This window comes from Dasypus novemcinctus, chromosome 22, assembly GCF_030445035.2.
Source record: "Dasypus novemcinctus isolate mDasNov1 chromosome 22, mDasNov1.1.hap2, whole genome shotgun sequence".
Classification (NCBI taxonomy): Eukaryota; Metazoa; Chordata; class Mammalia; order Cingulata; family Dasypodidae; genus Dasypus; species Dasypus novemcinctus.
The window spans coordinates 52365673-52654030 of record NC_080694.1 but is presented as its reverse complement, the minus strand read 5'-3'; the positions used below and the strand labels follow the sequence as shown (position 1 = coordinate 52654030).

General features: G+C 43.4%; 1 protein-coding gene and 1 long non-coding RNA gene across 4 annotated transcripts; both read left to right on the top strand.

Annotated features, from left to right (window-relative positions):
• The first annotated feature begins 71465 nt into the window (after positions 1-71465).
• MBOAT1 (membrane bound glycerophospholipid O-acyltransferase 1) lies at positions 71466-178545 on the top strand. 3 transcript variants are annotated; one of them, XM_071210994.1, is made up of 14 exons: positions 71513-71646; positions 110219-110401; positions 124651-124796; positions 126825-126902; positions 130776-130871; positions 151731-151786; positions 153675-153729; positions 155188-155371; positions 157709-157901; positions 162411-162514; positions 165808-165872; positions 167984-168116; positions 172457-172608; positions 177261-178545. In XM_071210994.1, the coding sequence occupies exons 4-14, from the start codon at positions 126856-126858 to the stop codon at positions 177382-177384; spliced, it is 1209 nt and encodes a 402-aa protein (XP_071067095.1). In that variant the 5' UTR covers positions 71513-71646; positions 110219-110401; positions 124651-124796; positions 126825-126855; the 3' UTR covers positions 177385-178545. The 3 variants fall into 3 exon arrangements, with proteins under 3 accessions (XP_004473223.2, XP_071067095.1, XP_058141282.1); XM_058285299.2 differs by lacking the exons at positions 71513-71646; positions 110219-110401 and adding exons at positions 126230-126361; positions 173231-173433 and having other exon boundaries at positions 177261-177367; XM_004473166.5 differs by lacking the exon at positions 110219-110401 and having other exon boundaries at positions 71466-71646.
• Positions 178546-182553: 4008 nt separating this feature from the next.
• On the top strand, positions 182554-183958 carry LOC131275230 (uncharacterized). Its single transcript, XR_009182643.1, has 3 exons — positions 182554-182622; positions 182965-183132; positions 183790-183958. It is a non-coding gene; the product is annotated as an uncharacterized lncRNA (long non-coding RNA).
• The last annotated feature ends 104400 nt before the right edge of the window (positions 183959-288358 follow it).

Sequence of the window (288358 nt, the reverse complement as noted above, 5' to 3'; positions counted from 1 at the left end):
AGTTAAGCAATCCCGCTTCTATATATGTACCTAAGAAAAACAAAAGTGTATGTCCACACCAATACCCGTATATCCATACCTTAGACACTACACTGCAAAAGGAACAAGCTATTGATACATGTAACAAAATGAAGGCATGTCAAATGCTTTCAGCTGAGTGAAAGATGCCAGACTCAGAAGGATGTATGATTCCATTTATAGGACATCAGGAAAAGGCAAAACTGTAGGAACAGAGAAAAGATCAAAGATTGCCTGGGTGGGAACTGGGGAATGGGGGGGTGGGGGTGACTGCGAAGGGGAAAAAGGGACCTTCTTTAGATTGATAGAAGAGTTACACATCTTGATTATGATGGTGGTTACGTGACTGTGATTTTGTCGAACTTCAGAGAATTGTACATAAAAAGGTGTACCTATTACTGTATGTGAATGATACCTCAGTAAATGGGCTTAACAAAAGAGCACTCCGGGAAGAGGATTTGGCTCACCTGATAGAGTGCCCGGCTACCACATGGGAGGTCCCTGGTTCAAGCCCCGGGCCTCCTTGACCCGTGGTGAGCTGGCCCACACGCAGTGCTGATGTGCACAAGGAGTGCCGTGCCACGCAGGGGTGTTCCCCGCGTAGGGGAGCCCCACAGGCAAGGAGTGCACCCATAAGGAGAGCCGCCCAGCACGAAAAATGCACAACCTGCCCAGGAATGGCGCCGCACACACGGAATGCTGACGCAGCAAGATGATGCAGCAAAACGATACACAGATTCCCAGTGCAGCTGACAAGAATACAAGTGGACACAGAAGAACACACAGTGAATGGACACAGAGAGCAGACAACTGGGGGGGGGGGGGGAGGGGAGAGAAATAAATTAAGAAAAAAAGAAAAGAGTACTCTTCCCTTTACTATGGTGCTGGGAACCAAGAGCTGCAAATTCTCTCGACACCCTCGGCGTGGAGGAGCCAGCACAAGCGTGGGTCTTCAGAAGGACAGACATTTCTAGGGACTGTCAGTCTCAAGTGCACTTCCTGTCCCTGGACTCTGTGTCCTGGGAGACCAGCAGCACCGTAATGGGGCCAGGGCTGGGGAGGTCCCCACTTGGACATTGGGGCGGTGAAGAAATGCAGGAAGCATAAGGGACTGGCCGAGAAGTATGATACCTTTTTGGCCTCCAAGTCCCCGATCAGGCAGATCCACAAATCCCTGGCCCAGGTCTGCGTAAGGCCGCCAAGTTCCTTCCCTCCTTCCCACAAGGAGAGCTTGGTGGTCAGAGTCGGTGAGGCAAAGTCGGTGATCAAGTTCCAGATGAAGAAGGGGCTGCGTCGCACTGGCTGGCCTTGGGAAGATGACAACGACACGCACCTGTCCAGCGTCCACCTGGCTGTCTACTGCCAGGTGTCACTGCTCAAGAGGAACCGGCAGGATGTCCAGGCTATATAAAACCAGAGCAGCTGGGACGAGCCCCAGGGCCCTCCACTAAGGCACAACCCAATAAACTCCAGTGCCGCGCGCGCACACACACACACACACACAAAACTTGTGGTCTTAGAGCCAAGAGAACTCAACACTGTGAGTTTCACTTTTTCTATTCTGTTCTATTCTATTCTATCCTATTCCTATTTCTTTTTTTTTTTAATTTGTAAAACTATCACATCTTTTTTTTATTTTTATTTTTTATTTTATTTCTCTCCCCTTCTCCCCGCCACCACCCCAGTTGTCTGTTCTCTGTGTCCTTTTGCTGCGTCTTCTTTGTCTGCTTCTGTTGTTGTCAGCGGCACGGGAATCTGTGTCTCTTTTTGTTGAGTCATCTTGTTGTTTCAGCTCTCCGTGTGTGCGGCACCATTCCTGGGCAGGCTGCACTTTCTTTTGCGCTGGGCGGCTCTCCTTACGGGGCGCACTCCTTGCATGTGGGGCTCCCCAAGCGGGGGACACCCCTGAGTGGCAGGGCACTCCTTGTGTGCATCAGCACTGCGCATGGGCCAGCTCCACACGGGTCAAGGAGGCCCGGGGTTTGAACCGTGGACCTCCCATCTGGTAGACGGATGCCCTAACCACTGGGCCAAGTCCACTGCCCTCCTATTCCTATTTCATTTCTATTCTATTCTAGTCTAGTCTAGTCTAGTCTCTTCTTTCTTGGTAAATCAATCCAACAAGCTTTGAGTGTTTACAGGTATCAAAGCTGAGCATTTCTGGAAATACAAAAGAGTTTAAAACTTGGTTTTCTGACCTCAAGTTGGTCATAATTATGAGTGACAGGCACTGCAATTTGGACTTCCTCTGGGAAATAACAAGTGTTTAGGTATAGAGCTGACAAATAAATGCAACGTCTTGGAAAGCTCAGTCAGAACGTTTGCGTTGTAGGGAACACAGCTGGGAGGTGCTGGGACGAAGACCAGCTAAAGGAACAATTGTGCCAATCTGGAAGTGAGCTTGGTGATACAAATGTAGACAGGGGGATAGCAGTATTGGATACCTGACAGATTAGATTGTCCCATGCTCAGGGACAAAGCGGGGTGCCTCAGTATGAGTTATCTTTAGCTTCCGTAAAGTTTTACAAAGTTCCATAAAATTGTAAAGAAGGGTTCCATACCATTTTCAGTCTTGGGGCCAAGATTTAATCCATCCCTGTGTGGTGACAGTGAAGATGAAAAGAAAAGGATAAACCCAAAGACATAAAAAAGTAATAAAACAGAAGGAGTGAGGGAGGGGAAAGATGATAGCAAAGTTTTGAACTTGGAAGAATTTAATATTAATGAAAAGGGAAAATTTGACAGGTTTGACAGGGAGAGAAGACACTGTTTTGTTTTGGAGTCCTGTGGTCTGCCATAAAAATGGTCATCCAGTCTGGAGATGTCCTCTCCTCTCCAGCTGCACTGGACTCCTTTGCTGTTACTAGAATAAGCCAGGCAGCTCCTGCCCCAGGGCCTTTGAACTGGCTGTTCCCTCTGCCTGAATTGCTTCCCCCTCATAGCTACATGGTATCCCCTTCACCTTCTCCAATTCTTTACTCAAGCTCCATTTATAAATAAGTCCTATCTGACCATACTATTTAAATCTGTAGCCCGACCTGCCAGTTCTCTCTATCCTCCTCTGTTTTCTCTTTCATAATCCTTATTACCTTATTTATTTAGGAGGCCTGTTGTTTACTGTCTGCCCGGCCTTGCTCGAATGTAAGCCCTCAGGGAGGTGTCCTTAGCTATTTTGACATGGATACATCCCAAGCTTCTAGACTACCAGGTACATTGTAGGTACTCCATAAATATTTGCAAGTGAATGCATTGTAATGGTTATCATTTATTGAACACCATCTAGGGCTGAGCAACCTGCTTTGTGCTTTGCATTATTTATGCCACTGAATCTTTACAATCACTCTATGAGGAGTTGTTGTTTCCCCATTTTACAGAGAAGAAAACAGAAGCTTGGGCTGGTTAAAGCGCCTGACACAAAGTTACATAAAGTTACTAAGAAGCGGGCTCAGCATTCAAACCCAGAACAGCCTGACCCCAGGACCTGCCCAGACCTGCAAACACACACCTCTGAGCTGGGAGGCAGCTCGGAGTCCAGAGAATTCCTGGGCGACAGATCAGACATACAGAATGGATCTGCCGGTGGAAAACGTGAAGGCCTGCGTTGTCTGTTATCTGAGAAAACCCCATGCCCACGATGCGGAGAGTCAGTGAGGCTAAGACAGCTGCTACGCTCACTTTTGAAAGATGATGAAACCGGAATTTCTTGACTCTTCAGTAGTTTATGAGGGGTACGAGATTTACACTCCCATTTTCCTATTTTTATTAGGTAAATGCTGATTGGATTCCTCCTATTGGCCCTCTTTTTTTCACTTAAGTCTACCTAAAATAAAATCCACTTAATGTTGACACTTGCCGAAATTGTTTCATTTTGAATAATTCACTTGGATTCTGTTTTACAATACAAAGGGGAAAACTTATCATTCTTTTTAGACTATCTCTGAGAATTTGTTATTGAATGGCGTTAACACAAAAAATAGTATTGGGGAAAAACAAATCTTAATTTGGGTCATTGTTTGATCATTTCTAGCAGCAGCACCTGATGATAAAAATGCCTCCAATCCCCTTAGCCTGGGCTGCATTCTCCCGGAGTGTGCTTGGGACAGGCTGACCGCTCTCCCTTTGGAGGCGCGCCCTCTGGTGGTGGACTGCTGAGTGTGCACCGCTCCCGGCGCTTTTGTGAGACCCTGGGAACGGCTTTTGTCTCGAGCATTCTCTGCTGTCACTGGTGAAAGAGAAGTACACCCTGTACAGTTTTACTTTTGAGTAGTTTCTGGTGTTCTTTCAACATAAGGGCAAATATGTTGCTTTTATTTGTAGACTCCATGACTACAGTTTTAGGCCAGCTGCTGTGATTGCGACCAATTTTGGTTTTACTTATTTTCTACTTCTGTTGTATGGAGCATGACAATGGAAAAAAATTTAAGTAGGTTTAAAAAGCCTTTACATTTTAAGTTCTAAATGCACTCTCTACCCAAACAACTACATGTTTGTATTAAAACCATAGTTTGGGCTGAGAGGCAGCAGGATGCCTTGGGATACTGAATTCACCCAATTTAGAAGCTGCCTAAGGGCAGGGAGAAAATGGTCAGGTTTGTGGCGGATGGATGTGGAGGATGATGATTGTGTTCTTAGACTGTGTCTCCTGCACCTGGATGCTTGACGGTCTGCCTTCTGGAAAATGATAATTGATAGTACGGAGAGGTCCCTGGCCCCGATTACAATTCATTCTGTAGAATGGGTGCCATTTTAATTTCACTGACTCAAGGGACAATGTCTTAGGTATATTTCATGATCCATTGAAAACGTCTGGCATCTTCGTAGTGAAACAGAAGGGAGTTTGAATCCAAGTTCTGATACTTAGCAGCGTGACTTTGTGCAGATTGTTTTCTCTCTCTTGTGTTGTCCTCTTTAATTTAACCCTTGTTGTCCCCTTTAATTTAAACTTCATAAGGTTGCTAGCTCAAAGGAGGTAATGAGTGTCTAAAGCTTTGCCCAGAACCTGTCATTTGGGAGGCACTCCTTGAAAAAGCCCTTCCATTCTGTTTCACCACCCACTCATTGCTGGTTCATTATAATCTATTTGGGAGGAAAGGAGACCCATTGAAATACTGAACAGTGTCTAATAAATGGAAAATTATTCAGTGTGTACACCAAGTTTTCCTTATTGTACTATCAATTTTTTGAGGCTACCTTAATCAAAGTATATAGGTTTAGAATTGTTCTATCCTGGTGGACTGAAGTTTTTAAAAATAATATTATTTAGTAACCTCTAATAATGCTGACTGCCTTAGAATTTGTTTTCCAGCTCCCTATCAGATAATATTTGTCTGGTTTTGGTCTGAATTCATATCTATAGTTCTGAAAACCAAAAAACTCTGAAAACAAAAGTATTTTTTGTAGTTCTTTTGACAGCAAACCTAATCATGCTGATATCAGTCTATTTATAATCCTTAGTCATTCCACTTAATGTGAATATTTATGTTTCTTTCAGAAATACTACTGTTTGATTATGGGATGCTGCCCCAAACTCCACTGGGGGTGTTGCTAAATATATAACATATACCCTGTATTAAATTCTGAAATTTAAAGAAATCTGAATTTGGAAACACATCTGGTCCTCAGGTTTGGGTTAAAGGCTTGTGGGACTGTATTTCTTTTTCTGTCCTTTGCCTTTCAATTGCTCTGTATTCTTATGTTTTAGATGTATATATAAGTAACTTGTGGGATTTGGTTCTAATCTAATGTAACAATCTGCCTTTTAAATGCAAAGTTTACTCTATCTACTTCTATTTCTGATGCATTTCTATTTCTTTCTGGCCTCTATTTTTTTTTTTAAGATGTAATTATTATTATTATTTTATTTCTTATTCCCCACCCACCCCCTGAGATAGCTCCCTTGTCTGTCCGCTCATTTTCTCTAGGAGGCACCAGGAACTGAACCTAGGGCCTATGTAGGAGGCAAGTGCCCAAACGCCTGAGCCACATCTGCTCCCTGCTGGCTGGGTGGTTGTGACAATTGCAGCATCTACTGGTTGCAGCATCTGCTTGTTGCGGTGTCTGCTGGTTGTGGTGGTTGCGGTGTCTGCTCACTGTGGTATCTGCTTGTTGCTGCATCTGCTTGTTTTCTTTAGGAGGCACCAGAAACTGAACCCAGGACCTCCTGTATGGGAGGCGGGTGCCCAACTGCTTGAGCCACATCCACTCCCCTGCTTTCTTATTTTTTCACTTTCTAATTTTCCCACTTTATCTATACTCTCCTCCTTTCCAACATTCAGCTGGATTAATTGAGCTTCTCTCTTTCCTTTTTCCTAGTTTTTGCTGTTAGTTGGAAGTTTTACCCTCTTTATTGTCTTAATGGTTACCATCGAAATATTTTCTTGCATATTTAACTTACAAACTCCAAAATTAACCAATATCTTTACCCTGTCCCTCAGAAATTCAAAGCTCTTTACCACTGATCACCCTTTCCCAGCTCAAATCTTATTGTCCACCATTTTGTTCTGTCTTGTTTATTTTTTTAACAATAGAAACAAGACATTATTTAATGAAAATGTGTGGTTAGATTTGTGCCCCTACCTACAATTTGTTTTTTTTTTTTTTTCCAACGATTCATCTGTATCTTTAGTGAATACCCGTTAGAGGCCTGGAGACTCCAGTAAACACGCAAAATCCCTGCCCCCTTGGAGGTTTTACCTCCCAGCTCCTATGAACTGCTCCTTTCTCTACCTCAGATCTTCCGGGGTGACTTTCTTTATTCCCGTATGTCTTTTAGAAACTCCTTTACTGGAGGTTTGTTGAAGGTTCATTCTTTCAGTTTTTAAACACTTATTTTCTCTCAACATTTATTATTCCATTAGCTTCTGACTTTTCCTGTTGCTGCCAAGAAGTCTGCTGCCAGTCTAATTCCTGTCATTCCTTTATGGTCATCTTCTCTCTTTGGGTGTTTTTTTCCTTCTTTAAAACATTAAAAAAAAAAAAGCCAGGTTTATCAAGGTATAATTTCCATAAAGTAAAAGTCACCCTTTTTTAGGTGTGCAGTGCTATCGTCACAATCAGGATATAGAATATTTTCGTCACCTGGAAAAATTCCCTAATGCCCATTTGTAATTTCCTTCCCCCAATCTCAGCTCTTGGCAACCAATGATATGTCCCTAAGAATATCATATAAATGGAATCATAGCGTATGTACCTTTTGAGTCTGGCTTCTTTCATTTGGCAGAATGCTTTCAGATCCATCCATGCTGTCATTCGTTACTTTTTATTGCTGACTTGCATCCCTCTGTATGGATGTCCCATAATTTGATTACCTATTCGCCTGTTGAAGGATGCTTGGGCTGTTTCCAGTTTTCAGTGATTATGAATAAGGTACTATTAAAAAAAACCAAACATAATTTTTGTGGACATTTATTTTTCATTTCTCTCGAGTATATATCTAGATTGCAGGGTTTTATGGTAAGTGTATGGTTTAACTTTACAAAATGCCAATGCTTTATCAAATCAGCTGTACCATTTCCAATTCCCTCCAGCAATGTAAGAGTGCTCCTTAGACTCCTTAGATCTTCTCTTTCTCTGGTAATCTGAAGTTTTACTACACTCTGATTTATTTTTACTTTTCCCTAATCTGAGAATTTATGCTATTTATCAATTCTAGGAGACTTAGCTATCATGTCGTCAAAAGCAGCCTCTTCCCTTCTGTTTCTACTGTCTTCTTCAGAGCTCTCACTACACGCACTTGAGGCACTTACTCTAAACCACACGTCTCTTAACTTTCTTTTCCCACATTTCCCATTTGCTTTTAACTCTGGGTCAAATTATGGGCAATTTCTTCAGATCTATCTACCAGCTTACTAATTCTTTTTTTTTTTTTTTTTAGCTATTTCTTATCTTATTAACATTTTTAAAACATCAGCTATTGCATTTTCCATTTCGTAACAGCCTATTCTTGTTTCGTGGTTGCAATAGCCTGTTTTGTTCATTCTTTCTTTAGTGCTGGATCTTCTGTTTGTTGAGTCTGATGCTTTCATGGGGATCACTGGCTGTGCAATCATCTTCCTGTTTCAGATCCCTTGATTGCGAGTGCTCCATCTGCTTCCTGAGGCCTGTCTCCAGTGATTGTGGGGTGGTAGAGGAGAGTGCATGGCTTCTGGGAAGAGGGGCTCACGTCCCTCGCTTGAAGGTGGCCATCCATCTTACCACTGCTTGGCCGGGGCTGGGAGGGTTCCAAAAAGGGCTGCGCCTAGTCCAGTTCCTCAGCCAGTCCCCTGTTGGAAATTTGAGCGTTTGTACCCCCCGAGCCTGAAACGCAGCCCCGCATCCTAGCTACTGCTGACCCTGTGGGTCTTTTCAGGCTTGGGACTCTTCAACCAAACCTCATCTGCCTTCTGGCTTTGAGGGAGGCTTTACAATTTCTAATTCCCTGAGACCATCCTATTCTTCTGTCCAGTGCCGTAATAGACTTATTATTTTTTCCTAAATGCTATTTTTTTTTCTCTGTTGTTTAGTTGCAGGGCTTCAGGATGGGAAGAAGAAACTGGAATTCGTGCCTAATCTCCCATCCTGGTCCAATCTGTGGTTCATTTCTAGATGTGCTGCCCTGAGGTAAGAGAATACAATTTGACACAATTTGTGCTTTTCTGAATTTACCGAAACTTTATTTGTGGTCCATTTTGGCAAATGTTCTATGGGCATTTGAAAATAAGAAGACTCTCTGTTAAATGCAAAGGTTGACAAATATCAATTAACTGACACTGGTTAATTATGACATTCAAATGATCTAATGTTTTTTTCTTACACAGTTGATCCTTTATAGATATCTCCTTACTTTGAGTTCATAAATATGTTCTCTAATATTTTAATTTCTTTTCAAAAGAAACCTGTGCTTGAGGAGAATAATTTTTTTTAAGATTTAAAAAAAAATTTTTCTCCCCTTTCCTGCCTTGTTCCCCCAATTGTCTGCTCTCTGTGTCCATTCGCTGTGTGTTCTTCTGTGTCTGCTTGTATTCTTGTCAGTGGCACCTGGAATCCATGTCTCTTTTTGCTGTGTCTTCTTGCTGCATCAGCTCTCCATGTGTGCGGCGCCACTCCTGGGCAGGCTGTGCTTTATTCACACAGGGCAGCTCTCCTTATGGGGCGTACTCCTTGCACATGGGGATCCCCTACGCGGGGGACATCCCTGCATGGCACGGCACTCCCTGCGCGATCAGCACTGCGCATGGGCCAGCTCCACATGGGTCAAGGAGGCCCTGGGTTTGAACCTTGGACCTCCCATGTGGTAGGTGGACCCCCTATCCGTTGAGCCAAATATGCTTCCCTGAGGAGAATAATTTGAAAATGGATATTTGGGAAAGTTTCTGTTGTCAGAACAGCCACATTTACCTGGATTAGTGGACAAGCCTCCCAGATTGTTGTCCTTACGTTCTATCCAGTTGCAATTTGAATGTCTTCCTATGTATTTTAAAGAGAACTTGGGACAAGGCATTTTGAGGCTGGCAAATTTGAGACCTCTTCACTTGGACTTCAGGACAAATTATTTCAAAGAATGAAATTCAAGGAATCGGTAAAGATTACCAAGAGAAGAAATTGTGTTTCTCCTTGTGGTGAGAAGTCATGACTTGCTCTCATTTTCACCTCCTATCGCCTGGAATTGTGCTCTAACCTGAGTTGTTCAGGCCGCGTTGACATCAGAACTGGGGTTCTAGACTGCCAATAGCTGTTTTGCGCCATTGGGATCCTGGCAGGGGATACATGAATCCAAGTTGCAGAGAGCAGGCTGAGCCGGAGCGGGGGAGGGGGGAAGGTTGGGGGGGGGCAATTAAGCCAAGACCCTCCCCAGGTTGGTGCTGATCCTCAGCAGCTGCGGTTCTTCCTCATAGGTGCATGCTCTCTGGCCAGTGGTCCGGGCATCTGCACCCGCGTCCCCTCCCTGCCTTCCTGCTGTCCCTCCTCCGAGCGTCCCACCAACTAGACACTCGGGTTGGCTTTGGAAGCCCTGCCTTAAAGGGAAAATGCCTCCGGGAAGACTCGTCCCATTGCAGGGAGTTGTGTCCTCAACCTCCCCACTCTTGCCACTGGGGCCAGGTCGTTCTTGGAGGAGGGGACTGTGTGAGCCAGAGGGCACTTAGCAGCATCCCTGGACCCTAGATGCCAGGCGCTTCCATCTGACCTCCAGGTCGGGCAGGCTGGAGGAATAGAGTGTGGACTGAAGTGCACTTACTGACATTCGACTAGGGAACTATTGTGATCAGTAATGGAAGTAAATGTAGCACTGAGATGGAGAAAGGGACCAAGGGAGCTGCTGAGGTAGGGAGAGGGAAGAAGAGATGTGACGTGGGGGCATTTCCAGGACTTGGAGTTGTCCTGGGTGGTGCTGCAGGGACAGATGCCGGACATTGTATGTCCTGCCATGGCCCACTGGTAGACTGGGGGGAGTGTAAACTACAGTGTAAACCACTATCCATGTGGTGCAGCAGTGCTCCAAAAGGTATTCACCAAATGCAATGAATGTGCCACGATGATGAAAGAGGCTGTTGATGTGGGAGGAGGGGGGGGTGGTAAGGAGTACATGGGATCCTCATGTTTTTTGAATGTAACATTTAAAAAAAAATAGAAAAAAACAACAAACAACCCCGACACTGCCCAGTGTTGCTGGGGAGCGGGTAAGGGGACAAAATGGACCCAGTTCAGAACCGCTACTTTAATGAACAACTAGAGTTCTAGTCTTTGAACACCATCTTGAATACTGGCTGATATAAAGCATCTTAGAACGTCAGACATCTGTAATTTAAAGCCTCCTCTTCTTACCCAAGCTTACACTTACTAAGGAAAGACAAGTTTACCTAGGGGGTGGGGAGAGGAATCAGTGTGTGGATAAATTTGGCCCAAGCTCCCCTTGCCACCTGGAAAGCGCCTTTCTCCCTTTGTGTCTCAGCTCAAGCACCCCTCTGTGAGGTCTTTACTAACTTCCTCAACTTTATTTAAATCAACATACATTTAACGAGCCCCTTCCATGTGCCACCCTTTCCTAGAAGTTGGGGACACAGTATTGAACTGAATTTTCCTTTTTGTGGGAACTTGCATTGTAGCCAAATCCAGGTACACATTCTCCTCTGCTTCCACTGTGTGCTGTGCTCTCTCCACCGTGGTAATTTTCTTTCTTTTTTTTTTTTTAAGCTGTATTTTATTTGTTTATTCCATCCCCCCCTTTGTTGTTTTGTGCTTGCTGTCTGCTCTCTGTGTGCATTCACTGTGTGCTCTCTGTGTCTGCTTGTCTTCACTTTAGGAGGTACCAGGAACCGATCCTGGGACCTCTGATGTGGGAGAGAGGTGCTCAACCGCTTGAGCCACCTCAGCTCCCCGGTTTTGTTGTTTCTCTCCTCTCTGTTGCTTTTTGTTGTGCCAGCTCTCCCCGTGGGCCAGCTCGCCTTCACCAGGAGGCCCCGGGAATCAAACCTGGGACATCCCCTATGGTAGACGGGAGTCCAATTGCTTGAGCCACATCGGCTTCCCAGTAATTTCCTCAATAGAATATGCTTTTCTCCTCCTTCAGCCAATCCCATTGGCTCTACCTTCAAAATAGAAGCCAAATCGGACTCCCAAGTACCTGAATCTTTTGCCTGAATCTCGGTGGCAGCTTGCACCCGGTCTCCCTGCACCTTTGTCCTCCCCCGCTTCCCCCAGCCCACCCCTTCTCAACACAACAGCCACAGCGACTCCACTAACATGAAGCTTGTTTCCCTCCCTTGTGCAAACCCCTCCAGTGGCTCCCATCGCACACAGAGAGGACACAAAGCCCTCGCTGGCCTCACAGCTTAGGGCCTGGGGCCTGTCACCACCAGGGCCTCCTCTCTTTTCGTCCTCCGTCCTCATGTGACTTCAGCCCCACACACTCCCTGTTGTCTCCACCACCTTCCGAGAACTCTCTGCCGCAAGGTCTTGGCGTTTGTGGTTTCCTCTGGCTGGATCCTCTGGCCCCGTGACCCCTTCTCCGGATGTCTCCGGCCCCTCACATCCTTTCCATTTTGACCCAAAGACCACTTTTCTGATAAGGTCTCCTTTGGCGACTCTATGCACGTGCGTCCCTCTTCGCCGGCCCCCTCGACCGCCTTTATTTTTCTCCGCAGCACTTACCAACGCCTGAGCTGTTATGGATTTCCTTTCTTTCTCTTTCTATCCCCACCAGGTTACAAGTTCCACGATGGCAGGTGACTTTGTTTATTCACCGCTGTATCGACATTGCCTTGACCAGTCCATTGTGGGGACCCCGTTTATATTTGTTGGGTGAATAAATGTCTGCAGGTAGGAATGAATGAATGAATGGCAGGTCTGGGCGGGGGTGGGACAGCATGAGAACACGAGCAGTTTTGGGAGGGGAAAGCTGAAGCGTGAGGATGAGCCCATGAAGAGGGGAAGGGGCGGCTGAATTCTCCCGTCCTGCACTTTGACTTACAGCCTCCGTGGGAGCCCACCCCCTTGCCGCGGTCCTTGGCTGTCTTTGGATATATCTGTTGGCCGAAAGCACAGGTCAGTCATTCTAAGGCGTTTCTCCTGTACCACCCAGAACACAGAACTGACTCCAGGTGGCTCTGCTGGGCAGGCTCGTCGGGGCTACCGGTGGGGGGTCAGGAGCATCCAATGTCACGTTCAGGACCCGGGACGCTGATCCAGAGGAGACGCTCTGCGTCAGGAGAAGGCCTGCCCAGGCTCATCACGCTCAAGAGCGGGCGAGAGTCAGAACCAAGCGAGATGGCGCTGGCTGGAATGCAGGACTTAGCTCTCAATTCAGTACTGCTGGAAAAGTAACACAAGTTAACGCTCAACTTTTTTTTTTTTAAGATTTATTTTTTCCCCAACACCCTGCCCCACCCCACTGTGGGGTTGTTTTTTGTCTTTGTTCTTTGCTGTGTCCATTCGCTGTGTGATCTTCTGTATCTATTTCTCTTTTTGTCTCTCTTCTCATATTTCTCCTCTAGGATTCGCCGGGATTCGATCCTGGGGACCTCTGATGGGGAGAGAGGTTCCCTGTCAATTGCGCCACCTCAGTTCCTGGTCTCTGCTATGCTTCACTTTGACTCTCCCCTTCATCTCTCTTTTGTTGCGTCATCATCTTGCTGCGTCACTCACTTGCATGGGCACTTGGCTCACCATGTGGGCACTCGGATCACTGCATGGGCACTGGCTTGCCGTGCAGGCATGCTTTCTCTTCTTTTTCACCAGAGGCCCCAGGGATCGAACCTGGGTCCTCCCATATGGTAGGAGGAGGCCTTATGGCTTGAGCCACATCCACTTCCCTAACTCTCAACTTTTTTTGGTTGTCATCTTTAAATTTGACTCATCTGCTCACTAATTGATACTTTAAATCTTTCCGTTTTTGTGGACAGTGTTGCCTACTAGAATATAAGCCTAGAGAGAGAGAACCTGCTTACCCATTAATCAGCTGCACTTGAGGCAAAATATTTAGCCACATTGGGCCCCCCATAACTGTATTAAATAGTTAAAAAACAACCTCCCAAGAGGAAGGAAATGGCCAATTTTTAACCTCAGTTGTCACAACCAGAGGTGCAGTTGGTCGAGACAGGAATCATTCAGAGAAGGATGAATTTCCAGGAAAAAACAAGTTTTCCTGCCAGTGGTGCTCTACTAGCAAGTTACTCCTTTTCTACTTAAACCCAACTTCCCCATTTCCTTAGATTTGTGCAATAGCAATTAGAATGTTGATATCTAGAGATGGAAATGTAACTACAAAACAAATGTGATTCAAGAGAGAACAAGACCCATGTTTTTTTTGTTTGTTTGTTTCGTTTTGTTTTTTGGTGTTAGCCTCTACTGAAAAGTGCTGTTGTCCGATCAGAAAGGGGGCAGATCCAGAACGTTATAACTCTGATGAAAGGGAAATAAAAGGAAATATGTATCACCTTAATTTGAAAAAAGGGGGTCTTGGGAAGTGAATGTGGCTCAAGCAGTTGGGTATTCACCTACCACGTGGAAGGTCCCGGGGTTCGGGTCCCAGTTTATCCTAAAGATGCCCAGCCGGCATGGCAGGCTGGTGCAACAAGATGATGCAACAAAGAGACACAATGAGGAAACACAAGGAGAGACACAACAAGCAAGCGATTTGGAGCTTCCCTCCCACATAGGAGGTCCCAGGTTCGGTTTCCGGTTCCTCCTAAAAAGAAGACAAGTACACAGCAAACAGACACAGAGAGCAGACAGCAAATGCAGAACAACGAGGTGGGATAGGGGACAAAAAAATAAAATAAATCTTTTTTAAAAAGAGGGGGGTCTTTAAAAGCTAAACTTTGAGAATTGTAGCTATGAATTACTGAGACCTCATCTGCGACACATACATCCGAATGCAGATGGTATGGCATATATAGACGTGGCTGGGTGCGGGACGTATATATTGACGTGGCTGAGTATGGGACGTGGCTGGGCGTGGTGTGTGGTCCAGGCGTGATGCAGAAGCAAACGATCACAAGCCAGAAGAGGGGCTGAAGGAGCTGCATACTGAAAGACAGGACACTTTGGGTAGCAAGTGACAGAAGACCAACCTGATATAGCTCAAGCAATTGTCAGTCACTGCCACAAACTGGAAGATCTGCAACTGGAAAAGAAAAGACTCTTTCCGGTCTCGGTGTCAGGGATCCTGGGAAGGGATCTGCATTAGCCAGGGTTCTCCAGGGAAACAGAACCGACAGGATGCATATAATGTAAATATTATGAGACTTATCATAGGAATTGGCTCACGCAACTGTAGGGATGGGTAAGTCTGAATTTCCGTCCTGCAGGCTGCAAGCTGGGAACTTCGCTGTCGGTTTCCACGAATTCCCCAGGAGAAGCGGGCGGGCTGAAGGAGAGAGAAATACTTCCTCCTGGCTGCTGAAGTCATCCGTTCTGCCTTCGGGGCCATCAAGTGATTGGACGAGACGTCTCTGTCGCTGAAGGCCATCACCTCTGTTGATGGTTCATGTCATCAGCCACGGAGGCAGTCGCCTGGCTGATGATTTAAGTCCACGAAATGTCCCCACAGTAGCAGTCGGGCCCGTGCTTGCTCCAGCCAGCGACTGGATGCCACCGTCTGGCCCAGGTGGCGTGTGAACTCAACCATCGCAGCCTCCGGCCTCCAGGTTGGACCTTTGGCCTCTCTACCCTTGACCCAGGCTGGGTTGTGTTCCTCCTCTCTGGGCCTGAGCATGTGAGTTCTGGACCAGGAGGTGGCTTGGCGTAGACACGGCCGCTGGTACGTTTGTCCCGAGGTGGACAGCCCTTAGGAGGGGTCCCCGACATTCACACCTTGGTCACCCCACTGAGGGGAGAAGGGCAGCTGCTGTAAGAACTGTGTGCACACACGTGGGATCAGACCCCCTGGCTTCAAATGGCTACCAGCCACTTCCTAGCCAAGCGATCTTCTATTTATCTATATTCCCTTATCTATAAAATGAAAACAATAATGGCGCCGACTTCGCGGGGTTGTTTATGGGATTAAATGACTTGTTATATGCGAAGCCCTTAGAGTAAGGCTGGGATATGAAAGATTAGCTGTCACTGTTATTCATGAAATGAAACTGTAAAGGCAACACATTAAGGCCAGTTTTCACGCTGTTTTACATGCCTTAAATAAGAAATTATGAAGTCTGTCAAGCTAATTTCCAATTACCATTTCTGCTCACTAGAAACTGTTTAGGCTTTCCCTAAAAGGTGCTCAGCGAGGCTTTTAGACTTTCAGGCCATTCTTCGTTTCTCTGAACCTCCACCCCAGGGCACGCGTCGTTCTCATTGTATTTATTTCTTTTAAAGATTTATTTCCTTTATTTCTCCCCACCCCCCTTGTTGTTTTTCACTTGCTGTGTCTGTTCGTCTTTCTTGTTTCTGTAGGAGACAATGGGAGCCAAACACGGGACCTCTGATGTGGGAGGGAGGTGCCTAATTGCTCGAGCCACTTCTGCTCCCTGCTTTGTTGTGTCTCTCATTATGTTTTCCCCCACGTTTCTTGTTGCGTCAGCTTGCCCTACCTGCTTGTTGCATCAGCTTGCTGTCTTCTTTAGGAGGCACCAGGATCCAAACCAGCAACCTCCCATGTGGTAGGTGGGAGCCCAGTCTCCTGAGCCACATCTGCTTCCCTCATTCTCATTTTATGACACAAGATAGTTTATCTCCAAAATCTGGAGGGATAAAGCATCACTTAAATGCTCACAGTAGGCAAAGCCGTATAACCTTTGCTTAGCTTGATTGACCTGTCAAGTCCGTATTTCTGAGCAGCCCGCCCTCCACCAGGGGGTGATGATTTCTTGGTGCCCTTGTTGGCATCATGTCAATCCATTTGCCATCACCCTTCTTTTACTCATCACAGCCTTCTCACTCCAAACATATCCAATAGAAGATTCTAAAGCTTGGGTTTACTTCCTTTCACTTTAAAACAGAATCTTTCTCTTTGCTTCATTATGCAAACCTCTAGGTCCCCATCTTCCTTCAATCAATTCAGCAAATTCTTCATGAGCTATTTTATGTCAATTACTGTTCTTGCCACCATTCATTTTATTCCCATTTCTTTCCTTGGCCTCTAGTTCTCTCATATTCTAAGTTTCTTCGATAGAGAGAGTCACAACTTTCAAATACTTGAAGTGCAGTTCTCATTGTTTGTTGAAAATTTACTCATAATCAAATTTTCGTATATCAGGACACTGTGTGAGAGCAAATTTCAGCTGGGAAGGGATTATAGCTACTTGACTATTTGTTTGTAGTTAGTAAATTGTGTTGTTCATTCCATGGTGTGCGTGCATTCTTCTCAATTAATCCTTTTGTTGAATCTATCAAATCTTGAGTTTTGAAGTCATTCCTTTGTATACCTTTATTGAGAGACAGCTGAATTAGATGGACACAGCTACATTATGGTCTCTAATTGGTTGCTGAAAGTGGTCAAACCAGTCAAGAACAGAATTAACTGTTAGTTTACTGTTAATTAATTAACTTTAAGATTTAAGTGAAGCTTAAAGAGGGGGTCTATTCACCTTTGGGTGTGCCTTCTTGCACCTTCATGCCTCTTACAGTAGAAACAATCATGCCTCATGCATGAACCAGAACGGGTTATTAGATGTCAACAAACCTCTTCCAGTTGTGTTACTGTGTAACTAAAGATAGATACGGTGACTGAGTAATTTATGGCATAATCATCATCAGTGGCAAGAGAAGATCCGTTGATAGACACTATGTTTGCAGACATCTGACTAATTTCATTGTCTCATTCTTTCCAGAGAAAGGGAATTTTTTCAAAATGGTACCTATTTATTAAGTAGTTAGAGTCTTGGGTGATGTGCCAAGTCTTTGACAGAATCATTGCAAGGGTGATGACTTACACACCGACAATTCATTCACTCACTCATTCATTCTTTAGTCTTTTATGGAGCAGCTGCTATTGTCCAATATCATGATACGAGCAAAGATGAAGAAGATAAGGTTATGCCCTTGAGAAGTTCACTGTCTACTGAGGGAGACAGACCTGTACTTGACTAATTGCAATACAATGAGGTAAGTCCTAAAAGACAAATATACAAAGTGCTTGTGGGAGCAGGAAGGCAGAAGGAAAGACTAACTGCTTGGAGGGAGTCAGGGACATCTTCACTTATGAGTCCTTAGGGATGAATGGTTAGATGAGAAGAGCCGGGGCTGGGGAAGGGCATTTCTGGAAGCAGATATATGTGCAAAGACTAGAGAGACTTGGAACAGTCTGGGATGTTCAGAAAGTGGAAGGGTGTTCTGAGAGACGTGCAGGCAGGGCAGTGAGGGAAAGCTGGGAGTGAAGCTGGTACAGGGATTGGCAGGCTGGGAAAGTCCCCGTGTTGCCTGCTAAGGATTTCAGACTTTGTCTTAAATTAAATGGGGAAAGGATTTGATCAGAATTTTGAGTTAGAGACTCTAATAGGAAATCCCAGAAATACTTAGTACATAAGACTCAAAACCTCCAGAGATAATTGAGCAACTGTCCTTCAGATTAGGTTTTTGGGAGGCTCCTTGAAAAGGAAATTTTGTTCAAATAAGTTTGGGAAAAAATTGCATACTTGATTTTCCTCCTAGAGAAACATTATATACTAGCATATGTTGATGACTATTTGAATACCAGGAGAAAATGTATTTAACATTATTTAACTCAGTATTTCCCAAACTTATTCGACCATAGAATAGGGGTTGCTAGATAATTGAATTTCAACTTTAACTGGGCATTCTGTATTTTTACTTGCTAATTCTGGCAACTCTAGCATTGAATTTTCTTTTTCATGCAATATATGGTAGTAGCATGTGGAATTAGAATTTTAAGGAATACTTGCACAGCATTTTGCCTAGAGCAAAGATATTTACTGATGCATTTCCGATATGACCAAGGAAAGAGACTCTCCACTTCTTGGAACTCCATGCATCCTTAAAAGGTCTGTAAAAATGGACTTTAAACTTCTATATATTATTTGTTGTAAGTACTGTATGTTTGTATTCTTGAAAGTCTTTGCATTTTACTTAATTTTTTCCTCATTTCTCAGTAACTGCATGCTAATGTAAGTAAACGTTGTTCTTGTGATTGAAAAAAAGTGCTTGGATTTAATTAATTAATCTAAATATTCAACAAGCATCTGCTGAGAGTCTATATGTACCAGGCTCTGGGATACAGAAATGTTCAAGGAACTTACAGTACAGCAGACAGTCCGAGTCAGTCCTCTAAGTTGAGTTTAGCACACAAGCTTCTCCATGATCTGGCTACAGGCTATTGGTACAGTGTCACCTCCATGCTCCCAACCTGCCCCCTTTCTCTAGCCCTGTTTCAGGACATACTATGCTCTTGTACCTCTGTGCCTTTGCATACACTGAGGCCTCTCCCAGAAGGCCCCTGTTTCTCCTTCCTCTCCTCACCTTCTCCGTATCATACTTGGCCTTCGAGATTCAACCTTTGGGAGTAGATGGTGATGGTGGTAGCCCAACCCTGTGAACACAATTAACAGCACAGAATTATTTACTCCAATGTGGTTAAAAGGGGAAATTTTACACTGTATATGTGTTACTAGAATAAAAATAAAATAAATAAAACAACAAGCAAAAGACTGTCCAATACAAACAGGGAACCCTGATATAAACTGTGGGCTGTGGTTAATAGTAAAATTATAATAATATTCTTTCATCAATTGTAACAAATCTACTATATTAATGCAAGGATTAATAATATAGGGATATATGGGAACTCTGTAATTTCTGCATGATTTTCCTGTAAACCTACAACTTCTCTAATTTAAGAAATGATTAAAATGGCAATTTTTATGTTATGTATATGTTGCTACAACAAATTTTTTAAAAATTAAAAAAAAAAAAAGATTCATCTTAAGCCTGAATCTAGAAGCATTTCCTAACACCCCATCACATCCCCACCCCATTTCACTGGATGCCCTTTGTTTGCACTCCAAGGGCAAAAGAATATATCCCACACATAACTCCAGCATAGCACGTGCCAAATAAACTTGCTCTAGTTCCTGGTTTACTTGGGTCTTCCCCCAACTTAAACTATTAGCTACCTGGGATTAGGGACAATGTCTTTTATTTATTTGTTTGTTTGTTTATTATTTACTGAAGTAAATCATTCATACATGAACATGCATAAACAATAAGTGTATAGTAAAGATTGTGAACTTACAAAATAAACATACATAACATCACACAGGGGTCTCATACATCACCCCTCCACCAACTCTTTGCATTGTTGTGAAACATCTGTTACAAACTATGCAAGAGCATCGTCAAAATATTACTACCAACTATAGTCCTTATCTTACATTTGGTGTATTTTTCCTGCAACCCAGACTATTTTTTTTTTAAATATATTTTTGTTACAGATATTGTGAACTTGCAAAACAGCCATACAGATGTATAGATTTCCTATACAACTCCACACCCTGGTGGAACATTTGTTACAGATTATGAGACAATATCATCAGACTATTACCACCAATCATGGTCCATAGCATACATTTGGCACACTTTTCCCATACACCTCCATTATCAACACAGTACAGCTTGGCATTGATGTAAGAACATTATAGTATTGCTGTTAACCACAGTTTATAGGTCACACCAATTGTAGTTTTCCCATGTTTCTCTATATTCCCATCACCCTGCAATAGTGATGTATACCTGCTCTAGCTCACAGAAGGACTCTCTTGCATTTGTACCTTTAACCACAATTCTCCACCGCCTCTGGGTTCACTGTGTTATTCAGTCCCTAAATTATTCTTTAGCTTTCTTTCTATTGACATTTACTTCCCCAGACCACCTTTTTCAGTCACAATCCCATTTATAAACCAGTTTCTACTAACTATAATGTGTTACTATGAACTCTATCCATCTCCACACTTTTACAGTCAAGTTAATTAAAACTTGTACATACATTAAGCATCCATAGTTCTTCTCAACCCTCCTCTTATCTCCTAATAACCTACACTCTAGGTTTTAATTCCATGTATTTATTATTTGTATTTAGTTCATATTAATGAGACCATGCAATATTTGTCCTTTGTGTCTGGCTTATTTCGCTTAATGTAATGTCTTCAAGACTCATCCATGTTATCACATATGTCCCAATTTCATTTCTTCTTACTGCAGCATAGTATTCCATTGTACGTATATACTACATTTTGTTTATCCATTCATTAGTGGATGAACACTTGGGTTATTTCCATCTTTTGGCAATTGTGAACAACACCACTATGAACATTGGTGTGCAGATGTCTCTTCATGTCATAGTTTTTGGTTCTTTTGGATATATTCCTAGTAGAGGAATTGCTGGATTGTATGGCAGTTCTGTATTTAGCTTCCTGAGGAACTGCCAAAATGTCTTCCACAGAGGTTGCACCATTTTACACTCCCACCTACAGTGAAGGAGTGTTCCTATTTCTCGACATCCTCTCCAGCACTTATTGTCTGTTTTTTAAATAATGGCCATTCTATGTGGTGTTAGATGATATCTCATTGTTGTTTTAATTTGCATTTTCTTAATAGCTAGTGATATGGAACATTTTTTCATGTGCTTTTTGGCCATTTGTATTTCATCTTTGGAGAAATGTCTATTTTAATCTTTTGCCCATTTTTAAATTGGATTGCTTAATCTTTTATTGTTGAGTTGTATGATCTCTTTACATAGAATGAAAATCAAATCCTTATTGGATAAGTGGTTTCCAAATATTTTCTCCCATTGACTGGGCTGCCTTTTCACCTTCTTGATGAAGTCCTTCGAATCACAGAAATGTTTAGATTTGAGGAGGTCCCATTTATCCATGTTTTCTTTTGTTGCTCATGCTTTTGGTGTAAGGCTTAAAAATCTACGACCTACCACCAGGTCTTGAAGATGTTTCCCTATATTTTCTTCTAGAAGCTTTATTTTTTTTTAAAGATTTATTTATTTATTTATTTATTTCCCCTCCCCCCCCACCCCACCCCAGCTGTCCGATCTCTGTGTCCATCTGCTGCGTCTTCTTTGTCTGCTTCTATTGTTGTCAGCGGCACTGGAAACTGTGTTTCTCCCTGATGCATCATCCCGCTGTGTCAGCTCTCCACGTGTGTGGCACCACCCTGGGGTAGGCTGCACCTTCCCTCACGCTGGGCGGCTCTCCCTACAGGGCGCACTGCTTGTGCGTGGGGCTCCCCAACGCGGGGGACACGCCTGCGTGGCACAGCACCCCTTGCGCGCATCAGCACTGCATATGGGCCAGCCCCACACGGGTCAAGGAGGCCTGGGGCTTGAACCATGGATCTCCCATGTGGTAGACAGATGCCCTAACCACTGGGCCAAGTCCGCTGCTTTATGAATCTTGCTTTTATATTTAGGTCTTTGATCCATTTTGAGTTAATTTTTGTATAAGGGTGAGGTAGGGGTCTTCTTTCTTTCTTTTGGTTATGGATATCTAGTTCTCGCAATACCATTTTTGAATAAACTGTTCTACCCCAACTGGGAGGACTTGACAGGCTTGTCAAAAATCAGTTGGCTGTAGATGTGAGGGTCTGTTTCTGAACCATCAATTTGGTTCCATTGGTCTATGTGTCTATCTTTATGCCAATACCATGCTGTTTTTACTACTATAGCTAGGTAATATGAAGTGAGAGTCCTTCAACTTCACTTTTCCTTTTTAAGATGTTTCAGGCTATTTGGGGCCTCTTACCCTTCCAGATAAATTTGATAATTGCATTTTCCATTTGCTTAAAAAATGCTGGTGGAATTTTTATTGGAATTGCATTGAATCTGTATATCAATTTGGGTAGACTTGACATCTTAATGATATTTACTCTTCCAATCCATGAGCATGGACTGTTCTTCCAATTATTTAGGTCTTATAAAATTTCTTTTAGCAATGCATTATAGTTTTCTGAATACAACTGCTTTGCATCCTTGGTCAAGTTTATTCCTAAATATTTGACTCTTTTAGTTGCTATTGTAAATGGAGTTTTTTTTCCTGACTTCCTCCTCAGATTGTGTATTATTAGTGTATAGAAACACCACTGATTTTTTTGTATTGATCTTTTATCCTGTCACACTACTGAAATAATTTATTAGCTCCAGGAGCTTTGTTGTAGATTTTTCAGGACATTCTAGATATACAATCATATCATCTGCGAATAGTGAAAGTTTTAATTCTTCTTTTCCAATTTGGATGCCTTTTATTTATTTTTCTTGCCTGATTGCTCTAGCTAGAACTTCTAGCACTATATTGAATAACAGTGGTGACAGTGGGCATCCTTGTCTTGTCCCTGATCTCAACAGGATATCTTTTAGTTTTTCACCATTGAGTACAATGTTAGCTGTGGGTTTTTAATATATGGCCTTTATCTTGTTGAGAAAGTATCCTTTAATTCCTATTTTTTGTAGTATTTTTATCAAGAAAGGATGCTGTATTTTGTCAAATGCCTTTTCTGCATCAATTGATAAGATCATGTGGTTTTTCTTCTTTATTAATGTGGTGTGCTTTGTGATTGATTTTCTTGTGTTGAACCAGCCTTGCATGCCTGGTATAAAACTCACTTCATCATGATGGACAATTCTTTTAATGTGTTGTTGGATTTGATTAGCAAGTATCTTATTGAGGGTTTTTGCATCTGTATTCATTAGAGAAATGGGTCTGTAATTTTCTTTTTTTTGGGTAATGTCTTTATCTGACTTTGGTATTAGGGTGGTATTGGCTTCATAGAATGTGTTTGATAGTGTTCCTTCTTGTTCAATTTTTTTGAAGAGCCTGAGTAAGACTAGTATTAAATCTCTGAATGCTTGGTAGAACTCACCTGTGAAACCATCTGACTTTTCATTTTGGGGAGCTGTTTGATAACTGTTTCAATCTTTTTACTTGTGATTGGTTTGTTGAGGTCTTCTATTTCTTCTAGTGTCAGTGTAGGTTGTTTGTACATTCCTAGGAATTTTTCCATTTCATCTACATTGTCTAGTTTTTTAGCATAAAGCTGTTCATAGTATCCTCTTATGATCTCTCTTATTTCTGTGGAGTCAGTAGTAAGGTTCCCCTTTTCATTTTTTATTTTATTTATTTGCATTTTCTCTTTTTTTCTTAGTCTCACTAAGGGTTTTTTGATTTTGTTAATCTTCTTGAAGAACCAACTTTTGATTTTGTTAATTTTCTATTGTTTTTTGTTCTCATTTATTTCTGCTCTGATCTTTGTTATTTCATTCCTTCTACTTGCTTTGGGATTAGCTTGCTGTTCTTTTTCTAGGTTCCTCCAGCGGTGTAGTTAGGTTATTGTTTTTAGCTCTTTCTTCTTTTTTAATGTAAGCATTGAGGGCTATAAATTTTCCTCTCAACACTGCCTTCACAGCATCGCATAGGTTCTGATATGTTGTGTTCTCATTGCCATTTGTCTCTAGATATTTATTGATTTCTCTTGAAATTTCTTCTTTGACTCACTGATTATTTAAGAGTGTGTTGTTTAATCCCCATATATATGTGAATTTTTCCTTTATTTGCCACTTGTTGATTTCCAGCTTTACTCCATTATGATCAGAGAAAGTGCTTTGTATAATTTCAATTTTGTTGAATTTATTGAGATCTGCTTTGTGTCCCAACATATGGTCTATCCTACAAAAAGATCCATGAGCACTTGAAAAGAATGCATATCCTGCTGTTTTGGGGTGCAATGTTCTATATATGTCTATTATGTTTAGTCCATTTATCATATTATTCAAGCTCTCTATTTCTTTATTGATCTTCTGCCCAGATGTTCTATCCAATGCTGAAAGTAGTGTATTGAAGTCTCCAACTATTATTGTAGAGATGTCTATCTCTCCCTTCAGTTTTGCCAGTGTTTGCATCATGTATCTTGGAGCATCCTGGTTAGGTGCATGTATATTTATGATTGTTATTTCTTCCTCATGAATTATCCCTTTTATTAATATGTAATGTCCTTCCTTGTCACTAATAACAGTTTTGCTTTTAAAGTCTGTATCATCTGATATAAGAATAGCTACCCCAGCTTTTTTTTTTTTTTGGTTACTGCATGCATGGAATATCTTTTTCCAACCTTTCACTTTCAATTTATTGGTATCCTCGGGTCTACGGTGAGTCTCTTGCAGACAACATATAGATGGCTTATATTTTCTTATCCATTCTGCCAATCTTTGTCTTTTTTTTATTATCCCCCCCTTGTGGCTTTTTGCATGCTGTCTGCTCTCTGTGTCCATTTGCTGTGCATTCTTCTGTGTCTGTATTTATTTATTTTATTTCCCATTCCCCCTTGTGGCTTGCTTGCTGTCTGCTCTCTGTGTCCATTCACTGTGCACTCGTTTCTTCTTCTTTTTTTTTTTTTGTTGTTGTTGTGTCACCTTGCTGAGTTAGCTCTCCATGGCCCTTGCAGGCCAGGTGGCTCTCCACAGCATGCAGGTGAGTCTGCCTTCACAAGAAGGCCCTGGGATGCGAGCCCAGGACCTCCCATATGGTAGACAGGAGCCCAACTGATTGAGCCACAGCCACTTCCCCAGTCTGTGTCTTTTGATTGGGGAATTTAATCCATTAACATTCAATGTTATTACTGTAAAGGCATTTTTATCTTTGCATTTGTCTGTCATTTTATATTTGACAGTTCTAGTTACTGTTACTGATAGAGTTGTCATTTCTAGACTCTCTTCGAGACTACTCTCTCCTTTCTTTTCTTTTCAGGCTGTAACACTCCCTTTAGTATTTCCTGAAGAGCTGGTCTTTTTGTTATAAACTCTCTCAGTTTCTGTTTATCTGTAAATAATCTAACCTCACCCTCATTTTTAAAAGATAATCTTGCTGGGTATAAAATCCTTGGCTGGCAGTTTTTCTCCTGCAGTATCTTAAATATATCATACCACTGCCTTCTTGCCTCCATGGTTTCTGATGAGAAATTGGCACTTAATCTTATTGGATATCCCTTATATGTTATGCATTGCTTTTCTCTTGCTGCTCTCATAATTCTCTCTTTGTCTCTGGCATTTGACATTCTGATTAGTATGTGTCTCGGAATTGGTCTATTTGGATATTTTCGAATGGGAGTACGTTGTGCTTCTTGGACAAGAATGTCTATGTCCTTCAATAGGGTTGGGAAATTTTCCACCATTATTTCTTCAAATATTCTGTCTGCCCCTTTTCCCTTCTCTTCTCCTTCTGGGACACCCATGACACATGTTTCTTGCTGTCATTTAGTTCCCTGAGACCCTGTTCAATTTTTCCATTATTTTCTACATGTGTTCTTTTGTTTGTTTGCTTTTGGAGGCTATGTCTTCGAACTCACTGATCCTTTCTTCTGCTTCCTCAAATCTGCTGTTATATGCCTCCAGTGTATTTTTAATTTCATTTATTGCACCTTTCATTCCCATTAGGCCTGTTATTTTTCTATGTATGCTTTCAAATTCTTTGAGTTCATCCAATGTCTTCTTAATATCCTTAATCTCTTCAGCCATCTCATTGAATTTATTATGGTGATTTGTTTGAACATCTAAGATTAGTTGTATCAACTCCTTTATGTCATCTGCAGGCTTATCTTAGTCCTTTAATTGGGCCATATCTTCCTTATTCTTGGTATGGATTGTAATTTTTTGTTGGTGTTTCTGCATCTGATGTATTTATTCTGGGTGCAGTTTCTCCCTTTAGTTTAGGGATTTCATATCTTTTCTCCCTTGCTGGTTGTGTAGTAGGAGCCAAGGATGTAGTTGGTGCCTGTAAGCTATGGAGGCTGAAGCTGCCCACGTTGCCCCAGGAAGTGATGAAGCTTCTCCTACCTTTCTCCTCTGTCAGGGGTAGGGACAGAGCTGCAGCTATGTATACTAATCCCAACTGGGCACAAGACTGTCTGTAGTCACTCGGAGACACTGATGAATCTTCACACTCCTTCCTCCGCTTCCTTAGGCAGGTACACTGTGTGGGTCCAAAATGACCACAGTTGCTCAGACCCTCTCCCTGCCTGGAGTGGGAATGGATCCTCTGGAGTGCCCAACAATCTAATCTCTGTGGGCCAAATATGCCTGCCATTGCCCTGAGAGGCTTAGGGAGTACTGTCCTTTCTGCCCTTTTGGGGGTGGGAACAGAACCACAAATACTAAATAGTTCAGTCCTGTAGGCTGAAAGCACCCACCATTGCCTGGAGAGGCTGAAGAAGCACCAGCTCCCTCCTATCCTATTGGGTGGTAGGGGTGGTCTTATGGGTGTTCAACAGTTCAGTCCCTTTAAGCTGAGAATACCTGCCATTTCCTAGAGAAGTTGAGGAAACACCAGCCCCCTTCTATCCTCTTAAGGTATGGAGTTGGATCCACAGGCACCCGACAATTCAGTACCAGTTTGCTGAAAGTATCCACCTTTGTCCAGAGAGGTTGTGGAGACACCAGACCCCTCCTATCCTATTGGGGGTGGGGGTAGATTCATAGGCATCCAATAGTCCAGTCCATGCAGGCTGAAGGTCTGCTGTTGCCCAAAAAGGCTGTGGAAAGACGAGCCCCCTTCTTTCCTATTGGGGGGTGAGGGTGCATCCACAAGTACCCACCAGACCAGGCTGTGTGGGCCAAAACCACCTGCAGTTACCCAAAGAGGCTGGGAAACAGTCCATCTCTTGTCCTCGTGGGGATGGAGGTGGAGCCACAGGTGCCCAACAGTCAGGCTTGTGCAGCCCAAAACTCTTGCCCTGAGAGGTTGAGGCAACACCAGCCCCCTCCTATCCTGTGGGGGGGCAGAGGTGGAGATGGGCACAAAGGCACTCAACAAACCTGTTCGCTGAAAACCCTTGCCATTGCCTGGAGAGGCCAAGGATACCCGGCTCTTCTCTTATTCTCTTGGCTTGTGGGGATGCAGCCCCAGGTGTCTGAGTATTTAGCCTCTGCCAGCAGAGAGCACTTGCAGTTGCCTGGAGAGTCTGGTGCAGGTCCTGCCAGCTGCCTCTCTCCTGGAGGTGGGTCTGGAGCCTCGGCTAGGGCTGCTCTCTGATCTTGGTGGAAAGAAGCCCATCCCTAATGTCACTGGATTTCAATCAGCCTGGCTTCCTCTCATGTCGGGGGAGGGAGTCAACATGGTGGCTACTGGACTCTTTCCCATTTGGTCATGCTCAGACCCCAGCTGTCTCTAAGATTATGCTTTAGCCAGGCGAGTCCACTAATCAGTAGCTGAGGTCACTGGACATCTGTTTCTTCCTCCACTGTTCATGGGAAATGGAGCTTCTAACTCCAGCTATGGAATGGCTCCTGAGGCAGCTAGTGCCCCTAGAGTAGAAATGGGCGCCAACCTCTGCACGTGGCTTGCAGCTTCCCAGAGAGGTGGTGCAGGTCCCCCCAGCTTCCTCCCTGCCGGAGGTGGGACTGGGGTCTAGGCTAGACCTGCAATGCCACCTGGGTGGAGAGAAGCCGGTCCTTACAAGCACTGATTTTCAGTCATCGCCGCTTCCCCTCGTGCCTGAGGCAGAGTCAGAATGGCGGCCACTGGCTTCCCTCTGACCTGGACAGGCTCAAAGTTTAGTTGTTCCTAGGATTCTACTTCAGCCCGCCGATTCCACTCATCAGTAGCTGAAGTCGGGGCCACACTGTGTTTTCCTCCCATTTTTATTGGGGGAAATGGAACTTCCAACTCCAACCACAGAACAGCCCCGAGGCGGCTTGCCTGCTGGGGGCACCGACCTCGGCGGCGAGGAGGGCTCTGCACACGATTCCTCTGTGTAGACGGGCAGCCTCCTCCTTCCGCACTGTCAAGGATGTTGCAGGACACTCCTCTGGTCTCCTGGGTCCTCCAAATAAGTACTTTAGGTAGCTCGACATGACCATCACCTGCCCTGTTTCAAGAGCTGACTCCAAGAGCGCCTTACTCTGCCGCCATCTTGGCTCCTGGGGACTATGTCTTTTTTTTTTTTAATTTCTTTGTCTTTATTTATTTATTTTTTAATATTACATTTAAAAAATATGAGGCCCCCATGTCCTTTTATATTCTGTATCACCTGACATTCTCACCACCTAGCACCACCCAGTGCATGTGTACAATATATTCTGTGTTTGTTGAATGAGTAAATTGAGGGTCAATATCTTTCTGCCTTATTGATAGAATGTCATCCATTCTCTCCTGATTCTGAATAATATTGAGTGAATAATAATAACTGGAATCATAAAGAAATGTCAGAATATATCATTATTTTCTATCTGGTAAACTGTAGAACACCAAGTCAAAAGGCAAAAGAAAAGTTTTAAGTATCCCTTGAAGACAACTTAAATAGTGCTAGTTGTTGGCTACTGAGAACATAGCCGAGGCTGTGCAGAAGTAGGTTAGGAGGGGGCAGTCCCCCCACAAAGGCTCTTTGTCAGGGCTGATTTACAAACCCTAGCAAGCGTCTGCAAATAGCAGCTATGGCCCCAAGCCAAGGAACAAATCTTCACACCTACACAGAGTGGGAATGAGGCTGGGCTTGCCTGGGGAGGTTGGGTCACTTTCACACACAGAGAAGAATTGTTCTGAGTAGCATACCTGTGAAGGCCAAATGCTGGAAGGAAAGTTGGAGTTATCCCTCTTATCCCCTCATAATTTAGTTAATTATGACTTTATTGGGATAAGAGTTAAGAATGAACTTGTGAGCAACTCTCTTCTGTTCCAATTCCTCTTTTCCATGCCTATATTACCCACTTCTGATCCCATTTCTCCACCAAGCCCAGACAGGTGAGCGGAAGCAGTGGGGGCCCCGGTTTGAAGGCTAATGCCCTTACAGAGGAGGTGGTTTCCAGGGCAGGGAGCTGGTGCCGGATCCCTTGCTGCACCCAAACAGAAATGTGCTGCCCTCTGCTCTCCTGGCCACACCCTTGATTGGGCGTGGTTGTCTGAAAACATCAGCTGCCAAGACTAAAGTGCAATCCAGCCTTCTAGAACAAACAGCCTGTGCCTGGAGGGTTGGAGCAGGAGACCAGGCTGATTGTAGGTGGGAAGGTGGTTCCCAACAAGGTAGATTACTGTATCAGTCAAGGTTCTCCAGAGTAATAGCATCAATAGAATAGGATAGACAGACAGATAGATAGATAGATAGATAGATAGATAGATAGATAGATAGATAGATAGATAGATAGATAGATAGATAAGTGATAGACTAAGAGATTTAATTTAAGGAATCAGCTCTTGTGGTTGTGGGGTTGTAGAAAATTTGATACTACAGGGCAGGCTGGAAGCTCAGGAGTTGATGTAGGCTTGAAGGAGAATCTCATCTGCCCTGGGAAACTCCAGGTTTTGTTCTTAAGGCTTTCAACTGATTGGATGAGGTCAACCCACAATATTGCAGATGATAAGCACAGCTACACAATACCTTCACGGCAACACCTAAATTAGTGGCTGACTAAGTAACTGGGCACTAGTTGACATGTGAGCTAACCGTCACAGTGAGAGCAGGGGAAGAGGGTGAGAAGGCACAGGGCTTAGTGTTGAAAAGATGCCTGTTGCTTGTTGCTTGTTGAGGTCCAGTTTAGGAAACATTTCACAGGGAACAGAGAGTGTGGCAGGACCAGGTGCTGGGGATATCATGGTTTCCAAAGTAGATAAATTCTTGCCCTCACAGAGCATGTGGACAAGCAGATACAAGGAGATACAGACAAGTAGAGTGTTAAGTATTATGATAGGATGCTAAAAGAAACATCCTGGAGGAGATGATGTCCCACAACCTGCTAATCAGAGAAAATGAATGGCACTGTCCCACCCTTCTGTATGGTTGGCTGCCTTCGCCCATTCTGCTCCAGTAAGAGAACAATGTCAAGGATTTGCAGTGCAAACAGAGAGCCCATTAGCCCAGAGGTCCCTTCTTTTCTCTGCTTCTGGAAAGAACTAATGTGGTGAGAGAGCAAATAGAGTGGACAGTGGTAGAATCAGTGATGGGCTCGGGGCAGGGGGTATCAGGATGAGGACCGTCATTGGCAGGGGAGCATCTGTGGTGCTGGCGCTGACACTCATGACCGTGGCCCAGTAGTGGGAGGTGGGAGTCAATGCAAGCTCTGAGTTGTACTGGCAAGGCACGGTAACTGCGCAGTCCAGAGAGATCGCGTAGAAAGGGAAAGCAAAATGGCAGCTCAGGTCAAGGAGAAAGTAGACTGGACAATGCCTGAGGTTTGTGAAAGGAGATACCCAGGGAACATATGTTCCTTAGCATGAGGAGAAGCAGGGAGTTGACCTGTCCCCTTCTTCTGAAGACTTTGTATGGGATTCTTGATGTTTGCCCCTAAAAAAGAATTATCCTTATGGAATTGGTTCTTATTGAATGGGGAGTGAACTTATATTCTCTTCAGGACTTTTATTCACCACTGTTTTTTGTGTGACTAAACCAGTAAGACAATGAAAATTAATAGTTATTTCAAAACCACAAAGCCCAATTAAATATGATGGTAATGCTAAGAGAAGCAAAATATATTCTAGCTCTTTCTTACAAAGACTTTGAAATATCTTTATTTGGGGTAGCCAGGGACTTACAATGATGCTGACCCCCAAGGTTGCTGTTATAATTGGAACATGAGCAAGAGCCTGTGATGATGAGGTTCTCTGACAACTAAGCCCCTTAAACAGTGTTCGAGACTGACCACAAGGAAGAAGTTTGTACTGTGTCAGGATGCATTTAAGAAACTCTGGTTTCTATTTGGGAGTTTTAGGATTTGTAAAACAGTAAGACAAGTGAGCATGGCAGCACAAAATAGTTGATATAATAATAGCTAGTGTAAATTTTGGGATTCATTATACTTTTTTCTAGAATTTAAGGTTTTACAATATTTTGATAATGTTCTCTCTAAAATAAACCTGCATATAGGAAATTCATTAATTTGCTAAATCCTCCAACCTCACAAAGTCCTTTAATAAAAAGACTTGGAAAGAGTATCTGGAAGTTTAAATAAAATAAGGCAGCTGTCAGAAGAGTTACTTCTTGAAACCATAATCTGACTTGACAACTTTATTTTCATTTATACTAAAAACTATAGCCCTTCTTCTGGCATCATCATGAACTACTGGGTTAAAAATGGCTCTAAGATATGGAGCATAATAGTCTCTTTGACAGACTGAAAAACTGATAAGTGCCAAAGAAGCAATCCTTCACTAGTGACCAAATTCAAATGACTCTGTCATCATAGAGGCAATAAATAACCAATCTCAGATTGAAATACTTGGTGTACTTGCCCCACTTCCAACATTTGCAGGTTCCAGGCAAGCCTACAAATGGAGGCCCCCCTATCACATGGACAAAAGCTATAAACCAAGCTCCCCAATAGTTAGATAAAGTATATTCTGTTCTCTTATATTGACAAATGTGCATTTGTGATACTTAGAAGGTAAGGTCAAAGTTAGAATTCTTGGGCTAGTTAGCACTACATGCTGAAATGTGGTTATAGGGGGAGGGCTGGCCCTAGACCCCAGTCCCCAGGTCCCAGCCTGGAGACCCTAACCCTCAGGCCGCCCCTCTTCTCGTCTCACCACCGGCTCCATCCCATACTGTAGGGGTCTTATGGCAGGTGGCAATGTTTGGGCACTCTAGCTTTGCACATACAAGTTCTATCTACCTTCTACCACTTCCCCAACATGGCCCATGGCCACTCTCATTGTATCCTCTAGCTCTGCTGTCCACCTTGGGCTAGACTCAGGGGAGAGCCCTGGAAGAGGGCTCAGGGTCATTTAGGAAGGGACTACCCAGAGTGTGATTAGACAGGAGGGCATGGGCTCCCGCTAGGTATGTCCCTTTGGCTTTGTTGGGGGGAGGTACAGGTGAGCCCTCTGAAACAGGGGTTCTTAACCAGGGGTCCACAGACAGGGAGGGGGCCTGTCCAAGGGCAGGGGGCCCAAGGGGTCCGTGGAAACATTTCAGGGGGTGTGTGAGCTTGAATTGAAAATTTGAAAAAAAAACATTACTCATGGGGACACATGTTGGTGCGGGTGTGATACGTTTAGTAAATAACACACAGTAAAGTGCGGACGTTGTAAGGGGTCTGTGGTTTCCACCTGACTGGCAAAGGGGTCCGTGGAACAAAAATGGTTAAGAACCCCTACTCTAAAGCATGGGGTCCAGGGACCCTGCATTGTAGAGTGCGTACCGGGCAACTTCCTTGCACTTGACCAAGTGCCAAAACCACCGCACCCCTTTTAACAGTGTTGCATTCTCCCATCATATCTTATGGACTTTGCTAGAATATGGACTTTTATGAGCTTCTGGACAAACACTAGGATATACCATTATCCATTGGGAAAATAGTCCAGGGGAAGGCAACGTGACTTCATACAAACTGCCAGAGATTAGAGGAAGTTTGGTTTTCAGAGAGGATATGGAAAGCAGCGAACTGAAGCCCTCTGCTGCCCTTTAGGATCCTTCTTCCACCGTGGCACACCTTCCACAGCAAGCACGTGCGTGTGTCAGACCCAGCGTCACCTGTGCAACGCGCTCACCTGCCGTTCCTGTCCTCCTAAAGGCTGCCAGCAGGGCGGGTTGTGCTGGATAATCTCCTCTCTCCGATTGTCATCTCTGTTTTTCCCATTAGTCTCTCCTCCTGACATCAGCTAGTTCTCTGTGGGTCAAGACCAGACCTGGATCCCTGGGAACCGGGATATGCCTGCTCTCACCCAGAGAGCATGGATTCGCCTCCCCCTGCCTCCCTCCTGCTGAGTGATTCATCTGGGGGCGGAGTGGGAGGCCAGCCACGCCTGGAGAGTGTGCCTTTGGGATCCTGGAGATTTGACTGTTTTGTACTTTGCATTTGATTGTACTATTTCTACCAATGTGATCGCAGGGATGAGAATGAATAAAGCTAACTTGTTGACATTTCCTCATTTCATATGGGAACTGGAAAATGAAAAAAAAAAAAAAAAAGAAAAGAAAAAGACTCTTTTTTTGGTGAGGGGGCATGTCCCTTTCACTTTATACTGGGCTCCTTAGCTCATTTCCTGCCAGGAAAATTTCAGGTTCAACCTGTTTTTTTTAAGGCTATGAATCATATCAGTGACTCAAAGCCAATTTTGGAAGGAAAAAAGCTAAGTTGGTTGTCTATAAAGAACCAAAACTAGTAGGGAATATGAAATTTTATTTTTGGAACTTTTGACAAACACCTGCTAAAGCATTACTCATTCATTCATTCATTCATTTGGCAAAAATATATCGAAGGCATGCTTGATGGATTATATCACATATAAAGGCAATTTAATTACTGAAAGATGCATAGATTTTTTTAAAAAGTTGGATTCTTATGGGGAGAACTTAGAAGTTGTAATTACTACAAACTTGACAACTGTGTTGCTATTAAAAAGAACAAGAGAAATTATGGTGTTTCTCAACCTAGATATACTATGATGATGATGATATGTGACATTTTACACTTTTATTTCCTAAATCATAGAGCTGGAAAAGACCTCCGAGATTATCTGTGTAACTTTTCAATTTTACTTATGAGAAAATTGAGGTCCAGAGGGGGTGAGTGACTTGCTTGAGGTTGCACAGCTGGTTAGCCCATGGCAGAGCAGGCATGAAGTCTTTTTTTTTTTTTTTAAAGATTTATTTTATTTATCTCTCCCCCCTGCTCTCCCTCCCCATTGTCTGCTCTCTGTGTCCATTCTCTGTGTGTTCTTCTGCATCCACGGGCATTCTTGTCAGTGGCACTGGGAATCAGTGTCTCTCTTTGTTGCGTCATCTTGCTACGTCAGCTCTCCGTGTGTGCGGTGCCACTCCTGGGCAGGCTGCGCTTTTTTCACATGGGGCGGCTCTCCTTGAGGAGCGCACTCTTTGAGCATGGGGCTCCCCTACACGGGGGACACCCCTGCATGGCACGGCACTCCTTGCGCACATCAGCACTGCCCGTGGGCCAGCTCCACACGGGTCAGGAGGCCCTGGGTTTGAACCCTGGACCTCCCATATGGTAGGTGGACACTCCATCACTTGAGCCAAATCTGCTTCCCAGGCATGAAGTCTTGATCTTCCATCCTTCTAAGAGCACGTATCCTCCCTGGGAACACTCATGAATGCTTCTATTTATTTATTGGGAAATTATTATAATAGTCATAACTATTTTTTATGAAAGCCAGGCATGTTCTCTTATGTTGTATTACTGAATAGTCATACAACTTTGCAAGATAGGTACTATTATCTTTACCTCACAGAAAGGGAAATCAAGGCGAAGGGAAAACTGGTTACTTACCAAAGATTTGCTGTCCAGCAAGTGGCAGAACTAGGATTGGAGAAGGCAACAACCTGATATCCAAGGGCCCATTCTTTCTACCATTCACCATCGCCTTGCCCTACCCCACACTGCTGGAGAGCATCTTATAAGTAGGCGGCATTTCCTATACAACCGAGACCAAAAGGAGATGAATGAGAATCTGTCTCCAAATCCTTATAATTGTGCGTTCATCCACTCATTCATTCTTTCATTCCTTCTCCCCTGTACAAAGCACTGATTTAGGTGCTATGGAAGATAAAAAGAATGGATACGATACACACCTGCCCCTGAGATGTTCAATGTCTAAAAAAAGACATAGGACTTGTTCATAGATAATTATAAAAATTTGTAATATACAAATTAAGAAAAGTAGAAGGTATTGTAGGAATTCTTGTGTTAGAGGAAAATAAGTATAATTATGTACAATTTAGAAGGTTTGAGAACTCTGGGAAGGAAAAACCTTGAAAAGATCATGAATTGTTTCACTCTTTGACCTCTAGGTGGTGAAAGAGATTATACGCTTAAGGTGATTTCCTTCTTGAGAACTGGGCATGGTGCTTTATCAAAGACTAATTTGAATTAATGAATTTAAGGGGAAGGCAAGGAAGTTTGCTTTGTCAAATGGATCCTTGGCAAATAACAAAAAACATTGACACTCCCAGGCAGCCCACTCTTCTAGGATGTAAAAATTTAGATACTGAGATTTAGTTAATAACTAAAAAAGGTATTTATTAAACTTGCTGGGCTCTCATCTCATGTCATTTGAAAATATCGGTAGAAAAGTAAACATTCATATTTTGATGCAAAATGAATAAAAAGTGAGTTAAGTAGGAAGAGTTTCAATTGGGCAATAGCAGCACTCAGGGATTTTTTGCAACCCTAAATGGCTACTCTATGGAGAAATAAAATATAAAATCAAAGATATCAACTTGTGAAATTTTACAAGACCTTCCTGATGTCTTTGGGCATTTCAGACCTAGTAAGTTAGGTTGAAGCAGGTAGGAGTTTGAAAGAAAATTATTAGATTTGCTCTTTTCATAAAACACAATGAGTTCTGATTCTGACTTTGAGAATCTTTGAAAAATGGGAAAATGGCACATAAATGAGAAGGAAAACACAGCCTGTGACTAGCCAAATTAAAGTTCATAGCAACATGAGAAGAAAAACTTCCCTGTGCCTTTGAATGCTGCTTATTACTGCCCTTTAAAGTTAAAAAAAAAAATTCACTGTAACTTCAAGAAGTGGTATAAAAAGAACTTCAGTTCCATCTTTGATATTTTATTTCCTGCAAAACATGTCAAGCAAATGGGAAAATGGGCGCAATTGTTAAATCTGGATGGAGCCTGTAATTTTGTACTCCCTACTTTACTGTTTGTTTGAAATATTTCATAATAAAACAACTGCAGGGAAGTGGATGTGGCTCAAGAGATTGGGTGCCTGCCTACCACATGGGAGGTCCTGGGTTCAATTCCCAGTGCCTCCTAAAAAAGACAAGCAGACAATGAGGGCAAACAACGGGGAGGGAGGGATAAATAAATAAAATAAATCTTAAAAAAAAAACAACAACCACAAGCAGGCTTTACGAAGCCCTGATCATTTTTATTAGTCATCAAATCATTCTCCACACCCACCTTTACATCATTGTGTTGACTTACTCCTGAGGAAATTGCACCACAAAAATGGTAGTATACATTGACTAGAAACTTCTTCCAACCAATTAGTGGAGGCAAATAAAGTGACTGGTAGAAGATGTAGGAAATTTTGAGGGGCAACAGCTTTCCTGTTCTTCAGGACCCCCAGAGCTTGATGATGGTGTTGCGGGGAGATGCACTGTGTGGCAGGGTGGAGAGGAACTTGGACATCTCTTGGCTGGGCTGTTTCTGAGGTGAATTGGCTACCACAGAACCGGAGTGACTTTTCCGTGGTTCTAGGAAAGTGCCCCATCCACAAAACTGGGGTGGGGTGAGCATCTCAAGTACTTTGTGTCTCATCAGAGACATGGGGGAACACAGACCAAATGTGATACCAAACTATGATACTTGGCCATCTTTCAATTACAGCTTGTTCTCCTCTGTCAAACAGTATGGTTTTGTGATGGCTTGAAACTGTATGTGTCCGAGAAAAGTGTATTCTTAGAGTTAACCCATTCCTGTGGATGTAGACCCGGGAGGAGGACATTTTGGTGAGTAGGATCTTAGTTAAGATGTGACCCACCTCATTCAGGGTGGGTCTTAATCCTTTTGCTGGACTCCTTTATAAAATAATGAAATCCAGACAGAGAGAGAGAAAGCCATGGAAGCAAGAAGCTGGAAGCATCTAAACCAGGGAGAACGGGGAGAGACCAGCAGATGCTGCCTTGAGCCTTGCCATGTGGCCGAGGAGCCCAGGAACGCTGGCAGCGGGTCTTCAGGAAAAAGGCATCGTCTTGATGATGCCTAGGTTTGGACATTTTCACAGCATCAAAACTGTAAACTTGTAAGCTAATAAATTCCCATAGTTAAAGCCAGTGCATTTTAGATCTGCTTTGAGCAGCTTAGCAAACTACAACAGGTTTTGATGTGGAGGCAGGATATTTGGCAGCAACAACCTAAAAGGATGTTGGTTAAGGAAAGTTTAGTGGCAGATACCCAAATCCCCCTTGATGCCTTCAGTCCACAATTAATATTCTGCAAGTTCTGCTCACAGCATCCTGGGGGTTCCTCAAAGTGAGAAGATAGAGGCAAATTTGTGACATAGGTGAGGAGTATTTATATCAACTGATCTGAGTAATGGAATGCTTTTAAGAGGACAGAAAGTAGGCGAAGTATATTTTTGAATGCATCATCTTGTTTAATTCTCACACCATTCTTCAAGGTAAGTAGTTTCCTCCCTATTTCAATTATAAGGAAATGGAGGCTCAAAAGTTCAAATAACTTGAACAAAGCCACATAGTAAATCTTACAGCCTACGTCTGTCTGACTCCACGGTCAATGTTCTTTCAAAATATCTCGTAGTGCTTCCCCATGCTCTGTAATGGTCCTGGAAGCTTTACCTGTCCCTTAGGTATTGTCTTTAGAGGCTGGGGTGGGGAACTGCAGAAGGGGCCATATGGAGATGGAGTAGGAGGCTGTAGTGACAGCCTTAGGTCTAGAAGAGATGTCCCTCCTCTTCTCCAAGCCTGGTCTTCCTGGACTCCCAGGCCCTCACATCTCCTTGGGGACAGTGTCCATCCTTGTGTAAGACCCCATCCATCTCTATCAGTTACAGCGGTTCAACATCAATGCATGCAAGTCTCTCTCATCTTTCAAGAAGCTCCCAATGACCTGCATTTCCCTTTAACTATCACCCAGTAGGGTAGAGGCTAGCACCTGTAACTAGTGCAGACTTGAAATACGGCTAGCGTGACTGAAGAACTGGGTTTTTAAGTTTATTTAATTTTAATTAATTTTAAATTTTAAAAACAGAAGGTATGCAAAATGTTTCCATTAAACACAACTCTACCATTTTGGTAGAACCATGCTTCACTGTAACTAATTGTACCACATAAGGTATTGTTTTGTAGTGCATTTGTCAGGTGTGTGCATCTTCTAATTTTATGCATAAATACATTCTCCAAGTGGTCAATGGATTGATTCAGATCTGAATATTTTTTCTATGCACCAATGTAATATTATAATGTGTTTATCTGAGTATTTTATGCATGGAGAACAAGTTACAGTGATATCTATGTAAATAGTTAATAGTAGTTGTTGATTAAATTGAAATAAATTATTTTTATTATAATAAAATTATTTTTCTAGTTTTCTATCTTATATATGAATAAGTTCTATATCTTATATTGAACATTAAAATTTGAAATTATTTTTCTAGTGTTCTATCTTATATGTGAATATGTTCTAGATCCTGTACTGAAAATTAAAACTTTAAAGAGGGGCAGAAAATTAAATGAAGAAAATTTTAAAGGGTCAGTTATTTTTATTTTTATTTTATATTTTATTTCTTCTTCTTATTTTTGAAAGGGTCAGTTCTATAGATATGGAAAATTTTTAAATTTAAAATGAAGAACCCCAAAATATGTGAAAGGAATATTGGCCCATTTTAAGAGAGAAATGGACAGTCCTACATTATTAGTAGGAGACTTCAAAACAACATTTTCAATAATTTATAGAACATTTAAACAGAAGATAAATAAGGAAATAGAAGACTTAAGGGATACTCCAAGCCAGCTAGAGCTAACAGACACATAGAACACTTTACCCAATAGTAGCAGAATACATGTTCTTCTCTAGTGCACATGGATCATTCTCAGGATAGACCATATTTTAGGTTACAAAACAAGTTTCAATAAATTAAAAAATATCAAAATCATACAATGTATCTTCTCCAACAACAATGGAGTGAAGCTAGTAATGAACAACAGGGGAAAACTAGAAAATTCACAAAAAATGTGGAAATCAAACAACATGCACTTAACCAATGGGTCAAGAAGAAATCAGAAGAGAAATTAGGAAATATCTTGAGGCAAATGAAAATGAAAACATACATACCAAAATGTATGGGATGCAGCAAAGGCAGTACAGAAAGGGAAATCTATAGCTCTAAAAGCTTGCAAAAGTAGATAGATCTCAAATCATAGATCTAAACTCACAACTGGAGGCTCTAGATAAAGAGAGCAAATTAGCTCCAAAGTGAGCAGAAGGAAGGAAATAAAGACAAGAGCAGAGATAAATGCAATAGAGAATATAAAACATGATGGTGAAAATCAACAAAACAGAAGGTGGGTCTTTGAAAAGAGCAATAAAATCAACAAATCATTAGTTAGACTGATAAAGAAAAAAGAGAGGAGGCAGATAACTAAAATCAGAAATGAAAGAGGGAACATAACTGCCAATCCCACTGAAGTAAAAGAATTATAAGGTTACTATGAACAACTATATGTCAAAAAATTAGATAAGCTATGGGAAGCGGACATGACTCAACTGATAGAGCATCCACCTACCATATGGAGGGTCCAGTGTTCAATCCCCAGGGCCTCCTGACCCATGTGGTAAGCTGGCCCATAAGCAGTGCTGCCATGCGCAAGGAGTGCCATGCCACGCAGGGGTGCCTCCGCATAGGGGTGCCCCATGAGCAAGGAGTACACCCCATAAGGAGAGCCGCCCCGTGTGAAAAAAGCACAGCCTGTCCAGAGTGGTGCCGCTCACACAGAGAACTAATGCAGCAAGATGACACAACAGAAAAGAGATGCAGTTTCCCAGTGCTGCCAGGTAATGCAAGTGGACACAGAAGAACACACAGCAAATGGACACAGAGAGCAGACAATGGGGGCGGGAAGGGGAGAGAAATAAATAAATGTTTTTTAAAAAATTAGATAACCTAGATGAAATGGACAAATTCCTAGAAACCCACAGATTACCTAAACTGACCCAAAAATAAATAGAAGATCCTAATAGAGCATTAACAAGAGATTGAATCAGTGATGAAAAACTTCCCAGCAAAGAAAAACCCAGGACCAGATGACTTTACTGGTGAATTTTACCAAACATTCCAAGAAGAATTAAAACCAATACTGCTCACACTCTTCCAAAAAATTGAAGAGGAGTGAATAGTTCCCAATTCATTTTGAGATCAACATCTCCCTAATCCCAAAGCCAGATAAAGATACCACAAGAAAAGAAAATTATGGACCAATACTCCTTATGAATGTAGATGCAAAACTCTTCAACAAAAATACTAGCAATCCAGAGGTGGCATTGGATTGGGAAAAGTGGACATGGTGGACGATGGGTATGGGGAAAGGCAGGAAGAGATGAGAGGTGGAGGCATCTTTGGGACATGGAGCTGCCCTGGATGGTGCTTCAGAGGTAATCACCAGACATTGTAAATCCTCACAGGGCCCACTGGATGGAATGGAGGAGAGTATGGGCCATGATGTGAACCATTGTCTATGAGGTGCAGAGGTGCCCAAAGATGTACTTACCAAATCCAATGGATGTGTCATGATGATGGGAACGAGTGTTGTTGGGGGGGGAGAGGGGAAGTGGGGGGGTGGGGTTGAATGGGACCTCACATATATATATTTTAATGTAATATTATTACAAAGTCAATAAAAAAAAAATACTAGCAATCCAAGTCAAACAGTACTTTAAAAGAATTATACAAAATGTCAAATAGGATTTATCCCAGGCACACAAGGATGGCTAAACAAAAGAAAAGCAATTAATGTAATACACCACACTAATAGAACAAAGGGAAAAAGCTAATGATCATCTTAATTGATGCAGAAAAAGCTTTTGACAAATTCAGTACCCCTTCTTGATAAAGCATTTAGAAAACCAGGAATAGAAGGAAGCATCCTCAACCCGATAAGGAACATACATGAAAAACCCACAGCAAACTTTTAAAATCTTTAAATCCATCGCTGTATTTGATTTTCCTATTAATTGAATTTAGCAATATATTAGGTTTCATTGTTGAAGAAATTTTGGACCACAGAGAGGTTCAACTATGGCACAGGAGGAATACGGGTGTGGAGTATTTTTGATGGGGGGCAGATGGTTGGGAGGGAGTTTTCCAGGGCATGTATATAGGGGACATAAAAATGTTCTGATATATACTGGGTATTTTCATAGTAGTTACAATTACGAATGACAACTGAGGGAGTGCTGAGGGGAGAGCTCAGGGGAGCTCTGTCACGTTCCCCACTGGAACAGCAATAATCCCCCAGGTGCAATGGCAAAGACCAACAAGAAAGGATTGTCCATTGATGAGCCTTTGATACTGATGACTATGCTTATGAGCCTGTGTGCCTGAAATATGAACTAGGCCTACAGCTGCAGGATGTCTATGAGTTACCTCCTGAGAGCCTCCATGTTGCTCAAATGTGGCCACTCTCTAAGCCAAATTCAACATGTAAATGTATTACCTTCCCTCTAGTGTGGGATATGACTCCCAGGGTGAGCCTCCCTGGTGCTGAGGGATTACTACCAATCACTAACTGGTGATGCAGCTAGAAAGAGGCCTTGAATAAAAGGATCAACTCAGACCAGCAGAATATCTCAGCCTACATGTGCAATCATGTGTTAAAAACTGCTTTTTGACCTTTAATGAAAGGGGGAAATGGCAAAGACAAATGAGTTTATATGGCTAAGAGTCTTCAAAAAAGAGTTGGGAGGTCAACAGAGGGGTTGCACTTACACACACCTCAGCAGGACCCCAGAAACAGCCAAAGTAGATACAACCCTATGTACTGGTTCTCCTGAAGGCTATGGAGGCCCATGGGGTATATGGTCAGGCAGATGGATTTGGAGTTCTGTGCCATGTCAATGGGTGTTGGAGATTTGGACCCGAAGGGTATCGGGAATGAAAGAAAGAGAAAAGGGAGAGTGAAAGAAAGAAAAAGAAAGAATGAGAGAGCTGGGATCAGGGGGTCTGTGAGCAGAGACTCATCAGACAACTTTATTGTTCACAAGGGACTCTATATATACCCCAGTTCATGTGGGTAGAAGCAGCAATATGCAGTTAACCATCAACATTACTCATAGTCTAAGGAATTCAAAAAATCTTATCTCAAGGTACAAAGTTTAATTGTTCTATATACTACACAAATGTTATCTGCTCATCTTTTCTTTCATCCTTTCACAGCTTCATGCTGTTTGCCCCGAACTCTTAATTACCGCATTCCTTAGGTTGCAAGCGTAGCCATGGAAACAGCAAATCTCTCCTTGCAAGACCACTGGGCCTGTTTCCAACAAGTGGGCCCTATTTTGGAATCTGTGCTCCTGAGACTGATGGAGCTGGACTCAGATGTGACTTTTCTACACAGGCCTCTTCTGTCACTTTTAGCAAACTTGTGGTTGGTGCTAGAGATGGTATATACTCAGGGGACTTGAATTGGGACTTGAATCTCTGGACTGTGCCAGCTGGGCCCTGAGTCTCAGCAGAGTTGCAATTCCTACTCTCTGGTTCATTGGATTTACCCAGGTCAGCTAACAGGGAGGTGAAGATGGTCAACCACCACACCAGGGAACCAAGAATGCCTACAATTGCAAGCAGAAGAATTGCATTCATCATCCATGTGGGATCTAAGGCTCCTCTTGATATGGAGGTGGAGTGGACATCACCATCCCAGGATCCACAGAATAGAGGAATAAAATATGGATTAGAGTGGACTTACTGATATTCTACTGTATTAGTCAGCCAAAAGGGGTACTAATGCAAAATACCAGAAATTGGTTGGTTTCTATAAAGGGTATTTATTTGGGGTAGGAGCTTACAGATTCCAGGCCATAAACCATAAATTATTTCCCTCACCAAAGTCTATTTGGAGCAACATGGCTGCTGACGTCTGCAAGGGTTCAGGCTTCCTGTGTTCCTACTTTCCTTGCGCTTACTTTTCTCTGGTTTCAAGGTTCCTGCCTTCCTGGTGCTGGCTTCTCTTTCCTCTGGTGCTGACTTCCCGGGTCTTTAGCATCAAACTCTAACACCAGAAATCCCCAACTCTGTTCTTCACCATGCCTTTTATCTTTTATCCCTTGGTGGGCAGGGACTCAATGCCCTAATCATAACTCAATCATGCCCAGGTACAGATCAGATTTCAAGCATAATCCAATATTTCTTTTTGGAATTCATCAATTATATCAAACTGCTACATCTACTATAAAACAATGTAGCATTGATGTGGAGAAAGTGGCCATAGTAGTTGCTGAGGGCAAGGAGAGGGAGGAAGAGATGTGATGTGGGACTTGGAGTTGTGCTAAATGATATTGCAGGGTCAGACGCTGGACACTATATATCCTGTCATAACCCACTGAATGTACTGAGGGAGAGTGAGAACTACAGGGTAAACTATTATCCTTGTGGTGTAGAAGTGCTCCAAAATATGTTCGCTGAGTACGATAAGTGTGCCACAATGATGGGGGAGGTTGTTGGCGTGTGAGGAGTGAGGTGGAGGGGTGGGGGGTATATGGGAACCTCTTATGTTTTTTTAGTGTAACATTTTTTGTGATGTATGTATCTTCAAAAGAATACAATTTACAAAAATGATGGGGGTAGGGGTGGGGAGTGGGTTATATGGGAACCTCTTATGTTTTTTTAATGTAGCGTTCTGTGTGATCTATTAACTTTAATAAAAAATGTGTTAAAAAAACAGAAAAGCCATTGGACTGTACAAAACAAAGAGTGAACTCTCAGGGACTATAATAAATAATATAATTATTTTAAAAATATATGTATATATGAAAAACATTATCCTCAATGTTGAAAGACTGAAAGCTTTCCCTTTTAGATTGAGAATAAGACAAGGCTGTCCATTCTCATCACTGTTATTAAACATTTGGAAGTTCTAGCCAGAGCAGTTAGGCAAGAAAAAAGAAATAAAAGTCATCCAAATTGGAAAGGAAGTAAAACTTTCACTATTAGCAGATGATGTGATCCTATCTATAGAAAGCCTCAAAAAAAGAACCAACCAGCCAGCCAACCAACCAACCAAACAAACAAACAAAAACAAAAAAGTCTACAATGAAGCTGCCAGAGCTAATAAAAGAATTCAGCAAAATGAGAGGCGCAAGATGAACAAGCAAAAATCAGTAGTGTTTCTACACATTAATGATGAACAATATGAGGAGGAAATTAAGAAAACTATTCCATTTACAGTTACAACTAAAAGAATCGAATATCTAGGAATAAATTTAACCAAGGATGTAAAGGATTTATACACAGAAAACTACAAAACATTGGCAAAAGAAATCAAAGAAGATCTAAATAAATGGATGGACATTCCAAACTCATAGATAGGAAGACTGACTATATTAAGATGTCAACTGTACCCAAAGCCATTTACAGATTCAACACAATCCTCATCAAAGTTCAAACAGCCTTCTTTGCAAAAATAGAAAAGCCAATCATCAAATTTATTTTGAAGTGCAATAGCCAAAACATCTTGAGAAAGAAGAACAAAGTTGGAGGACTCACACTTCCTGGCTTTAAAAATTATTACAAAGCTACAGTGGTCAAAACAGCATGGTACTGGCATAAGGATAGATATATAGACCAATGGAATCACATTAAGAGTTCAGAAATGGACACTCAAATCTGTAGCCCATTGATTGTTGACAAGGGTGCCAGGTCAACTCAACTGGAAAAGAACAGGCTCTTCAAGTACTGCTGGGAGAACTGGATATCAATAATGCAAAAGAATGAAGGGGGACCCCTATTTCACACTGTATACAAAGAAAATGTAAGGAAGCATCTACAGGACCTTGTGTTAGACAATGGTTTTTTAGACTTTACGTCCAAAGAATGAGCAATGAAAGAAAAAAATAGATAAATAAGACCTCATAAACATTAAAAACTTTTGTGTATCAAAGGACTTCACCATGGAAGTAAAAAGACAACCTACAGAATGTGAGAAAATATTTGGAATCCACATATCCAGAATATATAAAGAAATCCTACAACTCAGCCACAAAAAGACAAATAACCCCATTAAACAGTGTGCAAATGACTTGAATAGACATTTTTCCAAAGAAGGTATATATACCTATGGCCAAAAGCACCATTTGAGTGCAAATCAAAATCACAATGGGATACCATTTCACACCCACTATTAAAAAAAAACACGCAAAAAGTAACAAGTTTTGGAGAGGATGAGGAGAAACAGAAACCCTTGTTTACTGTTGATGACAATGTAAAATGGTGTAGCTACTCTGGAAAACAGTTCAGTAGTTCCTCAGAAAGTTTAGTATAAAATACCATTTAATTCCACAATTCCACTTCTAGGTGTATACCCCAAAGTATTGAAAATAGAAACTCCACCGATATTTGCAGACCAATTTTCATAGCAGCAATATTATTATTTACAATTGTCGAAAGATGGAAGAACCCAAGTGTCCATCAAGAGATGAATAGATTAACAAAAATATAGTATACACATGCAATGGAGTATTGTTCAGCCATGAAAATGAATGAAGTTCTGATATATGTGACAACATGCATGAGCTTCCAAGACTTCTTGGTGAATGAAATAAGCCAGACACAAAAGGACAAATATTGTATGACCACAGTGACATGACTAATTAGAACAAGCACATTCACAGTGTCAGAAACTAGAATTCAGACTACCAGGGGCCAGGATGAGGGTAAGAATGGAGAGTTAATACTTAATTAGTAGAGATTTTCTGTTTGGGATGATGGAAAAGTTTTGGTAATGTATAGTAGTGTTGGTAACACAACACTGTGAATGTAATTAACACTGCTCAATTATATATAGGAATGTGGTTAAAGGGGGAAATTTTAGGTGGTATATATCTTGCTAGAACAAAATTAAAAAACAAAACAAAAATAATGATAGGACTTGTTTTGGTTTGCCAAAGGGCTGCTGATACAAAATACCAGAAATGTGTTGGCTTTTAGAAGGCGGATTTATTGGGGGTAAAAGCTTACAATTTCCAGGCCATGAAATGTCTAAATTAAGGCATCAGCAGAGGGAGTGGATATGGCTCAAGCAGTTGAGTGCCTGCCTTCCACATGGGAGGTCCCAGGTTCAGTTGCCTCCTAAAGAAGACAAAATCAATGAACAGACATCAAGCAAAACAACGAGCAGGTATTGAGGAAAAACAACAAGCAGACAATGAGGAAAAACAAGAAGCAAGACAAAGGAGCAAAACAATGAGCAGACAATAAAGCAAAAACAAAAATAAGAGCAGGGAAGGCATCAGCAGAGATGCTTTCTCACCAAATCAGCTGCCACGTGGTAAAGCAAGATGGCTGCCTATCTCTTCCCCTCTGTAACCTACTGTCTCCTGGAGCTCAGCTGAGGGTGACCAGGCAAAGGGCTTGTCTCCTTCCAGGCCTCCTCTGTCAGTGTGGGCTGCTCCATTTTCTTCCCGAGTTCAGCTGCAAGCTGTCAGGCATATGGCTCATCTCTCCCTGGGCCTCCACTCTTGGAGCCTCTCAGGGCTTCCCTCCTTGCAGCTCAGCTTTGGGTGACACTGGAGTCCTTTCTCTCACATTGCAGGATCAAATGTGGTGGCTTCACGTTCCTCTGTGTGTGTGTGTCTCTCTCTGTGTCTGTTTTTATCAGATCCAGTAGGATGGTGGAGACCAATGGTGGCTCAGGCTGCACTGACATAGTCCAATCAAAAGCCCTTAAGCCATCTTACCAGTTAATCTAATCAAAGGCCCCTCAACTGAATTTAATGCAATCAAAGGGTACAATACCCACAGGAATAGATTCATGCAAAAACATAATCTTTCTATTTTTAGGACTCACAAAATTCAGACTCTCACAGAGCTGTACAACACAAGCATTATAGTCCATGTACACTAGGGACTATGGTTAACAGTACAACTATAATGTTATTCTCTTATCAGTTGAAACAACGATACAACACTAATGCAAAATATTAAAAATGGGGACAGGTATATGGAACTCTGAATTTTTTTTATTGTGGTAACATATATACAAAACAAAATTTCATATTTTAAGCACTTTCATGTGTACAATTCAGTGATATGAATTACATTTGCAATACTGTGCTCCCATCATCATCGTCTATTACCAAAACTTTTCCATCACCTCAAATGGAAACTCTATACTCATTAAGCAATAACTCATTCCCACCCACTCCCCAACCCATGGTAATCTGTCATCTCCTTTCTAAGTATTTGCTTATTTTAGGTATTTTATGAACATCGGTGTACTGGTGTCTGTTGGAGTCCCTGTTTTCAATTACTTTGGCTATAGATATAAAAATGAGATTGCCAGGTGGTGTGGTAGTTCTGTGTTTCCCTTCTGAGGAGCCAGCAAGCTGCTTTCCCCAGTGTCCGCACCATTTTACATTCCCACCAGCAGTGTCCGAGGACTCCTGTTTCTCTGCATCCTCACCAACATTTGTTACCCAATCGCATCCTATTGGGCATGAAGTGGCTCCCTCCTCTACTTCCGATCTGCCTCTGGTGGATGTGCTTTGCTTCTGTGAGTTAGATTTCCTGAAGACCCATCTTCTCTCTCGTCATCAACAAGCTCCAGTTTGCTGTAACCATCAAACCTCTCTCACTCTCATCAGCAGCTTCTTAGCTTTTTCAGTTTTTGCAGAGTGGTAGCCAGGTACTCATGAAAAGACTCCAGCTTTCAAGATAGGGTTTTAAAATAACATGGTATTTCATAAACAAATCAGTATAGTCACCTTGATATTCCAAGAATGCAGCTGCTCAAATTGTTTTGGATTGTTATGAGTGTCTGGCAAATTCTTTGGAGTCCTTTCCATGATAGAAGACCATTGTTTGTGGACAGTCCTAATGTTTACAGCAATCAAAGTTACTTTAGCCTAGTATGGTAATAAACTTAGTAAATCAAATGGGTCACTGATAAAAATGAGATAGAAACAATGAAATGAGCCTCACATGGGATGTGTGCAATTCTCCACTTACACCTGGGTAAGAGATGTCCTGATATGGGGGGTTCCTGCTTTAGAGGACCCTGCAGATATCACAAATCCCTGCAGAACTAGAGAATACATGGGAGCCTCTCTCCCTCAGAATCTGGAGCTCAGCACTGTACAGTGTAATTCACAACCTTAACACTACTGCTCTCAGAATGAACACATGCTCCAGGGAAGCAAGTCTCAATAGCCCTTGCGCAGTACCCTTGGTAATCCTCCAAACAAAAGTCAACTGGGTCTGAATGCAGTGAGGTTGTCCAGCTCTGATATTGCTTTGGAGAGCAAGGAGATTTTGCACAATTGAAGTGTTCCCATAAGAGAAAAGAGAAATGAATTAACTAATCAAATACACCTTCTCAGAACGCTGAATGCAACGGGATCTTGCTTAATGAGGAAACCATTTCCCAGTTAGTGTTGAGCGTCTACTTTCACCCTTCTTTCCATTTTACAGTTTGTGGTTGAGGAGATTGCACAGTTCACAAGAATTGTACCTTATGGCTGAGAAATACTTTGTATTATTAAGCAATTCACATTGCTCTTACATTTATATATTCATAGGGTAACATATAACATGTATGAAGTATGACATAATTCTTTGCTTCAAGAACTAGATGGACATTGGATGCTAGAATTTTGAGAATTTAGGTTTTCACAAAAGATTTAATAATGTACAATCAACGTCTCAAGAAAATAAAAATTTTCAACTTTGTTTAAATAATTGATTTAATTTTGATATTCATGAACTATAATTTATAATTTGTCATTTATGGTTAGTAGTTTAAAAAGAAAGTGACGTTTGGAAAGCATAGATGCAAAGGCTTTAATTTTTAAAATGTTAACTCTTTAATTTATGCTTTTACAAAAATGCATTCAAATTGTGTATACTTTGATTACAAGGACATTTTATTTTTTAATCCTTTAGATCATTAACTTCAATAGAATACAAATTATGTCAAAATCTGCCTAGCAAAACCTAATCAGTGATTTTACAGACATGAAGGGAAGAAAAATAAATTTTATGAAATAAATAACAATTTAGAAATTGTATGTCTCTTTTTACTCATCCAAACATTGCCAACCCATCAACAAAATATCCAGACTTACACAATAATGATGAAATTCAGTTGTCTTCGATATTTTGCTAATTTTTTTGTCATATAAAACCATGACTTTATGCATAGTTTAATTCTCTTTATTATGAAGGTGTATTTTTCAGGTAAGAAGGGTGGAACACATTTTATTTAATTGTTAGTTTGATAGCTTTTAATTATTTAGACAAGTGGTATGGGGGTCTTAATTTGCCTGCTTGCCCCTGGCTCTGCAAATGCTAAGGGGGAAATGGGGCTTTAAAACAAGTTCTGGGAAGTGGATGTGGCTCAAATGATAGTGTATCCACCTACCATATACAAGGTCCAGGGTTCAAATCCAGGGCCTTCTGGCCCATGTGGTGAGCTAGTCCACACGTGGTGCTGCTGCGTGCAAGGAGTGCCATGCCATGCAGGGGTAACCCCTGCATAGGGGAGCCCCATGTGCAAGGAGTGCACCCCATAAGGAGAGCCACCCAGCATGAAAAGTGCAGCCTGCCAAGAGTGGCGCTGCACACACGGAGAGCTGATGCAGCAAGATGACGCAACAAAAAGAAACAGAGAATCCTGGTGCCTCCTGACAAAGGCAAGCAGACACAGAAGAACACACAGCGAATGGACACAGAGAGCAGACAATGGAGGGGGTAGGGGAAAGGGGAGAGAAATAAATAAAAATAAATCTTTAAAAAAATAAAAAGTTCTAATAATGTTTTGAGCATTGCCATCATAATGGTAATAACTTCCAAATTTGACCACTTGGAAGGACTACATTCATTTGCTGATATATACTTACTAAAAACTCATCATTAATGTTTTGTGTGAACCATGTATCTTTAAAAAAAAAGATAATAAAATTTTTTTTAAACTCACCATAGTTTTCTTTTTTTTTTTTTTTTTAAAGATTTATTTATTTATTTAACTCCGCCCCCCTCCCCCGGTTGTCTGTTCTCTGTGTCTTTTTGCTGCGTCTTGTTTCTTTGTCCGCTTCTGTTGTCGTCAGCGGCACGGGAAGTGTGGGCGGCGCCATTCCTGGGCAGGCTGCACTTTCTTTCACGCTGGGCGGCTTTCCTCACGGGCGCACTCCTTGCGCGTGGGGCTCCCCTACGCGGGGGACACCCCTGTGTGGCACAACACTCCTTGCGCGCATCAGCGCTGCGCATGGCCAGCTCCACACGGTCAAGGAGGCCCGGGGCTTGAACTGTGGACCTCCCATATGGTAGACGGACGCCCTAACCACTGGGCCAAAGTCCGTTTCCCCACCATAGTTTTCTTGATAGCAATACCTGTATATCACTGATCATATGCTTCAGATGAACAACTGAAAGATAACGTGTAAATTAAATTTCTTAAAGTGATGTAGAGAGCTCATTATTTGGAAGACCATTCACAATCAATTTTGTGTTTTAGGGAAAAGACTTTTCATAAAGCAAGTCATCACCCCTTAATTTACATATCGTTAGAGACCTGTGCCTGCTCAAGGGAGTGGTTCAAGCCTGGGTGTACATTAGAATCACCTGGGGAAAGTTTTTAAACTACTGATGTCCTGGCTCCTCCACTGAAGCTTTTCATTTCATTGTTCTAGGATAGCGCGCTGGTCTATCCCACTTTAGTAACCAAATTTTTAATGTACATTTTTTTTTGTTCATTTACAATTTTTATTTTGAATAATAAATTCAAAGCAAGTTGCAGGAAAAAATTAGTATTTGGAGGCCCCGGGTACATTTTACCTATTTTTCCTCAGTGGTAATTTTTTGTATAATTATAATACACTATGAAGTTCAGGAAAATGGCTTTGGTATAATCCACACATCTTAGTCAAATTCACTACTTTTACATGCACTCGTTTGTGTGTGTGTGTGCTTCTATGCAATTTTGTCATGTGTAGATTTGTGTAACTACCACTGCAATCAAGGTTCAGAACTGTGGCCTCACCACCAGGCTCTCTTCCTGCTTTGCCCCCACCTCTAATCCTTGGCAATCATTCATCTGATGTCCATCTCTGTAGCTGTGTTATTTCAAGAATGTTGTATAAATGGAATCATACAGTGTGTTTCCTTTTGAGATGGGCTTTTTTCTCATGCAGCATAATTTCCTTGTGATCCACCTGGGTTGTTCATTCCATGTATCGATACTTTCTTCCTCTTTATTGAGGAGCAGCATTCCAGGATATGGATGTGCCGCATCAACTTGCCTATTGAAGGACATTGTTACCAGCTTTTAGCTATTATGAAAAAGGCTGCTATAAACATTTGTGTGCAGGTTTTTGTGTGAATATGTGTTCATATCTCTTTGTCATGTGTATTTAGTTTTATAAGAAATTGCCGTTTTACACTCACCAGCAATGTATGGTCCAGTCTCTCCACATCCTTGCCACCATTTGGTGGTGTCTCTATCTTTATTATTTTCATTCCGATAGTTGGGTAGTGGTTTTAATTGGCATATCCCTAATGGTTGATGATGTTGACCACCTATTCATGTGCTTAACTACTATTTGTATGTCCTCTTGGGTGAAATGTCTCTTCATGACTTTTACCCATTTTCTAATGGAACTTTTTTTTTTAATGGTGAGTTTTGAGAGTTCTTTCTATTTCTAGATACAAGTCCCTTACTGGATATATGGTTTGCAAATATTTTCTACCACTCTATGGCTTGTCCTTTAATCCTATTATAAAGTCTTTTATCGAGGAAAAGTTTTAATTTCAATGAGATCCAATTTTAAAATTTTTGTGTAGCACACACTTAGTGTTAAGTCTAAGAACTCTTCACCTAGCTCTAGGTCCTGAATTTCTTCTCCTTTGCTTCTGTGGTAGGAGACCTAGCACAGCCAACTGCCTTTCCCCGGGACTGACAAGTACATCCTGTGCTCAGGAGCAGGTGTGTCAGCCTGTTGGGATAAAACACAATCCCCTAGTAGATAAGGGGACTGCCGGTACGTTCCCTCCCCTGTTGACCTGAGCATATGTGAACATTCGCTGGAAACAGTCTTTCCCTGGTGGCATGTTTTATGACATCCATCTCACACCCCACTGGTATATCTACCTCATGGGGAGGGAGCTGTGTGAGTTGAGCTGTGGCTGGTGACCCCGACACCTGTATTAGAGTGAGCAGACATCTCTTTAGGTGTCTCTTCTTCTGACTGACAGCTTTTTTTCCTGGACGTTCTATCTTTTATATTTAAGTCTGTGATCCATTTGAGTTAATTTTTTGCATAACTCCTGAGGTTTAGGTTGAGATACTTTTTATTTATTTATTTATGCCAACAATTGTCCAATTGGTCCGGCATCGTTCGTTGAAAAGGTTATCGTTCTGTTTTAGTTTGCTGAAAGTTGCCAAAAGCAATACACCAGAAATGGGTTGGCTTGTACAAAGGGATTTATTAGTTTAAAAGCTTACAGTTTTACGTATAAATTTATTAGTTTAAAAGCTTACGGCTGTGGCTCAATCAGCTGGGCTCCCATCTTTCATATGGGAGGCCCTGGGTTCACGTCCCGGTGCCTCCTTATGAAGGCAGTCTTGCCCACATGCTGTGGAGAGCTGTGGAGAGCTGACTCAGCAAGGTGATGCAACAAAAGGGTTGTCTGTAAAAACACAGAAGGGTGTGCAGCGAATGGACACAGAGAGCAGACAGCAAGCAAGCCACGGGGGGTGGGGGTGGGGGATAAAAAAAGCTTACAGTTCTGAGGCTGTGAAAATGTCCAAATCAAGACACCATTGAGTGATAATCTCTCCCCGAAGACCAACTGTTGGCAATCCTGGACTCTTCTGTCACATGGCAAGTCACATGGCAGCTGCTGCTGGTTGTTCCCTTTCCTTCTGGGTTTTGTTGCTTTCAGCTTCTGGCTTCCTGTTTGCTCCTGTGGCTTTCTCTCTGTGCTTCTGTGGCTTTCTCTTTATCTCTGTATTCATCCCATTTATAAAGGACTCCTTTAGGAGGATTAAGACCCACCCTGGGTCATGCCCTACTGAAGCAATAGAATCAAAGTTTCCACCTACAATAGGTTTACACCCATGGGAATGGATTAGCTCTAAGGACATGATTTTTTGGGGTCCATAAAAGCCTTAAACTATCACTTCCTCCACTGACTTGCTTTTGCATCTTGCTAACAAACCAGATGGCCATACTTGTGTGGGTCTACTCCTGGCTTCTCTGTTCTGTTCCATTGATCTCTGTGTCTATCCTCCACCACTACTGCCCTGTCTTGGTTATTGCAGCGATAGAGTAAGCCTTAACAGTGGAGAAAGTGATTCTTCACATTTTACTCCTCTTTTTCAAAACTATCTTAGTTATGCTAGGTCCTTTGCTTTTACGTATAAATTTTAGAAAAATCTTGATATCTGCAAACAAACTTTCTGGTGCTCGTCCCAGGAGGTTTTTACTTAATTGGTCTGTAGAGCCCAGGCATCAGTATTTTTTTAAAAAGCTCCCCAGGTGATTCTGATATATAGCCAAGATTGTGAACTTTAGTTTAAAGCATGACACACCCAAGCAAAAACTGCCTCTGGAAAATCAATGACTCAGGGTTTGATTTGAAAGTTTGAAGAATAGGTGGTATCTTCTAAGAAAATGAACCGTGAAATGAAATTTAAAGTGGAAGGAGAAGAGAGAAATAGCAATTTCTTATGACTCTAAAGTGGCCCCCATTAAATACCCTCCAGGTAGCAGGAAGCCTAGGTTTGAAAGAGCAGCTTAACTGATCTTGATGAAGCATCTGAAAAAATGGAAAGAACTGGTATCAAGCCACAGAATTCTCACTTGGCTTGAACACACTAGACTTAGGTATGGCCAAGGCAAGCACTCCAGGTTGGCGTGGTACAATTTAATAATGTGAAAGCATTTCACACATGTGGGTGGTGATAGAAAGGAGTGTTGAAGGTTTAAGTTGGGTCAGCTCAGCAAGCTATTTTGAATATTGAGCCTTTCTCAGAAGACCAGCTGGAAAAAAATCAAACTCAGATGGGTGAGTAGGTTGCTCAAATTCCCACTGCCAGGAAGAAGAACTAAGAACAGAAATGACCTTTATAACCAGTTCTGTCTGATTCCAGAGCTCTTGATTTCCTCTTCCACCCCATGTCACATCTCACAAGGTAAGCCTCAAAAAATTCTGAATTTTGGACTTCCTGATATTTCTTATAGGACAGTATTATTTTTAAAAACTTGTAGTTGGTTGTTTCCTTCCTTCTGCCTTTTGTGGGTATCTTCCTAAAAATCTGCATTAAATAGAGCCTGCATCTGAAACCATTTCTTTAGATACTCATCATTCCCTTTTGGTGATCATTTGCAATTATGAAATCAGAATTTCTCTCCTGAATACTTCCCAAGAGCCTTTTCTCATCTAGAGTATTACTTGCTGATTAATTGATGGTAGGGATTCAACGAAGATTTGTAGAATTTAATTTAGGGATTTCTAGGGAGCTAGCATACTTGATGAACTTTATAGCCATAGGAATTTTAATTTTATCATTACGTTCATTTGAGAACACATTTTAACATCCTGTTGTCTTCCATTCACTCAACACATATATCACAAAATGAGAAAATTAAGAGTGGAAATAGCTTTAGTGATTACTTCATCTCCTTCTCCCTATACCACCCCCTTCGTTTTATAAGTAAATTAACTCAAAGGGGTTAAAGATTTAGCCAAATACATACAGGCAGCTAATAATGACATCAAGCCTAGAATTAGAAAAATGGGTTAAATTTACCAGTGTTAAATAGATCCTAAATTTAGAGCTGTAATGGGCATCTGTTTTTATTGAAAGGGTGGCATCAGTCCCCCTGTTCTGGTAAGAGAACCCTATCCCTCCCCACCCCCACGCCTGATCTTGGGAAACGACCCCTCCCCCACTTTCAGTCTCAGAGGATTGCATTGAGCTAATTCACTCTCCAGCTCCACAAAGGGCGTGTGGTGCGGACCTGGCCAATCAGAGTGTGGCATCCCTCCAGGTCCAGTGATTGGTTCAGGGATGGGATCCTAACCCTCCTAGGGCCAATGAGACTCAACCCTGGGATTTATGTTGGGAGGACAGACTCACTCTGGTTGCTGAGAGGACAGGACTGTAAGTCTATGTCTGCAGGTAGCCATCTTACCACCTGGTTTTGTTTGGTGCCACCTGGGAGCAAAATACCAGAAATGGGTTGGCTTTTACAACAAGAATTTATTAGGGTAGAAGCTTACAGTCCTGAGGCTGCAAAAGTATCCAGATCAAAGAATCATCAGAAATGCTTTTGCACCAAAGCTCGGCTGCTGGCAGATCCCAGTGGCAAGGCAAAATGCTGGTCTGCCAGGCTCTCTTCACTTCTTCCTCCAGGCGCACTTTCTCCAGGAGCTCGGCTGTGGAAATCAGGCACAGTGGCTCCTCCCCTATTCCGGCCTCCGGCTTCTCTCAGCCTCTTGGGTTTCTCTGTCTTTCTGCAGCTGTAGGAGATTCTGGAAGTCTTCTCTCACACGGCATGGTGAAATGGCAGTTCTCTTTCTCTGTGTGTGTTTCTTCCATTTATTAAAGATTCCAGTAAAACGATGAAGACCATTCTGGGTCTTAGATTACAAATCCAATCAAAGGCCCTTATCTGATTCTAACCAAAAGGCCCCATGTACAATAGGCTTCTATGCAGAGGAGTGGGTGAGCTTAAGAACCCAATTTTCCCGGGTGCACAAAAGACTCAAACCAGGACACCACCTTAAGGGGAGGACTGCATGAAAATGGAGTCATCACAGAGGAAAGCACAACCTGGAGGTGACAAAAGCCTAATCCCCAAAACACTGAGTGTCTAGATGTAGGCACGCCTGAGTGAGAATACCTATGGCTTTGTCAGTTATCTAATTATTTTTATTTCAGAGATCCCTTTCCTATTTTTTTTAACGCCTAAGGTTACTTAAGATGGGATTTCTGTCATTTGCAATGTACAAGAAACCTAATGAAATTGTGATCAAAAAGCCAATTGGTAAGATGGGTGAGGTGGGGTCTACTATCTATTCATGTGAAGAAGACTCAGAAATTCTACTCGTATAAAGTTGAAATTTGATATTCTGAAATATCTAACAATTGTTCTTAGTTCTACACTGTGGGATGAAATGAAGTAATGTAAATTCACTTCTCTATGGCAAGATATTTTTAATATCTAGAAACTGCTGATGATAATCTCTACCTACTCTGTACTGGTCAGAGCTCTCTTAGAAAATTATTTTCAATTTTGTGTAATACTTTTAAAGAGAGACATGGACAAACAGGCTATCAAAAGGAGCGTGACTAGGAGAGTATGGGATCAGATCATCACATCATTATTGAAGGAATAGACGTGAAAGCTCAGAAGAGAAAAAAATAGGCCTTTTAACATACTTTAATTCATGTTAATTGGAAGAAAACATCTTTAATGTTCTTATTTTGATTTATTTTATTTGGCAGAGGTAGGAGTAGTGGATGAGAGCTTTGGGAAGGCAGATTTCAACTCAATATGAGCAAAAATTTCAACCAATATGCTCTTTCCACAGTGTCTGACATGGGATACATAGGAGTGCCATCTGTTGGCTATTTTCTTTGAAGAACCAGCGGACACAAAAACGTTTCACTCTTTAAACAGAGCTGTTTCCCCCTCTCCATTAATGACGGGGCACAGGGGCTGTGTTTGTTCAATGTGATTTCTGTATGGCCTGAGGCAATGTCGGGTAAGAGCTTTGTAAATACATGTTCAATAAATGTACCAGTAAAATTATTGGTTTTGTGCGTTTTCTTACTTTAAGAGCAATGGCCTAGCTCTGACTTAAGCTTTGTGAATGCTTTTAAAATTAACTTCAATTAGTAAAGTATTAATTTCTGCCTTTAAACCACATGATAAACATAGAGCAGGACTTGACACCTGTCTTATAAGGAAAAATTAACTGTTGCCTTCTTTAGTTTCCATAGCACTGTATATAAAGTTTGACTATATTCTGTCACGTTACGTCATAATAAGGTATTCATTTCCTCCAATAAAGCACAACAAGGAGAAGAACTGTGCCTTATTAAACTCTGTATCAAAGGAACTTAGTAATTGATAGAAGTCCTAGCCAGCTTAATAGGATAGGAAAAAAATAGAAATACAAGGTTTAGAAAGGCAGAAACTGTCATTTTTTGGGAAGATGATATGACTGTCTATTTAGGAAACCCCCCAAATCTAAAGATAAATAAACAGAAACACTAATAAAAATGAAGATGCTACTATTACTAGACACTACAGCAATTTCAAAAATAAATGGCAACAAACAGAATATGAAATGAAAAAAAAAGATAACATTTACAATTGCAACAGAAAATATAAGGTACTTAGGAATAAATCCAATAAAAATGATCAAGACATTTATGTAGAAAACTATAAAACTTTATTTGAAACTTTAAAGAAGAGTTGAGTAAATGGAGAGAAATACACTGCTCATGGAGCAAAAGACTCTATACCAAAAAGGCTTCGGTTGTCCACAAATTGAGAAATAGGTTCAATACAATACCAACCAAACCCCAGTGGAATTTTTCATGGATCCAATAAACTGGTTCTAAAATTTATTTGGAAAAGAAAGGACTCGTGGTCAAGATGCTCCTGAAGCATGGGAGATACCAAGACTTATTACAAATTTTTAGTAATTTTTATATCGTGACATTGGCCCAGGGATAGGTAGATAGGCTAGTGAATAAAATAGTAAGCCTGGAAACAGACAAACCCCAAAATGAAAATGTGGTGTATGATAGAGCTGGCACTGCAGAGCAGTGGGAAAAGAGTGGCTGGCTAAGAAACGGTTCTGGAACAACTGATTTATCCAGATGGGGAAAAAAATGACCCCTGGTCACCACTTTACATTGTACTTGGTCTTACTTGGGAATTAATTCCAGATGAGACAAGGACTTAAATATAAAGCAAAACTTACAAAAAATCTAGGAGACAATGGAATAAAGGTTATCTGTGAACTCTGGATAAGAAAGATTTCTTAAATAAGACAACAATTAAGGAAAAGATGAATAAATGTGACTACATTTAAATTAAAGGTATCTATAAAGAGAATGAAACGTAAGCTACAGACTAGGAGAAGATACTTGCAACATGCATGACTGATAAATCTTCAGTATTAGTATTTAGATTATATATAAATAATGTTACTAAAAATCAGAAAGAAAAAGACAAACGATAAAAAATAGGCAAGAGGCAAGAATAGACATTTCAGAGAAGACACACGAATGGTCCCTAGACAAATGAAAAGATGTTCAATTTCATTACTAATAGGAAGAAAAATAATGAAGCATCTCCCTCTCACCAGTTTGGTGAAAATGAAAAAGGCTGACAATACCCAAGTGTTAGTGAAGATATGAAACATTGGGAATTTCATCTACTGCTGGAGGAGGAAAAAGTGGTACAACCACTTTGGAAAACAATTTGGCCTTATCTTGTAATGTTGAATGTACGTTTTCAGCCTGCATCCTAACAATATTCATTCCTAAGAATATACTACAGGAAAACTTTTGTATATGTTTACCAGAGTCAAGAATATTTACAACAGCTTTGTTTCTTAAAAGCAAAAATCTGGAAACAACCCAATTGTCAACTGACCAGATAATTGTTAAATTGTGGTTATTTTATACAATGGAATACCATATAGAAGTGAAAATGATTAAACTATTTTAACCCATCTCTATACAGACTGATCTCAAAAACAGTATATTGAGTGAAAAAAAATAAAAATTAACAGTAATTCTTATATAGAGGTTAAATCCAGATAAGCTTAGCAACATATACTTAGAGATATTAATATATACATATGCGATGAAGCTACAAAAAGGAAGCAAGTAAATAACACAAAATTCTAATTGCTACTTTTGTGAGATGGTATTGCATTGAAGAGGGACGCATAGGGTTTTCTAAGGCACAGGATTTCAAATATTTTTGTTCGTTTCCTCCCTTCAAGAACTTTGAGAAAATATATATCTGCTCCTACATTTTAAAGTTGACATCTAATATTTTCATTGTCAGTGGAAATAGTTGCAAAGAATGTGATCTCCAGCATGTTGTGAATATTGACATTTAAAAATAAAACTTTAGAAAATATTCAATGGAATCTAAATCTGTAATAATTTGATACTACCAGCAGCCAACCATTTAAAACATACATAATTTTGTGTGATCTATGTATCTTTAAAAAAAAGAAAAAAACTAAAAAAAATACATAAACAAGTTCTTTAACACTAAATCATATTTCCATTCCATTTCCTTCAGACTTTTATCCGAATATATTTTATGCATGAAAGTCTTCTATTAATTACCCTATTATCCAAAATAAAATATTCATATAAACTTAATTCTTAAAATTTATTTCATTTCCTGAAATCATAAAGCTCAAAGATTAAAACAAATTCTTCTGGGTTGAGTTATCTTTATATAATTATTATTAGGACATATTTGTTCAAGACTACTTAAAAAGTTGATAATCATTAAACATAAGAGCAAAATTGGTCAGAAGTTCATTTTTCAAAATAAGAATCATGATCATATTTTTTAATGCTTTTAATAAAGAGAAAGTTTTATACTTGTGAAAACCAGCAGGACCAGCAGTTACCTCACTTAGAATTTTTTTATCGATAGGAGATAGAAAATGGTAAACATTTTGTAGGATGAAATATGAGGAATGACTAATTATAATAGATATTTCACAATATATAATCGATAGGCTAGGTTTTCATTGCTACGTTGAAAACACATACCAAAACTGAAAGAAATTACATACAAGTTCTATCTTTGGGTTTATCCAAAGTCATCTTGAAAACTGTGGCAGTCACAGACTATATTCCAATTACCTTGAAAAGAATCAGAATCATTTACCCACTCTGCCCGGCTGATCAAGACGCTTTTATTGCCAGTAAATGGTACGTCCCAGGAAGGGGTGGTGCTGTAGGTCATTCCCTTCCATGGCTGGCATCCAGAACCTAGTCACATCTTACCTCCTCTTTGGCTACGCCCTGGCAACCTATCATGATGTCTGGGCTCCTCCAAGAGCCTGCTCATGGTCTCCTAGCTTCAATCCTCGCTCTTCCTACTGTCTGTTCTCAGCATCGTGGCAGAGCTGAGATATAAAACTGTAACCCCGACTGCTTCCCTCTGCCGCTCAGACCCACTGCCGTCGGGGGAACAGCCCAAACCGCCCCCGTGGCCTCCGAGACCCCACCTGAGCCAGCTCCCGGGACCTGCCGGCTACTCGCTGACCGAGTCCTCCATCCCCAGCTCTGGCCGCAGTGCCCAGCTGCTGCTGCTTCTCCGTCCTGCCAAACCTGCTCCTGTCTGAGGGTCCTTGCTCTGGATGCTGCCTCTTTCTGGACTGTTGTTTGCCCAGAAATCTGCTTGGTTAACTTCCTTGCCTCCTTCCAGTTGTTGTCGAAATGTGACCTTCTCTCTGAGGCCTGCTCGGTCACTTTATTAAACATTGCAACGCGCACCCCCTGTGCCCCTCCACCCTCTCGCCTTGCTGGGCTTTTCTTCCTTCCTATGTACTTATCACCTTCTAACAAAATTATAGTGTGTCTTCCCAGCCAGAGTGTAAGCTCCATGGGGAAGGGATTTTGTCCATTTTTTTTTTTTTTTGGTACCGGACCCAGGGATTGAACCCAGGACCTTGTTTGTGGGAAGCTGGTGCTCAACCACTGAGCCACATCAGCTCCCCTGAGTTGGGTTTTTTGCTTGCTGTTTAATTTAGTTTTAAGAGGAGGCACTGGGAACCAAACCCAGAATCTCCCATGTGGGAAGCAGGATCTCAACTGCTTGTGCTGCATCCGCTCCCCCATTTGTTTACTGATGAGATCCCAGAGCACTGGAATAATGCCTTATGCATAAAGCCCCTCAATAAATATTGGCTGAATGTTGAATCGATTTTCACAAGCAAAAGCAGTTTCCCCATTTATAATCTGGGGAGGGAAGTAGATTTGGCTCAACAGATAGAGTGTCTGCCTACCGCATGGGAGGTCCAGAGTTCAAACCCAGGGCCTCCTGACCTGTGTGGTGAGCTGGCCTGTGCCCAGTGCTGATGTGCGCAAGGAGTGCTGTGTCACATAGGAGTGTCCCCTGTGTAGGGAAGCTCCATGTGCAAGGAGTGCACCCCGTAAGGAGAGCTGCCCTGAGTGAAAAAAGTGCAGCCCACCCAGGAGTGGTGCCGCACAGACAGAGAGCTGACACAGCAAGATGATGCAACAAAAAAAGACACAAATTCCCGGTGCTGCTAACAAGAATACAAGCAAATGCAGAACACACAGCGAATGGGCACAGAGAGCAGACAACTGGTGGTGGGGGGGGAGGGGAGGGGATGGTGAGAGAAATTTTTTAAAAATCTTAAAAAAAAAAAATATATATATATATATATATATATATATATATATATATATATAAAATCTGGGGAAATTTAATTCTGAACAATGCAACACACACATACACACTTATTTGCCCAAGTTCTCTGCATAATAAGCTTGATGCCCCTTTCTTAGAGACTGACAACTCACATGAATTCTGACCTGCGTATTTTGGTGAAAATCTCTGTGAACATCAAAGGCCTATCTGTGAGAGCTGACCAATAATGTTTGAAAAATGTTTAAAAGTGAAATGAAAGTTACAGAAATGGAACGTTAGGAGCATAGGCAGAGATCCTGGGGGATATGGGCCAAGTCGTACTTTAACCCTATGAACACCCTGTTTCATTTCGGGCTGGCCAGCCTCACGTGCTGCCCGCGGGCCACGCAGGTTCCGAACAGCAGGCTGGGTCGGGGGCAGGTATGTGAGCAGAGAAGAGGCAGTCCCAAGCCTCACTGCTTGATCACCAGATCCTCCATCCATTCAGTGCAAAACATTGCTGTGCTTATTCCTGGCACTGGGAATCAGGCTCCGGGACAGGAGCGGAGAGTAAGGTAAAAATACAGGGGTCCTGGGAGGGTCCAAGCAGACCCCCAGAGAACTACAGGGTCTGGAGCTAAAGAACTAACACGGAGGAACTCGCTGGAGCCTAAGAGGACAGTGGCCTCAGCAACAGCCTCTACAGTGGGGTGGGGGTAGGGGATGGAGGGGGTGGGGCCAAGCATCTCAGGGCGCCCAAAGGTCCAGGACAAGGCCCTAGCCTGCTCTTGTTTTGTTCTTAACTTCATCCAATCGAGGATCCCTGGCAGCCTACACAGATACGTTTTTGTCTATCTCTATAGTTTCCAGCATTATTTTCAATCATGCTTTATTATTCTTAGGACACATCTTTGGCAACAGTAACTATTTGGAACTTGACCAAAGAAGCAGGAAATAAGGGGAAAAAGGTCACTGAGTAGCCCAGACAAAAAGCAAGGAATTTTTAATCTACTTAAAACTGAAGTACTCCATTTCATCAAGAATCCTTAGGCCCTCAGCTGAGGCTTATCGTGTCTAAGGCCATCTTTTGAGTATCTCAGCTTTAGGAGAACCAAAGTAGCAGGCATGGCAGTTGAAGAAAACAACACACTCACAAAACTGGAGAACAACAAGGAATGGCAAGCCACAGACCCACAAACTTTGACAGGCTGGGACAACCGAGAAGTGCGAGCAGAAGAGGAAATGGAAAAACTAGAAGGTACACCCAGCGATTGAGAAAGACTCCCAAAGAGAGTCCAGCCCACTCAGGAGTGGTGCTGCACATGCCGAGAGCTGACGCAGCAAGATGACTCAACAAAAAGAGACACAGATTCCTGGTGCCACTGACAAGAATGCAAGCGGACACAGAAGAACACACAATGAATTGGACACAGAGAGCAGACAGTGGGGTGGGGGTGGGGGTGGAATAAGTTACAAAAAAAAAATCAAGATTTAAAAAAAAAAGAGGAAGCCTACCTCTTCGGGCATGGTTTGGTGCAAGGAGAACTTCTTGACTGGTCAGTGGACTCCAAGAACTCACTGCACTGCAGAATGAGTTCCTGTTCACAGTAATAACTGGACTCATTAATAAAAACGATCACTTGCTCTATTTACATATGCAAGGATATTTGCAATGCATTTTGGACAGATCTCCTTCCTGAAATCTAATGTTAAAAATAAAATGTTCTTGCCTCTATGGTTTCTGATGAGAAATCAGCACTTAATCTTACTGGGCATTCCTTGCATGTTGTGCAAGGCTTTTCTTTTGCTCCTCTCAGGATTCTCTCTTTATCATTTTCATTTGACATTCTGATTAGTATATGTCTCAGAGTAGATCTATGTGAATTTATTCGGATGGGAGTATGTTGTGCTTCTTGGGCACAGATCTCTATGTCCTTCACTAGGGTTGGGAAATTTTCTGCTATTATTTCTTCAAATATTCTTTCTGCCGCCTTTCCCTTCCTGTCTCCTTCTGGGACACCCATGATACATATTCTTCTATGAACTAGAACAAATGTACATCACTATTACAGGGTGATAAGAATATGGAGATGCATGGGAGAAATATAATTAATGTAACTTATGGACTATAGTTAACAGCAGTATTATAATATTCTTGCATCAACGTCAAAGAAGATACTTGTTAATAATAGGGGGTATGGAAACAATACACCAAATATACACTGTAGACCATTGTGTCTTTCTCTCTGTCCTTTTATTTCGTTAAGTTCTGCACGTCTTCCCTTTGAGCCAACCTATTGTGAGCTGATTGCAGCAAGTGGCACCCAGCGTGGGGCGTGAAGGGAAGAAGGCTCACTGCAACTGGCGGCCCCAACGGGGACTCAAAAGGAAGAAGGATCGCCTTGAGTGAAACTAAAGTTGGTGGAATGGTGCAGAGACCCGAGTGGTTTGGAAAGCCTTCGAAGTCTTCAAGGGTTTGCTTGCCTTTCCCCAGGAGACAGAGAACATCCTGTGTGGGTACCAGCTCATCGGATAAAGCCATACCATGAACGCCAAGAGACGACAAAAGTTCCTGTGGAACCCAAAACCTCCGGTCATGCAGATGGAGAGACAGACGCTGGAAAATGCCTGGCTGGGTCTCATTCCGAAGACTAGAATGGCGTTACATCAAGGTATCTAAACTACAGAACTTGTTCAAGCATGGCATCATAAAGCAAGTATGACTTGGGGACAGAAAGAGATTAAGAAAGAAATTGAGAGGAGGAAAACTGGAAAAGAAAGGTTGAATTATAAAAGGAAGCAATGAAGAAGTTCTAGATTAACAGCTTTAGAACTGCTTTTGTATTTGTTCAGTGTCAGTGTGTGTGTTGTAATTGTTTCAGTGTGTAAGAAAAAGAAAGAGAAAAAGAGAAAGAGAAGGAAGGAAAAAGATAGAGAGAAGGAAAAAAGAATGAGAAAAAGGAAGAAAAAAGAGAAAGAAAAAGGAAGGAAAAAGAAAGAGAAAAAAGAAGGAAAAAAGAGACAGAGAGAAAAATGAAGAAAAAAGAGAGAAAAAGGAAGGAAAAAAGAGATAGAAAGAGTAAAAGGAAGGAAAAAACAAGAAAAAGAGAGAGAAAGGAAGGATAAAATGAAAGATGTAAAAGTTAAGTGAATATTGAAAAAAGTAAAAAGCTTGTGGGAATGCTAACTGGAATGTTATAAGGTATATTTTGTCCTAAAATAAAATGGTTAGTATGGAGATATGCGGGACAGAACTAGTATGCATATAGCAAGCTGTAAAAGTATTGTGGTAGCATTCAGTGATATGTGTTTTGTAACAGTAAAACAAGCCTGAATGAATACAAAAAGTGCAAAAACTGTGTGAAAAAGTCAGCAATGGACTTTCGCAGTTCTTCAAGGCTTTCTAACCTGGCCTGATGGCAATGAATCTGGCTGCATAGAAGAAACCTGTGGCAGTGACCCTACTAAGAAACATCAGAGATGATGGAAAATCTTAAGGGCCTGGAATAGACAAACAATTGGGACAAGCTGTAAGGGCCCTGAAATGTTGTTTGGTTGGGTAAGACAAAACTATACTCTCTGCTGTATTGGATAAACTACCATGTTTTCTCATGTTATTAGAATTTGTAATATTGTTGGAATACTAAAAATCTTTTATCCCTCACTGAGATGTGTTAATTAGGAAAGGTCCTTCATGGGAGTAGAAGGGCCTCCAGCAGGCTGCTTTAAAAAATAAAAAAGAGGGAGAAGGAGGGTATTGACTCGGCCTGTGAATTGGATGTGACCCCAGGTCCAGTGAAGATGCTAAGAGCACGATACAAACTGGGGAAAATGACATCATTTTTGATTGAATACTGGCCTATATAGCCTTGTTGGTTGGGAATCTTTAGCCCATGAGAACTGGAAGTCTATTCATTAAACGTCTGCTAGTTGGAAGTCTTATTGTTTATTGTTGTATAATCTACGGTAGTTATGGATTATGTATAAAATGCTTGAATGCTAATCAGAACTTTAATAATGTACTTAAGTGATTTGGTGAACTCTAAGTGATATATATATGTACCTTGTTGAATATATAAATCTCTTGTTTTAAGTTTGAACAATCCTGGGACTGAAAATATTGAGAAAAAAATTTAATGAGTATTGTTCAAACCTTAAAGTGAAAATATCATGCAGGAAGCTTTGTTCATCAGTGAAACGTCATTTGCGTAGACTTAGCAAAAACAAAAACGGGGAAATGTGGGAAACTGTCTTACCTGTTCCTTATTGTAAGTGTTACACCTGTTCTATTGTAGATGTTGCAGTTGTTCCCTATTATTGTAGATGATGTTGCAGTTCTAATAGCAAACAGCTGCTTGGTAGTTTCCAATAAATATGATGTGGAAACTAAGGTCGAGGCTCTCAGTTCCGGAAGATGTGAGTTTCCTGGTCCCAGCTTTATCTCCTTTCTGTGTCTTTCTCTCTGTCCTTTTATTTTATTAAGTTCTGCGTTGTCTTCCCTTAGAGTCAACTTACAGTGAACTGACTGCAGTGAACCATAGTTAGTAGTAATAGTAAGATAATAGTAATAGTGGTAATATGAGGATGCTCTCTCATAATCTGTAACAAATGTTCCTCAGCAATGTAAGGTGGTGGTGGAGGGGTGATGTATGGGAATTCTGCATATTATGCACGATTGTAAGTTCACAACTTCTCTAATATATAATATATAAAATGTTAGCTTGCTGTTTCACATCAAATCTTCCCTTTGGTACATGAACCAACTGCATGAGATTGTTATTCTTACTACCATTTTACAGAGGAGCAAGCTTAGGCTTGGTGAAGTAGTTGATTTGCTGAAAGTCATAAACCAGTCAAAGGCCATATTGGCTTTTTAGACTCAGTTCTGTTTTGCTCTAAAGGCTGGATTCCTTAGATTTTCATTACATGTCACTTTTTGTCATTTAGCCTACGCATTAGGCACCAGTGCTGACAGCTCAGAAGTTGCACAAAGTCATATTTTATCAAGATTGTTCTCTGAGGAGTTGTAGTTAACGGAGTTTTGTTAGCAGGCTTTATTTCTGCATCCAGTTATTACTAGCGAATTTCTGGTTTGCATTTCTCATAACTGGCTCCTTTCAGAGGTTGGCATATTGTTTCAGATTCTTTTGTCTTTTGACCTAGCAGCATCTCTCTGTTGTGTGTATACAGGCTTGCCCACTGATATGATGTTGTGTTCTTTCCAATGAGATAAATTATTCAGTCTTCTGAAGGGAAAAAAAGCTCCTACTCTGGCAGTAATAGCTAAATCTATTAGATATTCAGTTCAATTAATTTCTTCATTTTCTGAACATGTCCAAATATAAAAATAACATTTACTTGTGATCTCAAGCTTGGCCAATAGGCAGGTAGGTGGTAATATATGTTCCAAGGAAACTCAGATCAGTGGAGCTGAAAAATGAATGGGCATACTGACTCCAAAATATAAATTCCAGAAGTTTTTCTGGATAATCCTTAAAGAAGCTGCTGAGAAAGGCAAAGATGATGCCCCTTGTAGATCAGTTTTGACCATTTTCCAGATCAGGCTTTCAAATGTTAAGTTGGAGTTTAATGCCCTGTGGCAGGCAACTATTTCTGCTGTTTTCCTGAAGGAGGACTCTCAGTTTATATATATAGATACCTGAGTTTGCATCCTGCTTTTGTTGTTTACTGGCTGTATAAGCTTGCTGCAAGTTAACAGAAACTTAGTATTCTTATTAATGAAAATGGAGATGATGATGATATAATAATTAGGAATATAATAAGGCCTATCTTTCCAACATCATAGAGGTTTTGGGAGGATCAAAGGAGATGATATTAATGAATTGCTTTGTGATTATACAGGATCATTACGTAAATATGTAGTACTATTAAAGTGTAATTTTATCTTTTAAGGGTTATTTCATTGTGATGGTTTTAATTCAGTTTTGTTGGTGGCTATCTTTGGTTGGCTCTAGACTGAATGTATCATTACAATTTTATTTTCTTGCAGGGTTATACCTTTGTACATTTACGGACTGGTTTTAATTCAGTTTTGTTGTGTGATTATCCCTGGCTGACTCTGGAATGGCATGTGACTGCTGTTCTGGCTTTTTATCAGTCTGTGGAATCAGCCTGCCTTCCCGAAGCCCTGGAGCATGCCAGAATCTTTTTCAGGTCTCTCTGTGGCAAGCCTTTAATTTCATCAGGATGTGCACTAGATCTTCAGGATGCTTCACACTCTAAATCTGGTTCCATAAAGGAGATTAAAACTTAAGCCCGATATCCAGCTTCATTCCAGTGCAGAAAGAAAATAGGTGAGACAGAATGCCTGTAGCATCACTCCACTAACTTATTTTTATTGTAGTATCATCTCCATTACAAAAATTGTCATTTTAACCATTTTTCAGTGTACAATTCAGTGGCATTAATTACTTTTACAGGGTTGTGTACCCATCATTACCTTCCATTATTTAAACATTTTCATCACCCTAAATGGAAACTCTATACCCCTTTGTATTAGTCAGCCAAAGGGGTACTGATGCAAAATACCAGAAATTGGTTGGTTTGTATAAAGGGTATTTATTTGGGGTAGGAGCTTACAGATACCAGGCCATAAAGCATAAGTTACTTCCCTCACCAAAGTCTATTTCCATGTGTTGGAGCAAGACGGCTGCCGACATCTGTGAGGGTTCAGGCTTCCTGGGTTCCTATGCTCCTGGGGCTTGCTTTTCTCTGAGTTCAAAGTTCCTCTCTTCCTGGGGCTGGCTTCTCTTTCCTCTGTGTTCTGACTTCCCAGGGCTCCAGCTTAAGTCTTCAGCATCAAACTCCAACATCAAAACTCCAACATCAGAAACTCTCAACTCTGTTCTTCGCCATGCCTTTTATCTGTGAGTACCCACCTCACCTCAACGCCCTAATCATAACTCAATCATGCCCAGGTACAGATCAGATTACAAGCATAATCCAATATCTATTTTTGGGATTCAGAACCATATCAAACTGCTACACCCTTAAATAAGGACTCCTATTTTCTCCTCCTCCCCAGCTTCCAGCAACCTCTAATTTATAAATGTCTGAGTTTGCTTATGCTAGATATTTCCATGTAAGTGGAATCATACAGTATTTGTCCTTTTGTGTCTGGCATATTTCACTTAACAGGTCTTCAGGGTTCATCCATGTTGTAACATGTGTCAGAACTTCATTCCTTTTTTCACTGCTGAGTAATATTCCAGTGTATGTACAGACCACATTTTGTTTACCCATTCATCTGTTGACAGGCACTTGGGTTGTTTCCACTTTTTGGCAATTGTGAATAATGTTGCCGTGCACACAGGTGTACAAGTATCTGTTCGAGTCCCTGCTTTCAGTTCTCTCCTACCACTTCACTTCTGGACAGCGAGGGAATGGCCTCCATGGGCTGGGGGAGACCTCTGAGGAAGAGAGAAAGGCTTTGTAGTAGGGGAGGCAAACGAGCTTGAGGACTAAGCGCATGGGCTCTGGTGTCAGACAGATGCGTTTTATTTAACCTCTCTAAATACAAACAGGTTTACCAAAGCTCTTTAAACCTCAGTTTTCTCATCTGCAAAATGGAGACTATAATAGCCACTACATAGGGTTATTGCCACTGGCAAAGGGAAGAACTTTTGTAAAGTTAGCTCTCATACATAAATAACTAAAACTATGAATCCACAATTAACAGGATGGAGACAGATATTCAGGGAAAGCAAAAGAGAAACGTGTTTATGGAGCAGCGGCTATACATCTGAGAATCTGGTCCAACAGAAGGCTGTTTAACTAATCTATAATGCAACTGATCCATTCTTTTGTGTCTTAGTTTGCCAGGGCTGCTATAACAAAAACCATAAATTGGTTGACTTAAACAACAGGACTTTATTGGCTCACAGAAGTCCAAAACGAAGTGTTGGCAGCCTGTGCCTTCTCCAAAGTCTGTAGCATTTGGTGGTGGATTGCTGGCAAACAATTTCTGCCTCTATCACAAGGCAACTCTCTTTTTCTGTCTTCTCCTGTGCTTTGTATTTCTTTGCTTATCAGGACGCACTTCGTACTGGCTGCAGGCCCACCCTGTTTCAACTTTGGCCTTGTCTTAATAGGATCTTTGAAGATTCCATTTACAAATGAATTTACACCCACAGGATGGAGGTTAGGCCTTGAACATATCTTTGTGGGGGACACAGATCAATCAGCCACATCTTGGTCCTCCTTCATCTAGTTGTTCTTTTAGCATGAATTGTATTCCAAGATCAGTAGAATAGAACTATTAAGATTTAAGTTCTGTGACATCATGTTTATAAGATCTAAGGAGAGCTACTGCATTTTAAAGCAAACTCTTGGATTATAATCTGTGTGTTCGATTGAGTAGAAAAAAAAAAAACTGTAGGGCTAGGCCAACATTCTTTTTCTAAAACATTAAACTAGATGTATGTGAAAACTATTCTTTTGAGGTCTGAAAAGCATAGATTTGTTTGTGAAAAATTATAATTGGCCTGACGCATTTGCTCTGCAAATACTACCTAAATTGTCCTACTTTTATTTTCTGGCAGTTCACATCCAAGTGTTAATTTTCTGTTTTTTTTTTTTAAACAGTGTGTTCAAGTCCCTTTCTACACTCAAACACTTAGCTGTCATCTTGCTCAAGATAAAATGAACATTGCTTCAATTCTGGTTGCTTTCGAGGCCTTTAATGAATCTGTGGAGCCTAGTAATCCACAAACCTGTGTGTCTGTGTATGTGGAGGAAAGCAGATCTCATCTGGTGGCCGCAGTGGCGTCCTACAAAATCTCCACGGGGCCTGCGCGCCGGGCCGCTTGCGTTTTGCGCCTCAGCAAGGCACAGGGGTTGGGAGACCCTGGCCTGGCAACTCAATGTTTGGTGCAGCTTGTTGGAGATGAGACTCCTCAAGAAGGCAAGGGTGAGGTCTGAGCCTGGGGACCAAGTTGTCACCGGCGGTGCCCTGCTGTCCGTTTGCTATGAAGCTGGAGGCCACATCGCTACCGCCAGTCTGCTCACAAGTTTGGTTGGAGCCTGCAGTTCACCTTTGGCTGGAATAACCGCTCCCGGCACAACTGCGGAGGCAAACGGGTGCGCCGGCTTCTCCTGGCCGCCGCGCTTTCCTTGGGGTTTTATGCTCATCAGCCCAGATTGTGACCTTCATGCCCTAGCGCACAGCAGTGCCTGGCAAGGCTCTCAAAACCCATGCACACACTGAAAAGGCCTTCCACTCACCACGGATACACTCGGGGGTCGCAGAGCAAGGGCAGGGGCCAGGTACCCTTTTTGAATGACCCCGGACAGAAGGCACAGGATGGCAGTGTTACCCCGTTTCTTACAGGGGCAAAACAATTCTCAACCCCGAGGTACGGGGGATGGCCACAAGTTGGCAGTTCTCTGCGTCTGCTTGGGTGACTCGTGGGAGGGGGGAAGCGATGAGCGCGGAAGAAACGATTTCTTGCCCAGAGGGAGGTAAAGAAAGCGAGGGGGGGGGGTCGCTGAGCAGGCGGGGGGGGGCGCTCCCCGGGCTTGCAGCCCCTCCCCGAGGACCCCTCGGCCGCCAGGGCTGCGAGGGACGCGGCCTGAAAGGGGAAAGCTGGGCGGGGCCGGGGAAAGGTCCCCTCGGGGGTGGCCGGGCCGGGGGCCCGTCTCGTGCCGGGCGGCGAGCGCGGGAGGGGGAAGGCGGGCGACGGCGCCTGCAGGCGTGGCCCGCGCCCGCGGCGGCTTCCGACTCCCGCCCGCCGCCCTCCCCGCGGGGCCGTCCCGGCCGCGCGGCCAATGGGCGCCGAGGGGAGGGCGGTGGCCCGCGCCGCGCACCCGCCCCGGGCCCGGCCCCGCGCGCCCGCCGCGCCCAGCCCGCGCGCCGAGCCCCCGCGCGCCGCCGCGCCCCCCGCCCAGGGCCCGCGCGCAGCCGGCGGCCCGGCCCACCACCCCCGCCCCGGGGCTGCCCCGCCGCCAGCCCGCGGGCGCCAGGACGCCGAGCAGGGCGGCGCGGGCCGGGCCGGGGCAGCCGCCTCCCGAAGATGCAGGATGGCAGCCGCGCCGCTCTCCCGCCTCGCCTACCGCACCACGGGCTCCACCTGCCTGCACCCGCTCAGCGAGCTCCTGGGCATCCCGCTGGACCAGGTAACCGGCCCCCGCGCCCCTCTCCGCGGGTGGCGGGCCCGAAGCCCCGGGAAGCCCAGCGGCCACCCCCCTCCACCTCCTCTTCCCCGGTAGCATGTTTTGCAGCACAAACCGCACACGTGGGTTTTTTTTTTCCTTCTCTTTCAGTTGCCTTAGTGTTTTTCTCCTTTTTAGTTGGAAAAAAAAAAAAAAAAAAAAACCCACAAAACGACCCCACACTGCAGGTTAGCCTGAACTTTGCAAAGTTTTTCGAACTTTTACCTTGCCTCGTTTCCTTAACCAAGTTCTTAACTATTCTGCTACGTCCCTTAGGTGCCTCTTGGCATCCGTGTAGGCCGGTCTTCATTCTTGTGACTTTCGGTGACCCTACTTTAGAAAGGCCACAGACTCTGGAATTGGAAGGAGAGCCCCGTGAGTTAGACTTCGGCTGGCAGGTCACCGCGACGGTTGTTTTGCAGGGTGCGAGTTGTCCACTGGGGAGTGAGGAGGTGCACTCAAGGTTTTCCGGGGACCTTGAGTTACTCCCTCCAGGCTTCTGAGTAGCACAGGTTCATGGGAGAGGAGCTCCGGTGAGGTTCTTTGGACGGTCCAGGAATTGCCTGCTAACATTAAAATAAAAAATGGCAAAGAAGGACAAATTCCTGGTAAGAAATCTTCCCGAGGGTTGAGGCTACCTTGTTCTTGTCCCTAGGTGCTGCAGGCTAGACAGTCTGCTGTGTACTTAGAAGTGACTCAACAGATACAGGTGGATTTCCATGGGAATGGGTAGGGCGCTCTGGAGGGCAGGATGCACCCCTGCGCTCTTTCCTGCTGAGGTTTTTTGTTTTCTTTTTCCATTTTCTTCTCGTGACTTCACGAGTGATCTTTTTTTGTCCCTTCGAACATGAACGTACCTGCTGCCCTTTCCGCTCGCATTCCTTCAGCAAGGAGGAAGTGGGACCTGGATGCTTGCCTCAGTCAGGTCCTCTTTAATGCACCACCTTTCTACCTGGCTGGCTCTGAAGACCTGCCTCTGAACTCTGCCTGACCTGATGTTTCATCAGTTGCAAAACCCAGAAAGTCAGGAAGTCGGGTGATGTATCCGAGGTGAACTCGTTTGGGCAGTTGTCAGTTACTCTTCAGTTAATGGGGATGATGGGACCCTGGCAAAGGCAGACACAAGAGCAAATTCTTTAACCTTAAAACTAAATATAACTCATAGCTGAATTTCCTGAAGGGGAGTCTCTTTTATGCTTGCCTCCTCAAGCCCCGTCAGAATTTATTTTCATTACATTTTCTCTTTTAAGCTATTCCACACACCTAGAAAGAAGAATCTAGGAAGGCATTTGGTATGAAGAGAGAGTTAAAGGACCATAGCTAGTTACGAATGGGAGAATGTTAGGAGAATGTTCTCGAACATTTTTGAACTGCATTCTTCCTTTCCCCCAGTCTCCTGGATTTGTGTAATTTATAAAAAGGCACAAAAGAGCCTTAGGAATGTTAAAGTCTGGGAGGGAGGGATCTAGTTAGTTTTGAGAAGTACTTACTGAATGGTGCCCCAGGTAGCTTATTTGAAAACAAGGGGAAATCCCAAGCCATACATAATGTGTTTTGAGCTGAACTGTGGCTTGAGAGTTTGGAAGCTCGTGGACTCTTTTCCCTCACACCTTTACTAACTTTGGAAGCACTAAATGACCTCATATGTTTGTGCCTCACACCTCCAATGACAGGTCTGATGTGACCTTTTTATATTCTCGCAAGGAAAACAACCTCAGCAGTACAAAATACCCTGCCATTTTGGGGCCTGGGATGGGATGGTAAATACTTTGGATTGATTATCACTTGATTTAATCTTTTGGAGTTTATTCAGTTGCTTTATGTCTACTTGCTGGTGAACACGGCCCCATCCACAGTTTTTTTTAACTAGTTCAGTGTAGTAGGTCCCTGAAGCTAGTGCCATTCGTTCTTGAAGTTTGCCCTGGTCAAAGAAAGATGCAGAAATATATGCAGGTAGTGAGATTTGCATAAAGCCAAATTCATTTAACCTAAATAACTTTTATTTTGGGGCTAGGTCTTTTAAGAAAATCTTAGAAGACATACAAAGGAGATCTACAAAGAAATGCATGTAATGGGTGTGTGCATGTGTGTTTGCATAGTTGAAAGAACATTTGTGAACTCACCACCCAACTTGAGAGCTCTACAGTATTTTCAGTGTGTTCCTCACCCATTGTATACAAATATCTCCCTCTTCATAATAATCACCACTCTGAATTTAAACATTCCATTACTTTTCTTTATAATGTTTAACAAGACCACATGTGCATATATCTCCAAACATGTATTTATTGTTAGGTTGTGCTTGTTTTTGAACTTCATAAAAAATAGTGCCATACATGTCTTTTCCACCCAACCTCATGTTTCTCACATGTGTCCAAGTTGCTGTGTGTAGCTGTGATTGATGCACTTTCACCCCTGTATAGCTTTCCATAGCATGAATATTTTAACACCATAGTTTAGTCTTTATTTGATGGACATTTGGGTTGTTTCCATTTTCTTTCTTGCTTGCTTGCTACTTTGAGAATGCTGCCACAATTGTTACATACATGACAGTGTTTTTCGGAGTTGCTGGGTCTAAGGAGAGTTCGTGTTTAAAGCTATGAGATAATGTCATTCCCCTCTCCCAAATTTCCATTCCAGTTTATACCTCCATGAGCAGTTAGAGAGTCCCCATTATTCTGCATCCTTGTCATACTTGCTAGAATGCATCTTTTTAATGGACGTGATGGTTGTTTTAATTAAATGACATCATAAAAAGTCAGAAACTCTGCATTGGTTCTCACATTCAAAAAACAACAACAACAACAACAAAAATAGTTAAGTCTGAAGTCTGGGAACCATTGATCTGAATTCCAGAAAATATCCAACCTGAGAAAACACTTTCAGGGAAACAGCCCTAGGTGGAATGAGTCGGTATGGGAAGCATCTGGGTGAGCAGCAGAGCCTCCTTCAGATCCCGTGTCTGTCACTTGTTAGCACTGGTTTCTAGAGAGAGGAATGAAGCGAGCAAGGGGAAAGGCTGAAGTACCTGAAGCCCCTCCCTCCCGCCATCCTCCTGGCCCGTGGTGTGTGGACAGGGTTTTCCTTTTCTTTCCCTGTCCTGCACTTTCCTTGTCATGTGCTCATTTGTTGGGGCAGTTGATGTAGGGCCTGGGTCCTCCAAGTGGGTTCTGCAGCCTGGGAGCTTGTTAGAAACGTGGATTCTCAGGCCCCACCCAGACCCACTGAATCTGAATCTGAATTTAGCAAGATCCCCAGGGGATTCTTAGATACCTTTGAGGAACACTGACTGGCATGGGGACAAGAGCCTGGCCCAAATCCTGTTCTGCCTTTAAACTTCCTTTGTGTTTGTCAACCGAAACCCTCCCTGAGCCTGCACCGCCTCGTGTACAAAGTGGAAGCTGGTAGTGTGACCTGCATTTGGGGTTGAGAAGTTTTACATAGACAGATATGACAAGCTGTACGCATGGAAGGTCCTTGTGTGATTGAGGGGCCCAGCAGGAAATACCATTCACCCTGGTTGGTTGAAATGAAGAGACTTTAATGCATTTCTTGGAGAGGTATGGGCAGGGTTAAGGGATCCAACCAAAGGTGTTGTCTTGGTTTGCCAGGGCTGCTGTGGCAAGCACTGCTCAGTGGGTTGGCTTAAACAATAAGCATTTATTGTCTCAGGATTTTAGAGGCTAGAAACCCAGAATCAAGAGGTCGGCAAGGCCATGTTTCCCTCTTCGGTTGATTGCAGTCCTCTGTCATGTGGCAATATCTCTTTCCTCTCTGGCTTCTTCTGACTTCTGAGTGGCTGCATCCAAATTTCCTCTTTCTGAGGCCTCCGGTCAGATGAATGAAGGCCCACCCCCATTCAATGTGGCCACACCTTAACTAATACGACATCTTCAGGGGTCCTGTTTGCAAATGGGTTCACACCCACAGAAATGCAGCTTAAGATGTGAACCCGTGTTTTGTGGGAGACGTGATTCGGTCCCCAACAGATGCTAGATCCAGAGGTTGAAGGGGCAGGGGGAGGACGTTCTTTTGGCATTGCCCAGTGAGAGCTGGACGTAGACCTTGCCAGGTATGGGGGGGGCGGGCAGAGAGACCTTCCCTTCCTCATCCCCAATCTCTCGCCAGTGCCCTTCAGTGGTCTGTTGACCTAACCCGAGGGTGGCTGACCTGGGGCCTGGGTGATGCTAACTGTAGGAGCCCTCCTCGTGGGGCATGAAACAGGGAAGAGAAGAGTGGAGGGAGCTGCAGGGCAACCTGAGGGTAACAGCACTGTCTTTGCTCCTGTCCCACTAAAGATTGACTTTTTGTTGGCCTGGTGTATGGGAAAAATTAGAAAATCTATATTTCAGGTTCTCCCAGTAGTTCTTCATATTCCACTTAAGGACACTGAATCCTTTCCCCTAATATCTAAAAATTTCACATGTGTATTAGTAACTTCTGGCTGTGTGAATGTCTTTGGCCTCTGAGTTTATTTTCTGTAGAAACGGATATATCCATTGAGCATTCTGCTTTTTGAGTGAAGCTTCCGTTTGTCACTTTTCATTTGATTCTTCTATTTATGTTCCGTTCACTCCTAGGCACCCTTAGACAGGGGAGCCTGTGTGCAGTTGTGTTTATACTGAGGAAAATTCTATGGTTTTAGCCTCCAGGAACTTTTATTGGTCTGAAATCCTCTGTATTAGGGTTTTCTCCAGAGAAACAGAACCAATAGGATAGCTCAATCTCTATTTCTGCATCTACAACTACATCTACATCTATCTATATCATCTGTCTGTAGAGATTTTTTTTTAGGAATTGGCTTCTATGACCATGGGGTTGCCAAGTCCAAATTCCATAGGGCAGGCTAGAGATTGGAAATTCCAGTGAAGGTGAGATTGAATTCCCCAGGAAAAGCTGGCAGGAATTCTCCTTTCTGACTTCTGAAATCCTCAGTTGTGGCCAACTGATTGGATGTGGAGACTCCTCATTGCTGAGAGCAGTCTCCTCTGTTGATTGTAGATGCAATCAGCTGATTAATTATGTAAATCTATCTATGAAATACCCTCACAGTAACCATCAGGCCAGTGCTTACTTAAACAACTGGACACCCTTTAGCCAAGCTGACATATGAACTTAACCATCACGCCCTCCTAAAGATGCAAAGTATAAAATTATCTTGCTCAGTTAACGACAAATAGAGCATAGCAATTCAGATATAGAGTATAGGAAATGAATGATGACTTAGGGGCCTCAACAGGTGCCTATTGAGTTTATTGAAAACTACATTTTAAAAGTAATGAATCCCTGTCTACTAACAAACAGAAGCAATTAGTAGTATATCAGATATGAAACCTCATTTACCCAGAAGAAATTAGGCAAGAACTTTTCTGTTTAGGGGGAATCAAGGAATGAAGGATATGTTTTTTGTTTAAATCATCTGCCTAATGGCTTCTGTCCTCCACTTTCTTTTGTTTGTGGAGTGTGACGTCATCTGTTTTTAAACTAACCATACATCCTTCTAAGTTGGCAGGCTCCACAGCTGCCAGGGTGGCTGGGATACTATAGACCTTATTAATATGCATCATGTACATCATGTCCTAGCATTGCCTAAACTGAAAAGGAAACCGTATTCTGCTTTAAGGAACTTCCCATTAGTGGGGGTGGCATTCTGGGGGTTACAGGTATTTTTGCCTAATGGCACCCCAAATTGCGTATGTGAAGTACGCGTTCTTTGAGTCTTATTTTTTTTTTGCCCCAGAATTTGGCAATTGGAGAAGATGGGAGCAAGGGGAAAGTAGACAAGGAACTAAGAATTCCAGAAATGATTTTGAGATGACGGCAGCCAAGGTTTAGGGCTGTTAACTTCCGCGGGTGGTGCAGCCTAAAAGGCTGGAGGAGCCAAGAGTGGCCTTAAAGAACTGGTGGCCACAGCAGCAGCGGGATTTGGCTTCCTTCCCTGCCCGGAGCTTTCCCCATCTGCTTGACTCCCTTGCCTTGCCTGGGAAGCCCAGCCTTCAGGGCTCTCCTTATCCAAGTCTTGCCCTTCCGTAAAGCTCGGCTCCCATTGCACCATCGTTATTAAGCCAACTAAATATTTATTTAAAACACCAAGTGCCAGGTACCTGGCCAGGTGGTGGAATTACAAGGAAAAAAAAAAATAAAGGTCCCCGTCCTGGCAGAGCTTATGTACCATTCGAGGAGACAAAAGAACTGTGTAATTATTCAAGCATGCTATATTCAGAGGGGCTTGTGGATAGTGAGCCGTGGCATCGCGAAGGAAAGGCTCAGCTCCTGTAGAATTTGCTGATTACCTTTGGCACGGTTTGCACTTGACACTTGGTAAACATTACCTGATATTGTTACTTATCTGGCTGGATTTATATTATGAATTCCAGATTAATTACGTATTTCCTTGAGTTCAAGGTCTATCCCTCTTTGTATTCCCAGGAAGATAATAAGTGCTCAATAAATGCTTCTCATTCATAACAATATAGGCTCGTGTCAATGATATGTGTTTTCATACCGCAATATGTTAAACTCCAATATCCCGCTACATCTTATATGGAAGTGGACAGATCGGCCTTCCTGGGGAAAGAGCGCCCCACCAAACACCCCGCTACTGAGGCTGCCCCAGGCTGGTGGGGGGTGCGATGGCCCGCTTGGGTTTCTGGCTTGAATAGTCTGCGTGCGGTTCATCCTGGGGCTGTCCGCTTCTCCCCAGCTCAGGCTGGGGTGGGCATCTGGCAGGTCACAGACAATCAGCCTGGGAGAAGGCAATTTTACTTTTCTTTTTTAGCCTCAGTAGTTTCTGCAAAAGTCAAGTCTTCTATCCCCACTTATTTTCCCCTTCATTGCTTGATACTGAAGATGTGGGGCTACTGAAAACGATTGGGCTACAAGATATTAATTTGGTCAGGCCACAAACAGCAAATATTGAGTTCCTGCTGTATTCCAGGGACTGTGCTAGACTCTGAGGACTCGGATGGGAATAGAATGATGCCATCCTCAAGAAGGTTCCAGTCTGGTAGGAGAGGGTACAGGTGCCAACCAGCTGTGCCCCTCCTGCGGTCCCTGGACCAGGGGCCTCGGCTTTGTTGGGAATGCACGTTCTCTGCCCCCTCCTCCTCCACCCTCCAGGTGATTTGGGTGCACGCTAAAGTTTGGGAACCACTGATAGAAACAAATCACTGTAACACGAATGAATGCAGCTTAGCGGAGGAGGCATGAGTAGGGAGAGGGCCTTTGCAGAAGGGGAGGAGACCACCTCGCAGTGAGGTTAAATGCCAGAGTTGGTCAGGCAGACCAAGTGGGGAGGGCTGTGCTGAAAGAAAGAACCATACACACAAAAGTGGGGAGGGGAAGCGGATTTGGTTCAACTGAGAGAGCGTCCGCCTACCACATGGGAGGTCCAGAGTTCAAACCCAGGGCCTCCAGACCCATGTGGAGCTGGCCCGTGCACAGGGAGTGCCGTGCCACACAGGGGTGTTCTCCGCGTAGGGGAGCCCCGTGAGCAAGGAGTGTGCCCCGTAAGGAGAGCCACCCTGTGCGGAAAATAGCGCAGCCTGCCCAGGAGTGGCACTGCACACGCGGAGAGCTGATGCAGCAAGATGATGCAACAAAAAGAGACACGGATTCCCGGTGCCGCTGACGAGAATGCATAGTGGACACAGAAGAACACACAGCGAATGGACACAGAGAGCAGACAACTGGGGGGGTGGAGGGTGGGGAAGGGGAAAGAAAAAAAAAATCTTTAAAAACAAAAAACAAACAAAAAACCCACAAAAGTATGGAGGTGGAAAGTCACAGGGTTCATTCAAGCAGCTGAAGGCTAGGGGACCGCAGAACTTTAGGCTGGAGAGGTGAGCAGGGACCACGTCCCAGGGGGGCTGAGAGGGAGTGTCTGCCCTCCATCCTGCAAATATTTCATCCCACAAACTTCTCCAAAGGGCCTGGCAGCAAATATTGCGGCTTGGTGGGCCGCACGGTCCCTTGTCATAGCTGCTCAGTTGTCAATGGAGACTGAAGTTTGAACTTCACATACCTTTAAGATTTGACAAAGCTGTCTTTTGATTTTTTCTTCCAACCCTTTAAAAATCTAAGAAAACGTTCTCAGGATGCAGGTCACACAAAAATAGATGGTGGGCTACGTTTTGCCCTGCTGTAGACGGATTTTCCTAAAAATGATGGCCCACCGTCAGACTCTATTGCTGTGCTTTTTTCTGGGATCCAGCCCAGCCTACTGAGTCAGAATATAAGGGTGCAAGGGCTTGCCAGGTGATTCTTAGGTCAGTAGAGTTTGAGGGTTGCTACCTCAGTCAGTCAGAAGGAAGACACTGAAGGGTTTCATTTGGGGAGGTATGTGGTCAGATTTTTGTGTTGTGAAGTGGGACAGGGAGTCGCCGCTGAAGGAGGCAGGGTTGGGGTAAACCAGGGGCTTTGAGGATAAGTGAGGGTTGAAAGTAGCTGTTATGGGGAATGGAGAAGGAGCTGGCTAGGGCGACTTGCTGAGTGTAATCAACCCACGGAAAATCGTAAATTTTTAGAGGCGTGGATATTGCCAATGTGTGGTTTCTCTCTCTCAGCAGCCAGGGAGCAAGGCAAACCAGAGAATTGGGAGTCTGCAGAGAAGTCTGCCGGGAAGTTAAGAAGTGAAAGTGTTGAAGGATGCAGACAGCAGATGGAAGCGATGAAGGTGAAAAGGGAAACATCTAGGGATTAGACTTTGAAGAGCTGGTGGAGAGGAAGTGAGAGAGCTAGGAGGCTGGGATGTTAGAGCTGAGGATTCCTAGTGGAGCTTTTCTGTGTGGCGATGAAGGTCAGGGTGTAGTGTACATGTGTACTCTAGACATGAAGTAGAGGTGAAAGTCACTTGAGTTTAGCAAGGCAAGGAACTGGGGAAGCAGACTGTCGGGGTGAATCTGGGGATTCACCCAAAGGAAGATGGCGAGGGACCTAAGAGGTCTAGGAATGTGCAGGAGTCTTCTGGAAGTTTCTGACAGCAGCAAGGAGGAGCGGAGAGGTTGTAACCAGGTGTTAGGAGGCCGGGCAGAGTCTGGAAGGAGGAAAGATTTTGCAGAAGGTGGGTGGGAGAAAGACGATGTAGAGCAGCAAGGGCCATCTGGAAAAGTACTGAGCTGCTCCTTGCTCCCTTGTACTGGTAAAACATGGAAGGAAAACCGGCAGCAAACGGTGTCCTGGGGTGAAGGCGGAGTGCTGGGAAGACACTGATGATGTTTCTGGATGGAGCAGAGGAGGAGGACAGCAGTGGGAGGTAGGCCCTGGGGAGGGGGAAGTCAGGAGCAGCAGGTGAATGCAGGTGGAGAAGTGGAGCTTGCACGCAGGGCTGCAGGGCTGGAGGTGAGTGAGAGGCTTCTGGGCAGGTCGAGGCGGCCCGCTGGCATCCCAGAGCCTTGATGAGTCACCCTGAGCCCTGCAGTCTTACCTGGGGCTGCACAAGTTTGCTGCAAGTTTCTTTTGTGACACTGAAGAGATCGGTGTTGGGAGGTAGAGGAGAGTTTGCCAATGAAGCAGACTGAGAGCATCTAACGGTAGGATGTCCTGGGGGCAAGACTGTGAGGTGCAAACCCCAGTTACATAGGACAGGGCTGGTGGAGTTGGGGACTGTCCCTTGTCTAGCCCCTCCACGCAGAGCAGGAAGACGAGCTGGAGCCTTCCTGTTGTGCAGCCAGAGATTTTTCTTTATAACTTGGCCTGAGTCTACCCGACTGGCTTAAGGACAGTGCCAACAGCTCGACTGATCGAATGCCCCTGCTGTCAGACTCTCAGCCAGCTCTCTGGCTACATCATCTCATTTAATTGGTACAACAACACTAAAAGTTATATCTAAACTGTCAAGTGAGAGACAGGGCCACAAGGCTTAAGTAACTTGCCCACAGCCAGGCAGCCGGGGAAGGGCAGAGGCAGGCCCCAGGCCTGTCCTTGAAGCTGTGCACCTGCTTATTTCTCTCCCTGGTCCTCGCATGCTTCTGTTTCAAGGCCTGGCCCTAAAATCGCCTCCCTGTGCCCTGGGTGACCTGGTCCTGCTGCTTCCCAGGGCCAGACGAGCCCCTTCATCCTTGCTCCTCTGTGGCACCCTGGCCACGCCCCACTGCTGTGCCTCTTCCCTTCAGGTCTTGGTTGTTAACTGGTTTCCCGGCCCTGCCTGACTTGAGCGTCATCTTTCAGGAGTTAATTTTGACTCCGGTATGTCAGATATTGGGGATCCAAATATTCATGAGTAGCGGTGCCTTCTAGGAGACATTCCTGTAAGCACTTGGTAAACACTAGTATAATGTGCAGACCCTTGTAATAAAAAGTGCTCAGTGCTCCCGGAGCCACCTGCACATTCCGTTGCCGAGGACACGGCGCTCTCCTTAGAGGCAGGTCTAGCTGGCTAGGCTGGGAAGGGAGTGCTGGGGGAAAACCTCCTGGGAGCTGCTGTGTTAGGTCCACCTGAAGGAGAAGGGGAATGTGCTGGGGAAGGAGACAGGTGGGCCAGGCAGAATGTTCCAGAAAGTGGAAACTCTTTGGACAATGGTTCTGAGACTCGAGAAAAAATTAATATTCTTTGTGGGCATAACGAGGGTGAAGCTCAGTCATCTTTGTATGCTTGGTACAAAGTAGGCACTAAATAAATGTTTGTTGAGTTGAAATGAAATTTTATTTACATTCTTGGATTGCAATGAATGACTGAATTAAGATAAAATTGAGAGCTATTCTTTTTACCAACTGAGTTGTCCTGTTCATTATTTGAGACCTGCATTTCAGATTGAATGGGCCTAATTTCCAATTTGAATGTTAAATAATGGTTCAGATGCTGATAGTTAAACATTAATATTGGGTTGTTTAATTACAACGTATTTTGTTCCTGTTTTTATTGTTTGGAGTTTACGTATTCATCACTCGCAGTTATAAAGGCAGATGTTAATAGCACTTTTTGGATTTGTGTGGGCAGCAGGCAGAAATTTCCTCTAGCCATCTAAAATCAAGCCACATAAATCAAAGTTGCCATTCAGCCAAGTGCTCCGACATTCCATGGCATGGCCTCATAATTACATTTATAAGGAAAAATTTCTTGAAAAGATTACATCTCAGGAGATACAATCTGCAAATATCTTTTGCACCAGCAACTTGTAAAAAGCATTCCATATGTGTGATTCAATACGATCTTTGGTTGTGTGCTTTTCGGAGGCTTTCTGTTTTAAGTCAGTCCTTTCAATAAACAAGATAAAAAGAAAACTTGATGTAATGTTAGTAATGTGACAATTTCTAGACAAACAAGTCTGGTTTTGCCAGAATAGCACAAAGGTAGAGAGTGGTCAGTGGGAAAAGGAATTTAAAACAATTTGTACTGGGTAAAGGACTGCCATCCCTTTGGACTTAAGAAACTTGACCATCTGTAATCAGATTAATTCATTAACCCATTTGTAAGTGTACTTTTTAGTTACCCTAAAAATGTGTACTCGGTGAGTCATTTACCAGCTTCCGTGTAAAAGTGGAGCATAGCTTATCGCTTTTCAAAGTTGTCAGTGGTTAATCTTTTATGTATTAATATCGAACCGACTTGAGGTGTGGTTTTGAAAGTCCCCAATAGACTTATAACAGTATAAAGTGTTGAATAAGATTCCTGGGCTGATATTGCTCGGGATTTTCCAACCATCATGTTAATATAAACATTCCATTCCCAGATAACAACAGAGGATTCAGGCCTCTGATTTTTGTCCGATTTTGAAAAAGAACAGGGGGTGCATTTGAGAAGTTTTTGTTCAGGTTGTCCACAACTCTTCTTTCAAAGAAGTAATTAAAATAAAAAAATACTATGTTCTCTGAGTCCCTGCCAGCATCTCATCCATCATTCTGTAGCTCTAACTTGAAACAGATGAATTCAGCCAAAGAGCCCAGCGAAAGGGTGCCAAGGCCTTGAAGAAAATTGCTGAAATTCAAAAGTTGTTTCATGAAATTTCATGAAGTTTAACTTGTCGTGAGTGTCTCTGGGATTGGGATTGTGTTCTCGAGACTTTTTAGTTTTTCCTTGGAGTATTTTTTGTTCTTCCTTTTTATTTTGCATCAACACAGTTAAAATTTTTAGTTTTTGAATAGGTAGCAGGTGTACTTGGTGTGAAAGTCGAAAGGCATACCGGGGCCTATACTAAAAGGTCAGGCTCCTGCCTCCAGCCTCGCAGCTGCCCAGGCCCCCTCCCCACTGGCTCCCACAGGTGCCCCCTTTCAGAGATAGTCTGTGTAGATAAGCACCCAAAAGGTATGTCGAGGTTGTGACCCCAGTCCCTTGGAATGTGGCCTTGTGTGGAAATAAGGTCGTTGCAGATGTTATTAGTTAAGATGAAGCCAGACTGGATTGGGGGGGCTCTAAGCCCGTCAGACTGGGGTCCTCATGAAAAGAGGAAGTTTGGACGCACGGACTGACACAGGGGAGAAGACGGCCGTGGGACGACAGAAGCGGAGAGCAAAGTGCCACAGCAGCAGGCCGGGAACGCCATTGCTCCCAGAAGCTAGGAGGGGGCGAGGAGGGACCCGCTCTGCCGACATCTTGGTTTGGGACGTCCGGCCTCCAGGACAGTGAGACGAGTTGGTGGAAGCCACCAGCTGGTGGGATTCGTCACGGCAGCCCGGGAAGCCGAGGCAGGCCGTGTGGCACGTGTCTGGAATTCGTGGTCTCCCTTTCTCCTGGGGGCTCTGTAAGACCTTCAGCTCGTTAATTCTCCCACCCCAAGACCTTCTGCTCAGCAGGCAGGGGTTGGTTTTAGAGGGTGAAGAAACACTGTTTAAGGGTAAAGACCGTAAACCAAAGTACTTTAGTTTTCTTTCGACTTTTCCGTGGACTTGCCTAGAAGGATTGTACCTGAGTATTTTACTTTCTGATTTTACCACAGGAAACGTGTGCACTTTAGTGCGTGCTGACTGAAGTGAATTGACTGGTAGGGCTCTGGAAACTTCTGTCTTTAGGAAGGAAGGCTAGAATGGGTTTTACTCTGGAGAAAAGGTAATGTAAGGAAGAGGTCTCTCTTTTTTTGTCCACTAGGGTTGTGGAGGTGTTTAGCCTCCCTTCTCCATTCTAAAAGATAATTGGGCACTGATCTCTGAACAACCAGTGTTAACTTACCTACAGCTTATTTAACTAAAGGGAAGCAAGTAAACATTTATATGAATTATATTCAGAGAGCCATTTTATGCAAATTGTAGAGGGAAAGATAAAAAAATTATTTTTCCCTTTTTTTTTTTAATTTAGGGGTGGAGATGGAGTTTTCAAACAGGCTATAGGACAAGACTATCTTATATTTATTTTTGTAATCTCAGTCTTATCGAGTTAATGTTTGCCTCAGTTTTATAGTTACTGTTCTAAGTTGCAAAACTCAGTTGACTTATGTGTTTTTATCTTTCAATTGAGGTATTTAGAGTGTCTTTATATATGTCTTTATCTGGTAACACTTTTTTTTTTTTTTTTTTTTTTTTTTTTTTTTAAAGATTTTATTTATTTATTTAAATTCCCCCCCTCCCCTGGTTGTCTGTTCTTGGTGTCTATTTGCTGCGTCTTGTTTCTTTGTCCACTTCTGTTGTCGTCAGCGGCACGGGAAGTGTGGGCGGCGCCATTCCTGGGCAGGCTGCTCTTTCTTTTCACGCTGGGCGGCTCTCCTCACGGGCGCACTCCTTGCGCGTGGGGCTCCCCCACGCGGGGGACACCCCTGCGTGGCAGGGCACTCCTTGCGCGCATCAGCGCTGCGCATGGCCAGCTCCACACGGGTCAAGGAGGCCCGGGGTTTGAACCGCGGACCTCCCATATGGTAGACGGACGCCCTAACCACTGGGCCAAAGTCCGTTTCCCTGGTAACACTTTTGTTATCTTCCATTAAAAGGAGGGCAAAATGAGGCTGTAAACGGAAAAGAACCATTTTATCAAGATTGTGAGTGCAACTCTATTATAATGAATAATGCCTGTGTATCTTAGCTAGTTGAAGTTGCAAAGAGAATTTGAAGGCAGGTAGTGGGCTTTAGGATGAGTTGGAAATAACCATTTATGACTTTTTATGAGAACTGGCAAAGCATCTCTTGTGTACCTTGGCAACCTTCAAACATTGTAGTAACATATCTAGATTTGGTTCTCTGTTTCTAGAAGAATTGGGGAAGTTAGAAAAGAACAATAAAATTGGTGATAACAACTAGGCTGAAGATTGTTTAACAAAAGGAGATGAACTTAAGTAAGAAAAAGAGTTGGCTAAGAATGACAGAAGACCAGGATTATGAAGCTGTCATCAGTGAAGACTGTAAAATGCTAGGCAACCAGTGATGGGATGGGCCACTAATGCATCTCATTTCCTGAAGAAGACCTTGAACTTGATGGCCTCTGGAGACATCTTATGTTCTTTTATTTTGTAATTAACTCTCTTTAGTGCAAGTGAATGTGCCAGCGGTCTCATCAGTATTTCAAGAGGCAGCTTGCATGTCTTTAAAGGCTTGCCCTTTGCTTCACAGTAGATGGAGCACATTCTTCGGTGATTTTTTTAAAAGAAAACTTTTTATTTTAGGATAATTTTAGATTTACAGAAAAATGTAAAGATACTTAAGAGTTTTCATACATGCCTCACCTTGTTTTCTCTGATCTTAATACCTTTTTTAAAGATTTCTTTTTTATTTATTTCTCTCCCTTTCCCCTGTCCCCAGTTGTCTGCTCTCTGTCCATTCGCTGTGTGTTCTTCTGTGTCCACCTGTATTCTTGTCAGTGGCACCAGGAATCTTTGTCTCCTTTTGTTGCGTCATCTTGTTGGGTCAGCTCTCTGTGTGTGCGGCGCCACTCCTGGGCAGGCTGCACTTTTTTTGCACTTGGTGGCTCTCCTTATGGGGTGCACTCCTTGTGCGTGGGGCTCCCCTATGCGGGGGACACCCCTGCGTGGCCATCGCACTCCTTGTGCGCATCAGCGCTGTACATGGGCCAGCTCACCACATAGGTCAGGAGGCTCTGGGTTTGAACCCTCGACTTCACATGTTGTAGGTGGACGCTCTAACCGTTGAGCCAAAGCCACTTCCCTCTAATCTTAACATCTCATACTACCACGGAACAATTTGTCAAAACTTAAAAAAACCAACATTGTTACATAACTATTAAATTTTAGAATTTATTTGAATTTCACCAGTTTTTCTATTAGGGTCCTCCTTCTGTTCCAGGATGCCACCCAGGATCTTTAGCGAGTCTTTTAAAAAATAGTTTTACTGAGATATAATACACATGTCATACTATTCACCCATTTAAAGTGTTCAATTCAGTTTAAAAAAAATGTATCCACAGGACTATGGAACCATCACCACAATCTGATGTGGAACATTTTCATTCCCCCTAAAAGAAACCCCAGACCCATGAGCAGTCACTTCTGTTTCCGTCTCAGCCCTCTTCCATCTCAGTCCCTGGCAACTGTTAATTTGTTTTCTGTCTCTATAAATTTGCCTCTTCTGCACATTTCTTATAAATAATATGTGGTCTTGGTGACTGTGACTATCTTCTTTCATTTGGGATGCTTTCAAGGGTCTTTGGTGATTTTTATTTTTATTTATTTTAAATATATTTTTCATTTTTTTTAAAGATACTTAGATTACACAAAATACTACAAAAAAAATATGAGGGATTCCCATATGCCTCACTCCCCATGCCTCCCACCCTTCCCCCGATTTTTAAATTTTATTTTGGTAGTATGTTTAAAGATAACTATCTTTATATTGATATCTATATCTGTATATCTGTATATCTATATCTGTATTTATATCTCACAAAATAATTACACGCGTTTCCCTCACCTCTGATAACCTCTAATCTATTTTCTGTCTCTATGAATTTGCTTATTCTTGGTATTTCATACAAGTGGAATCATTTAACTGTGCTTGTGTGTCTGGTTTATTTACTTAGTATAATGTCAGGATTCATCCATGTTATAGCATGTGTCAGAGCATCTTTTTACTTTTTGCTTCTTTACCAATATAAGCACACATTGAACTCTCTCTCTGTTGGGGACTTTTTTCCTGGTGCAGCCTTTCAGAAGTTTAGCAAGGTAATCAGAATGAAGAGCGGGCTGTAGTTAATAGTACTGTATCAACATTGGCTTGTTAGTGACAAACGTACTGTACTAATAATGTAAGATGCTAATAATAGGGGAAAATGGTTGTGGGGTGTATGTGACCTCTAAAAACAATAAAATTTATTTTGAAAATAATGACTTTTGTTTTAAATCTAGCCTCATTAGTTGTGGGAGTGCTGGAAATGGTCGTTAGGATCAGTGTTTTTTTGTTTTTAGAGAATTTCTTTGAAGAGTGGAAGATAACATGCAATTTTACTGTATATGTTTGTGCTTTAGATTTACTTTTTATTTTAAAGTTAGATTTGTTAAAATCCTTGCATGCGTCATAAACCACTTTTAGGAGATATAAAGGCTATTTATTTCTTCAGCGTCCTGAATCTTCAGGTTCTTTATCATGTGATTTTCATGAGTGAATAGTTAACAAAAATGCTTTCTCCACTTAACATCAAACTAGCAGAAGAGTCACCCCCAAACAAAACTGCTTATGTGTTCACCGTTGCTCACGGAAATACCCCTCCTTAAATTTCGACCGGGAAATGCTATTCTACCTCTAAGTCCTCCATTCACTCTCCTTACAGCAGAACCATTCTCAGCACATGTTGCTTAATCCGTAAGAATCCATGCAGAAGTCTGCTGATAAGGAATTATGGGGTTCCAGATGTAGAAGAGTAGGCAAAATATCAGACCCAGGCTGTGGGGCCGACGTTTGGGCTCCTCTCTGAGACCTGTCCGGCTAGTTAAAGAGGTGCTGATGCAAAGTACCAGAAATCTGCTGGGTTTTTAAAATGATATTTATTAGGGGTAGAAGCTGACAGCTATCCGGCCTTAAAGAATCCAACTCAAGGTACGGTAAGAGATACTTTCTCACCCCCAAAGTTATTTGCCACGTTTTGAGCAAGTTGGCAGGTGATGTCTGTAAGGGTTCATCTTTCCTCTTGCTTTTAAGGCTCCGTGGTCCCATCTTCTTCTGGTCTTAGCTGTAGGCTGGGATGTCTCCTCTCTAGGGGCTTGTTCCTCTCTGGGCTCAGCTGCTCTGCTCTCTCCACAAGGCCAGCTGTAGACTCTAAGGTAACATATTGTCTCTCTTCCCGGGCCCTCCGCTGTGTCTCATGGAGCCTTCTCTCCTTCCTTGCATCTCTGCTTCTCTGTGTGTTTAATTCCCAGGGCTCCAGGATCAAAACTCCAACTAACTCAAATGCTGGGTTATTTTCTCTGAGTTCCTGCTCACCAAAGGGGTGGGGACTCAACGTCCTACTGCTGTGGCCCAATCAAAGCCTTAATCATAATTAAGTAAGAGTGAAACCTCTGAATCCAATACCACCCAGTGTACCCAGAGGAACAGACCAATTTACAAACATAATCTAATATCTGTTTTTGGAATTCATAAACAATAACAGACTTCTACACACACCTTGCTCTTTGATAATGGGAAGAACACTGGAATAGGAGTATGGGAAGCTGGGGTCTAGCTTAGAGCCATATCATTTAGGCAGGTAGCCTTGGACAAAGCTATTTTCAAACACTCTGAGCCTGGTTCCTTACCTGTAGAATGAGATGATAATACCTACATTAAAGGGTTGTTGTGGATTTCAAATAAGGTAGATGATCCTTGGGAAAGGTTTTAGTAAACTATAGTAAACATGGATTTTGTTTGCTAAGCTTTCTCTATCACTTTTTTTTTTGAGGTACCAGGGCTGGGGATTGAACCTGAGACCTCATATGTGGGAAGCCGCTGAGCCACATTGGTTCTCCTGATTTGTTTTTTTTTTGCTTGTTCTGCTTGTTTATTTTTTTCTTATTTTAGGAGGTACTGGGAGGCAGGCGATCAACCACTTGAGCCACATCTGCTCCCCCATCACACTTTTTGCAGGTGGTGGGGGAAAAGTTACAGAACTGAACCTAGGAAATACACATTTCCCCTCTTGCAGGAATTTGCTTTCTTTTTCTTTACTTTTTTTGTAAAGCATACAATTCATCCAAAGTGTACAATCAATGGTATATGATATAAGGAATTGACTTTCTAGTGGTCTAAGTTGGACAGCTCTTTTATGCCACTGAAAAATCTTGGAATTATATATGTTCTTGGGACTACCTCAGTTAATGGATGGCACGCCTGGGGAGTGAGGTGGCTGTGGTGGTGAGTACTTGGTGAAGAGAAAGGAAAGTCTTGGCTTGGAAGACGCTGAGAGATGAGGGGACTTAAGGTACTTTAAGGCAGAGAGGATGGGGTGGAAGGAGGCAGCACATACAGGTGTAGAAGGCAGATGGAAAGAAAAAGTTTCTAGTGAAATGGGAAGGAGGAAATGTGCAGCTAAGTTGTATGTTCAGGAAGGGTGAAAGAACCCCACAAAGGAATGGCTCTTCTAATCAGATAAACATTTCTGCTTAACATGGAGATGCCGAGGTTAGTTTGGGGGTATTCAGAGTCACAAGCGTGACTTTGGCAGAGGAACTTTTTGAAAAAAAAATTATCTTCTAAAACAGACATTGAACTACAATTTTCACTTATTTTCTAGCCTATTGGGTATTGAAAAATGGAACACTTTTTATGAACTCTTCCAATGAAAAGGAAAATCCAGCCTACTTCGTGAGTGCTATCCTGGTAATTTATTCTATCATATGGGAATATTTATGCCTTCAACTTCAGGTCATGGTGCTAATTCAGCTATAAATAAAACTTTTTCAGTTGAATGCTTCCTGCATACGGTGTTAAACACTCCACATAGAGTGGCTCAGCTATACCACACAATAGCCTTATGTGGTAAACATAATATTCTACCCCTAACAGCCTGGGGTAACTTGTGTAAGATCCCATGGCTACTAAGTAGTAGAGCTGGGATTTGGGCCCAGGCAGTGGGGGGATCCATCCCAGGACTCTTAGCTACTATTCTCTTTTTGTGCCTAAAGCCATTAAGTACAGCCTCAAAGCAGGGGTAATTCAGAGACTATTCTGGGTAACTGGGAATGAACCAGAACACTAAGCATTTTTGCCTCTGCCCTGCTTTGCTTGATCAATGTGTGTGAAATCACCCAGGGAACTAATTTTGCTCTCCTCTCAACAACAGGTGCTACCTTGGAAAGGCAGGTGGCTGGTCCATGCTGGGCTGGTCGGGTCACCACTCGTCCAGGTGCACCACGCTGGTGCCAGCCTTGAAGAGAGACACTGGCCAGCCCAAGTAGAGCAGAAGGGAGGTGCCTTAGTCTAGGGTTGGCACAGTTGGATGGCTTAAAACAACAGATACTGATTGTCTTACTCTTCGGCAGCCTAGGGTCCAAAATCTGTTGGGGGGACCCCTTCCTTGCCTCACCTAGCTCCTGGAGGTGGCCAGCAGTCCCTGAGCTGCAGGCTCCGCCTGGTCATCACGTGGCCTCCTCCCCTGCGCCTGTGTGTGTCCAGTTCTCCCCTTCCATTAAGATGCCTGTCATTTGGATTGGCGTCCACCTGGTCCAGTTTGACCTCATCTGAATTAATAGCATCTTCAGAGACCCTCTTTGCAAATAAGGTCATAGGGCTGGGGGATTGGGACTTGAATATGTCTTTAGGGGGACACAGTTCAGCCCGTAACAGAAGGTGAACAGGAAAGCGTGAGGCCTGGAACCTATTTCATATGAGGAGGCATTGGTGAAGGGGGTTGTGCTTTCATATACTTGGAGAGTAGATGTATTCTGTGTTGTCAGGCTTAAGCCCACAGGACGGAAACTTTAGGGAGGCCCGTTTCCCCTTGGCCTGCTGTGGAGAGCTGTGTAGATAAAAGAACCTCTGGCCTTGGAGTTGAGTCCCCGTCCCTGGGGGTGTTCAAGTGGAAGCTGTGTGGTGATGCAGCCCCCACGGCCATCCACAGGGACCTCCTCCTTCCTTCATGGTGTCCCTACCTGCCTGCCCCGCGGCCTGTTCTTTTTCCAGCTCCCGTTTCACAGTGATTCTTGTTTTAATAGCTGTTGGCAAGGAAGTCATTGGTTTAAAGAGTGACCTTTTTCAATGGGCTTTTAAAGTTAGATCCCTCAATGTTAGGCAAATGAAGAATTGTTAGATTAAATGACAGTATATTCAAGCTATGGAATCATATGCAAGTATTAGAGAAATTGAGGTCAGATTGAAAAGATGTCCACTGTATTGAGTAAAAAAGAAGCAAGTTGCAGAAGAGTGTGTATACTTTAATCCCACATCTCATTTATATTTAAAAAATCAAAATACTTCATTTTTCTCTCTCTCTATAATTCTAAACCTTGTGTCATCTCACTTAGGCAGAAGGATAGTTACCAAATCCAAATCTGTCTAATCACCTCTCCATAACTTTATGAAGTTCTGAATGGTTTCACTACATGTAGACAGCAGTCACAGTGACCGCGGCCTTGTAACTACCACCCAGATTAAAGGAGACTTCTGCCTTTTTAGGTTTTCTATGTCTTTATTATGCATTAAAAATTAATAAACTTTTTATTTTGAAATAATCTCAAATGTACAGTTGCAAAAATAATAAAAATCCTATAGAGAGCTCAGAATACGCCACCCCCTCAGATACCCAGATCCAATTTTAACCTTTTGCCAACTTTGCTGTATCATTCTATCCCCTATTTATGTATCTCGTGTTTTTTTTTTTTCCTAAAAAATGTATTTTCCTATTTAAACATGTAAAAAGGAAAGAGTTTCAAGACCCAAGGAAATGGATAAATTGAGAACAGTATCAGAAATAGAGAAAAATTATTTGGGGGCAAGGGGCTTTCCAGTCCATCATAAACCCAGCAGAGGTGGAGAGGGGTGGTATACCCGGAGGGAGAAGATAGAGGTGTTAAAAATGTCGAGTCCTGAGGCTCTCGAGAATCGAGAATCGCAGTTCTTTTGACAGGAATGGGGAAACTGGAAATAGAGGTTGACTGAGGAAGTGAAAGAGTAATTCAGTTTGAGCCGCCTTAAGGTGAAAGGATATCACTCAAGAAGGGCCCCGGGGCAGAATGAGGCCCTGTGCGAGGGCAGAGCTGGGGAGCCGCAGGACTAGGGCCTGCACCCAGGGAGAGGACAGGATGTGACCACAGCAGATGTGTGCCCTGGGGCACACGTCCCAAGGAGAGAGGGCAGCTCGAGTCAGGAAATTCAGAATCCCAGCACAGAAATGGGGGTGCGTGGAAAGGGTGTCGTAGAGACGGCAAGGGAGGAAGAGAGTTGAGTTTTTTGAGAGAAAAGGTTTTGGGGACAGCAGAGAAGGCGACTTAGGTTATGGCGAAGAGGGCAGACTGCAGCGTGTTCAGGAGGGAATGAGATGGGAGGCAACGGTGGACGTGAGGCCCACTCACAAGAGGAGCCTGGGGTGAGGGATGGAGAAGACAGTGGCAGTAGGGGTTCAGGGGAGTTTTAAAGCTGGAAGGGTGGTGGTGAAGAAATCCTCAAACTTGTGGGGGAGAAACCGGAAGAGTCTTGGGCAGAGTCGAATAAACACGAGAGGGTAGGGCCTGCAGTGTGGTCATCCGGGACACCCAGGAAGGTCATCCGGGACACCGGCAAGGCCCCTCAAACCGGAAGGAGTGGGGGCGGGCCAGGATAGCTCAGCCGGGAAGGGCGTGTGAAGTGCGAGGCTTGCCTGCTGACTAGCCTTGGGTCTCTTTTTTTCCTGGTACTGAGGAATTCCCTGCATGGAAATGTGCAAGTAATTTGTCCTTGTTTATTCTTCAGAAAGAGCCGGGTAGATGGAGATATCGAGTGGGCGAGGAGGAGGCTCCAAGTGTCAGTCCCCGGTTTAGAGCCCTGATTCCCATACAGCCAAGGCCGTCGGAATCCCCGGCGCAGCTTTTGAAACGCGCTGCTTTCTGGGCCTGGCACCTGAGCTTCCTGAATCGGCATTTCCTAAGAAGCCCCAAGTCAGGACACTCAGGAGATGTAGAGGATTACTGTATACACTTCAGGAGCTGCGCGGGTTCACTGGGCTACACCTGCTTAGTAGTAAGAGGAAGCGCTTCTCTAGGGCAGGACTGCGCCGGGTGTTGGGGAAAGGTTTGAGCATCGACTTCTTTGGTGGCCTGTTCTAAATTTTTGCCCTCTAGGGAATTTCAAGCCTCCCGTGGTGATCGGGCAACTTGCTATTTCTGAGGCTGACCCTGCTGTGTAGGCGTCGGTGTGTTTTTTCCTTCTTTCCTCTTCTTAGCCAACTCCGACACATCCAGAACGCCCCTAATCCTTTTCTCTAGGCGCCCTTCCAGTTCACAGGGCTGCCTCTCGCTCAGGCCCCTCTAGTGTTTCATTTTTGCTTTTAAACTTACTGTAGAAAACAGGTTAAGCTTCTTCCTATTTTGACCTGACCAGTGGCACAGTATTCTTTTTATTCTTTTGTGCTTCTTTTTTCATGTGAGTTAATTAAGGGGTCTGACTTTCTGGGAAGTGATTCCCGCCCCCCCCCCCCTTTGTTGAAAATAAGAGATTGCCTATTCTCTTCCAGTTTGGTAAATTGTTTTAAATTCATAAAATAGGAATTTGAAACTATGTTCATAGGGAGGCTGGGAAGAAGAAAATGAAACTCAGTGGATGGCAAGTGCCCTTTAGGTGCTTGTGTTAGTTGTCTTAGTCTATTTTGTTACAGCATTTTAGGAATTATCACAAAAATGATCTTATTTCTTTTCTTGTTTTACAGGCAGGAAGATCTAGGCTCAGGGAAATTAAATCATTTACCTAAGGACACCCAGCTAGCTAGAGGCAGAACAGGTTGCCTGATAACCGAGTTGTATGAGACCAAAGCCCATATCCATTCCAATATGACATGCATACTACTTTGCTCATATCTTGAGAATTAAGAAAATGTGGCCGTGTTAAAAGACTAGACGTTTAAATAAGGTTAGTACAAATGGAGTTGTCATTGATTGGTGTTTAAGCATTCCAGGCAGCTTGGGAATTCTCCTTCACATATTTGGGAGGACTATATATTAATATCCAAAAGAGCAAGTTGTGGTATTCAAAGAAGCTGTTTTTGAGGAATAAACATATAAGGTTATTTTTATCCTGAAGATGTTTACATTTTTGCAATAAGTATTTCTAACCAACGTTACAACTGTACTTACAGACTGCAATTTTTGCTTAAAGCTGAACTGGTCAAGCTCATCAGCTTGTGTTTTGTTGCCCATGTGTTAGAGTGTGGAGCTTGTTAAATTAACTAGGAATTGATCATGGAATGGACCCAAGTTTCTGTGTTTTTTCTTCAGAAGTTCTCGTTAGTTTATAGTTTATTTACTTTCAGAAGTAGAAGTTTTCTTTCTCCTGTGGCTCTCTTAGATCCCAGATCCAGAAACTGTTTTATCCCTTTACATTGCCCACCGTGTGTTTTTGATAGAGGATTCTTAATCGCACCATTTCTTTTGCCCCAAAGTGATGGCATTTCATGCTCTCCAGATTCAGAAACCCAGCAGCCAGCCAAGGAATAGCTTGCCTGATAAATTTGCTTCCAGGCAACTAGTTCTTTTTCTTTTTTTCTGTGGCACCAGGGCTGGAGATTGAACCTGGGACCTCATATGTGAGAAGCTGGTGCTCAACCACTGAGCCACATTGGCTCCCCTCAGTTGGTTTTTTCATTTGTTTGCTTGTTGTTTGCTTGTTGTTTGTTTTTTTTTTCTTTAGGAGGCACCAGGGACTGAACCCAGGACCCTCCTTGTGGAAGCAGGCACTCAATCACTTGAGCCACATCCGTTCCCCTCTGTTCCTCATTCTCTTACCTTGGGCTACAGAAAGGGGGATGAGGCAGGACGCATGGGTTTTTTACAATGCCTAGACTGAGAGAAAGGACACAGGGATGTACAAGTATTGTGAAGACGAAGCCCTGCAGCTGCAGATGTAGCCTGTGCTTGTGCAGCACACTCAGGTGGAGGCTGTGTTAGTCAGCCAAAGGGGTCCTGATGCGAAATACCAGAACTCTGTTGGCTTTTCTAAAGGGTATTTGGGGTAGAAGCTTACATTCACAAGGCCCTAAAGAGTCCAACTCAAGGTACCATAAGAGGTATTTTCTCACCCAAAGTGATTGGCCACATGTTGAAGCAAGATGGCGGGCGATGTCTGCGAGGGTTCAGCCTGCCTTCTTCCTCTTAAGGCTCTGTGGTCCCAGCTTCTTCGGATCTCAGCTGATGGCTGGCATAAGGCTCATTTCTTTCCTCAGGGCTTGTTTCTTCCTGGGCTCAGATGCTGTTCTCTTCACAAGGTCAGCTGTAGACTGTCAGTCTCATCTCTCTTCCCGGGGCCTCTGCTATGTCTAATGAACTGTTTCTGTTCCTCTGTGTTCTTTTCCTATGTGTGTACTTGTGTGTGAGAGTGTTTTATCAGCCCACTGAGGGGGTGGGGACTCAAAGCTCAGTTGCACTCTAATGATGTGGTTTAATCAAAGCCCTAATCTTAACATAATTTAAGCAGACATCTTAGCTGAATTTAATACAATCAAAGAGTTATCATGCCCAGAGGTGCAGACCAGTTTACAAACATGGTTTCTCTTTCTGGAATTCATAAATAATATCAAACAACCACAGAGGCCCATCTGTTCAGGGGCCTGCCTTAGCCTTGCTGGTCTTGAGTCTTGATTTTTTTTTTGGAAAACCAACCCTCCTAGCCCATTTCCTTCCTGCCCAACCATTACGCCTCCTTATGTGAGGCGTAAAGGCAGGGAGGCAGGTAGACCTGACATGAAGCACCTGCAAGGCCTTGGGCAAGTGACTAAACTTGCCTGAGTTTTATTCTTTTCATCTGTGAAATGGAGATAGTTATATCTACCTCATAGGTTTGCTAAGAGGATGGAACAAAAAACAGGTGAAGCCACTGCCTTCTGAGAACTCAGATGTAGCTGGAATTTAGACATGCACAAAAATATAATTGCAGTTATATAAAATAGAGTGTGGCATTTAAAACGGTAGGTATGTCTAGGTAGTACGGAGGAAGCACAGAGTCAGGTGCTTGGTCCAGCAAATGTGTATAACCAGGGTTGGGGACAGGAGGGTGGGGGTGAGGGGAAGGTCTTTAGAGGAAGGTGGTAGGGAGGGGGGTCAGGTGATGGCAGGACTTGGTTCTTTTTATTTATTTTTTATTTCTCTCCCTCCTCCCATCCTCTCTTTGTCCATTCGCTGTGTGTTCTTCTGTGACTGCCTCTATCCTTAGCAGCAGCACCGAGAATCTGTGTTTCTTTTTGTTGTGTCATCTTGTGTCAGCTCTCCGTGTGTGTGGTGCCATTCTTGGGCAGGCTGCACTTTCTTTCGTGCTGGGCGGCTCTCCTTACGGGGTGCACTCCTTGTGCATGGGGCTCCCCTATGTGGGGGATACCCCTATGCGGGGGATACCCCTGTATGGCACAGCACTCCTTGTGCGCATCAGCACTGTGCATGGGCCAGTTCCACACGGGTCAAGGAGGCCTGGGGTTTGAACCATGGATCTCCCATGTGGTAGGCGGACGCCCTAACCACTGGGCCAAGTCTGCTTCCCTAGGGCTTGGTTCTTTGAAGGGTGGGGATGTTCTTGCGGGGCTTGAAGCCTGGGAGAGACTGGCTGGAGTTGCGTTTTTCATAGTTTATTTGGTAGAGAAGGGTTTAGGGAGTACAAGCCTAATCACTTGTATCTGCTTCTCTGTGTGTTTACTTCCTGGGGCTCCAGCATACAAAAACTCTAATCCTCTCTCCTCTGCCATGTGGTTTTCTCTGTGAGTCCCTGCTCACCAAGGGGGTGGGGACTTGATGTCCTACTGAGACATGGCCCAATCAAAACCCTAATAATTATTTAATCAAGTAAAAGTGATACCTCTGACTCCAATCCAATCTCATACACCCAGAGGAACAGGCTAACTTACAAACATCTGTTACCTATTTTTGGAATTCATAAACAGTATGAAACTGCTGCAAGCAGGATGGAAAGTACTGATATTGAAGAGGCATTGTGTTTGTATCCCATACAGGAGACTTTCTCTCCGGAGTCATAGTGTGATCAGAAGGTTGTCCAGAGAGTAAGAAGAGCTGGGTGGGTGTTTTGTCATAGTGATTGAACTGGGCTGGCCGGACGGCCCAGGTACCTAGTGTGCCTGTTTCTGGGTCAGCTGGCGGCAGCACCTGCTTACCTAAAGGGTGCTGGAGACAGCCTCACATGGTCTTGCCCAAAATATATATTTTTTTAAGAATCCTTGCAGACCACCCCTTCTGGAACACATTCTCTTTTCCCAGTAGATCGTAGTACAGTGGATTAGGTTACAGTTTTCTCTAGTGACATTCTAGCCTCCAGGAGAGGGTGGCTTGCCAGGTACCTGGGTTAGAGTGAACCAGACTGGATCAAAGGACAGGTGGTTACCTTTGGCCACAGCCCAGGATCCCTGGAGAGGAATGGAAGGTGGGGCTGCGGGGGTTTCAACATCTGAAGAGCGCTAAATACCAGCTTGTTCTTTTTATCAGTGTAATGCTGAGTCTTTTCATTGTGTTTTCCTATTATTTCCCCATCAGTTAAAAATTCACCATGGTTTTCCATGGTGATAAAAAGGCCAGGGTTTGAGGGTTCCATTTTCACCCCTGCCTTTAGGTTGTGAATCACTTGAGAAATTCCTACAGGTTTCAGCTGGGATTCCAGATAGCTTTGCTACTGGAAATCCAAAATGGAGCCATCACTCTGGACCGGGGGCTACAATAGGAGCTCCTAAAACCTGAACTGGTATTTTTCCCAGGAGCATGTGGAGCAGCTACAGGGGCTGCTTCCATGGGTTTGTCTCATGGGAGGATGAGAGGAGGCCTGTGGGAAGGCAACTCTGGAGAGGGGTCCGGAGGCAGGGGAGCAGGGGAAGGAAAGGTCTCCCCAGTGTTAGTCACTCTCCCATGGGGCAGAGTGAGTGAACACTTACTAGAAGGTTCTTCCCAATATTCTAGAGCTGAGAAGTCCTTGATTATGTATGGACCAAGGCAGGGAAGTTTGAAAGCCTGTTAGATGCCAAGAACTTTCTGTGCATTACCAAGAGTCTCTTAACAACTCTGGAAAGTAGGGAATATACTCTCATTTTATAAATGAGGAATTTAATGAATTTGTCCAGGGCCACCCAGATCTGTGTAGGGTTACAGGGACTTAATTCCAAGTCCCCTGCCTGCAGAGCCCAGGCCCATCCTCTCACACCATGTCGCCTGTGTCTGTTCCTTAAATCTGTTACAAACTGCTCTCTCAGTTATCTCACGTACTACATCAGAAATATGTCCTTAGTCATGCTCTCTGTCAGGTCACAGCCTCCACTCAGAGCCATCGTTCCTTCCTCGTTGGAGTGCTTGCAGATGGGAGCGCTGTCCTCTGGTGCCCACCGGGTCTGTCTGTCTGCAGAGTGAGTGCCAAGGTTGCTGCTTGGTAGTTTATGGTGCTTGCTTTACCCTCTTCTCTAGAAGGCATCATGGCTTATGTCGTTACTGTACGTTGAGCACCCCACATTAGAATGCCTGAACTCGGGGAAGATTGATTTCAGTGAATCAGTTTTAGGGACTGCTTTTCATCCACCCTAGAGTTCAAGGAAGAGGAACACAAGATGGAGGGGATAGAAGAGGGAAGGTGGGGGCTGAAGGAAGGTGATAATGAGGGGGAGAAAGAAAGGAAATCTCACAAAGGGAAGAGGAAGGAGGGAAAGGCCGGCTCATGGGCAGGGTCCGGTGCCCTCCCTCCTCATGAGATGTCTTGCCCCTCTGGAGTAGCTCTGCCCACCCACCCATGGCCTCTGCTCCCTTGTCTTGGGGTGACACTTGGGGTGGGGCTAGGTGGGGTGGGAGTGGGAGGTGGTGTCACCACAGCAGTAGCTGGTGTGCCTCTTTTGTGGCCAGAATGCCATTCATAATTCCCCTGTCCCCACTGCAGCCACCGAGATGGGACGTTCCCTCAGGAGGCCGGTACTTCGGCACCTGAGGAACAGGCAGGACTGAATCAGCCTGCCCTCGGTGCTGCCTAAAACTGACGGGTTTGAAGTAGTCATTCACTACTATTTCTGTTTTAATTATATGCCTCATTAATTCAGTTTGGGCTAAGTCAAACTGGTTTCTGGTCATTTTACTTTCTTTAATTCTTAAATTTTAAATTTTGATTGAGCCTTTCAGTACTATCAGTTTGAAAATCTTTTACAAGTTTACATGAAAGTCGTCAGCTATTAAGTGAACATTTTAATTACATTTATTTGTCCCTGGGCACACTATATATTTTAAAATAAAAAAAAGGAAAGTACATAATTGGTATTTATTAATAATTGTAAGGGAGAGTTGGTGTCATACTTAAAGGCCAGAAATTAAAATGATTTTTAGGGCAGCTCAAAGTGGAGGTTTTTTTTTGGTTTTGTTTTTTGAGGTGGGAATGGAACATAAAACAAGAGAAATGTATCCTCCCACAGTTCTGGAGCCTAGAAGTCTGAAATTCAAGCCTCAGCAGGGCCACACTCTCTCTGAAGGCTCTAGGGCAGAAATCTTTCTTTGCCTCCTCCTAGCTTCTGTGGTCCCCGGCAGTCCTGGGCATCCCCGAGTGTATTAATAGCGGCATAGTCGGTCTCTGCCCCGTCTTCCTGTAGCCTCCTCTTCTGGGGTTCCCTCCCTGTCGGTGTCTCTTCTCTTCTTAGAAGGAGACCAGCTGTACTGAACTAGGAGCCCCCCTAATTCAGTTGGACACCATCTTAACCTGATTATATCTGCAAAGACCCTATTTCCAAGTAAGGCCACATCCATAGGTTCCGGTGCTTAGGATTTCAACGTATCTTTTGGTGCATCCAAGTGGAATTTTGTTGGGAGATTCACCACGTGGTGAATCTTGAGATTAGTTAGCAGAAAATCAGGGTAGCTGATTCTTTGAGGGCTGGAGGTTCAGGGTGTTTATCGTAGCAAGAAAGGGATTGTCATGCAGGGCCTGCTGAGAGTCTACATTTGGGAGGCTTTCGAGCAGATGGCAGTGATAAGCAAAGGAGGGGAAATGGCAGGTTCAGATGTGGGGGAAGATGGCAGGGAATTGGGGAACTAAATGAAAATGGCAAGTAGTGAGGGAATGGTGAGTGGAAGCTGTTGGAGAAAGGAATGAGGGGGAAATATAAGCAATTGGAGGAGAGTAAGTTACATCAGAGAGTTGTTGAAATAGCCCATGAACTGCATATTTTCAAGGAAATGTGAAACTCAACTGGGCAAACTTCCTCGCCCCTAAGAAGATTTCCCTGAGTTAGACAGCTTAGGCTCTGAGGGATCTGCAGCCTATGATGTGCCTGTCTCAGGGCTAGCCAGTGTATGGTGCAGGAAACAGAGATCGTCACTCTGAGTCCAGGTGTACTTGGGAGGAACATCCTGTTTAAAACAGCAGCAACCATATTTCTTTTCCAGAATTCTGTGCTTTTCTAACGCTGGTATGTTTCTGTGGCACTCACTATTTGGTATGAATGCCAGCAATGAAATCTTCCTAGTAGCAGGTAGCCTTAGCACTTCAGCCAAGCTTAGCTTCTGTCCTTCAGGGAACTGGCACCCTGTGGGTCCTCCTAGAAGTTCACTTATGGAATCACCAAGTCACGACTACGTGCGCATTAAAACAAGATTGTAGGGACTTTCCATTTCATCATGCACAGGTACTTCCTTACCCCCCCCCCCCTCATAGAATTTATATTCCTGGTAACTAGTAGCAGCAGACGGTAACTACTGCATTATATTGTGGCATAAGATGGTCCAATTCAAATGTCAAACAAATAGAAAAACCACAACAGGAGACAGGAAGTTGCATCTTGGCTTACTGGGGTTCCGAGATAAAGTTTTTTTTTTTTTTTAAGTTTATATCACCAAAATTAAATAATATACTCTTTGGGGCTTAAAGCATCCACATATAAAACACAATGTGCTTCATTTTGTTGTCCATATCTGAGTACTCTTTTTGGGGTTTTTAATAGACATGTAGCACCCCCGAGGCAGGCCTGAACCCTCTCTTTGCTGCTGAAGAGACTGAAGCAGTAGAAAATTGTAATTCTGTGAAGATCAAAGGTCAAGTCACTGGCTAAGGTTTCAAGAGCCTTTCTTAAATTGTTGAAACTGTCCTGGTAAGGTCTTTATTAGGGTTTTCTTTGGGATAATAGTGACTGAGGGCAGGTGATCCTTGATGAAAGGTTAGACTGTTAAAACTTTTTTAGTTTTCTAATATGTATGAAAGAGCTTTGTAAACTTTTAAGCTCTGCCCATCACTATTATTAATAACTATGAGGCTAGACCTCTTTGTAGTCCTTGAAATGGAATAACAACTGAATGCCATCGTCTTCCCTGGGTCTTTCAAACCTTTTAAAGCTTCAGTATGAAAAAAAATAGCTATAGAAAAATAATAACAAACACATATAGTCCTTTGCTGGCACTATTCTAAAATTTAATATTTTATGTATATTCATTCCTTCCACCTGCCCTGTGGGGTAGATGTCTCTCTTTTATAGATGAAGAAGGTAATAAGTTGTGGCCCAAGATTTGGATCCTGGCAGACTCTGGATTCTGTGCTGTTAGACATGACACTGCTGTGTATTAACCTAAAAACGAGACAAAAACAAACATTCACCCTTTCAAGATCAGGCTCTAAGCAGCTCTTGGTAGACAACAGTTATGATGCTACTGGGCTACATGATATATGTCAGAATTGTGTGTATCTTTTTCAGCAGGTGTTATTTTTTCTTGGATACAAATTTCTCTTAGAAGTTAGGCTTAAAATACCCCACTTAGGAACAGTTTCACTCCTTGGACCTTTATTGCTGTATTATTTTTATTAAAAAGTATTTTTGTGTGTGCTCTTAACGAGTTTGTTGATGCATCTCTCTGTTTTCCCTGCCTTGCCCCTAATTCTTCATTCAGCATTCAAGAATTTACCAAATGGTGACTTTGCTTGAACTCTCTTTCTTGCCTTTCTCATTATTTATAATGGTATGTCAAGAATGAATTTGGGGAACAGATGTGGCTCAAGCAGTTGAGTGCCTCCTTCCCACATGGGAGGTCCCAAGTTTGGTTCCCAGTGCTCCTAAAAACAAAACCCCAAAAGAACAAGCAAACAAATGAAAAAATCAACTCAGGGGAGCCGATGTGGCTCAATGGTTGAGCGCTGGCTTCCCACATAAGGAAAAAAAATTTAATTTGCTTCTCATTGGTATTACTGCCTCACTCCTCACGTTTACTCATAATGTTGGGCATGAAGTTAAGGGAATTAAAAAATAGTAACTAACTTGTTGCTTTGAAAATCCCCCTCCATAATTGGTTCCTTAATATAACTTTCATTAAGCGCAGATCCCATGAATGGAACTGTTTTCACGTACTCTTGATTTCCTCAGGCTCCTCTCCTGACGTTCCTACTTGTCCCTGGGTCCTGAGGCACACAGTGGAGTTACTGCCTCAGCAGCTCAGGTGGGCCGTGTGTGCCTCCAGGGGGAGGTCCCCAGAGGTGAGCTGACACCCCTCACCTTCCCCCCATCTTGGTGGCCTGGACATCTGGACACCTGATGTGGTTTTTAAAAAATATAAAACTATTGGCCACTGCTCACCGGTATTTACAATAAAATTGACAGTATACAATAGGATAATATTCTGACTACTAAGAAGTTATTCTTTTTCCTGGCTTCTGCTGAACCAGTAACCCAGATGCTGAAAAGATCCAGCCTCCCTGTGAGGAATGCTTTGGGGGTAAAGAAAGAAACATGCAGGTCAGCAGTTGAGATTACAGAGTCTATTTACCCGTTTATGTAGTAAACTGCTGTATCTTTGACCATCCGATTAGGTTTCCATGAATCATGACCTTTTTAGTCAGTACAGCACAGGGATTTCAACTTTCCATAAAGAAAAGACTCTCTAGAAGGAACCTTTAAATGCCCATTTAACTAAGCCTTTCCTGGCTAATGAAAACACTGCAGTATTTACCTTGATATCTGGGTTGTAAGATTGCTGGTTGTGATCGATTTTCCTCTCAGGGTTTTGCAGATATTTTGTATTTATACGACTGTAGAGATAGGCATGGATTTTGATCTGGCTGTATTAAATTACGTAATATTTAAATTATCTGTGTTATATTTAAATTACTGAATCAGCTACTTGATTTGAAAGCTTATGACTTCAGGAAAATGTTCAGTTTAAATTGAAGCGATTTCTTGGTTTGTTCAGAATGATGGCTTCCCACCCAGAAGCACGATGGGCTTATCTGTGGTTGTCAGATACCTTTTTTTTTTAATGGCTTTGTTTTTGGTGAATGTAAAAAAAAATACAAAAAAAAAAATATTAATGAATTTATACACACATAAACAGAAACCAGAATGGTCAGAAAGGTCCTTAGGCATATATAATTAAATACAAGTTCTGATTCAGTAATGACTATGGAAAATTTCCCCCCACATTTATAAAAGCTGTTCTCTAATGGAGAGGAAATAATATACTATGGTATCAAATTTCTTTTCTGATAAAGGAAGCAATTACAGAAAGCTTTTTATTTGTTCAAAGTAACCAGTGATATTAATGTAAAAAAACCACAACAAAACCAAAGCCCCCCCCCCCCCAAACTCTAATAACTCCCCGCAGTATTACTTCAAAATAAATATATCAGCTTGCTTTCCACTGGAATGTAGTTATTCTTCACACTAATAAATTTTAAAAAAGCCAAGACCTAGATTATATATATTTTATAAAGCAATCGCAAACAATTATTGAACTTCATTTTCTGGACTAGAACGTCAAGTTAGCCTCTTCATAAAAAGCAATTGCAATTTGAGGCTATTCCATGTTCGCCTCCATGTACCAGCACCACGTGTGCCTCGTGTCTTCCTGTTTCATAAGAAACAGTCTCTAAACCCCCCCCCCCACACTGTCTGTGGTCCCCCGTTGTGCATTCAGGTCAGCACCTCCAGCAGAGCCTCTGGGTTTGTCAGCAGCAGCTCTTTTCTTCTTTGATTTACTGTCATCAGATTTACTGTCAGACGAAGATTTTCTTTTTGTACCATCTTTTTCTTTCCCAGCTTTTGGAGACTTGAGAAATGCTTCAGTTAATGCTGGTCAATCGAACTTTTCTTCAGGCTCCCCAAGTATTGTCAGCATCTGTAAATCCATTCAGCACTTCAAGAAGTACTCCACCTTCCCCTATACTCCATGTCCATCCAGTACTTTTCCCACCCCAAATTCTTCAGGCTCTGGCCTCTTCAGCATTTCTACTCTTTCCACTCTGCTGCTTTCCCATTTTTTGCAGTGTAGTTTTGTTGGAGGCCATTTTCACTGCAGACTTGAACTACTTATTTCCTGCCTCCGTGCTGCTCTGGTCCCACCTCAGATGTGGGGTGGTTTTCTTCCTTCTTTCGTAGCTGTCTTAGTTTTCCCCTTTAAACAGCCGTTAATCATCTTAGGAGGAACAAGCACAGCCTAGATGCCTGGTGAGAAGAGGGTCCAGGAGCATCCTCTTGAGTTAGGCATCGTCCTCGGGGCATAATAAATCGGGAGTGCACATAAGAATTGAGATTAGTGCAATCGCAGTATGGTTCAGGGTGCTGTCCTTCTAAGGTTCTTTCAACTCCATTATTTTATTTAATTCACGCACAGCCCTCCGAGGCATAGCTGGCAGTTATGATTAGTTCCATTTTTCATATGAGTAGAGAGAGGCTTCACTCAATGGCTGGTGCAGCATCAGTGGACCAACCACATAGCCTTTGTTGGGGTCGCACAGGCAGGGCAGGGGACTGCCTTCCCCTGCCTCTGGACCAGGCTTTGTAGGATAGGGCTGGTCTTTTGGACATGGAGAAGAGGTGGGTAGAGTGGTGAGGGCATTAGCTTAGATATGTCTTTTTCAAGGCTGGAGCAAACGAAGCAAGCGGGTATTCCCATCAGGAAAGCAGAATGCCTGAGTTTAATTTCCCTTTTACTCATCTATTGTGTGATCTACTAGTAAAGCAAAGAAGGGAGAGGGGCGAGTTGGGGTCCTCCTTTGGAACTAACCAGTTATGGGTGCCCCTGAGTGATCTCTGTTGTGGCAATCTTAGTACTCCATCTCACTCTCCTTTGGATTTTCTTTTCCTTCTTTATGCTTTTTCTATTCATTCATTTATTCATTCTATAGAGTAAAAACTATGTTCTAGGCACTGTGCTAGGTGCTAGGGATCCAAAGAATAATAAGGGGAAACGGACTTTGGCCCAGTGGTTAGGGCGTCCGTCTACCACATGGGAGGCCCGCGGTTCAAACCCCAGGCCTCCTTGACCCCTGTGGAGCTGGCCCATGCGCAGTGCTGATGCGCAGGAGTGCCCTGCCACGCAGGGGTGTCCCCTGCGTAGGGGAGCCCCACGTGCAAGGAGTGCACCCATAAGGAGAGCCGCCCAGCGCGAAGGAGGGAGCAGCCTGCCGAGGAATGGCGCCGCCCACACTTCCCGTGCCACTGACGACAACAGAAGCGGACAAAGAAACAAGACGCAGCAAAAAGACACAGAAAACAGACAACCGGGGGAGGGGGGAAATTAAATAAATAAAAATAAATCTTTAAAAAAAAACCAAAAACCAAAAAACAAAGAATAATAAGCCACTAGGTATCTGTCCTTGAGGTGCTCGCATTCTATTGGAAAAATATTTAGACTTCATGTAGAGTTTTTTTTAAGCAAATGATTCCTTTATTGGACAGGAGAAAGAGTCCCAAAAAGGCAAATCATCTCCTTGTCACTTACATAGCACAAGAGCCCAAAAGAGTTGGGGAAGAAGTCCCATCATGGTCCATCTCCTGAGGTGGCCAAAAACCGCTCCAAGTTGTTGTGCAGAGTTTTTGTAGTTTACAGTGTGTTGTGGATTCTAAGATCTCATCTGAGCTCTACAAATGTCTCATAAAGAAGTGACTGTTACCATGAGACTGTTATTCTTTCTGTCTTTTCCTTTCTTATTTTTTCCCCTGACATTTTTATCTTTCTCCTTTCTCCTTGGTTTATACCTGGCATTCCTAAATATTTACCAGCACTACCAAGTCCTGCATGCATGGAGGGATTTGAGAAATTGTTTGATTTCTGGTTTCTCTTCTTTTCCCCTTAAACTTTTTTTTTTAAAGATTTATTTTATTTATTTATGCCCGGCCCCCTTCATTGTTTGAGGTTGCTTCTGCTCTCTGTGTCTGCTCTTCTCATCTTTAGGAGGCACTGGGCACCAAACCAAGGACCTCCCATGCGGAAGAGAGGCGCTCAATCATCTGAGCCACCTTGGCTCCCTTGTTTGTCATGTCTCTCACCGTCTTTCTTCTTTGTGTCTCTTTTGTTGTGTCATCTGTTTCATCAGCTTACTGCGCCTGCCCACTGCACCAGCTTTCCTCCAGGAGGCACTGGGAACCAAACCTGAGACCTCCCATGTGGTAGGCAGAAGCCCAGTTGCTTGAGCCACATCTGCTTCCTGCCTTAGACTTTTTATTTTGAAATAAATTCAAGCTTTCAGGGCAATTGCAAAAATAACACAAAACTCATCCACAGAACTGCAACATATCACCTCCCCCATACACTGATCCATCAATTTTAACATTTTGCCACATTTGCTGTATTCATTCTATCTCACTATCCATCTGTCATTCCCTTTCTCCGCCTCTTATCTGTCTGTTTAATGGTCTATATCTTCTTTTTTTCTTTTTTAGATTTACTTTATTGATACATATTCATAAAGCATACAATCCATTCAATGTGTACAATCAGTGGTACTTGGTATAGTCACATGGTTGCGCATTCATCACTTCAATCATTAGTAAAGCATTTTCATTACTCCACTAATAATAATAAACAACAAATAAACAAAAATTGCTACCCCTTAATAATCACCTCTCAATCTCTATCCTTCCCCTACTGTGCATAGCTGCTATTCTGTTTCTCTAATTTGTTTGCATTTATATTTGTGTAGATAGAGTAAACAATATGTACTACCTTTTGTCTAGTTTTTTTTTTTACTTAGTATATTGCTTTCTTTTTTTACCCTTAATGGAAGATTATTAATATATTATTGTACACTACTGTCCATATTTTGCTTTGGTTGTATTTTTCCCTGATATTAACATCTTGTAACATTAACATGTAGTTGTTCAGTTTCAAAGAAAAACTGTCTTATATATGCGGTTTTACCCAAATGCATATTTCACATGAGGTTTCTGTATCTTAAGTCAAAAAACATTTTAAAGCTCTTTTGTTCTCCTATCTGTAAATAGACAAATGTGGTTTGACTCTGTTTCAGGTCTTTTCCAAAATGAGTCACTAATTATTTCTGAATAAATGTTTCCATTAAATTGTTTTTTTTTATTAGAGAAGTTGTCGATTTACAGAACAATCATGCATAAAATACAGGATTCCTATATACCACCCTGTTATTAACACCTTGCATTGGTGTGGTACATTTGTTACAACTAATGATAGCACATTTTTATAATTGTAATTATTAACCATAGTCCATGGTTTAACTTAGGGTTCATTGTGTTGTATAGTTCCATGTATATTTAAAAAATTTTATTCTAGTAAAACATACACAACTTAAAATCTGCCCTTTTACATTGTGGTATCTTTCAAAAACCTATTTTAATCTCTGATTAGCTTATGGAATTTTGGGATTTAAACCCAAAATTAACTTTCAGAGTTTTTTCTTTTATAGGAGCAGAGGGTTGGAAAATACCAGTATCTTTTACTCACAAAATTTCAAGTTTGTGTGACATGCATGAGAGCTTACCTTTTCTTCATAAAACCCATCCAGGGAAGCTGAGACATCTTCATACATTTCTTCCCTTGTTGTCTTTTCCCACCACCACATTGTTGAAATATTTATTAAATATGCTGCAGAAGATCTGTATATATCAATGTGGTATATGCATATACATAATATTTATTTATGTGTTGCATGACTTTTCATTGTATTTCTCCTTGCAGTTTACTTTTCCTGGAACAAAAACATAAGCATGTGGGACATTTGGCAACTACAAATTTGGGAAGTAGAAAAGGCTGACTTCACGTTCTCTTTAGTTTTAAGAGCAAGAGTTGAGAACACAGCCAACAGACCCTTCTTTGTTTTGTAGGTATGGTGTAAGAAGATTTAAACATCCCTAAGTATTAGTTTTTCAGAGCAGTTTATATCCTAGTATATTTATCTTCCCTTTTGCTTTCCTTCTGTTAAAGGAAACCCACAGGTTTCTCTAGATCAATGGGCATAACTATGATGCTTTACATTTATGTTGGGAGTGAGGATTAGATTTGAAAGAGATCATCAGGTTTGGTTTGTATGAAATACATTTGAATAGACTAAACATGAAATAGTCTTGATGATTTGAAAAAGTGACACCTTTACCTTAAAGAGGACCCATTTTGATGAAGTCGCTATGGCTTCAAAACAGTCTATTCTTACTCATCAGTCTTTAGTAAACATTTCCTGAATGCCTAATAGAGGCCCAGTATTGTATCCCTAGCAGAATAAAAAGTAAATGGTTAGCAGGGCCTTTGGAGCTCTCTCTCACTTGTTCTTTGTCTTACCTTTCCTCCCTCTGCCTTTTCTTATCCCCCTTGTATGCTGGCCAAACTCCCTAGCTCCTGAGCATACCATTCATTCAACAGTATTGAGTACCCAGTATCTGCCAGGCAGTTTGGACACATTGATGACAAAGATAGACGTGGTCGCCACCTTCTTGAAACTTTTGCCCAGGGAAAGAGATAATTACAATAAAGTGTGAGAAGTGCAGTGAATGCAGAAGCTGAGGGTGCTGTGGGAGCATGGCAGCAGGTCCCCTATCTTGGGCTTGGGCAGGAGGGAAGATTTCCTGGAGGAGGCAGTATTTAAATTGTGATCAGAAGGGCAAGATCAGAGTCAGGGAGATTAGTTAGATGACTGTTGAAGTTCTCCAGGTGAAATGAATGGTGGCCTGAATTAAGATAGATGTAGAGTGGGTGGAGGGAAGTCTGTGGATTTAAGATGGACATAGGTGGTAGAATCAATAGGGTGAGAAGACTGGATTTAGCCAGGGTGTAAGAGAGAAGGTTTTTGTCCTGAATGACTGGGTGGTTGAATGTGCCTACCCTTAGATAAGAGACCTAGGAGGAGTACTAGATCAGGGGAAGAGAAGAGCTATTTTAGACATAGTAAAGTTCAGGTGTCTCCAGTTTATCCACATAAAGGTTTCCATAGACATTGGGGGGTATGAGCCTGGTATTCAGGAGAGACTTCTGGGCTAGAGATAAAGATTTGGAAGGCATTGACTGGTATTTGGAGCCACATGAGTGAGACAGATTGTCTTGGCTGGCCTGGGATGGCGCAGGGGGCTGTGAGCATTGAAGAGATGGGTTGTAGGGGAGCAGCTATCAAAGGAGAGGGATACAGAGGCATCCACTAGAACACACACATTATCACAACTGGCTTAAGAAGAAATAGAAAATTTGAACAGACCTCTAACAAGTAAGGATATTGAATCAGTAATAATTAAAAAGAAAAACCTCCCAACAAAGAAAAGTCCATGACCAGATTCCCTCATTGGTGAATTCTACCAAACATTCAAAGACTTAGCATCGATCCTTTTCAAACTCTTTAGAAAGATAGAAGATGAGGGAACACTTCCGAACTCCCTCTATGAAACCAGCACTAATCCTCAAACCAAAGCCGGACAAAGAGTGATCAGAGAGGAAAGAGAAGGCAACCAGAGAATGTGGTGTCTGGGATTCCAGAAGAAAGAGCAGTGAAGAATGAGCATGTCAGATGCTCCCAAGACGTCACGGTAGGTGAAGACTAGATGTTGTTCACTGGCTTTAGCAACTGAGGTAGTCACCAACTTGGCTGGAGCTGTTGTGGATTTAGGGATATGCTGTGGTTTACTCGTGAATAGGAGGTGAATATTTGGATTTAGGGATTCTTTGGGGTTAAATATTTAAAGTACAAATTCTTCCTCTTTCTCCTATGACTCCAGGGACTTGGGAAGGTGTGAGAATTAATAGGCTCCAAAGAAAACTTGCATACTGGTTTAATTTTTTTTAAAACCTCTAGCTGAAAGGAAAACTGTTGCCTAGTTGACTATTCAGTAGGCTAAGGCTCTTTTTAAACAGGGATGCGTAGTTACTTTGACTCTTGGTGCACATCGGAGTTTCCCCTCTAGTTTACATATATATTTTAGAGACAGTGATTACATACTAGGAGCTCGAAATAGCTTAGGTCCTATGGACCAGGCAGAATCTCAGAGATTCATTGTTTTGACTGCCCCCTGGTGCAGTGGCCACAGGCATTGGGTTCCTCCGTTCTTGGAGTTGTGACGTTTGTCCTGTATCCTTTCTGGCCCCACAAAATCTCAGTTTTATAAAAGTTAACCAGGAGATGGTTCTTATTTTCAAATTAAACTAAATTAAAATTAATTTTGTTTTCGAGACTTTTAAGAATTGCACAACACACTGAGATAATTGGTCACACCCTGGGGAGTTGCATAAGAAAATATAGCCCCAGTTCTGTATTTTCCATTGTCCCCAAAGAGCTCACTTATAGTACCATCTTAAATAGCAAGTAGTAGTATTGCTGATGGAAGAGTGTAAATATTGCTATGGAGGGCACTTTGTTGGGAGTGATAGTTTTTACTTAAGATCACCGGGGAAGTAGTCGTTCAAGTCAGGTTTTTGTTTAGGAGGCAATGTAGATTGTTGGGAAAAAAAGCGACTTGGGAGTCTGTTTTCCTCTCTCTCACTAAATAACCTTATTTAGCCTCTTCATTTTACCCACTGGGAAAACTCTGATGATATTTGTACTTACTGTCTCCTTAGTGATATGAAACAACCAAATATTATATATACTTACATATGTGTATATATGTACATTTTTTTTAAGATCTGTTTTATTTATTTCCCCCCTCATTGTTTGTTCTTACTGTCTGCTGTCTGTGTCTGTTTGTTTTGTGTTCTCTGTGTCTGCTCGTCTTTTTTTTTTTTTTAAATTTTTAATTTTAGGAGGCATCGGAAACCGAACCTTAGGACCTCCCATGTGTGAGGGAGGCATGCAATTGTTTGAGCCACATCTGCTCCTTGCTTGTTTTGACTCTTATTGTGTTTTCCTTGTTGTGTCTCCTCATTGAGTCCTCTTATTATGTTACCTCACTGCGCCACCTTGCTGTCTTGCTCATCTTCTTTAAAAGGCACCGGGAACCAAACCCGGGACCTCCCATGTGGTAGGTGGGTGCCCCCCTGCTTGAGCCACATCTGCTTCCTGATAGTTACTTTTTAATAAAAAGGATGATGCATAGAATAATTTGCCCATGCTCTTGGCCTCATACTTTTTTTTTTTTTTTAATAATTCTACTATTTCAAATCTGTATGTTTTGGAATTTTTAAATAATGAGATTAAAAGAGGCCACTGTAATGAATGTGGTTTCCCTGCAGCACAGTCAGAAACCCAAATCCCATTTGGGAAAGAAGACAGGCTAATTGCATTCCCCCTCATATTTTAACTTTATTTTATTGAGGTGCTTGTACTCTTTTTAAAAAATTTTAGTTTTGGTAACATATATACAATCTAAAATTTCCCCTTTTAATCACATTCAGATATATAATTCCATGGTGTTGATTGCATTCACAATGTTGCACAATTAAAACCATCATTCATGACCACAACTTTTCGATCAACCACCAACAGAAATTCTGTACCAATTAAACTTCCCTTTCCCTAGCCTTCTCTAGCCCCTGGTAGCCTGTATTCTAATTTCTGATACTATGAATTTGCTTATTCTAATTGTTTCATATCAGTGAGGTTGTACCATGTGTATCCTTTTGTGCCTGGCTTATTTCACTCAATATGTCTTCCAGGTTCATCCATGTCATAGCATGCACCAGGACTTTATTCCTTTTTATGGCTGAATAATATTACAATTTATGTATAACACCACATTTTGTTTTTCCATTCATCTGTTGATGGACACTTGGGTTGTTTCCACCTTTTGGCTATTGTGACTAACGCGGCAATGAACATTCCCTATTCATTTTTAAACCCTGTGTGAAAAATTGGGATTACAATTTGCTAGATCCTTCTCATAGCCCTTTTGCTAGTGCACAACGCAGAACTTGATGGAATGTGTGGGTGTCAGGGGGGCCAAGCAGAGCCCGAGTTAGCCGGCCAGCGTGGGTAGAGAATCTGCACATATCACAGCATGGAAAGCCACAAAGAACTGACTTTAAGCCAGGGTAGTTGTATTTATTCTATAATTGTCCAAAAAGTACCAAGTGAAGATGTCATAGTTCACCATGCAGGGAGCATTTCTAAGGGATTCCCTTTATGAACCATGATTTCTTTACCCTCGAAATGAGGATCTGGGACCAGATAATCACTGATTCTGAGATTTTCTTGCCTACTTGATGCTTGATTTAAAACCTTTAATAATTCTGAAATATATTTACTCACAAAATTGCCTCTTTCCTCCCAATTAGGAATATGGTAAGCAGTATTATAAGCTGTGATTCCCGGCCCTGGCTGCACAATAGAATCACCAGGGGAACTTAAAAAAAGGGTGGCCTCACTGTCTTCAAATTCTGATTTACTTAGTCTGGAGTGAGGCTCTACTATCAGCCTTAATTTTATTTTTTGTATCTCCCCAGTTATTTTACTGTTCAGCGTTGAGCGCCACCATCTTGGAGTGGTCCTGGTTAGTGGTAATTAGCTGACAGTACAGCATCCAGTGGTTGCCTGTAACAGCTAATTAGCTGACTTTACGGTTCGTAGCTAGTCTAATACTTGGGGGAGCCTTATAGTTTACAGAGTCCTCTCACATTCTGCCTAGTGAGGTGGATGCTCCTCCTATCCCTAATAACTCTTAGTTAAGGCTCCTTTTCACCACATTGAAAGATGGCGCCTCTAGACCTGGGTTGCATAAACAATTTGAGGTTTAACATATTGATTTACCTTTGCCAGGGCTGCTGGTGGTGGTGACATCTGTCTCTGTGCAACTAGGAGTACCCAGGCCCCAGTCAAGATTACAGAGTCATTTCCAAACGTCCCATGTCTTCATTCAGTGGCCGTTCATCAGTAGCATGCATCTCTCTTTTTTTAGCTACCTCCCTGGTGGCCCAGTGTTTTTAATGCAGGTCCTTATTCCCAGGCGTGCCCACCTGACCCCCTGCAGCCCACTTTTCCTCCACCCCCACCCCGATGTTAATAACGAACCATGCATACCTGGAAGGCCAGTGGGAACTCACAGGAAGGCAGGAGGCCCTCTGGGCACAGGTCAGGACATTTGACTGCTGGTCCCAACTTGACCCTAATGGCTGTGTGACCTAAGCCAAGTCTCTGGGCCCTGGTTTCCTTATCTGGAAAATGAGATATTTGCATGACACAAAAAGGTTGAATTGAATGAATCACAGCATCATTACTGAGTGGATGGTCTCTTGAACCAGATTCCCTGAGTTTAAATTCCATTTTTGCCACTTCTTAGTTTGGGCAAGTTTCTTGACCTCTCTGTGACTTCATTTCCTTATCTCTAAAGTGGAGGAAATAATAATATTTGCTCAAAAAGTTGTGAAGATTAAAAGAGTTGGTGTGGGCACAAGGACTTAGAACAGTGCCTGGCATGTAGTAAGCACGGTAAACGTTAGCTGCTGTGATAATATATTATTTATTATTAACATTTTCTTATTAACAGTGTAAGTAACTCTAAGTGGGTAAGTTCTTTCTCCAGAGGAGATGGGTGAGAGCATGTTTGGCAGTTTGATATTATTTATTAGTTCCAAAAAGAGATATATTTGTAAACTGGTCGGTTCCTCTGGGCATGATATCCTTTGATTGTATTAATTTCAAAGGTTCCAATTACATGATTAAATTAAGATTAGGGCTTTGATTTGGACATGTTAGTAGGGCATTGAATTTCTGCCCCCTTGATGAGTGGACACGCACAGAAAACAACATGGCAGAGGAAGAGAGACAGCTCATTAGAGTCCCCAGGAAGAGAGATGAGCCTGATAGTCTACAACTGACCTTGTGAAGAGAGCAGAGCAGCTGACCCTGGAAAGAAATGAGCCCAGGTGAGAAAGATGAGACTTATCTGGTCTACAGCTGATAATGGAAGCAGCTGGGACCATGGAGCCTTAGGAGGAAGAAGGCAGGCTGAACCCTCACAGACATCGCCCGCCATCTTGCTTCAACATATGGCCAATGACTTGGGCTGAGAACATACCTCTTACAGTACCTTGAGTTGGACTCTTTAGTGCCTCCTGACTGTAAGCGTCTACCCCAAATAAATACCCTTTATAACAGCCAACAGAGCTCAGTACTTGGCATTACTGCTCCTTCGGCTGACTAATACAGCATATTTGTGGACAGGGCTGTTCAGGACTCCTCAGATGGGTACTGAATCCTCTTCAGTCTTTCCTGCCTCCTGGGCCAAGGATCAGAAGGATATGAGGGGCTGGGGTTGGGAGGGAGGCAAGTGGTGTATTTCAGGGTTTTTCTTTACCACGTCTGAAGAACCAGCATAATCTTTTTTCCTCGCTGTATCCACTGGTGTCAGTTTCTAAAGGATTTTCATTCCAGATTATGAGTAGTTCATGTGACATGTGATGTTTACTGAATAAGGTGAGCAAAAAACTCAAGAAATCCTTACAATTTAAACTTTAAGCAAATATATAGGATTCTTCTTCTGATTATCAAGAGAGGGCTTACTTCATTCCAAATGGCCTGGGTGCCTTATCTTGCACTGGGTGGCAGCAGGCTTGTTAGGTGGGTACACACAATCTGGAGAGCATTCGTACAAGCTTTGAGAGGAGTGGTGGGATGGGACTTCCGGCCCCAGCAGCTCACTTTAGCTGCCCACGTATAAAAGTGGGATCTTCAGAGAGGCCACTGCATGCAGCGACTAAGAATTTTTGCATCATGTTGCTGCCCTGTAGCTGAGGGTTTGGGGACTATTTACCTTGTGCCTTAGTTTCCTTAGGAGTACTTTTTGAGTTGCTGATAAGATGAGCTAATAGATTAAAGTATTTAAAGTAGAGGTTTTTTAAAAAAGATTTATTTATTCCTCACCCCCACCCCCCCTTGTTTGTACTGGCTGTCTTTCGTCGTCGTCGTCTATTTTTTTTTCCGGAGGCACCGGGAAATGAACCTGGGACTTCCCAGGTGGGAGGGAGATACCCAATCACTTGAGCCATCTATGTTCCCTGATGTAAAGCATTTAGAGCAGACGTTCCTAAACCTTTTCTGTTCCGTGGACCCCTTTGCAGTCAGGTGAAAACCACAGACCCCTTACTAAGTCCACACTATGCTGTGTATTATTTAATCAATATATCACATCCACACCAAAACATCCCCACACGAATAGTCGTGGGTTTTTTTTGCATTTCAAGTCAAGCTCATGATCCCTTGTTCAGAACCCTGATTAAGAAGAACAACCAGCATTTCTTGAGTCTTGGGCACCCAGTAACTGCTCCATTGCTGATGATCATTATTTTAAAACTTGGGAGTTGGGATCAGAAGGCCGAAGGATAATGACCTTTCTCAACATGTACAGATCCCTTCTAGATAGCAAGCTTAGATGACCTGAGGAGTGGGGAGGCAGGAACAGCAGCTGGTGGCCGCTTCTGTGGGCTAAGAGGCAAACTTCCAGGGTCCCATACAGCCTTCAGTTTATGTCTTGCTTACTTTCCACCTAGAGAAGGAAGGAAAATGAAGTCAGTTTCATTCTATGTGTTTGAGCAAAGGGCTTTTATTGGGCAACTACTAAGGCCTCCCTGAGTGACAGAATTTCTGGGGAAAATGTTGACAGTATCATATACTGGGTAAGAGCTTGGGTGAGATTTAAAACATGCGCCACAAACTTGCTTTGTAATTTCAGGTCTTGTATACGCAACCATTTTGTTCTTTGTTTTCCTCATTTGTAAAATGGGAGTAAGCTACTTTATAGGGTGGGGCGAGAGTTAAATGGAGTGATTTTTGTAAGCTTTTATCACTGCTCTGGGCATATAAGCACTCAATAAATGGCATTTATTGTTAGGGCAAGGGGAAAGAAGTCGAGATTTTGTTATAAATTATGCACAATTAGTATCAATCTTAAATAATATTTGCTTATCCATGAAGCTTGGGGAAAAATGTGCTCATTACAGATTTAGAAGCATTTCTTGCTGACATTTCAAGGAGTTTGGAATGGAACTATAACAAGGATCTCTTTGAAAATGCAAAGTAGCTAAAGAGTAGTACAAACACTTTTTGTTCCGTGCTACAGTAATAGCATTTTTAGTATTCTTCCCCAGCATATTTATTTGTAGAGGACAATGCAAAAGAGTCCTGTTTGTGGTGGAGAAATGGGTTGCCTTTAAATAAGGAATTGTTTAATTAGATTGGTTTTGTCTTGGGGCATATAAGGCAGTGTTCTGAGAAGAACATTCCAGGCCTGGCCTGGTGAGCCACTGGTAAACCACTGTAGTAGGGGAAATAATTTTGGGCTGTTAATATTTGCTATTTGTTAAAAATAGCCTGGTTGCATCGTTTCATTAGGAGCAAGGCAACGCTTTTAGCTCCTGGCAAAGTTCATTTTCCTGCTGGAACAATATGAAGACTGTGGGGCAGACATCCCCAAATATTGCACGTCCAGCAGCACATTAGAGTAGAAAGATTTAATTGACGACAGATTTGAAAATTGCAGTACAGTTTGATGGTGCTTTGGCAAAATGAAATAGACATTTGTTTTATTATTTCCTTGCAGTGACTCTGAAATTTTGCAAGGACTGAAATCGAGTGTATTGCTGAATCCGAGTTACGTCTGTCTGGCTTATGTTTCGGAGCCGGATTGGAACAGCTGTGCTCTACTGTCTCCTTAGGCATCAGGGCCCACACAGTACTGTAATTGTGGAGAGCCAATTGTTGGCTCCCAGGAATGAATGTGCAGCTTTCTTTGCTGTCCTGGAGGGAGTGGAGCAGTCGAAAAGTAAAACTTTGCATGAGTTCCTTTTAAATGTGAAGGGTTTATGGAAAAGTATCGCGGTAATATTTTCATTCTCTCTGGCCACCCACTTTGTTTATCCTGATAGTTTGCTATCAGAAGACTGCTCTTCTTTAAGATAAAGTTTATTTACAGATTGAATTCTTTCATTTATATCTCACTTCTCTCTAACCTTCCTTAGTAGTAGATTTTCATAAATGCAACCCTGAGGATGGAGTGAGTAGAATTAAAGAAAGTTTTTTTTTTTTTGCGAAAAGTAGAGGTGGAACCAGTCATGGGAATTAGGAATTTCTTAGAGTGCCCTGATACTGTGTGTGTGCATGTGTGTATCTGTATGTGCATGCATGTGTGTATATGTGTGTATATGTGCAAGTTCTACATGTCCTCCATAGCAACAACTTCACAAGAAGAGTTTGTCTGTTAGTAGATTCCTGGAACCCAGCTTTAACAACTGTTTTCAATTATACTTGTCATCTTTGTCATTTGCCATATGCCACACTTGTTTTTTTTTTTTTACATACTTGTAAATATATGTACAGTTTCATGTTCTACTTTTCATTGGGTCTAAGCCAATGTTTTTCATTTTATTGCTTGCACTTTATAATACCCATTTTAAATGATGGCATACTAGTCTATTGAGCAGGTTTCCATTGATTATTATACCTCTTTTCTGCTATATTTGAGTTGCTTTGACTTTGTTTTCTCTTGTAAATAATGCCTCAACATTCTGAGGTCATTTGGCTTATCATCTAATGAATAAATTTCCAAGAGTAGGTAAAAAATTATGGTTTATAACAAATACTTCCATATTACTTTTGAAAAGGATTATAATGCAAGGTACATCCTTTGGTTTTGTCTTGTGTTTACCAGTGTCTTTACTAATTATTGAACTTGTAGATTTCTTCTTTTTATTGCTACTAGAAATAATGCTGAGGTGCAAGATTTTTATCCATATTTCTAATTGTGATAATAATAGTGGGTTTAAAATTTGCAGCCACAGGGGCAGATGTGCAGAAATGTTCATTTTTAAATTTCTTTTTATGAAACTTAACTTTCAAGCTAAACTGCCAATTTTAGGTAACCCACATCCAGTTTAAAACTGGATCATGTAAGAGAAATGTTCAGTCAAACTCAGGGTTCTGAGGGACTCACAGATGTGCCTGACCTTGGTCAGAGCTTCTGGTCCATGTGCTCCTTGTGCGCCTTGCTGACCTTTGCTGAGGTTGAGCGCATCCCTGAGGTCGAGCGCGTCCCTGAGGTCGAGCGCATCCCTGAGGTCGAACTCGTCCTTGTCCTAGAACTCGTCCTTGTCCTAGGGCTCATTCTTGAGGTAGAGCTCATCCTTGAGGTGGAGCTCGTCCTTGTGGTAGAGCTCATCTTTGAGGTAGAGCTCATCCTTGAGGTAGAGCTCATCCTTGTCCTAGAGCTCATTCTTGAGGTGGAGCTCATCCTTGTGGTAGAGCTCGTCTTTGAGGTAGAGCTTGTTCTTGTCCTAGAGCTTGTCCTTGTCCTAGAGCTCATCCTTGAGGTAGAGCTTGTCCTTGAGGTAGAGCGTGTCCTTGAGGTAGAGCTCGTCCTTGTCCTAGAGTTCATTCCTGAGGTAGAGCTCATCCTTGAGGTAGAGCTTGTCTTTGAGGTAGAGCTCATCCTTGTGGTCTTGCAGCTGCATCAGCTGCTCTGTACAGCCCTTCCATGGCTCCAGGTAGAAGGTTCACAGTCATCCTCCTTAGTCCAACAACAAGGAGTGCTCAGGTTAGCTCTGTACCAAAGCCTGGGTGGGGGATGTGGGAGGTACCTCAGGTCCGAGCACTTTGATAATCCACTTAGCCCCTGGAAGCTGCCCTCTATAGGGCTTACTGTCTTCCCTGGCTATACTCTGAGAAGCTAGGCAGCAGTCTTTCAAGTGGAATCTCCAGAGACTTCTTTAGAAGTCTCCATCAGAGCTTCTTTAGTCTCAGAGTTTCTATGGTTTCAGCACCTTTACTGCTACCCCTCCATGTCCATGTCTAAATACAAGCCCTGTCTTTGCTGAATCCATATTTCAGTCTGTGGTCAAATTTTTCATTTCTTTGTGCAGAAAAATACCCATTCCATTATAGAGATTTTCTTCCCTCCATGATTATGTATTACTCTATGCATTGAGTTTTTCAGCTTTTGCTCTTCTTCTTTGTAGACAAGCTTTTGGAATTTAAAAAAAAAATTGTCTTTCCCAAATTTCTGGAGATTGCTTTGATTTTCTTTCAACTTCAGATTTCTAAAACTTTGCTTGGGAGCTGGAAAACCCAGAGATTGATTCTTTGTCCTCGGCTGTATTGTTTCCGCCTACCCCCAGTGGAAAGGACAGACATAGATAGAAAACTTGGTCTGCAGTCTAAATGTTGGGTGGGAAGGGGAGTCGGGACAAAAGAAGCAGGGAGGACACGGCAGAAACAAGTTCTTAGTAGTCCAGCAGTCACCATTGATTGACTTTTTTCAGTGCTTGGTTTGTGTAAGCGTTAATCTCAAAGATGTAGAATGACAACTTCAATAGCAAGTGCTTGTGCCAGACACGGTTTCAAGGGCTCTTTATATATTAACTTCTTTCGTCCTCAGAACAACCTTGTGAGGCATACTGCTGTCACTACCTCCTTTATATAAACTGAGAAACCAAGGCATCAAGGGCTTTTTTACCTCTTTCAACCAGTAACTGGTGGGCCTGGGTCTTGTAGCCAGGTCGTCTCGTTCTGTGCCAACTCTGCTTAACCACTGATTGTATTGCCAGTTATAGGGCCTGCGTATTTCATTATTGTTGAGCATAAATCTTTTTCTCATGTAACTGTTTCAATCTTGTCCTCTTCTTATGGGAGTTTGGTCATTTCACAAAAGGTGCTTCTTGTCCAATTTAGGAAGATAGCCCTTCTATTGTTTTGGTTTATTTCTAAACTCACGTGTATTATCTCTTTAACATGTTTCTCAGATATGGAAAAAGAGACCTTCTCACTTGCAAGTGCTTGGAATCATGAGGGTTTAAAATATGTATCATCTTAGGCCAGTGACTTGCTTTCTAGAGCTGTATACTTTTTAAAAAACTACTTATTATGAAAAAATTAAAACATAAACAAAAATGGAGTGATTAGTATAATGGACTTATTTTTACCCAATACCAGCTTCAACAACTTTTAACTAATGGCCAATCATGTTTCATCTATAACAGAGTTTCTTAGCCTTGGCACTATTGACATTTTTGGCCAGAAAATTCTTTGTTGTGGGGGCTGTCCTGTACATTTTAGGATGTTTAACAGCATCCCTGGGCTCTATGCACTAGATGACGGTAGCAGCACCCCTCCCCAAATATCCCCAACCTTTGGCTCTGACAACCAGAAGTATCTCCAGACATGGCCAGAGATTTCTGGGGGGCAAAAATCACCCTCAGTTGAGAACCACTCATATGTACCACCCTGCTATTCTTACCATTCTCACTAGATTCCTTTGAAGCAAATTCCATACATCATATCAAAATGCCTACAGTCTATATCTCTAAAAGATAAGGCCTTCAATATTGTTGGCCCTTTTTAGAAAGGGAAGGAGCAGAGATTCAACTCTGTTTCTATATGAGCCATAGTTATAGGAGTAACTGCTCTTTGCTACAGAATAGGTTATAGTTCCTTCCAGTCGTCTGTGTTGATATGAGCTGGAGAACACAAAGAAATTGATACCACACTCCAGACTGTATCTTTTAAGCTGTACATCTGGTAAGCGCAAAGCAGCCCTCTTTCTGCTAGAACGTTTCTGCTAGAATCAAGTGGTGCTGTTCCATGTTTCCACTTTTGCTTTGGAACAGTTGGCCATGGAACATTCAGCTTCCATCCATGTCTCATTCCTGGGGAGTGGGCTGTGTCTGTGTGTAGGAGGGAGCTTTTGAACCGATTACTAGTCTTGAGTTGGGCGGTGACCATTAACAGTTAAGGGAAGGCATTCTGGTTAGATGTAGAATTGGAGCCAAAAGAGACATTAGAGAGCAGTTCTTCCAAGAGACACATTTTGGTAAAAAGGGATTGAGTGAAGCCCACAGGATACAAGGCTCCTCTTCTTGACCTGACGGTAGGGGCAGTGTCCCTCTCTCTCTCCTCCCCAGTTCGTGAAGTGAATCAATGAACTGGCCAAGGCCATACCTCTTAGTCTGCAAGGACTGCCATAACAAAGAACTGCTGACTGGATGGCTTAAAAAACAGAAATGTCTTGTCTGTCCGTTTTGGAGGCTGGAAGTTTGAAATGAACACGCCCATCAGAAGCCTGGTGGGGAGATTCCTTCCTTGCTTCTCCTAGCTTCTGGAGTTTGCAGGCAATTCTTGGTGCTCCACGGCTGGTAGATGTGTCTCCTCTTCTACCTCCAAATGGTCTTCTTTGCCCGCATCTTCACAAGGTGTCCTCCCCTGGGTCTTTGTCTCCTCTCTTTCTTCCAAAGACATAGGTCGTATGGGGTTAGGGTCCCCCTAATCCAGGTTGGCCCATCATAACTAATCACATCTTCAAAGGTGCTATTTCCAGAAAAGGCCACAGTCATCGGATTGGGTGCTCAGACTTGACCATGTCTCTTTGGAGGACATAGTTCAACCTATAGTAGCAATGTAGCCAACATCTTAGCATCAGAACGAGGGAGTTTTCTCTGTAACATGTTATATTATAATGACTGAAATGGCAGATGGCTTTCAATGCCCAAGTGAGTTTTCCCTTCTGCTTTTCCAATTGCTAGGGTAAAAATATAAGTGTAGTTTTCTCAAAGCGAGGCACCATTTTTTCCGTGGACATAGGCTGGAGGGGCAGGCTGAGGAGGCCTGAGCCAACTGGGCCCTAGAGTCACTCATAAATCAAATCTGTCTCATCCCCATCCTAAAGTGTTTATAGTCCAATCTCCTTGTCCTTTACTTGTGTTTTCCTTCCTTCTTCGAAATCCCAAATTCCTCCTCTATGCTCCTCCAAGTCTTTCTCTACCTACTTCCATACCAGGAGTTCTCAATCTTGCCCACATATTGAAATTACCTGGGGGCTTTTACCAATCCTGCCACCAGGCCAATTAAATAGAATCTTTGGGGACAGGACTCGGGCATCAGTATCTTGAATGTTCTTAACTCCCCTCAATTTATACCAATTTCCCTGATTTTCCTGGTATGCCTTGTCTGAGTCTCACCCCTCATTAATTATGAAATTTATCCTCATTTACTTTGGATCTAAAAGGCACATAAAGGGCACAGGTTTATACAATATTGATGCTACTTTACATTATTTGTGGTTTTCCACACTTAGAATGTAAGCTGTCCCTGAAGGCAGGGATGTGCCTTCTTTCTCCTCCATCCCAGTGCTTCTCAGAGTTCTTGAATTTAAATCTGAATCCAATCACCTGGACCTTATTAAAACAGGTTGCCACCCCTCCATGTTGGATTCTGGAGTTTGGGGTTGGGGCATAGAATTTGCATTTCTAGCAAGTCTCCAGGTGGTGCAGCTTCTGGGGACCCCACCCTTGAGAACCACGGCTCCCCACTCCAGTCTTCCCTCACATACGAGGAGGAAGGGGGTTCACTAATTACTGACCAAACCCGTAAGAGTGGAGCGCATTTCCCTGTGGCCACTCCACCATGTCTTGCCCTGGCTGTGGGCTGGTTCCTTGTCTGAGACAATGAAAGATGAGGGATGGCCTAAGGGTGCTCGTAAGGCTTTGGCTTTCCAGTTGCTGATTCCTTCAGCTTTTGAACCTTGCAAAGATGGTTATTTATATATATTTATATATATATATATATATTTTGTGTGTGGGGGTCAGGTATCAGTTGTGCATTAGGCTAGATAAAAAGATAGGACCAAATCATGTAGAATAGGATCCTGCCCACTTCCTCTCTGTCTTTCAAGGTAGAAAGTAGAAAGTAGGGTGGGCAATAGCAGGAACTTATATTTTTTAGAGGGCTCATAAAGAATAATCTCCAGATAGAGGGGAAATGCCATATAGTCCATTCTAAAAGAAGAAACAAATATTTCCAAAGTAATATTTTCTATGAATTATAAGGAATCCAAAGCATTGTTATTTTTAATTGGGAAAACAAATGAGCTCAGATGGGACTGATGTCTGCTACTTCCAACCCTACCTCCTAGCACAGCCCTGAGGAATTTCGTTATCAGCTACAGTTTATTGTAGCATGAAAAACCACTGATGCTGAAGCTTTGGGTTTATTTATTGTTACCTTCAGACTCTTCCATTATATGCCTTCTAAAAGTGAATTGATATTGAAGTTTTCAATCTGAAGACTGAAAAGTTTAACCTAATTTCCTGTTTTAATTAATACTTGAATATATTTGGAATTTGATTTATGTAAATTTAAACGGCAAAGATGCATGCTAGGTTTGTTTGTATGTTGTTTGTATTGTTTTGAATCAGTTGACTTTTCCTATAGGTTGTTTTACCTTTAGGTAAAAATATTCATGAGAGGTAGCGCATTGAGATTTTCTTAAGTAAATTTGGTTCTAACCTTGCCTAATTGGATAGTCTGGGCATTGGAAATTTAATGCAGGGCTATTTTTCTTTTTATGGATCTTCACCTTAAATGAGAGCTTGCATATTTGGTGTTAATTTAAAATGAGAAAATTAGAATCAGGAAACAGTTGATCATTTTGGAGAGGCATTTGATTTCTTTTCTTAGGTACTTTTTCAGCACTTGATTTGATGTGCTTTGCATCTCTAAAAAGAGACGCTCTTTATTTTAGAGGAGGCCTGGAGCAGGGGTGGGATGAGGCCCAGCAAGCAGACTTCAGTTTTTCTTAGGCCCTGTACATCCAAAAACCTCCTGCTTGTGGGTGGTAAAGCAACCCTTGGTAGTCTAAAAGGGTTGAAAAAACCCCCAAACTATTGGATTCATCACGTCTTACACCAGATGAGGGTATGCAGTTGCTTTCCAGTCTTTCACGCCTCCTCCTGGCGAATAGTCTACTGAGGAAAAAAACAAATCCAAGCCTGTGATTCATCTTAATATAGAAATATGGAGAATCTAGAGAAGATTCTTAAATAGGCAAAACAGTCAAGGATTTTAATTCTCTTTCTCCCCCCATAGGTGAATTTTGTGGCATGCCAGCTCCTTGCTTTGTTCGCTGCTTTCTGGTTTCGCATCTACTTAAGACCTGGTAAAGCCAGTCCTGAAACCCGACATGCCTTTGCCACCATTTTTGGCATCTTTTTTGTCATCTTTTGTTTTGGCTGGTGAGTATGAGCCTCATAAATTCTATTATTTATCATTTGGCTGTTTCATTTGTTTGTTTGTCATTTAGTCTCCCCTCCCCACCGAGATGGCACCCTTGGGCCTGTTTGCTCATTGTTTTTGCTCCTTATTTTGTGCTTGTTGTCTGCTCATTGTCTTGTGCGTTGTTTTTTTTTTCCTTGTTGTCTTTGCTCGTTGTTTTTCCTTGTTTTTTCTCTTGTTTTTTCCTCCTGCCTTGTCTGCTTGTTGTTTTTGCTCATTATCTGCTCATTGTTTGTGTGTTGTTTGTTTGTCTTCTTTAGGAGGCACCGGGAACTGAACCCGGGACCTCTCATGTGGGAGGTGGGTGCTCAACTGCTTGAGCCACATCCGCTCCCACATTTGGGTGTTTTGTGACAGTATTCTTGGCATCTCCCAGGCACCAAGGTGAGAAATACCTGGTTTTTATTCTTACAGTAAAGTAATGGTGAAATTGTGGGAATTTCCATATACTGGAAGAAATTGGAGCCAATAAACTGACTACTCATGAGAAGTCAATGTAGTGAATTTTTTTTCTTAAAATTCTTCCCTGGTGATGTAAAGAGGATGCTATAAGATTTTCTGTTTTTCTTTACAAGGAAACTTTTCTGTTAACTGTGGACATTGGTGTATTTCTTGCGTTACCGTGGAGGTAGAGGTGTTCATCACACAGCGGAACAACAGTTGTAGTTCAGGTCTTAAGGAATGTGAATCATTCTGCAACAGAGAAAGTCCAAAGGCTAGGCTTCCCTCTACCTCAGGGATTCTTAGCCTTTTTTGTCCCATGGACCCCTTGTCCAGTCAGGTGAAAACCATGGACCCCTTACTAAGTCCACACTGCACTGTGTATTATTTATCAATATAGCATATCCACCCCAACACGTCCCCACAAGAATGTTCTTTTGAATTCCTTTTTTCTTTTTAATTTAAAAAATTTTATTGAAGTGTATCACCCATAATCATACATAAACAAGTATATAGTAATAGTTGTGAACTTACAAAACAAACATATAGTATCATACAAGACTCTCATAACTCACCCTACCACCAATACCTTGCATAGTTGTTAAGCATTTTAAATTAATGATTAAAGAACATTGTCAAAATATTACTACTAAACAACGTATTTTCCCCCAACCCACGCTATTATTATCTTTATATCATTTATGTATGAACATATATAAACAATAAGTATATAGTAAAAGTTGTGGATTTAGAAAGCAAACATGCATGTTATACAGGGGTCCTATACATTAACCGTCTTATCGATACCTTGCATTGTCATGAGACATTTGTTAAAGATTATGAAAGAACATTGTCAAAATCTTACTACAAATTTTAGTCCTTTTCTTACATTTGGTCTCTTTTCCCCCCAGTACTTCCTATCATTATTTTTTAAATATATTTTTTATGACAGAAGTTGTAAACTTATAAAACAATCAAGCACGTGCGCAGAATTCCCAAACAACATCCATCTATCCACACACCACAACGTGGTGGAACTTGGTTACAGATAAAATATATAAACCCCTGCCAGGGGGTCTACCAGGTAAGTTGGGGGAACCCTGGGAATGGCACTTCTTGGGGTAAAAGAACAAAGTAAAAGCGTTGGTATCTAGGGGAGCCCAGTTTTGGTACTATCTGTTACTTTAAAACTTCAGCAACAACAAAAAGTCCCTAAGAAAGAACTCTTCTCTTCTAGACTGTCAATTGTATTTATCAAAAAGGCATAAGTATTCCATTTATGGATCTCTGACATTGCTTCCTCTGTAGTTGACAGGCCAGTTCATGACTTCTTAGGGTCATTTCAAGATAGATTATAGTGTCTTCATTACATGGAATAAAAACACCTGATTTATTTTTCTCTTACATAAACACGGGGTAGTTATCACTCACTTTTTGGTAGGGGTGGCTGTGGGGAGAGTGTAGGTGGAATAGACGGTATAGATGGTCAATAGATGTGTTAACATGAACTGTATCAGCGTGTCCACCCTGACCATTATGTCTTAAAGGTACGCCATACATCTTTTTGTGCTGGTGTTGATGTGCTATGGGATCATGGTCACTGCAAGCGTAGCCAATATTCACAGGTAAGACCCCGTGATGAATAATGCAACATGAGGTTTCCATGATCATTGAACTATAGCCCCCAGGGTAAAGGAATAGCTTCCCCATGCTCCATAGGTGGCATTTACTGAGTTCTCTAGGATATTTCTAGATCCTTCTAGGAGGGATAGAAAAGGCTGAAGAATCTTCAGAGAAGAGAATCAATAAGCATAATAATTTTCCTTCCTCTAAGTACCGAAATTTCACTTTTCAGTGTATAATCCTGTAGTTATTTATACTGAATTTCTGTTTTTCAAGGGAAAATACTTTTGTAGGTTTTAAAATTTTATAGTCATTCAACTTAGTATCCAAATCACATCTGAACATTTTTTAATTCATCTCTTCCAGATTCCCTCCTTGAAATAGGGGGATAGTGTCATTCTTTCCAGAAGGGAAATTGGAAATCTTTATTTCTAATCTGGAAAGAGTGCCTTTTGGAAATGCTTCATATTAGGATAATTATAAGAGTTTTTTTGGAAGGTGGTGGTGGTGAAAATGCTTATGCTTTTTCCCCCCTAAACTTGATCTTGTATGCATTTAAATGATTAATAATAATGTATCCATACACACATTTCCAACTACCTTAAAATAGTAATTTCTCAGCTCTCCCCACACTTGAAAAAATGGCTGCGGTCCATTTTCCGGAGGATCAACCACTTCCACGCACGCTTGTTCGTGCCAGGTCCAGGTTCGCAGTGTTGGTCTTTGGCCGGGAATGGAATGCCTGGTCCAGGAGTGGAGTACTCCAGGCTTGGCAGAGCCGCGCGGCTTGTGGACAGGCTGTGACTGTTGGCCTGCAGTGAGGTTGTGGTTGCAGAGAGCTGTGTCATGAGACCAAAAGGACAAGACGCCAGAATGAGCTCTTTCCCTCTTTCCCTGCCTCCATGGTGGCAGTATTACGGAAGGAGGAAGAGGCTCACACTACCCCAGGGAAGGGACTAAGTTTAAATAAAAAAAAAAAATTTTTTTTCCAAAGTCATTTCCTGTTGATGGAGAGATGGAGCGCTGTGCTGGAGTCAGGAAATTTGGCCTCTCTTAGCAGTGTGCATTCAGAGAAGTCACTCAGCTTCTCCATACAACACATTCCCCATTTCTAAAATGTGGGGCTTAAAGTGAACTTAGGTTCTGGTCAAGGCTGGAATTTCGTGATGCTTTGTATTAAGCCCAGGGAGTGAATTGTTCTTCTCTTTCCTGCACCGAGTCGGGTGTAGGAGTTGTGTAATATGGTGGAAAAAGGAACCTTGGATTCATATTTGCCACCATTTGGAACTAACCCATTTTTGACCTGGGCGTTGTTATTCTGGATTTGTTTCAAGAGTTATTTGGGGTACCACCTCTATTTCCTTCCCCAACCACTACTTTGGGGAGAAGTTGCAGGCAGTAATTTGCCAGATATGTTCTAACCTAATTGGAGCAGAATATAGTTGTATCTCCTAGGATAGAAGGCCTCCTGGGAAATCTTGGTGATGCAGTTACCATTTCTGGAGAACCTGCTTTGTGCCAAGTGCTAGGCCAAGCTCTTCTTAATATATTACTTCAATATTTTTGGTATAGAGAAAATATTATTTAATATATCACTTAATGTTATTACCATAGATTTAATATTTCATCATTTCAGATAGCTCTAGAACAACTCTGTGGGATATAGATTTTTTTTTCCCCAAGATGAAGAAATAAAAGCTAGGAAGTTCCATGACTTTTCACAAAGTGAACACACCCACAAGGCTGCCACCTGAGTCAAGGAGAATTATCACTAGCACTGATGTCCCATCCCAGTCACTACCATACCCCTCCTCCTAAAATAACCACTATCCCGATATCCCACACCACAGATTCATTTTGCCAGTACTTGGATTTAAACTCTGGTTGGTCTTTCTCCAGAATACATCCTGTCTCTGTGACTCTTGGTTTCCTTAGATTTTTCAGGAATTATCCAGGGCATGCATTCCTTGCCATGTTGTACTGGGAATCATTACTTGGCAGCAGACTTGATGGGGGTCTTATTACAACATTTGAATTGAATCTGCCTTTCTCCCTGGGCCAGAAGTAGGGCAGGGGCCGGGGGAAGGTAGGAGAGAACCTCTGCCGAGGACCAAGGGGAAGCAGCAGGTGTGGCTGATTTGAAAGGGCCCTAGAACACTCTGGAAGGAGCCTTGAAAGACTCTGGAAAGGACCAGGAAGAATCTGTCTTTTGAACCTGCTTTCTGCCTCTGCGTTGAGCTTCGGAACAGGTGCTGGAGGCAGGAACTTGCTTGTTATTTCTTAGTCATTTGAGCTGTTCACCAGCTTCTTGGTCTGGAAATGGTTAAGGATAAACCCAAGGTAAGAAAACCTTTTGTGTAGTAACATCCTTGTTTGTGAATAATGATAAAGATAATTTAAAGTTATAGAATGCTTTAGAGTTTACAGAACTCTTCACACACATTATCTAGCTATCTCTTGCTACCAAATGAACTTTTATTATCATTCCTTAGGTTAATCTAGTCTTCGTGAGTTACTTTAATGTGAATTCGTGAATTTCAGTATAATTTAATGTCAGACTATACAACTTCCATGTTTTACAACACATTTAAAGGTTACACCTCCTGAATTAATACCTGTATCTGATGGGTTCCTGAGTCATTTAAAATGTTTAATGTATTCATTTCATTTCGGTTAATGATCATGACCCTGTCAAGTGGCATCGCAGAGGTGACATGGGAGCTAAACCTTATCTGATGAGTGTGCAGTTTCCAGGTAGATTATGGGATGGGGGAATGGGTTCCAGTTAGAGGGAGGAACATGCAAAGAGGCATCTGCTCTGAAAATACAGTATGTGGCGTGGAGAGTGAGTAGTCTAGTGTGGTTTGACAATTTGGACATGGAGCATGGCTCGAGTTGAGTCCAGAAAGATATGAGAAAGGTAGAGCTTGGGAATTCAGCACCTTTCATGCTATGTTCAGGAGTTTGGTTTGACTTGATAGTGAGAGCCACTGGATCTCTTTTGAGAAGAGTAGCATCCATTTAGTTTATTCATTCGACATGTAGTGGGTAGATATGATGAACAGGACAGATGGGACAAGCCTTGCTTTCATGGAACCTGCAGACTCCTAATGGGGACAGGAGTAATCATTATCACATCTACGTATGACCACGAATTGATAAATGTTATGAGTGACGTGTGTGTGTATATTGCTTGCTTGCATGTTTTGCTAGTTTATATATTCCCTGGAGGAAGCAAGGGAGTGAGAGTGAGTGGGTAGGAGGTACCTGAAGCTGCAGACATGGATAGGGAGGATCCTGAACTGTGATGCTAACACCCAAGAAGTAGGTGAAAGGAGCCTTAGAAGAGAGGTGGGAAGGAAGCCAGGAGAACGGAAGACAGGACTGAGTCTTCCAGGAAGGACATGGTCAGCAGCATGGCGATGGTGGTTTGCAGTTTACCAAGATTGCCACATAAGCAGGATGGTTTGTGAAGTGGAGGGATTTGAATGCAAGACCTTATAGGTCAGTGCTTCCCAATTTCTGGCTGTACATTTGAATTACCACTGCCAATGGCACCTCACACCAATGAAACCAGAATGCCAGGGGGCGGGCGGGTCCCCAGCATCCGTAGTTTGTAAAGCACCTCATGTGACTCCATTATGCTGCTAAGGTCAAGAATCACTGCAGTGGTCCAAGTGCAAACAAATGAAGGGAGGAAGGACTGTATTAGCACAGTGGGGGTGAGGAAGGTGGGAGGGGATAGATTGGCTTCTAGATAGACCATATAGGACTTTGTGACCACCTGCATAAGGGGGCGAGGGAGAGGAAGAGGAATTTTATTAAAATACTATTACGGTGCATCATAATCCGATCATCTGTGTTTTTCATTTCAGGTACTCCTTTTTTGTAGCAATGGGATACCTTACGATATGCCATATCAGTCGAATATACATATTCCACTATGGGATTCTCACTACAGATTTTTCTGGGTGAGTATTTTAATTTGAGGGATTTTGGCTGCTGACTTTGCCCCAGTCTTTGGGGCTCTGTAAACATCAAGTCTGCACGTAGGAATCATTCATTGGTGGCTGGTTAAATCAGTTGGAAAGACTGTACTGATAAGGTTTGGGATAAAGATTTGATTTTTTACAGGACTGTTTGCTCTACTATGTTCTAAGGCAGGGCTTGCAAACCATGGCCCATGGGCCATATCGGTACCACCACCTGTTTTTGTAAATATTCTTTTGGAACACAGCCATGCACCTACTTGCTTTTGTCTTGTCTGTGGACGCTTTCTCACTATTGTGGCAAGGCTTAGTAGTTGTGATAGAGACGTGTGGCCACAAAGCCTAAAATATTTACTCTCTGGCTCTATACTCAATAAATTTCCCGACCCCTGTAAGGCCCTTAACAAGGGCTGGTTGTCATCTATTGGTAGTAAATAATACAAATAGTTGCTCCCCTGACCTCCTGGCTGCCCCCAGCCTTCCCTCCAGATCCCCTAGCAGGGGTCTTTATGCCAATGACAAACATTCGTGTGTTACCCTGGCCTTCACCTGGCATCCACCCCCCGCCATTGGTCTCCTGGTAGAGGCGGTGGGTGGATCAGTGAAAATTCTGTGCCCTTTTGATGTTAGTTCAGGAGCAACTGTGTGTGACTTATGAGGAATGGGCACTAAAGCAGAGTTTTGCCTGGTAGTCCTTTGTATTTTATCCATGTTACTTACCTGGGAGTTGGGGTCTGTTCCGGTAGACCCTCTGAGTTTTTCCAAGTGGCAGTGCCAGATCTCGCCTCTAGTTCTCCTCTCCCCTCGGTCTGAACTGCATTTCATTCGATGAGCTGGTGGAGAAGAGGCAGTGAAATAAAGGAATTACACCTCATAGCTCATTTCTGTGAAATTTGCAAATTGTGTAACTAAACCGCCCTACCGTGAAAGTGCTCCAGAAGGCAAAAAAAGTTGCTTAGGGACATAGGGACGGTTTTTCTTTTAAAAACATTTTTGTCATTGTGGTAAAATATACATAACCTAAAAGTTACCTTTTATGTTATACAGTTCAGTGGTAGTAGGTACAGTCACAATATTTTGTAACCATCAACACTATCTATTTCCAGAACATTTTCATCATCCCCAAAGGGGCACAGAGACTCTTGCATGTGCTATTTTGTGGTCATGGTTTGGTTCTGGACTGTTTTTTTGTGTAACAATTCTTCTAACCCTCAGGCCTCTGGGATTTTACCAGTGTCTCTTCTAATTGCCCTTCTCTGGGTTCCTCTCTCCCCATATTGTGGAACACAGTTTCTCAAGTTTTCTGAAACAAGTTCACAAATTTCCGTTTTATTCTCCCATGATATGTATTGCCAGTTAAAATATGGAAAATATGGGAAGCAACACAGATAGCAAAATAGGCAGGAATTCATAGCATTAAAAGTTGTCTTGATAGATGGATAGAATGATACTGCAAAATGGTAAAAATGTTTAAAGTTTTTGGACATGGATATCTGGATGGGGTATGTTGTAATTTTCTGTTTGAGCGTTATAAAATTTCTGCAACTGTCAAGTTTGAAATTATTTCAAAATAAAAAAAGCTAAAAAGTAGTCTTCAATTGGTGGTTGGTCGTAATTGCTTCCTAGTGTTTAGTCAACAAAACTTCACTTTCTGATTCATCCTAAAACTCCCAGTACTTAGGAGAGAGTTGAATAACCACTTAATAGGTATTCAACAAATGAATGCATTAAATACTCAAGTCAGTTTGCCAGTCCATTTTTCACCATTTCCAGGAGCTGCTTATTAAATAGCCCTTCCAGCCATATTTAGTTGGGGTATTGAACAGAAACCTTGGACTTAACCCAGAGTGGATTATACCTGTTTCTCTTCTGTGTCAGCTTCTCTTTTTAAGGCAGAAAGAGATCGTTCATCTATCCATCCATCCATCCATCCATTCATTCACTCATCCATTCATTCATCTGCCTCTGCAACAATTTTTGAGCCCCCAGCCTGCTGGCACAGTGCCAAGCACTTTGTAGGCAAAGGCAGCAGCTCGGTAAGAGCCCAGAGGTGTGAGACTGGTGCTTGTGGAGGTTCCTGAAAGCCACCTGCCTTTCCCACGACCACATGTCAGCGGGTCCCCTCAGTTCGGCAGCCTGGCTGTCACCAGACTCTCTCCACTGTTCTCTGTGCCCGCTGTCACCACCCTGGGCCACCACCTGTCTGCACTGCCTCCCCCGTCTTGCCCCTACTCCAGTCTGTGTTCTTTAGCCCCACTAGAACGAGGTTCTAAAGTGTAACGGAGGTGACAATGAGGACCTGCCAGATTCTCCAGCCCATCTCTGCCCTTTCCTATTCCCGCCCTTAATTCACATCATGTGGCAGCAATGCAGAAAACCTTGTGGTCTGCACATGGACCCAGTGGGTCCACTGTGCCTTGCTCATTCCTCTTGATTCGAAGGCCTTTTCCCCCTCTTTGCACTCGTGGAACAGTCAACTCAAAGATCTCTTCTTGACAGAGCTTTCCCGATTTCCCCCCGTCCCGAGTTAGTCGCTGCATTTTGGACCTTATGTGATGGGAGGTCTCTGACCTGACTTTGACTTGACGGTGCTTGCCTTTGCCTGTGAATCCTGCTGACCAAGTGCCTGACCCAGAAGCGTTCCGCGCTAGTGAGCCGGGCACTGCTGCTCTCATCAGTTGAGCTGTACGCTTGTCTAAAGTAGATGTGTTTATTCCAGTTGTACTTGTATATAAGCAGGTGATACATAGATGTGAAAGGCAAGATAGTGGTTTCTCTAAAACTTGATTGGGAACCACCAAAGCAAGTTTATTATATTAAAAGTAACTGCTGGGGAGTGGTGTTGCTCAGTGGTTTGAGCACCTGCTTCCCACATATGAAGTCTGGGTTTAATCCCAGGTACCTCCTTAAAAAAGATTGCTGTTGAATTAGGTGTAGGTGAGACCACTGGAAGTATTGGGGGAGGGGAGTGGAAATCATAAAACTTGATTGATTTGCAAGCTTCTTTACATTCTTTTACCCTCTTAGTACACCTTAGAGGAAATGACACTAGATAGCAGGTGGATTTATGTAAGAGGGAAGCCACCGTTCAGCAGTTCCGTGCTCCAAGGAAAGGCCTTGGCCCTGTATCAAAAGCTCATTCATTGCTTCCTGCATTGGTGCAGCAGACACTGAGTGAGAACTCCGTATCCACCAGGCATGGTTAGAGGAGACAGGAGTGAGCAAAGGCTGTGAACTGAGTGAACAGTCACCTATTTTAAGTTGGTAAAGGAAAGGAAAAGTGAATGTTTCATTGTTTTATGACCCCACTCCTTTGAATAACGTTCTCCCGCTCCTGGTGGTGCAGGATGAGAGCACATCGCTGCTCTTATCACATCCTGCTATTGCTGATGTGTTTGCATGATTCTTCCCATTTGGAGAGCCAGGGGCCAAAGTCCACAGGACTGTGCAGAAGCTTTGGGCTGCTGATAAACACAGAGGGAAAGCAGTGGGTGTGTTTTCACCTGGAGATGACAGAGCAGCGTCCAAGGGTGGAGTGGAGGCCGGTGCAGGAGAATGAGCAGTCTTGCCTGGAGAGAGTGGAGGGTTGGGGTGTCTTTGGGCCCATCTTGTACAACTCCAAGGGGTGCCAGGATGGAATGTGAATTGTGCCACATGGAAGCCTGAAACTTGAGGGACAGAGGAAGCTCTGGTAGTGGTAGTCTCACCTCCCGGTTGCTTTAGCTCCCCCTGTACCCCCACTCCCTGCATTACTGCAGAGGGTGACAATGGTATTAGAGCTTTAGTGGAACACTCCCGCAAACTCCTCTGGTTTATGCTTGCTTGGGGGGAGAACATCGGGGATATAGGAGCCATGGTAAAGGAACTGCACGGCTCCATCAGGCCTCCTGGGGCTGCTGTGCAAGTCAGATGACCCTCCTCTGACCTCATTTCACAATTCATTGGTATCCTGCTCAAACCCACCCAGACTTCTTTGCTGCTGGGCCCTTCCATTGGCTTTGTTCATGCGGCCATAAACTCTTGCATCATCTTTTTATTGCTTGAAGTATAATCTGAATTGTGGAAATTTACTAAAAGGAAAAAATAAAGGATATTTGTGGAAGACAGTAATGCACTTCCGCAATGCAGTAGATGTGGGATTTGACAGCAGGGGAAGATTGCAATCAGTTTCTATCAACCTCACTTTCAGCAGCAGAGTCTTGATAAATTTCCACAAGTCATATTTATTCTCTGGCCTTTTCTGGATCTCCTTATATGAAGAAACCTCTGATGCTACACACAAAACTAGAATGTTAGAACTAGGAAGGATACTCTTGCTAGTGGAAGAATACAAAGCTGATGTGTCTGCCTCCTGAATCCTGTAAATGCGTCCTCTAATTGCTGAGTGACCATACTATCTAGTTCTCAGAGTTTTTTTTTTTAACTTTAATCACAGCTCATTATTAAGTGGCAGTGCTTTCCCTCCCACCCTGTCTGAACAGTGCCTCAGGACTTCCATCCACCCTCATTGGATAATGTCAGGTAACATAAATTAGGTACATACCTACCTGAAGTTGTGAGGATGTTTACATTACCAGCCGCCAGTCAGAGTGGTTCTTTCCCAGTGCCTCTTCTCAGTCCAAGCAGGCAAGCAACCACAGGTCCTCCTTCAGAACGGAACTGATTTAACACTATTTATTTCACTTGGAAAATCTTATTGGGGATTTTGTTGAAGGATAAAGTAGTGTTTTGAAGTTAAACCTAGTGTGTATTTTTTTTCTTTTAATTTATTGTGGTAATATAGGTAAAATAATGCAACAAAGATTTTGCTCTTTTTGCCTTTTTGTTTTTTTTTCCAGAGGTACCAGAGATTGAACCTAGGACCTTGTACATACAAAGCAGGAGCTCAACCACTGAGCTACACCCGCTCCGCCATTTTAAATATTTTTAAGGAAACAATTCAGTGGCGTTAATTATGTTCACAGTGTTGTGCAACCCTCATCGCCATCTGTCACCAAAACTCTTTCCTCATCTTAAACGGGAATTCTGTACTGATTAAGCAATAAATCTCCATTCCCCTTCTTCTCCAGCCCCTGGGAACCTTTAGTTTACTTCAGCTCTGTGGATTTGCCTAATCTATACAAGTGGAATCATACTCTATTTGTCCTTTTGTTTCTGCCTTCTTACCTAACCGAGTGCTTTCAAGGTTCAATGTTTCTGCTTGTATCAATATTTCTTCCCTTCTTTTTGCCAGACATTATTCCATTTTGTGAAAAAAAAAACCACATCACCACGTTTTGTTTATCCATTCTTCTGTTGATGGACAGTTGGGCTCTTTCTACCTTTTGGCTATTGTGAATAATGCTGCTCTAAATGTTGGTGTACAAGTGTCTGTCTGTGTCTCTGTTTTCAGTTCTTTTGGGTAGGTACCTAAGAATAGAATTGTTGGGTCAAGTGGTAATTCAGTGTTTAATTTTTTGAGGAACGCTGATAAGGATTTGAAGCAGCCTAATGTACTAGCAGTGCTTAGGGTACTTTATCCCCTTTTAAAATAAGAGCACAGGCAGGAGTTGAATGGGATGGGATTAGGTAGTGTTTGTGTCAGATGCTTCTATATTTTGTTAATTTGGGGGGAACGTAGTTCATTGCACTTTATTATCCTAGGACTTGAGATTTTATTTATCACTCCAAAGGTAATCAAGTTTTTGTGGATTGGACTTGGTGTTAATAGTAAAGTAAGAGGCAACATCTACTTCTATTAATGTAATATAGTTTACATCAGTACATGGTGAGTGTCTTCGGTGTTTTCTCTGTGAACCTGGGCTGTTAAAGGCACTAGAACATTTATTGTTCTCCTGGAGAGATGGTCAACAATTGCTTGTAAGAAGCTGGTACTTGATTCCATTTAGGTTTGTTATTGTAAACTGGTTGTTCTTTTTTGCTCACAGAACATTTCATATCGAGTTTTCTTCTCAGGGCATCGACAAGAATATTTCCCTTTCCCCAGCTAGGCCAGATTCAGGCAGATAATTGCTCTCCCATCATGTTGGCAATTCTAGTTACCCGTGTGTTTTTGAAAGTGTTATGAAATGACAGTTCCATATACTGCTAGTGCGAGCATTCCAGCCCTTCTGGAAGGCAATTTAGCCATAAATTTCAAGCAAGAATTCTGAAAAAGTTCCTATCCTATAATAGGATAAATTCTAGGAGTTGTAGTACCTTAAGGAAATAACATTTTTGCATAAGGATGTTCAGCTGTTGTTTATAAAAGTGAAGGACTGGAAGCATCCTAAACAGTCAAAAAGAGGCAAATGATTAAATTACGGTATATCCATCTGATGAAACTTGTCTCCATTAAAATGATGTTTTCAAAGAAAGTTTAATGATGCTGGGAAATTCTTACAATAGGAAATATAAGACAAATCCGTGTATCACCATTCCATTTTTATGAAATGTGAACATGCCTAGAAGAAGAGTGGAAAGAAAGAATCAACAGGCTAAAACAGTGATTCTGTGAAACAGTGACCCTTATTGGTGATTTTAATATTCATTTAACTTTTATATTACTATAATTATAAGAGAAAATTTAAATATAATTTGCATGCATATTAAAAGATTATGGTCAGCTGCAGCAGACTTGATTAGGGTAACAGCCTTTTGTATTCACTGCCATCCTTTTATTGGAGCATAATAAAAGTATCATTCTCCTGTGTTCCATGGTGGTGGTGGAGATCACTTACCCTCTTGTTCCATGGGAGTTGTGTCCTCTGTTGGTTTATGACTTCCTGATCACCCTGCCAGCCCAGCCTAAGATATGCAAATAATTGGTTTCTGTAATATGAAAGAAAGAAATTATTTGTAAAGATACTTTTAAGATTTACTCTTCTTTCATGTTTTGCCTTCAGGCTTCTCAGTACTTAGCACAATCACTTGGAATTTAATTATGTGATCATAAGTGTAAGTTATACAAAATGTTTTGTGGGTTCCTGTTAAAATGGAGTATTGGTGGTTTTTGTTGTTGTTATTGTTGAGTGCCAAAGTATGGAAGGTGTATTAGTCAGCCAGAGGGGTGCCGATGCAATGTACAAGAAATGTGTTGGCTTTTATAAAGGGTATTTATTTGGGTAAAAGCCCACAGTTAGAAGGCCCTAAAGAGTCCAACTCATGGTTAGTTTCTTACCAAAGTCAGTTGCACATGTTGAAGCAAGATGTTTGCTGATCTCTGCCTGGTCTCTCTGTAGGCTATCAGGCAAATGGCTCATCTCTCCCTCGGGCTTTGGCTGTTTGAGCCTTCTCCATTCTGTCACATGACAAAGTTCTCTCCTATGAATCTATGGAGCTCTCTTCTTGCGTGAGTGTCCATTTATATCAGCCCACCAAGGGGACGGAGACTCAACCTGAGTCATGCCCTACTGACATGGTTGAATCAAGTCCCTAATCTTAACAGGTAATTTAATCAAGGACATCTCAGCTGAATCTAATACAGTCAAAAGGTATCACACCAAAGGAATAGATTAGTCTGCAAACATAATCTTTCTCTTTTTGGGATTCACAGATAATCTCAGACAACCACAGAGGTTTAATCTTTGAGGAGATTAATGGAAAGAATAAAAGCTCATTCTACTCTAAGATGGCAATACTGACCTAGGTTGATGCTTTTTGGAAGTTTATTGTATTATATTCTCCCACCCCATCAAATTTCATGTTCCTGACTCCCTGAATTCCTTGTAGCCAAATACCACAAGTGGGTTTTTTATGATAAACAAAGCAAATAATAAAAGTAGAAAGTGTACCCTTTTATTTATTTATTTTTTATTTTTTCTTAAAATGTGTTGGATTACTCATACATAAACATACATAAACAATAAATGTATAATAGTTGTGAACTTACAAAACAACATATATAACATCAAACAAACATATATAACATCTCATCCTTCCACCAATAACTTGCATTTTTAAACCTTTTCAACTAATATTTGAAGAGCATTGTCAAAATATTACTACTAAACAAAGTATTTTTCCCCTAACCAATCCGGTGGTTATCTTTATATCATTTATTTATGAACATACATAAACAAGTGTGTAGTAAAAATTGTGAACCTACAAAGCAAACCTGTATAACATCATACAAGGGTCCCATCCATCAAGCCTCCACCAACACCTTACATTGTCATGAGACATTTGTTACAAACTATGAAAGAACACTGTCAAAATCTTACTACTAATCATAGTTCTTCTCTTACACTTGGTGTGTTTTTCCCCCAACCCACCCTATTATTATTTTTAAACTTTTTTTTACGACAGAAATTGTAAACTTATAAAACAATCATGCACATGTGCAGAATTACCAAACAACACCCCTCCATCAATACACCACAATGTTGTGTGTCATTTGCTACTGATAAAATAATATTATCTGATTATTGCCATGTCCATAGTGCACATTTGGCTCACATTTTCCATACTGCCTCAGTATCAACACAGTACATCTTTTGCATAGATACAATGAATATTATATTATTACTACTAACTGCAGTCCATAGGTTACTCCAGCTGTATTTTTCCCATGCTCCTCCACAGTCCCAACACCCTGCAGTAGTTATATACATTTGTTCTAGCTAACAAAGGACACTCTTGCTTCTGTACCATCAACCAAAATTCTCACCCACCTCTTGGTTCACTGTGCTATCCAGTTCCTAGATTATTCTCAAGCATTCTGTCAATTAGCATTTACATAACTAGACTACCATTTTCAGTCACATCCCCATTTGTAAATTAGCTGTTACTCATTGTGTGTTACCATCCACTCTATACATTTCCACACTTTTGCAGTAAAGCTAATTAAAACTTCTACATACATTAAACATCTGTAGTCCATTCAGTTCTATCTCCTTTAAGAATCCACCACCTACCACCAGGTCTTGAAGATATTTTCCAATAATTTCTTTTAGAAGTTTTATTGTTCTTGCTTTTATTTTTAGTTTTTTGATCCATTTTGAGTTAGTTTTTGGAAAAGGTGTGAGATAGGGGTCCTCTTTCCTTCTTTCAGCTATGGATGTCGAATTCTTTCAGCACCATTTGTTGAATGGATTGTTCTGCCCTAGCTGTGTGAGTTTGACAGGCTGGTCAAAATCATTTGACCATACCTGTAAGGATCTGTTTCTGAACTATAAATTTGGTTCCATTGGTCTGTTGTGTCTGTCTTTAGGCCAATACCATTTTGTTTTTATGACTATAGGTAGGTATTATGATTTAAAGTCTGGAGATGAGGGCTGACTTTTCCTTTTTATGATGTTTTCGGATATTCAGGACTCCTTACCCTTCCAAAAATTTAATGATCGTGTTTTCAATTTTTTTTCTAATGCTGGTGGAATTTTTATCGGGATTGCGTTAAATCTGTGTATCAATTTGAGTAGAATTGACATCTGAATGATATTTAGTCTTCCATTCCATGAGCATGGAATGTTCTTCCAGTTATTTAGGACTTCTTGATTTGTTTAACATCATGTTACAGTTTTCTGAATACAAATGCTTTACATCATTGGTTGAGTTTATTCCTGAGTATTTGAGTTTTATCTGTCATATTTTATTTTCACCACTCTTTTGACACTTTTAGTTACTTTTATTGATAGACTCTTCATTTCTAGGCTCTCTTCCAGGCCTCTCTCTCCTGTCTTTTATTTTCAGGCTCTAGCACATCCTTTAGTATTTCCTGAAAATCTGGTCTCTTGCTTAGAAATTCTCTCAGTGTCTGTTTATCTGTGAATATTCAAATTTTGCCCTCGTTTTTGAAAGACAGTCTTGCTGGATATAAGATTCTTGGCTGGAAGTTTTTCTCTTGTAGTATATTAAATATATCAGACCACTGTCTTCTTGTCTCCATGGTTTCTGGTGAGAAATCAGCACTTAATCTTACTGGATATCCCTTATATGTTATACATTGCTTTTATCTTGCTGCTCTCAGCATTCTCTCTTTGTCTTTGGCCTTTGACATTCTGATGAGTATGTGTCTTGGAATTGGTCTATTTGGATTTTTTTGGATGGAAGTATGTTGTGCTTCTTGGACATGGATATCTATGTCCTTTAGTAGGGTGGGGAAATTTTCTACCATTATTTCTTTAAATATTCCTTCTGCCCCTTTTCCCTTCTCTCCTCCTTCTGGGACACCCCTGGCACATATGTTTGCATGCCTTTTGCTGTCATTTAGTTCCCTGAGACCTTGTTCAATTTTTTCCATTCTTTTCTTCATCTCTTCTTTTGTATATTCACTTTCAGAGGCCATTTCTTCAAGCTCACCAATCCTTTCTTCTGACTCCTCAAATCTGCTATTATATGATTCCACTGTTTTTTAAATTTCATTGATTGCACCTTTCATTCCCTTAAGATCTGCTATTTTTCTATGTAGGCTTCTAAATTCTTCTTTGTGCTTATCCAGTGTCTTCTTAATATCCTTAATCTCTTTAGCCATCTCATTGAATTTATTAAGGAGATTTGTTTGAACATCTATAATTAGTTGTCTCAACTCCTTTATGTCATCTGGAGGCTTATCTTGTTCCTTTAACTGAGTCATAGCTTCCTGTTTCTTGGTGTGGATTGTAATTTTTTGTTGGTGTCTTTGTATCTGGCTTACTAGAGTATTTTTTCTGGGTGCAATTTTTCCATCTAGTTTAGGGCTTTCTATCATTTCTTCCTTGCTGTTTATGCAGCAGGAGCCAACCAGGTAGTTGGTGCTGTAAGCTGTGGATGCTCAAGCTGCCCTCATTGCATCAGGGACCCATGAAGCTTCTTCCAACTTTCTCCTTTGCCAGGGGTAGGGATAGAGTCACAGCTATGTGGAATAATCCACGTACAGGCCTAGGCTCTAGTTGCCTAGAGAGAATGATGACGCTTCACATTGCTTTCTCCCCTACCTGGGGCAGAGATGGAGCTGCAGGTGTGGGCAACAATCTATGCTGTGCGGGTCCTAACATGACTGCAGTTGCCCTGGTAGACTTCTGATTTTTAGTCCATACCAGCCCAAGTTCCCTGCAGTTACCTGTATAGGCTGGTGCAGGGCTCCTCAGCCTCCTCCCTGCCAGAGGCGGGGCTGAAGCCTAGGTGGGCAGCAGGCTATTCCACGTGAAAGAAACTGTCAGCCCGGCTTCCCCTCGGGCTCGGGGCCGAGTCAGAATGGTGGCTACTGGCTGCTGTCTGACTTGGGCTCATTCTTACCCCAGCCGTTCCCAGGGTTATCTCTTAGCCAACCAAGTCTCCCAATCAGTAGCTGAAATTGGCAGCCAACCATCTCCTCCTCCCCTGTTTCTGGGAAATGGAGCTTCTGATTCCCCTCACAGAGCAGCTCCTGGGGCAGCTTGTGCTGCCAGAGTAGGATAATCACTGGCCTCCATGGCTTTGCTGGTATTTTCCCCTAGAGGCTGGTGCAGGTCCCTGCAGCTTCCTCCCTGCTGGGGGTGGCCCTGGGGCCTAGGATAGACCTGCAGTCTGACCTGGATGGGAAGAAGCCGGTCCCCACCAGCACTGAGATCCTCAGTCAGCTCTGCTTCCCCTCGTGCCAGGCGTGGATTTAAGATGGCGGCTCCCAGCGTTGTTCTGACATGGACAGGCTCAAACCTTAGCTGTTCTCAGGGTCATACTGTAGCCCACTGAATTTCCTCATCATAGCTGAAATTAGTGCCCAACCGTCTCTTCCTCCCCTGTTTTGGGGAAGTGGAGCTTTCAATTCCAGCTCCTGAGGCATCTTGTGCCTCCAGTGGAGGATGGGCCCTGGCCTCCAGGGTGTGGAGCCTCGAATTATGAGTCTTCTCTGCAGACGGGCAGTCTCCTCCTTCCACTTCCCCAAGGACATTGCAGGATGCTCTTCTGGTCTCCTGGAGCCCCCAAACAGGTGCTTCAGCTAGCTCCAGAGAGCTCTGGGTGTTTGCTAACTGCCCTGTAGCAGGAGTTGACTCTAGAAGCACCTTACTCTGCCGCCATCTTGCTTGTTCTCCTATTTATTTTTTATTAACACATTTTTAAATTAGTTAATAGATCACATAGAATGTTACATTAAAAAAAATAAGAGGTTCCCGTATAACCCAGTTTCCACGCCCCTACCCCCATCATTTTTGTAAATTGTATTTTTTAAAAGATATATGCATCACAAAAAAGGTTACATTATAAAAAACATAAGAGGTTCCTGTCTACCCCCCATCCTCCCTCCCCACTCCTCCCACACCAATAACCTCCTCCATCACTGTGGCACACTCATCACACTCAGTGAACACATTTTGGAGCACTGCTGCACCACATTGATGATTGTTTACCCTGTAGTTCACACTCTCCCCCAGTACATTCAGTGGGTTATGGCAGGATATGTACTGTCCAGCATCTGACCCTGCAATGTCATTTAGGACAACTCCAAGTCCCAAAAATGCTCCCACATCACATTTCTTCTTCCCTCTGCCTGTCCTCAGCAACTGCTGTGGCCACTTTCTCCACATCAGTGATACAATTTCTCCTATTACTAGTCACAATAGTTTTATAGTAGAATATCAGTAAGTCTACTCTAATCCATATTTTATTCCTCCATTCTGTGGCTCCTGGGATGGTGATGTTCCAGTCTACCTCTAGATCAAGAGGGGACTTAGATTCCACATGGCTGATGTATGCAGTTCTCCTGCTTGCAGTTGTATGCACTCTTGGTTCTCTGGTGTGGTGGTTGACCATCTTCACCTCCTTGTTAGCTGACCTGGGTAAGTCCACCGAACCAGAGAGTAGGAGTTGCAACTCTGCTGAGGCTCAGGGTAGTCCAGATTCAAGTGCCCTGAGTATACACCATTCCTAGCACCAACCACACGTTCAGTAAAAGTGACAGAAGAGGCATGTGTAGAAAGGTCACATCTGAGTCCAACTGTATCACTCTCAGGAGCACAAATTCCAAAGTAGGGCCCATTGACATGGCCCAGAACTCAAAATCCATCTGCCATGACCATGTACCCTGTGGACTTCCGTAGCCTTTAGGAGAACCAGTGCCTAGAGTTGTATCTACTTAAGCTGTTTCTGGGGTCCTGCTGAGGCATGCATAAGCACAACCCCTCTGATGACCTCCTGACTCTTTTTTGAAGACCCTTAGCCATATAAACTCATTTGTCTTTGCCATTTCCCCGTTATTCAAGGTCAAAAAGCAGTTTTTAACACATGATTGTACATGTAGGCTGAGAGATTCTGTTGGTCTGAGTTCACCCTTTTATTCAAGGTCTCTTTCAAGTTGCATTCCCAGTTAGTGATTGGTAGTAATCCCTTGGCAGCAGGAAGGCTTATCCCTGGGAGTCATCCCATGCTGGAGGGAAGGTGGAAGGTATTGCATTTATATGATGAGTTTGGCTTAGAGAGTGACCACATTTGAGCAACATGGAGGCTCTCAGGAGGTAACTCATAGGCATCCTGCAGCTCTAGGCCTAGTTCGTATTTCAGGCACCCAGGCTCATAAGCATAGTCATCAGTATCAAGGGCTCATCGTTGGACCATCCTTCCTTGTTGGTCTTTGCCATTGCATTTGGGGGATTATTGCTGTTCCAGTGGGGAATGTGGCAGAGCTCCCCTGAGTAGGAACTCAGCACTCCCTCAGTTGTCATTTGTAATGTAACTACTATGAAAATACCCAGCATATATCAGAGCATATTTATGTCCCCTGTATACATGCTCTGGATCCCTCCCAACCATGTGTCCCCCTTCAATAACACCCCACACCAGTGTTCCTCCCCTGCCATAATTGAACCCCTCTGTGTTCCAAAACCTCTTCAACAGTGAAGCCAAATTCAGTTAATAGGAAAATGAAATATAGTGATGGGTTGAAAGATTAGACATATATGTATTAATTTAGAAATACTAAGATAAAGTAAAAATAAGTTGGTGTATTAATAAAAATGAAAAATATTATAAAGCTTTGTTTTTAATGTTTTCCCTTTCATCACTGTAATAGGTGTGCCCCTGTATGTACAGTGACAAGGCACATTCTTTCATTTCTTCCTCAGTGCCTACTTTATTTATTTAAAAATTTTTTTTCAGATTTTTAATTTTTGTCTTCAAAAAAGTTTTAGATTACAGTAATTCATATATAAAGTATTGGGGACTCCCGTATATCCAATATTAAGCCCTTTTCCCCTTCCCCAGCAATGATCTTTTTACATGTTCATGTTACATTTGCTGCAGATTTTGAAACATAGCTTCAAACATGGTTCCATTTTGAATTACATGATGGTTTATATTTTAGACTGTACAAATTTCTAAATTTTTACTTTCCTTATGCTTTACATTATGGTTTACATTTTAGCTTATAGACTTGTATACATTTTTTGGTGTACATTGACATGTTCTATATCCATCGTTACATGATCTTGTGGAGCAATTTTAGATTCAGAATTACCCTTTTAGATTCAAAATTACCTGTTGGGAAAATAAAGATCCTTAAGTGTCAGAACTAGCAAGATGCTTCCCAGCCAGATGTCTGATTGTTTGGATCTTTTGGCCTGTGTAACTGATGACTGCATTATCTCATTTCTCCATTCTAGTTTTATAAAGACTTTGGGTCCAAAGATTAAGCTATACTAGGTAGATTCTATTTGCAAATTGCTCAAAATTTAATTTTGTGTTTAATGTTTTAAAGACAGGCTATATCTTGTTGGGAGTTGATATGGGAAATAGAAATGGATGTGTGGGTACCACTTCTGGTGAATCACCCAGAGTCTGTATTACAAGGCATTTATTTGGGGGTGGAATAAGATTGTGTTCAGTCTTTCCTTTAATTCCAAACCACATCTCCATCTGCTTGTTTTCCCTTATTTCATTTCCTTTTTCTCCATCATATTTCATTATCCAGGTGAGACTAATAAGCTTAGATTCAGAAAAAAAAGTAGTTTTCTTTGGCTTGTTATTTTTATCATGAAAAAATTCATAGGATGAAACAAATGCCAAACTCAAAGGTTGATTTCAGTTTGGTTAGCTGGTTCCCATGGATTCAAGTATGGGGCTTGTGATTGACAAGAATATGGAAATCTAACCACAGATACAGTTCTTGAGGGGAGGAAAATCTGAGTACATCTCAAGCTCTAAGACCTCATTGTTTGGAGGAAATTCTTTGTTGCATCAAAGAGTCATTTATGATTCTTCTCCTTCTTTTGTCCTTTTTTTTTGTCCTGTGCTTCTGTATGTGCTTTTTTTTTAAGGAGGTACTGGGGATTGAACCCAGGACCTCATACATGGGAAGCACGTACTTGACCAGTTGAGCTACATCTGTGCCTTGTGCTGGGTTTTGTGCTTTCACAGGAAGAAAGCATGAATTCCAATTTGAAGCCAATAGATGTGTCTTGAATTATTTTTTCTTTTGTTTGAAATACAAAATGATGGTATTTAAGTTTTATCTTAGCTTTAAAGATTTGATTCTTGAATTCCAGTAGCTTGTGCAATCTAAATTTTGGCACCTGATCTACACATAAGTTAAAGTAAATTATTCAATTAAAATACGCTCAGAGAGGATTTCCGAGCAAGGTAGTGTGATGCTTTGCCTCCTACCCATAGTGAATGTGTAGGAGGATTCTTAGTTCCTTTCCTTTTAGTTAACATGGTTCTAGTTTGAAGCTTATAGATCTGCTTTTTCATAATTTATTAGTATATTGCATTTCATAATCATGATCACACATGCGAGTTGTTTCTTATTTAAATTGCTATGAATTTAAGATAGGTAAAAAACAGAAACAATATATTATTGAACGTCTAGTCTAAATGATGCATCCTAATATTTGATGCTAGCTTCTTTTTTTTCCCCCATAAAAGGACTTCTAAGATAGTGTAAAGAATGGCATTGTTCCTTACATAGACCTAATAGTTCAGATACCATGTTGAATAATTATTATTCATTGACATTGTTATAGATATTTAGTAGTATAGATTGCATTAGTCTGGGTCCTCTGGGAAGCAGATGCCTAGATGGAAATAGACTTGTAAGAGATTTGTTGGGTGAGATGCCTGGAGGAAAATTGGGAAGGGAACTAGGCAAGGCTGGGGGAGCGAGAAATGTAGGTCTGATCCCAGTGAAGGAGAGAGAGACAGAAGGGAAGCCTTGGACTACAGCATGACTCCAAAAAAGTTTTGGCAAGCCCAGTAGAGAGATCTCGAAGTCCTCAGAAGAGCACGTTTCCTCTAAGGCCTGCCTTGAGTCCCTGTATGTTCAATCATTGACAGGTAGTGAGAGAGGCATGTGTCCGGGTGAAGATGTAGAATCCCAGCCCTGCAGGTAGACCAGTCATTTATGCTCCTCACAGCAGGAGGTCTGAGAGGCACATTTTCATGGCCACCATTAATGCCAGTATTCAACTACTAAATGTTTTGCTGACCATGTGCTTAATCACGAGATACTTTAAATCTAACCCAAGATAGAGGAAAATAGTGTTTTATTTCTACAGAGACAGAAAGGTAGGCTGGTTTCATGGACACACTCTTCTCTCTCTATTCATACATCTATCTTTAGGCTTTAATTTGAAGTTATGAATTAAATTGAATCTAAGAAACTTACTTGATTTGCAAATACCATGATCACCAGAGAGTATGCCTCAAAATTTAAAAATTGTCTGCGGGACTTTGTGTAGGGAAGTCTAGGAGTTTAAGTCCTATTGCAGATTTCTAGGGCTTTCAGTCTTCCAGGAAAAAAAAAGATGACAGTGTTTGGAAAGAAAATTATTGTGCAACAGAGGTCATATTTGGAAACCTCCTTGAATGTGATGTTAACAGTGAGTCCCTTTCAAGAAAAACAGCTCTCATCATCTGTTACACATTCTAGAGTCAAAGGCCTTTTGAATATCAAGAGGGTGAGCTCCAAGGTTATACTGGTCTCAAGGTAAATTGGTCTTCTAGAAAGGTTTCATACAGTCCTTCTTACTGGGACCAAAACCTGAGTATTGGGGCGGTGCAGTTTCTGATTTTAAGTATAAAAGAGCATTGTTGAAGCCAGTGTTCAGCATGTCTCACTACATTTGGTGCTTGACCTGGTGACCCGTCAGCTACACCTACTTCTCACCGGGTCAGGCCAAGCGCAGACTCCTTCCCCTTCTCTTAAACTCAGGCCCAACATTGGGACCTCAATTCAGATGGCCGGCCGTTGGCCAGTGGGCTTTTACATGTAAGATAAAGTTGGGCATATGTGAAGATTTCAAAGGGCATTTGTGGGTGCTTTCTTTAACCTAGTTTATTTTGTTAGTTTACACTTAAAGTTTAAAATATTACCTGCTTATTATTTTAAAGAGCTGCAAAATGGAAATTAGGATGAAAGGAAGAAGGTGGCTTAACAGAGAAGTGAATGATGGAATTGACGGACGTCAGATTTAGCCTAAAGACTCTTCATGTCTGTCTGACCCTGTCCTCCCATACACCTGGGTCTGGCCTGAGTGCAGGGTTCAGGAGCTGTGTGACCTCTGAGATCACTGTAGGGACCATGTCACAGGACATGGGTCAGAACCTCAACCTTTTATGTAAATGGCCCATCAATCCAGTGGAGTCAGACACAGCGAATTCAGTAAAAAGCCACAAGGATGAAGTAAAAAAAACAGACTGAACTAAGAAGGTTTAAAGGGAAGTTGGATTGTCAACATGGTGGGATTTTTGTGTTGTCTTGTTGAGTTGTTAAAGGTACTAAACCTGGGGAGATAACTGGAAAAACAGGTGTTACTTAAAAAACAAACAAAACCTAACAGCTTTATTGAGATATAGTTCACCCATTCAAAGTGTACAATTCAGGAGTCTTCAGTATATTCACAGAAAGAATTCATGGTGCAACTGTCACCAAAATCAATTTTGGAACATTTTTGTCATCCCCAAAAGAAACCTGTACTCCTTAGCTATCACTCCTTATTTCCCCCCATGTCTAGACAATAGCCAGTCAATTTTCTGTCTCTATGACTTTGCCTGTTCATGACAGTTCATACAAATGGCTTCACATAAGATGTGGTCTTTTGTGTCTGGCTTCTTAGCATAATGTTTTCAAAATTGATCCATGTAAATTGTGGCAAGAATTAGTGCTTCATTTCTTTTCTCTTTTTTTAACTTTTTACTTCGAAATAATTTCAAACTTACAGGAAAGTTACGCAATTAATAGAGAGCTCCAATGTATCCATACTGAGATGTACCAACTTTTGCCATTTGTAATGTCATTTTCATTAACAAATATTATTTCATTGTACAGATATACCACATTTTATTTATCCATTCATCAGTTGATGGCCATTTGGGTTGATTCCACTTTTGGGCTATTATTAATAATGCTGTGATATGCATGTACAAGTTTTTATGTGGACATATATTTTCATTTCTCGTGGGTGTATAGCCAGGAGTAGAATTGCTGGGTCATGTGGTAACTCTTATGTTTAACTTTTAGAGAACCTGCCAGACTGTTTCCAAAGTGTTTTACCAGCAGTGTATGGGGTTTCCAGTTTCTTCACATCTGGCCAACACTTGTTATTTTCTGCCTTTTTTTAAAATAAAATCTTCACTTATAAAGTGGATACACTACAGCATTAAAATACAGAAAGCTCAGGTAACTCACTTAACAAAAGCACCAACAGATGACGTATCCCTTCTGTAACTAAAGACAAGCTGAGTTAACACAAGCAACAATTGTAGAGGGATACTGAACTGCAAGAACTCAAAAAAATCTACTTGGACAAAGTTGTAGTGACAACTAGAGAACCACTGAAGACACAGAGGCCCAGACAAGGTTAAGCGTGGGTCACAGGAGGGGTTGTGGCCTGTATTTTCTCTCTTTTTTTAGTCGTAGCCATCCTAATGGGTGTGATGTGTATCACATTGTGGTGTTGACTTGCATCTCCCTGATGGCTAATAATGCTGAACATGTTTTCATGTAGTTAGTGGTCATTTGTATATCTTTTTTTTTTTGAGAAATAGCCATTCAGATCCCTGGGCCAATTTTAAATTTGATTATTTGTCTCTTTATTATTGAGCTATAGGAGTTCTTTATATATATTCTAGTTCTAAGTCTCTTATCAGATCTGTGATTTGCAATATTTTCTCCCATTATGTGAGCTGTCTTTTCACTTTATTGACAATTTGTGTCCTTTGAAGCAACGAAGTTTTAAATTTTAATGAAGTCTAATTTATCTATTTTTTCTTTTGTTTATGCTTCTGGCATCATATCTAAGAAACCATTGCCTAGCCTAAGGTTGCCAAGTTTCATGCTTGTGTTTTCTTCTAGAGTTTTATGGTTTTAGCTTTTATGTTTAGGTCTTCGATTTTTAAAAAAGTATTTATTTATTTAATTCCGCCCCCCCCCCACTTGTGGCTTGTTTGCTGCCTGCTCTCTGTGTCCATTTGCTGCGTGTTCTCCTGTGTCTGCTTGTCTCCCTTTGTTGCATAATCTTGCTGCACCAGCTCTTTGCAGGCATGGGCCATCAGCTCTCCGCGGGGCGCGGGCCGTCAGCTCTTCGTGGGTGCGGGCCAGCTTGCCTTCACAAGAAGGCTGTGGATTCACATCCCAGAGTAGACAGGAGCCCAATGGATTGAGCCACAGCTGCTTCCCCTTTAATTAATTTTTAATTAATTTTTGCATTTTTTATGTGAATATCAGCTTTCCCAGCACTACTTTTGAAAAGGCTATTCTTAGATATAGAGTTGTCTTGACACTTTATTGAAACGGGTGCCATTTTTTAAGGCAGGTTTTTATTTAACAGCTTTTCTCAAATTAAGGTTGGTGTTATCATTATTTTTTTTGCCACTAAATAGTTTATTTCCAGGAAGTTGCATTTTACAAATAAATATATATATGTTACTATGTGTGCCTGAAGGAATTGCTTTTACTAGAACAAAGCACATAAACAAACTAGATACCAGGTGGAACCAGGCCACTGGGTTAAGTAGCCTCTAGACTCGTGCTTCTGACACTTTAATAAGCATCTGAACTCCCCACAGGTCTTGTTAAAATGCAGAGTCTGATTTTCAGGTCTGGGATGGTGCCCAACATTCTGCCTTGATAACGAGCTCCAGGTGATGCTGATGATGCTCAGTACTTTGAGTATTAAAGCTCAGGAGGGACTTTCTAGGGTTGTCTTTTTTTTAAGGAGGTACCAGGGATTGAACCTGGGACCTCATACATGTGAAGCAGGTGCTCAGCCACTGAGTTGCACCTGCTCTGCTCTATTGTGTTTTTTTTTTCTTTCTTTCTTATCCTCTCTCCCCCCCCCCCCCCCCCCCCCACTGTCTGCTCTCTGTGTCCATTTGCTGTCTGTTGTATTCTCATTAGGCGGCTCTGGAAACCCATCCTGGGACCTTCCAGAGTGGGAGAGAGGTGATTGTTCTCTTGTTCCACCTCAGCTCCCTAGTTTGCTGTGTCTCATATTGTCTATTCGCTGTACTTCTTTTTTGTTGCATCATCTTACTGCATCAGCTCTCTGTGTGGGCAGCACCACCCCTGGGCAGGCTGCACTCCTGTGTGGGGGGCTGCACTCCTGTGTGGGGGGCACTCCTTGTGCAAGGGGCACCCCTGTGCGGGTAACACTTAATGCATGTGGCAGCACTCCACGTGGGCCAGTTCACCACATGGGCCAGGAGGCCCTGGATATCAAACCCTGAACCTCCTATATGGTAGGTGGAAGCTCTATCTGTTGAGCCACATCTGCTTCCCAACTGTGTTTTTGTTATTCAGTAATCTAATATAAAATGTAATTTGAAAGTGAAATAAAAACAGCTTGTTTTGAATGTACTGTCTTTTTATTTTATTTAATAATCTTCAAGATGAAAACCCACTATGCAGGGAAATAGAAGAAAAATTTCTTCCAGTTGCATTTTGTACATGTTGATTATTTTCTATCTTCCTTCTAGGCCTCTAATGATTGTCACTCAGAAGATCACAACCTTGGCATTCCAAGTTCATGATGGTGAGGAAATGACTCCCCTTTTGGTTCTAAGAGTGAGCCTGGCATTCTGAGCTCTCCCTTTTATACCTTATATACATTTCAAAATTTAGACAAGTCTTGGCAGATCTTGATTTTAACTTGTTTAAAATTACCAGTCCTCTTTAAAAATTGCCTTTTATTTTCATAGCTATTTCACAATTTGCCTACTAGATTTGTAGGTCTAAACTTGCTAAAGTATTTGCATTGAGAATAGTGGGTTCCTTGTTGAACTTTACAAACTTTGGTTTAATCTCTGATACAAGATAAGGAAAGATTAAATAGCATCGATCAGTGTCTTTTAATCATTTTTAAATGTTTTTTTTTTTTTTGGCATGGAAAATTAGCTAATGAGATTAGCCTGATCCTATAAAAAGCTGGGAGAAGGAAGAATCTTCTATTTGTATAAAACTGAGCAATTTCTTGGGTCAGGCTCTTCCTGAAAATGGCCAGACAGTGTGATTTACACTGTTAAAACTGGGTTCTGGCAAAGGAGGACAGCACTGTCAACTGGCTGGAAGGTTTAAGAGATGTCAGGTGCAGTACGGATCTGTACTGCTCTGGCAAGTACTTTTTGACTTGGCAATTTCTATATGTGTCGGCAGGTTGAGAAGATTTACAGTCTCTGCCAGCTAGGTGTTTTTTTTTTTCCCCTTAAAGCTTAAGAACTGATTTAATTTTATTTTGACCCTGTGTATTCCTAGTTCATACTAGTACTGGGTAATTTTATTCCAAGGATGAAGTCTTAGGGGGAGCAGTTGTCCCAGTTTGCCTGTGTCTGAGAGGTTTCCCAAGGCATGGGACTTCCGTTGCTAACACTGATAAGAGTCCCAGGCAAACTGGGATGAGTTAGTCATCCTACGTATTCCTGAGTCCACTTGGTAGTGTTATAGACAAACATAAGTAATATAAACCAACAGCTAAAATCACTTTACTTTCTGAGATTGCCAGAGATGTACTATTTGGTGAGATTTTAAAAAATATATGGGTGTGAATAAACATTACTTCTAGGTTTTTTTGTTTGTTTGTTTTTTTAACCACTAAGCATTCTCAGTATACCACATTTCATGGAAGATCCCTTACATGCAACAAAATATTTATTTGCCTTTTTCTTTTTCTCTTGCGTGTGAGAAAACCAGTAAATTCCAGAAATGCTCCACCTTCTTTAAGGCATGTTTTTGAATTTCCTTCATGTTTGGTGACCATTATCAGTCTCTGCTGAATATACAGTTTCAGAGTTGATTTGTATTACTTATAAGATAACACTTTAGTTTCATTGCTGGTTAAGTGAATGTATGAATTTATATGAAGCCCAGATGTGATTTGGTTGGTAGTTTTCTTGGCATGGATAAGTGTTAATGAAAAATTAAAATCTGATAATTCCCTTGTATTCTCCTGGCATTCAGGCTTATATTTCCTTTTCTTTTTGGAAGAGGAAAATCCTCTATTCCTTTCTACTTTTACAAGTTCTCAGCTTGAACCTGGTGTCTGATGCAGGCTGTGTACTGGTGTAGGCTATGAAAGGCAAGCTTAGTTGTCTAAAGTAGCAACAAAAACAAAGATGTGAGGAAGTGCCTCAAGTAGGAGCAATGGAGGGTTCTCTGGGATCCATCTCATACTGTGCAAATTAAACAGGAGTAACCTCTGAATTCTTTGCTTTTCATATGGAACCCATAGAGGCTTTCCTCCTCATACATGCACATATGTGTAGTTTGCTTGACCCAGGGTACTTAAAAATATGGACAACAGGTACTCTTTATGGCTTATGAAAGCAAATATAAATAACTTTTTCAAATGAGTTTGAGAAGACTCTTAAGATTAGTAATCTACTTGACTTCAAACATTATCTTACTACACATTTCCTGTTTCATAGGATTGGGTCGAAGAGCTGAAGACCTGTCTGCTGAGCAACACCGACTTGCCGTAAAGTAAGTTTATTGAACAATAGAGTCTAAAGATCTTTCCATAGCACTGTGTGGCGATTGTCCTTGTTTTTTCACATCTGCATATTAATTCCATTCTGTGGCTGTAATATCCTGTATTTAATGAATCTGCTATTGATGGACCTTGAGTTTTCTACTAGTCTTTGACTTCTGCAAGCAGTAGGCAATGAACAACCCTGTACATAGGTCATTTTATGTGTGTTTAGATGTAACTGTGGGATAGATTCCCAGAGGTGAGATTGCTTGCTCAGATAGTAAACAGGTCTGTAAGTTTGTTAGTTCTGCAAGATTCTCCTTCACAGGGGAGTTGTTATGCCATTTCCAGAACTTTTTTATTGCCTCCATATTTTAAAGTATGAGACATGTGTCTGGGGGTGGTTGAGCTCAAGAATCAGTTAATTATCAGTGCATGTCCATGTGTGATGAAATGTCAGCATGAATAAAGATAGGAACTAGGACTGGAGAGAGACACGGGCTGGGGAATAGGAGGCCAGCCTCATGTGTAATAGAAAGGTAGGAACTACATAGAGCAGGAGAATAGCATTGGTAGGGAAATGAAAATGGGATGTGGGGTGGCATATTGGGGAGAGGGCTGTGCCCATGGTGGAGGGTTCCTGTGGGAGAGCAGTGGGAAATCCCTGGGATAAGTAAGGGAGAGCCCTAGGCTGTAGAGGGGATTGGATGCTTCATGAAGGACTTAATTGGGATTTGGGAGAACCATTTGAAGATTCTAAAAACTCAAGTTCTTTGCTAAGCATTATGGTGGTATAAATGATAAATGATATAGATATAAATGATATAGATAGGGTACAGTTCCAGTGACAGGTTAAAAATGGCATTTTAGGAATCCCTTCCTCTTAATTCCATCCCACTAGGAGAACAGACCTTCTAAAATGCCCTGCACAGGACTTTTTTCTGCCATTACCCTAGCCTATTATTAGGACCTTGTGCCTGGATGCCAAATCAGACAAGAGGCTGCTACTGCGGTGGTTTAGTGTGGCCTCTTCAGTTGGAAACTTGTTCCACCCATCATTTGTTTTGTATTTATTTTGGCAGTCTGGAGGAAGTTTTCCCATTTCAAAGCATCCCACCCTGCCTAATGTTTCTTCCCTTCTTTTTCTCTAGTGGAGAGATGAGGCAGGTGAGGAGAGAGCATTTCCCAGCCACAGAGCTGTTTTACCCTGGACCATGTTCAGAGTATTTATAGGTTGAGCTCTGTCATCAGTGGTCTCTTCCTTCTCTGGACCACCTGCTTCATTAAACCTTCCTTTCAACATGATCTCGCTCCTCAGCACATTTAAAGAAACAGAGCGAGGAAAGGCATTGCCACATGTACTAAGCGACAGAGACAATGCCCCTGTTTATAATTTGCCCATTTGTAAATACTGACAGAAAACCAAAGAGCGAAGAATCTCCAACATTGCGCATTGTTTATCTTCACAGAGTGAAACCCTCGCTTCTGGAGTACTTAAGCTACCTTCTCAATTTCATGAGTGTCATAGCTGGCCCTTGCAACAATTTCAAGGACTACATCACCTTCATTGAGGGGAGACATACACACATGAGGTTTTTGCAAGTGAACTGGAAGCAGAAAGGTTTCCACAGCCTGCCAGCTCCTTCTCCCACTGTAAGTTTTTCATGCCAAGTGTTTGCTGCCAGGGCTGAACTCCACTAATAATTGTTCTAATGAAAAAGCCAAACAGTTTATTGGAAAACTTGGCCAGTAACCTTTTTTCCTCATTTGTTTAAAATACTAGTATTGGTATTTATTTGCAGCAGTTCTCTGTGTCGGGGCAATGGGTGTTTGTTTTCTGGAGGAGCTCATTGGCTGGGAATATTAAAGCAATCAGTCTTCCAGTTTATCAGGCAGTATTTAGTGCCTGCAGACGCACCCTGCATGGTGCCAGTTAGCACAGTGAACTCGGATAAGTGTTGGATCTTTATGAATGAAATGCAAATACAGCCAAAGGACAATATATAATAAAAAGAGGAGGGATAGCGAGAGAGTAGGGGACAGAATAAATGCTCTGCTTATTGCAAGAGAAACCACTTTCATACTGGCATGCTGGAATCTGGTTTGTTATTTTGAGAGAGTTTAAGATGACTTTTTGAAATGCTATTTTAATGTTAGCCTGAGTTTTTATCAATCTTAAATTAGTCCACGTTAGGATAACTTATGGAACTTTACAAATATGCTGAGTTTACTCATGAGATGGTCTGCATTTTGGAAGGGGAGTTTTTAATTAGTTCCAGGAATGGTGAAAATTGAAAAACGGGGGGAAATGGGAACATTTTGAGTTAAAAACTTCATAAATGCTTCTAGATGAATAAGAGTTAAGTATCTGAAAGCTTAAGGAACTATTGATGAAAGGTGAATTTTTGGGTGGACACCGTCCAGTACATCAGCGCATTGTGGTGGGTCTGGTATCTCGGTTTCATCTGGTTTATTGAAACAGTCGAGGAGGCAGGTGGGAGTGAGGTGACTGTGGCTGTGAGGTATCCAAGTATTCACACATGTCATTGCACCGCTTTTGTGTTTCATGTGCTCTTTTTTTTTTTTTTTAAAGATTTATTTACTTTATTCCTCCCTCCCCCCACTCCCATGGTTCCCTCTTCTACCATTCATTGTTTTGCTCGCTCTATCTGCTTGCCTTCTCCAGGAGGCACCGGGAACTGAACCCAGGACCTCCCACATGGGAGGCGAGGGCCCAATGGCCTGAACCACATTCGATCCCTGTGGGCTGTGGCTTCTGCTGGCTTGTGGCAACTGCTCGTTTAGGTGTCTGCTCGTTGTGGCAGGTGCAGCATCTAGCTCATTGTGGCGGATGCAGCATCTGCTCATCTTCTTTAGGAGGCACTGGGACTTGAACCCAGGACCTCCCATGTGGTGGGCAGGCACCCAATTGCTTGAGCCACAGCCGCTTCCCAAGATAGTTTTGTTTATCTTTCGCCTGCCAAGAAGTCTGTAGGTAGGGAGTCAAGGGCAGGTAAGGCAGCTCCATGGTGGCCTCCGTACCCAGCATTCTTCTGACTTTCTTCTCTGCCACCCTTAGCCTGTGGCTTCAGCCTTACAAAATGGCTGTTGGAGTTAGAAACATCACATCCAGGTTGGAAAAGGAGGATGAAGGAGTGATTGCCAGCTGAGAGGCCCCCTTTAAAGAGCTTTCCCAGAAGCCCTGTCCAACATCTTTTGTTGTCATCTCATTGGCCATCCATTCTGCAAGGGAAGGTGGAACCAATGTTTTTTTGTTTTTTTGTTTTTTACTTTATTTTTCTTTACTTATCCCCCTCCATCCCCAGATGTTCCCTTGTCTGTCTGCTCATTATTTGCCCGCCTTCTCCCGGAGGCATAGGGAATGAACCTGGGACCTCCTAGGTGGGAGGTGAGCGCCCAGTGGCCGAGCCACATCCACTCCCCTGGGCTGCACAGACTACATCTAGACCATCCTGGGAGGTGTTCTAAAGCTTTCTATGACCTGTCCAGGTCCTGGCTCAGGTATTTAATCATTCTTTGCACAGAATTCTTTGTAATTAAACTCTTTCTCCTCCTTACTAGCAATTCAAGCCCATTTCCATGGCTCTGCTGGCTACAGAAGTGGAAGACAAATGGTTATTTCTTTCTGATGGAAAATTGTCCATGACCCTCAGTGTTATCCATTTTTCTTGTGTCTTTGATAATAAAACCACTTACTCTTTGTTGTTGGTAGAATTTTCTGGTAAACGTTTTCTTCCATTCTGGATGCATTAGCGCTCATGTCAGAGGTATCTTCTGCATCTGACTGTAGCATGTATCCCCATCATCACAATTGAGTCTCGAGAGAGAATGCCCATGACCACTCACTCCAGGGAGTAATGCCAGAACAGTTATTGAAACAACTTGGTTCTTAATGTACCCTTGCCAAAATTGTTTTCTTTGTGCCCGAGTCTTCTGAATAGTGACGCTGGTTTTTCTTCCCACTTTTAGGGAGCTGTGGTACGCAAGCTGTGCCTCACCTTGGTGTCTCTCCTTTTGTTTTTGACACTCACGAAGACCTTCCCCGTCACCTTCCTTGTTGAAGATTGGTTTGTCCATAAAGCAAACTTTCTGACTCGACTCTGCTACTTATATGTTGTCATGCAAGCTTCAAAGCCCAAGTATTACTTTGCGTGGACACTAGGTAGGTATGATGGAGTGTCCCTAAATGAATTAGGAAAAAAACAATACTTCTTGGATGGCTTAGCCAGACGATATTTGGGTGGATCACCTAATCCAAACAAGTATAATACATCAGGGAAGGCAGTTAAGCCCAGTGTCATTTTCAACTTTTCATTATAGCACACCTCTCTCTTGTACTGCACAAACTTAATAACCCAGGATGAGGAGAAAAGTAATTGTGGCTTTTAAATCCAGTGCTAATTAATAGATGTCAAGACATGGAAGCTTCTGCTTCAAACAATCAAACCTGGCCATTTAGCGCAGTGGAAAGTTAGGGAAAAAGTCTAGAATGATCTGGCTTTTTTATATTTTTTTCTGGGTTGTGCTTAATGCAGGATACACACTGAATTAATTTGACTAATTTAATTTAGGGTATACTTCTCTAAGAAACTGTTGACTAAACGTTAAGTCTTAGAAAGAAGTTGACTCTAAGTGATTTGTGTTTTAAGTTGGAAAGTTGAACTTTCCTTGGTTTTACCATCCTTTATTTTTTTTTCCTGTGGTGTAACATGGTCAGTATTAAGCTATTATTTCTGTCCTTTTGAACATTTTTTTTTTTGATTGGAGAAGTTTTAATGCTTTGCTCGAGTGAGCAGCAAACCTTTTTATTTACTTACCAAGAATGGCAAAGGATTTTGATCAGGCACTGTGTCCAAACCTGTTTCACCTTGGAGCCCTTTTTGGGAACGCAAGTTTAATACCTTAGCTGAAAGTGATGCGGTGTTGATGTCAGAGGGCAGCGATTGGTTTATTACGGCAAATAGATTATTAAGCTCAGTTCCCCGTGTTGCACTCATACCTCATGAATGAGGGCAAGGAGCTCAATTGCTGGAGCTCCCCTTCTCTCAGTTTCAAGTTTAAAGCCTTAAGATAAAGTTTGCAACTGCCAAATTATTTTTAAGGCCCAAAATGTTTATGGATGTGTTCAGGCCAATGCAATGTTTATGAGAGATCTTAGAGTTTTTCTGAAATTTGTAGTATGGGAAGTACTGTTTCTGGCACAATCAGTCCAAGTCAGGGAGTTTTCGATGAGTACCTAGTTTTGTGCCACATGGAATCCAAAGGTGAATAAGACACCGTCTCTACTTTTAAGGATGCTAGACTCTGGAACACAGAGATATGTACCCCAACCTGTAGAGCAGCACCAAGAGCTGTCCTAGCAAAAGGAGTACAGAGGAGATGATGACTGTGGACTGGTTATTGGGGGAGGCTTCACAAGTCTCCTTTGATCTTATGATTTTTCTGCAGTTGCTTTCGTATCTAATAATGTTGATTTCTTTAGTAGGTAGGCATTATATTCCCTTCTTGGAATACTTTGCATATTTTTTCATGTGAAACAATTAACATTTTCACTTTGCTCTGACTTGAGAGAGTGTGTGTGTGTGTGTGTGTGTGTGAGAGAGAGAGCTCCTTCCTTTTTACTGCCTCCTCCTTCCTCACTTACTCTCCTTTTCTCTTCCCTTCTCCTTGCCCTTCTCACCCCTATTCTGTATCCCAGGGCTTAAGGGCTGGCTTCTGGACTAAATCAGCTCCTGGGTAAGGAGGAAAGAAAGGCCATTCCGTGGCCTCCTAGGGAAGGTCTCACTCGAGGTGGGTTGTGCTGACTGGGATCAGGGAGGGGGCGGGGTGCAGGGGCAGGGCTTGCCTGGAATGAGGGTACCCCAGATATGTGGCCGACGGAGAGAATCCTTCCTGTGGATAGCTTTCTCTGTGGCCTTAGCTCTTTACCTTTCTTTATCTTTTTTTTTTTTTTGGGTAGCTGCAGTAGAAATACTTCATTAATTTGTATGGCCTCAATTTGAAATATGCTACAGTTGAGATTGCATGGGCTGGCTTGAAATTAACCTTTGTATTATTGATGAATAAAGAAGCAATGGTCTAACAGGGACTATTTAAACTGCTTAACCAAATCATTGTTTTATCCAGCTCTTTAAAACACCATTTGCATATAATTGATGTACTAATTACACATGGTTATAAATTTAATCTTTAAAGAAGGCCTCTCGATGAATCGCAGCTGAGCTGCACTGTGTTAGCCTACTTCTAGTTACTGTTTATATTGAAATAATAAAACTATTTCCTTTGGACTTCGGGTACAATTCTGGTTATTTTCCCCCTGCTAGTTAGTGAGATTCAACTTTAGCTCATCCTGTGTTCTAAAGATCACAAACGCCAAAACATAGGTATTCAAATTAATTTCTCCATTATAATGTTTTCGAGCCATGCACAATATAAATAAAACCAAGTTTGGACTGGTGAACTAGAGCAAAACCAAGCCTCGGCTCAGGGGCCACATGGACCAAGCCAAGGTGGGCTGCATTCGGACATCGCCTGAATGCAGAGGGTCTTAGAAGACAGAACCTGTGTTCTTCTCCTTCATCGTTTATCTTTCAGACTGACTCCTAGGCACTGAGGTTATGGAATCAAATTCTGCCTCTTTACCGCCTGTGTGATCTGAGTGTCAACCTGACATCTCTGAGATGGTGAGCGCAAGATGGGGGCAGTGATTATAGTCACAGCGAACATTTCCTTAGCACCGACTCCGGGTGGCTCCATGCCATGCACGCTACACGTATTTCATTTCATTTAATCCTTTCAGTAGTCCTTAGGCACCATGAATATCTCCCTTTTACAACTTTCCAGGGGTTCACCATCTCTTAAGGTCACACATTTAGTGAGTTGCTGAGAGGAGCTGGAAACTCAGGAGATCTGCCTCCAAAACCCGCTCTTCACCCCTGTCCAACATGGCTGTGAGCATTACATGACAAATGCTCGTAAAAGCGCTTGACAGAATCCCAGAAAGATAGTAAGCACCAGAAGGCAGATTGTTGTTAACCTCTTCCTTTAGGGCTGCCCAGGTGGCCCACACGTGGGTCTAGACTTGGGAGATGGAATTTAGGAATCGCAGTGCTGGCCACAGCCACAGTTAGTCCAGCCCAGGTTTTTCGGACAACCTCATGGGCCCTACTTCTCCTAGTTCCTTGTCTGTCATTTACTAAGTTGGCCCCACATATTTCAGAGCGTTGATTTCTTCCTGGCACACCATCATTTTGTTTTTCTTTTCCTTCCCCATTGAGTTTCTTTCTAGTCTGCTTGGGAGGAGAGCTGGGTACTTTGATCCTTTCTTCTAAAAGAAACCAGATCATTTTACAATGAAGCCAAACATAAGATCAGCAATAATCAGATCATCAGCTATGCCAGAAATAAGTGAGGCAAGCATAGAACAGGTTGTTTTCCTAGTGCCGGCCTTCCTAAGTCCATGCAGAAACAAAATTGATAACAGCTACGGGAAAGAAAGATTTCTCTAAGCTCTCTTTCAGACGTAAGATTTTAAAGTGCTGTGATTTAATGAATTTGACTAATTTTAAAGAAAATTTTCTAACAGAATTAACTGGACATAAAAGAAAAGAGGAAATTTACCTCTTGGCCATTATAATAAATGTGTGTTGAGCTCATCAGGTCTGTATTTGACTACAAAACTTTTTCATTAAGGAATTGATTAGAAATGAAATAGTCACTGGAGGGTGGCGTTTTCTTATTGTGGTGAAATAAAATGAAGTAAAGATGGAGAAAGTTGTTTTTAGATTGACCTTCTGGGTAGGATGGCATGAACAGGCTTTTTTAGTAGCTTGTGGCTTTGGCGATTGCATCCATGTGTGGCCTTTTTTGCAGCTGCCCCCAGATTCTAGCTCTAGCTCTGTTCTTTTCCTTCAGTTCTAAACTTATTTTTCCAACTGCATCTTTGGCAGCTCCAGCTGGCACATCGTGCTTAACACATCAGAATGAGCTCCAGTTTCTCTTTCGGAACCACTCCTGCTCCTGACTTTAATGTTTGCTGTCGGCGGATGCCGTGCCCACCTTCATCATGGCACTTCTTTCTTTCCTGCATTCCCTTTTTCGTTTGGTTTCCCCTTCTGAACTCAGATGTGTTTCTACCACTTTCTCTTCCTCCCTTCCTATCAAGTGGTCACTAAATCCTATAATGTCGTCTTTTTGGTTCTTCATTTCTCTCGTTTCCCCATTAAACTTTGTTTTAATGGGTCTCAAAATTCTGTGACAGATTTTTCATCAAGTTATTCCATCTAACTGATTTTTAAAAATGAACAACATAAAACTCCACACAAAAGAAGCAAATGGCCCACAAAACATTGCTTTATTTTGGAAGGTCTTCTGATACATTGCTTCATTTCTCTCTTGTTTATTTTAATTCAGTCCATGAGCACCTAGCACCTTTCCTCTTTGTCAGCAGGTGCTTGGTAAATCTTAGTAAATGAATGAATGAAAATTGGGGTCATCAAACAGCCACATTTGTTCTTTGTAAAGTACCTGGTCCTTTAAATTTTTTTTGGCTTCTTTTCCAAGGAAACTACTGCATGTCTCTCAATATTGAAGTTAGACAGATATTTAGTATCTTGTAAAGCGGCCGTGTGCTCTTGTGCCTTACCCTAATGTGTTGTGTTAATAACCACAGCTGATGCAGTGAATAATGCAGCTGGCTTTGGGTTCAGCGGAGTGGACAAGAATGGAAATTTCTCTTGGGATCTGCTTTCTAACCTAAACATCTGGAAAATCGAGGTGAGTGCATTCTTTTTATCAGTCAAGCTTCCGTGATAAATCAAACAGTGGTTTGCTGTGAGGGTGGTATTCCTGGAAGTTCTTCTGGGTGTCCGAGGAAGAGCTGCTGTCAGGGAGAATACCACATCCATGGACATTTTGCATCTTGGAATTTTTTTTTCCCTCTTGTTTTTAAGAAACCTGTTTTCTTGACAGTTTCATTGTTTCAAGGAAGAATGACATAAAAAGTCTGAAAAAGAGCCAGGAAAATCTTTTTGTTGTTTACATTTCTCTTCTTTTTAAAAAAATTATATATATTTTTTATTTTTAAAGAAGCTTTAGATTACATAAATGTTGCATCAAAGATATAGGGGATTTCCACATACCCTGCCCCATCTCCCTCCCATACTTTCCCACATTAACAAAATCTTTCGTTAGTGCTGTACATTTCTAACAGTTGATAAACACATATTGAAGCATTGCTACTAACCATGGACTATAGTTTACATTAAACTTTACACTTTGTACTGTGCAATTTTAAAGGTTTGACTATATGTATAACGGCCTGTATTCGTCACTAGAGTGTCAGGCAGGACAATTCCAGTGTCCCCAAAATATCCCACGTTAAACCTACTTTTCCCTCTCCCTTCCCTCAGAACCTGTCGTGGCCACTGCCTTTACATCAATGATAAGAGTTCTTCCATTGTTAGAATAATAATGTCTATTTTAGTCCATAGTTGCATTCCCCCCTTATTATTGTTCATTCCTCCATCTTGAGGATTTGGGGATGGTGATGTCCATTCTGTTTCTGATTGAGAGGGGACATTCCTTTTCTTTTGACTAGAAAGTACAGATGCCATTTTCTCTTGTTCACATTCTTCTTTCTCCAGTTAAGAGCTTTTCCCAGGAAGCTCCTGTATTTTAAATTCTCTATAGCAGGTGTTCTCTGTGGTTCCTTTAGAAACATCAATAATCCATATGCCTTTGGGAAGAGGATTGTCATGGCACACTGCCTGTAGGTTCTTCCTCTTTCTGTGTCTCCATTCTTGGACCAGATCAGAGGTGATCTTTGGCACCAGATCGCTCTTCATTTTCTTGGCATGTTATCACTTGGAACAGATGGGAATTCCATGTCTTAGACCCTTTCCTTCTTGCAGCTGGGTGGAAATAAGGACATGATTCCCAACAGAGAGAAGTGTTGCTTCTCTAGCTGGGTGCCTCGTGTTTGCTGTGGTTTTGGTTTCCACCCAACCCAGGGCAGACAGAGTACCATTGGAGAGTTTGGGCGGTTGTGCTTGGAGAGCAAGAAGCCAGTGATGTGGAGACTCCACACTTGGTGGAAACTAGGCCCAAAGGAGAAGCTAAGCCCTCCGCCATCTTCATGTCTAAGGCTTTCTGGGTTTGGATGGTCTCCAAAGGGAAAGCAACCAGCAACTTACCTAATAAAATATGGCAGAATTTACTGGGAGGACTATGTGTTCACTTATTTTTTTCTTTAGCATTGAAGCTTTGCTACTTCAAAAAGACAAATGGAAAGAGCGGTTGTAGCTCAGTGGTTGAGTGCCTTCTGCCTAAGTACAAAGTCTGTGGCTCAATCCCTGGTACCTCCTGAAAAAGAAAAAATAAAATAAAATAAAAAGACAAGCAAGCAGGCAGAAAGAGATAGAGGCACTTATACCTGTTGTCTAATTAGATTGCATCATGTGTTCAGTCATAGTGGTTTTGGGTTACTTGGGTCAGCCATGTTCAACAAATGTTAGTGGAGTGCCTGCTGTGGGCAGAATGCTTGTTTTCACACAGTTCTAGGAGATCCAAGGGCTCCTGTGAGCAGAAGGCCTCGGCGGATGTGGTAAGAACGTGGTTAAGATCCCATATCAGTTCTGAAGAATAAATAATGCTTTGTCCATTGTCCCCTCATGAAGGCAAGAAGCGGTACCCTTCACAGTGAAGCACATTTTAAGTGGACAAGTTCCAGCCTTCAGAACAACCTTCCTCATTTGTGCAAAAGCAATGTAGATCTTCTATAACTGCTTTTTTCTTGTGGATGATGTCAGAGGAGCACAAGTGGGTTACAGATCTGCTGCATCTTTCCATTAAAGTTCTTTTCTCCCTCAGCCATGGACTGCTGTTTATAAATGCCCAGTAAAGAGGCTGCCCGTGACCTCTGGTTGCCTGCTTGTCCACCCAGCTGTGCCCCAAAAGACAGAATCCTTTTTTTTTAGACATTTGTTTAGGGTAAAAGGCAAAGTTGTCCTTATCATAACAGAAGACTGAAAGGAGAAAGTTGTATTTTCACTGTATTGGATACAGGGCAAGGAGCTAAAGTAAACCCAGGAAACCTGGCTTTCTGAAGATAACGGAAGCTGTGTTTATAACATTTTATTAGCCATAGGAAAAATGTGTAAATACAATTCCTTAGCGTTTTGAAATAAAAACTCCCAGTAGAAAGCCTTTCTCATTCCATTAGAACATCTCTCTCTCTCTCTTCCCTCCCTCTTCCCTTCCTTCCTTCCATATTATAGTAGGCCAGAGTCTGTCCTAAGCAAGGTTTTCTCATGGTTGATGAAACTGCAAGAGAAAACATGGCACTTGCATTTTCCATCTTCGTTGAGAATTGTCGTTCTTGAATGTTTGCTTCATGCTTTCTATCATCAGCCCTTGATAAGATTATTTTTAGTATGAGAAAACCTAGTGGATGCCTTAGTTTGGGGTGCCTCTTCCTCAATGGTGTATTTACTTCCATTATTGCCAGTTGGGGTGATTTTTATTTTTTTTCTGTGCTACGACTTCTTCCTGCACAACTCTCTAATATTCCAGAAACAATTGGATGCATTTGCATATAGCTATTTGTAGAATTAACTTTACAAGACTGACCTAGTTTGTAGATGACCACATAGTAAAAAACTGACAATTAAATTCAAGCCATAAAGGCACTAAATTCACAGGATTAAAGTTTTCCTGTGGTAAATCCCCTTTTAGAGTAGTTTTAAAATTCGGATGACTTAAAAGTTTTTTTGTAACCAGAGTGGAAGGAAAACCCACAAAATGTTCCTTCAGTTTTCCTATAATTTGAAAATAAATTTTGAGAAAATTTCAAACTTTGCAAGCCAAGTTTTAACTGCAAAGTCAATCTTGTAAACACCGGAAAATTTATTTTGTGCAGTGGAACAGCCGATCCGGTCGCGACAAAAAGAAGTCACCGTTGAAATACCACATATAATCTGCTGCCAGGGAAATTCCAGGTGGCGGGGGGGACTTTCCATTACTTGGGGTATTTTTAAAACCAATGATAGGTATTATTTTCTTCTTTCTAGACTGCCACAAGTTTCAAAATGTATGTGGAAAACTGGAATATTCAGACAGCTGCTTGGCTAAAGCGGTAAGAAAAATAAGAACAGCCGCATTCAGCCGCATTACTCACACCACTGGAATATGTTAGATGTGATTCATTAGATGAACAGCAGTAGGAGGCTGCCAGTAGTAATGTCACCTGACACTTTTGTTTTATATTAGTGTCTAGGCCCTATAAATGCAGATGTAGAAATGAGGGTGGTTTGAGAATGTCATGATGTAGCATATTTATTTTAATTTTTCAAACACTTGATAACTGCCCTTACTGTGTTCTAGGCACTCATTGAATCCTCCTGTCAACCCTAGGAGATGCTGGTAGTTATTATCCCCATTTTACAGATAAGGAAAGTTGAAACACAGAGAGGTTATATAACTTGCCCAATGTCACACAGCTGGCAAGTGACAGGTATGAGCCAAGTGTTCTGTCTCCAGAGTCAAGCCCTTAGCCTCTGGGCTATGATGTCTCTTACTCAAAGAGAAGCTGTTACTCATATATCAAGGACTGTCCCTGTTAGCATGAAATAACTGATGCTCTCTATGTTCAGTTGGTAGCATTAAAAGTTTTATGGTACCCCAGATGTATATGCTTTTTAACTTTGTATTTTGTTGCTATTTCTCTGTCCTTTTTTGCCTATATGTTTCAAAATTAGAAACATTACTCAATATGAAAATAATAATGTGTCCTTAAAGCAGCAAACACTAATTAGTGAATATGCTTATCATAATGGGAAGAGAGAGAGTATACAAAACAAATGAAGTTTTAAAGCAGGATTCTGCTGTTTCTGATAAACAGCATCCTTTCATTTGGTCAAAATATTGGGGTAAAAGAAGAGGGAATCAAAATTAATGCTTCCGAAATAAGCACACACAGCGTTTCCAGAAAATTGATTTGAACATGCTGTCTTTCCAACTTTACTCTGAATATTCTTGCTATTAATTTTGTAAATCCTTTTAACCAAAGCTTTCTTTCTGTATATTGAGTCATCCCAGTGTGCTAGGAGTCATACAGACTCCACTGGAAGCTTATGTTCCAAGATGATTGACCATACATATATGCACATTTAAAAAAAAAAAGAAAAAGAAAAAAAATATTTTAAAAGTCATTTTAGAAAGTGAAAGATTTCGTTCATACAAAAAGAAACACAGAGGTGAGTAAGGAGCAAACATCTGTGCACCTAGCCCTCATTTCAGAAAGAAACAGTAGCAGTGGGGTTGCAGGGCCCTGTTTTCCTCCCCAAATATATTCCCTTTCTTCCTATGAAGAGGGAACCATGATCCTCACTTTGTGAGTAAGTCAGTTACTTTGGACAACCTGAACAGTGCTGGACTGGTGTGAACTGTTTGGATTTCCATTGTACTTTTTATATGGGTCATCCTATTTAGTAAACCATGTATAGAGGCAATCCTCACTGCGCTGTACAGTGTCATTGGCAACTTGTAGGCTGAGATTGGGGAGGAAATAACTCTTAAGACCTTGTTTTAATAAACAACCAAGAAGCCAAAGATCTCCAGGGTGTTTGAAAATTTCTACGTCCTTCCATGTCACTATTTATGGCAAATTCATGGATTGAAATCATTGGACACTCTGGGACTCTAGCACGTTGATTTTGTGCTAGAGTCATTGCCAAGGGAGATAAAAATGGGTGGCAGCATCCACCGGTTAGATGGCATTGGGGCCAGGCTGGAAAGGTGAATTAGTTTTAACTATATAAGGGGCCCATTCCTAAAGAACTTTATCCTGGCTACAAAATTCTTATTGCCAGCAGCACGTCCTTGTCCACAAGTGCCCCTGGTAGATGGGGTCATTTGGAATAAGTTTCTGCAAGGTGGGTGGGGAGACAGTGGCCATGTGAACCTTTATTTGATACAGTGCTGTCATTTCGTTGTGGTGGTTGAAAATTCGTATTCATCTCCTAAAAAGGCTGAATTGTGAATTGCCTCTCTGGAAGTGTTCAAGAAATCCGGAGAAGCTCACGCTGCTTAGATTACATTGCAAATCCCTGGATAGCATGAGGGAGGCATCGCATCAGTAATGGAGCAAGTGCTCAAGTGTGCAGTCTGATCCAAAGAAAAGCAGGTGTCGGAAGCAGTTTCTGGTATGTTTCATGCATGGCTCATTGTACCTTCCTGTCTTCGCAGTGTGTGCTATGAGCGGGTCCCGTGGCACCCCACACTGCTAACCTTCATCCTGTCTGCTTTGTGGCATGGCGTCTACCCTGGATATTATTTTACCTTCTTAACTGGAATCCTCGTCACCCTAGCAGCCAGAGCGGTAAGCTTCCTGGAATCATAGGGCCTTTTCTGTAGCAATCTGGCACTGGTGAGTTTGTTGCCTTTTTGGTCCCTGTGGGGAGGGGGATAAAGTGGGAGGGAGGGGGAATGTGATGTTTGAAGAATCAAACAAGAAGACAAGTCTTTCCATTAGACAGATATTTTAATAGGAACTGTTCATTAAAAAGTGGGTTAACCATTTTATTGTTGGAGCAATTTTAGATTTATAGGAATATAAAGTACAGAGTTCCCATACATGTCCCCCCCTTCCCCTCTCACTAACACCTGGCATTAGCGTGGTACATTTGTTATGGCTGATGAACCACGCAGATACATTATTTGTACTGAAGGCTGTCGTTTACATTAGGGTTCACTCTGAAGGACTTCCATTGGTTCTACAATAAATACTCCACTTAGTTTATCATTTCATTAGCCTAAACCTAGAAATAATTCACAAAGTCTCTGAGCAGTCAGAAAAATCACAGCCACAGGAACTGGAGACTGATACAAACTCTTACACTTTCATGCCTAATCCAGTTAACTTAGTTTGTGTAAAATTCTTTCTGAATTTCATAACTTTGGCTACCTAGGATTTGGGGGGTAGCCTTCAGTTTGTCTTTGTTCCTACAATTTGCTGGTTGTGGAGCAGGATAACAAAGGAATGAAAAATATGCCTGACCTCAAGAAAGGAAGCTGAGCATGCATATAAGTAATTGCAAGTCCAAGGCTTTACTTGTAAATACAGAGTTATGTGCTATGAAATTGAAGAAAGAAAAATTGCAAGCTATTTATCCACGGTAATCAGAAAAAGTTGGGGAGATCAATTTTAGAGTTTTAAACAATTTTTAACAAATCAGTTTTATTTTGTACATATTAATTAAGCATAAATGCAAAGTGTACCATCAGTGGTATTCAGTGTAATCACATATTTGTGCATTATCATTTCATTCATTCTTAGAGCACTTTCATTATTCCAATAATAATAATAATAATAATAATAATAAACAAACAAAACTCATCACCTCTCAGTCTCTTTATGCCTCACCTGCCATGCATAGCTGCTGTTCTTTTTTCCTTTTCCCTAGTGTATTTGTATGTGTATTTTGTAAAAACAGTCTTATACATGCAATATCACCCATATTCATGTTAGTTTTTTTAAACAGAGGGAATGGCATGGGCAAACTGTAGAAGCAGATGTTGAGAGCTGTTGGAGAACGGCAAGTAGTTCAGTTTATCTGTGGCTGGGAAGAGTCTTGCCCTCCAAGACTCAAGGCAATAGGGAGAAATTTAGTGTTTTTGAGCAGGGATTGCCATGAGAGTTGGGCGTGAAGAAAGTCTTTTGGTGGACACTGATTACAGGAGAGAGAGGGACGAGATTGCAGATCCAGATGGGCAGCTGGCATGTGCTAGAAGCAAACCCACAGCTGATGGGAAGGAGGTTTTTCAAACGACCAGCCAGAAAAGCAGAGAAATGCAAGGCTGTTTTAGGGCATGTATAGCCCTGTGTACCTCAGTAGTCTCTGAGGGAATTATGATGATAAAGTATAGCATAGTTACACAACAAACAAGTATTATTTGTATAAAGATGAGCCTGTATTGCCCAGAGAAAGCTTAATTGTGTTGTACATTTTTTCTTTGATGAAGCAGGTAAATGTATAAAATATCTCAGAATGATTTTCATCCTCTGAAATGGTCAGAATTTTTTTTTTAAGTTTAATTTTCAGTTATCTGGAAAATTCACTCACATAGAACATCTTTCCAGGATGCTTCACGGTATGTCTGAGAAGCCACTGAGATCATTACAGTGAATGAATGAATCAAGTTAAAAAAATAAGATCTTATTATACAGTTTACTTTCTGCTTCTTTGCATTATGTATTGTCATCGAAGGAAATAAAATGGATCTAACATGCTAAATAGCAGTTTTTGGTACGAGTTAGGTTGGTATCTTTTGCAGTGATGAACTGGTTAGATTTTAGTGGTAAGCTTTTGTTTTTGTGATACTCATTACCATGAAATAAAACTGTCTGACGTTGTCGTAGTAGGCTATCAGATGTGATTTCATTGATAATGATTGTGGCCTTCCTAAGTCAGGTGCCAAGGATGTTTAATGACACTACTGAGCAGTATTTTGGGGGGCAAATTTGGGAGCCACAGCATAGCGATTGCCTTACTGTTTAATTTATTCTGTGACTATTTAAGGAGCCCTACAGGGTGCCAGTCAGTGTGCCAGGTGCTGGGTGATGCCCGTCAGTGTTCTAGGTGCTGGGTCATGCCAGTGAATAGACAAGAGTCTCCCAGCCTCTCTGCCCCGTTTTAGGTAGACGGAGTTTTGCCAGAAGGTTTTGCTTTTCATGCTGATTAACACATTTTTTAAATAGAGTGTTTTTTAATTTATTATTTTTATTTCTATTTATTTATTTTTTAAATAAAATGTTTGTGGAACATCTTTATACACAGAAAACAGGGAAGGTGTTCTCTTTTTTTTTCATTCATGTACCTACTCAGACTATACAAGAAAAATAAAGAACAAATGGTTAATATAAACTAAGAAATAAAGGCCAGAATTTTGTTTGATATATTCAGAGATGTATTCCTTAAAATGTCTTTATTTCTGTGGTCTCATCTGGTATAGAGGCTTTGATTAATATAAAGCCATTCTTCTGGATGTCCCAGAAACACTTTTCATAAATGAGTCAGGAAGGGGTGGACAGGATGGGGTTGATGGAGCAGTCTGCCCATTGTTTTCTGAAAGGGGATGAACTCAAGGTGTCACAAAGTGTCACAGGCTGCTGGAAGGGTCCCTAAGTGAAACCTCATACCTGCTGCCCAACGCTGCCCTTGCTTGCCCTGGTGGATTGACCTCTGGCCTCTGGCCTTGGCTTGCCAGGGAGCATGGGGCTCTGAAGCCTGTCCTGCCCTAAGCCAGCCAGCCATCGTTCTCAGCTCTGGCTTTGGTCCTTGGAGCTGGGAATTAGGTCTTTCTGGAAGGCAGTCTGGTCATTTGTGTCAAAGACCTGGGATGGAGATTATCTTTTGACCTAATATTTTCCATTTCAACAAACTGTTTTTAAAATGGGGATAATAACATTCAGACAATAGGATTGTTGGAAAAACTGACAAAGATGGTAAATGGAGTGTTTCAGCACAGGTGTGGCACACAGTAGTCCGTGAATCAATGGTAGCTGCTATTAGTAGTAATAGTAATATTACTTGTATTAACTATTATCCAAAGGAAATAATTATGAAACAGCAGAGATTAATGTTTATGGGTATTCATCACAGAATTGCTTAAATTGCAAAATGGGGGTGGTAAGTAAGAAAGGCCAAAATTTCCACAATTAACTTAAAATCATTTGGAGACTAGTATTTACTGGGATTAATATTACTTTTCACCCAGGGAGAAAAGTTCACAATATATTGCTAAGTGAAAAAACAGGCTAGAAAATATATTAATGCCATTAAAATATAAATGTGAAAAAGGTGGGAAAGATATGTGCCAAGTTTGGTTTTTTCTTCTTTAAACTTTCAATTTTGAAATAGTTTCAAGCTTACAGGACGGTTGCAAAAATAATACAAAACCCACTTTGAGAATTTCAATATCACCCCCACCCCTGGAGAGACCCAGATCCACCAGTTTTAACATTTTGCTTCATTTGCTGTATCATTCTATCCGTCTGTCTGTCATCTAAACATTTGAGTGTAGATTGCATACATCATGCTCCTTGAATGTTTAATACTTCCATGTAAATTTCCTGAGGACAAGAATATTCACTTCTGTAACCACCTTATGTACAGTTTTCAAGTTCAAGACATTTAACATTTATATAAAGCTTGTAGTCTATATTCTTATTTTTTTCATATGTCCCTATAATGTCTTTTGGGGTCTATTCCCCTTCATTATTAGATCCAGCCCAGGATCATGTATTTCATTTAATTGTCATTATCTCTTCAGCTGCTCTTTTTTTTTAAATTGGGGAAACACGAACTTTCCCAGTTCAGCCACTCCCCATTCAGTGGCATTAATTGCACTCACAGCATTGCACTCCCCTCACCACATCCGTCACTGAACTTTCCCATCGTGCCAAGGTTTTAAACAGTGTCTTCCCTTTAGGAGACATGAAAAAAGACAAAAAAATTAGCGTAGTTGTTCTTTTAACCTTTCCCACAACGGACCAGTGTATATTTATGTTTTTTAGTAATAGAAATCACAGAGATGCTTTGTCTGAAAGTGTGCCTCAGCTGGCCTGCTGCTTGCACAGCCTGCGTCCCTGTGGTGTGCTCCTGCCTGCCCGAGTCAGTCCTCTTTTCTTTTACCCCCCTTGCCTTCCGTGGCGTGCAGGTGAGGAACAACTGCAGACATTACTTCCTTTCCTCGAAAGCGCTCAAGGCTGCCTACGACGCACTCACCTGGGCCGTCACCCAGCTGGCCGTCTCCTACACTGCTGCGCCCTTTGTCCTGCTGGCAGTTGAACCCACCATCAGCCTGTACAAGTAAGTGCCCCTTTCTCCCAACCGCGGTCAGCGAACGTGTCTGCTTTCTCGGTGCTTGACTTAGGACTTGGCAAATGGAATACCCCAGGACTAAGGCTTTCCAAACGGGACTTCTGTATGAGAAAGGCTCATCCATAAAAAGCTTCAGGAAGAAGTGGCTGGCCTGGAGATCCCAACGTTCCGACGCCAAAGCACACAAGCAGGTGTTACAGGACCCCTCGCGCCACGCATAACTGAGTGCGGGGGTGTTCGTGCCAGGGGCTTTTGAAAGGCCAAGCCTGGATTAAAAACTCAGAGGGCGAAGCTCTTCCCTTTGGCTTCTTTTCTTGGGAGTTAAGATACGTTGGCAACTCTGGAGCATTCTGCAAGAGGAACAGAAACGGGCAGCAGCTGGGTTGGGTAGTTTCCAGAAGAGCTTTGCACTCCTCGCTGAACTGGCAGCGGTGGTGGGGCTGGGGGTCGGAGTTGGGATTTGCACATGGTATGTGGGAAGTAGAGTGGCATAGGAGGATCGCACTGAAGACAAGGGGCCTTTCAGGAAAGGGCTCCAGACCCTTCTATCCAAACACGGGGGCCCAGGTGAGGGACCTGTTGTGGCCTACCGTTATTGTTTCACTCTTAGGTTTGAGTCGCGTTTCTCCACTCTCGAGCAGTGTTTGGAACCTGGGCTTGAGCACTGCTTGTGTAACCCGGAGCCAGCTGCTGACCTCCTTCCCCGGTGCTGCTTCAACTGCAAACCGAGGCTGAGAACAGACTCCACCTCCCAGCGCCGTTGCTGGGCTTCCGGGAGATGAATGCAGAGCCCAGCCCAGGGCCTGGCACACGGTGTCTACCTAATTTATTGTAGTATTAGCTAACTCTTATTGTTTGATGGGTTGCATAGGCTTTTGTAAGTTAACTTTGGAGCGGAGCTGTGGTCAAAGGCAGACTTAGAAATAAACAGTGTAAAGGTACCTGCTTTGTAACTTGGGGATTCTCTGTAGTTAGTGAACTAGTCAGGCACGAATCAAAGGGAAACCTTTACTACTGGGTGCCTGCACCAGTGTCTAAAAGTAGGATGCATTTTTTCGGGTTATGGGAAAGCAAGGTAGAGGGAACTATAAATACTCACCAGTCAAGTCTGTTCTGCCACAGAATGTGTTTCTTTAGCACCAGTTAGGTCCTGCACGATTAGCGACTAGGAAATGTGTAAACGTAATATACAAGTTGTGGTTTAGAGTTTCCTAGTTATGGGGATCCAGAAGAGTGGGAACAGAAGTATAGTGTTCAGCAAAAAAAAAAAAAAAAAAAATCGTTTTCAGCTGCTACAAAGGCAGGAGCCAATTAAGTGTATTTTAAGAAAATTAAACTTGAGCACCTCTGCACTGGGGTCCCCCACCTCCAGTGGGTGTGCCCCAAGCCTGCGTCATCCTGGCAGGTCTTGCCTCCTCTTTTACTACCCACCAGCAGCCCCACCTGCCCACAACTCCGCTTTCCTTCCCCTCCCCTCCCCTCAGTGCCAGCCAGCATTTGCCCTCCATTGTTTTCTGCAATTTTAACACCCCCTGAGCGTGCTTGTTGTCCTGGGTGCTAATTGCTTTAGTTAGAGCGCTGACCATAAAGCTGCATGAGTTTTGAGTTGCTGCTTCTAACGTGGTTTCCCCCTAATTTTGGTATGTTATGTGCATGACATTGCCGAATGGGAGATTTTTCAGAAGTCTCTTTCCTGAGTTATCACAGAAATGCCTGTGTTCAGCTCGGCACATAGCACTTCACGAACGCCTAAGTGCGCTAAGCGCTGTTCCAGAGGCTGGGGATGGAACGATGAGCAGGAAATGGAGAGTCTTGGTGCTCGCAGAGTGATGAGTCGGTGGGAAAGGCAGGCAGTTGCTGACGGATGGCCGGTGAAGGGCCGAGTTTCACAAGTGCGCACACCAGGCTGATTCAGCCCGAGTTGGGGCGCAGAGGGGGGAAGTGGCATTGGAGCGGAGCCCCCAGGCCGCACCCTGGCTGGGCCCGGGCGTGGTGCGGTGGGCGTGGTGCACAGCACAGCCCTCTGTGGGAGGAAGTGGGTGTCCTGAAGACCCCGGAAAAGTCAGTGTGGGCGAAACATAGACCCCAAGGTGGAGTGGTGAGCTAGGGAGAGAGCGAGCTGCAGGCCGCGCCTTGTTAATTCTCAGAATAGCTCAGGGAGGTAGATATAGTATCCCTGTTTATCTGATCGGATGGGGAGACTCAGAGAGGGTGAGTCATTTAACCAAACTCACACAGCACCTTAGTAGTAGACCTGAGTTTCAGACTCAGATTTCCTTAACCGCAAGATCAGTAGTGCAGTAACTGAAAATGTCTTTAGGGGAAGCTGTTTGTGAAGAAAATTACTGTTTCGGGATCACACCAAGTGGCGGTTTGTTTGTGATAACATGCATGTACCCAACTAAAGTGTGTTAATTCCTGCAGTTAGGCAGGGACTCTGGGGGCAAAATCAAAATGTTAGTCTAGGTTGCTTTCAAATAAATTTCATTTTCTTTTTAAAAAATTGGAGTATTTTTTAAGCACATTTGTTAAAAAATGTGTGACATTTATGCCAGTTTTATGAGTTTCACATATATCAACCTCGTGTATGTGGTTATCATAAGTGCTGATATATATTTATATATATATAAAATTTAAATTTCCTACCTAGATCAACACATGTGGGTACTGAGCATTTGAAATGTGGCTAGTGTGGCTGAGGGACTGAATTTTCAATTTTCTTTAATTTTAATTAATTTTAACTGAAAGTAGAACTGCCCGCAACTACTATAGATTGTACCTGAAAAAATGTTTTTGAAATCACTGAATCCAGTGAAAGAAATGAAAATTTCATGGCCTTTTATTGAAAATGAGGCTGGTTTCATTCCAGATCTCCTTTGCCTGATTTTCTGTGGTTGGACATGCAGTAACTGGCAATGAATGACAGTTGAATGCAAATCTCCTTTAAGCACAGCCTTTAAATGGTTAACATTTAAATTTCAAGTGAACCTCCATTTTTCTGCCCAGTCACTTTTCAGTCTAATCTCTGCCTTCAATTTCTCAGTCTGTCTTTTTTCCTTTAAGTTATGAACGAGCCCCAAGTGGACATGTAAAGGCATCACGAAAGAACCCTTCTGTGAAGTCACTTGAAAAGCAAATCCTCACACGTTAATTTGTCTTCAGTGTGTATGTTTAGATCGCACATTCTTAAACCCAGCGAGCAGGAGTTGGGCATTTGTATGGAAACTTTGGCAGCCAGGAGACTCCTTGAGAGCAAGAACCCTCTTACTCACCTGGAGTCTCTTGTCACTGCCCTGCAGTCTCAATAAGTCAAATTGCATTATTCCTGTAATGGAAAGGGAAATATTCCTTCCAGTTTTAGAAAATATGAATAAGTTCCTAAACTCACTAGTGGACTGAGTTTATTTCCTCTTAACTTTCAAGATATCTGGATTTAATCTAACATCATCGCTCCAGTGTAGATTTGGCCACACATGGAAGGTTAAGGGGAAGCCTAAGAACAAAGTATATTTTAAATAAGAAGCAAGCATTCAAAGCTGGAGTTAACCTGTGACAAAAGCAGGTGCCCTTGAGAATTACCTGTTGAATCAGTGAATTTTTCTGGACGGCTCTTTTTTACTCTCAGCAATGCGCTGATTTAGACAGTAATTTATTTGGCCACTCGCCTGGAGCCCCTGGTTAGATTCCCAGTCCTCAGATGTCGTGTTTGCCACGCCCTGGAGAGGAGTGGCATCTTGTAGCTCTGTATCTGGCACTTTAACGCTTTGTGTATCTGGTTGAAAGAATAAGCGAATGAAGCTGTGTTTGCTAAGCTCTGTACTTCACTTAGTCTTGACTGTTAGGCAGACATTTCCAGGGTGATAGCGCCTGCTCAAAATTGGGCAAGTTTGGGCCTGTGGGAGTTACCAAGTCCAAGGTGCTTGGCCTGAATGGCCATAGAAAATGTGGAATGATACAGACATCAGTTGTGGTCTTTTTATTCCCTCTTGACAATAATTTTCCTTCGATCTCAAGAAGCTTTGGAGGAAAGTGAAGTTCAGCCTTCCCAAATGGATATAGAACAGCTCTACAAATGCAAACTGCTTCTGGTTACTCAGGTTTATTGATATGCCTAGTATTGATTCAGTGTCTTAATTTATGCAGTAAAAGTCCACAAGCCTCAGAAGCAAAACCTGTTCCTCGTTAGTCTGGATGAAAGTTATTTTCAGGGTTATGGACCAGGTTTTCAAGATCTTCATCCTCCTGCTCACACACACAAGAAGAACCCCCTGCACTTGGGTAGAGCATTTTGGGTGAAGTGTTAGTTGCATTTAGGGAACAGGACGGAGGGTTGACTTTGGTCCTCTGCATCTTTCGACGTTGAATGCAGAGAGTTCTGGCCATCATGTGGTTAAGCCTCTTGGCGTGCTTGCTCTGGCAGTGGGACAGTACCATGTGGCTCTGCAGGTAGGCTGGGGGCTGGCTCTGCCCAGGCTTGTGGTTTCAGACCTTCCAAAGGGAGTTTTCCGTGGAACTGGATCAAGGTGAGTCCAGACACAAACACATCTGCCTCTGCTAAAAGCCGCACAGCACTCGCCATCCTGAAGATGGTACAGCCTTATCCTTGTTGGAGCTATAATATTGTGTTTTTTTTTTCCTAGGTCCATGTACTTTTATTTGCACATCATAAGTTTCCTGATAATACTGTTTTTGCCAATCAAACCACAAGCTCATACTCAAAAGCGGCCTAAGACCCTGAACTCTGTTAAGAAAAAAACAGATTGATACCTCCAAGGGCAAGCCAGAAATGCAGAACTTTTGAACGAGGAGATGAAAAAGCTCAAAGGATTCTCCAGTGACTTAGAGGCCGTGTTTACAGACATCATTTTTTTTTTCAAGTGCAGGGAGTAATTTCATGAAGCCTTTTGGTGTGAATGGACAATATCCAGCTTATTCATTTTGAAATTGTGTAGGACATTTGAGTGGTGTGGAGGTGTGGGAAGAAGGTGTCCCAACTGGAGAGAATGAGACATACCTGCTGGACTCTTGGAACTTGGCTTTTCTGGCGCGCAGAGGGCAGTAACAGGCAGCATTTGGATGCTGGGAAGCTGGGCGGTGGTGCCAGGTTTCTGAGGAGATTGCTCAGGTTCATCATGGGCAGATCAACCAGAACGTACCCAGGCATGGCTGTTCCTTGGCAAGCCCCAGACCTTTGAATGGTGCCGTTGCTGGCTTGCAGGCAGACATCACAACTGCACGCAGAAGATGGAGGAGGAGGGGGCCAGGGCAGGAGGTTTTCAGGGCACCGCAAACACTGCAAGCCAGGAGGGCCTGATGTGAACACTTGCATGGACCGAGAATTGGGCACGCCCTCAAGTGGGCTGCGTTTTCTCCAGGGATGGACCCCTTCACTTTTTTCCTTCTGAACTGAGCCAAGACTGGAAATCAGGAAGTCTCCTGCACAGGAACCTTGGGATGGCTACTGTTTTCCTAATGTTTTCCATTTCAAGCGTGCCGTCTGCTTGCCCGGGGATGCCCCTGAGAAGACACGCCATCAGTCGCAGCAGGATATCCTTTAAAGAAATACTTTTTTAAAAAGTAATTTGAAGTTATATAGAGGTTTGGTAAGAAGCAGCCGCTGTCTGACACGCGCTCTTTTTTCCCTTTCATTACATGGAGGCATTAATGAACATGGCCCTGACGTACACATGAACTGATTTTCATTTTCCAGTATCATAGCTGACTAAATCCACCATTGTTTTAGTTGAATTGTTGTCTTGGAAAACAAAAATTGAAAAACAGTTTTCTTCCTGTCTTTGTTATGAATGTGCTGTGACTCCTTTTGGGCACTTCTGTTGGGTAATATTGTACATGGGAGAAGGAAAGAATGGTATTAAATATTGTGGAAAATAATAACAATGACAATAATAAAACATAGAAGCTGCAGTGGTGTGCACTTAATCAAATGGCTTGGGATGAGAGAATTTGTTCAAATCAGATATAAAAAATTAATTTTTCATGGAATAGTATGATTCTGTATAAAGGAAGTATTTCTGAACAGAATAGTTGCTTTTTGTGAGTCTCAGTAGATATTTGATATTCTGAAGTACGTCTGCACATTTTAATAAATGTGTACAAACAATGTTTTACTGTATGAAAGGGCACTTGGATAGTTTTGTTTTTTGGTATGACTTCTGATCCTCCTACTTGGTGGGAAGAATTACTCCCCTTAACCGCCCTTCCCAGATGAGAAAACTGAGAATCAGAGAGGTGTTTGCTAGCTTCCCGTGACAGCTGGTAACTAGGGGCCCTTTCACGAGGTGTCCTGCTGGTATGGCATTGAACCTTCTCGGGAACTGTCATCGTCACACTTGACTAGCACTTCTCTTAGGACATTGAACATGAAAGGAAATATGTTGTCCCTTAAAGAGTTTATGTGGTTCTGGTACTAGAAGAGAGATCTAGAACCTGAATTTTAGTCCTCATGTGGGATAATGGAATTTAAGTACCATGTTTGGTCCAGTGTACAAGACTCACCCCCGTTTGGATTAATTAAGTTGGATTTAAAATTTGGATCTGAGTACAGGTTGGATGTGACACAGTGGGAAACTGAGGCTGTACGCATGAGAAAAGATAGTTTGTTACTCCCACGTCCCAGAGAAGAGGGTTGAGGTCCATGAGGGGTAGGCAGAAGCTCCGTAGGCTTGGGTGGCTCAGCCAGCAGGTGGGGAACACTGGGCAGGGCAGGAGAGAGCCGGGGGCTTATGCCTTTTTTGTGGGATGGGGGTTTGTCGATTTTCCATAGGAGTTGGAGATTGGTTAGTTTTTGAAGTAAACGTGCCCAAACAGCAATGGGACTGGGGGTCCAAAAGTGTGGGGATGGCGGGCGTCTCATTTGGGACCAGCGATGGGTTGGGGTGGGTGTGGGTGGTGTTTTGGCGGTGGCCACAGATGCCTTTTGGGCTCTGGGGACATCTGGGCCTGAGGCTGGGAAGCTGCTTCCTAACCTAGGTCACAGGTTAGCACCGAGGTAAGTGGCTGAGCTGAAGGGAGGTGGATGCCAAGGAGCTACAAAAATGCCTGAAAGTTCTAACTCCAGGGAATTCCTGGGGCAGCCCTCCTTTGCTGTCTCAGGAGGAATAGTAGGTAGAGGGGTAGTGTTAGGGATGGAGGCACCTAAAAGCCCAAGGGTCTGTCTCCAACGGGACTTCTTTGAGGTGCCAGAGCAAGAAAACGCACATCTTGGCACACCAACCAAACTGGGATAGATCGCCATCGGCACAGGGTGTGCGAAATAATTCCTATTACAGCGAAATCTTTGAACTTGTAATACGAGTTATGATTGGGTTTCACTGTATTTAAGTATCTCCATTTCCGAGGGAGGAGCTTCTGTAGAGGAAAGGCGGCCGCCGGGGTGACCAGCTGCCCCAGGTTCCATGTCCTGGGAAACCCCTTGGTCCTGGGCAGACTGGGAGGGTGGCCCCCTCCTGACTACTCATCATGGAATGCAGTGGGAGGTAAGCCTCCAGTCGGGGCTCGTGGATGTTCCTTGTCAGATGTAATGACAGGTCCTGGGCCCCCCCCCAAAAAAAAGAAAAAAAACCTCCTTAGGAACCGCTTTTCTCACTGTGACTTCCTGCAGTACTAAAAGGGCAACAAGTAGAAGAGTGCTTAGGTACCATTTTCCTCCTGAAGACTATTTATCATTGGGGAAAAAATAATCTCAGTTTGGGACAAAGTTTAGACAGCAGGTTGGGACTGTTTTCATTGCCTTAGATTTCTAAGCTGTCCTGAATATATATACTATGCATTTGATAAATATGCATTGGATCAATGAGCTCTCAACTTTAAAGAAATACTTTTAGGCTTTGTTTTTAGAAAAGGCCAAATGTAAAGTATTTTATGTGTTTATCTCTTTTACTTTTTAAAGGTCACTATATGGAACTGTTCAGTAGTTGTAGAAAAGCAATTATTCGTTTCAATCTGAGATTTTGACTGGTTAAGGGAGAAAAAGGACAAAAGGATAAAGTTAGGAAAAGAGGGGTTGTGAGCAGCACGCCAGAACTGGTGTGGCATGCCCCTCCCCCACCCCACCCCACCCCCACTCTGCTCTTTGGGCAGCCAGACGGGTGCCCTTCCAGATAGCCCTCTCAGCCCGCAACCCTGCTGCCCGCTGGAGCTACACAGGAGGTTTTAAGACAGTGTGTTGATGCCCCACTCTTCCTCTTCCATTCCTTGTCTCTAGTGCTTGGCATAGTGGTCAGCATGTAAAGAAGATTCGTTCAGTGTTCGTTGAATGAACGTGGGATCAAATGAATTCTTTTAATGCGTTGCTGCACTTAACAGTTCTGATTGAGGCGCTTTTGCACCAGGAACCATCTTTGCTACTTTCTGGGGTTCATTTCTGAAATAAAGTCTTGTGTTTACAGGGATTTCTGAAAGCACATCATCTGAAATAATCCCTTAGGCGGTCATTTTGCATGGTCTGAAACCCCCTGTCCATATCCACACAGTTTATTTCCTTTTTATCAAATAGACCCAATAGGTGGAAGAGGCAGGAGACCTGCTCTCCGCCCTTTAAGAGCTTAGCATGTGGCCGGCAAGACAGGGTCAAGAGTAGAGCGTGGAGGGAGGGCCCGGAGAATCCCAGCCTGTAGAAGGGGTAAACGGTGGTTGGTTGCCTTACCTTGTTTCCCTGCAAGTTTAGAGGTTCTTCACTTTACGGTGCCTGAAGGTTACCCAGATGGTGACACCACAGCACGCCACGCTCATACCCAGGTGAGGTTAAGCTTGCTCTTGTCCTGAAATGTCCTGACTCCCACCTTCTAGTCCCAGAGGTGAGAGGAGCAGGCTGCACTTTGACCCTTGCCCCTTGGGAGGGACCTTTCTTGAAGGTGCCAGGCTCAGGGAAGGGGGAGATGAGCCCAGGAATGAAGGTGTTGGCTTGGAGAAGGCCCAGCGGCCGGGAGCCGTGTCTTCCTTCCTTAAACTTACCTAAGGCTATCATCTGCTACGGGAGGGAAAACTAACATTTACGGACAGTTCCTTTTACTGTGTCACCTCATGGGGTTCTGGAAATTTGGCATTATTACCCTCTTTTTGCAAGTGTGGAGAACTCAGAGACTAACTAACTTTGGCCAGCATCATCCAGCTAGTCAAAGCTGGGGTTTGTATCTGAATTACATCTCAGCCCCGGGTATAGAAGCACTTTTGCTTTCAGAGAGACAATTTTTTTAAACAAATCAATTTTATTGATACATATTAATAAAACATAAATTTCATCCAAAGTGTACAGTCAGAGAGGTATTTGGTATAATCACAGAGTTGTGCATTCATCACTTCAGTCATTATTAGAGCATTTTCATCATTCCAATAATAAACAAACAGACAAAATTCTTCACCTCTCTATCTCAGAGATAAAATTTTAAAGCCGCAAGTAAGCCGAAGCTTCTAAATGCAGGCCCTGCGGCTGGGGGGAGCTTGCTAAACATTCACGGAGTGGGAAAGTAGATTTGCTGTGAAAACTACATGCTGCCTGGAGCTGCTTCTGTCTTCTAATGGGACTGACATAAATCATATGAATGGAGGATAATGTAAGTTTCTGCTGGTGAGAGAGGTAAGAGGCGGGGTGGGGGGATCCAAGCCAAATCATTCTGTTCTGTTAAAGAGAAGGTGTGTTTTGAAGCTTCTCCCAGTACTTTGTGCTCTTAAAAGACCTTCTGTGCGCGAGAGAGAGATGCAAACTGCTTTGCTAGAGAACGGAACCGAACGTCGGGAGAACTAGGCAGAAACTTCTTGGGAGTAGAATGAGATAGCAGAAAGTAGGGGGCCTCAGGAAGAGAATTCCCAGCGGGTGGACTGGCCAGCAGGACCTTTCAGAATGCAGGGGCAGAACTGCTGAGCTGCTCTACAACATTCTTTGATCTCCACGGTGAGAGAGGGTTTTAATCTGCAGAAAGGGCTGACTCCATTCCAGTTTAGGCTGGCTTTGGGAGGAGAGAAGAGGACAGCCTGTGAAAGAGTGTAAGTAGTAAAGGCTGGAGAGTGGGTGATCGCTGGGAGCCATCTGAGCCTTCCTTGAGAATTCCCAGAAGGTCTGGTCAAAATAATGGCCCTGGGCATGGGCCTCTGAGGCTCACTGTTGACATTTTTCAGCACTGGGCCATGTCCTAAAGCTGGAGACTTTGGGATACACAGGAAACAGGGATGGTAATCTGTTTGGGTTACAAACTAACTCGAGGGCTCCACTCCCAAGATAAGGAGTTTCACCTTGGAATCAGTCTTCTTAGCTCCCCACAATACTCGGATGTGTAGCCAGGTTTGGGAACAACTGGTTTACCTTTTTTTTTTTTTTTTTTTTTTTAGCACCACAAATCTCTTACGTGACTGAGTCGAGGACAGAAGCAGATCCTCTGGACCCAGGAGGGTGTCACTCCCACAGATGCCTGGCACGGGGACTAAGATGAGCCCTCCCAGGCTTCTGTGGCATGTTCTAGTGTGAGAATATCCCTCCAAGGCCTGAGAGTGTCGTAGGTGAGAGTCTGGCTGTGCTCCAGGGACCTGAAGGGCGGCATTCCTGGGCTCCCTGGCCTGGTGGTGTCATGTCACCTCGGCAGCCTCCCAGGACTGAACAGCCTCCCAGGACTGAACTACCAAGCCGGTAGCAGCAGGACTTTTCTGGACAGCGCAGCATTTCCCTTTATGCCTCTCTGGCTCCACATAGATAGCAGTGAGGATCAAATGGCCTTGTTTTGTTCTCAGACCAAATTCAGCTGGGATAAGCACTTTATACAGGAAAATTTGCAGGATCTCAGCAGTTGCCATTCACCCCGGGCCTTCTTTCTGCCCATTGTCCTGTGTTTCACAGGCTCTGTTGACCTTTCAGAGTTTCCTCCTGCAGGCCCAGGTTTGCAGCTGCCTCTGGATGCAGAGGACCAGATGCTGGAACAGCTTTTCTGCCTCCTCACCAGTCCTTTCCCCTCCAGTCCACACTCTGCCAGAGGGGCCTTTCTGAGCAGCTCATCTAATCACTCCTCTCCTTAAAACTCCAGGTGGCTGCCTGCTGCCTGCAGAAGAGCCCCAGCCTGTCCGTTCAGCCTGGTTTCCTGCCCCTGCCCCCAGGCCCCCCTTCTGACCCATCCCAGCAGCAGGGAGCTACCTGCCACTCTACCTTTCACCTGCCTTTTCCAGGTATGCGCTTTCCAAAGCAGGCCTGCTGCTTCCAGCCGTTTAACCATTGCCCGACAGGCGACTGTTTCTTTAACCTCTCTGATCTGTAGGATGTCTTTGCACAGGAAACGTGGACTGAAAAGCAAGACAGTTTTGGTCTATGAAATGAAATAAATCTCCCCAAAACCTATCACATAGCTTCTTACATCAGAATGAGTTCACTGCCTTCTCAGGCTTGCCAAACTTGAATCGCCATTAATCAAGATTATTTATCAACAGTTGTAATAAAAAAGATTAGGAAAATGAATCTGTACAGAACAGAGGTAAAGTACCTAAAATATATTTGTACATAAAGTACATAAAACCCCCAAACTTCCTGGGGTCTTTAAAAATGGGCAACCCACAAGCATATTTTGCAACAATAGATCTCAGATGTGTGAAGTATTGAAATAAAAATAAAAGGTTTCAGGTTTATTTTTATCAGTGCTAACTATGGCTGAATTGGCAATACTGAGCCAGGTTATCATAGTTATGGGGGCTTTAAAACTTAAAATTTGAAACAATCATTTGTAAACTGGCTTCTAACGTCACTTCCTTTAAAATGCCAATAAGCACATATTGAATACATACAGAGATAAAGACAGATGACATAAAACCACTACTCCCACAGTAGTTTGAACTCAAGTCCTGATAAGGGAAACTATGAGACACTTCAAGAAGAAAGCACAATTTAAAACCTCAACGTCCTGCCTGTGGAAGTTGCTGAATCACTGTTTCCTGTGCGTCTTCAGCAGCGAGGGTGGTAGAATTACAAGAAAGTGCCCAGAGGAAGCTTTGCAGCAGGCAGGTTCAGGGAGCAGGGAAAGGGCTCCAGCTGCGCTTCCCTTTTTGCTGAGCTGCCTGGCACCCCTGAGCAGTGGGACTTCGTGGTGTGATGCATTAGAGCATTAGCAATCTCAGGCCTTGTCTGAAGTCGACGTTTGGCAACGTCTCCGTGGATTTTAGGTAAATAAGGAAGTGGTCAAAAAGACACGAGTAATAACAGCGTCTTTGAAATATAAGTGATAAATCATCTCTCTATCCAGATGATCTCCCTTTCTTGACCTGCTCGTGTATGGTTTCATCTGAAGTGTAAAGTAGTGACATCCTGTGGACATTTGCGGTAATTGCAGGTGACTTTGATTTTGAATTACAAAAACTAAGCGTGTGTGCTTTCATTCATTCATAAATTCTGAGCAGTTATTGCTGCTTTAATTTCTCTGGTGTTCCCTTTGGACAGTAAATGTTAGTAGAAGTGATGGTTAGACTTCATGATTGTTTTCCTGTGGAGTCAAATATTGAATTGATTCCTTGCCCTACCCTCTCCCCATTTCAGGAAAAACAAACAGTTAAGTGCATGAACATAAAACATGCAGGGCAGCGGGCTTGACCCAGTGGTTAGGGCGTCCGTCTACCACATGGGAGGTCCGTGGTTCAAACCCCAGGCCTCCTTGACCCGTGTGGAGCTGGTCCATGCACAATGCTGATGCACGCAAGGAGTGCCCTGCCACGCAGGGGTGTCCCCTACATAGGAGCCCCACACGCAAGGAGTGCGCCCCGTTAGAATAGCCACCCTGTGCGAAAAAAGTGCAGCCTGCCCAGGAGTGGCGCCGCACTCATGGAGAGCTGACACAGCAAGACGACTCAACAAAAAGAGACACACATTCCTCGTGCCTCTGATAAGGATAGAAGTGGTCACAGAAGAACACACAGCGAATGAACACAGAGAGGAGACACCTGGGGAACTGGGGGGCGGGGGGCGGGGCAGGGGGCGAAGGGGAGAGAAATAAAAAAAGAAAAAAAAACATACAGGTAAGAGGTTTGTTTAAGGCCTATTTCTGCTACCTACTCTCTGTAATTTTGGAGAAAGTGAGTAACCTCTCTGAATACTTTTCCTTTTAGGTATGAATAATAGCCCTAATTACCTTTCAGAATTATGGGTGTTAAATGAGAAAAACCCTAATGTGAGTTATTAAGTTGATAGACTTCTAAAATCATGGCATAGTGGAGATAATCAGGTCATTTTGATAATGGGGCCATAGAAGCTCCTTGGATATCAATGCTCTCCTCTTAAAAGGTGAGGGTTAAATAAGCTGACCAGTCAGTCGCCTCTGCTCCCAACGTGTGTGGTATCTGATGAGTCTCTTTAAGGTGGTGTTTCCGGTAGTGGACTCCCGGTCTGTGGTTGTCACAGCCTGAGCTTACTTATTTTTTGGTCTATAACTTTGTGATAAAGCATTTTGTCTTCTGGGTAGCAAGTTCTGGGTGGCTAACTTCTGGAGGAAATTCAGGGGTTTTGTATGTTATCGTTCATCACTGACATTTCAGTTTTCTGCTTGAGGTAGCCCGGCAAGTTTTCTGAGTCTAGAAAGAAACAGGTGAACAGTTTGGCAAATATTTAAACCTCCATTGTGTGTGCAGCAGGCACAATAAGCACATTGTTCACACAATTATGACACAGGCCTCCGCTTGTTTCTGTTCGGAGATTTCTGGGCCAAGCAATGCAGTGTGTGTCAATCTTAACAGCTAGGTCTCACTTCCCAGCTCATTTGTTTCTCAAAACGGACTTGGGTAAAAGTCACAAATTGAGTTTCTGCCTTACTGTCATTCTGGGGTTAGATTTAAAAGCATATGAGGTGTTTAGCTATCACTGAAATACAACAATGTATTAAAAAGGAGCTTATCTTTTAGGGAAGCCCCACTTCCTTCTTTCTTTTTCCCTCTGTTTCTGTTTCTCTTTCTTTCTTTTTAGCTTTCTAAACAATACCATCAGGAGCAGAAGTGACATTCCATTTCACCCCACCTTTTATTTGTAAATGGCAGTTTACAAAGGCCTGCCCCAACCATCTGAAGTTAGTGGATCCAGGAACTGCGTCTGGGATGGGAAGTGCTCTGCTTCCCTCTTGGGCTTACCTCTGGCTGGCACGCCAGACTATGGAAACTGGGAGGTGTAAGCTCATTTCAGGAATTATTTCAGAAACTCTTCTTGTGTTCTGAGTGGAAATAAATTGTGTTTAAAATTTCTGTTTTAATCTTTGTTAATCTCTGAATGAGGGTTGATCCCTTAGAGAGAGAGAGAGGCCTCCAGCTGGTTTGGGTTGTTTCCCCAGAAGTGGATTCTGAGATGAGGATTTAATTTTAAGTAAGAATAGTTTCTCTGGAAGTGATCCTGAGAAGGATTTGGAATGGGGAGGGGACATAGTACCAAGTGCCTTAATAGCATGTCACCACTGTGGGGACCCGGGGCGCAGGGCCAGTAGGCATTACTGGACACAGTGTAGACCTGGCTGCCGCGTGTCCCACCTGAGAGGAGGGGAGGCTGGGCTGTTTAGGGACCAGCCTCATTTGTCATTGAGACAACTCCCCAGCTGCATGCCCTGTCTTACAAGAAGGCTGGCCCCTGGGCAGAGCTGGCGCGGATTGCAATAAGACGCTGCTGGCATGCTCAGGAAAGGGGGGTGCTGAGGGGATGTACCTTACACAGACACACATGGGTTTCCTGTCTGTGACTTACGTTATTTCTGATTGAATCACACATGTAGCACCATGGAACATGCTGAGGGGGGTGCAGAGTTAATTTAAGATCTAGGGCCTCTACCTATCATAATTGGCTAATTGACAATACACATTCGAGACCAGTAACACCTGAAGACAGTGTATTATCAAGTGTCAACACAGGTAAAACAGATACCAAGGACTATAAGAGTTCAGAGAAAGGAGAGACCAATTGGGCAAGCCCAGCCTTGGTGAGGGAGAACTCCAAGGGCTGATGGTACTTAGTGAAGGGATGAAGCCATTTCTGCAAGAAAAGCAAAGGAGCAAAGGCTTGGGGTTAGAAATGAGCAAGTTGTGCCTGTTTTGGGCTGTGAGGAAAATGATGAGTTAGATCTTTCTAGAAGTTTTATGTAGTGGAGGTTGGGTAGATCTGAATTTTGGGATGTCTTGGGCATCTGTGGTGGTGATGGCAAATAAATTTGACCTCACTTTGGTAACTTCATTCGATGGGTAAAAGCTCTTCGCATCTCCATTTTGAGAAGGAATCTTCTCAAATGTATCGAGATGTCTGCTTGGGATGGAATGGAAAGCGGAGGCAGGTAATTTCTCCTTTTTATTAAATTAATATGTGCATATAGTTTAAAAGAAAAAACAGCTTTAGAGGTTCATGATGAGATATGAATTCAATATAAAAGTATATCTAATATTTTAAAATAAGTGGTAAAAATGAGTTTTCACATACAAAGGGACAAAGGTACTACCCAAACAGATGGGATGGAAGAATGCAGCTAAAGCATGCATAGAGTAAAGGTTATAGCTTTAAATTTATACATCATAAAAGAATAACATTTGAAAATAAATGGGCTAAGCATCCCCCTTAAGAAGTTAGCATAAGAAATGTTAATTAATCCCCCTACCCACAAAAGAAAGAAGGAAATAATAAAGGTAAGGGAAAAAATAATGAAAAAGAAAATAATGTAGAAGATCAATAAAGCTAAAAGTTGGCTCTTGGAAGGAACTAATATTCATAAATTTCTGGCTAGCCTGTTTAAGGAAAAACAAATAGAAAATAAATAACTACTAACATCAGGAATTGAAAAGGAGACAACACTATATAGATTGTGCTGCAAGCATTTAAAAGACTGTAGGAGAATATTAGTGAAGCAGGCTAGTAAGGTAGGGAATAGAAGGATCTGGAACCTGACAGGGAGTCCATGTGGACATCTGGAACCCCCAAATGGGTGCTGGAGGAACCCCGCCCCCAGGGTTCTGCTACCCAGAACAAAGACTCCTTCCAAGGAACAAGAAAAGCCTGGATGTTCTCTAGAAACTTTATCGTTGGGTCCTCACTAAGGAATTGATGGGTGGGGTAATCAATTCAAACAGCAAACAGCTGGAACCCCCTCCCCTGCCATTAGCAAAGGGGTGGAATAATTAACAGTTTAAAAGCCAGGCACAACCCGGAGCCTGGGCTCTCGTCTTGCTCTTTTTGCCTATGGATGCTTCCTGCCTCTTTTGTATCATGTTTTGCCATTTTCCCACTGCCTTGAGGCCATGCTAGTAAACCTGGGAACTTACAATCTATAATGGGGAATTGTAGCTTGTAAATCAGCTCTCTTCATCCCTTTCACCCCTTTTCTTTCTACCTGAGACCACTGCTCTGTTATTTTCTGTTATTTTCTCCCATTTCTCTTCCCTCCCTACCTGAATAAATTACTGGCCTAACTCACCCGGCGTGCTTTTGAAATTCATTTCTGCAGCATAGCCAAGAACTTAGATAGAATCTGGTAACATTAGGAGCAGCTTTAAACAGCACATTTGATAAGCTAGAGGAATAGATAAATCCCTCATATTATCACAGCTGACCAAAACTGATGCAAGAAGAAATAGAAAAATCAGAATGATCCTATAGCTATTAAATATGCTGAACTCATAATTAAAGACCTTTCCACAAAGAAAACTTTCATCTCAGAAGTCTTTACTGGCAAATTCTTCCCAACATTTAAGATAATATAAAAAAATCCATTTAAAAAGAAATGACATCTATAAATATAGTATAATTTTGAGTTCAGAGACATTAAATGATTTGAATGTAATTGGAAGAAAATCAACCAGCATGAGTTTATAACTACAGAATTCCACCATCAAGTTGTATCAAAAATACAATGATGCAATAATGCCAGGACAATTTGGACAAACCTAATTTGGACACAGAAGTAGACCGTGCTGTGGGATGGCTCAAGGGGTGGTTGTGATACAGGTTAGAAATCTGGGAGTGGTCAGAGGAAGGAACCAAGGAAGGAGATTGTAGCTTTGTATAAATAGCAAAACCCATGGGAAACGGACTTTGGCCCAGTGGTTAGGGCGTCCGTCTACCACATGGGAGGTCCGCGGTTCAAGCCCCGGGCCTCCTTGACCCGTGTGGAGCTGGCCCATGCGCAGTGCTGATGCGCGCAAGGAGTGCCGTGCCACACAGGGGTGTCCCCCGCGCAAGGAGTGCACCCATAAGGAGAGCCGCCCAGCGCGAAGGAGGGAGCAGCCTGCCGACGAATGGCGCCGCCCACACTTCCCGTGCCGCTGACGACAACAGAAGCGGACAAAGAAACAAGACGCAGCAAAAAGACACAGAAAACAGACAACCGGGGGAGGGGAGGGGAATTAAGTAAATAAAAATAATTAAAAAAAAAAAAAAGACAAAAAAAACCCAAGCATGTGTCTTTAAAAACTTTTGGAATCCTGCAGATGCATTGTTTCTTCCACCTTCTGGTCATGTTTGTGTAGTTAGTAATATAGTTTTTTTTTTTTCTTTTTTTCTTTTTTTAATGTTACATTAAAAAAATATAAGAGTTTCCCATATAACCCCCACCCCCCTCACCCCACTCCTCCCACATCAGCAACCTCTTTCATCATCATGGCACGTTCATTGCATTTGGTGAACACATTTTGGAGCACTGCTGCACCACATGGATAATGGTTTACATTGTAGCTTACACTCTCCCCCAGTCCACCCAGTGGGCCATGGCAGGACATACAATGTCCAGCCAGCATCTGTCTCTGCAGTACCACCCAGGACAACTCCAAGTCCTGAAAATGCCCCCACATCACGTCTCTTCTTCCCTCTCCCTCAGGAGCTACCGTGGCCACTTTCTCCACATCATTGCTACAGTTTCTTCCATTACTAATCAATAGTTCCCATAGAAGAATGTCAATAAGTCCACTCTATTCCTCCATTCTGTGGGCTCTGGGATGGTTATGTTCACTTTACCTCTATATCGAGAGGGGGCTTAGATTACACATGGATGATGGATGCATTTCTCCTGCTTGTAGTTGTAGGCATTCTTGGCTCCCTGGTGTGGTAGCTGACCTTCTTTGCCTGCCTGTTAGCTGGCCGGGGTAAGTCCAATAAGCCAGAGGGTAGGAGTTGAAAGTCTTCTGAGGCTCAGGGCCTGGCTGTTACATGGACAGTCCAGAGATTCAGTTCTCCTGAGTATACACCAACTCCAGCACCAACCACAGGTCTGGTAAAAGTGACAGAAGAGGCATGTTTAGAAAGGTCACATCTGAGTCCAACTCCATCACACTCAGGAACACAAACTCCAAAGTAAGGCCAACTGACATGACACTGAACTCCAGAGCCATCTGCCATGACCATAGAACCTGTGGGTCTCTGTAGCCCTCAGGAGAACCAGTATTTACTGGTTGTATCTACTTTGGCTGTCTCTGGGACCCTGCTGAGGCATGCGTAAGTGCGACCCCTCTGATGACCTCCTGACTCTTTTTTGGAGGCTCATAGCCATATTAACTCATTGTCCTTTCCATTTCCCCCTTTTATCAAGGTCAAAGAGCAGTTTTTAACACCTGATATTACATGTAGGCTGAGATATTCTGTTGGTCTGAGTTGACCCTTTTATTCAAGGTCTTTTTCTAGTTACATCATCAGCTGGTGCTTCATAGTAATCCCTTGGCACCAGGGTGGTTCATCCCTGGGAGTCATGCCCCACACTGGGGGAAGGTAATGCCTTTACATGCTGAGTTTGGCTTAGAGAGTGGCCACATTTGAGCAACATGGAGGATCTCAGGAGGTAACTCTTAGGCACCTTGCAGCTCTAGGCCTAGTTCATATTTCAGGTGCATAGGCTCATAAGCATAGTTATCAGTATCAAGGGCTCATTGCTGGACCATCCTTCTTAGTAATATATATAATATATTATGTAATATATATAATAATATATAGGCAGGTGCCCCATCAGTGAAACTATCTGATCAGTATTACTCCTGGAAGGACTCCAGGCTATAGATAAGTTGCCTGGTGAGTTGGTCTGAGATTGGGATGAGCTTGGCAGCTCTGGCTTCAAATGTTTTTCCTGCGTGGTCCTCTGTTTGCTTCTGCTTCCAGACCTTCCCCCCACCTGTTCCTCAAAAGCAGCCAACTTAACCTTTTGAAGTTCTTTCCTCTGTTTTATCTCCGTATTTCCTCTTAACATTCTATTGCTAAGTGACTTACCTATTTTAGTCCTTATATGTGGACTCCTTACTATGGTAGATTTTAACTTTGTAATCCCTTCTTTACTTCCCCTTTTCTCACCCTCCTAATATTCACTAATTATAGGTCACTATGTAAATAATGTGCACTATTAAGTCAAAAAGTATACCATAATATTTCTTTTCTTGAACAGCTTTTATATAATTACCTCTTTTTTTGTTTGTTTTAGTTTCTATATACCTGTTGGTAATCCCTCCCAAACTCTTTCATAGATCTATAACATAACTCTCAATAATATTATTTCTTACCCAGTCAATCCCTGAAGATAGTTTATTAATACTAGTTTCCCCCCTCCCTGGAGATACCACCCTGAAATTTTCTACTGTTCTCATTCTCTTGGCCTACTTCCCATCTCCATCACCCTAGGAATTGCTTTCACCACTGTCCTGTGTTGGAACCCCTGTTTTGTGGGATCCATTGCCCTATTCTTTCTTGGTTTACTCCCTTCTTTTGGTGGAGCACATTCTGGAGTAGTTTCAGGAGAAAGGTTGCAGACAGGGCTTGAACCATTTAGAAAGTGAGCTGTCTGGGATCTGGGACCACTGCTCATTTCTCCTTCTCTCCTTCAATATAGCATAGAGTGGCTCTCAATCAATATTGTTGATTGAATGGATGAATATAGATAACCCATTCTCTTTCTGAAAAATAGAACACATACATTACTTTTTTGTGCTAAGATTTTGGTTGATCCCATCCCTTTGCCCTTTCTGCTCTTGGGCTCTGTGAATGCATTATCTAGAATATATTCTTCCCCATGTTCCTCTCTCACTTTGTCTTATTCAAACTGGTTTGAAATTGGTGCATCCATCACTTGGAATCAAAAGAAACTGCATTTTTCTGGGGTGTTTGGCATCCTTTACAATGAGTACATGTCATTTCCATGAAAACACTTTTTAAACAATAATAAGTTATTCTTGTTTAAATGTTTAAAAGTACCCTTCAATCTTCATGGTGCTTATCAAGCCACAGGACTGGGAGTGCTGATGAGAAACACTGGGACAACCTGGAGTTAAAATTAGGAGACTGAGATTCAGATAAAACTTACTGGTTGTGTGCCCTTAAGCTTAAGACTTAGCTTTTTAGATCTCATGTTCCTCATCTGTATGATGGTGTAAGAATAGTGATTATCTCAAAGCATTGTGGTAAAGAAGGGAAAAGTGTGTATAAAATACCTGGCACATGGCAAAATCTCAGTAAATGTTTTTAGTAAGTGTACTGAAGATTGGAGTGAAGGTAGCAAGAGAGGCATGAGCTCACATGATTAAGCTCTCTCTGAGGATAATGATATCCATAATGACTACCATTTATTGTGCTTTTGCTGTGTGCCTGGAACAGTGCTGAGAACTTAATTTATGTTACCTCATTTAATTCTCATGCTCTTCGAGGTCAAATCAGAATATGATGAGTGGCTTTCAGTGTTGATTCTAAAATCTGAGGAGAGAGTCTGAATATCAGGTGAGGTGTGGTAGGGCAGAATACACCTGCTTTCTCCCCCAGTGATGCCTGCGTCCTAATCTCCAAAGCCTGTGACTGATGCATTACAGATCAAAAGGCAATTGGGTTTTGCAGATGGACCCTTGATTAGGCTGGCTAATCAGCTGACCTTAAAATAGGGCCATTATCATGGATTTTCTGGGTGGGCCCAATGTAATCACAAGGGTCCTTAATTGTGGAAGGAGAGGGAAGACTCTGTCACAGTGATGAGATTTGAGAAAAACTTCACCAGCCACTGCTGGCTTTGAAGATGGAAGGAACCACGAGTCAAGGAATGTGGGCAGCCCCTAGAATTCAGAAAAGGCAAGAAAGCAGATCCCTATCCCCCCATTTCCTCCAGAAAGGAGTGCAACCCGGACGACACCTTAGTTTTAGCCCAGTGAAACCTGTTTTGGACTTCGGACCTCCAGAACCCAGATCATGAATTTGCATTGTTTTAAGTCACTGAGTCTGGGATAAGTTGTTACAGCGGCATCAGGAAACTAATACATGAGGTCAGCTGTCCCCATCACTAGTTTAAACTGCTAGGGCCAGGGAAGCCTCTTGCCACCTCTCTTCTGGAACAGGGCAGTAGCCTCATGGTTGGTCTCCCTGCCACAGCTTTATTCTCAACAAACAACTGGAGTGGCTCCATTTAAACATAAGTGGCAGGAAAAGGATGTGGCTCAACTGATAGAGTGTCTGCCTACCATATGGAGGGTCCAGGGTTCGACCCCCAGGGCCTCCTGACCTGTGTGGTGAGCTGCCCATGAACAGTGCTGATGCAGGCAGGGAGTGCTGTGCCACGCAGGGGTGTCCCCCGCATAGGAGAACCCCATGCACAAGTAATGTGCCCCGCAAGGAGAGCTGCCCTGCGTGGAAAAAGTGCAGCCTTCCCAGGAGTGGCACCACACACACAGAGAGCTGATGCAGCAAGATGATGCAACAAAAAGACACACAGATTCCTGGTGCTGCCTGACAATACAAGTAGATGCAGAAGAACACACAGCGAATGGACACTGAGAGCAGACAACGGGGGGGGGGGGGGGGCGGGGGGGAGCGGGGGTTCAGGGATGGGGAGAGAAATAAATTTTTTTAAAAAAAAGAGATAAGTGGGGCCATGGCAGTCCCTCGGTGGCCCCCTCTCCCACACACTGCTGAGTTCCCAGTTCCTAGAGTGGTGCCTGGGGCCTGGGGGCTTGTCACCACATGGTGTTAAGGAAGGAAGACTGTCTACATCCCACAAAAGCTGGTATCAGCCAAATGGAGAAAGTAAATTACTACCAGAATTCTACTACTCAAAAGTGGTTACTGATGTCATTTTAAAAGCATTTTATTTTGAAATACTTTCAAACTTACAAGACAGTTTCAAAAATAGGCCAAACCACATACAGAGAATTCCAACATACCCCAACCCCACCAGATACCCAAGTCAAACAATTTGAACATTTTGCAACATTTTCCGTATCTTTCTGTCATTTATCTAAACCATCCATTTTCTTAACACTTGAATGTAGGTTGTATACATTATGCTGTTTGAACACTTAACACTGTCATACGCATTTCCTAAGAACAAGGATATTTGCTTAAGTAACCACCTTAAGTGTGGTTATCAAGTTCTAGAAATTTAACATTCATACAGTCTATATTCCAATTTTTTTCACTTATCCCAATAATGTCCTTTTGAGCCTTTTCTCCTATCCTGACAGACCCAATCCATGATCATGGATTGCATTTAATTGTCATTGTCTTTAGTTCTTCTTTCTTTCCTTTTTAAAATTATGGGCACACATATATGCAACATGAACTTTCCCATCTCAACCACTCCCAAGCATACCATTCAGTGGCATTAATCACATTCACAATATTGTGGAACCTTTACCACCTTCCATCACTAAAACATCACCACCTCCTCAAACAGAAACCCTAAACCCATTATCCATTAACTACCCGTTTTCCCTGCCCCACCCCTGGCAACCTGTACTTTAATTTCTGCCTCTATGAGCTTGCATATTCTATGGTATTTTCTTTGTGGTTACTGTGGGGCTTAAGTTTAACATTCTAAATCTGTAACAGTCTCATTGGCTTTTATTACAAATTTCATGTCTGTAGCATACACAAACTATGTTCCTATACTCTTCTGTTCCCCCATCTTTATATAGTTCTTGTCACGAAGTAAATGCTTATACATTATGAATTTAAAACTACTGATCTATCATTACAATATATACATTTTAAAATACTGTAGGAAGCGAAAAATGGAATTACAAACCCAAAGTACAGTGGAACTGGCCTTTATATTTACACATCATTACCCTCTCTGGAGATCTTCATTTCTTTATGAGGCTTCACTCTATTGTCTAGTGTCTTTTCCTTTCATCCTACAGAACTCTTGTTAGCATTTCTTGCAGGGCCAATCTTGTGGTGATAAACTCCCTTAGCTTTTGTTTATCTGGGAATGTCTTAGTCTCACCCTCATTTTTGAAAGACAGTTTTACTGGATATAGAATTCTTGGATGGCAGTGTTTTGTTTTCAGCACTTTAAATATCTCATCTCACTGCGATCTTGCCTCTGTGGTTTCCAATGAGAAACTGGTACTAATATTATTGAGGCTACCTTATATGTGACACGTTGCTTTTCTCTCGTGGCTTTCAGAATTCTTTCTTTATCTTTGGCATTTGACAGTTCGATTATAATATACAACAGTGCAGGTCTATTTGGGCTTATCTTGTTTGGAGTTTGTTGAGCATCTTGGAAGGGTGTTGTTTTAGTTTTCAGAGGGCTGCCAATGCAAAGTACCAGAAATGGTTTGGCTTATATAAAGGGGATTTAATTGGGGGTAAATGTTTACAGTTCCAAGGCCATGAAATGTCCTAACCAAGGCACCCTCAGAGATACATTCTCTCCAAAGTCAGCTGCCACGTGTTGAAGCAAGATGGCGACAATGTCTGCGGAGGTCCCTGCCTTCCCTGCTGCACTGTCTCCCAGAGCTCAGCTGTGGGCAGCCAGGCTCAGGGCTTGTCTCTTTCAGGCCCAGCTGCTCCACTTTCTTCCCGAGTTCAGCTGTGAGCTCTCAGGCACATGGCTCATCTCTCCCTGGGCCTTGGCTCTTTGAGCCTCTCCTCTCTCTCACCTGGAAGGTTCAAATACGGCAAAGCCCCCTTTCCCCTTGTGTGTCTGTTTATATCAGACCCAGCAAGAGGGCGGAGACTCAACCTGAGCCACACCTTACTGACGAGTCCAGTTGAAAGGGTCTCACACCCACAGGAATGGACTCGTTCACAAACATAATCTTTCTCTTTCTGGGAGTCATGAAAGAATTTCCAAACTGCCACAGGTATATTCATGTCTAAAGTAATATTTGATAACTTCCCAGCTACTGTTTCTTTGAATAGTCTCTACCCCTTTCTTCCGGTTCCTTCTAGGACTCCCACACTGCGCATATTCCTCAGGCTCTGTTCGCTTTTCTTGGTTCTTTCCTCCTTTTCTGCTTGGACTGAATGGGCAAAAAGAGGATCTGGTCTGGGGAAGTGAGAGGAGAGACTTGCTTTGTTCCAGCCCCAGGCAACCGAGGGAAGGAAGCTTCCGGAGGACAGAGGAGGTGTTTAGGACTCCAGGGTCTGTATCCTGAGCCCGAGCCGGGAGGTGTGTTTCCCAAGGGAGGGTGATGGGAAAGGCGGACCCCCAGGTCCCTGGAAAGACGCCCCCTCTCTGTGTGGCTGACACCAGCCTGGGCGTGGCCACTTCCTGTCGGGGTGGCGAGGGGCAGTTAGGCCGAGTGTGGTTGCGGCTCCCCTGGGTCCCCACGTGATACGTCTGCCGCAGGAAGGCCCAGGGAGTTTCCCCAGGTGGGCGCCTGTGCCTCAGCAGCAGCGGCTGGGAGCAGGCCTGAGGCCGGGCACCCCCGAAAGGGCGACTTCCCCCCAGGAGGCTCCAGCTCCGGGCGGGCTGCGGGAGAGCCTGGCTGCCCCAGAGTTGGCTCAGGGTCCTGGGGACAAGGACAGAAACCACTCAAAAGGCCACCCTGCGCCACACAGCCCTCGGCTCACACCTGCCACCCCCTGGAGAAGGGCAGTCGGCAGAGGCAGCCTCTGAGAAACGGAAGTTTTCCTGAAAGAGGCTGAATATTAGCTGAAGGGACTGTTCAGATGGGGCTAAGTTTAATCAGGATTGCAGATTTAGTCAATGGTTTGTATTCCACCAACTACTGAGTGAGAGAAAATGAAATGGAATAGATAAGCTTTAAGCAAAAAAAAAAAATTACATTTTTCTCTACATACGTGACTAAATAAATGTATACATGTGTCCCACACTCTGTCCTGTAATCTGCCCCCCCCCTTTTCCACTCAAATATATATCAGAGGTGGTTTTCTTGATTAATAAATACAGATCTCCCTATAAGTAATCATTTTAAATATTTGCTTGGTAATTCCATTGTCCATAAATACCATAATATAGACACCCAGACTCCTGTGGATGGATATTTAGGTTGTTTCTGATTTTTCACTCTTATAGACAATGTGATGATGAAAACAACAAAGGGAGTTCACATGCACACAATTCACGCCCCAAAGCTTTCAGACTCCTAGCTGCAGCTCCAGCCTGCCTTTCTGCCGTGTTATGGGGATAAATTGTTTACAGTTTGTCTTTTACTTGTGGGCTCAGAGGGAATAAAAAAAAGAGGAATTCCAGAATTCTCTACCACGTGCAGAGAGCTGCTCAGCTCCCCAGGGGTGAGGCCTGAGCACGCCGTGGGGACCCCCGGGCACTTGTCCCTGCCCAGCCAGACCACCCTGGCGAGATAATGGAGCAGTAGGCGGTTTAATTACTCATGCCTTCCAGAAAATTCCATTCGCCTGCGGCACACGGGGTTTCCACTCGGTCCTGGCCATCGCAGACTCCTGCGGGCTCTCCTGGGGAAGAGGGCCAAGCTGGGCAGGAAGCATGCTTCTGCCTCCAGCTGAGATAACGAACTGGAGGAGGCAGGAGAAGCTGGGCGCCTGCAGCACTGCCACCAGCCTTGTCTACCCCGACCGGCGCGCAGGCCGCCACGGGCGAGCTGTTCACCAGGAGCGCGTGCTCCCGGGGGCAGGCTACGGCGGGCTTTCACTTACACTTTTTGACTGATGGCCAGTTTAATGAGCCTATTTACAGAGGGTCATTCGACATGGCAAGTACACCTATAAATCTATTTGCAGCAGGACTCGAAGAACCTTCTGCACGCCGCCCTGGATAAAACTGTTGTCTGATTAATTAACGTTAATTTCCCTGCCTTATGGAACCAGCTGCAGTTGGTGTAAACGCTTCCAGCTCCTCTCGGCAGGCCCCCTGCGAATGGCAGGGGTTCTCGGGTGGGGTAGCATTGCAGGGGCTGGGAGGGAGGGGGAGCCGGTAGTCCTGTAGTTGCTATTCCAAGGAAGCGCTTGGTTGTCCTTCCCTGGCTCTCTTCTTTCTCAGGGCCCGTTTGATTGATGTTCCAGGGCAGTGTCATATATAGGGGGCAAAATTCAATTAATTGGATATGAAATATTTATAACCCTGCTGCATGTGTCTATCAGAGAAGAGTCCTTAATAGATTTTCTCATTAGTATGAGCTGGTGACTCATTTCTCTGCTTTCACAGTCGCTTGGAATTAAAATCCAATTAATCTAATATCCCTGTGAATGTTATTAAATTATGGGAGAAACTGCATTCGGGAGATAGGGTGAGGGGAAGAAGCCCGCCTCATGGGTGCTCATTTCCTCTGCAGAGCGCATAATGCCAGGGCACAGCTCCTCTTCCTCTGGGCTCTCGGCTTCCAGCCTTTGGGTTGTATCCTCCTTTGGTAAATGCAGCAAATGGTGGTGAATCAGGGACTCCCAACTGCCACTGCGGACACTGCCAAAGCACACCGCAGCCATCACCAGAAAACCGAATTCCGCAACCTGCAAAGCATTTGCAAAATGCAAGATTGTCTTTAAGTGAGAAGGTAAGAATCGTACCATTAAGCAGCCTCCGTAAGATAGCAGCAGCATCGAGAATGAAGACTGGGCTGGATGCTCCCAGGCACGGTGCATTTCTAGACTGCTGCAATTTTATGAATTCTTAATCTGGGTGCCCTGGAAAAAGGGTCAATGATAGCAGCCTCTGATTTCATATGAAGAATGAGTAGAACAAACAGCCACGGGCTCCTCATATTTAGAAAGAAAGGGAGAATTGCTATTGTTAATGACAAATTTTCATACTGCTGGACATTTCGTTGGCCCAGTGGTCTGTGGAGGCACTGGAAAGTTTTGCAGTTTTGGGGGAAGGTGAGAGGAAACAAATGTTGCAATAAGGACAACTAAGTCCAGAGCCTTTGCCAATTGACTGTTATTATGAGAACATGGCCATTATTTGGAGGTTGCCATATCTAAACTTTCATGACTGTGACATAATGACTGTGAACTAATGATTCTAGAGACCTTTGGCAGGGCTCTCAAAAGCCTCCCTCCTTGCAGGACTTGGTGCTGCAGTTGGGTCCCTGCAACTTGTCACACTGAGCCAGGCGCTGTTGGTTACAGTGATAGGTATTCCGAGCTCTATATACATTTGTAACCTGAAATGTTCCAGAAGGGATGTGATGCTGAGAAAGACTTGCTCCTTGACTTTGCGAAGCTTCTAGATAAGTAAATAGATCATTTGAAATACAACGGGTTGCAGGGCTTTGCCAGAGGAGCACAATGTGGACAGCAGGAGGTCCACTGAGCTCCCTAGAGGAGTGACAACTGGGTGGACTCTGGGATGGGACAGAGATGTGTCCCTGCGTTGGCCTTGCCCACTTCCCTGTGTTTGAGCTTTCTCTCCTTCTCCCTCGCCTTTAGCATCCTCTTCAGTCCTTCCCTTTTAGGACACCTTTCCTGACTAGAGCAGTCCTACACAGAACCCCTACGTCCCTCGTTGTCTTTCTCACTCCTTCTACCACTGAATGAGAGGTTGCATTTATTATTAGCTGGTCTATGCATGCTCTTGTTTCCCCTAGTATCTTATACATCACTTGAGAACTAGACTATGTCTTACACTTTCTATTGCATGTTTCTGCAATAAATACTCTCTGAAGAACATAGCAGATACTCAATAAAATTTGTTGAATGCAAGGTTACCTAGCATTTAACTTTGTAACAGATAGTTTTCCAGATGAAATGCAATTTGTTCCATGGATTTCCATTTTCTCTCTTCCTCCTTAGCTCTCGAGGCTGGCCACTTGATCGTTATATATTGTTGTGGGCGTGTAAATTCACGCAACCCTTACGGAGGACAATTTAGCTGTATCTATTACAGTTACAAACATATTGATCCCTTAACCTAGGAATTTCATTTTTGGGAATTCTCCTACAGAGGTATTAGCACACATCTGAAATTGTGTATGTTTAAAGTTAAACGTGGCAGTAATGCCTGTAGGAGTAAAAAATTAGAAACACACCATGTTCATCATCAGATCCATTAAATAAGTTTATGGTTTATCCATATAACAGAGTATTATTCAGTAATAAAAAATGAGAATGTAGGTACAGATACAAAACGTCTTCAAAATACACTGTCAAGTAATAAATGCAAAGTTCAGAACAGAGTGTATCATAAACTTCCTTTTGTGTTAAAAGTAGGGAAGAAAAATGCATTTGCTGGTTGTATGTGTATTGAGAAACTCTTTTGAAAGAAAAACTAACATTAGTCATTTCTTTTGGGCAAGGGTGTGGAATTGGGCCGAGATCAAAGATGAGAAACGAATTTTCATTCTATACCTTTTTTATTTAGCATTTTCCAATGTTGTTTTTAAGTTTATCGGCTGTAAAGTTAACTCTTCTGGGTGTTCAGGTCTGTGAATTTTCATGGGATCATCCCAAAGGCACCAGCACAATCCGGACATGGAGGCGGTCCCTCACCTCCCCAAGTGCCATTTGTAGTCGCACCCTGCCCTCCTCCAACATCGGGCAAACACCGACCTGATCTCTGTCACTAAGCTTTTGTCTTTCCGAGAGTGTCATGTGAAGGAATCATCTCTTGAGACTGATTGTTTTCCCCAGCATGATGCCTTTGAGCTGCATCCAGGTTGTTGTGTGCATCAGCCGTCTGTTTCCTTAATTCCTGAGTCATATTCCGTGCTATGGAGGTTCCATGATTTGCTTATCCATTTACCCAGTGAGAGCCATTTCTGTGGTTTCCAGTGTGGGGCAATTGTGTACAGGCTTTTGTTTGAACACTTTGCAGGAAAATCTGTCACTATCACTTAAGAAAGTGGACTCACAATCGCCCGGTGGCCCAACATCGGTGTAATTCAATGCAGTGAACCTTTTGAACTCTTATTACACACCCGGCTTACATCAGGAATACCAAAATAGCCTCTAGTCCGTGATGCCTGTCCCCATCAGAACATTGTAGAAGCAAACTAGGTATTGAAGGGTGTTTAGGCTCGTTTTCAGATGAGAAAACCAAGGTTCAGAGAGATCAAGTGGTAATAAATAGGAGACGAGATTTTAACTCAGGTCTGCCTGACTCCAAAGCCCATACTTTTTCCAATACACTTGGTTGTCAGACTTTTTTTTTTTAACACTCATTCATAAAGACAATTTTATTTGCCAAAATCAGGGGAAACTTAAGCATCCAACTTTAAGCTGATAAAATACAGGATTCCTGTAAAGGTATAAAAGTATAACTATCTCTCTTAGAATAAGTGTTAGTGAATTAAGGTTCTTTTTAAAAAAGATTTATTTTCTACCACCCCTCCCCTTCCCCCACCCTGCTGTTTTTCTTTGGCTGTCTGTGTCTATTTGCTGTGTGATCTTCTGTATCTATTTCTCTTTTTGTCTTCTCATCTTTCTCCTCTAGGATTCAGAGGGATTCAATCCTGGGGAGCGCTGTGTGCAGAGAGGTTCCCTGTCATTTGCACCACCTCAGTTCCTGGTCTCTGCTGTGCTTCACTCTGACTCTCCCTTTTGTTTCTCTTTTATTGCATCATCATCTTGCTGCGTGACTCACTTGCATGGGCACTGGCTCACTGCACGGGCACCGGATCACCACGTGGGCCCTGAGCTCACCACGCGGGCACTCGGCTCACCATGCGGACACCGGCTTGCCGCGCAGGCACACTTCCTCTTCTTCTTTATCACCAGGAGGTCCCTGGGATCGAACCTGGGTCCTCCCATATGGTGGGTGGAGGCCCTATCACTTAAGCCACATGCTCTTCCCAGTGATTAAGTTTTCATGGCTGTAAATTAAAAAACCACAGGGCTATATGTGAAGGTCATAAATCAGATGAATGGTAAGGGGTTAAGCAGCTTCCCACAGAAAGCCTGTCCCACTAGCCAAGAAACAGGCCACCTTCCTCGTGGGTGCCCCTGGGGGATGATGGGGTCAGCCTGTTGCTAGGGCTGCCTCATAGGAAGGATTTTTATTAACCATGTAAGCCACATGTTTAATAACCCAAAACAGACCTTACAACAAGGAGGCTCGAGAACTTGGTCAAACAGGCCACTGGCCGGGGATATGGAACAGGCAAGCAGTCCCAGGCAATGTGAAACCGGGCAGGGTCAGAGCCTCTGACCAGCCCCAGCGGCAGTTTACTCCTCCCCTCAGAAGCAGGCAGAGTTCAAGAAGCAAAGAGCTTGCCTGTTCTAGCCACATCCTTAGACTGGGATGGTTTCCACTGTCATCCGAGTTAAATCTAAGTTCAGAGCATGCTGATAGTTTTACAGGATTCCTAGTGGCTTAATGTTACATCAGGTTAACAGTGCCTGACACATCCCTACAAATAACACAGAACTGCATAGTTCTACAAAGAAAAGTTTTCTTGTTTTTTTAAAAATATTTTTTATTTGTTTCTCTCCCCTTCCCCTTCCCTGCCCCAGCTGTCTGCTCTCTGTGTCCATTTGCTGTGTGTTCTTCTGTGTCCGCTTGTATTGTTGTCAGCGGCACCTGGAATCTGTGTCTCATTTTGTTCTGTCACTTTGCTGTGTCAGCTCTCTGTGTTGTGCAGCACCATTCCTGGGCAGGCTGTAGTTTTGTCATGCTGGGAGGCTCTCCTTACGGGGCGCACTCCTTGCACGTGGGGGTCCACTACGCAGAGGGCACCCCTGCGTGGCACAGCACTCCTTGCGCGCATCAGCACTGCGCATGGGCCGGCTCATCACATGGGTCAGGATGCCCTGGGTTTGAACCTTGGACCTCCCATGTGGTAGGTGGATGCTCTATCCCTTGGGCCAAATCCACGTCCCCAAAGAAAAGTTTTTGTAGTGATCAAGGCATGGTACATACTGTGTGGTTGATAAATTCTTAAAAATCTGAGATTTTATGAAAGGTATCAGACCAAAAGGAACCTTATCATATAAGGAAAGTTCTAAAAGGAACTCTTCCATTTAAGAAGGAAAAGAGCAGGCTGGTGGACATCCATTTCAGACTGTACAGAGACCCCAGTCCCTGGAGAAGGCAGTATGGCATAGCATGAGATTAATAATTTCACCATCTCAAGCAAAAATTGATGTTATCCTTACATCTTCAAAGTAGGACTGTAGTTAGCAGAAAAGGAATAGGTAGATACCTCTAGATCTAAACACACAGTGCACTGGGTGCTGATTTTGGGGACAAATACTTACCGAAGCAGAGGCCTGAGTCAAAGTCAACTTGATGAACGTGGCTCTGTTCCAAATGCCGTAACTAGAAAAAGTATAATTCAGTCTTCTCTTGGGATGTGTTTCTGTGATTTCTTTAATACTGGCAAAATGAGAGCCCCCAAAGCCTTTCGTCCTAAGGGGTTTGTCATTCATAGTTACACTCCAAATCCCATCAGAGACCTTGGCATCCACTGGTGAGTGGGCTTTTCCAGAGAAGAGACCAGGCTGGGGCTTCCTTTCTCCACGTTGTTGCTCTGGCCAGGTATGGGGTGGCAGGGGCCGGCGTCCCATGGCATGAGGTTGGTTTTCCCACTCCCAGGGGATTGGGAATTTGATGCTGATCTGTCACCTTGATGCCAAGAAACCAGGGCATTGTTCGGGAGACGTTCTCAAATATCTGTGGCTAATATAATTGAAGAGCCTCCTAATTAAAAAAGTCAAAAAGTCAAAAAGTCAAAAAAGAAAGCTGGCATGCCCTTAAAAGCACTACTTTAATAATAAGTCTTCATGTTTTTCAGACCTCGGAGTCCTCGAGCAGGTCCCTTTTCCTCTGCCAACTCGTCCCCTCTCCCTTTCTTTTTTGGAATAACTTGGACCTCTCTGGGAATCTCTTCAGACCCTCATGCGACTCAAACTGCCTTGGGAATCATCTAACCTGCCTCAGCTCTTTCTGCCCCACTTTTTTGGTTACTGCTAAGAAAGTGGCTACTTTTCCGCTTCCATTTCAAACTGCAGCACGGCACAAGGGAGAGGGTAGTTCAACCTCACTGCAAAGGATTAGCCCATAATTAAAAAACACCTCTGGTGATCTGTTTTTTATGGTATTTACAAGCCTTAACTGATATTATGTTGGAGCATTAGATTTCAAAATTAATTTTATAAACAAAGATTAATTAAAAAAGAAACTTTATCATTATAAATATATCATGCCAACATAAAATGGGTTAAAGAGCATGCGTTTTTCTCCATAACCTGATCTTTCACACAGTAACATTTATATGCTTTTCCCATGTTATCAGGCATATTAGCTACCCTTTGCTCTGTAACGAATGATCCCAAAACTTAATAGTTTGACACAACATGTATTATCTCACACAGTGCCTCAGGGTCAGGAACACACATTAGCTGGGTGTTTCTGGCTCGGGGTAGCAGTTATCTGAAGGTTGGCTAGACGGGCATTCGCGGTCACTCTTGCTCACACTGGCGTTGGCTGCAGCCCTCGCTTTGTTGCCATGTGGGCCTCTTCACAGGGTTGCGTCAAGACATGTCGGTTGGCTTTCCTCAGAGTGAGTGATTTGAGAGGTCAAGGCCACGATGTCTTCTCTAACCTCATCTCAGAAGTGGCACACCGTGTCTTCTGGTATATTTGATGGGTCACCCCGACTAACCCTGGTATAACCAGGCTGGGGACGACGGGAGGCTGCCAAGGCCAGGCGGTGGGCTCCTTGGTGGCCATCTTGAAGCCCGGCTGCCGTGCTGGTGTGTGCGTCATCTATCATGATGCCAGCCCCACATCCTTTTCCCACCTCCCTCACCCCCGTTAGTACACAGAGCCTACAGGGCCGGGCCAACTCTTACCACTCCACTGCCTCTTTTCTTCCTCTCCCTTCGCTTTCCAGCCTTCAGCCATGAGTTCCGTGGAGGGCCTTATATTCTCGCCCGCAGGCCCCGGCACGTTAGCATCCCTCCTTGCCTCTTTACCTGTCTAAATTCAGTCCAGCAATCAGCTCCTCTGAAAAACGTTTTCAGACTCTCCAGGCTCGATGGGATACTCCTCTTAGGTGTCTCACAGAACCGCTTTCTTTCTTCTGCCAAATACCTTCACATGTGGTCTGTTGGGCTATCTGTCTCTCCTAGCCTGTCGGCTTCTCGAGGACAAGGGCCCGATGTCTATTAGTTTTTATATTCTACCCTTTTGGACAGTGCTAGTTCAGACTACATAGCTCACAAATTTTGTTGAAGGACTAAATAAACGAAGGGACATACTGCGAAGTGCCTCGGGGCTCTTTGGTCCACAAGGGCTTGACAGGACTTTTTCTTCAACATCATCATCACCATCACACCCACCACCGCCGCGATCATCCTTATCACCATCGTCCCCTTCATCTTCATCACCACAGTTTGTTGCTGTTTACTTTCCCAGCAGGCTTCACGCAATCCAGAGCTCTGCTGTTTGAACTCTTCCAGAGCCCGAGCACGCCAGCCAGCATTTCCATCAAGTTTAGTTTTCATTATGTGGGCTTCCTGTGAAGTTTCAAATTAATTTTAATCCTCTCCTCACTTTTTAAGGCCTCTAAAAAGGGCTGCGTTCCCGCCTTCCTGGGTGAACTGGGGTCCATCCCAGTTCCCCGGGCTGGCTTTCAGCCCGGCGCGTGCAGCCTGCTCCCGCAGCAGCCCCGCGCCTCTCCGTGCCAGGGCGGCGGGCTTCCAGACGTCCACGCGGGTGGGCGCTTCTCCCCTGGGCTCTGGGCATGCGTGCCCAGTACCCAGCCACCACGCCACGCCCACACGGCGTTAAAAACTCACCCCACAGCCTACGTCGTTATGTTTTATTATTTGCTTTCGCCCAGTTAAAAGAAAGCAACATGAAAACAGTTAATTTGCTGTACTTAAAAAGTTTTTCAGAGTCTGCCTGCACTCCTTGATCTTGAGCTGCCTCTTGGGTGCTGAGAAAAATGCATGGTCTATTACTTTCCTCTTTCTTGGAACTTATCTATTTCCTTGTCTAGAATTGCTTAGTGGTTATCTATGGGCCCATTCAGGAAGACAAATGTGGAGAAATGGAGGCCACTCTAATAATTTCTGTGTTTATTAAGTGCCTACTGTATGTCAACATTTTCTCATACTTGGTATCAGTGGAAACTCACTGCAGGCCTTTGTCACAAATCCTGCGGTTCCCAGTTTACAGAGGTTCACAGGGTTCAGTCAGCTTGTTACCACCCCCGAGCTGGCACGTGGCGGCGCTGAGACCCGGCCTTTTGCCCACTGATTCCAGAACTCACTCTCTCGCTCCACCCCAGGCCTCCCACGCTCACCTCTTCCACTCCCCGTCTCCATGGATGTCCTCGCTGCCTGAAGACTAATTCTTTTCAAAACTAATATTTTTTTATTTTTTAAAAGACACTTAGATTACATAAATGTTACACAGAAAACATAGGGATTCCCATATGCCCTGCTCCCTACACCTCCCACATCAATAACATCCTGAAAATGGATTCTTCCTCCAGGTGGACGAGTTCAGTGATTTGAGGGGTTCTGCAAGCTGCCGAGAGGCCGTGGTCGCCCGCCTGCTGGGCTTTTAAAGCCAGAGGAGGCAGGAGGTAGGCGAAGCTGGCCGCCGCTTCCGCCCGGAGCTGAGCCTGCCCTGCCCTGGGAAGGGCACTCTGCCTGTGGGGTGGAGGGCGGAGCTGGCAGCGCCCAGAGGCAGGTCCCTTCCCTCCTAAGCTTCCTGCCCTGCAGGGGCCCTTCCACCCCCCACCCACTGGGGCCTTTCTCGGTATTCTTTCCGCAAGCGTTGCCAGTACTGGAGACGGCTTTGTGCCAGGCAGGCAGAGCTGTCCTACTACTGGCTCATGCCACTAAACTTCAGGGGGTCTCAGTTTCCCCAGTCTACGGTCATTGGCCTTTTTTTTTTCAGAAGAGGAGGCGATTCTTGCCAGGTTCCAACTGTCAGGCCACACCCAGGGGCCTCCATTCAGCCCGGGGTTGGGCCTCCCATGTGGCAGCTGGGCCGGCAGGCTGGCTGCGAAATGTCTTCTTTTATTTCCTGCCGCACATCAGGCTGCACATGAAAGTCCCTTTTCAACCCCAGCGCCGCCACCCCGGCGGATGGCACCTTTAATGCGCGCTATTCATTGTTATAATGGCAGCACCTGTGTAGGGAGTACACACTGGCACCGCAGCAGCTGTGGGCCGTAATTGCAAAACATTATTTTCTGTTTCTCCCCGAAAGCGCGCACCCGTGTGTGTGTTTGTTTCATCTGTAATGCCTCTGGTCCAGGGATCTTCTCTCGGCATGCCCTCTTTGTAGACAAAAGGCTGCGTGTAAGGACATTGATTTCTAAATGCACGTCTCAGGGAACGAAGTTGCACACACGCTGGCAGTCCCAAGCCATCCGACGGCCCTTCTGAGCGTGTGGCCTGTGCACAGGCCCCCGCCCTGGGCTGCCGCTGCGAGCAGGGGTCTTTCGGTGCTTGGCACAGCAGCTCTGCCTGACAAATGCCTTTGCTCTGTGATATTCCGCCCCTGGACATCTGCAGGGCAGTGAATCCCGTTAGCACTTGCAGGCCCAGATTATCACCAGCACTGAAGATATTTCTGCAACAGCGACTCCCCCCGTGGAAACAGGGAGATTGCTACGAAGAGCGTGTGTGCTTTTCTTTCCGGCCTTTATCCCCTCCCGGCCTTCCTCCTCTGTCCTTTTGTCATTACAGGTCCCTGTGTGACTCCCAATCTGTGGAAAGCCCGCTAGCCCGTCTGCCTTTCCCATCGTGCTTTTAATGCAGGGGTTCCTAAACTTTTCTGTTCCGTGGACCCCTTTGCCAGTCAGGTGAAAACCATGGACCCCTTACGACATCCACACTCTACTGTGCGTTATTTAATGAATACATCACACCCGAACCTACACGTCCCCACAAGAACGATGTTTTCTTGAATTTCAGTTCAAGCGCACAGACCCGTTGCTCAGAACCCCTGTTTTAAAGCCAGCAGCTAGTAGGGTGAGATTTACAGGGGGGTGGCGGCTGGCCGAGCCCCTCTCCCTCCTCGTGCACAGCTCCCCAGGGGACCCTGTCTGGATACCAGCAGGTGGTATTTGATGCAGTTAGCTCCGTGCATGTCTGGAGGACAGCAGAGGGGAGTGTGACGTTCCCGGTTCGCGGGCACTTCTCCCATTAGCCTGGATGCCAGAGCACTGGCTGCTGCTTCTCGCTAGAAGCTGAGTGTAGGGGAAACCAAGGCAGCATCTAGTGCAGAATGAAGCTGTTATGGTTCCTGGCCCGGGGCCACTGGACTTAGGGGACAGAGGACGGGGCCGTCAGGTGCCCTAGGCAGGTGCTACAAGCTCGGGCCTCGCCCTTGCTAATTTTCCCGCCTACAGGTGTGGACAGGGCAGTCCATCACCATCAACCATGCCCTGCAGGAGCACTGAGCTTCCAGAGAAATGGTGCAGGCCCCTTACCGCCCTCCCAGTGCGGAAGGAAGGGGCGGTGGGTTGCTGCGGAAGCTTCCATGTTCAAAGAAAGCCGAGAAGAGCCATCAGCGGGGGTCCTTACGTGTGATCATCACAGAGAAAGGAGTGCTCCCGACGCAAAGACGCCTCCACAGTAGACACAGGGACATCAGGCAGAAAGCGTTCGTGAAATGACCTTTGGCTTTTTGTTGTGATGGCAGGAACTGGTTCCTTCTTTTGTCTGTCTTTTTCCACAGAGGGACACAGTCCCTAGCCGTTCAAATAAATTAACCTGTCCATCTTAACTGCCTTATTTACTGAAGACACCTTTCAAAATGAGAAGGGGCACACTAAAAAGGGCATGAATCCTGACCTCATTTTCTTATGCTCAAAATGTTACTGGTGGTGGGGTGTGGATGTGGCTCAAGCAGTTGTACCAATCTCCCACATGGGAGGTCCCAGTTTCGGTTCCTGGTGCCTCCTAAGGAAGATGAGCAGACACCATGTGCGGTCGCAATGAGCAGATAGTGGATGTGACTGAAATGGTTGGGCAATCACCTCTCACATGGGAAGTCCGGGGTAGATTCTCGGTGACTCCTAAAGCAGACAATGAGTGGAGACAATGAGCAGAAACACTGAGGAGAGACAATGATCAGGCACAATGAGCAGACAGATGAGGGAGCCATGTGGGGGGGATGTTATTGGTGAATTAAAAATACTAAAATATATTGATAAAATCAAATTCAAGATTATTTAGCTAGGCAAGCTTGAACTTACTTTTAAAAAGGGAGAATTAGCTATTCAAAACAAAACAAAACAGGGAAGCGAATGTGGATCAAGTGTAGAGCTTCTGCCTACCATGTGGGAAGACCTGGGTTCGATCTCTGGGGCCTCCTGGTGAAAAAGAAGAGAAAGCGTGCTCATGCAGCAGGCCAGTGCCCAGGCGAGTGCCCACGTGGAAAGCCAGTGCCCTGTGCGAGGGAGTCATGCAGCAAGATGATGCAACAAAGGAGAGACAAGGGGAAAGTCAAGGTGAAGCACAGCAGAAACCAGAAACTGAGGTGGTGCAATTGACAGGGAACCTCTCTCTGAATCAGAGGTCTGCAGAATCGAATCCTGGTGAATCCTAGAGGAGAGAAGATGAGAAGAGAAGACAACGCAGGCAGCAAAAACAGCAGGGCAGGAGGAAGGGAAGGGGGGGAGGGGATAAGTTAAAAAAATCTTTAAAAAAAGGTGATTTAAAACAACAACAACAACAAAAAACAACTATAAAGAGGAAACATAGCTGAGACTCTGTTGGCCTTTCTCCAAGTCCTGGAAGAGTTAAGAAGCCTGTGAATGCGATTAAAAAAAATCTGGTGAACTTTTTCCAATGATGATGATTGTCCCTCCCCGGAAGATCTGCTTAACTGGTGAAATGGGCTTTCTGTTCTATTATGCATGTGATGACCGATTTTACAGTGATTTAGGTTTTTTTTTCCCTCAGTATATCGATGTTGTTTAGGCACAATAATAGAAAAGAAGCTAAGACAAAATTCATCTCTCCTAATCTGTGTAAATGAATTCAAAACCTGGTTGGATGTGAAGGTCGTGATCGCTGCTTATTGCCCCTTTGTCCAGAAGGTGGCAACATTTCCTTAAGAATTTGCAAGAAAACGCTAGCTTCAGAAAGCAACAATTTATGCTCAGGACATTGTGTTTTGTTCTCTTTTCAAAGGTACAGCATGAGCACTTGGCTCCCCATACCCACACCCGCCTTACTCTCAACAGACTCAGGAAGAATATTGTTTTTTTTTGTTTCCCCTCTCTCTTGGGAGAGTAAATTTAAATTGTAAAAAATTTTCAATCTCGAATGAGTTTAGGTCGAAAGGCATTTTAGACTGTTAGTCCCCCTATCCCACCCATCCCCAGGTAGCCAGGGTTTCTTGGAGAGTGGCTCTGTGTGCACGGTTACATGAATTTAGAGCTGTTGACCTGGATGCCCACACTCAACCATGACCGTTTCTTACTCTCTGAAAACCCTAGTAAGGCTCAAGATAATTCTTTGCAATCATTCTTTGCTCCATTTGACTGCTCGTGCGCCTCTTCATGTTTGTTCACGCTGTAGAGATTTAGGGAGCAAGATGAAAAAGAGTGTAGACGCTTGAAAGGGCTGAGGTAGAGGAAAATGAAACAATGGAATAGGTTGTCGAGATAAGAAGCCTTCAGAGGCCGGCGTGCAGGCCGAGGTCCCAAGAGTAAGCACTTCTGGGGAAGACGCTGCAAGGATTGTTTTCTTTCCACTCCAGCTGGACCCTTGCCTTCACCCAGTTTTCAATATATTTAAAAATCTGGAAGGCAATGGTGGTCATAAAACACCCACTCATACACACTCACATACACACACATGGGTCTGGTTTAAAGCAACTTTAAAAACCATTTTTACCCATGGCTTTTGTTTCTGGCCACCAATATCTGTAATCTACTTCTGTCTTTGTGTTGATGTTAACCTCGTGAACATGCCTTTTATGTGGGAAGGGCTGGACAGAATGTCCACTCCCTTACTGTCTTACTGTCAGAGTCTCTCTCTCTCTTTCCTTCTCTCTCTCTCTCTTTCACACACACACACACACACACACACACACACACACACACACACACACACAGCAGTCCAGCTCCTTTCCTCTGGCTCCTGTGTCCCCGTTGCAATCCATAATTCCCCTTGGGCAGGAAAGAGGAAGTGGTTTCTCAGACTTCAGATGGCTCAGGGAGCCATCTTCACTGCTTCCCCCACGGAGCACTGGGATCCTCTTTGCCTGGCTTTGCCTCACCACTCACCAGTTATTCCTTTCCTGTTCCTGGATGGAGCTAGAAGGCTCTTCTGATCACCCCAGATTGTGGGGGTGGTGGGGATAAGCCAGGTTTGGCCTAAAAGGAAGAGAAGACAGAGCATCCTGCCACACACGCGCATGCACTGAAAGATTTGAAAGGATAAAAACTTACAGATTACACACAAACATATGACATTGTAAAACCAAAACCACAGCAAACACTAACTTGGCTAAAGAATGAAGTGTTAACATTCTTGAAGTCAGTAATGTCAGCTTCTTCCAAGGCTCAGAATATTCCATCTAAACGTGTAGCCAATTTGGACTTTTCCAGAAGCTATGGGACCCAAGTTGCAAATTTGCTCATGGTAGGCTCATCCACCCAAAGAAAATATGCTTTCTTATTTTGTTCTTTTCTTTTCACAAGCCCCTGTCTACTGGGCAGTGGGGGTGGAGGTGGGGTAGGGGCGCCGCCTTTTAACAAAATTCTCTTAACCTGGTCTGGGTGCCAGTTTTGACCCTTACCTCTTTAAGTCTCTCAGATTTCCTATCCCTAGCCCTGCTCCTCTCCCCCTTGGCATGTGACCTCCTGCTGGTGAGGTCACCTGTGTCCTTGCTTTCTTCCCAGATGGAGTGGCCGGCCTTTCCTGCTCCTCAGTCTGGTGACCACTGAGATGTGACTGGTTACATCTGGTTGTGAGGGACTGATGGGCTACGCCTACCACTGGTTTGGGCCATTGTCCCTTCTCTCCAAGTGCCTACCTGAGAGCTGCATCATACTGACTCAGCTGTCCACCTCTGTATCTGGGCATTGAGGCACAAAGTTACTCTGGAGTCCCCAGTGCCAGCCACTGGGGAGGGGGGTTGTTAGAAGAGCTGTCATCCATTGGACCCTTTCTCCCTGATGATGTCCTGTCCCCCAGCTGGGTGGGAAGGCTTGCCCTGCTACACCTTGGGAATGTGCCACTAGCTCCAAAGTTCTCTAGTTCTTCCATACCTTTCTGGATGTTTCAATAGCTCTACCCCACCAAGTCTTGATACTTTCTCAAATAAAATGCAAAAGTCTCTGGAACATATAGGCAGTGCCTAATAAAAGAAAACAGGTCAATATGCCAAGCCCTCAATCATAATGCCTGACCTTAGGAAACTTATTCCTGTAAAAATGAAACTTAGCCTAATTATAATTAATATCTAAGAGTTACTTCCTGAACATCTCCTTATTACTTAGCCAAACTCAGCAAATAAGCTCACTACCTTCCCCCTGACATGGGACATGACTCCCGGGGATGAGCCTCCCAGGCACTGAGAGATTATTACCAAGTGCCAACCAGCAATGCATGTGGAAATAGACCTTGACCAAAAGGGGGAAGCATTTAATAAAAAAAAGAATTTTTATGGCCAAGAGATTTCAAATGAGTCAGGAGGTCATACTGGAGGTTACACTTATTCAGGTCTTAAGCAAATTTCACTAACTGCCATAGTAAACAAAACCTCAAACAAAAGTGCTCCCAGGGGCTCTAGGGACATCTGGATGCATGAAACCAGCACCCCCTGCCCTACCCCCAGCAGGCCCCAATTGGGAATATATGATAATTTATTTCCCCATTATAACAGAGATAGACTCATTTATAAATTCTCTATTCATGATCCTTTCATTTGGACCTATAATTATTGCCATACCTGCTAAATATATGTCTCAGAGACTTAAATCTTTGCACAGTTCTTATGCCGTGTAAATCCCAGCAGAGGTGTGACCAGTACCTACTGTTCAGTTCTTCAGACTTGCCCAGGACAGCTAACAAAATATGATGATGGACAAGTCCCATCCCAAAAAACAAGGAGTATCTACAACTGCAAGCATAACAATTCCTTCCATTTGTCCAATAATCTCTAAGCCTCCTCTCAATCTGAAGCAGTCAGGGTAGAAATCATCCCAAATTCCTCAAGATTGAGGAATGAATCAAGTAACCATGGACTGATGGAGATTTATTGTTGTTGCAGGTATTATCATGTGGTAATGGAAGAACTCGTAACATTACTATAAAGAGATGGTTACCAGAGGTGCAGAGGGGAAGGGGAGGGATGAGTAGGTGGATCCCAGGGCATTTTTAGGGCATTGGAATTGTTCTGTATGATTCTGCAATGATAGTTATATGACATTATACATTTGTTAAAGCCTATAAATCTGTGTAGTGCAAAGTGTAAACCATAAACTATAGGCCTTGATTAGTAACAATTTGGCTCGTCACTTGTAACAAATGTACCTCACTAATGTAAGAGTAGAATAATAGGGGAAAATGCTTATGTGGGTGGGTGGGTTATATGGGAATCCCCTATACTTAAAAAAATATATATATTTTTATTAGAGAGGTTGTGAACCTTCAAAACAATCATACATATATGTGGAATTCCATACAACACCCCTCCACCAACACACCACATTGTTGTGGAGCATTTGTTACAGATTATGAGATAATATCAGACTATCACAGTTAACTAACTATGGTCTATAGCTTACATTTGGTATATTTTTTCCATACCCCCTATTATTAACATAGTACATCTTTGGCATTGATATAAGAATATTACGATATTGCTGTTGACTATAGTCCATAGGTTACATTAATTATATTTTTCCCATGCTTTTCCACATTCTTACCACCATGCCCTAGTGATGTACATTTGTTCTAGTTCATAGAAGGATATTCTTACATTTGTACTATTAACCGCAATTCTCATTCACCTCTGGGTTCACTATGTTATTTGATCCCTTGGTTATTCTCTAGCTTTCTTTCAGCTGACATTTACATCTGTAGACTACCCTTTTCAGCCACAATCCCATTTATAAATCAGCTGCATTAGTTCTACTCACTATAATGTGTTTCCATCAACTCTATCCATTTCCATACCTTCATAGTCAAGTTAATGAAAACTTCTACGTACATAAAGCATCAGGATACCTTCTCAGCCCTTTTCTTACCTCCTAATAACCAATATTCTAGGTCAGGCATTCTTAATTGAATTGAAATTCAAAAAAAAACTATTCTTGTGGGGACATGTTGGTGCAGATGTGATCTATTTATTAAATAATATACAGTATAGTGTGGACTAAGTAATGGGTCCGTGGTTTTCACCTGACTGGCAAAGAGGTCCATGGAACAAAGAAGATTAAGAACCCCTGCTCTAGGTTTTAACTCCATGTGTTTATTCTTTGTGTTTAGTTCATACTAGTGAGACCAGGCAATATTTGTCCTTTTGTGTCTAGTTAATTTCACTTAACAAAATGTCCTCAAGATTCATCTGATTCATCCCAATTTCATTTCTTCTAACTGCAGCATAGTATTCCATCATATGTATATGCCACATTTTGTTTATCCATTTGTTGGTTAATGGACACTTGGGTTGTTTCCATCTTTCAGCAATTGTGAGTAACGTTGCTATGAACGTCAGTGTGCAAATGTCTGTTCACTTCACAGTTTTCAGTTCTTCTGGATATATTCCTAGAGGAATTTCTGGATCAGATGGCAGTTCTATATTTAACTTCCTGAGGAACTGCCAAACTGCACCATTTTACACTCCCACTAACAGTGAAGGAGTGTTCCTATTTCTCCACTTCCTCTCCAGCCCTTACTGTTTTCTGTTTTTTCAGTAATGGCCATTCTATGTGGTGTGAGATGATATCCTATTGTCATTTTGATTTGCATTTCCCTAATAGCTAGTGATATGGAACATTTTTTCATGTGTTTTTTTGCCATTTGTATTTCCTCTTTGAAGAAATGTCTACGTCTTTTGCCCATTTTTAAATAGGATTGGTTGCTCTTTTATTGTTGAGTTCTATGATCTCTTCATATAGAATGGAAATCCAACCCTTATTGGATATGTGGTTTCCAAATATTTTCTCCTTTTGAGTGGGCTGCCTTTTCACCTTCTTGATGAAGTCCTATGGATCACAAAAGTGTTTAAATTTATCCATGTTTTCTTTTAGTTTCTTTCTTAAACTTGCTTTTAGTTTAAGGTTTAAGATTCCACCACTACTGCTGGGTCTTGAAGATGTTTCACTACATTTTCTTCTAGGAGCTTTATGGTTGTAGATTTTATAGTTAGATCTTTGATTCATTTTGAGTTAATTTTTGTGTAAGTTGTGAGATAGGGGTCCTCTTTCTTTTAGATATGGATATCCAGTCCTCCCAGCACCATTTGTTGAATAGACTATTCTGGCCCAGCTGGGTGGGTTTGACAGCCTTGTCAAAAATCCCTTGACCATAGATGTGAGGTTCTGTTTCTGAACCATCAGTTTGGTTCCATTGGTTTATGTGTCTATCTCTATGCCAATACCATGCTGTTTTTCACCTCCCCTATACTTTTTTAAAATGTTTTTTTTTGAAGTATATCATTCATACATGAACATATGTAAACAATAAGTGTATAGTAAGAGTTGTGAACTTACAAAATGAACGTGCTTGACATCATACGGGGGTCCTGTACATCACCCCTCCATCGACACCTTGCAGTTGTGATTCCTTTATTACAAACTATGCAAGAGCATCGTCAGAATGTTACTACTAACTGTAGCCCATATCTTACATTTGGCATATTTTCCCTCTCCCCTCTACATTTGATGTAACTTTACTATAATTTCAACCTTCACTAAAAATAAAAGTTGATTGTGATTTTTTTTTTTAAAGCTCTGCCCCACCGAGCCTGGTCCCTGGAGGACACAGAGTGGGCCATGATGCTGGAACTTGCCTGCTCTGTCTTTCTCATATGCTCTTCCCACGATCCCACAGTAGAACTCTCCAGACGTTTTCTTTCCTCTTATGGGTGGTTGTTCCCCTCAAAGATACGCTGATGTGCTAAGCCCCAGCACTTCAGAATGTGACTTGACTGGGACTTGAGGTCTTTGCAGGTAAAGTTATTTAAGAGGAGGTCCCACTGGCTCCTGGTGGCACTAATCCATGTGCCTGCTGACCTTCTAAGAAGGAAGAGGAGACAGACGGAGGGACAAGGCTGTGAGAAGCCGGAGCAGAGAGTGAAGTGCTGCAGCTGCGAGCCAAGGAGTGCCAAGGCCTGCCCGCAAAGCGCCAGCCGCCGGCGCCAGGCGAGGAGAGGGTCTCCCTAGGGCCGTCACAGTCCCAGAACTGGGACAATCAATTTCTGTTCTGTTAAGCCACCAAAATGGTGGTATTATGGAATATTCCGTTTACTTTAGGGCAACGGGTGTGGTGGCCGAATTGTCATGAACAGAAGGAAAATCTCATCTACAACATGAAGAAACTGAGGTTTGCTTGCGTCCCTGTACGTTGAAGGCATTTAGGAAAAAACGTTCTTTTGAAATCTCTTTTCCTTTTTCCCTCTCTCTGCGAAGCCTGGCTTTTAAACTATTATCGGTTCAGTTTTGAATGCCAGAAGCTATATACAAACACTTTATTTCTTTTTGAATTTTTGTAGTGTAATCCTCATGCTTTCTACATTACCGCCTCCCTTCACGGGATACTTTGGAAAGAGAGAGGTACAGGGGGGCAGCGGAGAGAAGCACGTCGATGTTTACTGCCCCCTCCGCACTTTGGCACTTCTAATCTCACTCATGCCGTCCTCCCCTCCCCGCTCCCATCCTGCCCTCTGCTTTAGGCTGAGGAAATGTTATCCCCTGGTCCTTCTGGTGTAAACGCCTCAGCTGAATCGTCGGAGGTGGATGGTATTGGTGGCAAAATGTGAGTGGTCTGGGCTTGGATTTTATTGTTTTTTTTAAAGTTACTGCTTGACTTAACTCTTATGCCCTTCCAAATAGTGGCTTATAATTTATTTCATCTGATGAATCATTAAATAAAGAGGGTGTGTATGTGGTAGGGGTTGGCAGAGGAAAGTTTCTGAAGGAATCCCATTTCTATATCCTTCCGATCTTTAACTCCCTGTGGAGAATTAGAAAGAAATGTGGTTGAGCTCCTAACACAAACAGCCCAGTCCTTTAGTGTTTACAGATTTTGACTGACATTTAGGAAAATAAAAATTTTGGTTGTTCTAAGGACAAGGTGGTCTCCTAAGGAATAGACTCCTCATCTTTATTTTAGGGAAATTCCAGTTGTGGCTCTAGAGTTTTCACGGAACCTTCCAGAAGCTCTTGCCACACGCATGCCACCTCCATCCCAGGTCCTCTCCTCGAATTTGGTGGGGGCTACATTGGGGCGAGGGCCTTTGACACTCTAAATTCTAAAAGTCCCTGAATGATGAAGAAATATCAGAAGTCTCATGCAGAATTTCTGCCAGAAAAGCCCAGTTTGTCTACACAATATGGAAAAATAACCACAAGATGTGCTGATTTAGTATCATACCTACATGTGCATGGTCAATGCACGCAATTGTTTGAACAGAGGTCCCTTTAGTTCAGTTTAGTTCATTACTGTTGGTTAGCAGGAGCTAATAAACTTGAATTTCTATGGTATGTATGAAGCTCAGCCTTAGTCAATATTCACACATAATGATAGTTCTCATCAAGGCATAAGAACTCATATAGTTATGAAATGATTACACCTTACAACCTATCTATAAACAGGATTTTAATTATCAGTATTAGCAGCAGCAACACTTACTGAGGAGTTACCCTGTGCTGTCATTGAATTAATGAATTTGTTAATTGGTACTTCCTGTTCCCACAAGCAGCTTGCTCAAGTTCAACCTCACATGGGCACTAGATAAGAGACCTTGTCATTTCAGAAGAGGAACTGTTTTGTTAATAATTTTAAGAGGGTGGTGCTTGTGTTTGGAAGTGTAACTAAAGTTTTCAAGGCAATACCAGGCTGGCAAGGTATAATCAGATCAGAAGTTTGTATCTACACTGCCAAATGGCAGTAGGAGTGGACTTTACCCAGAACCCAGAACGAGCAGTGGGACTCCTTGGTTGGCACGATTTCTGGTCGTCAGAGCCCTTTCAGGCTGGCTCTGGGCAGCGCCATGGTCCTTTGTGCTTCTCTCTTCCTCCCTGCTGGCATCGATCTGGTCATCTCTGACTCCTCCTGATGGGTGACCTCTTTCCAAATAGCCACCTGGATTTTAGGTCCAAAGATAGGATGGGCTTGTGTTTGCAGATTCCTGTCATGCTTTTGGTGTCATGACTCTTTCATGTCATCTTTCTTATTCCAGCTAATCCACGCCTACTCTCAACCCATATGAAACCCTGCCCAGAATTGCGTGAGGGATGGGTGGGAAGGCACACGGGGACACTGCCCTGAAACACCCATGATTGTTCCTTGGTTCTCACACTGTACCAGTGTCCCTGGAGCCTCTTGTATCTTACCTGTGGCTCCTACTGCTTCTCCATCAGGGAGAGCTCTTACCCGGTTCCAGACTGGGAGGTCAAGGGCAACTCTTGTCTCCTGTTTATTTATGAGACCAACGTGACTGGATACTTTCCTGAGTTTTCAGTTTTGCTTCCTTCTCCAAGTCTTGTCCACCCTTCCCATTTCAAGCAGAACTTCTCTGCTTCAGGAGAAGCTCTTGTGGAATTGTGTAAATGGCTAAACTCCCATGAGACTAGGCATCCCCAGAGAAGAGGGGAGAGATGGGAGTACATTGAGGAGGGGCGACAGCTTTCATCCTGGAGTAGGAAGAGGCTTGAGACTGATGAACATCCGTAGCAGGGAGCACGTACCCCTCAGTGCCAGCCTCCCAAAGGAGGAACAAAACGCAGAAGGGGCGGTGCATGGTGCACCTTGGGGGCAGGGGCTTCCAGTGTGCCAAAGACTTTCTGAGCCCCTGGAGGAGCGCAGAAGCAGCTGGACTGCCTTATACAGAAGGGCCGGGAATGTGGAGATTTTCGTGGGGTTCAGTCTCACGACCAGTGGAACCTCACCGATGTTTGGCGGTGCTTAAGATCCAGGGACCTTCCTCTGAGCTGGGGGTGAAGACAGCAGTAATGACCACGGTGGACATTTCTACTGCTTAGAGGGATGAGCTGAGAATTTGACTTAAGTTGATTTAGAGAAAGATGGGGAAATGTGCTGTTTCCTGTGCTCAGTCCAGGGGATTGGTCATTGGCTACACTCTGTCCAGTCATTGCCCCTCCCACAAATAAAACCACTGCCACTTTGCCTCAACAGAATCAAGTGCATGGTGTGAGCATGCCCAGTGGACAACTCGTGACATGGAATTACTAAACACTCAGAATTTCCACACTCTAGGCTCTTGATCTAGAGGGTTTTTTTTTTTTTTTAATCGTGATGCTAAGTCTAGGTTAGAGTAAAGCAGCAGGTTGAACCTGTTAGCTGGAATAGGTTTGCTTAGTGGCTGAGCAGCCTGTGAACTGACATGTAGGAAGTACTGATGGCAAGGGGGAGAACAAGTCGAGGAACAATGGTTTGGATTTTGGAATCAAGTTAAACTTTCTTTTTGGTGTTCTGGTTTGGGGTGGGCATTTATTCACGAATCATCAGCACCTACTGATTTTATGCTGCATTCTGATGGTTGCTCATGTAGCCATGAACTCAGCAGAAATTGCTACGAGAGAGCTATGACTATTTATTACCTTAAACGGCCTCGCATTGGTCTAGTAACTTGAACCCAAGGATGGCGGCTCTCTCTTTTCTACCTCCACACGATGGATGAGTGTCCCTGAAAATGCAGGAGGACTGGAGACCCTTTCTTTGGAAGCATTTAATATTGCAGAACTGCATGTGGAAATCTTAGTGGCACAGAGAAAGCTTAAGGAGGAGGCTTTCTGTCCAATCTTATATATTTTTTCTTTTTACTAAGAACATCTAGGAGATCAAATTAGGTGGGAAATAGTGCACATGTTCTATCATGCACTAATTTAGGCAACGAACTTCCTTCTCCAGGAGGGTATGACCTTTCACCTGCCCCCTCCCCTGCCAGGAATAGTAAAAATCAAAACTCCTTATTCTCTGGTCATCAACCAAACACATTTGCATGGTTGATCAAAGTTTTTTTTTTGGTTGTTGTTTGTTTGTATGTTTTCACTAGTTTTTTTTCAGAAGCAGAAGGCACAAATTTGCCCCATTGGCAAATGGGTGAACCATAGCCTAGGAAATGAAACAAACAAAAATGAACAACACTAAGAGAAAGCCACTCTAAACTCAGAGAAAACTTGAGGTGGGGAATGACATTGACATGTGTTAAGGAGATGTGACATGCCAGGCACTTCATATGCTAATTCATTTAATCTTCATAACTACTTTATGAGACAGGCATTAGTGTAGCCATTTTATGGAGAAAGAAACTGAGTCTTAGCTTAACGTGTTGTCTAGGATCCACTCTACCATATTGCCTCCTAGACTTAGGAATTCAAACAGAGCAGAATTGTAGCAGAAAGAGAGGGGCTGAGCAATCTAGAACTACAGAATTGCTAAAGAACCCACAAATTTAACAGGCCAATTTTCTGGTTAGGCTCCGAGACAGAGCCATGACAACCCATCCCTAAGCATGGTCTAAATTGTTGGGTTTAGGATAAAGTGTTTGAGGAATTCACAAGAGGTTTAAAGGATAATCACTTTCTCTTGCTTTATTTAAGTCATAAAAGAGATTAACATGTCCTGTGCTTAACTGAAATTACAGGGGCAAAGCTAACAAGAAGTAATTTTCTTTTGACAGATTCCCTTCCTTATTCCTCCGCTCGCTCCAGATGGAGGGAAATGTAAACTTTATATCATAGGAATAAATGCCTATTGATTGATTAAACGTTGATGAAGGCGCTCTGTCTCCATCTGTATGTGAAAGTGGCTGTTTTCAAAATTAACCCTTTTATGGGTCTGACACATGTTATCAAGCTGCATCCTGAATTTTGGAAGCCAGACTGCCCACAGCTGTGCAATTATGTAAACTAGGCCATTCTCCAGACATCGTTTGCATGCGATGGTAAAAAAGCTACTTTTGTCGTTTAGTTTAGATACAACACCCATGGATGTACTGTTATCGACTTCATTTCTTTGGGTTCGCATGATGCTGCATAAGTGTTTGGGACTTTCCTCTTAGTTCACAATAAACAGATTTTCCCCGAGGACCAGTTGACCATAAAGGAATTGCCTGTGTGGTAAAATAACCATCTCTCACTTAAGAGGTTTACTTCTCACCTAAGTGAAATTTTTGGCCTGATGAGAAAGACATACTGTATTTTCCTCCTTGCAGTCCAAGTGGAAATGAAATGAGGGATTCGTACCTATTTTGTCTTCTTCTTCCCAGCAGCGGCTCTTCCTTCATTTGGTTTGTGATTTGAGAGTGTGAGAATTGCTGCTGGGTTAGCCCTGCAGTTCATCCCACCAGGGCTTTGTCCTTGACAGGGATCCTCGGGTTTAGCTAATGGGCAGGCCTGGTCCTGCTGACGTCAGGCTCGAGTGATGGCATCCAAAACATTCATTTGTCATTCAGCAACAACTTACTGAGCAGCTACCTTGAGGAAGGAAGGCATAGCTACGCACTGTGGGAGGCCGCCAAAGGGCGTGAGACAATCCCTGTCTTTTATGTTTAGTAGGGAAAATAAAATGTGCCTCCACAGACCTAAATACAAGGGAGACAATAATATTTTTTTTATAGATTTATTTATTTATTTTTCCTCCCCCCCCACCAGTTGTCTGTTCTCTGTGTCTATTTGCTGTGTGTTCTTCTTTGTCCGCTTCTGTTGTTGTCAGCGGCGCGGGAATCTGTGTTTCTTTTTGCTGTGTCATCTTGTTGTGTCAGCTCTCTGTGTGTGTGGTACCATTCTTGGACAGGCTGCGCTTTCTTTCGTGCTCTCCTTGCGGGGTGCACTCCTGGTGCGTGGGGCTTCCCTATGTGGGGACACCCCTGCGTGGCACAGCACTCCTTGTGCACATCAGCACTGCACATGGGCCAGCTCCACACGGGTCAAGGAGGCCCAGGGTTTGAACTGCGGACCTCCCATGTGGTAGATGAACGCCCTGACCACTGGGCCAAGTCCGCTTCCCAAGGGAGACAATAATAATTGCTATGAGGGAGGGTAAATGAAAGTGGAAGGGGGAAGGGGTTCAGATGACAGAGATTTAATATAAGGCCATATATTATGAATCATACTGCATGAATCTATCTAAATCCTTAGTATGTATTTTCCTTAGCACCTGTTTTCTAAACCAAGGTTTCCTTTTATGGATACATGGCACATTGGATGACATGTCATAAATTATTTTTAAACACCCTGACATCAAAGATTTAGGAGAATTCTTCTTTGAATAGCTTCAAGTTCTATACCCCTTATTATTGTAATGAAATTTTTTAACAGAATCTAATATATAGCCAGGTGCTGACAGATTGTAGATTCCTAACGGGCTATACATACAGGACTTCAGTAGCCATGAATAAAGTAGATTAACATGGAAAGAGGTAAAATTAGGTTAGCAAGAAGTATGACTTTCCAGGTAAAATAAAATATTGGGTGCCATTTCCAGTTCTGCTGCTTGTTCACTGGGTAGTCACTTAACTGCTCTATATTTCAGCTTTCATAGCAGTAAAATGCAAATAATTAGATTTCGGCTCCCATTATAGGAAATTAATGGTAGAAAAGGTCTTTAGAATCCTTATATTTAAAAAGCACCATTCGGTCAATGTTCGGGTATAATATAGGAAAGATAAGGTAAAATATTCTTAGAAGTAGCATGAGTTAAATGTTTTAAAAAATTGCACCAATCGTGTCCAGCCAATGCTCCATTATTTGATTCATGGTTTCATCGTTTTTGAAGTATTTCATTTTCTTTGTGTTGAAGTCTTTATAAGGCTCTTTGGACATTCCACCTTTGTTGGCCCTGCCTTTGTTGGCCATTGGTGCCCTTTGAGCTCAGACTTGCTTTCAGGAAGGAGAGAAGATCCTCTCTGCCCCCAAGCCCTACTGTGTTCATGATGAACAGATAGATCTCTTTCTGAAGGCGACCTGATTTCAGCATTGCTGGGGAACCCTGATTCAAAATCAGGTTCAATAGCTCTCTGGTTTTGAAGTGGATATTGTGATTCACATTTTTTCTCCCTGTGCATGCTTTTGGCGCAAAGCAAACTTCATGGGCACTTTCAGGTTGGCAGCAAAGAGAAAATCATCTACCAAGCAAAAGCCTGCAAGTTGTAGTATCTTCGGGGTTCCAATCAACATTTGCTCAACTGGAGGTTGGTTCTACAGCAAATTAAGAAATAAACTCTCATGGCAAACTGATTGGGTACGATGATGCCTAAGATTTAAGAGAGTAAAACCCGTGGGGGGGCATCGAGTCCTCTAGATGAACTCCACTCAACTTTAGTCTCAGCAGATAACTTTTGCTTTTTCATGTTTCACCAAGAAAATACCAGACCGTATCTTCCTGAGATCTGGGCAAAAGGGGTCCCTGTCCTGCACCCTATTTTAGACGTGGGTCCTTTTATACAGGGCATGAGGCATGTGGAGCTAAGGGGACATGTCCACCGGAGCTCCCATCCCATTCTCTAGACTGTGCTATGAGCACCAGGACATCAGAATTCCTTGTACCAATTGTCACGAGCCTACTTGCAGGGCCTGTGTGGGTTGCTTCCCAGAGTCCTTTACCCGAAGAATGGATGGACTCATTGTGATTGCATCTCTAGGCCCAAGGGGGGGACCAAGGAAAAGCTGATTGCAGAGGACGTGGACAGAGCTTGGGCACACAGGCTTGGGTATCTACACATGTATTCGTCAGAATTCTTGTGGTGCAGGAGGTGGCCAGTGGTCAGGAAAGATGAGACTTGACTCCATGTTCCATATTGGAATCTGAGGAGTTATACATTAGAACTTGGCTTCTGAAGTTGTAAAGAAGGAAGATCTGTCAAAATAGGAGGATAGAACATTTATAGCTCTTTTGGGGGCTTTGTTTAAAAATTTTAAATATTCGGACATAAGATACATGAACATCTGTTTGTAATCTTGCTCAGGGTTTGGGACACCACCAGCTATGAACAGCTATGAACATCCTCAGTGTCCTTATGTACTACATGAAGTAGCTCAGAACCTCTTCTTCCTTCAGTCCTAGAGGATAAGGAGCCTCTCTTCACCGGTTCAAGGCCCACTTCTTGATTCCATCTCCTCATATCACTTCTAGATCTTGTGTCATAAATTATTCTCCTTTTTCTATTGGCTAATTTCCCTTACCTCTTTGATAAGATTGTTCTCTTCTATCCTTAAAACAAAACAAAAAACAAACAATATTCAATTGTACCCCTCTAATATGCTAGTTCTTTCTTTCCCTTCATAACCAAACTTCTTGTTCATCTACAGTGTTTTGTCTCAACATCTTCACCTTCCACTTGTTCTTCAACATTTATCTAGTTTCTCCTTCCATTAGGCCCTAAACCCATTGACCTGTATTTACGTGAATGAATTAGCTGACAAGGTCCTCTTTTGTGTGTTTGATTCTGTTGATCATCTCTCCTTCTTGAATCTTAAACTCTTTGGCTCTCCTGAACCACATTTTCCCGATGTGGTCTTCTTGACCATGTCTCTTCTTGACCTCCCTCAAGAGTAAATAGCTGTTTCCAAGGCCTGGCTCTACCACTTATCGCTGGGGCAACTGAGTTAACCTCTCTGGGTGGCTGCCTAATCCGTCACTCAGAGGTTACAACAGTCCCCTCCTGGGAAGGCTGTGGGAGGATGATCTGAGGTGATTCTACCGAGTGCCCGCCCTGCCCTCTCTCCCCACCACTCAGTGTGAGTCACCACGTTCCCCTCTGTGGTGACCCAGCCTAGGATGACTTCGCCCATTTGGGCACGGTGCTGGTGATTAGCCCAGCTGGTTCCACCTGTGTGTGGGGGGCATGCCCACCCCGTGGAGCTGCAGTTCCCTCCAGAGCCACTGCCCCAGTGCCCGGGGACTTCCTTGCTATCTGATGGCCACCAGCCCGTGTGGGGTGCAGGAGGTGGCCATATCTGCATCTTGCAGAGGCTTCAGAGGACCCCAGGGAGATCTGATGATCCGCTCAATCTTCTGGTAAATCCTGCCCAGATGGTTCACCAGCTCCTTCTTGCTCCTTTATAACACGTTGGGCGTCTTCTTCTTGAGGGACCTGGTGAGGTGGGCATGGACCTGGGAAAACAGGGAGGGGGCATGTCACGGGGACGTGCTGGGCCATGGCTTCATGACAAGGACATGGTCAGGAGGGGTTCAAGTTGATTAACAGTAATATTGTAATATTTTTGCAGTAATGGCAAAGAAGATACATCAACTTTAAGGGACTATAGACAGGGTATAAGGGGGTGTGGCATTTTTCCTTTTGGGGTAATGAAAATATTCTAAAATTGACTGAGGTGATGACAGCACAACTGTGATGAAAATGAGAGCCACTGACTGTATGCTCTGAATGGACTGTCCAAAGCATGGGGCTGTGTATCACAGGGAATTCAGTGATGGAAGATGGGCTATGGTTAACAGGCCAGATATGAGGACCTTCTCTCATGAACTATAACAAATATATAATACAGGGTGTTAATAATTGGGTGGGTTGGCAGAAAATACACCAAATGTAAGATATGGGCTATAGTTTGTAGGAATATTTTGATGATGCTATTTCATAGTTTGTAACAAAAATTTCACAATGATGCAAGGTGTTGGTGGTGGGATGATACATAGGAACCCTGTTGGTGATATGCATGTCTGTTTTTTAAGTTCACAACTTTTACTATACAGTTATTGTTTATGTACGCTCATGTTATGAATGATATACTTCAATAAACTTTTATTTTTAAAAAATGAGCTCCAGGGCGCCATTCAATGTTCACTATTCTTCTTAATCTAGAAATTCTCAACTACATGCAATGTTTGTCTCCTACATGATGAGAATGTAAATACCTATTTTTCTAGCTTTAATATCTAATTTTAAACTTGAACTCATATATCTTGAGCTCAAAACTTGAATTCATATATCCCTAGAACACTGGCAATCTCTAATATAAAATGCTACCACATAACTTCAAATTAAATACTTTGGTCTGGACTTCTCATCTTCCTTGTACCTTCTTTTCATTCTTTGTTCATTTTCCCAAGACCTTGGAGTCTCTTAGGTTTCTCCATCACTTCTGTTATCAAATCAATAGGTAATCTTGAAATCCAACTTTTAAATGTTTCTCAGATCTGTGTCATATTTTCTGTCCCCACCACTATACCACAGATCTGCTATCATTTCTCTAAGTTGGGTCAGTAGCTCCTATTTCCCCTCCCTGCTTTCAATCTTGCCCAATATTGTCTTTCTTTAAAGAAAAATTGGTCTAAGACATTAATCTGATCAAGTCATTCTCCTCCATAAAAACCATTGATAGGGAGTGGATACGGGTCAAGCAATTGGGCACCTGCCTCCCACATGGGAGGTTGGGGGTTTGGTTCCTGGTGCCTCCTAAAGAAGATGAGCTGCAGCAAGCTGCCATGAGCCATGAGTGGAAGTGGCTCAAGCAGTTGAGCACCTGCCTGCCACATGGGAAGTCCTGGGTTTGGTTCCTGATACCTCCTGAGGAAGATGAACAAACAATGAGCAGACAGATGAGGCAGCCATCTCAGGCGGGAATAAAAAAATAAATAAAAAAAGTAAGCACTGATAGTTACAGAATAAATTCTAAGTTTGGTAATTTGGCACACACAGCCCTCTGTGCTCTGCCCACTGCCTAGCTCTTCATCTCTGTCCCTGGCTACAACCTGCATGAAAGTTGTACTCCAGTAATGCTGCTTTGCCATGCACCCCCAAATCCAGCACACCTCGAGTCTTCACACTGGTGTGCCTTTCCCCTCATGTTCACTCTACCTGAAATACTCCTCCCAACTCCTACTTCTCCTTCTAAATTCAGGCCCCAACTCATCTCCTCCGGGAAGTCTCTCCTGCCTTCCCTTCTCCAGAGGCTGAGCTAGGTTCCCCGCTTCTGTGACCCCATTATTTCCTATGAATGCTTCTCACTCTGTTGTGTTGGACAGACCTATTTATGGATAATTCCTCTCATTAAATTTAGCAACTCAAGGCCGTGGGGTACACCAAACTTATTTGGGGTCCTTAGCACCTCCACACAGAAGGCATTTAATGTGTGGAGGTGCAGCAGCACCCTAATCTCCATGGCATCATAACATTTATACTAATTAGTGTGCAGAGAACCCCAGGTCCCTATTGACAGAGGGAAACTATTCCTCCGCCACTCTCTCCTGTCCAGCGACTTTAACCTGCACAGATGTTTCCAGTTCTCCAATCAAGAAGACACTAAAGCAGGGGAGTCATCTTGGACCTGGTGGTCCAGGTGCCTGGGCCACATGCCCCTGTTTTGAAGGGGTATTTATACACAGGGCTGTTAGGGTCAAGTTCAGATTGATGAAAAAGGGCTATTGTCTTTTTGGTTTTCAGGAGTCTGAGGTGTGTAAAGCTGTAGAGAAATGAAAATGGGCAGCAGTCACTTTGCAGTACTGGGCACAGTACCTGGTGAGACATAGAGACATTGTTCCTGTATCTTGGAAGCCTGGTGTGTTATATGTGGTCACTCAGCAACAGATGGCATTTTTTGAGAGCTTATATTTGGGGATGAGCACGCACAAGATGCAACCGTGGAAGGGTTTCTTAGGCACTTAGAGTGAAATCCTTCACATGGCCAAGAAAGACTTGCAAACTCTCTCAATCACCCAAGATACTTCCCTTCCTCCCTCCCTACTTCTGGTCAACTATTCTCCCATCCCACAGGCTGTTCTCACTCTTTATTCTTCTTCTCACTGAATCTGCACTGGGATTGTGACTAAGGTGACCAATAGAATAAGGAGGAAGTGACCCTGTGCCAGTTTGGGGCCCTGCCTTTAAGAGGACTGGCCCTTTGGAACTCGGCCGCCATGATGTAGGAAGCCCAAGGAGCCATGAGGAGAATACAGGACCTGGGGCTGACAGCCCTGGCTAAGCTCCCAGTTGACAGTCAAACACCAACTTTCCTGCCCTGTGAATGAGCCATCTTAAGAGTGGCTCCTTCACTCCAGTTGAGTTGCCCCAGCTGACAGTACATGGAGCAGAGGTGCGTCGTCCCAGTGAGAACTGCCGACATGGTAAAGCCATGAGTAAATACACAATTGAGTTTTAAGCCAGAGTCAGCAATAGATACTAGAAACATCCTCAAACCTCCCATGCTCTGGTCTGCCTCTGGGCCCTTGCCACGGGTCCTTTTTCTGCTTAGAATGAGCCTTCCTTCCCTTCTATCTGACTTGACTGTGTTTTCATCTCTCACCTCCTCAAAGAAGCTTACCCTAAGAGCAACCTATCAAAGCTGGTTTTCTGTTTTAATGCCTGGTCTGTCACTTACTGTTTGACTTTGGACAAGTTACTTAACTTCTTTGAGCCTCAGTTTCCTTAACTTTAAAATGGGAACACGCTAACACCTTCCTTCTGTTACGGTGGAGGGAATGAAATGAAATAATGCAGGCAAAGTAGCTCGCACAAGGGCTAGCACATAGAGCAAGCACTTCATCAGTGAGACTTAATGTGATGGGTCTCAGCCTGAGACAGAGTCATCTCTGGAATCATCTTTCGCTTCCAGACCCTGATAAAGGAAATACTTATGCAGATTGGGAGGAAAGAGGGATGGGCGGCTCTTAAAATATTCGTTACCCGAGGATGAGGACAACCAAGGCTCATTCTATGGACAGTCTTCAGGCGCTCAAATGGTTTTTGGACTAGAGATGAAAATGGTTCTTGTCATTAAGAGACCAGCGTCTGGTGTGGGGGTCATACTTCTGCTGTGATAGCCCAGGTCATCTTCCATTTGCACGCGGTTTGTCCTGCACTGAACAGGAGTGCCCGGGGAAGATAATGATCCTCATTTGTATCAGTTAGGGTCTCAACCTGCTCTGAACTGCTCTGCATTAGGCCTGTAAGCTCTATTTATTTTCATTACTCTGGTACTCACAGACCTGTTTGCTGCTGCCCTTTTCTGGACATTTCTCCCTGCGATGCTTTCCCTTGAGTGAGAAATGCAGCTTTTTATTTAGTCTGTTTCTGGGCCGTTGATTCCGCTTCTATAAAACACATGGCTCTCCTCATCACTCACCCCCACTCAACCCCCTAGAATCCTGTCCGGCTAGGGCGCGTCCACGTTTCCTTCTGCCCTTGAGAGTCCCACGGCCCCTGAGCTGCCCACTAGTTCTGGTGTTTTGGCCAGCCGTCATCATCTCACAATGGCGCACACGGACCCAGGGAAGGGTTCAGCCTTCCAGCAGCTCCATCGGGCGGTGTGTGAATCCTCTGCCCCCTCCCTCCCAGTTGAGTTAAAGAGAAAATATTTGGTTGGGAAAATGTTGATCTACCCTTCTTAGCATGACCAGACAACTAATAAGCAATAAGAGATGTCTCTCAATCTCCAGGTTTGTGTGCAGTCTTTGAAGAAAGGCACATCAACTCCAGATGCATGAAAACCAAGGCAGAGCTGCCTAGAAGCCACGGCTTCATTTGCAGAGCACAGGAAGAAACTGGGGTTCCAGAAGGGTCTGAGCTCAGGCCAGGAGAGTTGATTCTCTCACAGGAACTGGGATGAGAGCCATTTCATTCGCCTTTCCCATCTCCCGGGAAGGTCTCTGTGTTCCTGATAATCGCCAAAATGGCCTTGCTGAGAACAGCAGCTACCGGGAGAACTGCTGATGGAGAACAACTCCCCTGAAGGTGCCACTGTGAAGTCGAAACATATTTGGTGTTTACTACCGCCCCCGCCCACGTGGTCTTCTTACAGTAACAAATGTAATTCTGCTAGTAACTGTTTTGGTAAATGAGTCATATTGTAGCAATCTTCATGAATCAAAGATAATTATATTTTTACTCAGCTAGCACTGGTTAAGAAAACTCTCATTCTTCAATTAGCTGTCTTTTCACTCCGGTCTCTGTCTAGAGGGCTTTCTGCATAATTTTAACCTAGTCCCTCGCTTCCCTTCCCAGGCCTTTTGATTTTCCTGGCTCTCCACGTTTTCTTGAATATTCTTTGTCTTTGGTCTTCTTTTTACGTTTGTAGGAAGCCACTGGGATGTTTTAAGTGTGCCAGGCTTGCCGGGAGGGGACAGAGATGGCAATCTTAGTAGCCGGGGCAGTTATTAATAAGCATTCGGTTCCTGTTCTGCAAATAGAAGGTGATTGTGCACATCCCATCTGTCTTCTCCCTTAAAATCTTCCTCAGAATGACCATGGAGTTGAAATTGAATTATCACTAATGAGGGCTCCTATTTCCAGCGTCTGTCCCAGAGTCTTCGTTCCTGACACGCCCCATGACCTAACTACTATTTTCTCCATTTTCCGGATGAGGAAACTGAGGTTTAGAGGTTGAACTACATGGCCAAGCACACCCAGCTGTGGTAGAACTAGAATTAGCACCCAGTTTAGATTTTAGCAGCTGGTAAATACCTCTTGCCTCTTCCATACAGTGCAGAGCGCCTTGAGAGTCATGCCACTGCTCTTGCCTGGCCTGGGAATCGGGAACGAACCTAGAATCAGCAAACTTTACATCTAGAGCAGGGGTTCTTGACTTTTTTGTTCCAAGGACCCCTTTACCAGTCAGATGGAAACCACGACCCCTTACTAAGTCCACACTCTACTGTGGATTATTTAATAAATGCATCACCCCCGCACCAGCACGTCCCCACAAGAATCATGCTTATTTTGAATTTCAGTTCAAGCTCACGGAGCCCTTGTTAAGAGCCCCTGATTGAGATGAAGCTGTAGAGACGGAGGGACTGGCTCACAGAGCCAGGAGCCCGAGGGCCGCTGCGGCAGTGGCGGCCTGGGCAGGCCTCACCCTTCAGAGATGTCAACCTCTTGGGCCCGGCGTTGGGCCTGGGCATCGGGGCATCGGTGGTTCTAGCACAGCTGGGCCCGTCTCAAGCTTTAACAAGCCTTGCAAAAATGCCGATTCCTAACCGTTAGGCCCGGGAGGGGCCTGAGAGTCTGCATTTCTAATGGGCTCCCAGGGAATCCTGAGAGATTCTGATTCGATTAGTCTGGGGTGGGACCCCGTCAGGGGTGTTTTTTTTTTTTAAGATTTATTTACTCCACCCCCCTTGCCGCTTGTTTTTGCTGTCTGCTCTCTGTGTCCATTTGCTGCGCTCTTGCTTATATCCCTTTTTGTTGTGTCATCTTGCTGAGTCAGCTCTCTGTGGTGCACAGGCCAGCCTGTCTTCACAAGGAGGCCCCGGGACGCGAACCCAGGGCCTCCCATATGGTAGACGGGAGCCCAACTGACTGAGCCACAGCCGCTTCCCCATCAGGGGCGTTTTTAACAACCCTTCTTGTGGTCACAGCGAGCAGCCCAAGCATTGGGGCCTTCCATGCAGGGCTCATCCGCTTTGTTTCTTCATGTGACAACGTCTTCTTCGACGTAGGTTCCTGGCACCTCTGGAGTCAGGTGGTTCTTTCTGGGTCTCACGTCCTCCTTGGGCCTCCCAGACGCTGCTCAAGTCCCCAAGTCTTGCCCTTCTACCAGCTCTTGGTTGGCACGTGGGCTCAAAAGGCGCCACCGTCCACCTGCCAGGGGACCTCGCGCACGTCGCCCCGCCAGGCCTGCCTCAGTTTCCCCCCGTGACGTGAGAGAGCTGAACCAGATGCTCGCGGAGCTCGGAGACGCGCCGAGACACTCTGTTAAAGCAGGACAGGGGTCGCCGTTCCTTTCCTGTGGAGGATGGGTGACCATGGGTGCTATGGCAGGGGGGGGGCGTGGGCTGGGGGTGCTGGCTGAGTGGGTGGGAGGGCAGACTGCAGGCCGGGTAGGGGCCTCCCTTCCTGGTGGGAACCCTTGGCACCGTCGCTCCCCCAGCTTGGAGGAAGACCTCAGCCGCCCTGTCTGGACACTTGGGCCTTGAGGAATGTCCACTCTGGACTCGTAAGAGAGAATAAAAATCCATCAGACCTCAGTCGTCTTCCAGGGCGGCACCAATAGCGAGGGTCTGCAGAGGAGCGTCTTGATTCCATCCTCCGTCTGCCGGAGCCCCCACCGCCTGAACTCCCACCTTGACACAGGCGAGCCCGGGGACGGGTGACGGCTCGCCGTGCCGGGGAGGTCGGTGTCATTCGGGGGGATCGCTATGGGCGACAGGAGACTCCCCATCTCACTCACGTCAGGGACAAGAGGAGAAATTAGCTGCTGAATGAGCGACCCGGGGGCCGTTCATTTTGTCACAGTAGATGCTGCCGACGCGGGCGCCGCACCCGAGCGCGTGCCTCTGGGCCCCTGGCCCAGGCCGTGCTTTCTCCTCACCCGCCCCCACCTGCTGAGGCTCTTCCAGGCCCAGAGTCCCCCGGCCCCGCGGGCTTGCGGGGCCACGTACGGGGTTACTTTGGGGCACCCATGGGAACCCCTTCCCCGGCCTCCCTCCCCCCAGCTCTAGATCTGGGCTCTAGACTCTAGAACCTTGCACTTGAGGTCCGCGGCCACCAGCGCGGAGCTCCCCCACGCTCAGCCCCACCCGGGCTGGCCAAGGCTCAGGCTACAGTTTAACAAGACCCCCGGGTGAGCCCCATGCCCCTTAAAGGCTGTGGAGCCCGGGTCTAAAAGAGCTAAAACGTCATTGGAAAATCCGGGAGATGGGGACACTGGGCTGGCGCGTCCCACCTGGCATAGCCTTCCACCGGGAGCCTCCCCGTCGATTCCGTGAGGTGCTCTGGGCCCCTGCTCTGTGCTTTCCCCAGACCAGGTACCAGGACAGGGAAATGTCGAGTCTGCTGCTGGGCGAGGAAACCGAGGCTTAAAAACGCCCTGATGGCCTTGAGGCAGCTCGGAGCCCCTCAAGTACAGAAGGAAAAGGTCTGCCCTAAGAGTTTATGTCTCCTTGCCCTGCAGCCCTCAGTTTGGTGCTTCAGGCTGTAAGTGACTGCTGCGGGTGGGGAAGGGCTGGGAAGAAAATGGGAAGGACTTGGATTAACGTGACATTCAAGTTCGAGGTGAGGGTGGCCGGCGGCCACAGGCTTTAGAGAGAGCCGTGAATTTCAAGATTTCGTGCAAGCTGCGCCCAGTGTGGCCAAAACAGGGCAACTCGTCTTTCTCATTCTCACCTTCATTTTGGAGGCTTTCGGGATAAAGACGGGGGGAGGGTGGGGACCTGGTCAAAAGACAGGGCTGGCAATACAACTGCGTGACGGCAAGTATAGTCAAAGCAGGCTTTGTGTGTGTGTGTGTGTGTTGTTGTTTAATGTTTAGAAAACGAAAGAAAAGGAATAATCAATTATGGGGCCTACCTGAATTTTATTTCCTCACCCAAACCAAATTACTCAGCAAACTTATCGCTTGCTATTGCAGGCTTTGGTATTAAAGAAAACAATCAGGCGGGCAGGATTAATCTCTGACAGCTGCCTTATCTTTAACTTGCACCTTTGTTATTTTCTGATGAGCTTCTCTTTTTTTGCTGCCACGTCGTACCATACCTCACTGCTTCCTTTCATTTTATCATCAGGCAAGAGCGGAGGACCTTTCAGTTTATTAAAAAACCTTTATTTGTGAAGAACAAAGCGGGGGAAAAAGGCAAACAATGAGGTCAGACAATCTTCTCCCTGCCAGGAGTCACTCACCTGTTATTTAGAGTGTTATCAGCGCGGGGAGACTTGCATCGTGGAAAATGAGGCTCCAAGAGGCTCCTCAGTGACACACACACACGCTCTCACACCCAAACCCCACCGACGTACATCAGCCTCCACACAAGGCCCTTGGCTGGCAAAGCTGAAATGTCTTCTTTTTTGTTTCTAAGCTTCTACAAAGAAAAAAAATAAAGACAGCCTGTCCCTCTGCCGCGGCCTGGCCCTCCCTGCTTTCTCCTTCAGTGTGGTTGAGGATCCTGTAAAGGGTGAAACCCTGGCTCTCTCAGAGGGCCACATCACTCCGTCCTGTGCCAGCAGGAGCAGCTCGGGGGGCCACCGGGGCTGCCGTCCCACCTCTTGTGCTTCTTACTTGCGCTCACCGTTCTGGAGCATCGGCGGGGGCGGCAGTTTTCGGCCTGTGCCGAGCTCACGGTTGAAGGTCGGTTGAGGGCCTGGGGTGATTTGTATTACTTGGCTCTGTTGACTGGAAAGAGCACGACAAATTCCCTTATCTCTCTGTGCCTCAGTGTCCTCGTGTCTAAAATGGGAGGCTGCCACGTGATGATGTTTAAGACTCCTGCGATGTCTAATCCTCTGGATTCCTGGCTCCTTTTACAGCAGAACTACTTCCACACCGGGGCCGGCTAAGGTTGGACTTGGGCTGCACTGGCCACTGACCGTGCTCTGGTCTTGAGAAAGGTGCTTAAACCTCTCTGAAGAGGGGACGAGATGTTCTCGAAGGTCCCTCGGAGCTGTGATTCCGTGCTGTCCAATGACAGGGCACTGATCTGCTGTGGTGCATCGTGTAGGGCACATCGAGGAAAAACCAAGGCTCAGGTGAAAGCTCCTGCTGTGTCCTCCATCCGACAGGCAACGCGTCTTTTATTTTTTAAGTGCTGCCGAACAAATGACCACAAACTTAGGGGCTTCAAATAACGCAAACTTATCTCCTGGGTCTGAGCAGGGCTGGCTGTGTCCTCTGCTCAGGGGCTGAAATCAAGGTGACAGCTGGGCCGTGAGCTCATCTGAGGCCGGAGGTCCTCTAGCAGGCACCTTCGGGTGGCTGGCAGAGTTTAGCTCCTTGCATTTCTAACACTGAGGTCCCTGGTTTCTCGCTAACTGTCAGCTTCCAGCGGCTTCGCCTTAGCAGTTCACAATGCAGATGTTGGCTCTCTTCTAGACCAGTGGGAGAGCAGTTCTCTGATGCTTCATCATCTTTTCTAGGCACCTCTGATTGGGTCAGGCTCATCCAGGATAATCTCCCTTGGATTAACTCAGAGTCAACTAATTAGAAACCAAGCCACTGGAGTCCTATCCCATCATAGTCACAGGCCCCCCACATTCAAAGAGAAGGGATTTTCCAGGGCATGCACATTAGGGCTTGGGAATCTTGAGGGTCTTCTTTGAACCCTGCTGACCACACAATGCTTCCAAACTCCTCATGTCTCCTCGGGTCCACAACCTGTCCTAACTTTTTCTCCTTTTGATTGGGGTGAGGACCCGCCCATCTGGTGTGGAAGCTGTCGCTTCTCTGTTCACTTTCTTCTCCCCACGGAAGGACTAGGGACTCAGGGCTGTCATTTGCCTGGCAGCTACTTGGGAGACGTTGGATAGCAAAGGGTGCCCTAGTTCTCCGGTGACACGGTGGCCAGGCCCGTGGATGGCCTTCCGTTGGGTGGAAGAAGACATACCCCTGGGCCGAGCCAGGGATGTTGGGGACCCAAACGTGATGCCAGAGATCTGTCTGTGCCCTTGAACCTGAATGCCTTCCCCTTTTTCCCGTGTCTCTCGTTTCCTGTGTGCCTGATCTCAATTTAGAAGCCCGCATCAGGCCTTCCACGTTCTTGACCCTTGCTTCCTGTTATTTTGCCTCTCCGTCGCTCCAGATCCCAATCTCTGCGGTTCTGACCTCCTGGACAGCCTCAACCGGATTCTGGGTTTTCTCCCTTGTGAGCGTCCTGCTCCCCTGACTTGTATAATTTGCTTTGGCATCTCGGTGAGAGAAGCCCCAGCCCTTCTGCCTAAGAAGGCTCCCGGGGCCCGCGTGGCCCCTTCCCGGCCGTGGGCACCGGTGCACCCCCTCGTTCTCCCGTCTCATCTCCCCGCCGCGTTCCAAAGGCGTGGACGCCTGCCAGCTTCTCAGCCTCGCATGGTTCTGTAAACTGCTCTGAACTTGCTCATGGCCTCTGGACTGCGATCAAGAGTTACAGCTGCTCTCGGGGACCACTGTCCTGGCCGGACCGAGGGACGGGCTCGGCATCTATGAACAGAGGGCGTCCGCTTCTCCTTCCGTCTTTATGTATATAAAGACATACAGGAATACACAGGCACGTCCCCGCGTGTGCCTTGACAGCTCACAACGTGCAGACACGGGGCACAGGTTACACGGCGGCAGAGCTCTTTTATGGGGGGAGCCTGTGCTTTAGTTCACGTCACACCATCCAAAGGAGACCAGTTGACGGGGGAACATCAACGGGTGTGTGAGTTCTCTCCAGCTAAACAGCGCCATACGTGGTTGTGTTTATTTCATCTTTAATAATCAAATACAAAAGCAGCATTCTAAATGAAAACCTAATGCCGACTTTTTATAATCACCTTTTTGAAAGTGGAAACGTTTAGTTTTTTTTAAAGATTTATTTATTTATCTTCCCCCCACACCCCCGGTTGTCTGTTCTGTGTCTATTTGCTGCGTCTTGTTTCTTTGTCTGCTTCTGTTGTTGTCAGCGGCACGGGGAATCTGTGTTTCTTTTTGTTGCATCACCTTGTTGTGTCAGCTCTCCGTGTGTGCAGCACCATTCCTGGGCAGGCTGCAATTTCTTTCGCGCTGGGCGGCTCTCCTTACGGGGCGCACTCCTTGTGCGTGGGGCTCCCCTGCGTGGAGGTCACCTGTATGGCACGGCACTCCTTGCGCGCATCAGCACTGCGCATGGGCCAGCTCCACACGGGTCAAGGAGGCCCGGGGTTTGAACCGCGGACCTCCCATGTGGTAGATGACGCCCTAACCACTGGGCCAAGTCCGTTTCCCACATTGAGTTTTAACCCTAAGGATTGGCCAGCTTGCACTTGGATCACAGAAGATGTTTAAAGGGGTATGACAAGGACACCACAAGCAAAGAGAAAACAAGTTGGAGTTGTTAGCGCAGAGGAGAAAGGGCTGAGGTCGGCTTCGAGGCACAGCGGAAGGGCCTTGCGCTAGGACGCAGATTTGAGCTTTTGGCGTACACTCACTGGTGTTAGGGCTTTTTAACAAATCACGTAGCTGTGGGTGGGCCTCAGTTTCCTCGTCTAAAATAAGGACCCTCGTCTACTAGGGTCATTCGTTCATTTATTCCACAGTATTGCTTGAGCTACTACTTTGGGCTAGGGCTTTGCTAGTATCTTGGCATCCTTTGAGGAGCGAGAGGAAGACCTGGTCCTTGGCAAGGTTAGAGCTCCCGTCTAATAGGTATCACCCTGCATATTCTGGGACTCCCTTTCTTTTCTCTTTTTATAATGTTTGCAGGCATAGCTTAATTACTGCCTCACCACCTCTGCACCTCCTTTTATTCTTACTGCTCATCCCGCTATGTCACCAGGCCCCGGGAGCAGCATAGCTTGGGCCACCCTTTGTATACCCTTCCTGTGTCTGACAGTGCACCTTACCGTGACACTGCGCCCTAAAGGTCCTTATGGCATTTCCCCTAATTACAGTAGTGACACAATGATCATTTGAGAAAACATCAAGCTTAAGGAGCCCAGGAGAAAAGAGGGACCTGAATTAAGGAAGTGACCGCGGGAGAGGAGGGCGGCAGGGGCGGGGACACTGAGCAGACAGAATCGGCAGGGCTTGGAGCTCCAAGTCCTTTCCAGGCCGGAACAGGACTCAGCAGGCCTCAATGCTTCCCCCTACCAGGGCCAGGCTGGGGCGGCGCCCAGGCGGGTGGGCAGGGCCCGCGTGGGGGCGGGCTGGGATGTGGGTGCGCGGCAGGTGCAGGGCTGGCGGGGTGGCGCGCAGCAGGCGAGCAGGTGGGCAAGGCGTGTAAACCCGGGCACGCCTTCACTCCTGGAGGACTGGTGGCACGCAAGAGGGTGCGGCAAGAGCGAGGCCAGGACCACGATGGGGAGAAGAGAGGACGGGGTAGATTTTTAGGGCAGGGACCCAGTCGTGGAGGCGTCCGATAAGAAACTGGGTACAGGGTGGGGACCCGATGCCAGATTACAGCGAAAAAGCAGATGCCTGATTGCACGAATAAACCTGGTTTGGTGTTTACCCAGTCGTTCACATTGCTCAGTAAATATTTACTGAGCACCTATTATGTGCCAGTCACGCTGCCAGAGTGAGGGGGCGGGAGTGGCAAGACAAGCAAGACAGCCGACTTCACGACCCCGTGCTTTAGACAGAGGGGCCTGTGATAGATGAATGAATAGGGGAATATCCGAGAGCAGCAAGTGCCGTGAAGGACATAAAAGAGGATGATGAGATGGGTGCCTGGGGTGGGCGAGGAAGGCGGACGGGATTTTGTGTCGCAAGGGAAAGACTGGGAAGTGGGCAGCCACGTGGTCCAGGTCCAGGAAACGCCAAGGGCCAAGGCCAAGGACAGTGAGGAGTGGAGGAGGGGCGGTGTCGGAGGAGGCGCCGCTGAAACTGCAGAAAGGGGCAAGGACCAGGCTGCTTAAGGCCCTGGAGGCGGCGGCCGGGGATTCAGGTTTTATTCTAAGTAAACTGCAGCTTTTAGGAAGGAAGGTGACCTCACACGCTACAGCTGTCGCTCTGGCTGCTGTGCACACACGGAGTGGCTGTGTGTCTGTCTGCGAGTGCTCATGCGTGCCCGTTTGTGTGTGCAGGGGGAGAGGAGAGGAGATGTTAAGAGTGTGAGATACCAAGTCACGTAAGCATTTAAAATAACTTCCACATCAGTGCTACAATTTCTTCCCTTACTAATCACAATAGTCCATAGTAGAATACCAGTAAGTCCACCCTAATCCATACTCTGTTCCTCCAGCCTGTGGACCCTGGGATGGTGATGTCCACTCCACCTCTATGTCGAGAGGGGGCTTAGATCCCATACGGATGGTTGATGCGATTCTCCTGCTTGCAGTTGTCGGCACTCTTGGCTCCCTGGTGTGGTGGCTGACTGGGGGAGAGTGTAGACTACAATATAAACCACTATCAGCGTGGTGCAGCAGGGCTCCAAAATGTAGTCACCAAATGCAATGACTGTCCCACGATGATTAGAGAGGTTGTTGATGTGGGAGGAGTGGGGTGAGGGGGGTGGGGGGTACATGGGGACCTCTTATATTTTTTGAATGTAACATTTTAAAAAAATTAAGAGAGAGAAAAAAAAAAAACAACTTCCTCTTCCGAAGCACAAGAAAAAATATTCCAGATTCTTGGTTTTGGCAAATTAGAGGTGTGAGCAAGTAGCCTCGGGTGCGGGAGCCAGTCCCAGGCAGGCGTGAGAGTGGGGGGCTGCAAGAAGTGTGGGCGGGGGCAGGACTGGAAAGGCAGGGAGGGAACGCGAAAAGCACAGAGGGACTTCCAGACCCTACTGTCTAAGCTGCTGGAATCATAGTAGGGGAATTGGGCTGCTTTAAATCGGTCTCAACACAGTTTCCATGCAAGCGGAATAAAAAAATTCAACTTTTTATGGAAACAGAATACACACGCAGAAAAGTGCCCATATCTGCGTGTGCTGCTCGGTGGGGGTGCACAGAGGGGGCACACCTGGTCCCTAGCACCCAGAGCCACAGACAGACCTCCACCCCACCCCCAGCTTGCTTCCTGCTCACTTCTAGTCCCTCCCCTGAGAATCCCACCATCCTCACTTCCAACAGTGTAGACTGGCTTTGCCTGTGCGTGGACTTAAAATAAATGGAACCACTGGATGCTATTTTAAAGTAGTTTCCAAAGCTATTTTGAAGCTTTTTCCAAAATGACACGCAAGTTTGGAAAGAGGAGAACAAGGAGGAGAATGAAGGCGGGCTGTTGAATTCGGCCATAGTTCATCTGTGAGAATAGCTCCGGGCGAGAACTTGTTCCAAAGGGTCTTTTGGGTAAGGGAGTCATCTATCATTTGACTTCGAACCTGCTTTGTCTTTAGAAATCTCATTCTGTGGACTGTACTACTGAAAGTCTGCCCATTCTTCTGCAAGGAGAAATAAAACATGGCTGGGGGCTGCTCACTGGTGGACACTTTTAATTTCCCCTTGGATGTATTGTGCTGCCAGTGTTCATACTTTTTCTTTTTGCAAAGCAAAGCATAAGAAAATGATGAAAGGAAAGAGGCATGATGATATTATTATTATTTTGCAGAGGAGGATACTGAGGGTCATAGAGGTTAAATAATTGGTTCAAGACCACAGCTAGAAAATGCCTGAGCCATTTTTCTGACTCTCAAACCCACAGTCTCATCATCACACACTGCCTTTTACTATACCAGGCTATCTCAACAAACTTCCTCCGATTCCCTTCATCAATTCTGATTTTCAAATACAGAAAATAATGATAGTTCTTTTATTTAAAAAATTATTTATTTATAGCCCTCCTCTCTTCTCCCCGGAGATGGCTCCCTTATCTGTTTGTTCATTGAATTTGCTCATGTCTGAACGTTGTTTGTTTGTCTTCTTTAGGAGGCACCGGGAACCAAACCTGGGACATCCCATGTGGGAGGTGGGCGCCCCACCACTTGAGCCATGTTCTCCCTGTAATAGATAGTTCTTTCACTCTATCCATCCATCTGTCCATCCATCCATCCATCCATCCATCCATCCATCCATCCATCCATCCATCCATCCAATAAATAAGCCATCACTGAGGATCTTTTATGCACTGTAGTGTCCCAGATATTGGAGAAACAATGCAGACATGGTCTCTGCCCTTGTAGAATTTAATGGGGGGTGACATATCAATAAAGCAGTTACACAGATGTAAAGTAGAAACTGTGAAAGACACAGAGAAGAAGAGAGATACAAATGCCAGGAGAGGCTGTCATGGGGATTTGGGATTTGATAGCGCCAGGCGTTTCAGAGAAAGCTTCCTGGGGAGCTAATGTTTTTGAGCTGAGTTCTCAAGGTTGAGTGGGAGCCAAGAGTGTGAATTGGGGGAAGGAAGGGCATGCCAGATATGGAGAAGACCTTGTGCAAAGGCCCGGGGGTGGGAGGGGATGCAGAAGCACAGCGAGACCAGTGTGCAGAGAGCAAGGCAGGACAGGCTGGGAAATGGGGGCAAAGCTGGGCCACGCAGGGCTCAGGAGCCACGGCAGCGTAAGAAGCGCATCTCCCCCTGGTATTTTTTTTCTAGAGTGGCAAGGGAAAAGGAGCACAGCTCTTGTGTTCCTAAGAATGCTTTGCAGCTAAGTGTGAAGTCCCTTGGAATTAACATTATTTGTTTCCTCTTGGGAAATATCTTCATCCCACACAGCTATCCGGAACAAAATTAAAAATAAACATCTAAACTAAATTAGGCTGCCTCAGAAACACTGATCATCTGAGCTAAATTGAAACTAAGTCGAGATGCTGAGTTCACATCAGGTTAACATTATCGTGGATCTACTGGTAATTTACCATATTCCATTTCTCAGAAGTATTGTACAGGCTCACCGTGTCTGTTCATCAAGAAGGCTTGCATCCCTCGTGTTAGCACGTGAGTTGGCTCACCTGCCCCTCATTCAGCACTCAGTTGTTACAGGTTTGGTCTAGGGACTGGAATCCAGTGCTCCATATAAGTTTGGGTAAGTTCATTTCTTTTTTTTTTTTTTTTAATTTATTTTTTATTTCGCTCCCCTTCCCCACCCTTCCCCCCCACCCCAGTTGTCTGCTCTGTGTCCACTCGCTGTGTGTTCTTCTGTGTCTGCTCATAATCTTGTCGGGGGCACTGGGAATCTGTGTCTCTTTTTGTTGCATCATCTTGCTGTGTCAGCTCTCCATGTGGGCGGCGCCGTTCCTGGGCAGGCTGCACTTCCTTTTGTGCTGGGCGGTTCTCCTTACGGGGCGCACTCCTTGTGCGTGGGAATCCCCTACTTGGGGAACACCCCTGCATGGCATGACACTCCTTGCGCGCATCAGCACTGCGCATGGGCCAGCTCATCACACAGATCAGGGGGCCCTGGGTTTGAACCTTGGAACTCCCATGTGGTAGGCAGGCACTCTATCTATTGAGCCAAATCCGCTTCCCAAGTTCATTTCTAGTCTATTGATTTCACACCATATTTTTGCTTTTGCTGCACAGAGCAGGCAGCAGCCCCACAATATGATGTCCCCTCTCGCACCAGTTCTCAGCCTGTGGGTGACCGACTCCCAGGAAGTCTCGAAATTACCGCAGGGGAGTCTGAGACCCCAAGCACGTACCATGTATTATGCTCTGCCTGAATACAGACCAAATTAGAAAAGGTGCATGGATGCTTCTGTGATTGTGCATATGTATTATCTCTTTTGGTCATGTTCAGTCTTAATCAACAGAGTATAACTGTGGGGGCTGGAGGTGGTCCTTGAAAGTCGTTGACATTTAGAAGGGGGCCTCAGGCTCAGAAAACTGGCAAAATTCTTGGCTAAGGAATTGGCATATTCAGATTTGACAAAATATTCAGGGACCACCTAGATGACCGACTGGTCACCCTCAAGCAAATTCAGCAAACTGATCCCAGGTGAAGCCGTGGAAGGCAGGGTGGATGCAGAAGGATTGTGGGTGGAGATCAGGTGAGGGAGACGCTGTGCAAGCTGGTCATTGCCGAGCTGTTCCTGGGCCCCCATCCGATGTGGGGTGCACGGCCACCTGCTCGCAGAGTTAGCGCAAGGCTGAGGCCAGGCAGCCCGGCAAGTGCATCCGGTGGGAAGCTGTAAAAACCTCCTAAGTTTGTTTTCTGCCCAACACCTCGGACATCCCAGCTGGTCAGTTTAGGGTCTGTGTGAAGTCGGCTTCCTCCTGGTGGGCAATGGGTAGCTATTTTTTAAAAAAAGATTTATTTATTTCCTTCTCCCGGCTCATTGTCCGCTCTCTGTGTCCATTCGCTGTGCGTTCTTCTGTGTCTGCTTGTCTTCTCCTTAGGCAGCACCAGGAACTCATCCTGAGACCTTCTGGAGTGGGAGAGAGGGCTCAATCTTTTGTGTCACCTCAACCCTCTGGTCTGCTGCATCTCTTATTGTCTCTCCTCTGCGTCTCTTTTTTGTGTCATCTTGCGGTGCCAGGTCTCTGCTCGGGCCAGCTTGCCGCGTGGGCCTGCACTCCTGTACGGGCCAGCACTCCACTCAGGCCAGGTCCCCGAGTGAGCCAGCATTCTTCATGGGCCAGCTCTCCACGTGGGCCAGCTCTCCACGTGGGCCAGCTCATTGTGTGGGCCAGCTCACCTTCACCAGGAGGCCCTGGGAATCGAACCCTGGTACATGGGAGCACAATTGCTTGAGCCACATCCACTTCCCAATGGGCAGCTTGTGGTGCCAATGGGTCCCCAAACTCAAACCTGAAAGAGGTTTTTAATGACCTCCCTCTAATCCTACAGGCTTTGCATGAAATATTGCGTTTTGTAGGAAAGACTTTTTTGTTTTCCCCAACGCTCATTGCCTGGCTAGGTAGGATACAGATAGTTTCATTTCCATGGTACTGTCAGGGACAAATGAAGATCCTAGGGCTATGGGGACACAGGCTTCTGCTCAGGCAGTCCCCAGCCCATGGCGACCCAGCGCTAACTTATAGGGTGGGGAAGGGGTGAGGAAGGCAGCTAACCTTTGAGCATCCTCTGCATACCTGGCTTTTTATGTGCTTGACTTGGGCAATTCCCACATCCCACCAAGGGTGGCAGTGCTTTTTCCCTTTACTGTTGAGCAGACAGGCCAAGAGAAACTAGGTGGCTTCCTCTAGGTCACACAGCAAGAGGAAAGAACAAGGATCTGAATCCTGGTCTCTTGGCTCAGGCCTGGGCTCTTTCCTGTACGTCGTGACCTCCCAGTCACACACAAGCAGTGGAAAATCTATGCCGGCAGGAAATCTACTTCGCATGAAGGTTTTGGTTTGCTAGAAGGGCAGGTGCCAGGTCTTTGAGCAAGTGGAACTGGGGGAGCAGTGGCAATTGTGGGGAGCAGGGGCATGTCTCCAAAGCCCCAGTATGAATGCGTTAGGCCAGCAACAAGAACGTGCTGGGACAGTCTTAGCTCAGATGTCCCTCCCCACCCAGCCCGTCCACTGGCCAGTGTGTGACATTAAATCTCTGGCTGGGACACCAGCGACAAAATTAATTTCAGTTCACGTTAATTTTAACGTGTGTGTCCATATGCCACCCAGTCTTTTTTCCCTTGTGTGATTTTCAAAACTCTGTCATAAAACAAACAAAAACAAGGAAGGACAAGCCCTAACAGGTTGTGAACCATCGGGGCACTGATGAAATTAGGTTTTCTTATTGGCAACCCAAAGGCCTCCTGCTTCAGGATGGACGTGTTTCTTCTCTCTCTCTTTTCTTTTACTATGTCCTTGAAAATGGAGACGATGTTATTTCTTTGGGTACCTAAAGATGATTGTTTTTAAAAATTTTTTAAAGATTTATTTTTTATTTATTTCTCTCCCTCCCCCCTCACCGCCCAGTTGTCTGTTCTCTGTGTCCATTTGCTGTGTGTGTTCTTCTGTGTCTGCTTGTATTCTTGTCAGTGGCACGGGGAATCTGTGTCTCTCTTTTTGTTGCATCATCTTGCTGCATCAGCTCTCTGTGTGTGCAGTGCCACTCCTGGGCAGGCTGCACTTTTTTTGTGCTGGGTGGCTCTCCTTATGGGGTGCACTCCTTGTGCGTGGGACTCCCCTACGCGGAGGACACACCTGGATGGCACGGCACTCCTTGTGCGCATCAGCACTGAGCTTGGGCCAGCTCACCCCACAGGTCAGGAGGCCCTGGGTTTGAACCCTGGACCTCCCATGTGGTAGGCGGATGCTCTATCCATTGAGCCAAATCTGCGTCCCTGAAGGCTATTGTTATGTCACTCCTTTGCCGTTTCTTCCCTAAATACAATCACTGACTTAATCTTTCTCTGAGGTCCAGTTTTCGGTCTTTTAATAAACATCAGGAAAGCTGCCGGTGCTTGTAAACCTCCTGGCAGGTGATGGTCTTTGGTATTTGGCCACCATGCTTGTGCTGGCCCTTTCCCATTTTTTACTTCTTCTCACTGCCTTTTTTTCTAAGATCCTTTTCCTTACTGCCTCCTTAAGATCCTCCCAAGTGGTCAGTGATGTTTGAGAAAGGTCAGAACCCCCCCAGCAGGGCTCTGGCTCATTGCTGAGCTTGCACTGATGCTAGCAAGGCCTCGGAGGTGAGGGGGGCTAGAACACTGAAACCCCACTGGGCTTTGGGGGCATGGGGCCAGAAGGGAAGGCGGTGGGCCTCTCCCCTGGGGATAGTCACAGACCATGATATCAGCCATCCCCCAGGGTGAACTTCTGCTCCTGATGGGTTTTCCATCAAGGCAAGTAGCCTGTTATGTTGAGGACCAGTCATGTGAAGACTCTTGTCTTACCTGGGGTTTGGCGTTTGGAAGAGAGTCACCGTCACTGATTGCTAACTAGTGGGGTGCTCTTGGGAAGGCGTTCAACTGCTTTGAACTTGTTTCTTTATAAAATGGAGATGGAAATCCCCACCTCAGGGCCTGTGAGTATTAAATGAGATAGTACAATCACTGACTTAACAGAGGATGGCTCCAAGCACTGTGCTAGGGGGTGGAGGTGCAGGCCTAGCATGAACCCCGCTTTCCATGGGGGATCCAGTCCAGATAGGAGGCTACCTAGGAAACATCTCACCTGACCTGGATGTCTCCCATGGGCTCTTGAAAACATCTAGCACCATTGTGAACTTGAACCAATAATACACTCTGTAAAATAAAAATGAAAGAGGATACCCCAATGCATCCACCTTGCCCCCAAAAGTTATACATCTGGACAGAGAACATTTCTTCAGTCTTATTATCCTTTCTGGCAAACAGAAATGTTACATAATGTTTTTATAATACCTCTTGTTTTAAGTATTATAATGCGAGTAATTATATCTTAGAGATTTGTGAAAAATAGCCTATCTAATTTTGATTAAAGTTAAACACACAACACACACACAAGCCATCCTTCTTATTAACCGGAAAAAAAAATCGCTGTGACAATGAGACCATGGCGTGACGAGCTTACCCGTGCCCACCCGGCTCTATTTCAGCATTTGAGCTCCTCAACCAAGTTGTGTCGGCCCTCTGAGCAACTCCGTGCATTTCATGGATTCACACTCGGTGGGGAGGGTCTGGACTAAGGAGGGTGCTTGGGACCCGAAGGAGCCCGGGCCCTGCTGGCTCTGCCGGGGTCTGCAAGGCTGTCTCTGTGGCTGGAGCCAGGGACGGGGATTTGATTTCATCTGTGATTTAGTTCAGCCTTCCTGGGAGGCTCGGTGGAGGCAGCTACGTTTTCTTCCAGCGCCGTTCTGCCTGTGAACCTCAGACCATGCTCAGGGAATAGTTGGCCCTCATTTACTCTACGTGCTGAGAAGAGTTTCTAGCCTGTGAATTCAGCATCCACGCTTGCTGTCCAGAGGCTTATGCTTTTCAAATCTTCTTTCTTCGGTTGTCATTCTTTAAACAAATCGTCAGCTTTAACTATATTAGCCTCAGTCCCTTTCAGGTATTTCCATTTTCTTACTCTGCTTCAAACTCCAGTTCTACTTTAATAAATATGATCTTGATTTGGGGCCCTATTATAGTCTTGGATATGGAAGAGAGCTTTTAGGCAAAATTATTTCCCTTTGGGTCAGAGAGATGGGTGTTTTTTTTTTTTAAGATTTATTTTTATTTATTTCTCAATCCTGCCCCCCCCCCCCCCCCCCATTTCCCCCAATGTCTGCTCTCTGTGTCCATTCGCTGTGCTTTCTTCTGTGTCTGCTTGTATTCTCATCCGGCAGCTCCAGGAATAGATCCTGGGACCTTCCGGAGTGGGAGAAAGGTGATTATTCTCTTGCGCCACCTCAGCTCCCTGTTCTGTTACGTCTTCTTATTTTCTCTCCTCTGTGTCTCTTGTTGCATCATCTTTTTGTGCCAGCTCCCCGTGCCAGCTGGCACTCCTGTGTGGGGTGGCTTTTGCTGCATGAGGTGGCATTCCCACGTGGGCCAGCACTCTTCTTGAGCCAGCTCGCCCATGGCCCAGCTTGCCCTCACCAGGAGGCCCTGGGCATTGAACCCTGGACCTCCTATATGGTAGATGGGAGCCCAATTGGTTTAGCTACATCCGTTTCCCATTGTACATGCATTATATGGATAGAATATGTCCCAACTAATGAGCTATTGAAGTACATAAACACATGCATATTTTACATCCTGCAAGGCATGTAGATTTATAAGAACATTGTGACAAAGGGAAAGTGGTAGTTTTCTTTCATCTAAAAACTTTAATAAATAAATGGATGAATAATGAATAAGCATGCCATTTGTCTCTGCTCCAGAATTAATGAGTTGTTCTAAAAGTACAGATCTGATCAATGAACTTTATAAATATTGCATTAATATACAGTGAGCTGGATTTCTATAAATATGATGACATGGTAGTTATCAAATTTTTTAATTTTGAAAGGAGACCCCAAAACAGAAAAGGGTTGTGATTTATTCATTTCACTCCTCCTTGGTGTGGGTAGAAGTTCCCTTATCTGATAAACCCAGAGCCCCATAGATGGGCCCCCTTGCTGTCTTGTGCAGAGCCCTCTTGTGACTGTCAAGCCAGAGACACAAAGCAGGGAAGGGGGGACCATGGCTGCGAAATGGAGCAGAAGAGGATGAGTTCAGCTGTCTTCTCCTCTAGGAAGCTCCCTTCAGTCCCATTCTCCCAATTGGCCCTCTTGGGGTCCCTATTGCAGCAAGCTTAGCTCCCTTGACACTCCACTCAACTAACTTGTTTCTCTGTCCTGTGCATTGACTCATGTACCCCCTCAGAAGACATGCTCCCAACCTGTGAGACTATTACTTCCTGTTGTTAAGCCAACCCGCTGGATGGTAGTTGTCCTAGCAGCCCTGGCAAACTAAGACTTGCCACCTTGCTCGACTCCCACAACCCCTGGGGGAAGGACTTTGTCTTATATCTCACCAGCACCTAGCTCAGTACCTGGGTCACAGCAGGTACCAAGTCAGATTTTGTTGAGTGAGTGCATTGAACCGAATGCTTCAACTACAGTTCACCAGGCAAAGCGTTGCTTTCTAGGTGCCTCTGAAGGTACCCCTTCATTGAGGAAATATTTGTCCAGCTGTGATATAGTGTGCCAAGACAAATATTCTGAAAAAGTTAAATAAGACTGGCAAATTTTGGCATCAGGGAAATATAGATTCCTCTTCTGTTTCAACTCTTAATTCCAAAAACAACATGTTACATAAAATTGCAATTTATTGCTAGGATTGGGAAATGCCTTTCTTTTGTGTTACATGCCAACAGAAAATTCAGCATGGATCTATAGTAAAGAAACAGCTTAATATAATATTTTTATTTACTTTTTTTTTGAGCAGGTAATACATCTACATTCTTCTATACTCAAATATTACAAAGAATTCAGCAAAAACTCTCACAGCCCTTCTTCTCCCCACATCTACATAGTTCTCCATCCAACCCCTTACTAGTTGCTTTAAAAATGAGTATTTTGAGTCTATTTCTAGTATCTTTATATAATTATAAGCAACTACACATGTAGACTTTTATTTTCTCACTTTTTGAAATTTTAATTTTTAGATATAAAGAAAAAACATTTTGCTCATACATTAAGGTCAGATTACACAAACTTTAGTCACTAAGCACAATGAATTCATATTCGAATTTAATTTTGTGTTTTTGTTGGCTGAGAAGTTCAAGAATGAGGGCAGGAAGAAAGATGAAGAAAATACAGTGGAGAAAGAGAGCCATTCAGAGGAAAAATAAAGACAAACAAGAAAAGAAGAAAGCTAGAGACACAGAGGAGGATTTCAAGGCTGCGTCCATGCCACTCGCAGAGCAAAACAGCAACAAGAAAAATCCAGAACCTTTGGGACCTTCATGGACTAGCAGCTTCATTCATGGCCTTCTAAAATATAATAATTTCAAACTAGCCCATTGACCTTTTTTATAACGATAGGTATCAGGGCTGCCGCCCCTTCTGGAACCACTCGTGCAGGCCATTATCTGGAAAGCAGACTACACTTCACTTTTAGCCCTAGAAGAAGCCCAATAAATTAAACACTAGTTCATTAAAACTATGGCAAAATAATCAAGTAGTAAAGTTGCTGACACTAGAAGTAGTCCAGGCCAGGCTGGAGACTCCTGCTAAGTTTTTTTCTTAATAGAAGGGATTTCAGGATTAGAAAGGAGAATGCAGACTGGCTTCTGTCAAGAAAGTATTCATTAATCTTAGTTCCTGGTAGAAAATGTAATGCTTAAAATTAAAATGTCCGAAAGGCTAAAGCCATGTCATTTTTGAAAGGACTGTCACTAAGAGCAAACCCATAAGGCCCAGGTAAATAATTATTTTACTGTTGGTGAGATTCATCGCCTCCATCTTTAGCTTTCATAGATACTACAAAAACAATAGGCTTAGAAAGGAAAGAGGGAATGTGTGTGCCAACTGCACAGAGAAGCCTGCACATGGCTCTGAGGTGTGATGCTCAAATTACAGACAAACCAGGTATGTGCCCTTTGTCCAGCACCAAGTGGAAACTATAGAGCCATTATTCAGGGAAGGGGAAAAAGTTTTTGAAAGTCTAAGACGAGGTGTCTAAAGGAGTCCACAATGAATCTTGACAACATAAGAGCAAGGTTTCAGGGTTTGTTACTATCACTCTCTTAGCTCAGAATTGTTGGAATTTGTTGGGAACAGTAGAACTCTTGGAAATGAGAAGATGGGTTTTTGTCCATGTAAACTCCAACATGTGTAAGTTCTCAGGACAAAACCATTTAATGTGTTTCTGTTGAGAACTTTCAAATACTTGTTCATGCATTTTCATGTAAGATTGTATCGAAGTAGAAAGAGAGAAGACAAACATGGAGTGATAAAATGATGTGAAAGCTGTCAGTTTGTATTTATGCCATGGGATTTTAAAAAATGAATAAATTATGATCGAGCACATCTATAGAATTTACTCAACAACATTATTTATTACTTGAGAAGGCTAACACTTTTGAATGACTTGCTAAGGTTATTTTTACAAAAAGCATCTTAAATAGATAAGGGTTAAATTCAAGATTATAGATTAATGGTTTGCTTAACATGCCTCATCCAGGTGAGAATTTGTCCTCCAAATTTTCTGCTTGAGACATAAAACATTTTCTGGATATCATGTGCATGAAAAGGTAGTAGAGTGCATTTGTCTAAGCAGCCACGATATATGGTAGGTCGTATGGCGCAATCGTTGTCAAAAATCTTTTCTGGAGATGACTACATGGAAAGGTAGCTTTTGACCCTGGAGGTTAGACATGCCCAGCGCTGGGAGAGGAGAGGAAGAAAGAAGCAGCTGTGGGATTTCATGGCAATCGACTGGTTCCATGACTTGGAGGCAGAGAGGTGAGGGGCAGTCCAGGGAGGCGCCACAGGTTCCTGCTTAGGAGGCAGGTAAAGGTGCAGTGGCTCTCCCTGGAAGAAGAGGCTGGTTGCGAAGGGAGGCTCCTCTCTGTCTGGGCTGAGTTTAATTTAGGTGGGAGTCACACTGTCCATTGTGCGGGTTGGTGCATTGGGATGTGCAAGGTAGTGCCTTGGAATAGGGTCTTTGGCATCAGACTGGCCTAGATTTGGGTCCTACTCTGCCATTTATTAGCTGCGTGACCTGGACACTTGTTTAATTCTTCGAGTTCAAATAAAATTTCTTAGCTGAAAAATGGAGATGATAATAGTAGTTTCTAGGGTGGTCGTGAGACTAAAGGAGGTAATGACATAAAGTAGTTAAACAACTCCTGACACAGGGCACGTGGTTGGTCCTTGGTTCCTAACAGAAGGACCTCATGAAAGTCAGCATGTCACACACGTACAGGACAGGTGGTTCTCCTGGAGTGGAACCGTTGGGGAGGGCGGAAGAGCCAGCGTACAGGGACAGAGCTGCAAGGTTCTGGGAGGAAAGAGAATGGTTGCTCCCGGTGGAAAATTGTGGGAGAGCCAGGGTGATGCGGTGGTGACTAGTCTGGAACTCTATTGCCTGGGTTCGAATGTGAATGCTGCCCCTTAACCAGTATGGGACTGAGACAAGCTACTTCACCTCTCTGGGCTGCAGTTTCCACCCACCTCACTGGGTGGTTGCAAAATTAAAGGGGCCGGTCTCCTGGGTTTTGTGCATGTAGAACCGTCTAGAGGTTCAACTTCTAGAGAAGTGGTGGTTGTCCTGGTTTTTAAAATCAGAGTGACAGTTCTGCCTCACTCAAGTTCAAGGGTAAATCTAGGTCTGCAGAGGTGACACTCAAGTTGCTGTCATTGGGGCGAATCATGGTGATGATCTGAAGGTTTTTAAAAACAGCTCAGACTGATGTTTTAGGCTTCATCAGGGGCAGCTTGCTGGACCTGGCAGAGGCAGATAATCAACTCATTAGAGCTGGAAGGGGCGCGTGTGATCACACAACCCACAGGCTGCTTCTGGACTGACTCAAAGCCTTCTGATTGTCCTGAAAAATATTGCAGGGTCGGATGCTGGACTTTATATATCCTGCCATGACCCACTGAATGTTCTGGGGGAGAGTGGGAGCTACAGGGTAAACTATTATCCATGTGGTGCAGCAGTGCTCCAAAACGTGTTCACCGAGTGCGATGAGTGTGCCACAGTGATGGGGGCGGTTGTTGGTGTGGGAGGAGTGGGGTGGGGGGCATATGGGAACCTCTTTTGTTTTTAAATGTAACATTTTTTGAGATGTATATATCTTCAAAAAAATACAAATTATAAAAATGACGGGGGCAGGGGGTGGGGAGTGGGTTACATGGGAACCTCTCATGTTTTAATGTAACATTCTTTGTGATCTATTAACTTTAATTTTAAAAAAAGGGTAAAAAAAAAAAAAAGCCTCCCGACTGTGGCTGGATGAAGTAGAGTAGGGGTAGGAGCTGGAGTCTCACCTGCCCAGGCTCCCCTCTCTCCCAAATCAAATAGCAGCTCTGGGGGTGAGGGGCGGGCAGTGTGCCTGACACACACAAGTAAGAACGGGGACAACGGCAGACACTGATGGCACACTCCTGCTTACAAGGCCCTATGCACACCATTCTCGGCATGGTAGTTCCTCTAATTCACAAAATCTTGTGAGATAGTATTTTTATCTTAACTTTGAACTTGGGGAAATGGAAAGAGTAAATAAAAATTTCAAAGGAATTCAGGGAGTGGGTAAGCTGGGATTTGCACCCAGTTCTGGGTGACACCCCAATGCCGTATTACTCATCCATTTGAAAACTACACAGAGCACCACCTTCTTTTGTAAGTGAAGAAACGGAGCCTGTCTGAGTGGCTTGACAAAGGCGGTTGCGGAACTAGTTAGCGGTGGAACTCAAACCACAATGACTTCCTTGTTAATCACCGCCTTGTAAGACCCACCCAAACCTACTCCGGCAGAGGGACCGCCTGACCCGCACCCCTGCTTGGCCGTCTTCATTCTGCTGGACCCTGTATCACTCTCCTGCTCTGTGGTCTGAACCAAATCTCCAGGCGTTTGTGTGTTGCTACAGCTATATGTTCTTTAATTTTTCCATTAAGACTGAAGGTCACATCTTGAGCTAAGACACAAAACACTTTGCAAAATGGATGTCTGTTAGCCTAGAAATTTTCAGGAGACCCTCCTTTTCAGGGACCTAGATTTTATACCCTACTTTATAAACATGATGTTATCTTCCCAACTAGAAAGTAAGACATTATGCAAGGGCTTCTCCTTCAGCTTGACAAAAAGCACCATTTAGGAATGCAAATTAAAGAAAAAAACAACATAATGTGGGTACCCACGAAAATTAAGGAGGAGGATCGGAAGACTTGAATTAGTATATGTTTTTAAAATTCAATATCTTCTCTGTAATCAAAACACTGTGTTATTAACATTTGAAAAGAGAAATCAATCTGTGGAAGAGAAGACAGACGGTGGCTGATAAATACACGACAGTGGTGGTGTTTCAATTCAGGAAGTCAGGAAGAGTGCTGGCAGGGGAGCAGATGTGGCTCAAGTGGTTGAGCGCCTGCTTCCCACGTACAAGGTCCTGGGTTCGATCTCCGGCACCTCCTTAAAAAAAATAGGGCTGGCAAAATTGGTATCTATCAGGAAGAAAAGGATGTTGTACCCCTTCTTCAGACCATATAGGAAATAAGCCCACATTTAAAAAATGGAGTAAAGATTTAAGTGAAAAAGGATACAAATTTTTCGAGGAAAATATTAAAAAAATATTAATATCACTTCAGACAGAGGGGAAAGAGCCCTTTTAAGCTTGACAACAATTGTAAAACCAATAAAAGAAAAGATAGTCATGTATAAGACAAAAGAAGGGCAAATGATGAATTATATACCATGAAAAATATGACTGGGCTAACCTCCATAATATGTAAGAGCTCGTGCAAAGTTGTAAAAATTTAACATCCCAATAGAAAAATGCACAAATATTTATGTGGGCATTTTACAAAGGAGAGAACTCAAATGACTGTAAAAAGATGAGTAATTTTAAGGAGAGATGCTGGACATTGTGTGTCCTGCCACGGCCCCCTGGGTGGACTGGGGGAGAGTGTAAAGTACAATGTAAACCACTATCCATGTGGTGCAGCAGTGCTCCAAAACGTATTCACCAAATGCAATGAATGTCCCACAATGATGAAAGAGGGTGTTGATGTGGGAGGAGTGGGGTGGGGGGGTATATGGGGACCTCTTATATTTTTTGAAGTGTAACATTAAAAAAAAAATAGAGAGGGAAAAATAAAAAGATGAGCAATCTTCCTAGTTATCAGGAAAATTCAAAGAGATGTGCTGATGTAATTAGTATTTTTTTACACTCACCTAAGACAAAAATGTAAAGATGACTCCAAAATCCATGGCTGGCTAGGAAGTGGGGGGAAAGTATTCTCATTTATTGCTGGTGGGAATGAGAAACACAGTAGTCTTCGAGGGAAAAAAGTAAGAACATCTATTTGGATGAAAACCATGTTATTGACCAGAATGCCAGACCTAAGAAGCCATCCTATAAAAATAGAGAAATCTGACTGTTAAGGATATGCAGGCGAGGAGATGTAAGCCACACTGTTCATCACAGCACTATTTATACAACCTCAACTACCATCATGGGGAAACGGTTGGATCAGCTGAGGTATACCCAACCCTGGGACAATATATATCTATCGTAAAGAATGAGGTAGAATTATATCCATTAGCCAACAGAGTGTTTATAATGCATGGTTAAGTGAGCAAACAAGTTGCAAAGAAATATATGTAGTATGAACCTATTTTGAAAAAAATGCACAAAGGAAAATCCCTGTTTGCTTATATGTATTTGTGTGTGTTGACGTGGCTGTGAAGAAAGATGTCTTTAACACTGAAAACTGGGTGGGAATGATGCTAGAGAGAAGACAGGGAGAGAAGAGATACAAATCAATGAAAAAGGGGAATTCAGCCAAACTGCAAACAAAAGCAATGAGTCAATGCTAGGCAAACCCTGACTATACCTACTTGAGATAGGTGGTTAAACCAGTTTTCCTGCAGGCTGGAGCTAGAAGACCCCTTCAGAAAAAGAGCCTGCTTGCTGGTACCTGGGGTGGGTGCTGGGCTCACGGGCACGAGGCTTCCGGACGTTGCTATTTGGAAATCCTGCCATGGCTCCTGACGCCCCTTCTCTTTATCCCGTTTGTCTCGGCACTTGGCATGGTGCTGCGCACAGGTGGGTGCATGATAAATTGGACACTGTTGTGACAGAGGACAAGAAAGAGCAGAATGCAGAAGATTGGGACGCCCGTGTGGCCTCGTGCTCCAGTGGGTGGGCTCCGCTAGCACGGCAGAGCCTGCTGGGCCTTCTGCCTGGTGGCACCATGGAGGGGCGGAGGGAAGACCATTCCTGGGCACCCTCCCCATGGGTGCATTGATTCTCTAGACAAAAGGAAATTTGGAGCTGGGAGAAATTTTTTTTTTTGGTCTGTGCTTTAGCCACAAGATACAACAGCTCTGGCTTTGCTTCCAGGCTAAGGAAACCTCAAGCCCTGGCATGTCTTTTACACACACTGTGGCACTCAGTCCCAGACAAAAACGACGAGCGGGTGAAGCAAGCGTCATCTTTGTGAGGACAGCATCGCCATGACTTAGGTGATGGTTTGGAGCCCAAACCTCTTTCTCCAGCCTCCACCCTGCACGTTCCCTGCTCCCCCCATTCTCCCCCCACCTCCACTCCCTCTTTGTGTAGTGGTTGGTGCTCTTTTGCTTGGATTCTTTTCATTACAGATTCTGATTCAGTCATCAGATGATACCGCCCAAAGAGGAGGAGGGACAGGAAGAGGGCTGTGAAAAAAGAGAAAGAACAGGAGGGAAAGCGCGGCCTGCTGTGGACGGCGACCCCTCTGGGGAGTGACCCTCCTGGAGATGGACGCATGGCCTGCGGGGCTCTTGCTGGGATTTGGCTCAGTCCTGCGTCCTCTCTCTTGTGGGGTCCATTTACCTCCTCCTGCCAGTGAACAAGACTCCCCGGTCAGGCAGCCCTCTTGAGGGGCAAGAGTGAGGGAAAAGGCTGGGGTAGTTGTTGCCTTCAAGCTCTACCAGGACACACGCATGCCTGAGCACACGGACACACACGCCCACGCGTGTTCACGCACGCATGTGACTCACCCACGGGGGCGTTATTGTTAGTGTTTCAAGAGAAAATGAGTTCTTGTCTCATACTCGTCCACCAGTGTGGCTAAGGGCAGGTGACGGGTTAAATTTTTAACTCTGGGTAAGATCTGAGGTCCAGTTAAGGTTTGGGAAGACCATGGAAACATTTCCAGTTCTCCCCTCCTGTGGTTGACTTCTGAGTGGCTTGGATACATCTCTAAGCCATCAGCCCTCTGAGGGGGTTCAGCAGAAGCCCCCAGCTTTCCTGAAGGCCTGTGCTCATTTCCCAGGGCTGCTGTTTCTGGAGGCCAAAGTCCACAATCAAGGTGTCAGCAGGGCCACTCGGCCTCCACAGGCTCTGGGGAAAGGTCCTTCCCTGCCTCCCCAGCTTCCGGTGGCTCCAGGAGCTCCAGGTGGCTGCGTCAGTCCAGATCCGCCACCGCTCTCTTTACGTGAACTTCTCCTCCGTCCACATCTTCTCCTCTTTTACAAGACTTTGGATTAGGGCCAAGTTAATTTGACCAATTCAGTATGATCTCACGCGGAGATCCTTGATTGCATCAGCAAAGACCCTTTTACCAAATAAAGTCAATATTCGCAGGTATTGAAGATTGGGACGCAGGTGTGTCTTTCGGGGGGACGCTATTCAACCCTCTACTGTATCCAAAAGCAAAAGGAAGCATTTTCTAGCTTAAAACCCAGCCATTCTAAACCCCAACATAGAATTACAAGTCCTTGACCGTGGCTGACCAGATCCTGCACAGTGTGTCCTTCCCCACTCTCTCCAACGTCACTTGGTGTCCTCCAGCGTTACGGGTCTTTCTTCAGGTTTTCAAGCATCTCGAGTGCTTTCCGTCCTCCGGGTTTTGCCTAGAATTCCCCGCCCCCTGCCCTTCATCTGGCTCACTCCATTTCTTGTTATCTCTCAGCTTGGGCGTCATCCTCTGTACTTGCAACTTTTTGATTATTTCCTTGTCACCCTTACAATGGTTGATTTGTTGGCTTATTTGCCTGACTCTTCTCTAGACGAGATGTTCTCTGAGCTCTTCCCTGGACCTTGTCCATCTCAGTCACTGCTTTAGCCTCCGAATCTAGCACATAGTGAGCACCCAAGAGACACAAGCTGAGTGCATGGGTGAAAGGAGCTGTTGGTTTGAGAGGTGCTCAAATGGCAGCCCAAAGCCAAACCTCATGCAGAAGGGTGCAGGTCAAGAGCTTGGGTCCTTGAGGCATAAAGCCATTTCCTACAACACATACCATGGGGCCATAGAAGCAGATCAGCAAGATGTTTAGAGATTTCACCATAGGTAGAGGGAAAGTAGAGTAGAAAGTTCTCAGGCAGCAATGGTAAGACAATGATGGGACCTTATTATGAAAGGGTGAAACTCTCCAACACTTCTCCGTCCTCCCTGTCACGTTTGGCAGGAAATCAGAGGTTTCAGGGCTCTGTCCCCCAAAAGCTACTAAGAAAGAACTGCATTAACCCTCAGAGAAAAGCATCCCTTTGCAGCTGGTCATTAGAAGAAACTTCCGTGATAGGCTGTATAGAGGATGTTTCCTGTTGCCTTAGACTTTCATCTGACTCCCCAAGGCTGAGGTCAACAGGCTCTGGGCCCGTCCCCCTTATAAGGACATCGGCCAGTGCGCTGCCAGGCATCTCCAATGCAGGGACCATTACAACGCACCAGCACATCCTTGACCCTCATCCCCTGCCCCTTTTAGCCTATTGGGCAAAAACCCTAGAATTCATTAAAGATGAGAGTGATGAGGAGCCCTCCCAGTGGGGGGAGTGCTGGGGCCAACTGGGAGGGGCTCCAGGGAGAAACCCTCCTGGAGGTGGGTGGCCTGTGAGAAGAGCAAGGCGGGAGGAAAGAGGCTCTTCACTGCTGGCCTTAGCGCAGGTTCGGGAGCCAAGGTCAGGCCCGGGCTGGCGGCGAGGAGAGGCTCAGCACTGGATGGGGCTTAGCAATGTCAGTGTCAGAACGGGAGTCTAACTATTGAAATGGGACTTGCTCTGGAGGGGGAGGAGAGTGAAGGACTGTGGCCTGAGCTGCTGTCAAGAGGAGGAGAGGGGGGTTCCAAGGAGTGTGTTCAAAGGCTGTGGTTGGGAAAGAAAAGTCCCCTCCTGCTTGTTCCCGTGGATTTCAGTGCGTTCAGTAAACCAATTGAGTTTTTTAAAAAATTTATTTCCCTCCCCTTCCTGCCCCGCCCCGCTTGTCTGCTCTCTGTGTCCTTTTGCTGTGTGTTCTTCTGTGACCGCTTCTATCCTTATCAGCGGCATGGGAATCTGTGTCTCTTTTTGTTGCGTCATCTTGTTGTGTCAGCTCTCCGTGTGGGCGGCGCCACTCCTGGGCAGGCTGCACTTTCTTTCACACTGGGCGGCTCTCCTTAAGGGGTGCACTTCTTGCGCGTGGGGCTCCCCTACACGGGGGACACCCCTGTGTGGCACAGCACTCCTTGCACGCATCAGCGCTGCACATGGGCCAGCTCCACACGGGTCAAGGAGGCCCAGGGTTTGAACCGTGGACCTCCTATGTGGTAGGTGGATGCCCTGTCCATTGGGCCAAGTCCACTTCCCAATAAGGTTTTAAAGTTTACTGTTTTGTATATAGAATAATGATTGGCCCTGGCTGGACGTTGACGTCACACACTATGCTAAGTACCCTCTGCCCTTTAGGCTTATGTGTGTACACACACACGTGCACACTCACAAACACACACACACACACATTCTCGTAAATTCTCAGGATGACCTGATGAAGTGGGTACTGCCATTATCATCGCATAACATATTAAAAGAGACATTAGAGGTAAAATAATTTGATTAAGGTCAGTCAACTAGTAAGATGCAAAGCTAGAATTTGAACACGGGTCTGTCTTACTCCAGAGCTAAGATTTTAGTCACTCGGCTGTGTCCTTATTGCATACAAATAGGCATAAATATATTCTGCTGGACTGAAAGGGAAGATTAAGAATATAACAATTAAGAGTATGACTCTTCATTGGGTTCTATGCAAAATATGTGAAGAGATTTGGTTCCTGCTTGTCCTTCACTTTCTTATAACTGGGAAGGTAAGAGCCATGTATAGAAGCACGTGCTGTCCAAGGGCCACTTAGAAGTCTCGGAGTCCAACTTGAGCTAGAAACCTGAGGGTGCAGGGTGGGAAGATGTCTGGGGATTGTCCAAGAGGCCCCTTAGCCTTTGCTCCTATTCATGAAACAGCCAGAGCAGGATTTCATCTCTGCACATAGTGCATGTGTTCCAGTGGCATCTGAGCCACACAGCGTCTAAGGTGCTGAAGGAAAGCAGAGCACGAGTGGCCCGGGGTGGGGTAGGGGTCTATAGGTAGCCTAGGAGGGAGGCAGGGGTACTCTGCTTGGGGATCTCCCGCTTTCAAGAAGTGTGCTCTTAGCTACTTGTTTCACCTCTCTGGGATACTGTTTCCTTATCTGTAAAATGAAGCAGTTGGGTCATATGATTTCCAAGATCCTTTCCAATTCCAAATTCCATAAATCTACGATTCTGTGAACTAGTGTCAAATGGATTGAGCAAGGATGGGATGGAGGCAGGAAATGAGCAAGGCACGTGAGGCAAGGGGCTAAAAGAAAGAAAAGTTAATCTTTGACTTTCTTGCCCTGTTACCATTCCTTCCTAAAGAAAAAAGCTCTAAAGATACACTAGACCTTTGCCTGTTTGGACAACATGGAGCAGTAGATAGGGAAGCAAAAGAAACTTAAGCTTAAAACAATCTAGCCATTATGCACAAAATTCACGATAACTCAGAGCTCGTGTGCTTGTTACATCTTCAAGGAGACCCTGCATGCTTGGAAAGTCGCCTGATGAATATGCCACATTGCTCTGCAGAGGTTCAGACACATCCCTAATCATGTCAGCATTTTGATGCTTCCTGGGGCCCTACTCTTACTCATTAGCATTTTCAGAAGGTTACATGACTCTAGTCTGTTAGTCAGTTCTCCCCCCTCCCCCTATTTGGTGGGGCTGGAGAGAGGGAAGACAAGGCAGTGAACTTGGAGGGGGCTCCTGCTCCAGCCCCACGTCCTTCTGGGAACTGGAAAAGGCTGTGTCTTCCGTGGTGGAAGAATGGGCTATGACCCCTTCAGACACTGTCTCCGGAGAGGTAAAGTTCACAGGTTGCAGAGTAGGGGCACTAGTTCTTCAGGCCTTTTCAAGACCCTTGCTGCCAACTCTGTCCATGTCCTTGCAGAGGCGTTTCTGCCTCTTTAGAGGAACCCTGGTGAGTTGACCCCGGGGAGTCACATCTTACTTTGAGACCAGCTCCCTGACTGTCATGTCCACCTTCCTCCTTTCATGAGAATAACCTAGAAATGACCCTCTGAAGGAGACAGTAAGTCTCTGATTTTTTGACACAGCGGATAGTCTATTCTCAAGAATAGCTAGGAGAAATGGTGAAGAAACACAGGCACACTGGTGCCTCTGTCTAGCTACTCAGGAGATATAAAACACTAACTTGAGAAAGTAATAACTCAGAGCAGAACAAAGCTTCCACGCTGCTGAGAGGAAAGTGAGCAGGAAACAAAAAGTTTTAAGCCAGGAACAACTTTGAGTTGAAAGGACCTGATAGCTTCTTTGGGCCAAGGAATAAGCAGATTTGAAAATAAGGAGAGAGTTTTAAAGAACTTTGCTTAGTGTAGCCCTTGGAGGAAAATAGCCTGGGTTTGGGTCCTTAATAGAGGTGTCCAAGTCAGTAAAGTGGCAGGATACAAGATCAACAGGCAAAAAATCAGTAGTGTTCCTATGTACTAGTAATGAGCAAGCTGAGGAGGAAATCAAGAGAAAATTCCACTGACAATAGCATCTAAAAGAATGAAATATCTAGGAATAAGTTTAACCAAGGATGTAAAGGTTTGTACATAGAAAACTGCAAAACATTGCTAAAAAGAAATCAAAGAAGATCTAAATGAATAAAAGGACATTCTGTGACCATGGATTGGAAGACCAAATATTGTTAAGAAGTCAATTCTACCCAACATGATTGTGATGGGTTGAAGCTGCATGGACCCCAGAAAAGTATGTTCTTAAACTTAGTCCATTCCTGTGGATGTGGACCCATTGTAAGGATCTTTTTGGTGAATAGGACCTTAAGTTAAGATGTGAGCCACCTCATTTAGGGTAGATCTTAATCCTCTTATTGGAGTTCTCTCTGAAAGAATGAAATTCAGATAAAAAACAAAATAAAAACCTAGGAAAGCAAGATGCTGAAAGCAACGAAACCCAGAAAAGATGGAGAGACCAGCAGATGGTTTCACGTGATTCCCATGTGCCGGCAGCCAGTCTTTGGGAAGAAACCATCACCTGATGATGCCTTGATTTGGACATTTTTTTCAGACTCAAAATTGTAAGCTTCTAAGTTAATAAATCCACATTGTAAAAACCAATCCATTGCTGGAATATTACTTTCAGCAGCCCAGCAAACTAGATCAGATTTTGGTACCAGGAGAGTGGGGTGCTGCAAAGAATTGTGAGATGCTTGGTCGAAAAGGCCTAGAATGCTTTGAAGAGACTTGGTAGAAATATGGACACTAAAGGAACTTCCAATGAGACCTTAGAAATGATGACTATGTCATTGCAAACTGGAAGGAAAGCGATCCTTGTTGTACTGTGGCAGTATGTTTGGCAAAACTGTGTCCTGTTGTCAGATGGAAGGCAGAATTTGAAAGTGATGGGCTTAGATATTTAGCTGAGGAGATTTCCAAATTAAATATGGGAAGTTAGGCTTGGCTTCTCCTTCCAGCTTATGGTAAAATATGAGAGGAAAGGGATACACTGAGAACTGAACTCCTGGGTACAAAGAAACCAGAAAGTGATGGTTTGGAAGATTCTGAGCTTCCAGAAGTTGAGTGTCCCCAGAGAATAGTGTTCCATGTGAGGGTTTAAATGAACATGGAACCAGTCAGCCACTTCAGTGCAAGTCAGGTTTGGAATTGCAGTTATCCAGAAAGAATTGGAGGAAAATCCTGCTGTCTGATGGCCTGGACCTCTGTGTTCTACATAACGAAACTGACAAGTTTTTTTGTGACTTATATATGAATGGAATCACTGCCAGCCTGGACTAAAAGGGACAGAAAAGGGACAGATTAAGGGGAAAATGACTTCAAAGGCAGAACCATGGAAGCTGAAGTCTGGACTGAGGACATCTTCTCAGGCCAAAAGAGTAGTCCCACTCTTGTATCTGAAAAGGGCGAGTATGCCCCGGAGCTTGGAGAGGGTGGCCTTCTGTCCTGTTGTTCAGGAGAAGTGTTATCACCCCTGGTTTCTTAGATGCCTGCGGGATTTTGGAAAGGCTGGATCCACCCTGATACTTGATGAGGGTTGGGCTGAGAGCCTGGTCATGACCCCAATGCCTGAAGATGTAGGAGCCTTCACCCTAGCGTTTGGGGAGAGCAGGGCCACTGTACAGGCACTTGGGCAGGGTGGGGTTGCCGTTCCATCAGGCCCCAAGACAAGGCATCATTCCATAGATGACTCTCAGACCTTGAAATCAAATGGAGTATGCCCCGCAGGGTTTCAGAATTGTTTGGGAACTATGACCCCTATTTTCCTTCCAATTTCTCCCTATGGGAATGGGAATTTTTATCCTATGACTGTACCTGCATTGTATATTGGAAGCAGATAACTTGTTCCCTAAATCTCACAGGTCCACAGCTGGACAGGAGTTGTGCCCCAGGACAGAACACACTTGTAATTGATTTTGATGAGACTTTGTACTTAATATTATTACTGAAAGGATTGAAGACTTTTGAGATATTGTGATGAAATGAATATATTTTTGCATACAAAAAAAACATGTCTTTTAGGGTCCAGAGGGTGGAGTATGATGGTTTGAAGTTATATGGACCCCAGAAAGAAGGCTCTCAAAGTTAATCCATTCCTGTGGGTATGGACCCATTGTATGGAGGATCTTTTGGTGAGTAGGACCTTAATTTAAATTCAGGGTGGGTCTTAACCCTCCTACTGGAGTCCTTTATGAGAGAATGAAATTCAGGCAAAACAAAACAAAACAACAACAACAACAACAAAAACCTGAAAGCAAGAAGCTGAAAGCAACAAAACCCAGAAGAGAAGGGAGAAACAAGCAGATGCCGCCATTTGCCTTGCCATGTGGCAGAGCCATCAGGATTGCCTACAACTGGTCTCTGGGAAGAAGGCATCAACTGATGATGCCTTGATTTGGACTTTTTTCTCATTCTAAAAAATGTAAGCTTGTAAGCTAATACATCCCCATTGGAAAAACCAACCCATTTCTGGTGTATTGCTTTTAGCAGCCTAGCAGACTAGAAATCGATTTACAGATTCAATACAATACCAATCAAAATTCAAAAGCCTACTTTACAGAAATGGAAGAGCCAATTACTAAATTCATTTGAAGAATAAGAGGCCCTGAATAGCCAAAAACATATTGAAAAAGAAGAATGAAGTTGGAGAACTCACACTTCCTGACTTAAAAGCTTATTTCAAAGCAACAGTGGTCAAAACAGCATGATACTGGCACAAGAATAAATATATAGACCAAAGGAATTGAACTGAAAGTTCAGAAATAGATCCTCACACCTATGGCCAATTGATTTTTGACAAGGCTGCCAAGTCCACTTAATTGGGAAAGAATACCCTCTTCAACAAATGGTGCTGGGAGAACTGGATATCCATAGGCAAAAAAAAAAATGAAAGAGGACTCAAATGTGTCAAATACATAACTATAAGAGCATGGACTATAAAACACCTAGAAGAAGATGTAGGGAGCATCTTCAGGATTTTGTGTTAGGCAATGATTTCTTAGACTTTATACCCAAAGCACCAGCAACAAAAGAAAAACAGATAAATGGGACCTCCTCAAAATTAAAAAGTTTGAGTATCAAAGAACTTTGTCACAAAAGTCCCACTCAATGGGAGGAAATATTTGGAAACCACATATCTGATAAGGGCTTAATATCCAGAATACATAAAGAAATCCTACAACTCAACAATAGAAAGAATAACAACCCAATTTGAAAATGGGCAAAAGGCTTGAATAGATATTTCTCCAAATAGGATATACAAAAGGCTAAAAACAAAACAAAACAAAAAACAACCAAAATCCACATGAAAAGATGCTCAGTATCACTAGCAGTTAGAGAAATACAAATCAAAACCACAATGAGGTATCATTTCACACCTGCTAGAATGGCTACTATTTAAAAAACAAGCAAACAGAAAATTACAAATGTTGGAGAGGATGTGGAGAAACAGGAGCACTCATTCTGGGAATGTAAAATGGTGTAGCTGCTGTGGAAGGCAGTTTAGCAGTTCTTCAGTTAGCTAAATATAGAACTACCACATGACCTGACAACCCTTCTATAGACTCAGTATATACCTAGCAGAGTTGAAAGCAGGATTTCAAACAGATATTTGCACACATGGTCATAGCTGCTTTATTCTCAATTGCCAAGGATGGAAGCAACCCAAGTGTCCATCAAAATGTGGTATATACATACAATGGAATAGTATCCGACTGTAAAAGGAATGAAGCCTTGATGCTTATGACAACGTGTATGAACCTTGAGACATGATGCTGAGTGAAACAAGCCAGACACAAAAGGACAAATATTGTATGAGCCCACTGATATGAACTAATTATAATAAGTAAACTCATAGAGTTAGAATATGAAATATAGGTTACCAGGGGATAAACTGGGGTTAGAGAATGGGGAGCTGATGCTTAATTTGTACAGAATTTCTATTTAGCTTGATTGTAAAGATTAGGATACGGGTGGTGGTGATGGTAGCACATTATTATGAGCGTGACAGCACTGAATTATGTAGTGAATGCGGGTGAAAGGAGAAGTTTTGGATCATGTTGTTACTACAATGGAAGTTAGAAGATAAAACATAGGACTGCATAAATCCACGAACCCCATTGTGGATGATGGCCTGGGGTTAATAGTACAAGTATAAGAATGCTCTTTCATGAATTATAATAAATGTATGACACTAATACAAGGTGTTATTAGGATGGTAAATGGAAAAAAATACACCTGGCATGAACTCTGGGTTATAGTTAATAGTACAATTTTAATATTCTCTCATCAGTTGTAACAAAGGTACCACATTAATGCAAAGTGTCAATGAAGGGGTTATGAGAGTATGCCATATTTTTTGTATGACTTTTCTGTAGACCTACAACTTCTCTAATTTAAAAAAGGGAGAGACATGATAAATGATGATGGAAACAGGTTTTGGAAGGGAAGCGTATGGGTTCTATATGTGTTGCTCATCTTTTTATCAATATGTAAGAGTGCTCTTTAATGGTAGGGAAATGTAGTTTTCACTTGATCTAAGTTGAGATATTTTATAGTTTACGACATATTTTGGCACTGCTTACTGCAGATATTTTTAAATCTAAAAATTTTGGTAGTGGAATATTTGCCATTTTTGTTCATTTTTTGTCAAACTTTAAAATGCCTTTATCAAGCCAAGATTATCAAATAAATCTTTCATGTTTTTCCTCAGTATATTTTTATTTTATTCTTAACATTTCAATCATTGTGCTATTTGAAATCATTCTACATAAAATATGCAATGTAAGTTAAATTTTATTTGCCTTGACAAAAAAGAATATGGAAATATTTGTCTTTCAGGAATGCTCCTCAATTTAAAAAAATAGGCAAAATATGGAAACATACTTGCCACAAATATGATAGACAAAAGTTTTCTAAATATCTAAAAAGCATATGCAAATAGGCGAAAAGACACTGGGACCCCAACAATATGGGCAAAAGAAATGGAAGGAAACTTCACATAGAAAAGTACAAATGGGCTCATAAGCCAATGAAAATGTTCAGCAATGAATTTTTAAAAGATGGCAATCCTCATACACTGATGGAGTGCATTTAAATTGGAATAATCCTTCTGGAAAGAGATCAGCTGATACACATCTAAAGATTTAAAAATGTTTCCACCATTTGATTCACCTTCTACTTCTTTTGACTATTCTAAGGAGTTAATTACAGAAATTTGACTTACATTTATCAAAACAGATTTTAGAATAGCAAAAACAAGGAAGTGAAGAGACAACCAAATGCTCATTGTCGGGGACTTAGATAAATTATAGCATAGGGAAGCAGATTTGGCTCAACTGATAGAGCATCCACCTACTACACAGGAGGTCCAGGGTTCAAACCCAGGGCCTCCTGACCCATGTGGTGAGCTGGCCTACGTGCAGTGCTGATGCGTGCAAGGAGTGTTGTGCCACGCAGGGGTGTACCCCACGTAGGGGAGCCCCATGCACAAGGAGTGTGCCCCTCAAGGAGAGCCGCCCCGTGTGAAAAAAGCGCAGCCTGCCCAGGAGTGGTGCTGCACTCACGGAGAGCTGATGCAGCAAGATGATGCAACAAAAAGAGACACAGATTCCTGGTGCCACTAACAAGAATACAAGCAGACACAGAAGAACACACAGCGAATGGACACAGAGCAGACAATGGGGTGGGGGTGGGGGGGAAGGGGAGAGAAAATTTTAAAGATGATTAAAAAAAATGAATTATAGTATATTCTAGCATATGATGAACTTATTAAAATTGTACTGTGTTTAAAAAGTAAAAATGTTTTTATACAGTGCTAATGTATAATTGTATATTCTACTTTACATAGTTCACAGGATGATCCTAATTTATATACACACATATGTATCCTGCAAATATATATAAAAAGAAGATATGAGCAACACAAAATAGAATTCAACTTTTGCTTCATTTATTATATAAAATAATACACTAGTGTCATTACTATGACAAATGAGAGGGAATGATAGGCTATTTTATGACCTATAATATAGGCTATTCCTATTATAGGTTATAAAATATTTATATTTTATTTATATGACAGCATGCCATTGAAACTTTTTATTCTCATATCCCTCATCTTCAAAATAAAAAATTTCCAGCTAAGAGGCGACTGTTCTAGACTAGCTACTATATTAAGTGATTTGGGGCAAATCAGTTCACCTCCAAAACCTCGAGTTTTCTCATCTCTAAAATGGAGTCTATGGTCAAGTGCAGTAGTCCCATTTTGGGTGGCGTATTACCTTAAACTTACAAATGACAGACTGTAAAATGTGGTTTCAAGGTGCACTTCCTTGATTATTAATAAGGTTGAATGTACCCTCATCCATCCTTTTAGTCATTAATTCAACAAGTAGTTTCTAAGTCTTGGTATGTGCCAGGCCCTCTTCTAGAACCTGGGAATCCAGCAGCCATCGAGGGAAACAGGCAGGCCTAATGTTTATTGGCAAATTGTAATTCTTTTTTTTTTTCACTTAATGATTTGTAGGAGTTCTTTATGTATACTGAATAGGAATTTTTGTGATACATGTTGTACATATTTTCTAGTAGATTCTTTTCTGTCCTTCAACTTTATCATACAGAAATTTCATCATATGGAAGTTTAGAATTTTATGTATTTATATCTGTCTTTTTCTGTAAGGGTATCTACAATAGACAGAAATTCGGGACCTCCAAATTATAAAAATATTCTCCTTTTTCCTATACTTACATAGGTACATTTTATGCTACATTTTATGTCTCATGTTTTCTTTTGGGTACATACAATCAAGTAAGGTTTGTATATGTGTGACGATCTGTTTCTTCTATTTTTTACAATGTATTTTTGATACTGACAAAGACTGAAAATCATGATGACTCACTAGGTCAACTTTAAAGTGCAGAGAGAAATAATCTCTATTGACCCCAAACCAAAAATATCTTAAAGGCAACCTGGGAATATGACAGTATCCCTCACTGCCATGAATTGCCAGATGATGAAAATCCCTTGAACTATCCAGTCAACTATCAAAGGAACTATGAACAAAGAACTTCTACCTCTAAATCATGCAAATATTTTGCTCACTCAGGGACAAGGGCAAAAAGAGCATAGATTCCTTCTGTTGAAATTGCAGGTTTATGTGCAAAGATACATCGCACATATGGAAAAAATTCAGTTTGCAGGTCAATCAAGTCCTCAAAGTGCAAATTATCCCAGGGTTTTGGTGCACGTTGGGTTTTGTGGTGTTTTTTTTTTCAATCACCCAGTCATTTGGGATCAGGCTTTGTCCTACCTCACTGACCTGTGCGTGCAGGAGAGCAGATGGTGTTCTGGGAAGGGCTGTGACCTGGAGGCAGGTCACCTGGGTTCACTCTGGTCTTGCCAACGGCTTTGCCACCTTCTGCTACTCTCTTAAGCTCTCTAGGCTGCTGCTTCTGCTTCTGCATGGTCTCTCTCTTTTTATGAGAGTACTTTTAAGTTTACAGAAAAATCTATGGAAAGTACAGAGTTCCCATATAACCCGCCCCCACCCCATTATTACACTTTGCATTAGTGTGGTAACTTTGCTACAGTTGGTGAAACAGTATTATTCTCCTATTAATGAAATAGCCCATAGTTTACATTAGGATTTACTCTTTGTGTCATAGAGTTTTTTTTTTTGTTTGTTTTTTGTTTTGGTACATACATATAGCCTAGATTTTCCCATTTTAACTACTTTCATATACAATGCATTGGTGTTAAATTATATTCACAATGGGGTGCCGCCGTTACCACCAACCATTACCCAAACTTCCCCGTCAACTCTGTGCCAGTTAAGCACCAGCCCCATTTCCTCACCCCCATCCAGGCCCTGGTAACCTTTATTCTAGTGTCTGGCTCTATGAATTTGCTTGTTGTAATTATTTCATATCAGTGAGATTGTGCAATGTTTGTCCTTTTGCGTCTGGCTGATTTCACGCCACGTGATGTCTTCGAAGTCCAGCCATGCATGGATCTCCTACTCCTCAGGCTAAGATTCAAGGACTGATATCTCCCTTATGAGTGAGTGATTTTCTGTTTGTTTGTTTTTTCTGATGCAGCCCAGATAGCCCCAATTTCTAAAGTATTCTGAGGTCACCTTTCACTTGAATAGGCAGATAAGCCATTTGTGTATCCATCCGCTATGTTGTCTGAAGTTTGCTCTGGGATTCCTCAGGATTCCCAAGGGGCTTCACTCTCTGGCTGGCCCTTGGATGTGCTTCCTCAGGCAGGACACAGCCCCAGGTCCTCCTTCCAAAGGATCCTAGTTGTGGGGAGGAGGATTTCTCTGGCTCTTTGGGGGTAATGGTGGTGGTGGTGGTGGTGGAGGGGTTTGATAATGCAATGCACTACAAGAAAAATCTTAAAAAGAAATTGTAGGTTCCCCATCTTAAAGTGTCAGGGAATTTCTTACTGGGCCACACCATCCTCCACTTCGCCTCCTGCTTATGGACCTACTGGGATCCTTTTCTTTTCTTATATTTCTCCTCCTCCTTCCTTCCTGGACCCCTACATATCCCACCCCAGTCTCTCAAGTTGTCAGTGAACAACTCCTAAAACTGCTAATTTCTCATGCAGAAATGCAGCCCCTTCCCCAGTTGCCCCTTTTCCTTTGAGGCCGGTGCCTGGGGGTTTTCATTGACGGGCTGCTAAGACAAACACTGCAATGCATTGGTTTACCAAGAATGTATTGACTTACGAGTCAGAGGCTAGAAGGCTCGTTTCCTCCTGGAGCTGGCATCTTCTGGCAATCTTTGGGATTCCTTGCTTTTCTGGCACAGGCAGTCTTCTCTACTCTTCTGGATTCCGTTGACTTCCAGCTTCTGGCTGCTTCTGTGGCTTCTATTCCTGTGTCCAGCTTCCTTTCCTTAGAAGGACATCAGCCATATTGGTCCAAGGCCCCCCATGGTTCAGTCTGGGCACACCTTAACTACTAACATCTTCTACAGTCATCTATTTGCAAATGGGTTCACACCTACAGGACCAGAGATGGGTCCTGAACATGCTTTCTTGGGGTGACATGATTCAATTCCCAGGTGGGGATGGGACTTATCTTCTTCAACCAAAGACCCATCAAGTAATGTTCCCACCAAAGAAACGGCTCCTCTGTTGTGCAGTGTGCACCTGGTAGGCCAGTGCTGCTCAGTCTCTTTAAAATCAGGTGCCCCACCTTCCTTTTTGTACTTTATACAAAAATTTGTACTTCTTTTACTGTACTTTGTACAATAGCTTTAGGAATCATTCTTGAATCTGTAGTGTAGGTAAATCAATTCTACAATGGTTTTGATTACATTTTGCTATTTTTGCAGAATATGGATATCAGTGGTAAGAAAAGGAAGACATACTTTGTCATCCTCATAACACGGTACTTTTGGAAATTTTAAGAAGAGAGGCATGATAAGGGTGATCTATTGACTGATTCCATCTCATTCGAGAACCAAGTGGGTCAAGGGCAAAATAGCCCATTTCTTACTTAGTACCCCCACCCCAGCCCTGAATCTCCTGAAAACTCCCAGCACCTGTGCTAACGTTTCAACATCTGCACTTTGCCAAACTCTTCTGTGGTCAGAGTGTTCTTATCAGATGGACTAAGGAAGCAGGTGGGCAGTGCACGCTGGACTCTGGTCACAGAAGGTTACAGTTTTGGCACCTCCTCTGGGACTTGTTGGGTATATGACCCTGGGAAAGTCACCTGATCTCTCCCAGGTCCATTCCTCTAACATGGGGAGGCCCTCCTGCTCCCAAGCTGTGGGGATCAAATGAGATTTCATTAGCTAGAAGGTCTTTCATGGCTAGAAACTTTTGATGCAAGAGGCTGTGCTGGGTGGCAGCTGTGTCTTCAGACGTGTCCGGGCATGCCTGGAGGTTTACTATGCAAGTTGGCAGGGGTTGTGTGTGCCTGCGGAGCCTCGGGGGAGGCACGGTGACTGGTTTCATTGAATCTGACAGTCGGATCCGCCGAGGAACAGTTGGCATGGTCTGATTGGGAGCTAGGGTGCAGGTGCTGAGGTTGATCCAAGAATGCTGGAGAGAGGAAGGGAGGGGCAACTGTGAGAACAGATGAGAAAGCGCCCAGTCTCGGAACCTAGGCCAAGTTCCTTGACGGCTGCACACTTTAGGAGAACACATGGCCCCATGAACTCATTGGCTGGGCCTTTTCCAGGTTCTTGGAACCGGGACATGTACGTAAAGGATCTTGAAACTTAGGGCCTCCCCAATCTCAGCGGCTTAACACATGGTTTATTTCTTATCCTAATAAAGACCAACTGGTGGGTGGTGGTGATGGGCTCGAATGGGGCCCTGGGCAGGTGGGGAGGAAGATGCTGTTCCATGTAGTTGTTCAGAGACCCGGGATGACGGCGGCTCTGGGATCTTCAGCCTGTGGCCTCACAGGTTTCCCTGGTCTTGACAGATGGCTTCCAGTAAAGGGAGATCCTGTGGGAGGCTTTATGGGCCAGGCCAGGAAGTGATGTGAATTGCTTCTGCCCATGGTCTATTGGCTGAAATGCAATCACATGACCATGTAACTGCAAAGGAGGCTGGGAAATGTAGTTCAGCTGTGTGCCCAAGAGGAAAAGCAGGTTTCGGTAAATCGTAATAGTCTCTGACACAGGAGGGGCAGCGCTCTCCCTCGCTTGAGATTAGAGTGATGCGCATGTGGCAAGACAGCACTGCTGGACCCCAGGGGACGCTCACGAGGGACCGTCAACATCCTCTTGAACAAGGGAAGCTATTCCCGGCTGTGGTGAGATGACCCGTGGGTGTTGACAGTTGGGTTACTGATATTTTTACCCTCTTTGCACCCTAAGCTTATTTTTCTTGGGTCCTGAGTGCCTAACACAGTGCTATACTGAACTGCAGGAAGGAAGTTTCCTTCTACTCTCCTAAATCTATAGGAATTTTATAAGCATATAAGCATTGTTGTTTTGTTTTGCTTTGTTTTCTTGATATACAACATTGTCCAGAGCTTTGACAGAATGGATTTAAATGCCTAAATTTAATGTTCATTTTGATCCACAATTCCCGGACCTCGTAATTAATTAGACTTGGGGTCATGCTTTGAGAGTAATTCTTTCCATTAGACCTTTTCTACAACAAATTAAAGAAAAAAAAACCATAAGGCTTGTACATAAACACATTTTTAAACTTATTTTTGGCTTTCTTGGAATATGGAAAATTTCTAAATCTGTTGGGAAGGGTAAATTCTTCATGCATTTCTTCCGGCAAATGGAAAATTACTTTTCCCTTGAAGCTTTTTCTCTACATGTAAGTTAAAAATCCATTAGCAAATTGGGCTTTGCTGGGTGCGTTCATTGATATTTGATCCTTGGAACCTCTCAAGGAAAATCAATGTATGGCTTTTCCATTAATTAACATAATGATAATATAATGCAAGCAGGGCTGGAATCCTCATCCGTAGTGTTGTCTGCTGAACCTCAGTGAGCAAAAAAGGCCAATATATTTTTCAAGAGAAGACAAACCCTGGGCTACTCTTCCGTTAAAGTAATACCTGTCTGCCTGATCTTATGCACTTGCCAGATGGGGTTTGCCAAGGCAGGAAGGAAATAGGCTGGGATAAATTTAAAATGAGAAGGTGGGTGAATCAAATTCTGTCCACGCCAGTGGCAGCGGTGGAACCCATCGCTTGACCAATGGATTCAAAATCAGGCCCCCTGAGCCGAGGCATCTGAGGAGGGGTTTGATGAGGAAACGGGGGCTGGGGAGTGAGTGTGACTCACACGTTCTCCCTGGCTAGGGGAGGTGACAGTGAAAGGCAGTGGCCTGATACCAGGGCCTGCCTTCCCCGCTGTCGTTGGACTTCGTCCACCCAAAGGAGGTGTCCAAGTCCTACACCCAATGCCGGCACATGGGACCTTATTTGGATTTAGGGTCTCTGGGGATGTAATCCAGTTAAAACGAGGTCACGCCAGATTAGGGTGGGCCCTAAATCCAATGATTGGTGTCTTTACAAGGGACGAAGCTTTGGTGACACAGACACCCACAGAGGGAAGATGGCCTTGGGGAGATGGAGGCGGAAGCCGGAGCGATGCAGCCACAAGCCAAGGAATGTCAAGGGTGGCGGCAGCCCTCGGAAGCGAGGAGAGAAGCGTGGAACTGATGCTCCCTCGGTGCTGCCAACCCTCTTGGCACACTTGCTTTCAGACCTCTGGGCTCTGTGAGAGGATAGATATTCAATGGTTCAAGCTACCTGGTTTGTGGTAATTTGTTACTCATACTCCCCTTTATAAAAGATGGGGCATTCTGTAGGGCTCTGGTCTCCTCATCGGCCAGTCTTGTTCAGGGCATTGAAGCTTGCTGTCCAGTCTTAGTGTTTTTGGAGCGGTGATTTTCAAATTGTGTTCCACTGAGCCCAGAGGCATTGACAGAAGCGTGGGTGACAGAAGTGGCGGTGAAGTGGGGCTGTGCTAACACCCATGCCTCCTTCAGCCGAAGCAGCTGTTTCCACCTGCTTTTCGTAGTGGGACTTCCACCTAAGACGGCATTTGGAAGTGTTTTCCTTCCTGGACAAAATTTCCCCAAACAAACGACATAGGAATACATCGGACCTCGATTCCTTCTCCCCTTTCCACCTGGTCTGAAAACAAGACCCAGAAGTGTCTGCTTTGAATGGTTTTCCCAGAAGTGAGTTAAGGGAAAACATCCATTCTGTTTGCTTTGATAAAGAATTGTGAAACACCCTGGCACCCGACTTGATCTCCATGGATCTGCCACAAATGAGAGGCTGGCGGGCCCCAGGTGCAATCTGCAACCTTGCAAAGGACCAGTTCATGGGGCTTGGGGGTAGCACGTGATCTTAGCCTCATGCACCTGACCCTGTAGCCACCTGGGCATGGCCAGGCACTGCCATCTCACACCGGTCCAGCAGACTGTCTCCCGTCTATCGCGTCCTGCTGGCGGTCACCGGGCAGTCCAGGACAGTGACACTGTCCGCTGACACCGTCTCCCCTAGTGCTCCCCAATCCCTTTTTCTCTCCCGGGCTCTGCAACCTTCCTCTCTCCCCCCTTCTCTTCTCCACATCTCCGGCACCCTCTGCCGTGGCCTGTGTTCCCACTCACCTTTTCCTGCTTATCTCCTCTTCCGCAGGGAAGTGCTCCAGAGGCTGACAGCCTCCTCTCTCGGCCGTCCCGTGTTTCTGGATTCATCCTCTGGCCCCTCAGGCTGCTGCCACCGCCAGACTGAGCAGAAGGAGGGGGTGGCTGTGGCTGCCCCAGACGGACTCCACGGGCGGCGGTGCCCAGGGTACAGGGGAAGGCCCGGGCCGTGGCTGAAAGAAGGGCCTTCGGGGCACAGCGCCTTTGGGAAGGAGCCTGCTCAGGCTGACTTGGCCCTGCTCTGGTCCCCGGTGGACACTCCCAGGAAGGTCAGGTGGAGTGAGCTGTCCCTACTGCTATTCAGATGTAATTGCAAAGTGTTTTCATTTTCTATTTAAATTTAATTGATGTATATATTGAATGGTAGAACCTGAGGCTCATTACCTAGGCAGAGAGCAGAAAGCTCAGTGGTAAAAAAAGCACTTTAGGAAAGCAGACTTGGCTCAAAAGATAGAGTGTCTGTCTACCACATGGGAGGTCCAGGGTTCAAACTCAGGGCCTCCTGACCCGTGTGGAGCTGGCCCACGCGCAGTGCTGCCACGCACAAGGAGGGCCCTGCCACGCAGGGGTGTCCCCCACGTAGGGGAGCCCCACGCGCGAGGAGTGTGCCCCGTAAGGAGAGCCACCCAGCACAAAAGAATGTGCAGCCTGCCCAGGAATGGGCACACACACGGAGAGCTGACACAGCAAGATGACGCAACAGAGACAGATTCCCAGTGCCGCTGACAAGAATAGAAGTGGACACAGAAGAACACACAGCGTATGGACACAGAGAGCAGACAAGTGGGGAGGGGGGTGCAGGGAAGGGGAGAGAAGTAAATAAAAAATAAATCTTTGAAAAAAAAAGGCACTTTAAAACATAGACTATGGCTTACCAAGTAGATGGTACCACGACAGATGGTCTCCACGCACATTCTCACTTCTGTCCCACCTCACTGGGGGCACCTCTGCCTGTCCCACCAGAGGCTATGGGCTCTGCTTCATCTACTACCATTAGTAACACCTCATGCTTATAAGTCCCTTTACCATTTCCAGAACATTCCCTTTTATTTTCTCCTTTACATGTAGGCATGGCCTCTTTCTATAGTCCACCCTGCATTCCAAATCCAGCAGTTGGGCCGGGCATATTTTTGGCTCATTTTAGTATACTCAAGTATAAAATAAGTACAATTCAAGCAAATTATTGAATTGCTGAAGAGTGCGCTTTGGGGCAATGAAACTCAGGGAAAGTGTCCACTCTCCGGAAAGGTGGAATTATGATAAACCACTGGAGTTTTATCACTGTTGCTGAATGGGTGCATGTCTTGGAAGGAAGTAAATTGTCTTTACTGTAGTTGTTTTCATCTTGCTCCTCTGTCCCCTATTCTAACATACATCATGTAATAAAATATATTTCTAGAACAATTGGAATGGTGCTGTGTGTCGGGGGGTGGGAGGTGAAGCTGATAACATTGTGAAATTAGGCCTATATCTGTACCTTTTTTAAGCTGCCTTATAGGAAGCTACCTACACTTGTTCCAGTGCACTTCTTTGGGCTCCAAAAGCCTCGCTCCGTAAGATCACTTCTGTCCACCACTGTGGTGGGGGGCTTGGGGTAGCTGAGCATTGAGAATGTGAGCTATAGATTTTAGAACATAGGTATTTATAGGGCTTCTTCACCAAACTTTTCTTGGGACCATGTAAATTTCATTCCGGGAACCACAAGGAAACTAACGCTACGTGGGAGGGGCTTAAAAAACCGTGTATGCAAATGCTGATTAGCAAAGAGCAGTCTTATAACTACAAGTGGGAGGGTCCAAAATTTTCTCAGCTTCTCTCCTGGGAAGAGACCAAGAGTAAACCAATCTTTCGCCAGAGGAAAATTGTAAGGACCACAAAACAGGTCAAAAACAAGAGCTTTGGAGTTTGGCAGTTTTTAAAATCAAGTTAATCACATACCTACTCTATGACCCAGCAAATCCTCTTCTAGGTACTTACTTAGGTAAAAACGTGTGTTCACAAAAATGCTTTGACAGTAAGGCCCATAGTAGCTCTCTTCATAATAACTAAGCTAGAGATACCCAGATGTCCAACAGGAGAATGGATATACAAACTATGGAATATTCACATAATGCAATACTAAACAATAAAAAGGAACTAACTACAGATACATGTACTATTATAGCATGATAATGACTTATTGACATTATGTTGCATGAAAGCAGGCAGGTACAAAAGGGTATACATTGTATGACTCCATTTATGTGAAGTTCTAAAACAGGCAAAACGTATCATTTGTGATAGAAATCAGAACAGTGGTTGCATCTGAGGGGATGGGGAGGGATTGGCTAAGAAGCAGCAGGAGGAAATTTCTAGGGTGATGGATGTGTTCCATATCTTGATGGGATGTGGGAAGTATGGGATTTACACACAAAAACTCACTGAGCTGTATGTAGTCTTAGGATGTGTGAATTTCATGGAATGTAAATTTTACCACAAAACAAAAAACAAGTACAAATAAATATCTAAAAAATCTCAGTAGCAAATATGAGTACAATGTCCCTCATCTGGAGGACCTGTGAATTCCTGGAACGATATCTGTCATGGCAAACCTGGCTGCACATTAGACTCACCTGTGAGACTTTCATTCTGTCGATGCCCGGAAGTTACCATCAGGGAATCTGATTCTTGAGGTCTCTGGTCCAACGTCCAGGAATCTTGATTTCAGAGTAAATTCTAGGGCTTCTAAAGTGCACCATGGAAGGGAGTAAATCCTATGGTTTAGATAGCAATAGATGTTTTTTAAAAGCCTACTATAATATCTGGTCAAAGTTGCATCTGCTCTTTTTAAGTTGCGACATTGGGGAATAAAAAAGGTAAATGTTTTTGTTCAAACCTGTGCATATTATCTTTTGCAAATCATGAAGGTCTAGGATGTGCCAGGCATGGTGATGAGGACTTTTTTTTGGAGGTACTGGGGAGTGAACCCAGGACCTCATACATTAGAAACAAGTGCTCAACCACTGAGCTACATCCACTCCCCAATAAGAGTTGGTGTTTTCATTTGTTTGTTTGTTTTTAGGAGGTACCAGGGAGTGAACCCAGGACCTTTTACATGGGAAGCAGTTGCTCAACCACTTGAGCTATATCCGCTCCCTGATAGGCATTTGATGTGGATAATTTCTTTTACATTCTCTGAGACATGCATTTATCATTCTTATCTCTTTCCACCACAATCACCGTAGTCCAGGCTTTCTGCTATTAACAGACTTACAGCTTATGCTCTGGAAAAACTGAACCTCTTGCAAATCTCTTAGTAGGCTTTGCTGCTTCAGGCCCTTGCAGTAGGATGCCTTTCCCATAATCTGCCTGTGTATTTCTACTCATCTTTTATGATTCAGTCCTATCCCCAGTCCTCCTCATGCCTTCCCTTCCCCTGTTGGAGAAATTTCATTGCTCTTCAGGTAGAAATCAAACCTGCTGTTCATCTAGGTTTCATACCAAAGAGCAATGCAGAGTTCTTCTCTGACATGAATTAGAGAGACTCATTGATAACTGTTTTAATGCCAAATGTACTTGAATGGAAAAACACAACAAATAAATATTTGGGCAGTCGAGTACAGGTTTGCATTTGACTGCATTCTACATTTAATAGTACATTTCTTACATGGCACTAAAATTGTTTATACACATTCCTCTCCATCTGCTAGACAGAGAGCTCCTTATAGGTAGGACCACGACTTACTCACCTTTGCGATTCCAGGGATTGGTACAAAGTCTGGCGTCGATTCAGTGCCCAATAAATTATTGTTGAATAAAATGGATCGACAAATGAAAGAGATCATCTTTCTTTAAGTCTAGCTTGCACCCAGATACGTAGTGAATTTTTGGTAGCTACTCACTGACTTCTAGATAAAATGTAAACCCTCAAAATGGATTTCTAGGGTTCCCATAACGGTCATCTGCCTAGTTCTAGCGCTAGCTCCAACTATTCTTGTGGCGAATGATTGCTGAAGTAAATCTCCTGGCCAATCCTATTCACCCATTCCTTGAATATCAGACACTCACTTTTTCCTTCATGCCCTTAGTTCAACGGCCTGCTGCTCCATGGTATGATGGGAGGAGCACGTGATGTCTGAAGAGCTGAGTGAGTCTTGGTTCCTACCATGTAGCTGTGTGACTTCAGTCAAATGACTTAACATCTCTGAGTCTTGTTTCGTCTCATTTATGAAATGTGCTAGTACCTGAGATAACATATGTAGATTGTTCTGGAAGCTGCAAAGAGCTGTACACAATTTATGATGATGATGATTAGTAGTAGTATTCGACTTATCCTTCAGTGTGAAGATTAAGGCCCAGCTCCTCTTTGGAGTTAGTGGAGCTTGCATTTTTTTCTGAGCTTCTACGTAACCTACTGTCTGAATGACTAATTACAGCACTTCATCATACACCATCATGATTATTATTTGTTTCATTTGTTTTCCTTGGTCAGATTGCGAGTTTCTCAAGGGCAAGGGCAGAGAGCTTACCTTCTTCTTTTTATGCCCCTGAACGCTTAGCAGACTTTAAATGGTCGTAAAAAGGAGCATGGAAAATATGCTTAGACTCATTGAGTTTTAAAGTGATAAGTTCTTAAAGATCATTTCATGCAATCTCATTTTATAGAAACTGTCACATATATGTTACGTGTCTCTTTACAACTTACAACTAATAATGATACTAACGAATGTTTCTGGAGAACTTTCAGACACTATGCCCAGTTATTCAAATGAATGAAATATTTTAATGAGGATGGGCATTGTTATTATCCTCATTCCACAGATGAAAAAAATTGTTGCTTAGAAGCTGGCATTCAAGCCCAGGCATTTTTCTCCTGATCCTCACCCTTAAAATTCCTTTGGATGTCAGGGTACTTGAGTCTCACACCAGAACTGTTCCTGGTATATGGGTCACCATTATCTTTATTTATTTTTTTAAAAGTTTATTTAATTTATTTCTCTCCTCTTCCCCCCTGTTGTCTGCTGTCTGTGTCCATTTGCTGTGTATTCTTCTGAGTCCGCTCGTATTATCAGGCAGCACTGGGAAACTTGTTGCATCATCTTGCTGCATCAGCTCTCCGTGTATGCGGCGCCACTCCTGGGCAGGCTGTGCTTTCCTTTCACGCGGGGTGGCTCTCCTTGTGGGGTGCACTCCTTGCGCGAGGGGCTCCCCTACATGAGGGACACCCCTGCGTGGCAGGGCACTCCTTGCACGTGGCAGTACTGCACGTGGGCCAGCTCACCAAAAGGGTCAGGAGGCCCTGGGTATAGAACCTTGGGCCTCCTATATGATAGGCAGATGTTCTGACAGTTGAGCCACATCTGCTTTCCATCATATCTTTATTATCTTCTCTACAAGGCAGTGGTTCTGCAAGTGTGACTCCCGAGCCGTGTCAGCATCATCAGGAACTTGTTTTAGAAATGCAAATTCTTGGGTCCCAGTGCAGACCGATTGAATCAGAAACGGGGGCCAGCAAGCAGTGTGTTTTAACAGACCCTCCAGTTGATTCTGATGCACTCTCAAATTGGAGAACTGCTGCTTTAGGGTAAATGTTGTAGTTTTTCATTTTGGTTCTTTATACTGGTCATCTCATTGCTTAACAGAATAAAAGTCTCTTTTTCAGTGCTTACATGTCCTGGGTGATATATTACTATTATGCCTCTCTCCATCACTAATGAATGGTTTCTATATTTCATAAATATAAAAGCCAACAAAGAATGAACCAGAAATTTGCTATCATGCATCTTATAATTTGCAGAACCTTAATTTTGTTTTGTTACTTTACCTTTTTTCACTTTTATTTTTATATTTTTACTTAACTAATTTATAAGGAACAATTAGAATTTTCTCTGCACATTTACAGAAATTTTCACAAAAATTGTATCCCCCTCCTTGCTGAGTCCTTAACAGGCTTTCAAATATTGGAAGACTCAGTAACAATGTTTTTTATTAAACTTTGGGTCGTGTTTAGTCATGATTATGATATATGTAATATGTAGTAATTAAGGAAGAAACCAGGCTTTGTTTTTTTACATAATGTTGACATACAGCCTGGCAAAATGCACCAGTTACCTTAGCCAATATTCATATGCTCAGTTCACTTGAAAATAACAAGAACAAAGATGACATGATATAAAGGTTCCTCTGAAGAGATCATATTACAATTTTTTTGCAGTGATGTCTCTCGAATGAAATAAAGGACTAATTTAAACTCATGACTGTCACAAGACTTGTATGTGTTGTTTTGTTATCCAGTTACTTTTAAGAGTAAAGCACTTAAAATTTATTTATGTAAAGTGAGTAGCTAACTTCAGGAGTAGTCTAATTGTTTTAAATAAGAAATTTAAAAGGATATTTAACATTCCTACCACTCACAAATGCGTTCCAGTCAAAAGACTGGATCGAAGGGCTCAAACTCTGCTGGGGCATGTTAAACATTCAAAACTTTCAACTTTGAGGCTCTAGAGAATTGGAGGTTAATGACTCCTTTTCCCACAAAGGGAAAAATGTTATAGAAAAAGAAAAATCGGTTGGTTGTTGGACCGTCGTCACCTTTAAGATTTCACATCACAGTAGGTTTTCTTGGTTTGAGGAGAGGCTGGCTACTGTTTTGAACAATCTAGGATGTTACCTAGGTGGTGTTTCTGTAGAAACCATGGAACAAAAGAACACATCTTTAATAGAGCATCGTTATGCACCGAACAAATTGTTCTGTACTTTTTAGGCATAAAGTTAATACAGATATCCTATATAAAGATAATAATTATTGGGGTAATGAAGAATTAATTTGGAGTAATAAATATTTATATTTTAAGGAGAAAACAGCCATGATTGCTTACCAGAGAGTGTGTCTTGAATTACTTTCTGTAAAGTAATGAATGATAAAGGCACACTAAGAATAAATCATGACAAGTAAATGTGGCTTAAGGCAAATTTCATAGAATTTGAGAGTTACACATCTAATCTAACCTCCTATCTAACACTACATCTCTTAATTATAATATCTGATAGCATTTTATCTAACTTCTCTTTGAATACCTTCCCCAGGGATAAAAAGGCAGCTCATTCTATTCTTGGCTAATTCAATTCCACCCTCTTTTCACTTCCACTCATTAGCACCAATTCTGCCCTCTGGAACCATACTGAAAGTTCTAGCCTTTTAGTCCCGGTCACCAATCTCTAGGCTGTGAATGTTTCTACTTAAATGAGGACTTCAGAACAAACACAATTAATTCAGATGCTATTTTAAAGCAGTGGAGCATGTGAGGAAGACTACCTGTGATCCACACTGTAGAACTAGTTGTCAAACATGTTTCTGCCTTCTATGACACATTTTTCTTTTTTTTAAATCAGGTTTATAAATGTACAATTTACATACAATGTAATTATAATTCACCCTTTATAATATGCAGTCCTGTGAGTTTTGATGAATGCATGCAGTTGTGTAACCATCACCACAATTAAGATACAGAAAAGTTTCATCATTCTCATTTTGCTCCTTTATTGTCAACCCTACCCTTCACCCTATCTATAGCTTTGCTGTTTCTTCTGTGACATCTTGATTAATCAAGTTCAGTATTATTTTAATGAGAACCTTTATCAGTATTACCCGTGTGTATAACAATCTATGGAGAGAAACAGAAAAAGGGACGAGAAAACATAAGTGAAAGAGACTTTAAGAAGAGGAAAAGCATTTATTAAGAGAGAGGAAAAGAAAGCCCTTCCCCCTCCCCCCACTCCCCAAGGTTCTATACTTGTGAGAGAGAGTGCCTGGGATATCGGGATCAACAAGTATTTGGAAATCTTATCTGAATCAATCCATTATACCAATTGGAAACCGGAGAGAACATGCAGATAGCAGCAGAGCCTGAAGCAAATCTCCAAAGTAAGACTTGTGGGAATAAAGGGGTTCAGCGCCACGCAGACCGCTGTCCGTGGTGCTGAATCTCTGTTGTATGTTAGCGCGTGCTTATTTCTCGAAGGATTCTATTGACTTCTCTCCAGCCTCTTTCAGAAATTCAGATCTAGAAGAGGCACAAAGTCTTGTGAAGAGAATTTGGGGTGCCTGACTTTCGGAGAGACACTTTTGGAAAATAAAATATTTCTTTAAAAATAATTTTCAAGTAATTGCAGTAGCCTTGAAAAATTTTTTCTGAATTGGTGGGAGAATGTATTCCCCCTTTTCTCTGCCTGTCCTATCCGTTTTTGTTCTTAAGGATTTACTCCTCAGATTGGATTATCTGGAACTTTCCTCCTGGGTTTACTTCCTTGTGGAAGATGCCCAGAGCTAAGTGTCCTAAGAATTGAAGTGTGGTCTCAGCTGTGCCCCAGCTAGCTGGCTAACTGCCCTACTACCTCACCAGGATGAGACGTAGGGTTGTGAGACTTAGTAAATGAAAGTACAGGGTTGCAATGGAATGAACTGTATTCCCCACGAGGACATGTTCAATCCCCAAACCCCTGTCCTATGAATGAACTTATTTGTAAATAAGATCTTCAAAAATCTTAAGATGAGGCCACAGTGTATCAGAATGGGCTTGATCCAATATGACTGGAGTCCTTATAAGCAGAGGAAATTTAGACAATAGTAATAGGAGGAGAGACAGAAGGAGACAGATGACCTTGTGACAGAGGGAGAGATTGAGCTATGGATTGCTGGCAAGCCACCACCAGAATCCAATAGACTTCAGAGAAAGCTTGCTCCTACTGACACTTCTATTTATCTTCCAGCTTCCCAAACTGTGAAATAAAAATTCCTGTTATTTAAGACAAACAGTCTGTGATATTTGTTACAGCAGCCCTGGCAAACTGAGATGAGGCTGTTCAGTTTAGATTTTAATTTCAAGTAAACAAAAAAGACAGTTTTAGTTTTAAGTATGTCCATTTTGACATACTGAAACAGATTGTTTAAATCTCCTGAAATATGCAAATGCTATGAAATATAAGGTAGTTGCCTTGTATTAAAAGGTGTTCTTGGCTTGTGGATACCTACTTGTGATTTGTGCAAACAGACAGTATATAATTCTTGTCAAGGAAGTTACTTTTGAATTCTAAATGTTGAATATAACCTTGCCCTGGGAAATCACTAGTGATTTACAAGCTCATTGTAGTGCAATGGTCCTTGTAGTGCAAGGTGGGGATGGGCAGTCCACAAAATAAAGTGGACAGATGATGCTATGGTAAGGGTACTTCTGGAGTTATTTAAGAGGATGTCGTTGTTCCTAGTTCAGGTGAATTATGTATCTGGGGATCTCTCAATTATCTTTCCTTTTACATCTCTTTTTCTGTTGGCTCATAAGCTCATTTTGTTCTCTCATTTGTGTTTTAAATCTTAACTGTTTATTTTAATTTCAAATGCCAACCCGTGGAAAACAGATTTTTCTTCTGCACCTTGGACACAGACTTGCAGAATTTTATTTGTTTATCCCTCTTTATCCTGCCTGGGGGAAAACAAGTATTTAAAATGCATTATTATCTGCATGTGTGAGTTGGTAAATTTAGTACCTACTTTGCAATGATGCCATAGAATACTTTCTTAGTCCTAATTTTGCCACCAGCAATTATTTGGCTACAGTTTGGAGCACACCATCTATACACTGCATGCCTCTGCAGCGTCTCTCTTAGTATTTAATTAGTGAGTAAGAGTAGAATGAACAATGGAAATGGACATTGAATAATTATGGTTAATTCTTAGCAAAGAGTATCTTTAGCTGCAGATTTTAGCTTTTCAGAAAATGGCTGTATTAAAAATTTTATAAGTTCATCTGTCCATCAAAAATCTAGTGAGTACAGATCGGAATAACAGATTAATGTTAAACATGACTTCTGAGTGGCAGGAAATTTTGTTCTAGATGGAGCTGATGTCTCATCCATGTGTGACTGACAGGTTCAGAAAGGCACAATACATTTACTCCCCCACTCCTCTTCTGGGTGGATAGAAAAACTCATTAACAATAAAGGTAGTCACATTTCCAGTAACTTACTGTTAACTCATGATGTAATGGTAAGTTCTCCCAATAAGTATTCAAGCATTCTATTTTATGTTGGTATTCTCTTGGTGACATCTCTGGCTCCCCAAATCATTAGGCACTAACTAAAAGGGATAAGTTACAAAAAATGTGATTCTGATTTTCTGAGCACGGGTAAATCAATACTTCAGTGAACAAACCGGTTAATAAAAACTGACTTCTAAACGTCACCTTACACTCAAGTCTCCCAGACCTGGGCATCACTCACTCTGTGAAAGTCATAGCAGGTAACTGTTGTTCAAAAGGAAACTCACTGTCTATAGCTGTTGTTTAGGAATTTTCTTGTCTGTTATTTTGTTTATTATTATTATTGTTATTGAAATTATGAAAATGCTCTAATAATGATTGAAGTGATGAATGCACAACTATGGGATTATAGCAAGCACGATTGATTGTACACCTTGGATGAATAGTATGCTTTATTAATATGTATCAATAAAATATATTTTAAAAAGTTAAATTCATGAATGTGATTGCTGTAAAAGAAAATGAATAAAATAATGTGTTTGTATTTAGAAAAAGGAAGCTCAAAGGCCGGATAATGAAGTCTGGTGGTCCTCCCAGCATCAGAGGCAAGGGAAACGAGCACCACGTTGTGATTAGCACAATAGCGCATTAGCACAATAGCGCGTGGAGCAGGGAGCGGAGAGTTGGAAGGTTTTCTTGATTATGATCTTACCAACTAAATAACTTCAGTCATGTAGTTTTGTCTCTATTTTATAATATGGAGATGGTACTCTGTTTGCATCAGAGAAATTTTTAGCTAAGAGGGACTCAGGGATCCTCCAAGTAGACCATCTCATTGTACCCACAAAGAATCTAAGGTTCCAGATGGGTTAATGGAGCTAGTCAGTGGCCCATTATTGGTAATTATTGGTAGAGCTAGGATCAGGTCTCATCTCTGCAGATTCTAAATTTAATGCTCTTATAAATGTGGCTTAAAGGAGTATACTTAGGGTCAAGTTTTGAGTCTTAGCAGTATCGTATTTGAGCCAAATGGTCTTTTAAAGCAACAAAATTATTGAATTCAATTTCCTCATCTGTAAATTGTAGGTAAAGCTACCTTCCCTGTCTGCCTTTCAAGGATATTATAGGTATCTAGTGAGATAATGTGAAAATACGTTGTAATCTTTAAAGTTCTAAAAAGTATCAGTTATTTTTTGCTGTGTAACAAATTATCCCCAAACTTAACAGCTTAAAAGTAATATTTATTATTGCATAGATTCTGTGGATGGAGAATGTGGGGTCAGCTTAGCTTGATATCCCTGGTTCTTGGTCTCTGATAAGGTTATAATCAAACTGTCAACCAGGGCTCTGACTTCATCAGAAGGTTTGAGTGGTGTGATGGTTAAGTTTATATGTTGACTTGGCCAGGTTATGGTATCTAGTTGTCTGGTCAAGCAAGCACTGGCCTGATTGTTACAGTGAAGATATTTCATGGGTATAAATCATCAGTCAGTTGATTTCATCTATGGCTGATTATGTCTACAATCAACTGAGGAGATTGCCTTCAACAATGAGAGATGTCTCATGCAATCAGTTGAAGGCCTTAAAAGTGGAAGTGATGATTTCAGCAGTCAGAAGGGAGAATTTCCACCTGTTTCAGTCACAAACACACACACACACACATCTCCTGTCAGTTCTGACTAATACAACTGGACAACTGGGGAGGTAGGGGCATCTGCTTCCAAGTTCATCCATGTGATTATTGGCAGGATTTAGTTCCTTGTAGAGTATTGGCTGGAGGTCTCCCTTAGTTTCTTGCCATGTGGCCTTTCTATAAGACCCATCACTGGCTTCCTTCAGAGCAAGTGAGCAAGATAGTGAGAAATGTGAGCAAAGTGGAAGCCAATCTTTTTGCAGTGTAATCTCAGAAGTAACTTCCCATCACGACATCCACATTTTCCAACTTTGCATATGTTATTCCTCCTGTTTAGAATAACCTCCTTTTCAGTCCTCATTCACCTTAGAACTGCTAAATCGTCCTTCATAATTCCACCCAAAGAGTATCTTCTGACTGTTATTATGGTTTAACTATTATACTTTGCAATATGAATTTGGCTAGAGGTCAGGGCACAATCTGAAATGCAGTTGCATTTTCTAGTTTTGTCAGTCAGCTTATGTGCTCAGCAATTACCAACTGTGTCTTCCGATAGGAACAGTAATGAACGCCCTCAGGCAGAGAGACCTCTGTTGAAGACTAGACCTCCAATGATTGGCAAAGATTCACTGGCACCTAGCCAATTACTTTACTAGGGGTGAGGAAGCATTTGAAGACCTTTGTTGTATGGAATGTTTATCAAAGTTAGGGTAGAGGATTATCTACATTCCAAACATTGAAAAGCTTGAAAAATGCAGGTTCTTGGGCCTGCCTTTGCCCTTACTGAATCAGAATTTCTGGGACTGATCCCATAAATATTTACTTTTACAAGTGACTCTGATGTAAAGCTTGTAAGTGACGCCATCCATTCAAGTGTTCTTACTTGCCTTTATATAGGCTATGATTCATGATCATGATTCTCCCAAGGCACTGATCATTCTAAGACACACCATTATATTATGTGTTGTTACGAAAGAAAAAGTTCTCTACTAATTATAATTTTAAGGCTCTGAAAATTTTAATACCCGTCTCATTTTAGATATGTTAAAATCTGAAAAAATATGTCAGAATGATGCAGCATGACAAAATGTCTGCTTTTTTCTGACCCAACCAGATCTGTAAGACAGAAACTCTATATTCTATTTCCTAGAAACATAGTTTTTAAACCCATCTGTCCTTCCATCTGTCTAGCCACTCCATATACATATAGCTACTGAGGGCTCACTATGTGCTATGCACTGTGTGTGGCAGCAGGGGTATGTGTCTCTTGGAACTTACTGTCTAAGAGGAAGGACAGAAAGTAAATCAATAAACATGCAAATAAATATATGCCTGCTACTTAGGATAAGTGCAAAGAAGGATAAAAAGGGATGGTCAACCAGTAATTACCCTATGGACATAAAGGGTCAAAGGGAATTGGTGAGGGTCTGAGGATACATCTTTCTGTGGAGCTGACGTGGGAGACATGAGCAGGTGCTAGGTGGTTTGTATTAGCTGGGCTCACACTAGCGACGACTTTAGGAATACGTATGAGCCTGTGGGCTTGTGCAAATTGTTCTGTCTTCAGCCCAGCCCAGATGCCAGCATGCATGACAGTTTCTTCTCTTATGCATCCTGTTGACTGACGGTCTGCAAAGACCAGCCGTAGAAGGGTTAAGTCTACTTGAGGATGGTGGTCATCATCTGTGGGCAAGCCGCCAATGCCTTGTTAGACGTAGGAAAACCTCTCTAACTATAAGGCCTTTGGGGTTCCACCCAAAAGATGGCGCCGAGGCATGCCCAGGCATGTCCCTCGGAAATCTGCCTTCCCTCCAGCAACTAGAGCGCATTAGCCTTGCTAAATTAGCATAGCCAGTAAGCTGCTTGCACGTTGCCTCACGGTCTACAAAAGCTACTACACTTCCTCAATAAATCAGACTTGCGCCACCAGCCTGCGTCTCCCAGAGCAGTTCCTGTGTGTTTTCTTGCTCTGTTCGTCCTTACCTCTTTGGGAGCAAAGCTGCTGGATGGCACCGCAACAATCATCGTCAAAAAGAAATGGCAATGCCCGCACTCTGTTTCTGATTGAGGGGGGCATAGATCCCATGGGGTAGATGGATGGAACTGTCTTGCTTGCAGTTGTAGATATTCTGTTTTTTTTTTTTTTTTTTTGATGAGCGTTGTCCATCATCATCATTTGGGAATGCCACCTAGGACGAAAGTAGACATATTGTAACAGTGGAAAAAATTGTAACATTGATGTAAAGGCAGTGGCCACCTGAGGTTGAGGGGAAGGAGAAGAAAGATGTAAGATAGGGCATTTTGGGGACATTGAAATTGTTCCAAATGACATTGCAATGACAGATACAGGCCATTATACATTTTGTGAAAACCTAGAAGGATGTACAGTGCAAAGTGTAAACTATAATGTAAATAATTGACATGGTTAGTAACGATGCTTCAATATGTGTTCATCAATTATAACAAATGTACTACACTAATCAAAGATGTTAATGAGGAAAAGTGGGGGAGGGTTGGGGGAGAGATTTTCAATGTATCATTTATGTATCTAAAGCTTCTTTAAAAATAACATTTGTAAAAATGGCAAGGATGAGGATGAGTTTTACTCTA

What these genes read in the sequence shown, in the direction of transcription:
- MBOAT1 (XM_004473166.5), top strand. Translation starts at nt 71,551, where the DNA reads ATGGCAGCCGCGCCGCTCTCCCGCCTCGCCTACCGCACCACGGGCTCC. An exon ending in AGCGTAGCCAATATTCACAG is followed by an intron (nt 126,903 to 130,775) that starts GTAAGACCCCGT and finishes TTTTCATTTCAG; the next exon opens with GTACTCCTTTTTTGTAGCAA. An exon ending in CTCACTACAGATTTTTCTGG is followed by an intron (nt 130,872 to 151,730) that starts GTGAGTATTTTA and finishes TCTTCCTTCTAG; the next exon opens with GCCTCTAATGATTGTCACTC.